Source organism: Vipera ursinii (assembly GCF_947247035.1).
Source record: "Vipera ursinii genome assembly, chromosome: 8".
NCBI classification, from domain to species: domain Eukaryota; kingdom Metazoa; phylum Chordata; class Lepidosauria; order Squamata; family Viperidae; genus Vipera; species Vipera ursinii.
In genome coordinates, this window is record NC_139519.1 from 21628304 (window position 1) to 21914823 (window position 286520).

General features: G+C 44.4%; 7 protein-coding genes across 11 annotated transcripts; 4 read left to right on the forward strand and 3 right to left on the reverse strand.

Moving 5' to 3' along the window:
* Window positions 1-18106: 18106 nt before the first annotated feature.
* JAM3 (junctional adhesion molecule 3) lies at window positions 18107-32276 on the forward strand (the record flags this gene model as incomplete). The annotated part of the gene is made up of 8 exons (XM_083368865.1): window positions 18107-18233; window positions 18407-18520; window positions 19084-19236; window positions 21431-21633; window positions 23052-23151; window positions 23829-23958; window positions 25867-25921; window positions 27294-32276. 8 exons carry the CDS (start codon window positions 18107-18109, stop codon window positions 27327-27329), a joined length of 918 nt encoding a protein of 305 aa, XP_083224991.1. The 3' UTR covers window positions 27330-32276.
* A 1951-nt stretch (window positions 32277-34227) lies between these two features.
* On the reverse strand, window positions 34228-77424 carry NCAPD3 (non-SMC condensin II complex subunit D3; the record flags this gene model as incomplete). The annotated part of the gene is made up of 35 exons (XM_083368609.1): window positions 34228-35080; window positions 35954-36014; window positions 36115-36183; window positions 37376-37453; window positions 38293-38420; window positions 38743-38894; window positions 40028-40204; window positions 41008-41118; window positions 41381-41580; window positions 43538-43671; window positions 44768-44905; window positions 47456-47535; window positions 47883-48121; window positions 49530-49637; window positions 49732-49846; window positions 50312-50419; window positions 51054-51169; window positions 51455-51552; window positions 51912-52103; window positions 55017-55237; window positions 56074-56208; window positions 58071-58144; window positions 58618-58701; window positions 59278-59340; window positions 60176-60428; window positions 60934-61059; window positions 61662-61734; window positions 62589-62719; window positions 64922-65009; window positions 65190-65251; window positions 66659-66826; window positions 68140-68312; window positions 69139-69301; window positions 70534-70688; window positions 77361-77424. The coding sequence occupies 35 exons, from the start codon at window positions 77422-77424 to the stop codon at window positions 34972-34974; spliced, it is 4446 nt and encodes a 1481-aa protein (XP_083224735.1). The 3' UTR covers window positions 34228-34971.
* Window positions 77425-77725: 301 nt separating this feature from the next.
* Window positions 77726-96463, forward strand: VPS26B (VPS26 retromer complex component B). Of its 4 annotated transcripts, none has more exons than XR_014493203.1 (7): window positions 77726-78771; window positions 82348-82504; window positions 82611-82775; window positions 83296-83471; window positions 84354-84496; window positions 85662-86226; window positions 96028-96463. XR_014493203.1 is itself a non-coding variant. In XM_083368725.1 (6 exons), exons 1-6 carry the CDS (start codon window positions 78549-78551, stop codon window positions 85806-85808), a joined length of 1011 nt encoding a protein of 336 aa, XP_083224851.1. In that variant the 5' UTR covers window positions 77726-78548; the 3' UTR covers window positions 85809-91182. The 4 variants fall into 4 exon arrangements, 1 of the variants encoding a protein (XP_083224851.1); XR_014493204.1 differs by lacking the exon at window positions 96028-96463 and adding an exon at window positions 86675-91182; XR_014493205.1 differs by lacking the exon at window positions 96028-96463 and having other exon boundaries at window positions 85662-85894; window positions 86121-86147.
* On the reverse strand, window positions 92587-98733 carry THYN1 (thymocyte nuclear protein 1). 2 transcript variants are annotated; one of them, XM_083368727.1, is made up of 8 exons: window positions 98666-98733; window positions 97280-97354; window positions 96523-96719; window positions 95439-95507; window positions 94630-94722; window positions 93837-93932; window positions 93150-93300; window positions 92587-92639 (listed from the first exon to the last, which is right to left on the reverse strand). In XM_083368727.1, the coding sequence occupies exons 2-8, from the start codon at window positions 97320-97322 to the stop codon at window positions 92608-92610; spliced, it is 681 nt and encodes a 226-aa protein (XP_083224853.1). In that variant the 5' UTR covers window positions 97323-97354; window positions 98666-98733; the 3' UTR covers window positions 92587-92607. The 2 variants fall into 2 exon arrangements, with proteins under 2 accessions (XP_083224853.1, XP_083224852.1); XM_083368726.1 differs by lacking the exon at window positions 98666-98733 and having other exon boundaries at window positions 97280-97832.
* A 209-nt stretch (window positions 98734-98942) lies between these two features.
* ACAD8 (acyl-CoA dehydrogenase family member 8) lies at window positions 98943-108532 on the forward strand. Its single transcript, XM_083368424.1, has 11 exons — window positions 98943-99096; window positions 100176-100276; window positions 101330-101499; window positions 102525-102634; window positions 102927-103003; window positions 103579-103716; window positions 103802-103937; window positions 104017-104114; window positions 104615-104767; window positions 105950-106052; window positions 107722-108532. Exons 1-11 carry the CDS (start codon window positions 98958-98960, stop codon window positions 107772-107774), a joined length of 1278 nt encoding a protein of 425 aa, XP_083224550.1. The 5' UTR covers window positions 98943-98957; the 3' UTR covers window positions 107775-108532.
* Window positions 108533-110677: 2145 nt separating this feature from the next.
* On the forward strand, window positions 110678-146655 carry LOC310643919 (beta-galactosidase-1-like protein 2). Its single transcript, XM_083368617.1, has 19 exons — window positions 110678-110811; window positions 119086-119283; window positions 120451-120519; window positions 121301-121396; window positions 125803-125911; window positions 126392-126484; window positions 128610-128691; window positions 131646-131710; window positions 133111-133195; window positions 134669-134806; window positions 136303-136383; window positions 137562-137665; window positions 138961-139107; window positions 139911-139982; window positions 140714-140792; window positions 142091-142178; window positions 143497-143611; window positions 144998-145114; window positions 145803-146655. The coding sequence occupies exons 1-19, from the start codon at window positions 110729-110731 to the stop codon at window positions 145887-145889; spliced, it is 1908 nt and encodes a 635-aa protein (XP_083224743.1). The 5' UTR covers window positions 110678-110728; the 3' UTR covers window positions 145890-146655.
* Window positions 146656-151280: 4625 nt separating this feature from the next.
* On the reverse strand, window positions 151281-167446 carry B3GAT1 (beta-1,3-glucuronyltransferase 1; the record flags this gene model as incomplete). Its single annotated transcript, XM_083368251.1, has 4 exons — window positions 151281-151367; window positions 155529-155825; window positions 161585-162093; window positions 167260-167446. 4 exons carry the CDS (start codon window positions 167444-167446, stop codon window positions 151281-151283), a joined length of 1080 nt encoding a protein of 359 aa, XP_083224377.1.
* Between the last annotated feature and the right edge of the window lie 119074 nt (window positions 167447-286520).

Below are 286520 nucleotides of genomic sequence, written 5' to 3' on the forward strand. Positions count from 1 at the left end.
GACACAGGAAAAAAACAATGACACGATCATTTTTCACACTTGCGACCTTTGTAGCATCCCCGTGCTCATGGGGGATCAAAATTCAGACGCTTGGCAACCGGTTCGCATTTATGACGTTTGGCAGCGTGATCCCCTTTTTTGCGGCCTTCTGACAAGCAAAGTCCATGGGGAAGCTAGTTTCACTTAACAACCGGGGTTGCTCACTTATCAATTGCAGTGATTCACTTAACAACGGTGGCAAGAAAGGTCACAAAATGGGGGCCAAAACTCACTTAGCAAATGTATCAGTTAATCACAGAAATTTGGGGGCCAATTGTGGCCGTAAATTGAGGACTACCTGTGCATTTTAAGTAGGTAAAAGTAAAAAAAAAATGAGGTCGTAATGTTGTTATGCTGTTTTACTGCTCTAAAAAGAATAGGAAGTCAATGCTTCTCTTTCTCCCCCCACCCCACTTTGTCCTACACCTCTTTCTTTCCTCTTTCCCCTCCCCCATTCTCACAGTTTTCATTTTCATTTGTATTTATTCTTCAACAAGTCTCATAAAAAAGTATCAGTTATTTTTATTTTTATTTTTAAATAAGAACAGCTGGCACACGGAATGCTTTACTCAAAACTATTTTGGGGAGTCAAATAAAGCAAAGCCAGAAAAAAAAAATAAACAACGGAGTGGAAACTTTACTTTGAACTTAGCCACCCCTTCCTCCATCTGTACACCATTTAGAATGTGCTCGTATTTAACACTTGGATGACACAAAGAAGTGTAATATTTGTGTGGACTGTATCCCCCCACCCTCCCGTGGTGGTTTGCGCTCTTTATCATTTTTGCAGGAGACAATCTTTGCTCCTGTCCGTTAAAAAACATTGATTTCCCAGTTCCCCCATCTTCTAAGCGTTTCTGTGCTTATCTTGAGGAGGAGAGATTTAGGAATGTGCAGCTTGGTCAGCTCAATGTAGCTGATATTGGATCCTTTTTCACTTGGCAACAGAGAGATTCATTGTTCTGAGGGCCCCATGCAAATGCTTGCCGCTTTAATTGCAAAAACATTTGCTAATTCCATTCGTGAATGAGTTAGGACTTGCTTGGCTTTTTGGCTATTAATAAAAGGCCAAAAAGGGCAGCCTGCGTGGGTTTTGCTCTATATGAGTGTTCATCTAACAGACACACTTCCTACTTCAGAGGATAGATGCCCCTGGGTAAATATAACAAGTAGATTAGAATAAGGCTGTGATTTGGAATTTGCCAGTTCTTATTGAGAAAATGAGCTCCTCAAGGAAATGGCACAAACTTCCCCTTTCTGGGACCACACACCTTTTTTTAAGTTTCCTTGCAAAATATACAGATAATTGTGTTACTCTCTGATCACAGTTTCATACAGCTTCCTGCTAACGTGATGATTTGGAGGAAATGGGAGATGACTTTTATTTATTTACTTACACGTTTATTCAGTTTTGTGGCCGTCCGATTTCAACAGGGACGCTGAACGGCTGTCTCTCTAAAAAAAAAAAAAAAAGGCACCAAGAAGCGATCCTCTAATACCCACTGATGAAATATTGAAATATTGATTCCAGTTCTTGATTCTTCCTGCTAATCCCGATTTGCCAGGCTATCCTAAGATGCACCCAAAGCATCGCCTGAGTCAGAGAGCAAGGGTGTGTGATTGCAAAAATCTCATGGACTAGGCTAGGGAAATGTTCTTTACCCCCTCCCCCACCCCCTTCTTCTTCTTTTTTAATTCCTCCAGCACACCAATTGTTAGAACAATTTCCGGTCCAGAGGATTTAAAAACCATCCAGTTTTGAGCTTGAATTGCACACTTTTCCCAACCGACCCATCAAATCTATTTTGTCAGTACGGATTCTTGCCCACTTTTAATTTCTTCCTTTGCAAAATTTGCAGTGGTGTTTTTAAGCACTATTTTATTTTATTTTAATTCCATTTATATCCCGCCCTTCTCCGAAGACTCAGGGCGGCTTACAAGCTTAGTACTACACCATCACCCCCCCCCCCCCACTTGGTGTCTGGGACTTAAAGCCCTCACTGGTAAGAAATCTCATTGACCCCTCCAGCTTCAGGGCAGTTCTTGAATACACAGTTTTGCGATATGTGTGGGATTCCTTCCCAGAGACCTTAGTCTGGCCCAACACAACAGGGCCTGGTTTAGGCATCAGGTTAAAATTTTTGCTAATCTCCCAGTTCTTTGATGACAAGTCATAAAGATCTTGCTTATTAATTTCACGGCTGCCGCTTGTCTGCTGTTATTATTGGCTTAGAGTTTTATGTGATATTTTAGGCTTGTTTTAACTGAGCTGTTAGCTGCTCGAACACCCAGTCTGGTGATAAGGCAAGGCATCTATAGTGTGTTTTTTTTAAAACAGAGCAAATCTGTTTGGATGTGATCGGGGGAGAGATGAAGAGGAAAGAGGAAAGCTTTGGTACAAGCAATTAAAAATTAATTGAGGCTTGTTTATCCCGGTTTTTCTCTCCTACCAGGCCCCCAAAAGCGTTTTATGGTAATAAAGTCAATGGGATGTAACGTCTGACAACTCTTGTATTCCGATAAAACAGCAGAAAAACAAGACCAATGCAAGAATCGGTTTCAGACACGACAAAACGGCTTTTGACTTGGCGAGTTCAGAGGAAATAATTCTTAAATCAACCGATTGTAAAATAAATAATAAATAAATAAATAAATAAATAAATAAATAAAGATGGGACTCACCCTGCAGTCTTGTTGCGATGAAAAAAATGAGATCAAAAGTTGATAAAAAAATGAAAGGAACTGAGTTAATTATCAGAAGCGACTTGCTGAAAATTATCTCTGATTTTCAGTTTCCCCTCTCTTAAAAGTTTTAGCCATTTGTGATTATTGCTAGAGCTGTAGTTTGCAATCCTAATTCGAGCAGGCTTTTTGGTTCAGGTGAATAAAACCCCTTCTGAATAAATACATGTTATGTTTTTGTGATTGTCCAATTTTCCCTGACTTTTTTGCACCTTTTTATGATTGCATTTTTTTTATTATGACTTTTTTTTTCCTGTGGTTTTTTTTTTCATTTTACGAATCACCCCGGGTCACTGGGTCACTTTATGCCAATTTAATAAAGGAATAAATAATTTATTTAGGGAAATTTATCTGGCCTTGGAAGCCAAGCGGGGTCAAATCTATTTAGTTAAGGGATATGGGAACCACTAGGAGGAATTCCTGAGATGTAGGCAAGCAAAGAATATCCCAGAAAAAGCTGAAGGAAACTGCTTTTGTTGTGTTGCCAAGATAGCTACATGAATAAATAAATCTACAGGGTCATCAGTTATCTTTTTACCTTAAATGTTTTTTTTTGTTTACCTTTCTCCTGCCTGGTCAAATCCAACGATGCACCCTTTTCAAGATGAGATTAAGTTCTTGAGAACTTCACCTGCTCCTCCAGATTCCGTGTGGGTTGCATCCTCCTCAAATAGCTGAGAGTTTTGGGATTCTCTGAAGACCCAAATAGATTTTGTGCCCACAAAAGCCTTTTTGTAACATTCTGATCAGAATATCTCTAGACAATCCCCTCTTTTTACAGTGATCCAGCTGTCTCTCAAGGAAGCAAGTGGTCCAAACCAGCTGTCCACGCTTGTGGTCCCTTTGCTTTTTCTGGCCTGGTGGATTTTGGCCTGCTAGGCTCCTAAATTGGAAAGGGGAACGTGAAGGGCAGGAATACGATGAAGTGCCAAAAGCTGCATCATTGTTGGATGGTAAAAAGGCCCATGTTTAGTCCAAATTGGTTACTTGGAAGTGTTGCTTTAAATCCTAGAGTCATAAACAGTCTAAGTTTGGCACATTGTAAGAGTTGATTTTTCCCTTGTTCCCCCCCCGTCCCCTCCCCCGCCTTCTAGTGCTGGCCAAGAATGTGTGATACTAGCAAGCTGTCCCTGGACATGTTCTACAAGCCGTTTTGTTTATGATGTCGATGGCTTTGAGTTCATGGAGAATGGCATGGACGCTTGTGCCAAGTCTTTGCTTGTGCACGAAGAAGCAAAGTCAAAAGAGCCGTCCTCGAACTCGGCTCTCTTTCTGCGATTGTGTCTTGTCTATCTATCCCTCCCCAGATTAATGGTGGGCTTTACGGATCCAATTGTACACCCTCCTGACAATCCCACATGGCTGCTGATGTCAACGATAGAATAAAGTGCAGAACCTTGGGTGGTACAGAACCTTGGCCTGTGAATTTCCGAAGTTCTGAAGAACTTTCTCCTAAGTTTTCCTCCAATTGTCCCAGATGATGAAAATGTGGGGCCTGTCTAAGTCTCTCTCCTCCCTATCCCACCGGCTCCTTGCAAACTCTGCCCCATCCTTCCTCCGCTGCCCTCCCAGTCCAATCCAGTCCAGTCCAGCCCAATTCTGTTTGGTTCTCCCCATCATGCGAGCAAATGGGTGGTTTGACTCAGCTGAGGGCTGCCAGATTTATTTCCAAATAAACCTACCATTCCTTTCCGAAATAGGGTCAAATGTCTGGAAAAAACTCTGCTCATCTATGGAGATTCTCCGTCATCCTGGTCCTGGTTGTCCCGAAGATGCTTTTTCAGAGGACTTTCTTGTTTTTCTTTGAAGACGTTTCACATCTCATCCAAGAAGCTTCCTCAGCTTCTTCATGAGCAGAGCTTGAAGAAGCTTCTTGGATGAGAAGCGTGAAACGTCTTCAGAGCAAAACCAGAATGTCCAGTTGCCTCGTGGAAAAGCATCTTTCGGACTCTGCTCTGCTCCTGGCTTGGTCTTGAGTCTGCAGCTTGGTATGGATTGGTTTAGGGTCACCCTTTGGTCAGTTTTGCCCTCTGCTTGACCAGATCCAAATCGAAGACTTTTCCGAGGTTGTGTTCCGAGCAACTTTCTACAAATGCATAAGGAGCTCCACTTGGGAATGGTTTCTCCATTTGGTAACTTGTGGAAAAGCTGGACTACACTGACCATCCTCCCCACCCAGCAATCGTAGCGGCTGGAAGGTCATGGAGATTTTGGTCCACTCTTTTTGGAAGGCACCAACTGAGGACGGTGTTGGCTTTTCTCTTTTGCAAAAGGATGACAAGAGAGCTGGGCTTTATCAGGGAAAAAGGGAATATTTTTTTCCCTAGCTATTCCTGATTTTGTCCTCTCTGGGTTTCAACGCCAGGTTCTTATCCTTAACTCTGTGGCTGCCTGCGGACCAAGTTAGTGAGTCACTGCGGTGTGTGTTTCAGAGGTTCCTGCAATATTTTCCGAGTGTGTGTATATTGTGTTAATGCGGGGCACTGTGCAGTTTCTCTGCAATCAATGCTGTGTCCTGTAAACTGATAAGGAACAACAGGAAACCCTTTACATTAGTTTCTGTTTGAAACAAAAGGAAAACAATCCAGGGCTTTCACCTTCCCCTTGAGCAATTGTCCCTAAGTTGCTAAATTCTCTGCAAGACAGTTTGGGAGAAAACAACAACAAAAATAATGGGAGCTTATGACAACTGGAGTTAGGAGAAAGTTGTGGTAAGTTTTGCTTCCTAGCAAAAGCTGTGTCTCCTCTTGGCATCCTTTGTCATCATTCCCACCCAGGCTCCCCGCCCTGCCAGCTTTCCTACAATTTAGTCCTGTGTGTGTGTGTGCTGAAGCAGAAGTGGATGTTGTACATTCAAAAGTCCCGTTTCACAGTTGATTGCACTCCTGTCCCTGCTAGGAATGCATGCAAACATTTTCTAAAGCCAGGGTTGAGCTGTAGTCCAGGATGGAGAGCGGGTTAAGCTAATAGTGCTGATTCAGAATGTCTTTCGTGGGCTTCGCTGTTCTGGAAAAAAAATTCTTCTGTGTTGTAGAAAGGTTGGGGTTAAAGAGATCTCTGAACTTCTCGTACTTTATACGCCGCCGAACACTCTCTGGAAAGGAGAGCCAGTTTGGTGTAGTAGTTAAGATGTGGCCTAGGAGCCAGGAGACAGTGAGTTCTAGTTCTGCTCTAGGCATAAAAGCCAGCTGGATGAATATGGGCCTATCACCAGGAGATGGTGAGTTCTAGTTCTGCCTTAGATATGAAAGCTGGCTGAATGGCTATGGGCCAATAACCAGGAGATTATGAATTCTAGTTTTGTTTTAGGCATGAAACCAGGAGACTGTGAATTCTAGTCCCATTTTAGGCATGAAAGCTGCTGGGGGACTTTGGGCCAATCACCAGGAGATGGTAAGTTCTAGTCCCACCTAGGCAAGAGAATTGGGTCTCTCCTGTGGTGGTCCAGCATCCTAACCACTATCCCCATTAGCCTTAGGAGGCCCTATAACCAGAAGGCACGAGTCATGGCAATGTTCTTTGCAGATATAGGATGTCCTATAAAAATAAATCTGGATGGACATCCATTAATTTTCAGGTCATAGTACTAAAGGCAAATAAAAATAATGACTTGTCTTCTTTCTGCAGCAGAAGGCCTCAAGGCCACCATGCGAGATAGATACTACCAGGTTAATGTTCCTTGCAGGATTGCATATTTATTTGGATTATACCCTCAGAAGGGTGTTAAATACATTTCTGTAGTGTATGCATTTTAGAGTCTTGATTTTTTCACATTTGCATTGCTGGACAGACCCGTCTCCTGTTTCAAGGCTTCCAAAATAGGGAAGAAGAAGAAAAAATCTAAAAGATAAGAGCCTTCTTTTACTCAGGGCCCAGAAACAACAATGCTTCCTTTGCTGTAGATTTCATGGGTGATTAGCTTTGCTCAGCTTCCTGATTCTTCTCTCCCAGAGAATTAGGCGATGGCGCAACTTTTAGGAATACCATTAAGTCCCATTCCTCAAACCCCAGCCCTTCCTTTTTCTTCCTGGATTTCTAATAAACGGTGGTGGTGCAAAAATCTTCTCCACTTTTATTTAAGTCACTAAGTTCAGTTTATTTAAACTGTGCTTGGCCTTCCTATTGTGGCAAATATTCAGTGTGCCTTGCCGAAACTCCTTGTCAGAAGAATAACTTGGGGGTCCCACTTGAGCCGGAGAGCTGTGAGGAAAGGAGAATTACATATTCCCCAAAGAAAGAAGGTTTGCCTATGAGGACAGCTGCAGAGAAAATGGGGCACAGAAAGGTTGCTTTATAGGGGAGGTTGTCCCGAGTGTGGAAGTGTGTACCTGCTGACTCTAGGATGACACTTGAGGGGTGTGTGTGTGTGTGTGTGTGTGTGTGTGCTGACCCCGGAGAAGGGGTTGATTAAATCCAGTGATGTGGATTGGGTCTCTTCGTGTCAACTGTGAGGAGTTATAATTATGTTTACCTTGTGTTAATTGAGTTTTGGGTGTTGTGTGTGTTTACAAGTTGAAATATTTCTAACACAAGTTATATACATTTATAAATTCTTCCCCTATCCCCAAAGTGAAAAAGGAATGAAAAATGAGGACTAGCAGTGATTATCAGCACAAAAGGTAAAAGAAAAATCTCTTTGCGAATTTCCCCAAGCGTGGAGCTGGGGGGGGGGCAGAACCAAGGAAATACATTCCATAACCTGGGAAATAGACAGGGAGTCCTCCAGTTACGACTCCAGTTGAGCCCAAAATTTATGTGGCTAAGTGAAACATTGAGTTTTACCCCATTTTATGACTTGACCTTGCCACAGTTGTTAAGTGAATCATTTTTAAGTTAGTAACATGATTGTTAAGTGAATCTGGATTCCCCATTACCTTTGCTCGTCAGAAGATCACAAAAGCGGATCATGCGATTGCAAGACCTTCAGAAATACGAACCCCTTGCCAAGGATCTGGTTTTTGATCATGTGACCGTGGGGGATGCTACGACAGTCGTTAAGTGTGAAAAACGGTCAAAAGTGACTTCCCCCCCCAGTGCTGTTGAAGCTTTGGACGGTCACTGTTGAAGCTTTGGACTGGTCAGTCGAGAGACTTACTTCTATGAGTGGAAGAGATTTTCACAGATTCAGAACGGAGAAAGTTAAAACACCACCAACTTTTTGATCGTCCTCAAATGATATGGGACCAACAGCTCCCTAAAATCCTAACTACATTTAGATTTAGATTTAGACAGGATTTAGATCAGAGGTCCCCAACCTTTTGGGCACCAGGGACCGGTTTTGTGGAGAGATGTTTTGCAGATCGGAGGGTGCGTGGTTTCGTGTGATGCATCCCATGGATGGGGCTTTGCTTGTTTGTGCGGCCCGGTTGCTGGCATGCAAAGGACCAATACTGGTCCACGGACTTGGGGACCCCTGATTTAGATGACCCCTCAAGGCATCTGCCATGGTTAAGGATTACATTTTAGCCCGTATTATCACAGGGGCAAGGGACGCGGTGGCTTAGTGGGTTAGGACACTGAGCTTGTCGATCAGAAGGGCGGCAGTTTGGCGGGTCGAATCTCGAGTGCCGCGTAACAGAGTGAGCGCCTGTTACTTGTCCCAGCTTCTGCCAACCTAGCAGTTCGAAAGCGCGTAAAAATGCAAGTAGAAAAATAGGGACCACTCCGGTGGGAAGGTAACAGCGTTCCGTGCGCCTTTGGCGTCTAGTCATGCCGGCCACATGACTACGGAGATGTCCTCGGACAAGCGCTGGCTCTTCGGCTTTGAAACGGAGATGAGCACCGGCCCCTAGAGTCAGAAACGACTAGCACGCGTGTGCGGGGGAACCTTTACCTTTACCTTATCACAGGGGCTCCCACTCTTTGCCTTACGAACTCTCCCCACAGCAGACAAAAAACCATGGGCAGCGTTTGAAGTGAAGGGGCTCTCCCTTTTGACTTTGCAAAGCGGATCCAACAGAAAGAAAAACAATTAGCTTTCCTCAATTTTTTTTGGTAACTCCCAGGGAGGATCATCGCATTCTTTGAGCAACCCCCCACCTCTGATTAAACTAAACAGGCTTGGCTTCCAAACAGAAGACAGAAGGTGCCTGGACTGAAGAAGACAATAAAATTGGTCAGCTCAACCGCAGTTAAAATTAGCATTTCATCATAAACTCTTCCCTCCAACCGGCGGTGCCTATTTTTATCTCCGTCAACCTTCTTTCTCTTTCAGAAGCAGATAATTACCTCCTCACTGATTTCCTCCAGATCCAAAGGATTTGGGAAATATTTCTCTAACATTACTTTTGACACGCCTTTTTTTTGGCAGCTTAGCTTTGTGTGTGTGTGTGTGTGGGGGGGGAAAATAGAACTTCCAAATGCAGGAGCAATCTAGCTACAAAGGGGCTGACGCTAGGGGAAATCACCCGTTGGGAATTGGGAAGTTGTTTCCACATGGGGATGCCTGTTGGTTCCAAGAGGGAAACAGAAAAAGGGGGGTGCCGCTCTTAGATGTTGCGGGTGGTCTGAACCAGCAAACGCAGTTCTTACATTCTTAATCTCTGCGTTTCAACCAGGAGTGCAATAATGGGTGATTGTGATGGCTTGTTGCAGCCCAAACCCTGTTTTGTTTTCTTCTTCAAAGCTTCTAGCCTCCAGGCTAAGCAGGAATTTTAAAACAAATGTTGCTGCGTCTGTAGATTTTCGGGCAGAGATTAGCCTGGGAAAAAGTTGGTAATTGGGTTCTTAACCTTAGGAAAGATGAGGAGTTGATCCTACAATTGTTTTAAGAACCGATGCCACTGGTTGGACTAAAAGATAATTACAAAGGGAGAAAAATGCTTGCTCAACCCAGGCAGATGAGTAAAAAGAACCTGAACAGTTGCTCATACGCCTTGGAAGCATCAGGTGAGAAGGAAAAAAAAAATTGGAAAAGCATTTTTGTTGCCCAGAAAAAATGCAATGGCTAATTAATCAAAAGCTCAAGAGGGCGTCAACCTTGAAGAAGGCGAATACAAATGGGAGAAGGGAAGATCAAAGAAACATATTATTAATATACTAATTATGGAATTATCAAATTTAATCATTATTGACTGTTAATTATTATTGTCTTCCCCCCCTCCCCTGACATATATAAACCAAAACAACACTGTACACCAGGCACCGGAGATTGTTATTGTTAAAAACCAATAAAATATATTTTTTTTAAAAAAAAAGCCAAGAGGGCCTACACAGGATTGAAGTTCACCTTGACCCATCCTAAGACAGGGATCTCCAACCTTGTCAACTTCGAGACTTGTGGATTTCAACTCCCAGAGTTACCCAGCATGGCTGGCTGGAGTTGGTGTCTGCAGGTCTTCAAGGTGGTCATCCATCCGCAGATGATCAAGTTTGGACACCCTCTGCTGTCAGACGAAAAGCAGAGTTGGTGTCCAGATGGTCATCTGCTCTCCAGCCAAACTATTTTAAGAGTATGGGTTAGTCCTCAACTTAACCCTTCGTTCAGCGACTGTGTTGAATGTCTTGAACGGTGTGCTCGCCAAGCAGCATGGGACACAGAGTCTCCCTAACACGCCCTTCCAGAGAACTCTTGTTTATCTCCAGAAAGGGATGCTCTGCCAGAATAAAGTCCTTAGCCTCCACCCAGAAAAGTATTATTGTTATTATTATTATTTCACGCAGCTGCTGAGTAAGCAGTTTGCAAAGGCCCTGCCTGGAGAGAGATTGGGGGAAGGGGGGGGCTTCCTTTGTTCCTTCTCCCCCAGGTTGATTCTGAGGTAAGCAGGTGGCTTTGAACCTCATGAATGCATTTGAAGCCGGCCGTGGATTTGTCCTCAATTCTACCCGTGGAGATTCTTTCATCTTCAAGGCTTGGGGGAATGTCTCTTGTTTAAATCTCCCCCGGAGATTTCATAGGCATTTTTTTTTATTTCTCTTCCTCTAGGAGGAGGGGGGTTCAGGGAGGGGAGAAGTCCTTTGAAGTCCTAAAAAAAAGAGGGGGGGGGAAATTCTCACTCCATCAACTGGTGCTTCGGTTGCCTCTTGCTGAACACAGGCCGTAGGACTCTTCTCCAGAGTTTGCTTGGTTTCAACTGAGCACCGATGTCGTGTCTTCTCTCCTTGTGGTTTTTCTCCTTGTGACTAGCTGGGATGGGAGGGGAGTGCATACATTACAGATAGTCCTCAGGTTACGACCGTAATGGAGCCTGCCTGTCCATTACGGTTGTAAGTCATAATGGTTATAGAATAAGTCAGGTCTCACAACCGACTCAATTTTACCAATTTTTTTTTTGCTGTAGTCTTTAAGAGAATGTGGTGGTTGTAAGTGAAGTGAAGTGAACGCTCCGGTCATTAAATGAAGCCACTGTTCGCTATGGTGAAGAAGAAGGAGGAGGAGGAGAAGGAGGAGGAGGAGGAAGAGGAGGAGGAGGAAGAGGAGGAGGAGGAAGTAAATGCCGGTTGTCAGCAAAACTGTCATAAAATGTGGTTTCCCTTACTGCGGGATGCTACCACCGGCTGCAAATGTGGTCCAGTTGCTGAGCAACCAAAGTACAGTCATGTGACTCCAGCAAGGGTTGTCGCCCATCAGAACATTGAATACAGGTTGGAAGTCCTCTTGATCAAGTAGGTTGTAATTTGGAACGGTCGCTAAGCGAGGACAACCTGCATTATCCATTCATGCAGAAATCTCCTTGATGTCTGCCCTAAAGATGCTTTTTCAGGAGGCAACTGGACTTCCTTGTTTTCCTTTGAAGACGTTTTCGCTTCTCATCCCAGAAGCTCATTTAGTTTTCCCCAGGTTTACTCTGGGTCGGTTTGAGCCGGGGAGTTGCAATTCTGAGCAAGCTCTGGATTATGTTGGGAGTTGTCACGATTTACCTTAAGGCCAGGTCAGCTTGCATTAGCTCCCTGTCTGTAATAGGATTGCGCTTTCCTTGCCGATGGCCTCTGGCGAGAGGCTTCCCAGTCCAGGAGTGCTCAGAAGATGACAGCATTACAAGAAGGAGGAGGGGGCTAGGAATGGGGAGGGGGTGTGTAGATGTCCAGCTGTCCAGGCCCTCACAGGTGGAGGAGACACTTGGCCTGGTTTGTCCGCTTGCGTGGGGCTGCGTTGAAAATAGGAGGTAGGATGGAGGATTAGGTATGCTTAACGCCTGGAGTTAGATAGATTTTAAAAAGGGGGACAGATAGATATATAATAATATATTATGTAATATAACAATGTAATGTGATAATTAAAAGAAAGAAAAATATAAGAGAGTTTTCTCAGGGTCAGCTGAGTTCAGGCATGCCATGTCTCTGGAAAAATAAAAGAAAAGTGAGGTTCAGCCTGACCTTATGGGTTTAATTTTTTTCTCTCTCTTCCTTTTTTTCTTCCCTTTTTCCTTCCTTCCTTCCTTCCTTCCTTCCCTTCCTTTCTCTTTCTCTCTCTTTCTTTTTCCTTCCTTCCCTTTCTTTCTCTTTTTCCTTCCTTCCTTCCTTCCTTCCTTCCTTCCTTCCTTCCTTCCTTCCTTCCTTCCTTCCTTCCTTCCTTCCTTCCTGTCTCTTTTGTTCTTTCTTTCTTTCTTTCTTTCTTTCTTTCTTTCTTTCTTTCTTTCTTTCTTTCTTTCTTTTTCTTTTTCTTTCTTTCTTTCTTTCTTTTTTCTTTCTGATTTTATGACCTTTTCTACAACCGTCCTTAAGTGAATCACTGCAGTCATTGATGGAACCCTGTGGTTCATAAGCAAGTATGGTTTTCCCCATTGACTTTGCCTTTCGGGGAGGCTGGCTGGGAAGGCAGGAAATGGTCATCTCCTGACCCCGGGACGGGGCAACCCTCGTAAATAAATACCTGCTGGTTGCCAAGCGCCCAAATTTGGATCATGTGATTGAGGGGAACGCCGCAGTGGTCGTAAGGGTGAGCAACGGTGCTAAGTCACTTCTTTCAATGCTGCTATAGCTTAGAACGGTCACTGAACGAATGGTTGTTAAGTCGAGGACTGCCTGCATTCTGCATTTTCTGTTCGTCTCCAGAATAGCTCAGCTGGGCCTCGTGTTCTCCACTGGGCCTCTCAGCACTTGTGAAGCACAAAATAAAGAGAATTCTTGGCCGAAGCGCCTCTTTCCACAACTAGACGTTGTATTTGAATCCCACCACTGGTCCTAAGTCACTTTTTTTCAATGCCGTTGTAACTTTGACCGGTCACTAAATGAATGAGGACTACCGGTATTCTCTTGCTCGAGTGGGAGATTTCCAGGGACTTCTGAAACGGTGGGCTACCCACCATATTCTGAAAAAAGGCAGTAGCAACCCGGTCTGTGTTACCGTCCAGAAAAGCAGGAGTTGAGCGGAAGACTTTGATCTGCTTTTTGATTCAAAACTGGGATGGTGAGATTCTTTTTTTGGGCACGATGGGTGAGCTTCCACGGCAGGTCCCAGGGTACAGACGGACCATGAGCTGGGATCCAAGTCCCTGAATGCTGATCTATCGGAGGGAATATTTTGGCACATTTGGGGGAAAAAAACAGTTGTCTAAAAATAGAGATGGAGGGAAGAAATGGCTCCAGGAATAGAGGAATCCGCCTTCTTAGCTACATGCTTCGGGTTTGACTCTGCTTTGGGGAGGCTGTTTTTAACCCTAACCCTGCCAGCATCCTTCAGCAGACTTTCATTTTCATTTTTATTTTTTGCTTTTTTCAGGAGAGGAGGACCGACAGTCTCTCAAATAAGACATGCTTACTTACATCTTCTGAAGTTATTCCGGTGTGCAGGAACTGGGATATATATATATTTCATTTTAAGATTGTCTAAACAACCCCACCACATTCTGCCTTTCTCCCAGCCCCATTGCTGACTCTTTAGGGGGAGATTATTTTTTTTGGCATCAATAGGCTGTTTTTCTTATCCCCCACCCACACAGGAGAAATATCTGGGAATGGCTTAGTGTTCCTTTGTTCCTTTTGTTCAGCCAAAGAATGTGTCCAGGGCGAGGATTTACAAAGAATTTCTGCCAAGGAGAGAGGGGAAGGAAAAAAAAACCCAGTTATTTTGAGCTTCTTCCCATCTTTTTGCTTACAGTTTCCTCTAGGCTCAGGCTTATCATAGTTGGATGCCTTTCAGACTAACATTTTTTTCCCGCAGTTCCACATACCGTTAGTCCTTGACTTACACCCATTCGTTTAGTGACTATTCGAAGTTACCAGGGCAGTGAAAAAGGTGACTTAAGACCGTTGTTTTTTTCACCCGTACGACCATTGCAGCGTCCCCAGGGTCACGTGATCAAAATCCAGATGTTTGGCGACTGGCATGTACTCAAAGACAGTTGCAGTGTCCCGGGGTCACATGATCTCCTTTTGTGACCTGCTGACAAGCAAAGTCAATGGGGACACCAGCCATGTTACTAATTTACTAATGGCAGTGATTCACTTAATAAATGTGGCAAGTGAGGCCATAAGATGGGGGAAAAGTTACTGAACAACTGTCTCGTTTAGTGGCAGAAATGTCGGTTTCAATTGTGGCCATAAAGTGACTTGTAGTGATGGAGAATTAAGGAAACGGCCAGGAGAGGTGATGCTTAACTGGCTAAAAAATGTATACTGCAGTAGTCCCTTTTCATTATTCCTTGGAATTCATTCGTTATTTTCACTATTCCTTGGAATTCATTCTTTATTTTCATTATTCCTTGGAATTCATTCGTTATTTTCACTATTCCTTGGGATTCATTCGTTATTTTCATTATTCCTTGGAATTCATTCGTTATTTTCATTATTCCTTGGGATTCATGCGTTATTTACACTATTCCTTGGAATTCATTCGTTATTTTCATTATTCCTTGGGATTCATGCGTTATTTTCACTATTCCTTGGAATTCATTCGTTATTTTCATTATTCCTTGGGATTCATTCGTTATTTTCACTATTCCTTGGAATTCATTCGTTATTTTCATTATTCCTTGGGATTCATTCGTTATTTTCATTATTCCTTGGGATTCAGTTAGAAGTTGTTCAGTGCTGGTAATTATTGTTCTTGGACCAGAGGCACTTCCCTTCTTGCATTTGGCGTGTTTGAAGAATTTATTTAGCCCTGGAAGGTGCCAGTTAAAACTTCCAATGCATTTGACCCTTTGGAGTCAAATAATACACAAATAGCATCTTTTGGACTCTTTCCCAGCCAGAGAAGCTAGAAATAGATTCAAGTTCACCCCTATACAGGTAGCTTTAGACTTAAAACCGTTTGGTTTAGCACGGGGGCGAAGAAAAGTAACGTCTGCAAAAAAAAAAAGATTGAAAAATCGGATCCTGCTTTACAATCATCCCAACTTACGACCAAAATTGGGGGCTCAGTTACGGCTGTAAGTGGAGGACTACAGGTAAGATAAATCTGAAGAGGTAGTCCTCAACAGCCACAACTGAGTCCAAAGTTTCTGTGGCTCGCTGTGAGACCGTTGTTAAATGAATTTTGCCCCATTTACGACCTTCCTTGCCCCAGTTGTGAAGAAAACCTCCGCAGTCGTTAAGTTAGGAACACAGTTGTGAGGCGAATCTGGGGGTCCCCAGTTGATTTTGCTTGTCCAGAAGGTCGCAAAAGGGGGATCACAGGACATGGGATAATGTGACCGTCATAAATACGAGTCGGTTGCCAAGCATCTTAAGTTTTGACCGTGGGGATGCTGCAATGGTCAGAAGAGTGAAAAACGGTTATAAGCCACTTTTTTCAGCACCGTTGTATCTTTTTTTTAATATATGAATATTTTATTAATTTTCTAGTTTTACAGTCAAATACTTAATAAACAACGTGTTGTCTGGGTCCATTAGTAATCCAGTGGTCTATATTAACTTCTTCAGTCTAGATCCAATATTACACCTCTCTTCTTCCGATAGTACCTGTTTTCCCACACTGGGCAAATACAATTCTTATTAGTAAATATGCAATTGGATGTCAACATCTTTGCTACATTCTTCTAATAATATCAATAATGTCAGTTTAAGATACCTTTTCTAACCAAAACATATCTTAATTGTGTTTGCACTTAACATCCGTATGTTCGATCAGTGTCCTGTTTTCACTTTTTTTAAAAAAAATAATAATAATTTCCCATCAGTGTTCAAAATGTTTCTGTTGTTTATAATTCCAAAGCGCCGTTGTAACTTTGAACGGTCACTAAATGAGCTGTTGTAAGTCAAGGAGCTAACTGTACGTGTATGAGGATGGATAGGCATGTAATGTTGTGATTCAGGGTCAGCCTGTGGGTTCGGCAGTTGGGTCGGACGACTCAGAGGAGGAGGAGGAGGGGGGTGTTGAAGAGCTTGCTGAGGGGGGTGGACAGCTTGATGAGAGCCCTCAGCCAGGCCCCTCCCACTTGGTCACCACGGAGACCCAGCTGTGTGAGCCTGACAGCGTGGATGAAGATGACCCACAGCTGGCCCTGTTCAAGGACGCCCAACGCAGGAGGCAGTCAATCAAGAGTAAACAGAGGAAGGCAATGGGGCTCCTCGGAAGGAGGCAGAGAGAAGCCACGCCCTGAACTGTATAAAAGGGGGAATGCGTGGGAGGGCTGGTTTGCTGAAGGCAACCGCTTGAAAAGCTCCTGTTTCTTGGTTTGTGTCTTGTTCTATTTGTTTTTGTAACAATAAATTTGGCAGGCGTAATTCCAGCCTCTTGCCTTCTTGTAAAAGGGGTTGTCCCTGCTTTTTCTGCAGGGCCGGTAGCAGGTTGGTACAGAACATGTAAGAAAATGGATTGTATGAGGATGGATAGGCATATAAGTCCTCTGGATTTCTCTTCTGGGGCCAGAAGGCTCCAGCATATCCCCAAGAAAGTGCAGAGAACTGATGTGTTCGCATACAATTAGACACACACACACACACACACACACACACACACACACACACACAGGAAAACACACGGGAAACCCTTTGTCTGCTTTGATGGTAGAATTTCCTGTGCCTAATCTGCCATCTGCTCCGTCTCTCCTGGCTTCTGCCAAGGGGAAGCCAGGAGAATATGGAGACTTGCGACGCGAAAGAGGCAAAGAAAATAAATTTTTCAGACGATGCAAAAATGGCTGGTGTTCTTCTTTCAGCTTAAAAAGAGCTGCGATCGAAAGGAGTGTAATGAAAGCTGTTTACTGGCTTTGTTACCTGCCTGCCTCCAGACAGCCCGCTGTTACACCCTGGTGATTATCCTGATTAAGAGTGGCACCTCCAGCAGCCGAGGGTGGCAGGTGGGGTGGGGGACTCTTGTGGGTTTTTCTAATTTTAGAGGCTCGTAGAAGAACTCCGCGACTGGGCCAGCCCATCCTGCAAAAAACAAAACAAAACACCATGGCTTGCTTTGCAAGCCATAGTCAGCGGGGTGTCAGCCAGGGTATGTGAGAATGACCCTGGGAGACAGGAGGAAGAGTTGCAGACCAGCAACCGATGTGCAAACGCTTGGCAGAAGGAGAGGGAAGTGGGAAGCCTTTTGGAAGAGACCCCCCCCTAGTTTTTCAGAGAGTAAAAGGAGAGGAGGGGAGACCAAAAAAAAAAAAAAATCCTTCGGTTTTGCAAGATTCTGATGATATAATTTTACAATAACGAGGGAAGCTAGGACTCCTTTTTTGGGCGTCCCATCTTCCCAGAGTCTGCATCATCCGTGGTTAATACAGCAGAGTGGGTTTGAAGGACCATGCATGCTGTGGCATGGGGCAGAGGGCAATCCCGTCCTTCAGAAATGTTGCTCGGGGGGGGCACTTGCCTTACCCTCGTGTGCCAGCTTGTGTTCCTCTGCCCATTTTGAGCCCCTTCCTTTGGGCGGGAGGAAGGTAGAGCTTGGCAAGTGTGTTCTGGATTGGGTCCCGCCACGAAACAATGAGTGACAACAAACATTGTGCCAATGTGGGTGTCCGGTTATGCAGTGTTTCTCAAGCCTCAGCCACTTTTAAGACGGGCAGACTTCAACTCCCAGAATCCCTCAGCCAGCATGCCTAGTCAGTATAGCCAGGGGTAGAGGGTGAAGATTGGGATTCAGCAGCCTCTGAATAGCCTCCCCGCTTCATCGCCTTTCTTGTAACTAGGACGGCAGGGTTTCTGAAAGACTTGTCTGTGACTGGCAGCAAATCAACAGGTGAAGCTTTCCCTGTTGACTTCCACTTGTGGGGCTTCTGCATAAAATATCTCCTGTCAAAAGCGATGCAGTTCTCGCCCATTTTCGTGAGAACATTTTAGGTAAGGACAAAAATGATCACCAGGTGGTACACTTTCCATTCATTTCCTATTGAATGGAGCTTTTGTTGCTTCACCGAGTGGTATATTTTCCACTTTTACTTCCTATTAAATGGAGCCTTGTGGCCAATCTAGCACTGACCTGACCAAATTTGGTGTAAACATGTTTAACCACCGAGAAACTTTTCATGTTCCTAAACCAAAACCTCTTCTTTGCCTCCTAGGCTACAGAGTCCTGGCAGTAGAGCTGATCTCTAAAAACATCAGTCCGGTGGTGGAAGAATTTCAACGTAAGTGTGGGGCGAACGGAAGAGCTCTACCAAATCCTAGTTTGTCTCTGGCTTGGCATCCTCATTCCACATTGGCTGGAAGCGGTGGAGGTTGAAATCCAGTGCATCAGGAAGACACAACCTTGTTCTGTATCTCCGCTTCGCCTTGTGACCTCTGTTGTGTGTCTTTGCAGAGGCCGAACTGTCCTGCATTATTTCTGCCACCAAAACGGCGAATCCTAGAATCGAATGGAAGAAAATTGCTGGCCGAGGTACAACGTATGTGTATTTCGACGGCAAGATGCAAGGTAGGAAGCTTCTGGGGACTTTCTCTATCGCAAGGGTCCCCAACCCCTGTTTCGTGGACCGGCATCGGTCCACGGCATGTCAGAAACTGGGCCACGCAAACAAGCAAAAGCCCCATCCGTGAGATGCAGGCAGCACACAAAAGCACACCCCCTCCTGTCCGTGGAAAAACCTCTTGTCTACGGAACCAGTCCCTGGTGCCCAAAAGGTTGGGGGCCGCTGCTCTAGGCAGGGGTAGGCAACCTTGGCTCTTTTATGACGTGTGGACTTCAACTCCCAGAATTCCACGCGTCATAAAAGAGCCAAGGTTGCCTATCCCTGCTCTAGAGCACCAACCTTGCAAACTCTCAGCTTTCTTCTTTCCGCTATGTATTCAAAATAGACAGTGCTTCATATTTATATGTGTGTACAACTGCAATGATTCATTTAACCGCTGTGGTGAGAAAGGCCGCAAAATGGGTTGAAACTCACTTAGTAACGGAGTTTGTGGTAGTCGTAAGTCAAGGACTAGCTGACTGCTAGGGTCTTCAGGCTGTAATCTCCTCTGCTTCTCCTCCACCCTTAGGAGAATGGGCAAACCGGGCCCAGCTCAGCAGTAGGACCTCGCTGACCATTTACAATGTCACCCGAGCCGACAAAGGCATCTACCGGTGTGAGGTCGTAGCTCCTGACGACGCCAATCTCGGCGCAGAGATCAACGTTAACCTGACCATTCACGGTGGGTTTCTCGATAAACTGGGATTAAGCATGTAGGCCATGCCGGTTTGCCTTGTACAGGAATCCATGGTGGAAAGCCAGTCTTTAAGTGTGTGTGTGTGTGTGTGTGTGAGAGAGAGAGAGAGAGAGAGAGAGAGAGAGAGAGAGAGAGAGAGAGAGAGAGAGAGAGAGAGAGAGAGAGAGAGAGAGAGAGAGAGTGTCTTAACTACAAACAAGGTTTGTAGTTTGTAGGCTACTGCTAAGCTTGTAAGCCGCCCTGAGTCTTCGGAGAAGGGCGGGATATAAATGGAATTAAAATAAATAAGAATTAAATAAATAGTTCCAACAGCCTTCTTTCGAGGTGAACTATAGTAATTGCTTCCTTAGCATCCCAAGACTTGGTCTTGTGCTCTTTCTCTCCCTTTTTTGTACTTGTGTGTGCATGTACACACAGGGTCCTGTTCCCTAGAAAGGGGGTACATGATTAAGTACATGTGGCTCCTTTATGGAAAGTCAGGTCTTCTGTTGTTTTCACTGCTGCCTGCTCTCGAGTAGCACACCCTCTCCAACAACTGAGGGGGGTGGGGGGAAGTGGATCCCATCCTTTACTTGGACTCTTTAGATCAGGGATCCCCAACCCCTGGGCCATATAGCCCACTACCAGGCCGTGGCCTATTTGCAACCGGGCCCCGGGCTGGAGCACACTCGCAGGAGCGGCAGGCCAGACCTATATAGTTGAGCTGTGTGTACATGCTTATGCGCACTGGTCTGCTGCTCGCACGAGTTGAGTTGTGCACGTGTGTGTGCCAGCCCGCTGCTCACACAGCCCAGTTCCTCTCTTCCCCCACTGCCCAGCTGGGCCGCCAAGCCCCAAATGTTGGAGACCGCTGCTTTAGATCATGGACTTTCCAAAGCTTTGTGTGTAGGTCCTTTGCGCTGTGTAGCTTTTCCTACTGAAGCAGACTAATAACGTGACCAACTGGTGCCTCGTGAGATTAATATAATACAGCCAGGCTTGTCCTGCAAATCCTTTATCCGTCCAGCTGGATGTCTTAACGTCCAGGCTATGAATGAGTGATGATGAATACTCCGCTCCTAGTAGGAAGAGCGTTCTAATTTTCCCTGGCTGAGAGTAATTTTACCTTCTGGTTTTTCTTTCCTGAGCTTGCAGACTGTTGAATAGGAAATTTTCACGAAGGTATGAGTGTGGTTCTGTGTACGGTAAATCGTAGTTGGGTTGATCTGCATGAGCAAAGAGAAGCTGCCAAGCTGCTTTCAACCCAGATACAATCCTACATGCCTGAAAGATTTTGGCAGGATGTGATTCTGCTTTCTCTGACTGTTGCTCCTTCGTGGCACCTGGAGCAACGATTCTGGGTTTATGATGAACTCTGTTTTCACCAGCTTGAGAACAAAGCTGCCATTTGGCAATGGCCTGTTTCGCAGCCCACCAGAGTTTGCTACAAATCACAAACTCGGGATCTGTCCAAAGGCGAGACCTGGAGACAGTGGGATTCAATGATCCTGGCAGTGTAGAGGAGATAGGAGAATGTAGCATGTGAAATGCAAGGCTGAGCACCCATTTCTTGCTGCTTGCATCTCTTGCATTAAACCATGGTTTCACGGGATGTTTGGATAAGCCTGGCAGGCTGAATGTGGCAAGAGCATGCTTCTTAGCAACCTATGTCCCAACGCCCGCTCCTCGCAGCTGACGGATCTAGCAGATCACGTGCTTTGAGGGCCATCTTGACACGATCCCTAGGACTGTTCATTGCTCAGTGTGAGACAGGCAGCTTTGATTGCGTTCCCTAGAAACGAAAGGCAAAAATCTGCTTCAAATACAAATGTACATATTCCATAGCATGTATGATACGGTTGAATTGCTGACTTTCCCAAATGCCCTTTCCCAAAGCTGGCTCAGAATTACTGTAGTGCTTGACTTATGACTGTAACGGAGGCCGGAATTTCTGTCGTGAAGTCGTGACAGTCGTAAGTCGAAGCCTCCACGCGACTGGACCCGTTTTTACGACCTTTCCTGCAGGAGTCAATTTTGGCCCGGTCGTAACTTGGAATGGTTACTAAGTGGCTGGATGTTAAGCGAGGATTAACTGTAGCCCTCTCTGTTCCACACCAAAGAAGGCTAAAACTGAGAGTGGATGATGCTGGAAATTATCCTCCGGTCTGATGCACACCCTCTTCTGCCATTTTCCCTGCAGTCAAACCAGTGGCCCCCAAGTGTCGGGTGCCCCCCTCTGTCCCCGTGGGAAAACCCGCCAACCTCTATTGCCAAGAAAAAGAAGGATTCCCAGAGCCAACCTACAGCTGGTACCGTAATGATGAAACGTTGCCACTGGATTCCAAAGCCAGCACTAAGTTCCAGAATTCTTCCTTTACGGTGAACCCCAAAACTGGCATGTTGGTAAGTCTGGGGGCGAGAACAAGGAGAAGCAGGGTGGATGTCCTAACTTGGAGAAGGATTTGGAAGAGATGACTTTAATTCAGCTGGGTTTTCCCCTATTCGGTGTTTTTTTTTAAATTAGTTATTATTAGTGTGGGGTCCTTGGTGCTCTCTGAGCTTGGTTGCAGATACTTTATTGCCCAATTAGGTAGCCTCATCAGCGCTAGAAAGGAGTGGGATGTGTGGAGAGGAGGAGGAGGACGACGACGACAACTACTGTGGGGTCCTTGGTGCTCTCTGAGCTTGGTTGTTTTCTTGCAGACGTTTCATTGCCTGACTAGGTAACGTCATCAGCACTAGAAAAGAGTGGGGTGTGTGGAGAAGAGGAGGAGGAGGAGGAGGAGGAGAGGACAATGACTGTGGGGTCCTTGGTGTTCTCCGAGTTCAGTTGTTTTCTTGCAAAAGTTTCTCTACCCAACTAGGTAGAATCATCCACGCTAGAAGCGAGTAAGGCTTGCTCTCTGTTTATATACAAGTCCAATCAAGGAACCCCCCCCCCCGAACACCCCCACCAACACTGACAGGGCAAACCACTTAGTATATAAAAAGACAGCAAACCCATCTCCTCCTAGCACTGATGGAAGTTAATACCTAGTTGGGTCATGAAACGTCTGCAAGAAAACAAGGGAACACCAAGGATCCCAGTCATTGTCCTCCTCGTCCTCCTTCTCCTCCACTGCACACCCACCCTCCCTTCTAGCATGGATGAGGTGACCTAGTTGGACGGTGAAACGTCTGCAAGAAAACAGCCAAGCCCAGAGAGCGCTAAGGACCCTTCCTTTCAACCCTGAACCACCAATGTCCTCCTCTGACGATCAGACTGTTGCCTTTGGTTGAAGCTTTTTATTTAAGTTTCTAACCAACCAACGGTGCAGATAGGGGAGAGGAGGAAGACCACCTCTGCGGTTCGAAAAAAAAACCCAACAACAACTTTGCAATTCCGATGGGGAAGAATATTATGGCCAGGACTGGTTTATATCTACGACCCTGTCCAGTGAATCAAAAGCCTACCCTTTATGAGCGTTCAATTCCAAACGGCAGAGAATCAGAAAAGGCCGGGCAAGGAGGAAGAGATGATGGCTGCCTTGGGAGGAAACATATGGAAACCTAGCATGGCAATAAAGCAATATATATATATAAATATCTAGATTTCAACTGTTTCTTTTTCCACAAGCAAAGCTGGTTTCTTTCCCATCCTTCCTTTTAAAAAAAATAATAATAATCACAGGAAGCTTGCAAACTTGCAGCACACGCACTTCCTTCCCAAGCCATGCTCCAGAATGGCATGGTTTCCTGCAGGTGGGGGCCTTTGGGTGGGAACTGAAACTCTCCAAGCGCAGGCGGGGGGGAAACTCACCTCGATTCTCCTTTGCGCACAGGCCTTTGCCGAAGTCCAGAAAGGAGACTCCGGTCGCTACAGCTGCAGAGCCAAGAACGTCGTGGGCGAAGCCTGGTGCGAAGGGATAGAGATGGAAGTCTGTGAGTAGCCGGGCGAGGGTCTCGCATCAGAGGGTGGGATGATGGGCAGGGTTCTGTTCAGCTCGCAATCTTTTTCTTTCTTTCTTTCTTTCTTTCTTTCTTTCTTTCTTTCTTTCTTCTTTCTTTCTTTCTTTCCTTTCCTTTCCTTCATTTTTCCTTGCCCCTTTTTTCCTTCCTCTTTCTCTTTCTTTCTTTCTTTCTTCTTTCTTTCTCTTTCTTTCTCTTTCTTTCTTTCTTTCTTTCTTTCTTTCTTTCTTTCTTTCTTTTTTCTCTTTCCTTTCCTTCCTTTCCTTCATTTTTCCTTGCCCCTTTTTTCCTTCCTTTCTTTTTCTTTCTCTTTCTTTCTTTCTTTCTTTTTCTTTCTTTCTTTCCTTCTTCTTTCGTTCTTTCTTTCTTTTTCTTTCTTTCCTTTCCTTCATTTTTCCTTGCCCCTTCCTTCCTTCCTTTTTTCCTTCCTTCCTTTCTTTCTTTCTTTCTTTCTTTCTTTCTTTCTTTCTTTCTTTCTTTCTTTCTTTCTTTCTTTCTTTCTTTCTCATCCATCTCGTATCCAATGACTAAGACTTTCTTCTGGAGATAGGTGCTTTGAGTGGTAGTCAGGAGCATGAAGTCAGAATACCCTAGTTGAGGGCACATAGCAATGGGGATAGGTCAACTGAGGACCCCTTGTCTTTCTGCAGATGACCTCAATATTGTTGGGATCGTGATCGGCGTATTGGTGGTGCTGGTCGTTCTGTCCCTGACTACAGTGGGGATCTGCTGTGCCTACAGGAACGGTTTCTTTGTCCACAACAAACAAAATGGAAACAGGTAACAACTTAATTGTCAAGCGCTGGGCTTATGAACAAAAAGGAAATACATGTGCACATAGCAGGATATAATATTTCTTTTGTGCTACTCATAATAAAAAGGAAAAAGGGACAAAAAAGAGAAGAGACATGGCCAGTGGCAAATCATGTTATAAACAGAATCATTCCAAAAATGTTGACTATGTTGCTCAGAAATCTTCCTGAGCAAGGGTTTCCCCCCCCCTTTCCCCCCCCCCCATCCTTCTTTGGTAGAAAAGCACTGGAGGCTATTCAGAAGTGGCTAGAAATGCAACTTAGAGAAAGAAATTCAGTCTAGCTGGAAGGCTTTTCAAGAGGCAGGATTGGATGTCATTAATGTTACATTTCTGTAGAAAGTTTAGGCAGGATGATAGAAAGCAGAGGAAAATTTTTCACCAGAATATTTATGTCACTTTAGCAGCGCTGGGCCAGGTTTAAATGTTGGTCCTTGCAAAATAAATTAGGGCAATAGCACTTAGCCTTATATACCGCTTCACCGTGCTTTACAGCCCTCTCTAAGCGGATTAGAGAGTCAGAATAAATTGCCCTCAATAATCCGGGTCCTCATTTTACCGACCTCGGAAGGATGGAAGGCTGAGTCAACCTTGAGTTGGTCAGGATCGAACTCCTGGCAGTGGGCAGAATTAGCCTACAATACTGAATGAATGAATGAAAATGAATAAACAAACAAAAACAGATAGATAGATGATAGATAGATAGATGATAGATAGATAGATAGATAGATAGATAGATAGATAGATAGATAGATAGATAGAAATTGTAAAATGGCTGAGTTTACTGGCATTGGCCAAGCAACCTGGATCCCCAAATTTCCTCTTTCCTTGTATCTCTTTGCTGGATGAAAGAAAATGAGACTTGTCCATTACACCAGCAGCCTTAAGCAGCAAATCCAATGCAACAGATGGCTTCAGAATTAGCCCTAACAGGAAATAACTCACCAGGAAGGGGAAAAGCATGCTAACACCAGCAAGGAGAGATAACTTTTTTTTTAAAGTTATTCAGCTGACTCAGGCTTTGAAGCTGGTGGTTCTCTGAGATCTTCCATCTTCTCTCGGAAAAACTGAAATTGCAAGGATTTCCCTTTTGCATTGTCTTCCTCTGTAACTTTAGCACACAAGAAACTCCAAAATCACATGCGGGAAACCTTGATTTTAATGTTCATTCAGTGGCTCTCAGCAAATTCGTCTGGATGTCCTTTGCATATTTTATGTACATCATGCACATTTTTACGTATTTGATGTACATCTTTGATGTGGTTTTTGCCTTGATTACACATATTTTATGCACATGTAGACTCGTGTTTGGCTTCCACTCACCCCTTTTCTCCCTTAGTCCATTAAATAAAAGGATTTTTGTAATTGATTTTAACACAATAGAACCAAAGTTGAAAGGAACTGTTTAGGGATGTCCAACCTTGGCAACTTTAAGACATGTGGACTTAGAATTAGTTGGCTGGGGAATTTTGGGAGTGGACGTCCACAGGTCTTAAATGTTGCCAAGGATACCTCTGCGTTTATATCATGGAATTCAACTGATTCTAATTGGAAGAGGGGAAACCATGCCTTCTTAAACTGCAAAGAGTTACTTTTTACCAAATGATCAAGCTGTTGTAGGTACAGGTCTGCAAATAGCTCATGCCTATCCACAAGAATCTATCAAGTAATGGCCAGCGTGACATTGGCGCTAGATACGAGTTAACAGAATTCAGAAGGGTGTGGATTTAGACCATTTGTGGGAACGTAAGGATTTTAGGCAGATTCCTCTCTTGACTCCACCCCCAGGCTCTGCCTGTCCTTCTCCTACAAAGGAAGAGATAGACTTGTAGTCTTCAAATGATGTGGTCCAACTAAACATTGCCTTCCCTTCCCAGCTACAAGACTCCAGCAAAGCCAGATGGCGTGAACTATATTCACACAGATGAGGAGGTAAGGGGGTCTTCTTAGACCAAAGGGCAATGAAGGCATTCACAAGAATGACTATCTTCTCCTCCCCGTCCCAAGAAAATAAAGACCTATGCCAGAGCCCAATGTTAACAGATGGTTACAACTTCATTTCTTTGGGGACAAATGTTGGATAAGATTTGGGGGCATGTTGCCCTTATGCTGAAGGACCTCTCTGTAATTCTCACAAAGAATAGGCAGTAGATGCAGCTGCTTTAACAAGTGGCAGACAGTTGCTGCATTCAGGTCTCCCCTTCTCCAAAATACCTTTTGGGAATCAGATCCAAAGCACTGCTCAGCTTAACTAAGGATGCAGCTTACCTGGGAAGATTCGTGAAGGACCTACTATTCCTATCCAAGATTGCTAATTAACCCCACCTCTGTTCTGAGTCCAAAGGAAGAAAGATCTAGGAGTGCCCAAGGAAGGAACCAGGGCCAAGACCTTGGTCGGGGTTCAAACATTGGTCTATGGCTTGGTTTGCTTAACCGTAGATACCCAACCAAAAAGAGGCTATTGATGGAAGATAATATTTGTAGCTCAGGGTTGATCTCCGGGGGTCCTTGGCGCTCTCTGAGCTTGGTTGTTTTCTTGCAGACATTTCATGACCCAACTAGCTAACATCCTCAGTGCTAAAAAGGGAGGAGTAATTTCTCTCTGTTTATATACAAGTTCTTTCTAGCACTGATGATGTTATCAAGCTGGGTGATGAAACATCTGCAAGAAAACAAAAGAGAACCCAAAGACTCCACAGGTGCAGCCCTCCTAAGGAGAGACTGGACAGTCCCCTTCTCTGAGATGGTATAGGTTCCCCTGCTTGAGCAGGGGGCTGGACTAGAAGACCTCCAAGGTCCCCTCCAGCTCTATTCTATTCCTCCTAATCCTCCTCCCTTTTTCTTTCTCCTCCACAAACCCCACTCCCTTGCGACACTAATAATGTTATCTAGTTGGATAATCCAACATCTGCAAGGAAACCACCAAGCTCTGAGAGGTGCCCCACCAGAAGAGGGTATATTGAATTCTTAAAGAGTTTACAAAATGTGACGTTTGGGTTTTACGCTAAAACCAAACCTGCTTCAGAAGGGTTGGGTGCAATGGGTCAACCCAAGCAGAATTTACAAAAGAGCATTTGTGGTTCCCTCCAGAGATGCTGGAAAAATTGAAACCCCCCCAGCCTTCTTGGCCGTTGACTAAGCAAGTTGCGTCTGTCGACAGTTGTTTGGCGACACCCCTTGAACTTCTTTTCATTCCAGAAGAGTTTGGTTTAATTTGGGCCAAAGCAGAGGAGAGAGGTACACACAAACACACTCTACCCCCCCCCCCCGCCTTAACAAGCTGTGCTGTGTGTCTTTGCTGCAGGGTGACTTTAGACACAAGTCCTCCTTTGTGATATGAAACGGCAGAGACACTTGGATTTGGCCCGGCAGCGAGAGCGGAGTGCAGAAAACCTTTCTCTCCAACTCCTCCTTGCGCAAGACGCGACCGCTGATGTGTGTGTGTGTGTGTGAACGTGACCCTTTTTTTACTCCTTTCTAAAACATTTACAGGCACCCGGGTGCAATGGCCCGTGGCTGGTTTTATTTTTATTTTTTAAACTCTTTTGTTGTTGCCAAAGTCAAACCCTGGTTTTTTAACTGCCAAACTGCCATCTTCCACTCCAGAAGCCACCGTCGCCAACCCCGTAAGTCTCTCCCCGGTGGAGAGACTTCAACCTTTGGCAGGAGAAAAATTGCTTCTGTGAAAATCTCTGGGGATCTACTACTACACCAACGTAGCATCGAAAACAAACTTCTGCTCCAGTCTAGTCTGCTCTGATGCCCTTTCCCAGGCCAGGCTCTGCATTCCAAGCATCTCTTTGGGTTGCTAAGCAACAGCGTACAACAACAACAACCACCAACCAACACAACGAAAAGCCAAACCTCCTGACTTTTTGAACTACGGTTCCCAGGACCGAAGACTGAATTTTTCTACTGTTCCTCTTCTTGCATTTGTAGAATTCTGCAGTCTAATTATTTTTCTCTCTCTTTTTGGGGGCTGGTTTTTTTTTTTGTTGTTGGTTTTTTTTTGGCAAAGATGTATTTTGATTACTTTTTTGGTTTTTTGTTTTATTTAAAATGTAAATAGGTTGGTAGGCCAAATGGTGTTAATTGTAATAATGTAGTGACTTTGCAGGGTTTCCGGTTCACGTTTTCCAGTACTGATTCCAGCCATATCAGTATTAAGCGAAAGTGCAACATATGCCGTGGGGCAAAACACTTTATTCCTTTCATGGGGTAGGTCATTTAATCTCCCCCCCTGCAGAAAAATAGGAGAACGATCAAAAGACTGGTCCAACTAGTAGCAAGGACATAAAGGGAAGGCCTTGAAGGTGTCTTGAATTATTTTGTAAGTGGTAGGCGTCTGACGATACGATAAGATGCCCAAATTCATTTGAAGGGTGCTCAAAAAAGTTACTGAGTTCTAAATTTTGGATGGGCCCTTTAGGTCCTGGGAAGGCTATAAAACCTTACAGGAGTTGTCAAATGAAACTCCGTGATTTAGCCAGCCCAAAATGGAGGAAACTCTGACCTTTTCGACAATTCCACTCGGGAAAACAGTTACCTTGTCCATTGAAGAAAAAAGGGGAAAAAGAGGATGGAGTGTAGTTAAATCTGCAGTTCCCTCTTTAATTTTTCTGTTCAGGTAAGCATGGGAGCTGCCAACTTATCTGGCTCCTAAGCAACTCCTAGCAATTCCCACAGCACCCGCCATGACCTCTGATCTACAGCAGAAGTAGCGAACTTCGGCAACTTTAAGCATTGTGGACTTCAGTTCCCAGAATTCCCTAGCCAGTCATGCATGGCTGGATGGGGAATTCTGGGAGTTGAAGTCCACAGGTCTTAAAAATTGCCAATGTTGGATACCTTTGTTTTACAGCAAGGATCTTACGATTTGCTGTGTTGGAAAAAGCATCTTTTTTCTCCCCAGAACGCAGTATTTTTTAAAGGATGTCTTTTTCAGCCTCCAAGTTCATAGTCTTAATTCTGAATGGAGACAGTATTTTTTTTTATTACCTACGAAGATGTAGGACTGGGTTTGTTGATCTTCTGTATTAACCTGCCTTAGAATAGCCAACATTATTGGATTGGCTTGCTTTCTCTCTCTCTTTTTTTAAGGAATTTGAGAAGACGTTGGTGCATTTCATTTCTGTCTAACAGTTTTAAATTCCAAGGGTAAAGTGGCACTAAATTTAAGGCAGGGGAGGGGATGTCACAATGCGCCCCAATCCAGCCAACTTGGTTTGATTTTTAACCGTGGCTACCTCGGCATTTGACCAAAGCAAGGTGTTTATCCACTGCCAATTTTTTCTTTCTTTCTGCCTGTCAACTTTTATTTATGATCAGATGAGGTTGCCTTCCGGATCAAAATGGCTTTCCCTTCTGCCTTAGTATGTTCACTAACCCTTTTCCAATGCTGCCTGTCTGACACCCGAAAGCAAGGAGAAAATCCTTGAATATTTAGTTGAGAACGAAAAATCGATACCGCTTGTCTTCAGGATATATCTACACCAAAGGTGTCCAGCCTTGGCCATTTTAAGGCTTGTGGACTTCAACTCCCAGAATTCCCCAGCCAGCATGGGGAATGGCTGGGGAATTCTAGGAGCTGAAGTCCACAAGTTCTTCAAGTCACCAAGGTTGGACACCTTGGCCTACACGGTTACACCCGTAACCTGGATTAATAGGTAGGGTTGACCACCAAGGACAGATTAGAAATCAAAGGAGACTGAATCTAATAGTTGGACCATCCACATTGCAAAACTTAAGTTTTGCACGCTAGAGAGCAGGTTCAAGGAATTTTGATTCTCGGTAGGCTTTGGCAGGTACAAAATTCAGTTGACCAGCAGGATTAGGGCCTCTAGGCGTGGTTTTTGGGGCCAGGCTGATGTTGAGAAGGTCAACTCAACTTGAGCTGCAGCATGATCTTCCCATTTTGCCGTTCAACTCTCCAGTTCCACCCAATGCCGAGTATGATAAGAGTGACAGAATATGTTAGAAGAGTTATCTATTCCTGAAGCACCTAAGATCCTAGGTGAAAGGTGAGTTAGGCTGGGAGTTGTCACACAACTTTGTTGAGAATGAAGTGGATGGGGACTGCTCGGCATATAGTTAATGTATCACCTATGGGGAAGATTCCTCAGGGTTTGAAACACCAATTCGCTACCTGCAGAGATTTTTCCGCAGCAACTTAAACAACGTTGGTGATTTAAGGTAGTATAATCTGTCATTCAAACCCTCAATCTGTGCCAGATTGGCATGGCTCATTAACGTATTTGTTACTTTAAGGAACGGGGTGATCCAGATCCTAGAAAGGACTATTAGTGGTATGGGATGCGTCAATTAAAATTTCTTCCACCAACGTCAGGTCAGTTAATCCTGGTTAAATTTGTAACGGGCACAAATGCTTCAGAGTGACTTCTTAAAAAGCGGTCGTCTTGGGCTAGTTAAAAACTCTTTCCAAAGAGTTAAGAATCTTTTGGGTCTCAAAAATACACCAGTGGAATCTCTCTTAAGAAACAGGTCTCCACAAAACGCATTGTAAATACTTGATCAGTTTGTACTAATGAATTGCATAAAACTTTGCGGAGAATGTTTTACATATATGTATGTATGTGTGTAGTGAGGTCCCCTGCGTGGGGGTTACAGCTGCAGGGTTGCTTTGGATGCACATGGCTGAAGTTTAGTTATTCCTGCAGCTGCCTAGTACGGTTAAATCCTCAACATATGACCACAGAGTTATGGTTGCTAAGCAAGGCGGTTAAGCAGGTCAACCCCTGATTTTATGACTTTTTTTGCCACAGTTGTTAAGCAAATCACTGCATTTGTTAAGTGAATCCAGTTCCTCTCTCGCCCCCCCCCCACCCAGACACACTTTGACTTTGCTTGTCAGAAGCTGGCTGGGAAAGTTGTGAATGGCGATCACATGAGCCCAGGAATTGCAACTGTTTAAGTACATGTCAGTTGCCAAGTAGCTGTTTTTTTATCACGTGACTCTGGGGAAGCTGCAACAGTTGCTCTTTGTAAGAACCGGTCATAAGCCACTTTTCCCAGTGCTGTTGTCACGTCAAATGGTCAGTAAGTGAGTGATTGTAAGATAAGGACTCCCTTGTGCTTACGTTCTTCTCCTTGTCTTCAGCACAGGCTCCTGGACAGTAGCTAAGAATGATCAAGGATTTATTCCCAATCCTTGTGGAGTGAGAATTAGGACTGGCTAGGAGTTTGAAGCCAGATTGGTACACACACCTAAGGAAAAAAGCACACGCAAGTGAAGTTCATTACTATATCCTGGCATATCAGTTTTAATTGTGTGCTACAGGGGGAGGCTAAAACCGAAGGGTAGCAAGCTCTGATAGGAGAGGAATACCTCCAGGGGAACATCACATCACAAACCTGGATCTGTTTTACCTGGAGCGGGGTGGTGGCCTAAGAGGTGGAGCTCTTCCCTCACAATAAGGAGACACTGAGTTCAATTCTAGGTAGCAGCAGATATTTCTGTCTCTGAGCAGGAAGTGAAAATATCTGCTGTGAACCTCCGCATAGGTGTCAGGAAGGGCATCCAGCCAGCAAACACTCAGCTCCATTCAGTTGCCCTGACTCCACTCCAATGCAAGGGATTACAAGGTTGTTAAAAAGAAGGGGGGGGGGAAATGCTTCCATCAGCAAATGGGATTTAGATGGACGTTGGTCTAGTGTATCTTGCCCTGCCTTCTAATGATACAATGAACAATCTGATGGACAGAATGCAGTATGGATGGATGTGGGTGGACGAATGGTGGACGGATGAAAGTTAGCAAGTTGCAGGTTACCAACTGATCCAGTGACAGTGCAAGGGAGACATTGTTGAGGCTTTGGGATGAAATGTGTACATTGCTTTTTGAAGAGCATTATGCGCCCTTACAAATAAGAACTATGGTTGACAACAGTCTATTTTTTGTGTGTCTTGCTGAATTGTTTTTAAAAGGGGGAGAAGCAAAGACTTAAAGACTGTCTCCAGACAGCTACAGTAAATCTTCACAAACTGAAAATTGAGACATTGGGTCAGTTGAGACATGTGTAGGTTGTGAGAGCCCTTTGCTCTTTTACTTTAAGCAATAAATTCCAGCCAATGGACTCCAGATAACATTTCTCCCACCTCGGTATGATCGTCTTTGGCCAGTGAAGGTTCAACAAAGACTAAATCTCTCAAGCCAAATCTTTGGTGGTTCTTACGACAAGCCGGTGTGAATAACAAATCTTCAATTTCTCTTAAACTGTTCTTTTGCAACCCGAAGTAGAAGGGAGACTCAAGGCAATCCCCTGAAAGGTTTTCAACCTGTAATGTTAATAAAAAATAAATAAGAATTAAGATTCTGGATAAAGGCGTTTTCCCTGGCATGCATTTCTCAACCAGGTCAGTGCATCTGTTCAGTGCGAGAAAACACTCTTTGTATAAAGCAATTTTCCCCCAAAAAATTCCTGTTTCACGTACCCAGATATTCCGCAAAGAATTAGAAAAGGTGTGGGTTGGCTTCCAAAAGACGGTTTTAGAATCTTCCTACTTTAAATGTACATTGTATATCCAGAGGAAAAATAAAAATCAAGGGGGAGGGGGAAGTCACGGCTTTTGAGACTAGTATCATTGCTGTCAGCCATGAAATGCTGGCCTCATTCCAATTTAACTACATGCAAAGCGGAATAGAACTGGTGACACGAGGGAGCTTGACAAAATGGCTCTTGAAAGGATTAATCCTAAAGAGCCTATAAAATATTTGGAACTTAAAAAGGTTTCTGAGAAGGAACTCTGAAGGACCAACAAAATAGCAGAGAACGAGAGGCTCGGAGCAGTCTTCCTAAGGCTGGACTAGGGAACTCTGTTCTAGTCTTCCGTACCATCCCTTTCTCTAAACTTCTTCTAATCGGAGATGAGTTTTTAATTCAGTGTTTATATAGAAAGCCAGTTTGGTTTAATGAGGAAGGCACCAGGTAACAACCAGGAGCTGGTGAGTTCTAGTCCTGCCTTAGGCATGAAAGCTGATTGGGTGACTGGGCCAGTTACCAGGAGACGGTGAGTTCTAGTCCTGCCTTAAACATGAAAGCTGACTGGATGACTTTGGGCCAGTTATCAGGAGGCCTTGAGTTCTAATCCAACCTTAGGCATGCAAGCTGGGTGATTTTGGACCAATCACCAGGAGATTGTGAGTTCCAGTCCCACCTTAGGCATGGAAAGTAAGCTGGGTGACTTTGGGCCAATCACCAGATTGTGAATTCTAGTCCCAGCTTACACATGGAAGCCAGCTGGGTGATGGGCCAGTCACTCTCAGCTCATGATGTCAAGCTCAGGACAAGCCGGCCAGTCAGTCTGTTCTGTTCCAACCTACAACCGCCCCTGTTTGAATGGCAGGGACAACCCGTTTTTATAGTCAACAGGCTGAAAAAACCAACCAAATTTATTTACAAAGAAATCAAAAGTTCAAACAAGAGTTAAACAGGAATAACAGACCAGGACTCTAGCAGATCTTCAAACAGTTGCCTTCAGCAACTAGCACCTCCCACACCTTCCCCTTTTATCAGCAGTCCCAAGGCGTGGCTTCTCATTGCCTTCTCCTCCTCTCACCGAGTTGCCTCATTGCCTTTCTCTGTTCTACTCTGCTGGATTGCCTCCTGCTCCTAGCGTCCCTGAATAGATCCAGCTGTGAATAATCTATGTCCAACACCTCATGCTCACACGGCTGAGTCTGATGAGGAACATGATGGGAGGGGCCAGACTGAGAGTCCTGCAGTGCATCAGAGCCTCCCTCTGACACCAAAGGCTCTTCAAACCCCTCCTCCTCCTCCTTCTCTTCAGAATCATCAGACTCAGCTGCCGGTATCACAGGCTGACGCTGAATCACAACACAATCCTGCCTCAACCATCAATCAACTCAGCTGATTAAAATAAAAATGGAGACCACTTGTGGGTCAGTGATAGGGGGAAAAAATCTAATATTTATAGAGTGCTTGGATCTCCATCCATCCAAAAACATGTCTCAGACCACCACACAATGTCTGGACCCTTACCTTCCAATCAAACCCCATGTAAATGAAAACATTTCTCAAACCCTGCTCATAAATTCATTGGGCCCCTTGGACAAGCGTTTCCTGTTGGACCTTAAGGCTTTTTCCCAATGAGATTGGCCAAAGAATGAAAGAAGACATGAGGTTTTGACTCAAAGCAAGTGGCGGCATTTGGAATTTGTAAAGTATTTATTGCACATAGAATAAAATTAGGAATATGGTATGAACCTAATAATCTTCACATCAGGGTTAGGTATACTCATACAGTCCCTCACATGTGATGACGGCTTAATCAGGGGTCTCCAAACTTGGCAACTTTTAAGAATTGTGGACTTCAACTCCCAGAATTGCTGGTTGGGGAATTCTGGGAGTTGAAATCCACATTACCAAGTTTGAAGACTCCTGGTTTAAGCTAAGTGGTCTTTACCACACAGTCCTCCCCACCCCCGCCCCGGAAATCTGTTTGATTCAACTCCTCAAAGGCGTTCTCAGTAGACAGTGATGGTCTAGGGCAGAGGTAGGCAACTTTGGCTCTTTTATGACTCGTGGACTTCAACTCCCAGAATTCCTCAGCCAGGCACGCTGAGGCAGTTGAAGTCCACAAGTCGTAGAAGGGCCAAGTCTGAAGACCCCTGATTTAGAACATCACCGTCAATAGCCAGAGCAAGTCCCAAACCTATAGCTTTACTGACCCCAATCAACACAATTACTTCAGATGATATCCATGGATCAAACAAACTCCACCCACACAGCAAGTAGTTACTTCCAGTTGCAGTGCTTAACAGATTATTCAGAGCACACCGATTATAAAAGCCAGCAAGCAAGCTCGACACAGGAAGAATAAAAAGAAGAGTTAGGAGGCATCATCGGTCAATGATCTTCCAGAAAGGTGCAGATGATGTGAAGGATGATCTAAAAACATGATTCTGCTTGTAGGCAAGACACAGCCTTTGTTGGGAAGAAAACAGTCATTTTGTTGGTTGTCGGGAAGTTTTACGACTGGATCTCCTCAGCCCTATACTTGATGGACTGCTTCTTCTTGGAGATGTCACCCTCCATTGTGGAGGCTGGGGTAATCTACAAGAGAAACCAGAAAAGAAGTAAAAAAAAACCAAACCCAAACAAAACGTCCAGGAGATCCAGAAGAACCAGCAGAGATTGATTATACTCTAAAACTAGGGAGCATAAGATGACCACATCGTTAAAAGAAATATAAAATTGGGGTAATAAGAATTAAGAGATGGGGAAAGGGATCTTATGTACCACCCATTTCCTTTGACCGTTTAGTCCAGGGGTAGGCAACCTTGGCTCTTTTATGACGCATGGACTTCAACTCCCAGAATTCCTCAGCCAGCACGGCTCAGCTTGGAAACCTCTCCCTTTCTCCTCAGCATGGCTGGCTCAGGAATTCTGGGAGTTGAAGTCCACCAGTCATAAATCGGCCTAGGCCTATGCCAGGGGTAGGCAACCTTGGCTCTTTTATGACACGTGGACTTCAACTCCCAGAATTCCTCAGCCAGCACGGCTCAGCTTGGAAACCTCTCCCTTTCTCCTCAGCATGGCTGGCTCAGGAATTCTGGTTTAGTACTTCCGATTCTTGTAGAGAGCTTTAGCATGCAAGAAACCTGTGTTCGTTTGAACAGCCTGGACTTCCCGATTTTTCCTACACTTAACAAGCAGTGTTCAAAGGGTGACAATAAATTTGGGTAGATATTGCTTATATCAGGGGTCCCTAAACCCTAACCCAGAAACCGGTCCGCGCAAACAAGCAAAGCCCCATCCGTGGGATGCAGGCAGCACACAAAACCACGCTACTTCTTCCAGTCTGTGGAAAAACCTCTCTCCACGGAACCGGTCTCTGGTGCCCCAAAGGTTAAATTACCCACCCACCCCGATCATGGGGGAAGAAGGGCAGGGCAAAAAGACACGTACAGTTCCATTTATACTCACATTTTATCTGGGGATGTCAAGCAAATTATCTGCCCCGGTGCAGCTTCCGATTCCTTTTTGACTGCAGAAGGAAGAGAAGAGGCGTTGTTAGCGAGGTTGCCTCTTCCAGGCTTAGTTTTTCAAAAAATACAGTAACCAAGCAGGACTCCACTTGCCTTTACAGGAAGATGGTGTCAGGTTCAAGGTAATTTGGCTGACTCCGGCTCCAAAGGTGACGTTGTTAATGGATTCTGGAAAAACCAAAACGCACAATCTTTTGTGCAAGCTGATGGGAAATTCGGTATTTATTTACATTACATTTATTACATTTATACCTGGCCTTTTCACCAACGAATGTCACTTAACCAGCTAACAATAGTAAAGGGGGTGGGGGTGGGGGTACCAGTCAGTCTCTCTCAGCCCAACCCACCTCACAGGGTCGCTGTTATGGGGCAAATGGGAGAAGGAAAATACGGTAGATACGTTTGGCACTTTGAGTTATTTGCTGCACGTGGCTGTGAGCACCACCATCAGCCTCTGAATGTTCAAAAATGCAAACTCCTCTTTGGTGCCATCAGAACTTGAAGATGCAGGGACCTCAGCACTGCAGTCTCCATCCGCAGGGGTTCTGCAGGTTCAGATCCACTTTCAGTTACTACAGCTACGGTAGGAACTGCTTTGGGATACCTGAAGGGAAGTCAACTTGGGTGCCAAGTAAGCATTTTAAAATGCATTCTTGAAAATGCCAAGAATTGTGCGTCTCCAAAGGGCGACTATATGCAATGCCAATTGAAAAAGCACCCAGTGGTGCCTTTTGGAAACTGATCAAAGAGAGAAGCAACCTGGAATTGAGGAGAAACTTCCTGACAGTGAGGACAATTAACCAGTGGAACCTCTTGCCTCCAGAAATCGTGGGTGCTCCATCACTGGAGATTTTTAAGAAGAGACTAGACATTCACCTGTCTGAGACGGTATAGGTTCTCCTGCTTGAGCAAGGGCTGGACTAGAAGACCTCCAAGGTCCCTTCCAATTCCATTCCATTCCATATTTTCTATTCTATTCTATTCTATTCTATTCTATTCTATTCTATTCTATTCTATTCTATTCTATTCTATTCTATTCTATTCTGTTCTATTCTGTTCTATTCTGTTCTATTCTGTTCTCTTCTGTTCTACTCTACTCTACTCTACTCTACTCTACTCTACTCTACTCTACTCTACCCTACCCTACCTTATCCTATCCTATTCCATTCCGGTGTCCTTGCATGGGATGGGCAATATCTACCTTGCTTGTCCTTTTCTCGAACTGGTGGCATCAAGACATTGGTATGTGGATTTGGAAGGCAACACTCAAACTAAGATTCTCTCTGGAGCAGTCCAGCTGCCCTTCCTGCAAGCAAGGAGACTTTCAAACAAAAATAGGTCTTTTTTTTTAGACACTTACGTTCAGGAGTACTGATGGCACGGCCTTCGAGGGGTCTGTTAGTTACGGAAGACGGTCGGTTTAGGCTGCAGAAGGAAGCTAAGAAGGAAGGGGGAAAAAAAGAGAAGGACAATGTTAGCCACAGATAATACCTGCAGTCAGGCACAACTGGACCAAAGGTGTTAGCCATGCCCCCTAGCTTTCTACAAGCAATTTATTTGATATTTATTGTATCCCGCCTTTATTATTTTCACAAATAACTCAAGGTGGGAAACATGCAATGCATCGTCCTCCCCCTATTTTCCCCACAAAAGCACCGCTGAGACGTAGGTTCAGCTGAGGGAAAGTGACTGGTCCAAAGTCACTCGGCTGGTTTTTGTGTCTAAGTGGGGGGGAGGGATAAAACTTGCTCTCTCCCAGCGATTGGTTCAAAGTCACCAAACTGGCTTTCCTGCCTAAGGTGGGACTACAATTCACTGCCTCCTGGTGATTAGTTCAAAGTCACCCAGCTGACTTTCAGGGCTAAGTCAGGACTAGAACTCCCCATCTCCCACTTTCTAGCCTGGTGCCTTAACCCCTAGAGGGTTAGGGTTCAGTCACCATGAATTCATAGAGCAAAATGGACATCGCCAACAAACTCGGAGTGCTTGGGTATGGTTAGGAGGACAATGACTTTTCTAGGCTGCCCTATCTCATGTTTCCTGGTAAAATACATGGGAAAATCCCATTGGAGGAAAATTCCACTGAGGGTTAGGGTTAGGTCACCATGAACTCATACAAGAAAATGGACATTGCCAACAAATTTGGAGTGCTTGGGTATGGTTAGGAGGGCACTGACCTTTCTAGGCTGCCCCATCTATGTTTCCTGGTAAAATACATGGGAAAATCCCTTTGGAGGAAAATTCCACTTAGACCAAACTGGATGGGGAGCAGCCTACCTTTATCGCTTTGTCTGCTCCCCAGAGACTCAAGCCCCATCCCCATGCTCCTGCTGCGCTTTGTGGTAATGGCCTCCACGGCTTTCTTAGCAGAGTTGAGGATGGCGAAAGTAGTCAGAGACAAATTCCTACAAGGAGAACAAACAGCTCAGGGCTGGTGTTTTCATCCCAGCTCTGGGAGCTTTAAACATCCCCCTGATAAGTGCTGAAAATATATAAAACCATGGTTAAAATAGCCATCCCCAACCTTTATGGCTTGGAGACCCAGTGGGACGGGGGGAGAGGGGAACCAGCCGGCATCTGCATGCACAGCTGTGCCAGCCAGCCACTTGTGCGGCCCAGTTCCAAACGCGCCACGGCCCGGGGCTTGGGGAGCCCTGGTTTAAAACAGTTAAGGACATATTCATGCAACACGTTCTGAAAAGGGAGGAAAGAGATCCAGAAGCATACCTGGGTCTGGACTTTGTGGCTTCTGGCCCAGGCACTGTATACACAGCAAGGGCCGAGAGAGGAGATCGCAGAGGTGGAGAATTGCTTTGGGTAAGTGGGGAGGCCTCGTCCATCTGATTCCGAGGATGAGCAGTCCTCTCCAAGGTAGAGGGCTGTTATTTAAAGGAGAAAACAGAAGGGGGCTAAAGAACCATTGCGGCAGCAAAGCACCCGAGGGCAGGGCAGGAAGCAACGGATGGAAACTCATCAAGGAAAGAAGCAACCTGGAACTAAGAAGAAATTTCCTGACAGTGAGAACAATTATTCAATGCAACGACTTGCCTCCAGAAGTTGTGAATGCTCCAATACTGGAGGTTTTTAAGAAGAGACTGGGCAGCCATTTGTCTGAAATGGTATAGGTTCTCCTGCTTGAGCAGGGGGCTGGACTAGAAGACCTCCAAGGTCCCTTCCAGCTTCTATTCTATTCTATTCTATTCTATTCTATTCTATTCTATTCTATTCTATTCTATTCTATTCTATTCTATTCTATTCTATTCTATTCTATTCTATTCTACTCTACTCTACTCTACTCTAAAAGGTAAAGGTAAAGGTTCCCCCGCACATGTGTGCTAGTCGTTTCCAACTCTAGGGGCCGGTGCTCATCTCCATTTCAAAGCCGAAGAGCCAGCGCTTGTCCGAGGACGTCTCCGTGGTCATGTGGCCGGCATGACTAGACGCCAAAGGCGCACAGAACGCTGTTACCTTCCCACCGTAGCGGTCCCTATTTTTCTACTTGCATTTTTACGTGCTTTCGAACTGCTAGGTTGGCAGAAGCTGGGACGAGTAACAGGCGCTCACTCTGCTACACGGCACTCGGGACTCGACCCGCCAAACTGCCGATCTTCTGCTCTTCTACTCTACTCTACTCTTATCTCAACCACATCTCTGCAGAATGAAGCCATCTTTGTTTGTTTATAACATTTCCTGGCCGCTCATCTTACTTCAGGTAACTCTGGGACACTTACAAGGTAGATTCACTTAACAGCTGTGTTACTAACTTAAGAACTGCAGTGATACACCCTTAAGAAACTGTGGCAAGGAATGTTGCAAAACGGGGCAAAACCCCCTTAACCACCGTCTCTCTTAGCGACAGAAAATGTGGGCTCAACTGTGGCGGTAAGTTGAAGGCTAACGACCTATTGCCCCTCTCCACTCCATGGAGAAATCTGCTTTTAAGCAGCCCAGCTTGAATGGCTTCAGAAGCAGCTTGATGGGACTTGACCACAGCCGAAGGGCAGATCAGTACCGGCCTGGCCATCAACGTGTCGCGGCCTTCGTCATCCACCCTCAGCTCCTGGCCTTGCTCCGCCTCCCTCTCCAGCTGCTCCTCATACTTCTTCATATCGTACTCCAGCTCAGCCGCCAGCTGCTTGTCCATGGCAAAGAATTCCTTGATCTCGTTGCGATAGTCTTGCATCACCCCCTGGAGCAAAAAGCAAAGCAAAATAAAAGCAAAAAGGTTGGGAGACGGTGGTGGGATTCAGCCGGTTCGCACCAGTTCGGCAGAACCGGTAGCTAATTTTTTGTTGCCCAGGCCCAGAATGGACTTCCGGAAATGGTATCCACGCAGAGAACCGGTTGTTCACATGTTTGAATCCCACCACTGGCTGGAGACGGCTGGAAGGAATTTTGATGGCTGGGTTTTCCAGGTGGATTTGAGTTAATTTATTTATTATCCTGTCTTCAACATTTTTATGAACGATTCAAGGTGGCGAATATATCTAAGACTCCTTCTTCCTTCTATTTTCCCCACAGCAACAACCCTGTGAGGTGAGTAGGGAATTCTGGGACTTGAAATCCACACATCTTCCCAGTTGCCAAAGTTGAAAGCCCTTCTTTAGCAATGGCCATAGCACTTAAGACTTATATGCCTCTTTAAGCGGGTTACAGAGTCAGCCTATTATTCCCAACAACCTGGGTCCTCATTTTACCGACCTCGGAAGGAAGGCTGAGTCAACCTTGAGCCGGTCAGGATCGAACTGCTGGCAGTTGACAGGATTAGCCTGCAATACTGCATTCTAACCACTGCACCACCAGTATTGTCTTAGCTAAATCAAGATTGACTACTTCCACGCTTGGCTTCCATGGTGGAGCATGAAAATGTCCCACTACCGCAAACCCTCCAGATGGGATAGCAATATTACCCACGAGCTTCAGGAATGTGCTGCCCCCACCACCACCCCCGACTCAAAATTTTAATGGAATATCCCAGCTGAGAAAGATTACCCGGAGGTAGTTCATGAGGTCCCTCAAGGCCGGGAGTTTATTTTGCTCCAACAAGGTCTTCAGCGAAGTGATGATGGGAATGACATTTTCGATGAAATTCTTCTTTTGAACCTAGAGTTCGGATTGAACGCAAAGAGATGACGTTTAGGCGAGGAGGGCTGCCCACGCCAAGCAATGGAGAGAGCACAGAACGAAGAAAGCCCTCGCAGAGAAGGGATCAACTTTGGGATTGTTTGAGATCGTTTCCAGGAGTGGTGACTTGTGGCACTGCGAGCAAGATGGGAAGGGAGGCGTCTCTTCCCAGTGAAAGCAACTGTCAATCATTTTGCTCTGGAGCAAGCAAAAGGAACAACCTACTCCAGGTGAGACTCACTTGTGAAATCAGCTTCTTCTGAGCCACCTGCATGACGGCATTGGCCATGGCCAATTCATCTTCTTCCGGTTGGATGTCGTCTTCTGGTCTGGATCTCATGGCCGAGAGTTTGATCTCCTTGCAGCTCAAGATCTCAAAGGTATCTGAGAGCAGCTGGCTGGCTTCCATATTGAGAGGGAGGACCCCGTCCACAAAGCAGGCTACAACCAAGTTTGGAGAAAGGAGAACACCAAATGTCTATGAAGATTATCCATTGTCCAGGACCTGGTTGCCCCAAAGGTGCTTTTTTTCAGGAGGCAACTGGACTTTCTAGTTTTCCTTTGAAGACGTTTTGTTTCTTCAGGTTCTGACTGGATGGTGGGGAAATGGAGGGATTTATACTCCTTGCAGACAGCTGGTGTTTTGCCTTCTTTTAGAGAGTCATTGAGGCCACTTGGAGGTTTGTCTGTGTCCTCAGGGTCACCTGAGTGGTGAAAATGGCTGTGTGGAGCCCCTCCCCTCCCCACCCCCCAGTCTTTGTTGAGAGAGGGCTGTCCAGTTTTGACCTAGATGGACTCTTTGACCTCTCTTTCAAGCCAGCAGTCCTCTCTGTCCAAGACATGGACTTCGCTGCCTTCAGGAGTGGTCCTTCCATTCCCCACCATCCAGTCAGAGCTGAAGAAACTTCTTGGATGAGAAGTGAAAAGTCTTCAAAGAAAAACAAGAAAGTCCAGTTGCCTCCTGAAAAGTCATCTTTGAGAGGACACCACATGTTACAGCAGGAAACTACTCTCCTTTTAGGATGTATTTTACAGAGAACGGGCCATTCAGACAGGAGAACGAGGCAACCACCATCAGGGACTGACCTCCGGTGTTTCAAACAAATGGCCCAGTGATTTCATTTAGCAAAGCTGGCCTTAAGACTCGCACGCAGGGTACCCAAATCAATCAGGCTGCGTGTGCAGCTACTCCTCAACTTATGACTGTAAGGTCACCTTACGTCCATGAGGTCACCCATGGGATCGACCAAATTTTAGAGTTTTGGGTTTTTTTGGCGGCGGTTCATTAAACGAACGCAGCGGTCGTGAACCATTGTTTACTATGGGGCATTTTTTGCCCAAAATTGGAAGTAAAAACAATGGGGTGGGTTTTTTTGTTTTTATTTTGGCAAAGATGTCCTCAATTGCAATCGTGTGACTGCCGAGTGCTATAAATGGCCATACAAATTCAGGCTGGTTACCAAGCACGCTAAAGGTGTGACCGTGATAGCAGTGATCAGAAACTTTGGAATTAGGTTGCAAGGACCTTTTCACGGTGGTGGTGGGAAGCGCATTGTAAGTTCAAAGGGTGGTGAATGGAATGGCCACAATTCGAGGACTACTTGTATTTTGACTCAGGGAGGAAACCTGTACAAATTTACAACTCCGTTTCAAGGAAGCAAATGCTTTGGGTGGCCTCGCTCTTACATACGAAGAGCCTTGGGGGTGCAAAGCTTAGAACGCAGCCTTGCAGGCTGACTCTGCCCACAGTCGAGTGTTTCGATCCCGACAGGTCTCAAATTTGACTCAGCCTTACATCCTCTTCCGAGGTCGGTAAAAATGAGGATCCAGGCTGTTGGGAACAAATATGCCGACTCTGTAAACTGCTGAGAGAGTGTTGTAAAGCAAGGGTCCTCAACCTTGGCCGCTTTAAGACTTGTGGACTTCAACTTCCCAGAATTCCTCAGCCAGCACAGCTAGCTGAGGAATTCTGGGAGTTGAAGTCCACAAGTCTTAAAGTGGCCAAGGTTGAGGAGCCCTGCTGTAAAGCGCTATCAAGTGGTGTATAACTCTAAGCCAGGGGTAGGCAACCTTGGCTCTTTTAGGACTCGTGGACTTCAACTCCCAGAATTCCTGAGCCAGCTGAGGTGGCTTAGGAATTCTGGGAGTTGAAGTCCACGAGTCCTAAAAGAGCCAAGGTTGCCTACCCCTGGTCTAAGCGCTACCAGCCACGAGATTAGCTTAGGAGCTTCTCAGCCGCTGAGGATGAATCTCCCAGCTCTTCCTTGGCGCCAAGTCCGAAAAGCCGCAGCTAGGCGCACTTCCCATCCGCAGAACAGGTCAGCGGTTGGAAAGCCCCTCTTTTATTTTTTTACACGGCTTCTCTTTGGGTTCCAACCCTCGGAAGCTTCAGCCGTACCCAAGACGTTCTGGCTAATTTTGGAGGTGATGTTGAATCGCTGCTCGTCGGTGAAGTGCTCCAGGAGGAATTTGTAGATCTGCCCCCGGGCCTCTTTGTTGGCTCGGCCCTTCAGGGAAAAAAGGCTCTTCTCCCTGTTGCGAGAGAAGAAAATCCAGGCAGGGAGTGGAGTTGACATACCCACCCGGGGAGCCCACTCCCCGCAGCTGCTCGTGGTCGGAAAGAGGCCCCCGAGGTTGGTTAAGGTGGAGTAGTGGGGGAAATGCCCCTGGCAGCTTGACACCTGCGCCCGAGGCTCTCCCCGGCCCAGTTACTCCCAAGCAGCCACCCCTAGTAATTGTTCGTAGGACGGCAGGGGTGGAGGATTAAATGTATAGGGAGGGAAGCTTATTCGATGTGGGCTTAAGTTTCAGTTCAGTTCAGCTGAAGGTTTCATCCTGGCCCCAGCAGTTCTTAAGAGAGTAGCCTGAGGCTCACCGTTCCAAGGCCCAAGCCTGGCGACTGTGAATCCCTGAGCTACCTCAAAAGTCCTCTTCTCTAGAAAGAGGACAGGTCTCCTTCCCAGCCTTCTCATCTGTCTCCAGGTCTTAACTTCTCTTGGAGGCTCCACACTGATTTCCCTCTTCTCTTCCTAGCAACTAAGTGGGCTTCCAGCCAGGTTGGTCTAGGAGGTGATTTAAGATGCCAGGTTAGAAAGTGGGAGACGGGGAGCTCTAGTCCTCCCTTAGGCACGAACGCTGGCTGGGTGACTTTGGGCCAATCACCAGGAGACGGTGAGTTCTAGTCCTGCCTTAGCTATGAAAGCTGGTTGGCTGACTTTGGGCCAATCACCAGGAGACGGTGAGTTCTAGTCCTGCCTTAGCTATGAAAGCTGGTTGGCCGATTTCAGGGCAATCAGCAGGAGACTATGAGTTCTAGTCCTGCCCTAGCTATGAAAGCTGGTTGGCTGACTTTGGGCCAATCACCAGGAGACGGTGAGTTCTAGTCCTGCCTTAGCTATGAAAGCTGGTTGGCTGAGTTTGGGCCATTCACCAGGAGACTGTGAGTTCTAATTTTGCCATAGCCATGAAAATTCACTGGGTGATTTTGGACCAGTCACTCTGCCTTTGCCCAACCCACTTGGCAGGGTTGTTGTTGTGGGGAAAGTAGGGAGAGGAAAGCTGTGTTCACCACCTCGAGTGACTCGTAAAAGAAATAAAGCCAGGATACAAATCAACCATATTGACGGACCTTTCACTCTGGGGGAACTTGTTGTACTTCTCGTGCCTCTCGTAGCCGTTGAAATGGAAGATGCATTCGATGAAGTGCTGAGAAAACATGGCCGGATTCCTCTTGAGCAAGAGGTGCACCAAGCAGAACCTGACAAAGCTGGGGAAGGAGGCCAAGAAAACAGCAGCACTGAAGGAAGCTTAAAATCGTCACGCTTGGAGAACCATCCAGCCTATTTGGGTGCCCTTCCCTCTCCCAGAACTCTTTAGCAAAGCTTTCAGGGCTCATCCTACAATTTTCCTTCTAATTATAATCCAAGATAATTAAAGGGAGAAATAACTATAGAACAGTAAACACCGTCAGTAATTACCATGTTTGAGATAATTAACTAGTCACTCGCAATAACTAAATCTTATTAAGAACAAGTCTGCTTGCCTTGAGTCTAAACTCAGAACCTCACTATTTAGGGTTTTTTTTAAAAAAAAAAGAAAGAAAGAAAGAAAGGAAGGAAGGAAGGAAGGAAGGAAGGAAGGAAGGAAGGAAGGAAGGAAGAAAGAAAGAAAGAAAGAAAGAAAGAAAGAAAGAAAGAAAGAAAGAAAGAAAGAAAGAAAGAAAGAAAGAAAGAAAGAAAATGAATATTTCCCCTTTTCCCAGCCCAATATGCAGACCTTTATTGAAAAATATTTCCATTTGCCGGTGGGTAGTTTTTACATAAAACACAGATACTTCCTCAGAGGAGAAGTTCATTTGCTACGTAACCGAATTACCTAAACAAGAGTGATGAGGGCGAATTTCCAAGAGGAAACGCGAAACCAAGCAGGAAAGTTGGAAAATGAAATCCCACTGGGTGAAATGTTAACACAGGCAGTCCTTGACTGACGACCACAGTTGAGCCCCAGATTTCTGCCGCTACGCCAGACGCTTGGGAAGTGACTCTCGCCCCATTTTACGACCTTTCTTGCAACGACCTAAAGGGATTCGTCGCAATTTGTTAAGTTAGCCAGCCGGTTGTTGAGTGAACCTGGTCTGCCCCTTGGCACTCACTGCTTGTCAGGTTGACAAAAGGGGATCACCTGACCCTGGGACGACACACGACGGTCATAGATACAGAGTCAGTTGCTACGTGTCTGAATTTTGATCACACGGCCGTGCGATCAAAGTGGAAAACCCGTCGTTAAGTTACTTTTCTCCAGGGGCGCTGTAACTTTGAACGGTCACTAGATGAAAAGTTTGTAAGTCAAGGACTGCTTGGATCCAATTAAAGCTAGGGCATATACCAACCCTAGATATCTCAGCCATGATTAACCTGGTGGGGAATTAGAGCATTAGGCCAAAGCTATGAGCCAGGGTCACCATACATTCAGAGCCAGGAGGAGGGAATATTTGTAGCTCAGGGCTGAGGCTTGCTCCTGAATGGAAGCGATATGCAAATCAAATCAAGTCAATCAATAGTGAGCAAGCCTAGAAATCAGTCTGAGAAACTAAGATACGCAAGTTCTAATCTGCCCAGGATGGGATAGGAAATGCCAGCCGGACATGTCCTTAAGGAATAAACAGCTCTCTGCATTTCCACTGGGGATTCTTTTAAAAACCGTGGCAAATTGCCACGGTGGAAAATGCATTCTTTTCCTCTCTCTCCAAATAATCCTGCACAGACTCCGGAACCATTGTGTTTAGCTGTACTTTTTATGCAAGTTTACACAAAAGCCCTACCGGTAGTTGCCTAGTGTTTGTATAAACAACAATCCCGAGCATAAATAAAGCAGCAGGTATCAACACCTCCTGCTTTTTAAGCAAACACACACACACACACACACACACACACACACCCTGTCTAAACTAGATTTCAGCCAAGCAAAGACTAACCAACAAATATAATGCTGTACTTCCCTCTGCTGGAAAGATATGGGGCAACGTTGCCCTAAATTCAGGCACTGGGGAGAAAGCAAGAGTTAGTTGCCTCGCTTTGTTGCCATCGTTTTTAAAAATTGTTTACTTCTTAAAAGCTGTTCCCAGTCTCGCTAATCACTCTAGAGGAGAAGCCTTAAGAATTCGTGTTGGAGAGGAGAGGAGAGGAGAGGAGAGGAGAGAAGGAAGGAAGGAAGGAAGGAAGGAAGGAAGGAAGGAAGGAAGGAAGGAAGGAAGGAAGGAAGGAAGGAAGGAAGGAAGGAATTATGCTTGTTTATGACTGTAATAAAGGGACGCGGTGGCTCAGTGGGTTAGGACGCTGAGCTTGTCGATCAGAAGGTCGGCAGTTTGGCGGGTCGAATCCCGAGTGCCGCGTAGCAGAGTGAGCGCTGTTACTCGTCCCAGCTTCTGCCAACCTAGCAGTTCGAAAGCACATAAAAATGCAAGTAGAAAAATAGGGACCGCTCCGGTGGGAAGGTAACAGCGTTCCGTGCGCCTTTGGCGTCTAGTCATGCCGGCCACATGACCATGGAGACGTCCTCGGACAAGCGCTGGCTCTTCGGCTTTGAAACGGAGATGAGCACCGGCTCCTAGAGTTGGAAACGACTAACACGCATGTGTGGGGGAACCTTTACCTTTACCTATGACTGTAATAGATATATGACTTGATTTAATAAGAGAATCTCTGCTTTCTCTAGCACCCTAATGCATGCAAGACTTGAGAGAATTCAAGAAAGAAAGAAAAAAGGAAAAAAAATGAAGACCTATACTGTCTTGCTACTGCTATTTATGAAACCTTACCTGGCAATTTCTGGATTGGGATCCACCAAAACGCTGACAAATCTGAAGAAGAGACAGCCTTTCCACTTCACAAATTCTTCCTAATCAAACCAAAACAGCACAACAATTAGCCCTTCGGATAGCAAACATGGATGCCGTCTCCCTAAAAAATATACATTTGCTCAAACCTGCAAACGTTTCCCCAAACCCCCGCATCTCCCCCCCCCTTTTTTTTTTGCAGTTCCTTTTAGGCTTTTCAAGGATGGGATCTTTCGATGAGCTGGACAACGATCGTCCCGAGTCCGTGCCAGGAAAGGTGAATCCCACGCTTTTGTCCCTAATGAAAAGGTTTGCACCCTGCGCTACCTTTTCCTGAAAGCTTGAGCACGCCCGGCCTAGACAACGAAGAAGCCCAATTCCTTCCCGACAGGCTTTCAGCTTTCCTCACCTGCAGGAGATTCGTGAGAAGGATGAGCGTCTGCTTCCGTATGAACGGCTCCGGATCCTTCAGGCATATGGCAATGTCGGGAATATACCTGTCCACCATGGTGGTGTAGCGGACGCACAGATCGCACATCACAATCACCACGTTGTTGCGGACGGCCACGTCCTTGGACACCTCGAGCTCCCGAGCCAAGGCCGCGATGCACTTCTTTGCCAGGTCCTCGTGCTGCAGGCAAAGCTTCCCTGTCGTAAAGGAAACAGCACAAGAAAGGTGGTTGAGGTTTTTTCTGATCTGGGAACGGCAGGGAGAGAAAAGCAGACAGGGGGAAAAACAAAACAGAAACGAAACAGAAACGGGTTACTGGAAACGGAGAACCACGGAACAGATCTGGACAATCAGGGTCCAGTTTGATTGTGAAGGCTACAGCTCTTGGGCCACTAATGTTCCCTTGGTCACTTCATATCGCTGGATTTTGAAACCTCGGGGACTATTTGCTTCGGAGTGCCTTTGGCAAGGCTTTGCTATTGTAGAAAAAAAACAACCTTTGAGGGCTTTCTTGTGAGAACTCTGTTTCGTCTCCCTCCAAAAAGAGGGAGGCAGTCATTAAATCCTTCCCATACATACCTAATATTCCTTCCTCCTCCTATTTTACTTACAACAACTCTGTGTGTGTGTGACAGAGAGAGAGAAAGAGGGGGTGATGGCCTCATAACACCCAGCTAGATTTCATATCTAAGGCAGAACTAGAATTCCCTATCTCTTGGTGTTTGCCCCAAAGTCACCCAGCCACCTTGCATGCCTAAGGATGGACTAGGTAAAAGGTAAAGGTAAAGGTTCCCCCGCACATGCGTGCTAGTCGTTTCCGACTCTAGGGACTGGTGCTCATCTCCGTTTCAAAGCCGAAGAGCCAGCGCTTGTCTGAGGACGACTCCGTGGTCATGTGGCCGGCATGACTAGACGCCAAAGGCGCACGGAACGCTGTTACCTTCCCACCGGAGCGGTCCCTATTTTTCTACTTGCATTTTTACGTGCTTTCAAACTGCTAGGTGGGCAGAAGCTGGGACGAGTAACAGGCGCTCACTCTGCTACGCGGCACTCGGGATTCGACCCGCCAAACTGCCGACCTTCCGATCGACAAGTTCAGCGTCCTAACCCACTGAGCCACCGCGTCCCTTCTAAGGAGGGACTAGAATTCCCAATCTCCCAGTCATTGGCTCAAAGTCACCTAGCAAGTTTTTGGGCCTAAGGTGGCATAGGAACTCACAGGAGACTATTACTTCACATTTTGGGAGGGATAAGAAATCATTAGTTCAGCTAAATTTGCGAGAAGGGAAGGGAAGGGAAGGGAAGGGAAGAAGAGAAGAGAAGAGAAGAGAAGAGAAGAGAAGAGAAGAGAAGAGAAGAGAAGAGAAGAGAAGAGAAGAGAAGAGAAGAGAAAAAAGACACACCAAATCCGGAATGTCTATTCCTATTTTCTTGCTGTCTGTCTTCATTTCATCATGGACTCAGACAAAATAGAAACACAGAGCATGCAATTTTGAAATATGCAAACATGCTATGTCAAGGGACATTAGGGAAAAGAAAGGCCACATGGCAAGACTTCTCCCCTCTTACCCCCCACACACACACCCCGCCGCCTAGGTGTCCTACCCAGAGTAATGAAAGCATGGGCTCTGACAGTGGAAGGCATCACGGACCCTCGGAACTGGGACAATGGTTGAGATGCTGGGAGATCCTGATTCTCCGCAGGGCTGGACACTAGAAAACAATACACACCAATAGAAAAGGACTTTCGCGTAGGGGACAACTCCCTCCGCAGCACGGTCAGCCGAAAGGAGGAGGCAGAGCTTACACTGTTCCACGTTGTCAGGACTGGCCAAGATGGACTGGATCAGCAAGAAGATGCGCTTGTCCACTTTGGCTGGGCACAGCTGTGCAATCTCACCCAAGGTGAAGAGGTGCCTCACCTGCCAAACGAAACAGTGCCATGAACTGGAAAGGGAATCTTCAGTTGGTATTAAAATACTATCTGGTGGAAGTCTAGCAAATGGAGAGAAGGGTATGCCTCGGCAAGTCTTTCTTTAAGGCCTCAACAGTAGTAACTGTGAGAGGGATCTCGGAGTCCTAGCGGACAATCGCTTAAACATGAGCCAGCCGTGCGCTGCAGCTGCCAAAAAAGCTAACACCATCCTTGGTTGTATAAACCAGAGGGATAGAATCAAGATCAGGTGAAGTGTTAATACCACTTTCCAAGGCCTTGGTAAGGCCACACTTGGAATACTACATCCAGTTTTGGTCACCACGATGTAAAAAAAGATGTTGAGACTCTGGAAAGAGTGCAGAGAAGAGCCTCCGGTGGGCTGGCTGAACCCCCCAAATTTGATATTCAGAGTTTAACCACTGAGGCTCACAACCCCTCTGGTTTTATGTACCAAGACATCCTCTTGCAGCTGCTCCGTGCCAAGCTCTTGGAGGACTGTTTTGGAGATATAATGCTCGCAGGTCACCAAAATGTCTCCGCACAGGTTGTTCAGCAGCTCCTGTTGAAACAGGACATGGGGGTGGGGGTGGGGGGAATTTGATTAAATAATTGCCAAGTTTAACACAGCCACCTTGCCTGGGATCACGTTCCTTTGTGGCTAGGAGGATGCTGTGCCTATGACAGATTAGGCTATCCAGCCTGAGTCTGATGTGATCTATTTCAGCATACAGGCAGTCCTTGATTTACAACCATTCATTTAGCGACCATTCAAAATTTTTGTTTTTAAAAAAAAGGCAGGACAAGAAGCAACGGATGGAAACTAATCATGGAGAGAAGCAACCTAGAAGTAAGGAGAAACTTCCTGACAGTCAGGACAATTAACCAGTGAAGCAGAAGCTGCGTCCAGAAGCTGTGAATGCTCCAACACTGGAAGTTTTTAAGAATGTCTCTCCTGGTCCTTCTCTTCATTAGACTAGCCATGCCCGCTTCCTGCAACCGTTCTTCATATGTTTTAGCCTCTAGTCCCTTAATCATCTTTGTTGCTCTTCTCTGCACTTCAGCCGCAGCCGAAGAGCCTCTAGGGAAGACTTACCCCTTTCTCAAGATCAACACAAGGTGGAAATGAATGAAACCCACAGGTTTGGGGGTTTGTTTGTTTTTTTTGAAGAAGAAGAAAACCCAGCGAGTCTCACCTGCATCTCCTTCGGGGCATCTGTGATGGCCTGGCTGAGCTTTTGCAGAGTTTCGATAGCTGAGCTGATTACCTCCAAAGGACACTGGAAATCCTTCAGCCAACATTTGAGATCATCTGCAAAAGAAGGCCCCAAAATCCCAGATTAAATTGGTGCTGCAGGGCATAAACCAGTGGTCTTCAAACTTGGCAACTTTAAGACTTGTGGACTTCAACTCCCAGAATTCCTCAGCCAGCTGGCTGAGGAATTCTGGGAGTTGAAGTCCACAAGTCTTAAAGTTGCCAAGTTTGAAGACCCCTGCCATAGACAGTGCTCCCTTCCCATCACAAAGAAGAACCTTTAAGATAGACCGTTGCTTCCGGAAAAATACCCTCCCGAATGACCGTTCAACGGGCCCTCACTCATTAGCCTGTTCTGGGTGCTGCTGGGCAGGTGTCTGGCAACGCTTCCAATCACGCTGAGGATGTGCAACATGGTCTCCAGGTTGGCTTCGGGCTGACTGGAACATGGAGAAGAATGAAGTGATGAAGGAGCCAGCGCTCACCCATGAATGGAAGCAACTGGATTCACAGGTTGCCTTGTGCTTCCCTTGACCTTGGGCCATAAACCAATGGTTGGGGGTCAACGTGCTAAGCCAGAGGTTCCCCCAGCGTGGCAACCTGAAGACTTGTGGGTTTCAACTCCCGGAATTCTTCAGCCCAGGCTGAGGAATTATGGGAGTTGAAGTCCACAAGTCATAAAAGTTGTCCAGTTTGGAAGGCCCTCCCCTGTGCTAGGCCAAAACCAAAGGAAGCACGGACGGTCATTTTTAACGCCAGCCATCGGCTCACTCCCACTTCCGTGCAAGATTTCACTCACCTGCTGATGCTGTCCCAGGCATCAATGATTTTGGAGAAGTCCAACTTGGGGGAGGAACCGGCCACTTTTGCCAGCAACATCCAAGCAGCCGCAGCACGCTCCGTTTCGGTATGGGAGATGACGCCGTTAATGAACGAAGAGGAGAGTTTGTTCTTCTGAGCCAAAATGTGGAAAGCTCTGCTTAAATAGCGGCTGAAAGAGAGAACAGCCAATCTTAAGGGCCCTTTTTGATTCGGGAGAGGGTTAGGGTCACTCAATTTCACCACTGCCAGAAAGCCGAACTCTATTAGCTTGCTGTTCGTTTTGTCCAGAGAAACTGCAGCCTTTGTTAACTGAGATGCATAAGAAGAGGTTGTTAAAGAAGCTAGCTTACTTTAATAAATCCTAATGTAGGATTTATGTAGGATTAATGTAAGTAGGAGCCCTGGTGGCAGCGTGGTTAGAATGTACTTTGTTTGAACTCTGTTTGAACCTGACGGTCTCAAGGTTGACTCAGCCTTCCATCCTTCCGATGCCGGTAAAATGAGGACCCAGATAGTTGGGGGCAATAGGCTAAATTCTATAAACCACTTAGAGCGGGATGCAAAGCACTGTGAAGCAGTCTATAAGTCTAAGTGCTAATACTAATGCATGTTATCCAAAGTGTAGGGTTCACAAACTACAGCAGCCTATCTTAACTTACAACAAAGGCAGAAGCTGTTTTTAATCCCTCTGGGCCAACGTGCAAGGAAGCACAGAAGGATCCTTTCCATACCCACAGATTATCAGAGCCACATAATATGCAACATTTATACAATCTTTTTATCAGACTAATCGAAAGAATCCTAAAAGCAGATCTTAAAACCTGAGGCTCTGAAATTAATTTTGGGCACGTCAGAAGTTTCCTACGCATTTTTAGTGACTAAAAAAATATCTGGATTTAGTTCCTTCGGTTTGCTCATGTGTTACCCATGACCCTTTAAACTTTAAACACGTTATTTACTGGGTGCCAAAACCTGTCTTCCTCCCATATACATTTCAACTTGTCTCAAAATATATGAGACAAAAAAAATATATATGAAATGATTCAGAAAGCTCCCAGGCAATGTAAAAATTCCGTGTGTCTCATCCGTGGGCCAAAATTAGGATTTGTGATGGTATCATCCATTCTAACACAACATGTTCTATTTCAGAAGCTGTTACAATGCTATTGACTAATAAACAGATGCTGTTTTTAATCAGCATATGTTCCTGTCATTCCAGAAGCTGCACCTCACTCCTTATGTTGCTTCCTGTAAAATCCGGGGGGAGGGGGGGGGGGAAGAGACCATGGAATAAATGTTCGTAGTTGCAGGCAAGAAAACAAGCTGAGTGCAGTAATGATGAATATTCTAGGAAAAGAGGAAGGGGAATTGCTAATTGGCATCCAGCCCTCTTCGTTGATTCAAAAACAAGGATCTGCTCCTGAGGACAGGCAAAAGGCAACCTCGAAGACTTTGCTCTGCCCCTCACCCAATCTTCAGCTTCTGATGCTGAAACTTTCTACTCCGTTTCTATCAAGGCATAGTGTTATTTGCCTTCACTTTTATTTATTGCACTCATTAAAAACAAAAAAACTACAGGAACGAGGCACAGCAGAAGATTCAACTTTCCTTCCTCTCTCTCTCTCTGAAATCACTTCAGAGAAAGTGACAAAAGACACCCACAAAATAGTAAGGTAGTTGCCAAGGTGCTTCAAAGACCCCAAAGGTGAAGCCCAATTTTAGCGACTTTTCTCTCACCCCTTTTCCCAATTGCAGAACTTACTTCGCGATGAGTTCGTGGTTAAAGTGAGGAAGCCGCGCAAGAGATACTACGAGTTGACAATCTGACTTGGCAGCACCTGGCATTTGACCTTGAAAGTCACGTTAATTGGATGAATTTGGACATTCCAGCTGTGCAGTCCTCGACTTCCGACCACAACGGAGCCCAACATTTCTGCCGTTAAGTGAGACCTTCGTCCAATGAGCTTTGCCCCATTTTATGACCTTCCTTGCCATCGTTGTTAAGTGAATCGCTGCAGCTGATTAGCTAGCAACCGGGTTGTAGTTAAGCCAAACCGGCTTCCCAAATTTGACGATGCTTGTCAGAAGGTCGCAAAAGGGGATCACGTGACACAGTCCCCCCACCCCCAGGACAGTGAAGCCGTCATAACTATGAGTCAGTTGCCAATCGTCTGAATTTTGATCACGTGGGGTGTTTGTGTGTATGCCACAAAGGTCGTAAGTGTGGAAAAACGGTCCTCAGTCACTTTCTCCAGTGCCGTTGTAACTTTGAATGATCACTAAGTGAATTGTTGTAAGTCGAGAACTATTTGTAAAGATGGGAAATAAATAGATAGATAGATAGATAGACAGATAGATAGATAGGTGAATAAATAAATAAATAAATTTCCATTTCTACCAGGAGGGATGATACAGATAGATAGATAATGATAGATAAATAGATATAGATGATAATTGTCAGAATCCATTTATATCATATTCATAAATGGAATGTTTCAAACATTATTCCATGGATTCTGCCATCTCCCGAAGAGAAGAGAATAGATGTGTATTGAACCGGTATTAGGCATTTCAAAGGAAAGGAGAAGCCTTTTGAACTGGAGAAACAAAAGGGGGAGCTAGCATCTGGCTTTTGTCACGGAAGACAGCAATAAACATGAAGGGTCCTAAGTTCCTTTTTCCTACGAGATGGATGATACGAGAGAAAGGATGGGGGACTGACCAAATGGGGTTAAGGGGGGTTAAACCGGGAACTCTTTATAAGGGTTTACTTCGTGGGATAATATTAAGTCCTGTCTCGTTTCCTACAACCAAGCATGTCATAGTAAAGATTCTTTTTGGAATAGATTTGACTCCAAGAATTTTGTATTCCTAAGACGTGGTTTGGGGTGGGTCCTGACAATAATAATAGATGATAGATATATGATAGATATAGATGATAGAAGAGAGATAGAGAGACAGACAGACAGATTTTCATTTCTGCCAGGAAGTCTAGTGGCCTCTTGAAAAAAGCACCCTGGTGGCATGGTGCCTGAGATCAGAGGAGGGGGCTCTCGGGGCAGCCAGACCTAAGAGACCCTACCTCAGGTCTTGATTCTCTTTTGTGAGCAACGTAAGCAGATCCCAGGCCAGCGCTTGGTTCTTGTCCTGATCAGTGAATTTGTGGCAGGGCTTAATTTGCTGCAGCAAGAGATGATCCACGTACTCCAAGACCTTCTCCTGCACGGAGGTCTCACAGTCCATCACGACGGGGATGACTCCCGTGAGCCAGGCCTTCTGCATCAGAGGATTCTTCGGCTGGGACTGGAATAAGAAGAGACGCTGTTAGAAAGCTCAGCCAGCCGATCAGAGGCCGAGATGTCAAAGAGCCAGCAGACCCAACCTCTGCAAAGGACTTCTCGACAGCCATGGTGGCTCGACAAACCAGAAGCCTATAGGAAAAACTACAGCAGGAAATGTAGCTTCTTAGACCAGGGTTGAGTTATACATCTCTGGAAACAAGGACCCGGATAACGGAGTTGGAAGGGCCTCGGAGGTCTTCTGGTCCAACCGCCTTCTCAAGCAGGAGACCCTATAACATTTTAGACAAATGGCTGCCCGATCTCTTCTTAAAAACCTCCAGCGTTGGAGCACCCACAACTTCTGGAGGCAAGTTGTGCTACTGGTTAATTATTCTCAATGTCAGGAAGTTTCTCCATAGCTCAAGATTAATTCGTTCCCGGATCAGTTTCCATCCGTTGCTTGTTGTCCTGTCTTCAGGTTATTAGAAGCAGAGGTCCTCAATAGCATTGATCAACGGATCGATTCATTCCTTAAAGTTATGTTTGACCGCCATGGTGTAAGGTCTCCTGCCTTGAGTAGAGGGTTGGACTAGAAGACCTCCGATGTCCCTTCCAACCCTGATTCTACATTGTATGTGGCTGCCCACCTCGCAACTATGACCTTGGGCGGTGCGCAACTTCAAAATAAAGTTTAAAAACAAAACACACACAAAAAAAATACGCACAGCAGCTGAAGGAACTTAAGAGGTCTGTGTAGCCAGGAAAGGGCCTCCATCCAACAAGCTCCATGGATTTGTATAATTTCCCAGGATTTGGGGGAAGGGAAAGCTGAGAAGGGGTCAAAAGGGACCACTTTACCAGTAAAAGCTCTGTAATAGACTGCAGCGCTAACTTCCTCACGGAGACAGCGGGATCACGACAACGATCCTGGACAGTGGACAGGTCTTCCGAGGTACATGGGACCACAGCGTGTTTCAAAATGCTGGTCAACACCTGGACATCAAACAAAAGAGGTGGAGACGGGAGAGATAAACGTGGTAGGTTCTTCCCATTTTTGATAAAAACCCGGAATTGAAAAAGCTGATCTTGGAATTCAGCTCAGAGCAGGAGACATTAAGAGACTGAACTAGAGGAAGCTCTTTCAAATTGGCTCTCGTATGAAATATACTACAGGAAAACCGAGCCACAGAAATTAAACCTCCATATTTTCACTGACATCTTGATCACCATCGCCATCATCTCGGGATTCCAAGCATGGCAGAACTCACGCTTTCAATTCTGCTTTATATGGATCTTTCCTTTTTAAAGCCCGCCCCCCCCCGCCCCAATGCTTTATGCAATGCATCAGTTTTAGAGACAAAATTGACAGATTCTTCCAAAAAAAAAGAATAGAGAAGCACTGCCAAAGGTTGGCAATATAGTCAGTTGTAAAACTTGACAAAAGGGGAACAAAACTCTTGCTACCATGTTTCCCTGCAAATAAAACCCAACTGGAAAATAAGCCCTAGCGTGATTTTTCGGGATGCTCGTAATATAAGCCCCGCCCTCAAAATAAGCCCTAGTTAAGATCGTCAGCCAGATGGATGCATTTTGTACCGTATTTCCCCCAAAATAAGACCTAACTGAAAAATAAGCCCTAATGCATCTTTTGGAGCAAAAAATTAATTTAAGACCCGATCTTATTTTCGGGGAAACACGGTAACATATATTTCCATTTCCATTATAAAGGCCACCTTTGTTTCTTGCCAATTGTCACATTTAAGAAGATGGGGAGGGCTGCCTTAAGTCAAGACCATAAATAAACTACAGAAAACTACAATATTCAGGACAACCAGGATTTTGTGCCCTTTTTGCATTCGAGTGGGTGCTGATTCATTACCTCGCCCTCCAAATTCATTATACCCCTATAAATATTCTAAACATGGGAGGGTTTAGATGTTTAAAAGTGATTTATTGAAGCTTACATATTTCATTACATAGTAGTAAATCTTTCGGCGGGAGAGAAAGTACATGTCCAAGTTAAGGTTCCCCCCCCCACCCCTCATTTTTCACTCACTGTCACTTTCAGGGACGGGAATTCTCAATATCAACAGAGAACAACTGGGCTGATTTAGACATATGGTCCACGAGGACTCTGGTTATGAATTATACACCTTCTGTTGCAAATTAAGGTGTAAAAGAAGAGGAGGCAGAGAGAAGAAGGATCACACTAATGAAAGAACATCTGCATTCTGCAGATATTCCAGATTTATTCTCTAGCAGGGGATGGAACAGCAGGCTTGAAACATTACCCATTAACTGTGCTCAACAGCAGGCAAAGTCAGAATACTGCAGGGGCAAAAAAAAAAAAAAAGTGGAGCCACAACCACTGAAGTGAGATGTTTGCCTCCAATTGGTGGACCGAAGGAGCACAAATAGGTATATGGCCAGTAAAATCAATTTTGACATAGATGGCTGGTTTGAAAGAGGGGTCAAAGAGGCCATCTATGTCAAAATTGAACAGCCCTGGAGGAGGGATCCAACACCATCTATCTCCAGTCTACAACACAATTCTTTTCAGCACTTCCAAGAAGGCTCCACACCCATTTGCGCCACTCAGGTGACCCTGGAGACACAGGTAAGCCTCTAGGTAGCACTAATGATTCTCCAAAAGAAGACAAATGACCAGCGGTCTGCAAGGAATATAAATCCTTTCATTCCCCACCATCCAGTCAGTCCATAAGTATGACCTGGAGGACTGAAAATCTCCACGGACATGTAGCCTCTTTGGCAGGTTTTCGTGTTCTGTTATACAACGTGACTTTCCAAGGAGCCCCGATTGGCCTGGACAGGAGCAAAAGAGGTGAGAAACCTACCTGGAGGGCTGATTTCCTCACGTTGGTTTTTTCATCTATCGCTCTCTGTCTCAGGATGGCCATGATTTCTTTTCCTGTTGAGGAGGGAAAAAAGTTCAGACTTCTCAAAACCGCCAGGTGCTCAAGTGAGCATCACAAACATTTAACATTTACAGAGGCAGGATGGGCGACTTCTACCTCTGGAGCCCAATGTTTGAAGCTGCCTACAAGTTAATAGTTCAAATTTTTGGGGGAGGAAAAAACTGCTCCTAGTAAAGCTTTTTTTTAAACCCTTATTATTATTCTTTTAAAAAATGGAATCTGGCTCTACTCTTCCAACATCCCCTCAACTTTTTGAGACCCTTGCTTCCTAAATTCCTCCTTCTCTATTTCCTCAACCTTCTGACATTTTTCTTTTAAACCCAAATTAAAACAGCACAGGCAATTATTTTCTCCCCACTCCCTTCTCTCTCTCTCTCTCTCTCTCTCTCTCTCTCTCTCTCTCTCTCTCTCTCTCTCTTTAAAGACAATAAAGGAAAAGGCAACCCATTTTTAAAACCCAGCGTACCGTCAAACTCGGTGGAGTCCCGTTCCTGGGTCACTTCAATGGTTTTGAAGGTTGGGAAAGTCTTCAGCTGGTGGCTGGTACGACCTTGAAAGCAGTTATTTCAGAAAACTGAGAATCAAGGCAAGCAGATTTGTTACCCACAAGTGTTATAAAGGGGTTAACCAACTAGGGAAGATTCTCAAAAGATGTAGGCACAAATATGATGCTGCAGCCTCTGAAACAAGACCGACGTTGCGTTATTCTGCTGCCGGAATGACAAACTATCACACATCTGCAAGGGCTAAGAATTAAAGGTGGGAAACAGTTGGAGAAGGCAACAAACATAAGAGGGACCACTGATTACACCACCTACTACATTCTTCCACAAGATGCTATATTTACTCAAGGAGGCTTGGGTGCCTGATTAAGAGTCTTAACAGATGCTCCCGGGACGATTATAGCCTCAACCAAGATCCTACTTTTTTCCCCCAAAAGATATTTTTAAGGATGCCCAATCCTAAAATGGCTCTCTCTTGAAAACCCAGGGGGAAATTTTCAGGGGAGAAAACAAATTGCTCAAAGCTGATTTTCGAGATCTCTTTCCACCAGGAAATATTTCTAGCAAGCTTCAGCACGGAGCAAAGAACCACAGCTGGTCTCCTAGCGGGCTACAATGCTTACCTTCCAGGTGGGTTAGGGATGTTTCGGCAGGAATGTTGGCATCCATGACTGAAGAACAAGCTGCTGCAGAGGGAGACCAACGAAAAGGACGAGTTACTTTGTTCCCCTATGGACTTCACACCAGAGCAGGGACAAACTTGAAAGCCCTTCCTGGCAGGGAGTTGTACAGGTAGTCCTGGACTTACAACCGTTCATTTAGCGACCGTTCAAAGTGACTCTTAGGACTCTTTTCCATACCACTGCACGTTGCATGTGATCAAAATTCAAATGCTGGGCAACTGGCAGGTATTTATTTATGAGGGTCACGTGATCCACCTTTTTGCAACCTTCTCACAATTGGCAAAGTCCTTGGGGAAGCCAGGTTCATTTAACAGTTGCAGTGATTCACTTAACGACTGAGGCAACAATACCTAGCACCCAGGGGTGGGGAACCTTGGCTCTTTTACGACTGGGGGACTTCAACTCCCAGAATTCCTGAGCCAGCGATGCTGGCTCAGGAATTCTGGGAGTTGAAGTCCCCAACTCATGAAGGGGCCATAGTTCCCTAAGCTGGCTCAGGAATTCTGGGAGTTGAAGTCCCCAAGTCATGAAGGGGCCATAGTTCCCTAAGCTGGCTCAGGAATTCTGGGAGTTGAAGTCCCCAAGTCATGAAGGGGCCATAGTTCCCTAAGCTGGCTCAGGAATTCTGGGAGTTGAAGTCCCCAAGTCATGAAGGGGCCATAGTTCCCTAAGCTGGCTCAGGAATTCTGGGAGTTGAAGTCCCCAAGTCATGAAAAGGCCATAGTTCCCTAAGCTGGCTCAGGAATTCTGGGAGTTGAAGTTCAGAAGTCATCAAAGAGCCAAGGTTCCTCACCCCTGACCTAGCCCAACATTTCACCCGGTCCTTCTTCCTACTTACTGCCATGCAACAGCTCTTGAATGTCCTGCACATTTGATACAACTTTGTTCTCCAGACACTGAGCGAAGCTTGACAGGGCTTTGCTGCGAACGGTGGGCACTTTGTCCGAACACCGGCCAAAGATCATGACCTGGACCAGGAACTTGTGCTTCAGAAAGACCTGCTGCTCTTCAGTCAAAGCCACGTCCTGAACTCGTTCTGGATGTTCCAACAAAGCCAAGGCCACGTCGAGGGCAAATATTCTGTAGGAAATCTGTCACGGGAGAAAGTAGGAGGTTTAGTTATTTATTTATTTTTCCACAGGTGTTTTTTTCTTCTTTTCTTTGAACCGTTCATCTCCCACGGAAGTTGCACAGCGCAGCGGTCCCCAACTTTTGCAGCCCGCCTGGGCTGGGGTGGGGTGGGGTGGAGAGGGGAACCAGGCTGTGCCAGCGGTGGGCTGGCACATGCAACACAACATGCGAAAGCGGCAGGCTAGCACACAGGCAGATGTGCGCATAGCTGGACTTGCACAAGTTGAGCTGCTGTGCGTGCATATGCCCGCCGTCGAGCTGCATGTGCGCCAGCCCACCACTCACGTGGGCCAGCTCCAAATAGGCCACAGCATGAGCGGGAGTGGGTTGTGTCCTGGTGGTCAGGGACCCCTGGCATGGTGGAGGGGGCCTATCAGTTGAAGGATAAATCCACTTTGGTAACATGTTGACTGTCATGGATGCGGCTGGCAATGTTCAAAAGACAAGACAGGTTGATTTCTTTACCTTGTTATTGCGCGAGTATCCGTATAGCCAAGCAGTGAAGTTGGCATGCTCAGCACATGGGAGTTTGTACAGCAACTGTGACAATGACAATGCTGCGTAGGTCCGGTATTCGGATTTATCAGGAACCTAGAATGAAAAGGAATAAAGGGATTGATCAAATTGAGCTGAAGTTAGATGTTCTATCACAGTGACTTCAACGCAGAGCTGGCTCCTGAATGTTGACGACTGGCTCTCCGCTACAACTGATCCATGGAAGAGGATCCCGATGAGACGGCCACCACAAATGAATCCCTGTTTTAATACTAATTAATACTATTAAATAGTGTTAATACTAATCCCTGATTAGTACAGTGGAGAAGAGAACCATGCAAATAGCAGAGTCAGAATGATGAAAGAGGTGACGGGATGGAGTTTGTGAGATCAAAAGACCTAGTAATGGAATGTCAAATACCAGAGACCCGTTTGAGTTATTTTTTCCCCCTTTTGGAGAGTTTTTTTCCGCCTCGCATATATTAAAGCGCAACTCTAAAATCAAGACCCAAATTCAGGATGCGGTCAGCCAGAAGCAAAACTTGGAAGATGTCCAAATAAAATTGTTGAACTTCTCAGACATATACTCCAGCTTATTAGTTCTCAGTTGCCTGCCGTTGTTAGGAAAATTCACCTTTCCCGCCCCACAAATGGACAGGTCTGATCCTGTTCACAGAAGGGCAAAGATCACACCTCACCTTGACACAAATATGCTGCAGCAAGATCCTCAGTACAGGGAAGGCAATTTCTTTCAGTTCTTCAGTGAGAGAGCTAGATAGGAGATACACAAACAATTGGTTGATGGGCGCAGAGAGTGTGGCTCACTTCTCAGGCCAAACTTGGGAATTTGCAAGTTTTTTGAGGCTGTGTATATGCTTCTGAAGCAGGGATCACCTTTCCCAGACTGAGTCATGCTTGGCCTTTGAGCGGCAAACAAGACAGGACCATGTGGTACAAAACCAACAGGGTCAGGATATTCTTCCCTGCAGGAATAAAAAACATATAATTGCAAAGCAACCGTAATTTTATGTTCAACCTCCTGGTTCTGGAAACTTAAAAAGCCAAAATAAAGATAACCTATGTGCAAAAGGGGACGCGGTGGCTCAGTGGGTTAGGGTGCTGAGCTTGTCGATCAGAAGGTTGGCAGTTTGGCGGGTCGAATCCCGAGTGCCGTGTAACAGAGTGAGCGCCTGTTACTCGTCCCAGCTTCTGCCAACCTAGCAGTTCGAAAGCACGTAAAAATGCAAGTAGAAAAATAGGGACCACTACAGTGGGAAGGTAACAGCGTTCTGTGCGCCTTTGGCGTCTAGTCATGCCAGCCACATGACCACAGAGACGCCCTCGGACAAGCGCTGGCTCTTCGGCTTTGAAACGGAGATGAGCACCGGCCCCTAGAGTTGGAAACAACTAGCACACATCTGCAGGGGAACCTTTACCTTTACCTATGTGCAAAAGTGGGAAGCACGTTCAGCCCACCATGCTGATGGTCTTGGCATTCAAAATTAATTGCCTGCACGGAAAAGATATTGAGATATCTAAGGATATCTAGGGGTGGGGTGGCAACAATTCACGAAAAGTGGTTCGGCACCGGTGCAGAAGAAGTAGACCAGCCAGGTGGACTTTACCTGATGAACTTGAGGGCCAGTTTCCTTGCATCAACGATCTGAGAAGGGATGGGGAGGCAGACCCCGCCCCCCTGCTTCCCAGGCAGCATCAGGATGACCCTGAGAAGTTGATAGAACACTTGGCGCAAACTCTAGGGAAGGAAGGGAAGGGGAGAAAAAATTGGAGTACAGGCCCAGTTGGATAATCCCACTTATCTTGGTTAAATTAGCAGCTTTGCTACAACAGAGGACAAAGGTATCCTTTGTCCTTTAGTCACCTTTTGCCTTTAGACAGTTTTGGCCTGGATTATTGAGCCTATATTGACAGGCAGACAGACAGAGGACAAAAACATGTTATCTGTTTTATTTAGCCCAAGCTTTGTATAACAGGTTTCAGCTGGCATGCTCTATCTCTTTCAAAAAAAAAAAAAACAGGGAGAAAAAAAAGAGAAAAACACTTTTATTTCTAGCCCTGTTCTTGTTCAATGTCCCCATCCTTAAACCAATGCACTCCCCGTTATAAAGCTATTTTTTATAAAGGGAACATTTTTCAAAAGGAAACTTCTATTTCAGCCTTTCTGTCCTGTGTGTGTGTGTGGGGGGGGGGAATTTGTGTGAAAACAAAAGGAAAATTTTTTGGGAAGATTCGTTTCAGTCCAAGATCACAAAAATGCTTCTGGAAAATTAGCACCGCTCTCCCCGTTAGTAAAACGCCCACAAGCCAAGCATGTGCAACAGTATTAAAGCTCCATCTAGCAGGGAAACTAAAGAACTGTCGGTAGGAGTTTGGGGCTTGGGAAAAGATTGAAGAAATTGGCAAAAATAAAAAAAATCCTTTCCACATATCTGTTTCCCTGATAACCCCAGACATCAGATTTGGGGAGAAAAATAGATTGGGGGGAGGGGGGAGGGTGGGGAACAGGATGTCCAACACAGAGCTAACTCTCTTCAGATTTAATAGGGCTATCTCCACTGGGTCACCTTTCCGACAACGATAACTTGCTTTTAAATCAGCACCCAAATTCTCTGGTTTGACCTAGGGTGGGAAGAATTAGCCGGCAAATAAGGTTGCCATCGACCAGGGTACACCTGATTGTGGTTTGAAATGTTTATCCACCATTTTCAGTGTACTTAAGGAATAACATTAAAGGAGAGGAGATGGCTGGAGGATCCGACCTCCCTTACATTACTTGAAGGACCCTGGATGGGTTAAGAGTTGGGAATGCCTAGATGTAACCTCAGTATTAGGGACGCGGTGGCTCAGTGGGTTAAGACGCTGAGCCTGTCGATCAGAAGGTTTATTTATTTATTTTTATTTTATTGCATTTATATACCGCCCTTTCCCTGAGGACTCAGGGCGGTTAACAGGGAGTTAAAAATCAAACATACAAAAGTTAAAAACCAAGTTAAAAAATATTAAATCTACCCTGTACTATTAAAAACCCCAATTTAAAAAATTTTCTCCTCAGCCTGGGCCCGAGAGCTCAAAGAGCCAGGTCTTCAGGCCCCGGCGGAATGATCGGAGGTCGGGGGCAGTTCTCAGCTCCACCGGCAGCTGGTTCCAGAGGGCAGGCGCTCCCACTGAGAAGGCCCTATCCCTGGGTGTCACCCGCCGGCAATCTCTTACTGGCGGAACCCTGAGCAGACCCTCCCTGTGGGAGCGCACTGGGCGAAGGGCGTTTGATGCCGGCAGCAGGTGTTCCCTCAAATACCCCGGACCCAGGCCATGTAGGGCTTTATAGGTTGGCAGTTTGGCGGGTCAAATCCCGAGTGCCGTGTAGCAGAGTGAGCGCCTGTTACTCGTCCCAGCTTCTGCCAACCTAGCAGTTCGAAAGCACGTAAAAATGCAAGTAGAAAAATAGGGACCACTCCGGTGGGAAGGTAACAGCGTTCCGTGCGCCTTTGGCGTCTAGTCATGCCGGCCACATGACCACGGAGACGTCCTCGGACAAGCGCTGGCTCTTTGGCTTTGAAACGGAGATGAGCACCGTCCCCTAGAGTCGGAAACGACTAGCACGCATGTGCGGGGGAACCTTTACCTTTTTAACCTCAGTATGCTCAAATGGAGGATAACAACACATTGTGTGAACAACGGGAAGAGACACAGAGCCCAGCACATCTGCTGGTATGTCGGCTACTACCGACAATGACTTATTTTGGCCAAATATAAAGCTAAGATAGTGGCTTCATTCTGGCAGTTTAAAGTCTACGCTGGACCCGGAAGAGGAAGAAGCAGCCAGATCTCCTGTAAGAGACAGATGCATTTTCTTGGCCTTTTCCGTAGAAAGAACAGTTTGATAGGCCCATGCATTTAGAATCGAAGCAAGAACAATATTAATGAACACAACCTTTACCTTGTCTCCTAGGCTGTGAAGGGGGGAACACAACAGTCGTAGGCCAAAGTAGGCAAGTTCTGAGATATACTTGGCTCTGGAAATAGTCCTGTAGCCAAAGGAAAAATTCTTGGTTGGACCTATTTCGTGATATAGAGTAAATGTTTGCAGCTTAAGTCTATTATCTTCAGGGGAAGAACATTCAGTTTTGCTCGACTCCATGCCATCAACCCCCACTTGGCTTCATAGAATCACAACATAATCTTGAGATTTCCGAGCAAAAACTCACGTCATGTCTAAAGGCTTGAAGTCTTGAGTGCAGGGCTCCAGACTTGTCAAATTAACAAAGATCTGTGAGAAAATAAGTCAAAATACATTTTATTTATAACAGAATAGAATTTTATTCATTCATTCATTCAATTTCTATTGTCAAACAGAAGAGGAAGTTGTCACACTGACACTCCCTTGGCAAATATTACGGGATGATAAAACTGGGGAATTCTGGGAGTTGAAGTCCATACACCTTCCAGCTGCCAAGGTTGAAAAACACAGATCTGATTACAGGTAAGGATTGACTTACAGGCATTCATTTAGTGACTGTCTGAAGCACGGGGAAAAAAGTATCTTACAATCAGTTCTTGTCCTCATGACCATGACTGCATGCCCACCATCGTGTGAACAAACTTCGCAAGCTTGGTAACTGGTATGTATTTACGACAGTTGCAGCATGCTGGGATCATGTGACTGCCATCTGCGTCCTTCCCAGTCCCAAGCAAAGTTAATGGGGAAGGCAGATCCGCCTAACAACGGCAGCGATTTCCTTAACAGTTTTGGTCCATGTGAACTCTCAAGCTTCCTCCTTCCGTTGTGTATTCAAGATGGACAGTGATTACCGGTAATAATTATATGTTACTTATATGTAAGGGTGTAGGTCTATACATATGCTGTATATAGTATGTTTAAATGTGTGTTATGTACGTGTACACTTTGAGAGCAAGCAACTAAATTTCATCTTTAGTGTGCCAGTGTGCCCACAGTAAAAAAATGACAATAAAAGTTCTCTCTCTCTCTCTCTCTCTCTCTCTCTCTCTCTCTCTCTCTCTCTCTCTCATCTATCTATCTATCTATCTATCTATCTATCTATCATAAGATAAGATAACCTTGTCATTTTTTTACTGTGGGCACAATGGCACACATCAAAAATGAAATTTAGTTGCCCGCTCTCAAAGGGAAACACATACATGACACACACCTAAGCATACTATATACAACATGCGTATAGACCCAGACCCCTACATATACATAACAAGTAAATATTAAATGCCGTCCATCTTGAACATATCACAGAAGGAGGAAGCTTCAGAGTTGGCAAGGTTAATGCTGAATGGAATGAAAATATGGCTGAATCTGGATGTTCTGCTTCAGATACCACGAAGCCTCTATCTATGTATCTATGTACCTACCTACCTACCTAATCTATCTACCTACCTACCTACCGTATGTACCGTATCTACCTACCTACCTACTGTATCTACCTACCTACCTACCATATCTATCTATCTACCTACCTATCTATCTACCTATCTACCTACCTATCTATCTATCTACCTATCTATCTATCACCACCATGGCAAAAGAGGTCACAAAATCGGGTCTCGCTTAACCTCCGCCTGGCTTAGCCCTAGAAAGTCTGACCCCCAGGTTGGTCGGGCTAGCACAGGAGGCCTCCTGCCACTTTAGCCGAGAGACTGCGGTCACCTGAATGCAGTTCTGCACGCACTGTGGCCTCTCTTTCAGGGAAATCTTGGAAAAAAGCCTCAGGAGGTTTTTCAGCAGAAGGAAGAGGGCCTCGCGGATTTCTAGCAGCTCACGGGCTGAGAAGTAAACCTCTTCCTGAACGTCTTCCTCTTCGAAGATGTCTTCCATCTAGAACGGCAGGAAAAGGACCATGGATTGGTTAAGCAAAAAATCGTAGCTTCCTGGTATTGTCAGGCAGTAATTCTCATCAACAGGGTGGATAGGAATTGATACTGAACCCCACTCTCGGGGTGTATGATGGAGGGGGAGGGTCCCTAAATTGATAAATAAAATAAAACTTCTGGGAGCAGCCTCCCCAGGTAGTCTTCGACTTACAACAGTTCACTTAGTGATTGTTCAATGTTACAACGGCGCTGAAAAAGAGCGGCTTGTGCCCATTTTTCAAACTTAGGACCCTTGCAGCATCCCCGCGGTCACGTGATTTTGAGATTCGGATGCCTGGCAACTGACTCACATTCGTGACGGTCGCAGTGTCCCCGGGGGTCGCGTGATCCCTCCTTTGGCGACCTCCTGACAAGCAAAGTCAACGGGGAAATCGGATTCCCTTCACAACCGGGTTAGCAATTTAACAATTGCAGTGATTTGCTTCACCCACGGGGGAAGAGAAGTCGTAAAATGGGGCAAAAACTCACTTAACGAATTAGCCCCATAAATGTTGGGCTCAGCTGTGGCCGTAAATTGAGGACTGCCTGTATCATCTATTATTTCGATACAGCAAAGATAGGCAACCGAAGGCTTGTTAAGTGTAGAACCGTGGTGGCGAAGCTATGGCACGTGTGCCACAGGTGGCATGCAGAGCCCTCTCTGTGGGCACGCACGCCGTCGCCCCAGTCCTAGGCCTTCAGCTAAGTTTCATAAAACCTTTTTGCTTCCGCTGCCGTGTGCAAAAAAAAAAAAAAAGTTCAATCGATCAATTTCACAAAGTTAGGATCGCTTGAACTTTTTAGTCCCACCCATTCTGCTGTTACCACCGCAGCCACACCCACCCAATTGGCCACGCCCACCCGGCACCTGACGATACATAAGTGGGTTTTTGGGTTGCAGTTTGGACACTCGGTCTCTAAAACGTTCGCCATCACTGGTCTAGAACAAGGGTCCCCAATCCCCAGTTTGCGGACTGGCACCAGCCCTCGACACATTAGGAACAGGGCTGGGCGAGCGAGCGAAGCGTCACGTGGGCATGTGCGGGATCTCAGTAGTGCGCGAAACCAGGTCTCCTAGGCATGCGAAAAAAATATCTGTTGCCCAAAATGTTGGGGACTGCTGCTCTAGAAGGCCTGGCCTTCAGCTGGTCTACTCAACACTGGAATATACCAAAAAGACCACTCAACCATGCAGCAGGAAAACAGACAAAATGCTTTTGGTAAAGAAGAATTCTTAATTATTACTATTACTATTATTATTATTATTTATTAATTTACCGGAGTGTTTTCATTTCTTGCTGGCTTCCCTTTCTTTCTATCGCCCATCAAGCTTTTGCACTGCTTCTTTTTCCTTTTTCTGGGCAGCTCCAAGTCCTCAGGCCAACATTTCGACAGGGTTTGAAGACATTTCTCAAACATGACTGGATGCAACACCCGGTTGGCTATGCTGCCTGCCAGAAAAGACGTTTTGCATGTTAAGGGAATGCTACTTTTATACACCACCTACAGCGAAGGGGGCACAAAATAATAATTGATAACGTATTATCAGGTGTTTTGCACCCCTAAAACCCTCTTGCAGATCCCTCCCTAAGAACCTAGACACCTCTATTTGTTTTCTTATCTTACTATCTTCCCCTCCCTGCCCAAATCTCTTTCTTCCACACCTTTTATTTTCACAAACATTGTTTGTTTGGTAAGTTAGGATGAAACAAGACGATTGGTCATAGATAAATGAGAATTTGAGTACAACTTTTCCTCGGTGTGATGGCGTTACAACACTACTGTATTTTTTGCTGCAGTCTCTCTCTGCCTTGCAGGACTGACATTGTTTTTCACTTCCGATCCCAACGAATGGATGAGGGCTTAAGGAAGCTTTGCAAAGTTCACACATTACTAGTCAAGATTTTGCTTTCCTAAAGACTGGCCCGCTTGCTCCAGACGTGTCTAAATCAGAGTTAAAGAAGCCTTAAGATGTATGTGCTTCAGTTGCTAGAATTCCCCAGCCAGCAGGGGTTGAAGCCGACACATCTTCAAGTTGCTAAGATTGAGAAACCCTGGTCTAAATCAGGTTGAGGGGTCCTAAGAACAGACCAGAAGAGAGTAAGGAGATATCCTATTACTCTACAAGCTACCTGGGCTGATTGATGGAAGTTCATTCCTAATACTCACAGACAGCAATTCTACTACCATGAATGGAACTGAGTTACAAGGCTACCACGTCGAGATATCCATGCAAAACACGGGTCAAACCACGACACAGGCAGTTCACAGACCTACCAGGGATTTCAACTAATAAAAAATACAATCCAGCTGCGTGGAGGGCAAACAGGCGTTGTTGAGTGTTGGCCTTTCTGTTCTGGGCCTCTTGGACAAAGTGATGCAACACAGCGACAAGAGTGTTAGGGGAGAGGTTGTTTTCCACCAGAAGGGGCCAGATGCTCTGAAATAAAAGAACAAGCTGAGAGCAGGCTCACGTGAGGTCATTTTGGGGTCAGGCTAGGGAGACCCACCCGGTGATGAGAGAGTCCTCTTGTGTTTTAAGAGGAAAAGCACTGCTGGTTGAACTTCCCATCAGTATGTCTGGTTTCACAAAAATCAGGTGCTGTTACGCTTCTGAACTGGTAGGTCTTCCGAGCCAACCATGCCACCTGGGAATCTGGTTTACACTATCTCCCATTCTTTTCTGAAACTTCACAGGGGTGAGAAACAGAGGTGATGGATGAGCTGCACCCCAAGGACGTCCACGTGTCCTAATCTACTAATGGAACAGCTCCATCAAGCGGTTTTTTTTTTTTAGATCAGTGATATTTAAGAATGTTGCCAAACCCCAGGCTTAAAGGAATCATTTATCTGTAGCCTCTTTCAGGCAAAAGCAAGTATGTTTTCTCCTAGATTGTCTTTGGATGGAGAATCTAAGACTCTATATATGGACTAAGGCATCAATTTTTTGTTTTTCATTTCATTTTTCATTTAAATTATTGCCAAGGTAAGTTTATTTCAGTGTAAGATTAGGGCATATTGGGATTAGAGCCAGTTTGTCTAGTGGTTAATACACCAGGCTGGAAACCAAGAGATTGTGAATTCTAGTCTTGCGTTAGGCGTGAAAACCATCTAAGTGACTTTGGGCCAGTCATCAGGAGACTGTGAGTTCTAGTCTTGCGTTAGGCAAGAAAGCCATCTAAGTGACTTTGGGCCAGTCATCAGGAGACTGTAAGTTCTAGTCCTGCCTTAGGCATGAAAGCCATCTAGGTGACTTCGGGCCAATCACTAGGAGACTGTGAGTTTTAGTCCTGACTCAGGTGTGAAAGCCTTCTAGATGACTTTGAACCAATCATCAAGAGACTAGGAGTTCTAGTCCCACCTTAGGCATGAAAGACAGCTGGGTAACTTTGGGCCAATCAGCAGGAGACTGGGCATTCTAGTCCCGCCTTGGGCATGAAAGGCAGCTGGGTGACTTTGGGTTAATCCCCTTCTCAGCCCAACCCACCTTACAGGGTTGTTGCTGTTGAGAAAGTAGGAGGATGGGGGAGAAAAAATCTTCAATCTAAAAGTACGTAAATGTGTTGGTTAAATATCTTCTCACTTTTCTACTGCCTGAGTAATTGGGATTTAATAATCACAGACACTATAAAGCTGGCCAGTTAATGCTAAGAGAAAGCAACGGTTCCTTACTTCCATGGTCTCATGGTCATCTGCACTAAATGGAGAGAGTGCCTCGTAAAGCTGGACAAAAGCCTCCACGCCATCATCGGTTACCAAGCCCTCGGTCCTGGGATCCAAAGGATCAGTCTCAGTGAAGTCCAGTTCCCATACAGTGTCAACCCAGGCTGAAAAGAGAAAATATGTAAATACTTAAAATAGATCAAGAACATAAGCTTCCATCAGTAATAAAATGAAGAAACTTTCAAGGTACAAAAGCTTGTGTTATTTTACGTATTTATGGGTTGAATTGTAAGCCTCCCAGAGTTGCTTTCTAGAGTGAGATGGACAGCCAATATAAATAAAATACAACAAAATGAAATACTCACTCTTCCCTTCCTTTTTCTGAATCCAAGGTACAACCCTACAACATATTTGGCCAGGTGATGTCTAGAGAGGATTTAATTGTTTATATTTTCTTTTTTCTTTTACTGTTTGCATTTTGCTTTAGTAGCTGTGACATAATCTGCTTTGTGGTCATTAGAAGAGTGATATATAAATTTTTAAAAAATAATATACAGTAACTCTTGTTTTTAAAAACAAAACAAAGCAAAAAACAAAACCCCTCTCCTCTAAGTGAGATTAAATTTGTGACACAACTAGCAATTCAGGGGGAAAAAATTACCACCCTTCTCTATGTCATTATCTTTTTAAACGTCTAAGGAATTGCAAGGAGAAAAAAGCCTGAAGCATAAATTAGAATGTCTTATTAAAACTAATGATGGTATATCCACTTTTGCAATTCCAGGGTAAATATTGAAACAGGTTTCCAGTTATAAATTGCCACCAGCAAGAAAAATAGTTCTCCCCTTTTAAGATACAATTCAATCAGCCAAGCAAAATATTGCAAGGCATGAAGCAACACAAGGCAATTGTAACAGCTTTCTCCATCCTTTTAAGGTGTGGATGAGTCATGAGGATTTAAGAGTGCCAAATTGAATTTAAATTTACCAAATATATCATTCTTTTGGTAAAAAAATACTTGGTAATTTCAGAGAACATCATAATTCACACTTGGTTCAATAAGACTAATTCTTGGAGATATATACAGTATATTACGTTATGACCCTCTCATTTTCTCCTTGGCTCTATTTGTTTTAGATGATCAAATGTGAGTTGATAGTTTGATCAATTTCAGACTCTGGAATTAGAAAAAAACAGAAACACAGTTCTTTTCATTGCTGTTTGACAATCAGACATTTAAAAACACAAGGCCCTTAAAAGCTTGTGTAACTGGTGGGGTGTGTGCTTATCCTCAAGCATCGCCATTATGAAGTAGATTTTATAGGAAGTTATAAAGTTGACCAAGACACTGAGAAATTTAAGGAAAGATAATCAGTAAATCAATTTCATTGTAATTAACCTTGACTTTCTTTTTGGATAATTTCCAAGAATTGTGTACATATAGGAAACTACTTTTTGTTTTTAACTATTTTTTAATGGAGTGTTGTGAGCTGCCTAGAATCATCTATGAGATAAGCAGCCATATAAGTCCAATCAATCAATCAATCAATCAATCAATCAATCAATCAACAGCTAAAAGTCTAGTGTAACATGAATCCTCTATTTTTTTGTATTTATTGAAAAACACCTTGAATCCTACAGACAGGCTATATATGTATAGTATATGTACACACACACACACTCATGTTTGAGGAAAACACAGTTGTGTAGACCATCTGTGTACATGGAGGAATGTGTGTATGTGTGAACGTACCGTATATACTTGAGTATAAGCCGAATTTTTCAGCCCACTTTTTGGGCTGAAAAATTCCACTTCGGCTTATACTCCAGTCAACAAAAAAAACTGCGCGGAGGAACGGAGACCTGCCGACGTTTGGGGAGGTTTGGGCGCCTCCCCAAACCTCGGCAGGTCTCCGTTCCTCCTGCCGACCTTTGGGGAGGTTTGGGCGCCTCCCCAAACCTCGGCAGGTCTCCGTTCCTCCGCGCAGACCTGCCGACGTTTGGGGAGGTTTGGGCGCCTCCCCAAACCTCGGCAGGTCTCCGTTCCTGTTTGGGGAGGTTTGGGCGCCTCCCCAAACCTCCCCAAACCTCGGCAGGTCTCCGTTCCTCCGCGCAGACCTGCCGACCTTTGGGGAGGTTTGGGCGCCTCCCCAAACCTCCCCAAACCTCGGCAGGTCTCCGTTCTTCCTGCCGACCTTTGGGGAGGTTTGGGCGCCTCCCCAAACCTCGGCAGGTCTCCGTTCCTCCGCGCAGACCTGCCGACGTTTGGGGAGGTTTGGGCGCCTCCCCAAACCTCCCCAAACCTCGGCAGGTCTCCGTTCCTGTTTGGGGAGGTTTGGGCGCCTCCCCAAACCTCCCCAAACCTCGGCAGGTCTCCGTTCCTCCGCGCAGACCTGCCGACCTTTGGGGAGGTTTGGGCGCCTCCCCAAACCTCCCCAAACCTCGGCAGGTCTCCGTTCTTCCTGCCGACCTTTGGGGAGGTTTGGGCGCCTCCCCAAACCTCGGCAGGTCTCCGTTCCTCCGCGCAGACCTGCCGACGTTTGGGGAGGTTTGGGCGCCTCCCCAAACCTCCCCAAACCTCGGCAGGTCTCCGTTCCTGTTTGGGGAGGTTTGGGCGCCTCCCCAAACCTCCCCAAACCTCGGCAGGTCTCCGTTCCTCCGCGCAGACCTGCCGACGTTTGGGGAGGTTTGGGCGCCTCCCCAAACCTCCCCAAACCTCGGCAGGTCTCCGTTCCTGTTTGGGGAGGTTTGGGCGCCTCCCCAAACCTCGGCAGGTCTCCGTTCCTCCGCGCAGACCTGCCGACGTTTGGGGAGGTTTGGGCGCCTCCCCAAACCTCCCCAAACCTCGGCAGGTCTCCGTTCCTGTTTGGGGAGGTTTGGGCGCCTCCCCAAACCTCCCCAAACCTCGGCAGGTCTCCGTTCCTCCGCGCAGACCTGCCGACGTTTGGGGAGGTTTGGGCGCCTCCCCAAACCTCCCCAAACCTCGGCAGGTCTCCGTTCCTGTTTGGGGAGGTTTGGGCGCCTCCCCAAACCTCGGCAGGTCTCCGTTCCTCCGCGCAGACCTGCCGACGTTTGGGGAGGTTTGGGCGCCTCCCCAAACCTCCCCAAACCTCGGCAGGTCTCCGTTCCTGTTTGGGGAGGTTTGGGCGCCTCCCCAAACCTCCCCAAACCTCGGCAGGTCTCCGTTCCTCCGCGCAGACCTGCCGACGTTTGGGGAGGTTTGGGCGCCTCCCCAAACCTCCCCAAACCTCGGCAGGTCTCCGTTCCTGTTTGGGGAGGTTTGGGCGCCTCCCCAAACCTCCCCAAACCTCGGCAGGTCTCCGTTCCTCCGCGCAGACCTGCTGACGTTTGGGGAGGTTTGGGCGCCTCCCCAAACCTCCCCAAACCTTGGCAGGTCTCCGTTCCTGTTTGGGGAGGTTTGGGCGCCTCCCCAAACCTCCCCAAACCTCGGCAGGTCTCCGTTCCTCCGCGCAGACCTGCCGAGGTTTGGGGAGGTTTGGGGAGGCGCCCAAACCTCCCCAAAGGTCGGCAGGAAGAACGGAGACCTGCCGAGGTTTGGGGAGGTTTGGGGAGGCGCCCAAACCTCCCCAAACGTCGGCAGGTCTGCGCGGAGAAACGGAGACCTGCCGAGGTTTGGGGAGGTTTGGGGAGGCGCCCAAACCTCCCCAAACAGGAACGGAGACCTGCCGAGGTTTGGGGAGGTTTGGGGAGGCGCCCAAACCTCCCCAAACGTCGGCAGGTCTGCGCGGAGGAACGGAGACCTGCCGAGGTTTGGGGAGGTTTGGGGAGGCGCCCAAACCTCCCCAAACAGGAACGGAGACCTGACGAGGTTTGGGGAGGTTTGGTGAGGCGCCCAAACCTCCCCAAAGGTCGGCAGGAGGAACGGAGACCTGCCGAGGTTTGGGGAGGTTTGGGGAGGCGCCCAAACCTCCCCAAAGGTCGGCAGGAGGAACGGAGACCTGCCGACGTTTGGGGAGGTTTGGGGAGGTGCGCGCGATCCTGGAAGCACCGAAGCCTCGGCCGCGCGCAAGTCCTCGGTAAGCTCCGGGCGGTCACTTGCTTCGCGTCTCCTGAGGGAAGGGGGGGCGACTGGAGCGGGCGTGTTTCCTCGCCTGCTGGGTGCCGCGATTTGCCCGGGGAACGCGCGGGCCCGAATGGCAGCGTGGAGCGAGGAAGCGGACAGCCAGGGCTTCCCCGAGAGCCGCGGCCACACAGGGTATTCCTGTGTATTCAGGCTTGCAAAATGGCGGATCGAGCCTCTGCTGGCGGCAGAGGCTTGCAGAACGGCGGATCGGCTTATACTCGAGTCAATAACTTTTTCCAGTTTTTGGGGGTGAAATTGGGGGTCTCGGCTTATACTTGAGTCGGCTTATACTCAAGTATATACGGTACATACACAAACATATCTATAGATGCATATACTGTACATATACATATATATTATAAAGAAAGAAGTATCTTTCCATTTTACTTGGATACTCTTTATTTATTTGCCACAATCTATGTGGACTCCTAGCAGCTTACAACTGTAAAAACAGGAAGAAAACCCTCACAAAATACAACCTAACAAAGATCTTCCATTAGCATGAAATTGTCTAACTCCTTCATCTCTTGACAATGAGCACACATCTTCAAGTTGCCAAGGCTTATTTATTTTATTTATCAAATTTATTTGCCGCCCATCTTGAGGTAGAAGGCGACTTTGAGCAGCTTACAAACAAGATAAAACACACAAACATTTGACAATTCTAAATTAAAAAATGATTAAAATTACATTTTTAAAAAAAAACTAAAAGAAAACAAGGATTCAGAGAGGAGACGTGGGGTGCCTTCTTATTAGTGCATCAACCACCTCTCCAGCCAACAGCTTCTCCTTCAGAGCCCCATGCCAGATGCCATAGTCAGGTTCTAAGACCTTTCGTGGAGGATCTCACACCCAGATTGCTGGGGGCAACAGGCTTACTCTATAAACTGCTTAGAGAGGGCTGTAAAGCATGTGAAGTGGTATATAAGTCTAAGTGCTATTCCTATCTCACCTTCTGCGCCACCATGTATCAAAGGGCAGGAATCTTGGCAGAAAAAGACTCTTCTCCTGGATCCCACCAGCCAAAATCCCTTGGCTGGTGGGATCTGCCGTAGGCCCCTTCCCTAGCACGAGTAGGGTGGACAATCCCATTGGAGAAAGACTGGCTGAGAAACCCTGCTCTAGAGAAAGGCCATAACAACTCAGGTAAGATGTCACCAAGCATAAGGCCATTCCTGTGACCACAAAGATCAGCACTGTCATCACAGGGTAAAGGTGGCACTGTGAAAGTTGGACGTTATGAAAGAGAGAAATGCCTTCAAAGGAGAGATTTGCAAATAAGGATAAAGAGCACCAGACCTCCGGAAGTACTAATCAGCCAGTTCTGGATGACATCAAGACTGAAAGGCTTCCTTGCCTTCAAAAAGCAGAAACTCACATATTTGGAGCAAATGATGCCAGTGGATTAGAAAACAAGAACTATGCTTAGCAAAGTGTATGTGTGTGTTAATAAAAGGAAGGTGACAGATGAATGAGGTCTACTGGATTCATTCAGAAGAGGCATACTTTCAGTAAACTGCAAAGAACCCTAACCTTATTGCATCACCAAGTTGATTTGCAAGTTCAAGGGAGGAAAAAAAGAGTGATAAATGAAAAAAAAGCTATCAATTCTAATAGCCTACAAGTTACTACTTGGATCAGCTTGAAAGGGCAAGCATTTGAACCCTTGACAATAAACCCAACTCAAAGCCAATTAGATAGAAGATGACAGATAGAATAACAAGAGTTGGTAGGTACCTTGCAGGTCATCTAGTCCAGCGTTTCCCAACCTTAGGAACTTGAAGATGCGTGGACTTCAACTCCCAGAATTCTATGCTGGCTGGGGAATTCTGGGAGTTGAAGTCCACGCATCTTCAAGTTCCTAAGGTTGGGAAACGCTGATCTAGTCCAACCCCTAGTCTACTCCAATTCATGTACTATATTATAACCTTTCAAGTCCTTTTTTTTTTTGGGGGGGGGGGGAGGTTTGTCCTGTTTATGCCGCGGCCTCAAAACACTCCTTTTCCACCTGGCTGACCTGGACTGACAGGGATTTTAATTATGTTTTTAATTTTTTAACTCTAATTTTTAATTTATTTTAATTTTAATTTATTGTACAGAGGCCTTTAATTTTAATTTTATGTTAACTTCTGTATTTATTGTATGTTATTGTTGTTAGCAGCCCTGAGTCCTTCGGGAGATAGGGCGGCATATAAGTCCCAAAAATAAAGAAAGAAAGAAAGAAAGAAAGAAAGAAAGAAAGAAAGAAAGAAAGAAAGAAAGAAAGAAAGAAAGAAAGAAAGAAAGAAAGAAAGAAAGAAAGGAGTGGTGACCCTTTGAGAGATATATGGAACAAAATCCCATTTTAATGTATGTTGATCAGTGTACATTTAAAGTGACAATAAAGTTACTACTCTATTCGATTATACTATTCTAAGTCGTTCTTGAAGACCGGCAACTTCACTGCCAGGCACGATTGTTCTTTTGTTGTTTTGACAGCCGCGTTAAGGAAGAGCTTGGCCGCCCCTTTCCCCCTTTTCAAATCTAAGCCCCGCTCTCAGAAGTGACCCCCTTGTGGTTTCCCATCCGAGGGCTAAGAATCTGATTCTAAAGTCTGACCCTGTGATCTCCTGGTGGTCCCCCATCCAAGGAGAAAAAAGAAAATTCCGAGCCGGGTCAGCCTCCCAGCCCCGCCCGATCATTAGAATTGGCTTCTCCCACGCCCCCCAACACCAGAAGCTCGGATTCGGACCCACACACCCACACGCCTCACCTCGCTCGACGTCCCGAAGCCCCCATCGATCCACGGCGCCCTCCAAGCGCTGCCTCGCCGCCATCACGCTCGGCTCCATCCCCGCCGCGGCCTTCGAACCGGCCAATCGCCGCGCTCGCTGCCCCTCAGCCAATCCCCGCCGGCCGGGGAAACGTCGGGACGTCGCGCCTGCGCGCGACGGGAAGAGGGCAGAAGGGGCGTTCCCTGGCAGGCGAGGCCCGAGGGGGAAGCCCGCATGCGCCGTGCGAGGGGGCGCTCCGCAAGGAGCCGCCTCTCGCTTTCCCTCTTCCCAGCCGGGCTGGAGCAGGGCGGCGCATGCGCGGTGCCCCATTCCTCGGTCCGGGACTCGGCGCGAGCTCGGCCAGCCTTGCAGCCGGCGCAGCCCAGGCGGAGGAGGAGGAGGCGGGCGGGCGGCTGGGCTGCTGTCATCGCTCGGAAGGAAGCCGGCCCGGGTGCTGGGAAGAGGCGCCGCGTTGCATTTGACCCCCGCTGCTTGGGCCTTCCTGCAACCGCCGCCGCCAGGAGCAACGCCCCCGTGCAATCCCCCCCTTCCCCGCCGTGCAAAGCATCCTCTTCCAGCAGCATCTTTGCAAGGCGACTCCAGAGCCAGGGGGCCGGGATCCTGCTTCCTCCCAGGCTGCTTCCCTTTTTTTTTTTTTTTGCATGCCTCCGTGCAGGCTAATCCCGGACGCCCCGGCTTGCAGCGCTGCACCTCCTTCTCCGGCTGCAAGCGGCGCCCTTTCCCCCCCCTCGCCTCGCCAGCCCGCCCGCCCGCCCGGCCTCGGCCCCCGGCGCCTGCCGCTCCGTTGCAGCTGCTGGCATCGCGGCTCGGGCTCCCCTTCTCCTCCGGGAAGGCTGCCTTACGTCCGGCTCTGCCTTGGCTGAAGGCGCCGGCGGGCCCCCCGCTCTCGCCTTGAGCCTTTCCCGGCCGTAATAAGCTCTCCGTCCCCGGCAGCCTCAGCCTGCATCCCCCCTTGGCTCCGGCGTCCCCGCCTCTCGGCTCCTGGCTTGAGCTGCGCTGCGGTCCAGCAAAGCCAGGTTGGCCTCCGGGCGGGGCGGCTGAGCCTCTTCGCAGCCTCGGGCAGGGGGGCGGGCGGGTGCAAGGCTTTCTTTCCCTAGCTTGGGGAGTGGAGGGAGCCTGTTGGGGCTCTTGGAGGTGGTGCCCTCGCCCTCCACCCCGGTCCGGAGATGAGCTTCTTTGGGTTCGGACAGAGCGCCGAATTGGAACTGGTCCTGAGCGATGCCGAGAGCCGGCGCCGGGCGGAACACAAGACGGAGGAGGGCAAGAAGGAGAAATACTTCCTTTTTTATGACGGCGAAACCGTGTCCGGGAGGGTCATCTTAACCCTCAAGCAGCCCAACAAACGCCTGGAACACCAGGGCATCAAGGTGGAATTCATCGGCCAGATCGGTAAGTATGGGTTAGTGCTGGCTGGTTGACAGTGACCCAAGAAGGGACATGAATAGATAGATAACCATTATTATTATTATTATTATTATTATTATTATTATTATTATTATTATTATTATTATTATTATTATTATTATTATTAAGCTGACTTTGTAATAATGCCGCTTGGGGGTGTGTGAAAGCCCTAATAAGCAGGCATATACATAGAATGAAGGCTACTGCTAAGCTTGTAAGCCGCCCTGAGTCTTCGGAGAAGGGTGGGATATAAATGGAATTCAAATAAAAAATAAAATAAAAAATTATTTTTACTGTGGGCACAATGGCACACATTAAAAATGAAAGTTAGTTGCTTGCTTTCAAAGTGTACACATACACAACACAAGTTTAAACATAATTATAAGCAACATATGGATAGACCTACACCCTTACTTATCAGAGATGGCAGTAATCAGCAGAAAAAAGCGAGTACAGGTAGCAACTGACCGGTTTAGTGACTGTTCATCCGTAACAACTGTGATGAAAAAAGGTAACTTCACTGCCAAGGTAAAGCAAGGTCTGTGGAGCAAAAGAAAGCTGAATTCAGGTCGTGAACCCAGATGCAGTTTTGCTTGATGGCTTTGCTTGATGACCAAGTTGTGGGTCCTAATTGTGGCCACTAAATGAGCATTTACCTGTAAAACAACCAGGATGACACTTCTGAGGCCAGTTTTTGGTGTCTTGCCATACTATCAAAGGACATCACTTAAAACTTGGTAAAGGTTTTGACAGACACAGAAAGGTAGATAACTTTAGGATGGAAAATCTACTTTGTCTTTGGGATTTAAAGAGAATTTGAGGTTTGGAACATATTTTTATGATGACAGGCAGTTTTTTATTCTCACTAGAGAAAGGGTAGCTTGCTTAGGTACTTTGCCAGAAAAATCTTTTGTCTTAGAGCAGGAGTATCGATGTTAATAACTTTAAGACTTGTGAACTTCAACTCCCAGAATTCCCCAGCTAGCCATGCTGGCTGGAGAATTCTGGGCATTGAAGTCCAAAAGTTGCCCAGGTTGGATATTCCTACCTTAGAGTCAAGTCAGGTTTAGAGTTTGCCTTCCTTGTAGACTGGTTCAATTTAGCAATGGGGATTGAATTAACCTTATGGTGAGTTTTTATGGTCACTGGTGGCAATCTTAACTCTATTAGAGTGATGATCGCTTTCTGAGTAATTTATTTTAGGTAAAATAAATTCTTTTCTATTGGATTATATTAGACTTGCTTCAGGTCTAAATTGAACTTTTAAGAAGTGGATGAGTTTTCATATTTCAGTGCTTTTATGATTGCACTGATGGTCCTAAGTTTTGTATAAGTTTTAGCTGCGTGGTTTTATGATTCGTGGTTATCTTAATGACATCTCACAATGGAAACTGCTTTTTGAGATAATGCTTAGACTAAACCACCAGATTTTTTTTCTCCCTCTATGATAATTTGAGACATTGTTGAGTTGTACCGTTAAATTGAGGAAGAATGTAAACCTTCTAAACTCATCTCTAAAGGAGAGGGATGGTTCGAAAATGTCAAATATCAAGAAAACTTTGGGCAAGTTTTTATTTTATATTCATGGAATGATAGAAACTGCTCATTGCTCATTAGAGAGAGAGAGATTTAAGATAAAGAAAAAGCTTTCGGGCTGAATTTAAGGGTAGGATTCAAGGATTTCTGTGGTTTAATTTTATACAAGGATTACCTGCGCAGTGGGTTTTGATGCTTAAGGTTAGTCACTTAATAGGGGGAATTGTTTTCTGGATTAGCGTTCAGGGGAAAAAATGCTATTGAAGTACATGGAGTTCTCTCTTGATCAATCACTTAGCAACCGTTGTTAGTTATGACCCATCCCCAAATTATGACTGTTGCATCACCCTAAATGCAGCCATGTGGTTGCATTTTGAGCTCTTGGCAATTGGCTTGCATTTGTGATGAGTTGCAGTGTCCTGTGCCAATTTCCAAGGGGGGAAACCCTTTCAGGAGAATGGATTTTTAAAAGCCACCTGGGACTTGCAACTTCCTGCCGTTTTCCCCACTGACTTTGTGGGAAGCCTGCAGGAAGTTGCAAGTCATGGTCATATGAAGTCCCCACTTAACAACCTGTGATCCTTGCTTAACGATTGCAAAGGGGACTGCATTGGGTATGACAGCCAGGATTGTAATCACTAAACGATGCAGCGACATTGCAGTTTATAAATGTTATCACCTAGTGACAGAAATTCTGGTGATCCCAATTACCGTCACTACGTGAGGATTACCTGTATTCATTTCGTAGCTCATCAGCGTGTTCCACACTTTTTTTTTATCTTGGATCTGCTTACCCAAGTTGCTATTAATTATCTTGAAAAGGTCAGCTGGCAATTTTGGAATGTCACACATACCCTGAGTGCAAACTTGCTGAACTTTTTCCAGTAAATTTTCTTCGTTTGTTTAATGTGAGAACTTGAATGCGCCAGGATCCCTGTTTGATTCTATTTCACTCTTCCCTGATAGAATATCAAAGTATCTTAACTCGGCAACAGGAAATAACTGTCAATGGCCTAGATCAGGGATCTCTAAACTAGGCAAATTTAAGACCTGTGGACTTCAACTCCCAGAATTCCCCAGCCAGCTGGTTGAGGGATTCTGGAAGTTGAAGTCCACAGATCTTAAAGTTGCCAAGTTTGGAGACCCGTGGCTTAGATGATGGATATTTTGGGGGGTAGGTGAGGGGGGGAAGTCCTAGCTGAGCAATAGAGCATGTGTTTTCAAGGTCCAGGATTCAAATCCTCTCAGACCTAATTAAAAAAGAAAGGTGATAGGAAAGAATTCTGATATGATTCAGGTCGATCAAGATAGATGGGAAGAATAGTGATTCTTTTTTTTTTATTTTAACAGTAACCAGCAACTCTGAGCTGCTCAGATCAATGAACTGCACCAGGCTTGATTTAAATCGGCAAGCAACCTTTTACGTAAAGCTTGCTTCATTAAAATGCTGTGTAATTTAAGATACGACAGTTCAGTTGGCGACAAATCAAAACGCCTTTTTGTGTGTGTGTGTGTGTGGCTCAGTAGGCCATTTCAGAATTGCATCCATTTGTGTGACCTAATTTGTAGTTTGTTCCTTGCACTAGTAACTGATTTTTGGTGATGTTGCCCAGAACTAAACCTTGGAAAAACATCAGCGCAACAGAATAGCTTAATGGAAAGTTTTCTTCAAAATATTCTGGGTTTTCTTTTTCCCACCCCAGACTGTTTCTCAAAAGGGGCGAGATGTCATGGTGATATCAGTGTGGCATCAGTGCAGTGATGGTGCAGTAGTTAGAATGCAGTATTGCCGGCTTGCTCACTGTCAGGAGTTCGTTCTGACCAGCTCAAAGTTGATTCAGCCTTCCATCAGTAAAATGAGGACCAAGTTTGTTTGGGGATAATATGCTGACTGTAAATCACTTAGAGTGGGTTGTAAAGCGCACTACGAAGCAGTATATAATAAGTCTTAAGTGTTATTGCTATTGCTGTTTTAATTTTATTTAACATGGAAGTATCTTTTTTAACTGAGTATATCCCTCCTAGAATTATACTACGACCGAGGGAACCATCATGAATTTGTGTCTCTGGTGAAAGATTTGGCCCGCCCTGGTGAATTTACCCAGTCCCAAACTTTTGACTTCGAATTCACTCACGTGGAGAAACCGTACGAATCCTACACTGGGCAGAATGTGAAGCTCAGGTGAGTTCCATTCCCCCAAGTGGGCTTCTCTAGTCAAGTCTTCCTCCCCCCCGCCAGAGATAAACCTACTTAGAAGCATCTTAATCCACCTTTCTCCCTTCCATAGGTACTTCCTCCGGGCCACTGTGAGCCGCAGATTGAATGACGTGGTGAAAGAGATGGACATTGTGGTGCACACACTTAGCACGTATCCGGAGCTCAACTCCTCCATTAAGATGGAGGTGGGGATTGAAGATTGCCTGCACATTGAGTTTGAGTACAATAAATCCAAGTAAGTTGGCTTGTCCTGCACCTCTTAGATGTGTGAGTCTTGTGGCTGGTGATGTAGCCAAGGAGCATGTGAAGAACGGTTGCAGAAATTGGGTATGCTTAGGTTAACAAAAAGAACGACTAGGGATGACATGATAGCTAGCCTCTTCCAATATCTAAGGGGCTGCCACAAAGAAGAGAGTGTCTGCAAGCAATATAAATCTTTCCACTCCCCACCCTCCAGTCAGAGCTGAAGAAGCTTCTTGGATGAGAAGCGAAACGTCTTCAAAAGAAACACAAGAAAGTCCAGTTGCCTCCTGAAAAAAAAGCACAACAAGATGGGGTCTCTTTCTGATCCAGTCCTTCTTGTTCAGTGTCCGTTTTGTGGCGGGGAGAAGTTGGAAGAGGACCTCCAGCTTTCAGCTCCTGCAGGGAAGGATGAAGCAGATCCACAACTACAAATTCAAATAAGATCTGTCGAAGAGAACAGGTTATTCTGATCCACCGGCCTCATTCTCTTGTTGATCTACCATCTCTTCCAGGTACCACTTAAAAGATGTGATCGTAGGGAAAATCTACTTCCTCCTTGTCCGGATCAAGATCAAACACATGGAGATCGACATCATTAAGAGAGAAACCACTGGAACAGGGCCCAACGTCTACCATGAAAATGACACCATTGCAAAATATGAGATTATGGACGGGGCTCCTGTGAGAGGTGAGGTGGAAGACCCTTTTCCATGGTGGACATTTCCAGGGCGTTGTGGCTGGTGGGTGGGTGGGGACAGAGAAAGCCACTCCCCTTTCCTTCACTTCCGTCCATCCTAATGATTTCTTTGTGGCATACTCCAAACTTATAGGAGGCGGGGATATTAGGTATCTGCGCCGCCTGGACTTATATATATATATATATTAAAAATATTGTATATAATATAATATCTAAACAGGTAAAATCTAAAATAACTGTAAGTATAAAAGTACAGCGATGCACAAATAAACTAAAAATATATTTGAAAACGTTACACTTCGATGTCTCGCTATTACCACCGAAACCCCTCAACGAAGTTGCCTGCTTAAAAAATAATAACAAAAATCAAAATGAAGCCAATAAAAATAAAATAGCAGCATTGAATAATAAAATGATAACGAAACCAATAAATAAAACAGTAATGAATACTAAAGTTAAATAATAAATGAATAATAAAAATAATTGGGCTTTTTTGTGTATGTGTGTATTTTTATTCGGACATTGACCAGATTATCTTGTGTGTGTGTGTGTGTGTGTAAATATATGAAGGAGAATATTTGTAACTCAGGCTTGAAAAGTCCTTGGCGCTCTCCGAGTTTGGTTGTTTTGTTGCAGACGTTTCATTACCAAACTAGGTAACATAATCAGTGCTAGGGGTGAGTGGGCTTTATAAGCAGAGTGCAAATTCCCATCGTCTCCTAGCACTGATGTTGTTACCTGGTTTAGTAATGAAACGCCTGCAAGAAAACAACAAAACCCAGAGAGCACAAGGACCCCTGAAATTTATAAAAGAAGGATAAAAACATCATAATAATAACTCGGTCGGCTAACTGCCTCTCACTTCCTTTGCAGGAGAGTCCATCCCGATTCGGCTCTTCCTGGCTGGATATGAACTGACGCCCACCATGAGGGACATCAATAAGAAGTTCTCGGTGCGCTATTACCTCAATCTGGTGCTAATTGATGAGGAGGAACGGCGTTATTTTAAACAGCAGGTGAGAAAGCCGAATTATTTGGGGAGGGGGATTTGGGCAGGAGTGAAATCCTGGGGCAGCGAGCCCCCCAACATGGGCGACAGCCCTAGAGCAATGTTTCTCAACTTGCGCAACTTGAAGCTGAGTGGACTTCACCTCCCAGAATTCCCCAGCCAGCCAACCAACCATAATGGAATCTAGAATTCCCATTATAAGTCAAGATGATTGTAAGTCAAGTCGTGATCTTTTTTGTGCCAGTCGAGCAAATGCCACAGTTGTTAAGGGAGTCAGTGCTTTCTTACGGGTGTTTATTGCCCTAAACTGGCCAAAAATCCTGATTTCCGGCAAAAACCATAAATCGCTTGACCACAGTTATCAAGCTCCTGAAATGAAGTCACATGCCTGGGGGGGATGTGTGCCCTCTTCGTAATTCTGGATCTAGGTCATAAGCACCTTTGGTGGAGGGGTCTGTCATATCTTTGAACAGCTCCAAAGTGGCTGGTTGTTAAACAGGGACTACCTTAAGAGTAAGGGACGCGGTGGCTTAGTGGGTTAGGACACTGAGCTTGTCGATCAGAAGGTCGGCAGTTTGGTGGGTCAAATCCCGAGTGCCGCGTAGCAGATTGAGCGCCTGTTACTCGTCCCAGCTTCTGCCAACCTAGCAGTTCGAAAGCACGTAAAAATGCAAGTAGAAAAATAGGGACCACTCCGGTGTGAAGCGTTCCGTGCGGCTTTGGCGTCCAGTCATGCCGGCCACATGACCACGGAGACGTCCTCGGACAAGCGCTGGCTCTTCGGCTTTGAAACGGAGATGAGCACCGGCCCCTAGAGTTGGAAATGACTAGCACGCATGTGTGGGGGAACCTTTACCTTAATAGTGAGAAGTCCAGCACAATCAGGCTGGCCAGATTCTTTACCAAAAATGGTGTTAGCCTTCTTACAGAGATGATTTCCTGCTGGCGTTTAAGGGTATCCATGCATTTACTATCCAGCGTATCCCTGTTTAATGCAGAGCAAGGTCTGTGGTGCACCTGGCTGCCCCTGCCCAGACTTTTCAGAACAGCCGAGATCGAGAACGATGGGAGATGTAGTCCTTGAGCATCGGTTAGACCCTAAGCTTCCTCTTCTTGATTAGCTGGTGCAGCACGTTTGAAGCTCTCCTCTCTTCTTCTCTTCTGGGGCTCAGGAGGTGGTGTTGTGGCGCAAGGGGGACATTGTGAGGAAAAGCATGTCCCACCAGGCCGCCATCGCTGCGCAGCGCTTCGAAGGCACGTCGTCCCAGACGGAGAGCAGGACCCCCAGCCAGGCTTCGGAGAACAACGGACGGCAGTGAGGGCCCTCAAAGGAACAGTGGACGGGGAAGGAGCATCGAGAGCGCCTCTTCCACCAGAAACTTGCAAATGCAAAATTATCTGTCAGGTTGTCTTTCTGTCTGTGTGTGTTTCATCTTTCACCTTGAGGACTAGCAGCTTAACAGGACGGGGAAGGGGGTTGGTGCACATAAAGGGAATATGGCTGTTTCTCTCTACGTTCAGTATTTGTGGATGAGCTTAAAGGGGCAGGACAGATGGGATGTTGTATGGGAAGAGGACTGAGGAAAAATATTTTTTTTTTTAAGAGTGCCCCGTTTTCTCTCTATTGGAAGCTGTGTGCTTCAGCGTGACTGCCGTCAGAGGAGTTCAACCAAGTATTTAGCAATCATCTGTGCTCCCCAGACTTCCGATGACTTAAGACGCACGACCAGCCACAGGGTGTGTGTGTGTGTGTACAAAGCAGCTCCCGTTCTTATGTTGTTACCCAAATGAAGCAGGTTACTTAATTCCTGGCCTTTGCACACTGGGGTCATGTTGTGCATGACGTCATCACAGCTTGTACCAGATGCCGAGAAATTTCTTTGTATTTTATTTTTTGGAAGAGACCGAGCATACTTTGCTCCTAAAGATTTTATCTCTAAAAGTTTTATCCCTTGAAAAGAAGGCCCTAACTTTAGGAAGGATAGCCCTGTGGTTTCTGCATGAGTCTGTGTTCTGAAAGCACCTTCTAAATGAGAAAAATAATTTGAGGATTGAGCATTGTGATGGACAAACCGCTACATCTGAAAAGAAAGCGATGGAAACGCCTGAATCATTCTGGGAGACAGTGGGGAAACTCCTGGTTGATCCTGACACAAATTTGGCAAACGTCTTAATTTTTTTTCAGGTTTGTGAGCAGTATTGGGTGAAAACAAGTTCTTCCCAGCAGCTTCCCCCTAGGCTGATCTTTGCAGAGAGAGGGAGCAAAGCAGGAAATCCAAACATTTTTGCTTAAAATTGTGAAGTTGATTAAAACACACGCTCCTTGCTTCTGTCAAAGTTGTCCTTTTAAGCCAGAGATGAGGAACCATAGCCCCTTCATGACTTGTGGACTTCAACTCCCAGAATTCCTGGGCCAGCACGGCTAGCTCAGGAATTCTGGGAGTTGAAGTCCACAAGTCATAAAAGGGCCATTGTTCCCCACCCGTTTTAAGCTCTGTCAAATTTACTTTCTTTCTCCCGATTCCCAAGAATTTGGTTGCTTCTCACTCTTTGGACTCGTCTGTGCTCGAGTGTGAGGAGAAAATGGAAGGATCTCCTACCCTCAGAGGAGTTCCTCTGTTGCTTCTCTGCCTGATATACTCTGCTGAATTTGTTTCCTGCTTGGATGGTGTGTCTCTGCTGGGACCATCCAGCTGGTCTTGTCAGAAAACCTGATTTTGGAGGAAAATAGCCAAAAGAGTGGATCATGGACTCAATTGTCTTCTGTGAGCAACGGGCCACCAGCCACCTAACATAGCAATGTGGCCAGACTGGTGATCATTCTCCTTCTTCCTGCCTGGCTCCAAGACTTTACGTTGCTTTCTAAGTTCCTTCAAGCTGGAAAGATGGAAATTCAATGCCTGCAAGAGAGATCTTCCACTGTTCTGTGCAGAGAAAGCAAATTTTCAACTTTACCCGAAGATGTCAGCGTATGGAATGAGTTGAGTGCCTCTTAGTATATAGTGCAAGCTGAATTTTCTTGGATTTTTTTTTCCTTTTCAAAAGGAATTAATCACAACAGAAGAGAATAACAGAGTTGGGGAAGGGAACCTCAGAGGTCTTCTAGACCGACCCCCTGCTAAAGCAGGAAATCCTATGCCATTCATTTCAGACAAATTAAGGACAGTTGTGGCCAGTCTTGTCTGATTCTTATTCCCTGGCTCCATTTTGTGATTAGCAAGCACTTTCTGACCTGAAGGTGGATTGAAAATCATGGATTACAGTTTGCAAATATTCTCACAAGTGTGTGAGGACAATCCCATGTTCCCTCCCTGTTTCTGTCTCATTTAGCAGCATGGTCAGTACTGTCTTGGTCCATTTGTGGACTTCAGCACTTTTAGGATTGTCCTCATATATTTTTTTTATTATTATTTTACATTATGCGTGCTCTTAAATCGGGGTGGATTGTGTGGGGACTTTCTGAGGCTTCAATTCTTGGTGTTTGCACCAGCAGAGTTCAGCAGCAAAGGTGCAGTTTTCCCGCCAATTTGGGGGAAGGAAACAAATAGAACTGTGTTAAGGCTGCTGATAAACTGACTTCAGCCTTTTGTTTTTAAAATGTTTGTGTCTAAGATGGTTGCCTGATTCTGCCCTACTGGATGAGAATTGGACTTGTGAAATTCTTCCTCTAGAAAAGAAATTACACTTCTACTTGCTATACTATTTATAAACTACTTGTAGTATACGATCTACATATAAGTTGAATAAGTAACCGAAAGGTAAGTAGCTAATTGTTTTAAGAATTCTGGACCAATCTTACTCCTGATCACTTTTCACAGAAGTGTCTACGAAAACATGGAACAATACAACAGTCTCACTTTTTGCTTTGCAATAAAGTCAGGTTTCTAGCCGTCATGGATGTCAGCATCTAAAGTTTGTCGGTCATACCCTGTTCGGATTTCAGAAGTAGCAATTTGACCATGGAAAATTTCCAGGGGCATGTAAGTGGGGTTTTTTCCCTCTTGGCCAGAAAAGTGACTCCATTGGGCAGAAAAATGAGAAATTTGGGTGCTCTGGGGTGAGCCGACATCAAGCCAATCACAATATGACTTAGAGCACTGCGTGAATCTGGCCCTGGTGCCTTGTAAATCTTATGGATTAGCATTAGGTGTGAATTGAAACATTATAGCCTAATTAAATTGATCGTGGCTGGTAGATTACACTAAGCATGGTTAAAGCAGGTAGACCTTAATTAAAATAAACTTTGGTTACGAAACCATGGTTTAGTGCAGTAGTGCCCATTGGAGGCCATATGGACATATGGAATTCTTGAAACTTTGGGCGTCCAGGATGCTTTCAAAAGTCACTCAACTGAGATGGGAAGAAGAGGGAATATTATACATTATTTGGGGAATGAACTTAGTAACTGTATATAACTGAATTGTATTCTATTTAAAAATGTGTATATATTTTTATTCTGGTCCCACCAGCCTTTGTTCTGGCACCCACTTACTTTTTGTAGAATGGACACACACACACACGTCCATCCTTTACAAAAGATGGTGCATCCTTGGTGTGATGTTTGACTCCATCCGAGAAGTCACTCAGTTAGGGAAAACGAAGAACTTTTGTCTGCTATGTCTCTCTGTATTTGTACAAATAGTCCTTGGCTTACGACCACAACCGAAGCCCAAACTTTCTGGGGCTAAGAAAGACAGTTAAGTGAGTTTTTTGCCCCATTTTACCACCTTCCTGGCCACAGCTGTTAAATGAATCACTGTCATTGTTAAGACAGTAGCACGGTTGTTAAGGGAATCTGGCTTCCCCATTGACCTAGCTTGTCAGAAGGTCACAAAAGGGGAACGCTGCAACCGTCATATGTATGAGTCAGTTGCCAAATGTCTGGATTTTGATCATGGGACCATGAGGGTGCTAACAATGGTTGGGTGAAAAAATGCTCACAAGTCACTTTTTTCATTGTAACTTTAAATGTTCACTAAATGTACTGTTGTAAGTCAGGAGTACCTCTGTACACGCCTCCTTTGAGGATACTTCACGCCCTTCTAAGATTTCCTCAAGAAGAAGGATGAAGATGGAAGGTTTTTTGACTGGTACCGCCCCTTTTCTGGAGAACTTCATGGAAAACATGAAACTTTTCCTGTTCTTTCTGAGTCCCTTCTTCGGTTGCAGCACCATTTCCAAGCCAGGATGACGACAAAACTATCCCATAATTTTCTCAGAGAACTTTGCCACTTGGAGACTTTCAATGTGCTCTTTGACGTTCAAAAGAAAATCACCTGTTGTCAAAACGAGGCGTCACCTTAAGTCTGCTTTCAGCTCGTTTATCAGGATTACAGAGGCATTCACTTGTAAATGTAGTTTTAAAAGTTTTCCAAAACAGCTCAATGACAACCTTGAAGGCGATAAGGCCGTTATAAAACTACGCTGGACTTTGAAAGGACCATTTATACTTCGTACTTTAGTTCTCTGAGACAGTTTGGCTCCCAGATAAATATTATTTTGAAGCTGCCGAGGGAGTAAACCTACTCTTACAGCCATGGGAGAGAGAACTGGAAAGCTTTTGAAAGTGAAAGTCAGCTGCTAAATTTGTCATCTGGGACTGGGAAATGGAGATGTAGGCACATTCCGCACAGAACATCAAAAGTGGAAGAAACCGGGACGGGGAGAGAAATCCAGGTTCTTGAATAGCATCTTCCTTCCTCGATGAAGTAATCAAGTTACTTCAAGGTGTGCTATTTCCACGGATAAGATCCAGGAATCAGTAGTGACATACAGTATGAAAGGTCTTTTCAATTCATCCCTCCAGACAGGCCCAGGAAACTAAACTAGAGTTGGAGAATTTCTAATTATGAAAAATATCCTGTTGCCCAATCTGGTTGTGATGGACAGTGGTGGGATTCAGCCGGTTCACACCACTTTGGCAGAACCGGTAGCTAATTTTTTGTTGCCCGGGCCCAGAACAGACATCCGGAAGCGGCATCCGCGCAGAGAACCGGTTGTTCCCATATTTGAATCCCACCACTGGTGATGGAGAACAGTTCTCCAATGTTGTGTGCTGCAGATGTACTGGACCACAACTCCCAGTAGCCTTAGTGGCAGACCAGGTAGAAATCTGAAAATCCAGCACATTTAGCAGGCAGAAAACTGCTCTATCCCTCCACTTCCGGTGATTATCAAATTCTTGTTTCTACTAAGTGATGTTGGCAGACCTCAACTTATGACCATAATTGAGTGCAAAATTTCCATTGCTAAGCAAGGCAGTTAAGTCAGATTTGCCCCATTTTATGACCTTTTTGCCACAGTTCTCGAGTGAATAGCTGCAGTTATTCTGTAAATCATGCAGTTAAGCAAATCTAGCTTCTCCCACTGGCTTGCCAGAAGCCGACTGGGAAGATAACAAAGGATGAGCACGTGACCCTGAGGATGCTACAGCAGTTGTAAATACAAACCAGTTGCCAAGTGCCCGAATTTTGATCGCGTGGCCAGGGGGACGCTGCAACCGTTGTTAAGTGTGAAAACCAGAGATAAGCCACCTTTTCACTGCCATTGTAACTTTGAACAGTGACTAAACAAATGGTTGTAAGTTAAGGACTACCTGTATTTATTTCACATCAATTCCAGCATGGGGAAAAAGTCCTCTAGTTTGTCTCTGGCTTGGGGCGGTACAGAAATAAAAAGTTGTAGAAGAAATGATGGGAGTCCATAATGATCAAGGGGGGGGGAATCTGCGGGCGGGGGCAAAAAGGGAGTCTACAGGTAAGCTGTGCAACATGTAAATTTTAAGCTTGTACATTGTTTACCTGTTTCTTAATCCATTGTCTTTTAAATGTTTGTAATTTTAAAAGGATGGGAAGTTTTTCTTTTGGCTCCAATTAAAAGGGGGGGATGTTCTCGCCTTTGAAAAGTCGGGATGGTGTAACTTTTTCCCCCAACTCTGCTGAGGTTGTCTTTCAAACTTGCCTGTAGAGAGAAACTATGGCATCTGCCTTGCAGCAATGTATTTCTTTGTTATCCCGCCTGTATTATTTTTACAAATAACTCTAGACCGAGAACAGATCCAACAGACCTTCCTCTTCACAACAACAACAACATTGTGAGATGGCTTGGGCTGAGAGGGACGGGACCAAACTCATTCTGGCAACTTTCATGCCTGAGGTGGAACTAGAACTTACTATCTCCTAGTGATTGGGTGAAAGTCACCCAGCTGGCTTTCATGCCTACGGTGGGACTAGAATTCACAGTTCCCTGGTGATTAGCCCAAAGTCACCAAGGCTGGCTTTCATCCCTATGGAGAAACTTGAGCTCACCATCTCCTGGTGATTGGCTCAAAGTCATCCAGCCACTTTCATGCTTAAGGCAGGACTAGAACTCACCGTCTCCCATTTTCTAATTAGTGGCTTAACCACTAGACCAAACTGGCCTCGAGTGCAGAATTTTATTGGAAGGAGGAGAGGCATTCTGTTTATGCTCAGACGATTCTCTGAGATTTCCTCCATGCTTACATGCTTACCAGGAGAATTCATACTTGTCTTACTTTGTTAAAGGGACAGACAGCTTTTGCATTTTAAAGACTCAAAGTCCACAAGTCATCACTATGTGCAAATAGAATTGCTCACAATCCACAAATCTATTCTTGTTGCTTTGTTTTCCAGACCTGTATTCCCGTTTCTACATCACTTTATAATGACTTTATTCGGCCTTAGAATTGGTTCGCATTTCTGTATACGGGTGTTGTGCAATATTAGCACTTCCTATTTTATGTGAATTTGGGATTATTTTCGGCACATAGCCTAATGGAGCTTCATTGGAAAACTTGCAGTTAGTGGGAAGACAAATAATTACGGCCTTTTGATTTTTAGCAAATACAAATGAGCTAATTATTAAATTGGTCTTTTAAGAGCAAGCTAATTCGAGGCCTGAAGAAATGTCATTTTCCCTCCCTTGAAAATTTTAAAAAGAATCACTAAAAACATTTATTTAGAAAAGGTTGCACTGCAATCAAAAAGGAATGAGTAGGAATTGAACAGTAAATGCTCGCGCTCTTCGCTCTCCATGTGGTTTTGCAAGGAAGTCGTTTTAAAATCAGTTCTCGTGATGTTTTTGTGTTTTTTTGGTCTCTTATTCCAGGCTCAAAATGAATTCAAATTCCTCTTGAAAAGAAAAGAGAAAAGTCAGTCAGTCGGGGTGCTCTGCTCTGTTTTCCTATGGAGCTTTTCATAACCCCTAATTTATGGCTTAGCTTTACAAACAGTCCTCAAGATCAAGATTGCCATTGCTGAGCAATCCGGTTATAAAGCCCAAAGTCACGGGATCGCATTGCTTAGCGACAGCAATCTGGGCTGATCTGATTGCCGACGTGAACCCAAGTCATGTAGGTTGTTAAGTGGGAAGTGGAGGGAGTCCCGGGTAAGAACCGGAGTCACTTGGTCAAATTGGACGGCCATAGAAATCAAATAAACATAAAAACCAGTTGTAAGTGCGAGCTGCTTGCCAACCCCTTGAACTTTGTTCGTGCAATTACTAGAATCCTGCAACCGTCAGAACTTCAAGGACCGGTGCCATAATTTCCAATAGTTCCTGAGCAAATGGTCATAACTCAAGGACTAAATATATGCAAACCAGAGTTAATCAGGAAGACTCTGGTTCTCTCACGTCCTTACCATCACTGACGGGTTGAATGGACAACCTCGGTCTTGTGAACAGAGCCATCTCTTCCAGAGGGCCTCCGGACTTCCGGTGGGCTTGGTGATGGGCCTTGAGCTCAGCCAGAGGGAGGAACCGCTGGGTCATTCGCACAAACTGGACATCGACCTACAAGCGAAAGGGAAGGACATCGGTGGGATTGAGGAACTGGCGCCATTGCTCACCAGAAGTGATGCGTTCCAAGAGTCGGTTCGTCAACTGAAAAAAAATTTGGGGGTGGGGGGAACAATTTTGTAAAGAAGTGTTTTTTATCAATGTCGGTGGCTTTTAAGATGTGTGGACTTCAACTCCCAGAATTCCCCAGCCAGCATGGGGAGTTGAAGTCCACATACCTTAAAATGGCCACTGTTGAGAAAGACTGCTGCAAATAATGAACTGTAAATGTCCCTGGTTTGGGCCAGTTTGTAGCCCAGAATGGAATTCCGGAAGCAGCATCCACGCAGAGAACCAGTTGTTCCCATATTTGAATCCCACCCTGACTAAAGAGTTCTGAAAAAAACTGCTTGAAACTGGGATACAAATTAATAAAGGGATCGAAATATTTTTCATGTCGCTGGGAACAGGAAACTGATTACCAGGCACCGGTGAGATTGAATTAGGGGAGAACTGTGGCAAACCACAGTCCCTGATGAAATCCACCTTACCATGGACCATCTGGGGTCTTCCTTTGTGCTGGAAGCGTCGTAATGCGGGTTACTTTTTTCAAACTGGGTGTGATCAGGGTAAGCCTCTTTAACAATCTGAGAAGGAAAGGAGGAGACGACCTCATAAGAGTCCTAGAGCAGAAAACGGCCTTCATCCCAAACAGGCATCGCCTCAAAATCCAACATTCTGATCTTAACATTAATTTGATTGATTATACAGGTAAGTCCTCGACGGAATTTCTGTTGCTAAGCGAGGCAGTCGTTAAGTGAGTTTTGCCCCGTTTTGTGACCTTTCTTACCACAGTGATGAAGTGAATCACTCCACCTGTTAAATTAGTAACGTGGTGGTTAGGAGAGTCTGGTTTCTCCACTGACTTTGCTTGCCAGAAGGTTGCAAACGGGGATCACTGCCACCCTCATAAATGTGAGTCAGCTGACAGGTGTCTGAACTTTGATCACATGACTATGGGGATGCTGCAATGGTCGTAAGTGGGGAAAAAACGGTCATAAGTCAGTTTTTCCCCAGTACCATTGTAACTTTGATTGGTCACCAAATGGACGGTGGTAACTCAAGGACTACCTGTATTGTACAGTGCCCAGAGTCCCTTCTGAGGAAGATGGGCGGTGAAGAAAGAGGAAATATAAATAAATGAATAAAACCTACAAGGCCCATCCCCAATTCACACGTTACAGAGCAACATTCAGTTTTCCTTTTTGCACGTCAAGCCAATCTTCAGCCTGTTGGTGGTGATGCTTTTCCAGAATGGTGGCTTGTTTCAAACTCGGCGCTCACCTTGATGATACCTGCAATCCCAGGGTCCTTGCAATTACTGTGGTAGAAAAAAGCTTCTTGTCCAGCTTTCATATCCCGCAGGAAATTCCTTGCCTGCCGAAGGAGAAGAGTGAATTTCCGACTTTTGTGTGTGCAGGAAACAATCCGCAGCTTGTACGCTTTTATATAAGCCCCACTGCAGCCTCCAGTATATTGCTCCAGTTTTAGAAGTGAGGATACAGCATTAGCAAAAGATGCAATTATAAAGAGTAACCATAATGAATTTGGACTTAGCAAACCAGGTTGCTTTCCCACATCCCACTAAGCCATGTTTTAAGGTAATCACAGTTTGTTCAGTAAACAACAAATGGCTGGATTGGCATAACATTGTAAACTGGTCTGGCTTTACCTTGGCCCACACTTAACTAATTATGGCTTACTCAGAAGTAAACCGCAAGAAGTGGAAATTCATGGAGTACTAAAAGCAGATCTTGTCTGCTCTCTTAACAGACTTCAATCCATAAGCAAATTATCCAGAAACTGGTTGATTTCAAATTATCCCATTCAAGATATTTTTCTTATAGGAAGTCCTCGACTTGAACATCTATTGCTGAGCATACCCAATTTTATGACCTTTTCTGCTTTGGTCACTAAGCGACTCATGGTGTTGTTAAGCGAATCTGGCTTTTCCCAATGAATTTGCTTGTCAGAAGCCGGCTGGGACAGTCTCGAATGAATGGGAGATAATCAAAGCTATTAAACCTGAACTCGGGTTTCCCATTTTATAAGTTTTAACAAAAACTGTCCAATATATTCTACAACAGTTTTACCTGATAATTCCTGACTCCATCCCAACAAGTTGTTTGATTAGGCTGAGCTTTTAAATCTTCAATGCCAAACTGGTGAATGAAACAGTAAACATCACATTACTCAACATGCTATAACTGCTCTTTTCTTCCGTAAAATATTAAATATTTTAAATTGAACATTATGTATCAAATGAAGACAAGGTGGAATACAAAAATGAATAAAACTTAAGATATTTATAAATGCCTTGGACAACAATCTTTCAATGTAACCTAAGTTAGTTGTAAATAATAATGTATTTTTTTTAAAAAAATCCATTTATATCCCGCCCTTCTCCGAAGACTCAGAGCGGCTTACAAGCTTAGCAGTAGCCTTCATTCTATGGATATGCCTGCTTATTAGGGCTTTCACACACACACACCAAGCGGCATTATTACAAAGTCAGCTTAATTGCCCCCAACAATCTGGGTCCTCATTTTACCTACCTCGGAAGGATGGAAGGCTGAGTCAACCTTGAGCCTGGTGGGACTCGAACCTGCACTAATTGCAGGCAGCTGGTGTTACTTAAGGAGGCATTAGCCCACTGCTCCACCAATGCTCTTTATGTTTAAGGCAGGACAAGAAGCAATGGATAAAAACTAATCGAGAGAAGCAACCTAGAACTAAGGAGAAATTTTCTGACAGTGAGAACAATTAGTCAGTGGAACAGCTTGCCTCCAGAAGTTGTGGGTGCTCCAACAGAAGAGAATGGAGAGCCATTTGTCTAGAATGAAATAGGGTCTTCTGCTTGGAAAAGACGGTGGGACTAGAAGACCTCGAAGGACCCTTTTCTGTTTTATTTATAGTTGCTAATAAGTGTTAAGAATGAAGGTTTAATATATGTTGATTTAAGGGACTATTTTGTTTCTGTTAACGTGGGATTCAGATTAAAGCAACTAATGGGACTTAATTTCTGCTCTCTTAAGAACCGCTGATCTCCAGGAAATGATTGTCACCTTTTGCATTTCTAGAGCCTATCTAGAATTCAGATAGTTAGGTTTCCCTTTTGCTGTTTCAAGATCTCAATCTCTACCAACTCATGCAATTAATAGAAAACAGCCTGCCCACCTTTACATCGACTCCTTTTTCCAACCTGCTCTCCGGTTCAGATTTCATAAGCCAGCGAGTATAAACTGTCTTACTTTTCTCCTCAATTCCAGCATCTTTTTTTAAGCTTGTCCCAGTCTTCCTCGATCCAGAACTGATTAGTTTAGATCCCTTCTTCTTCTGGATCTCCGTTTTAGCCAATTTGGGCTGTTTGGTAGCTTAAGATGACAAAACCAGAACACGGAATGCTGATTAGATTTTATTAAGTCGGGGAAAGTGGATCTTTAAATGAAGCAAGCACAAAGAAGCGAAGTCTGGAAAGCTACCACATATTTTTTGGAAGTATATCTCTCATCTTTTGTCAAGATTTCTGGTGGGGCATGTTGAAATGCGTGTTTTTCACTTGATATCGGTTAAGATGTACTTATAATTGGTTAGGCTGCTTTGTCGTGAAATGCGTCTGAATTTTGCAGCTACTCTAAATCAGCATTTCTTAATTTTAGTAACTTTTAAGATCTGTGGACTTCGACTCCCAGAATTCCCAAGCCAATTCTGGGAATTGAAGTCCACAGATATTAAAAGTTGTCACAGTTCAGAGTCTGCTGTAAATAAAGGCGGTAGCTATGAAGGACCAGCCACATCTCTTCTGCATGGGAAACAAACAGCAAACATGACTGGAAATATTAGAAAAACAGTGCTGAGCTGTTAGATCTTACTGCAAAATTGTAAAATTGGCACACACTTAAAAAACTGGTTGAACAGCAAACATCCCACTCACCTGTCAAGGCTGCCCGGCCTCTTTTCTTGCCCTGGGCAGGCATTCTTTTGCTGCCAAGGAGTGGATGGGGCACCTCTAAAAAAGATTTCATTTGTGAATCAGCAGAACCATTCCCTGATTGGCAGCTGCCCAGTTTGGTGTAAGATGGGTGGCTATATAAATGTTTTAAATAAATAAATAAACACCCAATGTGGGTCCCTGAGCACCCAGTTTAATTAATTTTGTAGTGAAAATTCAGGTTTCATTTCCTTTTCATGTTGCTACTCCTCGTGGCTATGAAAACAGACCTGCTTGGTTGCAGGAGGCCCACAGATTCGATATGCAGAGTCCAGAAATATACTGTGTGTTACAGTAAGTAACAATACAATGGAGAAACTTAATATTAAACAATTAGGCCAAGCCTAATCGTATAACTAGCACTTCAAATGAATTGCTGTTTCATGTTATAGTTTGGATAAAGAGTCAAACGTTCTTACATTTGTAATATTGACATCCTAAACGGCAATGAATACCGACAGGATTCTCACTTTCCCCATTTTCTCTTCAATACTTAAAACTTTCCAATTGTTGTCCATAATTTTTAATAAAATTACATAAAGATGACAGCACTGAAATCATGGCTTAAGAAGGAAAGGAGGGAGGGAGGGAGGGAGGGAGGAAAACAGTTGGAAGGGACCTTCAAGGTCTTCTAGTCCAGCCCCCTGTCCAAGTAGGAGACTCTAGGCCATCTCAGACAAATGGTTGTCCAATCTCTTCTTTAAAAACCTCCAGAGATGGAGCACTCTCAACTTCTAGAGGCAGGTTGTTCCACTGGTTAATAAGGGAAGGAAGGAAGGAAGGAAGGAAGGAAGGAAGGAAGGAAGGAAGGAAGGAAGGAAGGAAGGAAGGAAGGAAGGAAGGAAGGAAGGAAGGAAAGGAGGGGAAGGAAGGAAGAGAAGGAAGGGAAGGAGGGGGAGGAAGGAAGGAAGGAAGGAAGGAAGGAAGGAAGGAAGGGAAGGAGGGGGAGGAAGGAAGGAAGGAAGGAAGGAAGGAAGGAAGGAAGGAAGGAAGGAAGGAAAGGAGGGGAAGGAAGGAAGAGAAGGAAGAGAAGGAGGGGGAGGAAGGAAGGAAGGAAGGGAAGGAGGGGGAGGAAGGAAGGAAGGAAGGAAGGAAGGAAGGGAAGGAGGGGGAGGAAGGAAGGAAGGAAGGAAGGAAGGAAGGAAGGAAGGAAGGAAGGAAGGAAGAGAAGGAAGAGAAGGAGGGGGAGGAAGGAAGGAAGGAAGGAAGGAAGGAAGGAAGGAAGGAAGGAAGGAAGGGGCAAAGCTGCATGCCTACAGTGGGGAAGGGGCTTCCCGTGTAAGCAAATGCTGCAAACAAACGACCGCCCGGAGGAAAACGCGTCCCGACCTGCTCCGCTCTCCCTCCCAGCGGCCCCGCCTTCCGATCCCGGCTGCGGAGTCGCGAACGGGCGAGGCTTCCCCGCAAAAACGGCGGCTGCGCCTTTAAGACCAGCCCCTTCCTTTCAACCAATCAGCAAGCCCCGGGCCGGAGACCCTCCCCCCCGATATCGGAAAGCAAAGCCGCTCGCCGCGGGTGCTTTCGGGACTGGTAGTCTTCGGGGAAGGACTTACCCGATAGAAGACGGAGTGCGTGCGGGCGGGTCGCGGACTTCGACGCCCAGAAGGCCACGCGGCCGCCCATGCCTCAGCTGGAGGCTGGCGGAGTGGGGGAGCCGCTTGCCATGGCTTGGAGGGGCTGTTTGAGGTTGGGGCTCCGGCTGCCGGGCGCTGCGCCGAGGGCAGCCTGGGGGCGCAGGGGGGTCGCCTCCTGCATCGACCGTAAGGCTCCAGGGGGGGGGAAAGATGGGGTGAACGGGGCAGAAAGGAGCCCCTCTCGACCTTCCTTGCCTTTGAAAAAAAAAACTGTGCCAGCCTTGGCTTGCCTGGTGCTGCGGGCGGAAATCCAACAGGTCGTGCTTGCAAGTGGCTGGCAGTGCCCCGCTGCAGCCTTTTCCCGAACCCGGAGCCCCTGCCCCTTACTCCCCGGTTGAGTTGGACTACAGTTCCCATCATCCGTAGACTGCCCTGGTGGCGTTGGTAGCCCCAACGTTGGAGGGCGTCGGGCTGGGGAAGGGCGGTTGGGCTGTGGGAGGAAGGCTCCGAGGCTTGGCAGCTGTTCGCCCAGGGATGGGGGGCAACCTTGGTGGGAAAGAGCCTCTTGGCTCTTTCAGGCGCTTCTGCCTGCTTGAAACCCATGGGGAGCCGGGTGGTCAAGCCATTCTTGGGACGGATGAGGCTTCACCTGTGGAATTTCGGCTCAAAGCGGGAATGTTAACTCTCATGTCCTCCTTCTTCCAGGAGGGACCTCCAGATCTGGTCCCCATAGCAAGGTTTTATTGCATAGGATAGAGAGCTGGATTTGGAGAAAGTTGGGGTGAAACGTTAAGGGGCACAAAAGGTTACTTTTTTAAAAAAGGGAGAAGTGTGAGAAAAAAACTCAAAATAACTCCCCTTTGGGAAGGGGAAGGAAGGAGGAAAGGAAGGAAGGAAGGAAGGAAGGAAGGAAGGAAGGAAGGAAGGAAGGAAGGAAGGAAGGAAGGAAGGAAGGAAGGAAATGACAGCGAGAAGGAGGAAAGGAGGGAGGAAGGGAAAAAAGGGAGGGAGGGATGGGAGTGAAGGAACAAAAAGGAGTTTGGGGTTGTCTACGGAGATTCCCAATCATCCAAGTCATGATTGTCCCAAAACTGCTTTTTTCCCCAAAAGGCAACTGGATTTTCTTGGTGTTTTCTTTGAAAATGTTTTGCTTCTCAGCCAAGAGGGTTCCTCAATTCTCAGAGTTGGGGTTTCTCTTCTCCCCCAACCCCTATTTTCTTTCCTGCTTTCCACTTTGGTGAGCTGATTCTCTCCCCCCCCCCCAGCTGCTATGGGTCTGACGGAAGAACAGCAGGAGTTTCAGAAAGTGGCTTTCGACTTTGCTGCCAAGGAGATGGCCCCACACATGGCTGAGTGGGACGAACAGGTGAGAGGCCTGATTTCAGACTCCTTAGAAAATCAAGCTGAGGATTGCACAGTTTGAGTCCCTGGCAAGGTTGACAGTTAACCAACCAGAAATTATTTTCTTGAGCTAGTTTGTTAAAAAAAAGGAACACTTTGCCTTGGGTGAACATAGTCCTCAGCTAAATCACTGGGGTTAGCAGCAGGGAGAACTGAAAAATAGATCATGTATAAATCTTGGAGAATTACTGCTTGTCTTGAAAAAGCCCTTAGCCTACCTGGCCTCTTCTGGGTCTGCTGACACTACCGATGGCTTGCCTGGAACAAATGGGATTCATAACTCAAGGAAAAAGGTCCTACAGGTCGTAAGGACACAAACAACTGTGTTACTTTCTTGGCAAAAAGATGCATGCTGATTTTTGGTGCTTTGTGGGACGTTTTTGATAGGCTACCGTATTCTGTTGTTTTGGGATTTCTTAGTGGTCTCCTTTCCGAGCACAAAGCAAGCCTATCCATGCTAAAAAAAAAATTCAAGATCAGTCGAGGTCAACCCAATTACAATAGGTGTTGCAAATCTAGTTAAACAAGGCTGACGTAAGTACTAGTGAGCTCAGTCAATAAATTTTCTTACTCAGTGGAAGGCAACTTTCTTTAGGCTAATGCAATGTTTCTCCACCTTTGCCACTTTAAGATGGGTGGACTTCAGCTCCCAGAATTCCCCCGCTGGCTGGGGAATTCTTGCAGTTGAAGTGTATCCAGCTTAAAGTGGCCCCAAAAACTGGGCTAATGCAGCATTAAGGATCTGGAAAAAGTGGCAAGGGAGAAAATGTTTTATGCTCCAAATGTCGCCCTTATTTACATCTCTGCAACCCCAGAAATCCTTCTGTTTTTGCAGAGGCTTTCCTTCCACGGGAGGAAAGCGGCTGGGAAATTGTTCCGATTCACAATTTCAATTCAAATACTTATTCCGTGATGCTTTGGGGAAGCACACGTCAGGTTGCCAAAGCACCGGAAACGAGCTGAGAAAGTTCTTTCCGTGGACACGACCCCATTTCCCTCTGGTCTTCGGCATTGACAGGAAATATTCCCAGTGGAAACACTCCGGAAGGCGGCTCAGCTGGGGTTTGGGGGCATCTACGTGAAGCCAGACGTGGGGGGCTCCGGACTCTCCCGACTTGACACCTCCATCATCTTTGAGGCTCTGTCGACCGGCTGCGTCAGCACCACGGCTTACATCAGCATCCACAAGTGAGTTTGTGCTGTGGCTTCAGTCTTCACACTGGGGCCTTCTGGGTGGGTCCAGCAGCCTGGAGGTTTGTCCAGTTGAAGGGTGGTTGGGGTGTGTGTGTGTGTTTGTCTACATTTATAATCTGTGTTTTTTAAATGTTATTTATGTATTAGTTTTTTTTAGACTGCCTTTATGACTTTATGAATTATTCAAGGCAGTGAGTTTATCTAATACTCTTTTCTTTTCCTATTTCCCTCACTACAACTACCCTGGACTGGGAGAAAGGGACTGGCCCAAAGTCACCCAGTCTCCTTTGATGCCTAAGGCAGGACTAGAACTCTCAGGCTCCTGGTGATTGGCCCAATGTCGCCCAGTCGGCTTTCATGCCTAAGGCAGCACTAGAACTTACAGGCTCCTGGTGATTGGCCTAATGTCACCCAGTCGGCTTTCATGCCTAAGGCAGGACTAGAACTCACAGGTTGCTGGTGATTGGCCCAATGTCGCCCAGTCGGCTTTCATGCCTAAGGCAGGACTAGAACTCACAGGCTGCTGGTGATTGGCCCAATGTCGCCTAGTCGGCCTTCATGCCTAAGGCAGGACTAGAACTCTCAGGCTCCTGGTGATTGGCCCAATGTCGCCCAGTCGGCTTTCATGCCTAAGGCAGCACTAGAACTTACAGGCTCCTGGTGATTGGCCTAATGTCACCCAGTCGGCTTTCATGCCTAAGGCAGGACTAGAACTCACAGGTTGCTGGTGATTGGCCCAATGTCGCCCAGTCGGCTTTCATGCCTAAGGCAGGACTAGAACTCACAGGCTGCTGGTGATTGGCCCAGTGTCGCCTAGTCGGCCTTCATGCCTAAGGCAGGACTAGAACTCTCAGGCTCCTGGTGATTGGCCCAATGTCGCCCAGTTGGCTTTCATGCCTAAGGCAGCACTAGAACTTACAGGCTCCTGGTGATTGGCCCAATGTCACCCAGTCGGTTTTCACGCCTAAGGCAGCACTAGAACTCACAGGCACCTGGCTTGGTTTCTTTCTCTGCTGCAGCATGTGTGCTTGGATGATCGACACCTTTGGGAACGAGGAACAGCGGCTGAAATTCTGCCCTTCCCTTTGCAGCATGGAAAAATTTGCCTCCTATTGCTTGACAGAGCCAGGTGAGGTAACGGTGTCCTTTCCTGGCTCTTGGAAAATCTGTCTGGCCAGTGATGGCAGTGCTCTGGAGGTACACCAGGATTTTTAGGGCTCATTCCTAAAGAACTGGGTTCGAATCTAAGGATTATCCCTTTGCTTTTAGACGGAGGGTGAGGGTGGAGGAACTGAGCATAAGAGAGAATCTCTTTTGGGGAGTGAGAGCTTTGAATTGACGGGCGATGAGAGAGAAAAGGGGAATCAGAGCAGGAATTGCCTGATGCAATTCCATATTCTGAATTGTCACTTCCTCACTAGGAAGCGGAAGCGATGCGGCTTCTTTGCTAACTTCGGCCAAGAAACGCGGCGACGTGTACATTCTCAACGGCTCCAAGGTACCCCTTTCCCCCTCTGACATGACAGCTGCCAAAGAGCAAATCTGACGAATTCTGGAAGTCTCTTTTCCAGCTAACCCAGGGGTAGGCCACCTTGGCTCTTTGATGACTCGTGGATGGGATGGGACGGGACAGGGAATAGGGGAATGGAATGGAATGGAATGGAATGGAATGGAATGGAATAGAATAGAATAGAATAGAATAGAATAGAATAGAATAGAATAGAATAGAATAGAATAGAATAGAATAGAATAGAATAGAAAATATGGAATGGAATGGAATGGAATGGAATAGAATAGGAATAGAATAGGAATAGAGCTGGAAGGGACCTTGGAGGTCTTCTAGTCTAGCCCGTGCTCAAGCTATACCATCTCAGACAGGTGAATGTCTAGTCTCTTCTTAAAAACCTCCAGTGATGGAGCTCCCACGATTTCTGGAGGCAGGCTGTTCCACTGGTTGATTGTCTTCACTGTCATGAATGTTTGGGTTAGCTACTGGATCCTTTCTGAGGCTTCTCCACCAGAGAAACCCACACAGCAACGCACCTCTTACAACTTCTGCTTGTCTTCTCCCAGGCTTTCATCAGCGGCGGTGGCGCTGCTGACCTCTACGTGGTGATGTGCCGCACGGGAGGGGCAGGTCCCAAGGGCATCTCCTGCCTGGTGCTGGAGAAAGGAGCTCCCGGCTTGACTTTTGGCAAAAAGGAGAAGAAAGTAAGAAAGCCGGTGGGCTCTCGCATCTCCTGGCTTGGGTGGGGCCACCTGGAGCATCAGTCCAGAGGTGTCTGTTCTCCTGCAGGTGGGCTGGAATTCACAACCAACGCGGGCGGTCATCTTTGAAGACTGCGCTGTCCCGGTTGCCAACCGACTAGGAGAGGAAGGCCTGGGGTTCAAAATTGCCATGCAGGGCCTCAACGGAGGGAGAATTAATATCGGTAAGAAAGATACGATGGGGTACCAACCGGAGTCGGAGGGAATCTGTGGCTTAGAGGCTCCATTTGGTTTCTTCGCCAGCGTCCTGTTCCTTGGGGGCTGCCCACGCTTCAGTTCTCCTGGCTCGAGAGCATCTTAATGTCCGCAAGCAGTTTGGGGAGCTCTTAGCCACCAATCAGGTGCGTTGCAGTGGCATCCTAGGGCGCCTTAGACTTCTGCCTGGGGGATTCGGGGAGTTGAAGTCCAGACGTCGTCAAGTGGGACACGTCTGATTTATAGCATCCAGCATCAGCTGCCTTTTCAGCAAAGCCTCGGGAAATCCTAAGCTATCTGGAGCACTCCAGCTGGAAATGCGCCCGTCTCTCCAGCAAAGAGGATCAAAGCAATCCCCAAGTTTTACTTCTGCAAAATGGGTGCTTTTGACTGAGTTACCTCCACCATCACAGCCACGTTGTGATAGCAGACTTTAGCCGTTTCCCAACATTTCCCCCCCCCCCCGTCAAGCCTAAAAGATCAGGGAGACTGGGCCTAGGATGTGGTTTGTGCTGACCATCATCGGGAATACACCGCTCCTGGCTTAGGGGAATGGATGAGCCCAGCCAGCTCAACCAACTCTCATTTAATCATGGTTTAATGGGACGGGTGAGGATTTACCTGCTTCCTGTGTCTCCTTGTCAAGTATCTCCAGTTCCAGCTGGCCCAGATGGCAACCCGGTTAGTGGCTGCCCGTCTGATGGTGCGCAACGCCGCTCGAGCTCTGCAGGAACAGCGGCATGATGCGGTAGCTTTGTGCTCCATGGCCAAGCTCTTTGCCACCGATGAGTGCTTTGCGGTAAGTAAAGTCCCTTTGTGTGTCCTTGAAAGAAAACCTACATGTTGGGCTGCTAGGTTCTCCATCAAGGATGACTACCTGAGGTTCTTTCTGCCTGAAAGAGCCCGGGGTGTCCATTGAAAAAGAAGTGCAATATGTCCCCTAAAAGTCACTGGCATTTGTTATTAATTTTATTAATATTTAATTATGATTTGCCGTGAGCAGTTAATTAATGGAATAACTTGCCCCTTGGAATTGTGGATACTCCCATCACTAGAGGTTTTCAAAAAGAGACGGGACAACCGTTTGACCAACCGTATGATTCTGTGTCCGGTCTGCAACCTTGACCACTCTTTAAGACTTATGGACTTCAGCTCCCAGAATTCCTCAGCCAGCACAGCTGGCTGAGGAATTCTGGGAGCTGAAGTCCACAAGTCTTAAAGTGGTCAAGGTTGCAGACCCCTGTTCCATATTATCTCCAAATTCCTTCATTCAGCCACTAGAGGGCAGCCTTGCACTTTCATTGAGAAATGCACACACTCCAGGGTCTGAATGCTGCCTAGACATTGTAAACTACAACTCCCAGCGTTCCTGAAAATTGTCCATCCGGAATAGGATTCAGGAACATCTGGACAGCCATCCAATCCCCATTTCTGGAAAAAAGATTCCCTTGTTATACATATATACTACATCTAACTGTTGGGCTGTGTGCATTGCAGTTTTAGAGGTTACCGCTGGGTTTTGACTTGTGACGATTTGTTTAGCGACCATTGGAAATTGCAACAGCAATGAAAAAGGTGGTTCGTGACCGGTCTTTGCACTTATGACAATTGCAGTCTCTTCACAGTTACAGGAAACCAAATTTTGGTGCCTCGCCCCTCATGCTTGCAGCATTTGCCACCTGGATTCGCTTAAGGATTTCATGATTCCCTTAACAACCACAGTGGTTGACTTAACTGGCCAAAAAAAAGGTTGTAAAAATTGGATGCTCCACACCCCAGCCGCTTAGCAATGGGAATTCTAGTCCCGGGTGTGGTTATTAAGCTGAGGACCACCTGTAAATTCTCACAGCTTCATTTTCACTTCTGACCGTCTCCGCATGCTTTCCCCTCTTAAGTTTCTAGACCTTAGTGTGCCTCTTCTTGGGAAAGCCAGGATTTTCTGGCTCCTGAGTTTTCACTGGGTTTCTCCTCTTCCTTGTAGATCTGCAATCAAGCTCTACAGATGCACGGTGGATACGGCTACTTGAAGGATTACGCTGTGCAACAGTTTGTGCGAGACATCAGGGTCCACCAGATTTTGGAAGGTAGGTTGTGGGGCATTTCCTGGGAGTTTGGCCCCGGCTGCTGACAACATGCAGTTGCTGTGAGTTGGATTGACACAAGCACAGCCACTCTTGCGCGCTGTCTGGATCTCCCTGATGTACGCCGAGCCCATTTAAATGCAACTTGAGTTGTATATTGGACTCTGTGGGTGTTCTCTGTTTCCGATCAAGTCCTTCGCACATCAATTGTTTTGTGTGACTTGAGAAAACATGCTTTAAAACTGCTGCTGCTAGTTACACACACAGACACACACACACACACACACACACACTGAGTGTACAGCAGGGGTCTTCAAACTCGGCCCTTTTATGACTTGTGGACTGGCTGAGGAATTCTGGGAATTGAAGTCCACAAGTCATAAAAGGGCCGAGTTTGAAGACCCCTGCTGTGCAGAGTAGCAAAAGCCAGGCCGACGGACCAGTCACACAGAACAAAAGAGTAAAAATAGTAAATTCCTAAGTATAGTAAATTTTGAAATGCAGTAACATTTTTTCTCATGCTTGCCAATTCTCACTTAACTATCTCACCTTATCTGAGAGTTTGTGAGCATCAGAGAAAATGTTATTGCATTCAGGAATTTACTGTACTTTAAAAATTTGCTATTTTTGTTTTGTTCACCTGTACTTAGGAATTTCCTTGCGGTCAATCAAGCAAGGAACGGCTTAGAAGAAAAGGTGAACATTTAACGTAATTTATATACTAAATTGGATTACCGGGTAGTCCTTTTAGCAACTGGTCAAAGTTACAATGGAGCCCCCGCACCCCGGGAAAGGGATTTATGAATATATTTGGAAGTTTCAGCATTGCTCCCTCCGCCTCCGTGGACCACAATTTGGGTGCTTGGCAACTGTCACTCATTGACAGCCATTTGCAGCATCTCACAGTCCCATGCATCTGATTTATGACATTTTTTTTAAAAAAAGTTTTATTGGTTTTCTAGCTTTACATTGAAACATTTAAAAAGCAACGTGGCAGCTGAGTTGATCGATAATTCAATTACATACAAAATATCTTTAGTACAAGTCTCAAACTACTCCATTAAGTATGTCCTCTCTTTTCCCCTTAGTATTTACTGTCTCATGTTTAAACTAATACAATTCTTATTATATCAATTAAATAGAAATAACTTTCTTACATTCATCAATAATTTGATAATAATAATTTTTAGTTTATACATATCCTGGTTATTTTAACATTCAATCTTTATAGACAGTCAATGGCCTAATTAGTTTTTAGAATTTGTTTTAGAATAAGATGTGTATTCTGAGTGTTACATTTTGTGATGAATTGCGATAAAGGGAATTGTGGTCATTTAAAACTTGGAAATTATAAATTATTAAATGTTAAACTTAAATATTAACGGGAAACTAAAAATTTGTGACATTTTTGCTACAACAGTAGGTTGGTTTCACCACCACTACAAAAAGGGATTGTAAAAGCAGGTCCGGTCACATGGTGACCCGCTTTACAACCTACAACCTTATTTTTCAGTCTCAAATACGGTCGTAAGGCAAGGACTGCCTGTCAAGAGCTGGCAGTTTCACAGGATGCTAAATTTGGATTTCCTGCCTTTGGGTATCTCTTCTGCACCCACGCCATTCTGCCATTTGCTAACCAACACATCTCCGTTTTCATCTTTGTGGTCTGTAGGAACCAATGAAATCATGAAGATGATCGTAGCGAGGTCTCTGTTACAGGCGTGAGCGTCCAGAACGGGTCATCGGCCTCGGCATGATAGCAGCTGCTTTGGGGACACCCGGCTAGGAAGAGGAGAAGGCGATGCGTTTTTCTCAGCTGTCTCCCTGACCTAAACCCCCAGATTTTGTGACGGGCACAGCCTGGCAGAGCTGGAAAAGCATGAACAGGGGCGGGGTGGGTCTCAATAGAGCCTTTTGTCCACAAAGTGCCAGCGCTGACCATCTGCCTCTCAGCGCCCAGTTGAAATTTCTCCACGTGGGGAGTTCTGCATCAGCCTTCATCTCCTGGGAAGAACCGGATCCCTTCCGGATTTAGCCTAGGCTGCGGAATCTGCTTATTTTCTTCTTAAAAACATCTCTGCAGAAAAGTGAGTTGTTTCCCAAAGGAGATTTTTAAAAAAATCACTTTTTTTTCAGTCTTTAACATGGAGAGATGATCTTGCCATGCTCTTGGTGAGTCAATGGTAGGAACCTGATTTTTCTACTTTTGGCCTACTAGCTGGCCACGGAAAAGCCAACGATGACGTGCTTCCCTAAAAGCCCCCAGCCCAAACGAACTTGTTTATTCGCGTCAGAAGCATCACAGTGAAAATAAGGCGTACTACACCACCTGCAATTTAAAATGTAAAATTACAAGTTTTTTTTTTTAAAAAAAACACCGTACAGGTTAAACGAATCTTGCTCAGAATGAACTTAAAAAAAACCACCCCGCTGATTATTTCCTTCCGAATGTTGGAATCAATAAACGTCTCGTGATTTCTGTCTTTCGCATCTGCTCCGTTTTTGTCTCGTTTGGGGAGAAGATTTATCCCACCCCACCTTCTCGATGCTCCTGAAAGAGAGCTGGCTTCTGAATCCCATCACGGAATCCCTTTTGACTTTTTTGACCTCACCACCGGCGGACACTCCAAGAAGGAGGGGGAATGGTTGACAGCAAAAATAGCAATGCAGACCGGATACATTTCATTTCAGAAGAAACAGCCTACTGACACGTACATAGAATATTTAAAACAAAGTAATATTTGATAAACAAGGTCTCCATTCTATTTCTCCATTCTATTTCCAAACAGAGACACACACACACAAAATAATTCCCTGGGGGAAATAAATCAATGGAGGTAGCCCTCAACTTATGACAACAGTTGAGCCCAAAAATTCTGTTGCTGCTGAGTGAGACCTTTGTTAAGTGAGTTTTGCCCCATTTCACATCCTTTCTCACCACCGCTGTTAAACGAATCACTGCAGTTGTTAGTAACACGGTTGTGAAGTGAATCTGGCTTCTCCCCCCCTTGACTTTGCTTGTCAGAAGGTCACAAAAGGGGGAATCACATGACCTGGGGCACTGCAACCGTCATAAATATGAGTCAGTTGCCAAACCTCCGGATTTTGAACATGTGACCCTGGGGAGGCTGCAAAGGTGGCAACTGTGAGAAAGGGTCTTAAGTCACTTTTTCCAGTGGCGTCGCAACTTTGAGCATTGTAAGTTGACTGCCTGTACTGTGCAAAAATCTTTTTTTTGTGTGTATACCGTGTATGACCTAGAAAGTTAATACAACCCAGGTGGCCAGAAAGGCCCAACAGAGGCTTCACTTTCTCAGGGTCTTGCGGAAGAACAAGGTAGAACAACGGCTAATGACCCTCCAGTCTACTATAGAGAGCGTCCTCTCATATGGTATTGTGGTTTGGTATGCTGGTCTGACAGCCGTGGATAGGAAGGCATTACAGAGGGTGGTGAGCTCAGCACAAGACATTGTGGGCTGTCCTCTGACACCACTGGATGACCTCGCCAGGGCCCGCTGCTTTGGAAGAGTGAGGAAAATTCTCAGGGACGACTCACATCCTGGTCAGTATCTCTTTACTCTCCTACCATCGGGTAGGAGATACAGGAGTATAGCCAGCTGCACCAACAGGCTGAAGAAAAGCTTTTATCCATGGGCTGTTAGGCTTTTGAACGGGAAATAATTTTATAAACTTTATGCATGATTGACTTGTGAGGCAGGTGCATTGTGCAATAAGCTCACAAGGTGTAATAAGATGGAGGGTTTGTGTTACTGTGAGTTGGGGGGGTGGAAGCACGAAGGGAGGCTCAGCCAATCTCAGTGTATACATGGTTGTACTTTGACAATAAAGGTTCATTCAATTCAATGACGGTTGTTGTTTTTTTTGGTATGAATTGCTTTTTTAAGGAATATAAACACCGTCACAACTTAAAATCAATACAAAGTAAAAAAAGAGGAGGGAACGAAACCAAAGAAAAGGGCAAGAAGGAAGTGAACGACAAGGGGAAAAAATGATTTATGCGCCTGATGATTGGATCGGAAGGATTATTTTATTTTTTATTTTTTTATTTTAATTCCATTTATATCCCGCCCTTCTCCGAAGACTCAGGGCGGCTTACAAGCTTAGCAGTAGATTAGAGCAGCGTTTCCCAACCTTAGGAACTTGAAGATGCGTGGACTTCAACTCCCAGAATTCCCCAGCCAGCATAGCTGGCTGGGGAATTCTGGGAGTTGAAGTCCACGCATCTTCAAGTTCCTAAGGTTGGGAAACGCTGGATTAGAGATTGGATGATACGATTAGGGAGAGGCGATGCAGTCGGCGTTATGCTTATAACCGCCATCCTGAAAACGGGGAGCCAATTCTTGGTTACTTCCCTTCGGGGACTTTCAGCGCCGCGCGAGACGGCTCCTGAGCATGCGAGGAGCGCTGCGCCGGGCCACAGGTGAGCCGTCGGGGCGGGGCGGCGGAGCGGCGGCGGCGGCGGCCAATGAGCGCGAAGGGCCGGGTGCCGCCCCGCGCGGCGGAGCGCCCGCCTCCCCCGCCCTGGGCCAATGGCGGCGCCGCGCCGCGCCGGCCCTCCTCCAATGGGAGGCGCCTCCGCCCGTAACGGGGCGCCCGTGCGTGGGAGCCGGAGCGGCGGCCGGGCTGGACGGGCCAGAGCTGTCCGGGCGCCCTCGGCCATGTGGAGCTGCGCGGGCCGCCGCCGTCGCCGGCTGCTGGCGGGCCTCCTGGTGCTGCTGCTGGCCGCCGTCGCCGTCCGCAGGTGAGGCAAGGGGGCGTGACCGGATCGCCCCGCCCCCCCAGGCCGCGTTCTGGCCCCGCCCCCTCGGGGGACCCCCCCCTCCCCTCCGCTCCCCCGGCCGCTGCCAAGCCCATCTTCCCGAGGACTCCCCTACCCATCATCCGCGCCCCGAAGCTCCTTCCCCGCGGCTCCTCCCTCTTCTCCTAGGCCCCCCTCCCCCGCCACGGAGGCAGCCCCCATCATCCCCCGCCGCTCCTCGGCCGACCTGCCAACCACAAGGCCCATCATCCACAGCCGGCGGGGCAGAGCAAGAAGATAGGCGGCGGGGGGGGGGGGAAAGGACGAACTATCCCCTTCCCTCCCCATTCCACCCCCACCTCGGATCTCCGCTCCTTCCGGCGCGGGTTAAAGACCCATTTATTCGAACAAGCTGGCCTGGCCTGATGGGGAGTCAATTTAGGGTTTTAATTATTTGTATATTCTTATTGTTTTATTTTGGGCAATAATTTAATTCTTTTTTAACTTTTGTACTTTTGTATTTTTATTATATGCCCTGTTCACCGCCCTGAGTCCTTCGGGAGAAGGGCGGTATAAAAATTTAATAAAACTTAAACTTAAACTTAAACCTCGTTCCCTTAGGAGAGGCACCCCCCCAGCCCCCCCCCCCAGTTGCAAAGGGGACCCTCCATCCCCAACAGCATCTGCCCTGCTCGGACTTTGCAGGAACATACACTTTCACCCACAAACAGACACCCACCGAGACACACAGACAGGCGCACAGCTACGCTTTTGTTAAGGCGGCAGACTTCGCCCCCCCCTCAAAAAAAAAAGTTTTATTTTTTTTCTTCTTCTCCTTAAGCAGCTTTCCAGCTTCCCTTTGGAACCCCTCATCCCACCCACAGCCAGGTGGGCACGTCTGAAGGTGCCCGTCGCAAATTTGGCATGGACTTTGGGACGATGCCAGCCGGGTCCACGCTTGAGATATTTATTTTTTTATTTATTTTAATTCCATTTATATCCCGCCCTTCTCCGAAGACTCAGGGCGGCTTACAAGCTTAGCAGTAGCCTTCATTCTATGGATATGCCTGCTTATTAGGGCTTTCGCACACAGCCCCAAGCGGCATTATTACAAAGTCAGCTTATTGCCCCCAACAATCTGGGTCCTCATTTTACCTACCTGGGAAGGATGGAAGGCTGAGTCAACCTTGAGCCTGGTGGGATGCGAACCTGCAATAATTGCAGGCAGCTGGTGTTACTTAAGGAGGCATTAGTCCACTGCTCCACCAAAGAGCATTAGTCCACACCAAGATACCAGGAGAGGATGTCAGAAAGAGAGGGCACGCTCCGATCCATCCTGGGTCATATGGCGATTTGGGGTAGACACCCCCACCCCTCTTTCCTCCCACCTGCCATTTTACCAGAAAGAGCCACAAATCTGCTGGGTAAGCCTTGCAGGCTGCCTTGGCCGGATGACGGCTTAGTAGTGCCTTAACTGCAGGCCACGAGCTGTTTGTTTTCTGTTGACCTTCGGTTGCAAAGGAGATGCGTTCACTAGCACAAATAAGGGATGGTTGCATCACAGGAGAAATTGGACAAGTTAGTGCACCGCCTGCCTCTTTAAGAGTTCCTACTCTTAATAATAATAATTATTAACAATCATAGCAATAATAGATTTTCATCCTGTCTTTATTTCTTTATTAGATCTTTATCCTTCCTGTATTACTTTATAGGTAACTCAAGGCTGCCAAAGTTCTTCGTACTCCTCCTTCCTCCTATTTTCCCCACAAAACAACCCTGTGAGGAAAGTTAGGCTGAGAGACAGAGTGATTGGCCCAAAGTCACCTAGCCAGCTTTCATACTAAGGCAGGACTAGAACTCAGAGTCTCCTAGCGATTTGTCCAAAGTCACCCAGCTGGCATTCATATCTATGGCGGAACTAGCATTCACCACCTCCTGGTGATTGGCCCAAAGTCACCCAGCCTACTTTCATGCCTAAGACAGCACTTGAACTCATAACCTCCTGGTTTCTAACCTATAGCATCTTCACCAAACTGGCTTTCCTGCAGCAAACCTAACACTAATACACTTGCCTCCTGTTTCCCCCACAACAACAGCCATGTGAGGTAGGCTGAGCTGAGAAAGGATGACTGGCTAAAGTTGCTATGTGCATTTTCCCCAGTTCCTTCATGTCTATTGGATGGCCAGCACTGCATGCTTCATCACCTGCTTACTTAGATAAATCTGGTGTTGTTTTATAAATCAGTTCATGCAATTTGCTGAGAATGAAAAAAAAAATCTCATATTGTTTGCAAACGAAAGAAAGCCACAGTCTTCTGGGAATTAATGCCATGGTAGTTTTTTGCTGGTAAAAGAAAGACACTGTTGAATCTGAACACGTCTGGTGTTTGTACTGTAGCAACATTCATGCCAATCTCATCTTACCACTACTACACAAATACACAAGGCGCGCCAGGTAATTTTACACCATCCTGTTGATTTCAGATGTCAGTCCTGCTACAACATATAATATGGCCAGATTCTCTGCAGCAGCACTCTTAAATTTATCAGTGGATGGCTTCTGGTTTAGGCTTGAGGACTCAACGGTATACACTAGATTTCAGTGTGCATCTGCTGGTTGGCTGTATTAGGGCACTCTGAAACTTAATACTAATAGTTTTCCGCTTGCTAACTTTTTATGCTCTTTTCTCAGTTGTTAAAGCAGGTATTCAATTTGTGCATCTTTTATGCCTTATAGCTTTTTATAACTCATTTAAATTCACAATTTTTATATCCTTTATGTGGGCTTCCTTTTAAGGGCTTTATCGTATTCCCTTATGACAGTCTTATGGCTATAGTAAAAATTGATTTGGAAAAGTGATCCAGCCTGTTCATTTGCTTGCAAGTTGTTAAATAAACGACTAATTTTGAAGGCTGCCACTCTGAGGATTTTTTCCCCAAGCTTTATAAGGTCTAATACAATTTTTCGTAGAGCTGAATAGCAGATGTGTATATTTTAAATTGTGTTTTAATTACTTCCTTCTCCGTGGCCAAATAGTGGGAGACAGAAGCAGGGCATCCATCATGAAGTGCCAGTCAAGGGCCATCTTCCTGGTAGAGTAATTCTTAATTGAGTGTCATAATTAGTTTCACACCTAGTTAACTTTTCTTTCACCTTGAGCCTTCCATGTTGGGCTATTGGTGTTTCCTGTGGGTTTTCTAAAAAAAAATGTACTAGAAACACAAAACATAGTCTGATGTATTGTGACCATAAACAAAAAAAAATATTAGTATGAAAATAATTTCACGTCTGCCTTCCAGCCTCAGTTCATGAGCCTTGGTGGAGCAGTGGGCTAATGCCTCCTTAAGTAACACCAGCTGCCTGCAATTAGTGCAGGTTCGCATCCCACCAGGCTCAAGGTTGACTCAGCCTTCCATCCTTCCCAGGTAGGTAAAATGAGGACCCAGATTGTTGGGGGCAATTAAGCTGACTTTGTAATAATGCCGCTTGGGGGTGTGTGTGAAAGCCCTAATAAGCAGGCATATACATAGAATGAAGGCTACTGCTAACTAAGCTTGTAAGCCGCCCGCCCTGAGTCTTCGGAGAAGGGCGGGATATAAATGGAATTTAAAAAAAAAAGTTCATGACAGACACATTCAAAATTCCCATCAAATGTCCAGTAGCCGATCAGATCATTAGTGGGGGTAAATGCACCCGTTTAGGTGAATATAAAAGCTATATATTCTTCATAACTTTATTATTATAAAGAATAGATAACTACGAAGAAGGGATAGATTTTTAAACTGCGGAAAACCAACCTTCATTCTCTTGATAATTAAGGATCACAACTACACTCATTCCCTTGCTGTTAGCCTGCAGGCTAGGATTGATGGGAGGTGTAGTAGTCCTAACAGATCAGAGGAAAGCAGTGGGCCATCTGTTGTCCCGTTATGACCCAAATTGGTGCATCCTGATGGATCGGCTTTTCCTCCTAGCTCCTTTCTCTTCTAGTGATACGTGCGCTAGAAGATTTAACTCCAGCATCTGTAAGAAAGCACTTTTTAAATGCTCTCCTCTTCTGCGCTTGCCTTCCAACCTGTTTGTGTTTCTGCTTGCTGGTGCATCCTCTTCCTAGGATGAATGCCCTTCTAAAGTCATGGCACTGATTAGCTGCCTCCCTCTTAAAGCTGGATAAAAAGTAAAGCTTGAGGTCAGTGGGGCAAAGGGTTTGAGGAGCCCTCTCATTGGAAGGTATATCGAGTTAATCTGTCCTAGGATTGAATTAAACATTAAGGTCATGTTAGGCCCTTGGCAGTAGTGCCTTCTGCAAAACACTAGATTGCATGTAGTCCTCAACTTACGGGCCACAAAAATTCTCCCGCTAACTGAGACGTTTGTTAAGTGATTTTTTTGCCCCATTTTTTTGCCTCAGCTCATCTGTTCGGGGGGAATCACCACAGCTGTTCGGTTAGTAACATGGTTGTTAAGTGAGTCTGGTCTTCCCCCATTAATGTGGCTTGACCAAAGGTTGCAAAAGGGGACCCCAGGACACTGCGACCGTCATAAATATGAGTCAGTTGCCGAGGGACTCCATTTTGATCACATGACCCCAGGGATGCTGCAACGGTCGTAAGTCTGAAAAACGGTCATAAGTCATTTTTTCCCCCAGTGCCGTTGTAACTTTGAACGGTTATTAAGTGAGCTGTCGTAAGCCGAGGACTATCTGTACAGGGCTTAGGATTTGATTTGGAAGAGGCACTTTCAGAAGTGCTTTTTTGGCAGATTTAGCAGTAATCTTCAACTGGTTAAAGCAGAAAAATATTTTTTTTCCCCAGAACGGACGTTCAGAGAAATTTACACGCATATGTTGTTCTGTTTGATTTGGCTACTGTTTTATGTACACAACCGGGCAATTAATGCGTAAAAAAGAAAAAGCCATCCCAAACTAAACCCTGATGAACGTTGTCAATTTATAGTATATTTTAAAGATGTGATGTATGGGTTTTTTTTCTTTCATAGCTTGGTTAGAGACCTGGGTGACTTCTAAGAAAGATGTTCTCATTAGATTAGGCAGAGCAAATGATGCAAATTAAATCTGGAGGAAGATCAAAGATGACTTGGGGGGTGGGGGAGGAAAAAGCGATGTCTACAAATTGACATTTTGGGGCAGCTGGTGGGAGTGTGTGCGTGGGTGTGTTGCCTCTCATTTGGAAAAGCTGAAATTGGGAACACTGAAACGCCTAGGGGAGGCACTTGTGTCTATGTGTATGTGTCTGCCACGCTGAATCAGTTAGTCCCTAGGGAAGAATTTCCCCGGCAGTTCTTCAAATAAAGAAAGGATGGCACAGAGCAAGGCCATGTCAAGCTGGCTATGATTTAAAAGACTTTAAGTAAGCAGGCAAATAAGAAATCCATTCCTCGCCTATCATAACAAAGTAATGGGCGAAGGAAGACACGCTGCTGATGCTGTAAATCAGTTTTGTGTTGGACTTAATAGAAACACGGGTGACCTTGGTGCTTACAGGTGAAAGAGATGAATCTGTATCTATTAAGTTCTCTGAGAGATGATAGGTCTCTGTCAGTCATCCCATATCTTGCCTCTAAGCTGTCTAGGATATCTCAAAATTTCAAAGCTGGATCTTGTTACCACACTGTTTCTGCTTCGGGGCAGCACAACGGTGAATAGAATGTGAAGGATGTGTGTATATAATGTATGTTCTTATTTGTGGTTTTTACTTGTGTGTCGTGTGCTCTGTGGACAGCACTTAATTTCGTTGTGAGTTACCCAGTGACAATAAAAACATTCTATTCTATTCTATTCTATTCTATTCTATTCTATTCTATTCTATTCTATTCTATTCTATTCTATTCTATTCTATTCTATTTTTTCTATTCTATTCTATTCTTTCATTATTCTATTCTATTCTGTTCTATTCTATATTTTCTATTCTATTCTGTTCTTTCATTATTCTATTCTGTTCTATTCTGTTCTATTCTATTCTATTCTATTCTATTCTATTCTATTCTATTCTATTCTATTCTATTCTATTCTATTTTCTATTCTATTCAGCATTTTTTAATGATTTTGCAATGCTTGGGAATCCTACAGACCTTGAAAGATAGGAAGCCATGTACAAATACTGTGAATTATTAGGTTGGCCTGCTGGCTCAAAATCTGCTTGGAGCAGGTAAGCCTCAATGCCAAGAACATTGGCCTTCACAGTGGACTAAATGTTGGCTACAAAGAGGAGGTGTCTTGAATAAAAATAGTTCCCTTCTTGTTCATCCATGCAGGATTTATTCTGGATTCTTTTTCCAGGAAGTATTATCACCGCCTGCGTGTTCTTTCAGAAACCTATAGTTATGATGTGATATGAAGTTTCTGTCTTAAGTGTAGAGTCAACCACTGCAACTTTTATATCTAGTTACCTTGTTGTTCTGTTGTAATTCAGAACATTTACATCCTTAAACTGGGCTGTCAGCTCTACCATGTTAACCGGCCGCTTTTTTCCTACAGCTTCTATTGGCAAGAGTTTTGCTTCTTCATCTTAAACTATGATTTGTCTACCGGCCCCTAGGAATCTCCCCTCCCCCCCTGAAATTGTTGTCATTCATCATTCATGGTTCTTTGCAGTATAGCAGAGATTCCCAGCCTGGACAGCTTGCAGAGGTGTGGACTTCAATTCCCAGAATTCCTCAGCCAGCAAGGCCATTTGCTGAGCAGCTCTGGAGCTGGAAGTCTACAACATCTGGATGTTGCCTACTTTCTGTAGAACTGTTTAGCTTCAGGTCCCAGAATCTGGGAAGCTCAAGGAAGTTCAAGAAAGCCACGTGTGAGATTCCTAACCTTGTCACCTCCTTGTTTTTCCTCTCTTTCTCATGAGCAATGGCACGTTGTTTCCCTAATGGAGGAATAAGATATCAATGACAAAAACACCTTTCTAGGAACAGGGAAAAAGTTCAGCTTCTCCTTTAGCAGTCCTGGTGGGTATTGTTTTCACCAGCTTGGTGACAAGATGCCCCCAGATCCCTGCTAAAACGTGTCCCCATCACACTGATAGATAGATAAACTAGCATTCCCAGTTCCTAGAGTCTCTGTAGGGCTGCCACAGCAACTTCAGATAATAATAAGTTGAACACAAGTGTGCTTAAAAGTACAAAAGCCCACAGAGGGAAACAGACAGCCTGGATGAAATTCTTTGGATTATGGCCATTTTTATCCAGTTATTGTAAATAGGCAGGTATCAGAAATCATATTCTTTTTTCCTCTGGTTCGTTGGTTTTGTGTTACGAAAACGGGGGTGGGGAAAAAGCCAAGTGTTTTGTTGGTTAAGGAAACAGAGCATGGCAGAATTCCGGATTCTCTGTGCCTCTTTATATTTGCTTCTTGCTTGACGACACAGCTTGGCGCTGCCAGAATGGCGTCGCAGACTACTTGGAACATTTTAAACATTTATCTCTGAAAGCAGGCTGTGCATCGGCACACCTGCAGAGACCCATCATTTTGCAACGTCCCATTTTCCGCTGTCTGCTAAGTTACCTTTTTCAGGGTTTTCAAATCTGGGTTGAAGATTTCCTCCTGAAAGCGGTGGTTCCTCCTCCCCCCCCCCAAGATCCAGAATAAAGCAGGCAGCATTCAAACTGATGAAGTAAAGGAGAATTTCCAAAGTTCAATCATGGGTGCTGAAGGAGAAATAGAAAAGATTCTTTCTTTGGAAAGATGAACTTGGAGAAGGGTAAAGAAAGACAGAAGAAGAGAGGTTACAGCCCTGCCCCATGAAATGGGTTAAATATAGGAGAGAAGAGGCAAAACAGGTATGAAAGCTAGGTGGACGGGTGACTTTGGGCCAATCACCAGAAGACTTGGAGTTCTAGTTCCACTTTATACACGAAAGCTGTCGAGTAACTTTGGGCCGATCACCAGTAGATTGGGAGTTCTAGTTCCACCTTATGCACGAAAGCTGTCTGAGTAACTTTGGGCCAATCACCAGAAGACCGGGAGTTCTAGTTCCACTTTATACACAAAAGCTGTCTGAGTAACTTTGGGCCCATCACCAGGAGACCGGGAGTTCTAGTCCTGCCTTAGGCGTGAAACTGGCTTTCATGCCTAAGGCCAGGACTACAACTTACGGTCTCCTGTCAGTTGGCCCCAAAGTCACCCAGTTGGCTTTCAATCACTAAGGCGGAACTAGAACTCACGGTCTCCCACTTTCTAGCCTGTTTGCCTTAACCACTGGGTTCAACTGACGCTCCAGCCGGCTCTGCTACCGTTATCCTTTTCCTTCCTTCTTCTTCAGGTTCAGCTTGACGAACATAATTCCTATGCGGTTCTGGGGCCGAGTGCTGGGCTTGCAAGCCAAACACTCCCAGTTCCTGCTGGAGGAGAAGCCCTTTCGCATCCTCGGCGGCTCATTGCACTATTTCCGCATCCCCCGAGAATATTGGAAGGACCGCTTGGTCAAGATGAAGGCCTGTGGCCTGAACACCCTCACAACGTAAGGCTTGTCTCTTTCGTAGCCCCCTCAGCTTGGCCTCATTGCCAACTCTGTTGGAGTATAGGTAGCCCTTGACGTACGACATGTTGCTTAGTGGCCACTCAAAGTTCTGACATTTGTGTGTGTGTGTGTGTGTGTGTGTGTGTGTGTGTGTGTGTGTGTGTGACGGTTCCGACAGATGAAACTCTTCAAAGAACTTTGAGGCATCGTTTACCTCAAAGAATCTTTATTTGAGTAGCATAGCATCGGCACGAACATAATCGAAGCCAAAAATTAAATTCCCCTCCCCTGGGCACATAGCATCGAAGCACAATTCCCTCCTCCAGTTGACGGTCCTAAATCACATTCCCCAATTCGTTTGAAGCGCACGGGCTTCCCCTTCAGCTCTCCAGCCTGGCCAATTCTTTATCATCTCTTATTTCAACAACCTTGGTTCTCACGCTAGGTTCAGTGTTATTATGTCTAGCTAGGCTCTCATGCACATTCCTCTCCCCCCCCCCCCAGCATCATCTAACGCTAAAAGCAAAAAGAAGAAAATGGCTGCATCTCCATCTGTGGTCAGTACAAAAACTTCCGATGTTAGCAGCATTGACAGGGGTTACTTTACAACCCAGGTTCGGTAGCGTCCATGGTTGGGGGGAATCCCACAGTCACGTGACCACACATCGGGCGCTAAGCAACCAGGTTGCATTTATAGCTGTTTGCAGCTGTCCTGCCATCCCACAAACGCCTTTTAGCACATTTGGGCCAAAACCTAGCATTTATTTCTGGTTTCCGCCAGAAACCGTACCCGTAGCAAGCCATTGGTTCTCTTAAGACCTCCGATCCTTCCGTCGCGGGTTGAAGACCCATCTATTTGAACTAGCGGGTCTGGCCTGATGGGGGTATATGGGTTTTTATTGGTTTGTTTTATTATTCTTGTTTTAACTTGGGCATTGATTTAATTGTCTTTTAATTTTTGTATTGTCATTTTATATTTACGCCCTGTGAACCGCCCTGAGTCCCTTTGGGAGAAGGGCGGTATAGAAATCTCAATAAATTAAATTAAATTAAATTAAGAAACCTGGCATTTGCTTAAGGATCGTGGGGATTTCCCGAACAAAGTCTTAAAATTGGGTTTGTCGTGTGCCTTCGTTTGGGAGATCTTTATTCACTGCCCTGTTCCAGGTATGTCCCTTGGAACCTTCATGAGGCCGTCAGAGGGAGATTCGACTTCAGCGGAGACTTGGATCTACAGTATGTATCAGGGGATCTGCCTTTTCTTTACGAAAGAAATCCAGCCCCCTAAAAATCGGTTTTCTTTCTTCCGATATCAGATTTGCCTAGGCTGAATTTCTCATCCTTGTACAGCGCTGCGAAAAGGAGGGGATGCTTTGTGTAAGCAAAATCGTGAGGAGATGGGTTTGAGCCGGAAATCAGATACACAGGAGGTTCTTTGTGCTGTCGATCGTAATAAAAAATGATCAGGGGAAGAGCATTATGTACACTGTTTTGAGATGTATAAATGCAAGTAATATTTCAATAAAATATCTACACGGCCATCAGCATAAGATCCTGATGGAGAGAGAGAGAGAGAGAACGACATTTGAGCCTTGATAGCTATAACTTTGGCAAACTCTGCCAAACCTTTGACGGAACTTAGTTGGTGGGGAAATTTTGTGGCTCCTTTTTAATAATCCCTACATTCTGCAACTAGGTCTTTAGATAAAGTTGGTTTTTGAGCCCTGGTGGCGCAGTGGTTAGAATGCAGCAATGCTGGCTAACTCTGCCGACTGCCAGCAGTTTGATCCTGACCTGCTCAGGGTTGACTCAGCCTTCCATCCTTCCGAGGTCAGTAAAGTGAGGACCCGGCTTGTTGGGAAGAGATAGGCTGACTCTGTGAACTGCTTAGAGAGGGGCTGTCAAGCACAATGAAGCAGTATATAAGTCTAAGTGCAATTGTGATTGCTATTTTGAGCTAAATTCGAGATTGCTCTGCCTTTGCAGTGGTTTTGCCATTTCCCATTTGCTTCTCTAGGGCTTTTCTTAGGATGGCGGAAGAAGTAGGACTTTGGGTGATTCTGCGCCCCGGGCCTTATATCTGCTCCGAGTGGGACCTTGGTGGTCTACCCAGGTAAGTCTGAATGATTTTGACTTTTGGGTTAAAATGTTACTCCTTACTGTGTCCGCGGCTTTCAGAAGTCTACTTCTGAGGACAGAAATCTGATAATTAGAGCAGAAATAGAATGGAGACCTTGTTTATCAAATATTACTTTGTTTTAAATATTCTATGTACGTGTCAGTAGGCTGTTTCTTCTGAAATGAAATGTATCCGGTCTGCATTGCTATTTTTGCTGTGTGTACCTTCTGATCCTTGATTGTAATAAAGAACTGATTTGGATTTTATGTTAGCAGCAAACTTTCTGCTTGGCACGTTCCAAGGAGCTGTCCTTCCAACGGATACAGTATTTCTTTCGATTCAGAGCTTTGTTCTTTAATCCTGAGCGTTAATTTAATTCTATTTTAACTTTTGTAGTTTTGTACTTTTATCATTTGCCCTGTTCACCGCCCTGAGTCCCTAGGGAGAAGGGCGGTATAAAAATTTAATAAAAACTAAACTAAACTAAAAACTAAACTTTCGCCTTCCTGACGTTTTTAGACGTTGCAGCTTCGAAGTATAAGTTGCAACTCCTACACTGGAGAAGCCCGGTTTAAACAGTTTTCCTGTAGCTTAAAAGTTCTGCGTTGCAGTGTCAGCCTCGTCCTTTGGGTTTTATTTATTCCCCATTACAAGGCTTAGCAAAATGTTGTGCTCCCTCTTTCTTTGGGGCAGCCACCTAGAGACTTAAAAAGTAGCCAGTGGTCATCTGTCTGCGGAGATTCTCAATCATCCAGGCGATGGTTGTCCCAAAGGCTTGGATTTTTTTTTTTCCTTTGAGTACCTTTTGCTTCTCATCCAAGAACCGAAGAAGCCTCCTGAACGAGAAGCGAAACGTTTTCAGAGGGGGGAAAAAACATCAAGAAAATCCAGTTGCCTTTTGGAAAAAAGCAATTTTGGGATAGCCAATGGTCACAACCCATATGTCCTGCGGAACCCAGCTGGGTTAAAAGACACTCCGTCTGTCTGGGGATTAGGGACTGCAAGGCTTTGAGACTGCGTCTGCTTGTCTGCCCCTCCCTCCCCAGGAATCCGTGCAAATGATGATAAGAAATAACTCTTTGCTTCACCCCAGCCAGAAAACAGCTCTGCGTGCGGCACCCACTGCCTGCTCTTTTGAGTCAGAAGTTCAGGGCAAAACTCTCCACAGAAATAGGGGGGGGAAAAAACCAGCCATCTTTTTATTTGTTTATTGTTTATTTATTTAATTGATTTTACATATACCGCCCTATTCCCGAAGGACTCAGGGCGGTTTACAGGGCGAATTAAAACAATACAAACAATGCAAGTTGAATGCAAGTTCCCCGTTTCTGGGTTGAAATGGGTCAGAGAAGGCGTTTCAAGCGAAGCCTTCTGTTAAAAGTTCTCCCCGTCACACTTTGAAGGCGTGCAGAAGCGACATTTCTACCCTGCAGTCCTGAGAATTTAAAAGCAGGGTGGGAAGAGGGCCCTGACGAATGGAGAAGGACAAGCTATCTCGGGAATTAGCAGCCCTGCCACCAAAGCCGTGCAGATGGATCAGGAAGAGGCCGAGAAGGGAACAATAGGCCAGCTTTATGCAGGGTGACCGGGGTGAGGACTTGCCCGATGCCGGCGTGTTTTTCTTGCCACCCGGAATAAAAGCACCATTTGTTCCTTTGGCATTCAATTATTCAGCCTAAAAGCTTTTTCTGCCCTCCTTCCATGCCCCTCCCTCCCTCCACGCATGTTTCACATAAAAGCAGCGGATAACGTTTTCGAGAGAATGATCCAGGCGCCCATAACTCTGGAGATCATAAGTAGGACATGTTGGTTTATTCTGGGCACGAAAAGTACTGACTGCATCTAAGTATCTTGATTTCTGGCCTCCCGTTCAGAGCAGACGGGGCAAATGGAATATTTGTGGCTCAAGGTGGAACTGTGGGTGCTCTCCGAGCTGGCCTGTTTTCTTGCAAACGTTTCATGACCCAACTAGGCGACATTATCAGTGCTAGAAGGGAGTGGGGTTTGCTCTTTGTTAATGTAGTAGTGGCTTGGAGGGTTGGAGGGAGGGTTGTTTTCCTGTTAGTTCCTTGATTGGTCTGTCAAAACACACACCCCACCACCACCAGCAATTAACACCCAGGTAAGCAGAGATTAACACCAGTGTTGATAACAGACCAACAATCAAGCAGGAAACAAAAGCCCAATCAAGGCACCAACAACCCAGACTTAACAATCAAACAAAAAACAACAACCTAATCCAACAGCCACCAAGATCACTCCCAACAACAGTGACAGGGCAAGCCCCCCCCCTCCTTTCTAGCATTGATGACATTACCTTAGTTGGGTGATGTAAGATCTGCAGAAAACCACCAAGGAACTCCACACCAGTTCCCCGAAGAGCTCCAGGAACTCCACAAATGGGGCAAACTCTGGATTGGACTTGGCTGAGGAAGTCAGCTGTAGAAAGTAAGGAAGGTGACCCTGAGCTTTCGGTCTGGATCCGGCTGTAGGCAGCCTGGACGTGCCAGGACTCTTCCAGGTCAGCACCTGCAGCTTACAATCTCCACGTTTGTTCTGAAATGAAGACAAAGGTCGCCAGCTCCAAGTTTGGACTCTCCACAAACCTTTCTATGTGTAATTTGCTAAATGACCCCAAGGGAAGCCTTCTCAGTTTATTGGCCCTCCACTTCCTTGATGTGAGTTACATTCTAGAACAGGAGTGTCCAACCTGGGCAACTTGGAAGACGTGGCGTTCAAGCCAGAGAATTCCCCAACCAGCTGTACTGCCAAGATTGGACACCCTCGCTCTAGATTAGAACATCCAAGGGTATCCATTAGCTTCTCCGCTTATTCTGAATACGATGGACGAACGGCTCAACGCCGCAAAAGCCAAGCTTGATGGAAGGAGGCTTTGTTCTTTGACTGTGACCATCTTCCTACAGATGACATGCCTGTGGAGATTCCCAGTCCTCCAGGTCATGGTTGTCCCCAAGGTGCTTTTTCAGGAGGCAACTGGACCTCCTTGTTTTTTCTTGGAAGGCGTTTCGCTTCTCCTCCGTGAAGAGTCTTCAGCTCACACGTCCATTCCCCACCATCCAGCCAGAGCTGAAGGAGCTTCTTGGACGAGAAGCAAAAAGTCTTCGAAAGAAAAACAAGGAAGTTTAGTTGCCTCCAGAAAAAGCACCTTTGGGACTACAGGTGATGTGTTGCACCGTACAAAACTTCACAGAAGCTGCCCTTGGTTAGACTGGGAATTTAACCTGCGTGGGCTGATTCGGCTTGCGTTTTTGGCTGACTCTCCATCTTCTTTTCGAGTTACTGGAACGAATGGCTGACTTCCTCAGCTGTGTTACTTTTTTTATTTCCCTTCACTGGTTTTATTTCTTCCCTCTGGGGATAACCTGTTGATGCCAGACCCTAAAGCAATACCCTTGATGAATCCAACGTCATCTCTGAAAATCCTTCCTAGTTACCGGATCCCAAGGGGATGCTCGACACTCACCCGTCCTTTTTTTCCATTTGTCTTTGCCACCAGAGATTGGGTGTCTAGAGAATCTTAGCTGAAAGAGAGTTTTTCCCTCTTAACCTTCCCCATCTTCTCTCTCCGCTTTTCAGTGAGCTGGCCTGAGTTGGCTTTCTCTAATGCCATGCAGTTGCATATTTTAAATGTTTTCAGATATTTAAACCTGCAATTTAAGGCAGGTTTAGGAAGGATGGAAAAAAAAACGTGCCTTGCATTCTAAGGCAAACTTACCCAATTCGAACTTGTAATTCAAGGCCAATGCAGTCTTATGCAAAAATATCTCCCCCTTTTAAGTTCAAAAACCATGAAATGTGTTTATAGATATTAAGAAAAAGTGCACATGGTCATTTCCGTGGGAAAAACGTCACGTGAAATTATACTGCATTAAAAAGAGTTTAGAAAATGCATAGGTAAAGTGAGTAGAAAAAGTATTATATTGCGCCTATTAGAACTATCCAAGATTTTTCCCTCCCTGTTTCTTCTTTCTTTCTTTCTTTCTTTCTTTCTTTCTTTCTTTCTTTCTTTCTTTCTTTCTTTCTTTCTTTCTTCCTTCCTTCCTTCCTTCCTTCCTTCCTTCCTTCCTTTCTTTGTTTCTTTCTCCATTCTAACAGGTGCAATATAATCATTTTTAGCCACTTTTCCTAAGATATGTGTGTGTGTGTGTGTGTGTGTGTGTGTGCACGCTCACGCGCTCGCATGTGTGTGAATATTTTAAAGAACTTTAAGCATTTAAAAATGATTTAAAACCAAGCTGAATATCCAGTCTGCCCCAGCCCATTTCTTTCATGCCTGCTTAAGAATTGTGGGGTGGGGAGCAAAAACTCCCAGGGATCATAGTTTTTTTTATTTCATCTTCTCCTATTTTAATCAATGATCTGATCATCGTCCCGCCTAGCTGGTTGCTTCAGGATCCTGAAATGCAGCTGAGGACAACCTACAAGGGCTTCACTGAGGCTGTAGATTCTTACTTTGACCACCTGATGCCCCAGGTGGTCCATCTTCAGGTAAATAACATCACTTCCTTTGTTTACTTATTCCTAGGCTTTCTTTTTCTTTTCTTTTTTTAATCACACAATCTTTTATCGGACCAGAATTGAAAACCAGGTAGAGGCTACCCTGTCCACATGCCCCAGATTAATTTTCTAGACCTTCCTGGGATGCTATTGAATGTTCAAAGGTATCCCGAGCATCTTACAAGTGGAAAGGTCAGCAGTAAGGAGAGGAGAGAACAGGTACTTTGTGATTTACTACATCTCTGCCTCCTGAAGCTGTCCTTGAGAGAGGGGACCCTTGGTTTCCCATTTCCGTGTTCCGGTGAGGTTCAACGATTTTTCTAAGTCACTTCTAAAATGGAACTTCAGACCAAGCCGTGGAGAGGCAAGGCAAAACTGTACAGAGTCCTCCTCCATTAATCTTCCCAAATAAAGTAATTAGATCGGCCAGCTGCTTCCTATCTGCTTATGTTCTCCTGCTTCTCTTCCTAGTACAAGAATGGAGGGCCAATTATAGCCATGCAGGTGGAGAACGAATACGGCTCCTACGCCCAAGACCAGAATTACATGGCCTACATAAAGCAGGTAAAGATATCCCTCCATCTCCTTTGAACTTAAAAAGAAATGCTGCTGGTACACATTACATAAAAGCAAAACAAGTACACACACACAAACACACAAACACACAACAGTTGAAACGTTGATCTGATAGATCCCGTGAAACTGGAGTGATATTTATTAAATTCTTTCAACTTACATGCTGTCCATCTCATTATCGAGTGACTCTTGCTAACAGACAAAAGAGTAATATAGTAATATGGAAGTTACAGGGAAGGAGATACTGATTAAATAGTAGGATGGTTTTATTTTGTACCTTTTAATTTATTATTTTTTAAATGTGTTGGCTGCCCATCTCCAAAGTTCCCAAGAGTAATAGAGCCAGTTCTAAGAAGACATGTGAAGGTTAGACATCCATCCAACCAGTGGGGCCACTTTAATTCGGATTCTTGCATGGAACAGGGGTGGAACTCCATGGTTCCTTCCCACTCTAGAACACAGGGATCTCTCGTTAAACGAGGTTCCTGAGCTTTCTTGCCAACGCAAAGAGATCTCCGGGCCTTGAGCCATTCGGAACCGGGCCGCAGACGTGTCAGGCATGCTCGCCGCTCACGTGAATGAGGCGGCATGCTCACACATGCTTGCCTGCCACTTGTGGGGAACGATCCCCTCTTCCCCCCCACCCCCGCTCCACCTGCCGGTCCACAAAGCCGAAAAGGTTCTGAAGCAAATAGCCTGAGAATCATAAAGTGAGCCTTTGGCCCTGTAGCAAAAGACATGGCGCTTCCTCCTTTGCCGTCGATTATTTTGCAAACCAGACTGAAGCTGCCTTGTAAAACCCGGTAATCCGGAGAGGCTGGCTAATTTGATTAAGGTTCTCCTTCTGTCATCTCATCCAACAGAGGACTTTGCAGGTCCCCACCTGTGTCCTTGGCAGGCAGGCAGGCAGGCACTGGGAGAGGATCAGTTTAAAGCTTGGCAAATCCTGCTCACGCTGCGCCTTCGTCCCTTACCTGGAGGAAACGCTTGCTGGCGCAGAGGAATTAATGCTAGGGTTACCTGGCTGGACTTACAACAGCGATTGTTCAGAGTTACAACGGCACTGAAAAAGGTGGCTTACTGCCAGTCCTCTCTCTCTTGCGACAGTCGTTAAGTGGGTCACTATGTGACCGCACTGGATTTTACCGCCTTTCTGGCGCCGGTTGTTAAGTGAATACTGAGGTCGTTAAGCAAACTCATTGTTCTCGATGAGGCGGGGGGAGGGTTGCCTGAAATTGAAAATGAACACAGTTTCCCGCAAAACGTTCTAAATCCTGGTCATGTGACCACGAGACACTGCAAAATGCCATCAATGTGGCCAAATGCCAAGAGGCCCAAAATTTGTCGTCATATGATCACAGAGAGGAGAGTGGTATTGTAAGTTTGAATCCAGGTTGCAAGTAGCTTTTTTCGGGGGGGGGAGCTGTCATAACTGAATGGTCACTAAAGGGCCATTCGTAAGTCTTGACCATTGCAAATACCAGGGATAGACAACCTTGGTTCTTTTATGACTTGTGGACTTCAACTCCCAGAATTCCTGAGCCAGTATGGGGGGAACTATGGCCCCCTTCATGACTCGTGGACTTCAACTCCCAGAATTCCTGAGCCAGCATGGCTCAGCTTGGAAACCTCTCCCTTTCCCCTCAGCATGGCTGGCTCAGGAATTCTGGGAGTTGAAGTCCATGAGTCATAAAAGAGCCAAGGTTGCCTACCCCTGCAATATCAAGGCTAGTGTCAGAAATGCCTTGATGAACAGCAGGTGTTTTTCAGCTTCTCTTGGTCCTCCTAACATCTGGGTCGGAATGTCTGTGAGGATTCTCAAACATCCAGGTCATGGTTGTCCCATAGGCGCTTTTCCAAAAGGCATCTAGCTGGACTTTTCCTTGGTTTAACTTCGGTTAGAACTGAAGAAGCTTTTTGGATGAGAAACAAAGCAAAACAAAACCACGAAAGTCCGGTTGCCTTTTAGAGAAGCACTTTTGGAAGATCTGGGTCAGAATCACATTGGTCCCGGAAAGACTAACTTCCTTTAAAACAGTGGTTTGTTCCTGATCCTGGCTTCTTCTGGGATATCAGCTCTGAACTTTAGCATGCTGATCTTCCTTTCCCGCAGGCCCTGTTAAGCAGGAAAGTGGTGGAATTGTTGGTGACCTCGGATAATAAAGATGGTCTGAATGCCGGCACCGTAGAAGGAGGTAACTTGGGTTATTCTGGAGCAAAGTTGCGACTGAGATTTAAAAAAAAAGTGCCACGGTACCACCTATCTGCTACAATTTTACAAAAATTGTAAAAAAATTTTTTTTGTGAAATTGGGTTTTTTTGTGTTTAAATACATGTGAGTAACCAGCAGTGCTATAAAGTATTTGCATGCCACAGAAATCTTTTGAAATTATTCTTCTGTTTAAGGCTCAGAATGTGTGTACAGGTAATCCTGGACTTGCAACTATTCGTCTAAGCAAATATTCAAAGTTTCAACAGCGTTGGGAAAAAAAGAGACCTACCGCCAATTGATTAAAATTACGATTTAGAATTTTAATAACTTTGTTTCTTCCCCCCCCCCTCATTTTACTTTGCCAATAAAGCCTCTAATCCTACTGGAAGTAGGATAAATTTGTGAGGCTAATGAGAAAGAATTTGGATATATAATGCTTAAAATTGCTAGGCTTGCCTGCCTGGTTTCTGGCCATGGTTTCTGACACCCGATGGTTATATCCAATTTTCCTTACTCTTTGCCGGCTGCAAGCGAAGGTTGAGTGCATAATGTATACGGTCGGCTTCCAGGATGTGTCTGTGCGTGCGTCTTTGCCTACTAATTTATTAAAACTTATTTTCATTCCATTAGTATGCTCCAGGCAAGTAACCCAATCAGATATGCACAAAGAGCTTTACTTCATCTAATCAAAATGATAAGATGAACTTTATGATGACAGATCACGATGCTCTGGTACAAAATTAAGAGTTTGGCCCTCTCTGCAATTAACAGAGAGATGGCCAAACCGGAGGCCAGAATGAATAAATGAATGAATGAATAAATGAATAATGAAAAAATAAATGGGAACCAGGTATGTCTAATCTAACGAAGAGAAGGACCGGGGATGACTTGATAACTGTCTTCCAATATATGAGGGTCTGTCACAGGGAAGGGGGGGGGTCAACTTATTCTCCAGAGCCTCTGAGGGCAGGGCAAGAAGTAGCGGATGGAGACTTATCAAAGAGACATCCAATCTAAAACTAAAAGGAGACGTTTCCTGACAACGAGAACAATTAGTCCATGGAGCGGCTTGTCTCCAGAAGTTGTGGGTTCTCCATCTTTGGAGGTTTTCAAGAAGAGACTGGACAGCCATTTGTCCAGAGTGGTGTGGAATCTCCTGCTTGAGCAAGGGGTTGGACTAGAAGACCTCCAAGGTCCCTTCCAGCTCTGTAATTCTGTAAATAAATCATGCCATTTTCTTGCATCGTTCTTCTGCCCAATCTAACGTGGAGATTCTCTTTGCTTGCTTCAAAGCAGAGCCGCTTGCGATGCCCACGTAAATAATGCCCACGTGAGCGTTCAGGGCCGCTTCCCATTGCCTCTGTCCTTTTGAAACGCAAGCCCAGAGGACTGTCCTCTGAGTAGGCTGCCCGTTTGATCTATGGCATCCCACTGAAATTGATTCCTCCTCCTCTAAGTTGCAGCCATTCTCTTCCGTGTCCACGTGGGGTCGCTCTCTCCCTTCTAGTAGTAGGGACAATAGGGAGGGGGGGTGGGGGAAGGGGAAGAGCTTTGAGCCTTGTTCTGTGTTTTGGCACAAATGTGTTGACTTGCCTGCGAGCGCTTGCTGGCTCCTCGCTCATTCATCCCCTGGCTGGGAGTTGTGTGTTTCCCTGGCGGGCTTGTGTGCCTCGGTCCCAGCCCCTGCTTCAGATGTCACAACAATCTGCTCATTAGAGTCATCATGTCAAGTAATCAGGAATGCGGAATAACTAGGGCCGTGAGTGATGCACCGATGACAGCCTCAGAAGAGGTGGCCGTGAGAATGCACAAAAGTGTGAATAAAAGGCAGGCTGGGGGGGGAGGAGAAGAAAGAAAGGGTGGGTGGTCTGTTGTTGTTGACTGTTGCGGGCAAGATAAAATGCCATCCTGGCTGGTTTAGGTGCAGTTCTCTCTCTCTCTCTCTCTCTCTCTCTCTCTCTCTCTCTCTCTCTCTCCCTCCCTCCCTCCCTCCCTCCCTCTCTCTCTCTCTCTCTCTCCCTCTCTCTCTCCCCCTCTCTCTCCCCCCTCTCTCTCCCTCTCTCTCTCTCTCTCTTTCTGCCTGTCCTGTGGAATTCTGCACCCTGGATTTTATATCTGTGCCACAGGAGGTCTTCGTTTTGGAAAGAACTAAGCTGCTAGTCCTTCTGGCCTAATGTATGTTGTCTGTTGCAATTGTTGTTCTCCCGAAAAGACATTACAGGTAGTCCTCGACTTACAATATTTCATTTAGGGACCGTTCAAAGCAGGGGTCTTCAAACTTGGCAACTTTGAGAGTTGTGGACTTCAACTCCCAGAATTCCTCAGCCAGCAAAATCAGTGTGTGGGGGGGGGGAGAGCCAGATTTGCCTAGCAACTTGTGATTCCCTTAACACCTGCAGCGATTCAGGAAGAGTAACAGAATAACAGAGCTGGAAGGCACCTTGGAGGTCATCTAGTCCAACCCCCTGCTCAAGCAGCAGATCCCATACCATTTCCGACCAGTGGCTGTCCAGTATCTCCTTAAAAACTTCCAGTGTTGGAGAATTCACAGCTTCTGGAGGCAGGTTGTTCCACTGATTAATTGTTCTAACTGTCAGGAAGTTTCTCCTTAGTTCTAGGTTGCTTCTCTCCTTGATAAGTTTCCATCCGTTGCATCTTGTCCTGCCTTCAGGTGCTTTGGAGAAGAGCTTGACTCCGTCTTCTTTGGGGCAGCCCCTGAAATATTGGAACAATGCTATCATGTCACCCCTGGTCCTTCTCTTCGCTTAAGAACCATGGCCAATAAGATCGTACGATTGGGCGTGATACCCTTAACAACTGCCTTACTCAGCTGGTCCCAGTTATAGTCCATAAATCGAAGATTACCTGTGGATTAACCGCGGTTGTAGCCTAGCTGAATTTTTTTTCTTTTTCTGCCCATTTTCCCTTTCTCAATAGCTTTGGCCACTATCAACTTTCAGAAGATGGAGCCGGGACTCCTGTCCTCCCTCAACAAACTGCAGGTAAGGAGGAGGCTTCGCAAGGTCAGACTTTTCAACTTCTAAAGCTCTTGTTGTGTGCTTTATGGCCTGAAAACAAGGAGGGCGCCAATTGCAGAAAAAGCCAAGTTTCCCGATGCCTTGAACTCTTTATTTATCGCTGCCTTCCAAATGTAAATCCTTCCCTGCTTTCCTTGGGTACGTTTCCCGCAGCCCAAAATAAAAACGGTCATCAGAGAGCCGTAATTGGTCACTGCTCAATTGTGCCCCAAAGAATTTATATCCAGACAGAGTTGGCTTTCGGGAAATAGATTTACTTTATGTGCTGGGGGAGGACTGTCTTCATCCTTCTTGTCAACCATCAGGAAATAACCCACTGAAAAGCTCATTGATTCCTCTGCTGGTCCAGGATCTGGATGTGAAGAAAGTCATTTCCATTTTCATTGAATCCTATCCTCGCATTCTGTGTTCATTTGATTTTTAAAAAACGCCCTCGTTCTCTGATCTTCACCCAGGAGGTCTTTCAGAGTGGCTTACATCTCAATAAAACGAGGTAGTTCTTGGCCTGTAGGGTTGAATTCTAAAAGGTACAGCATTCAAGGAAAAAGAGACGGGGGAAAAAGAGAGAGAGAAAAAATATTCAAGGATGAGTTAATATATCAGAATGGTATTACGGTCCAGGAGACTAAATTCTAGTCCCGCCTTAGGCATGGAAGCTGGATGGGTGACTTTGAGCCAATCACCAGGAGACGGGGAGTTCTAGTCCTGCCTTAGGCATGAAAGCCGGCTGGGTGACTTTGGACCTATCACCAGGAGACTGTGAGTTCTAGTCCCGCCTTAAGCGTGAAAGCCGGCTGGGTGACTTTGGGCCAATCACCAGGAGACTGTGAGTTCTAGCTCTGCCTTAAGCATGAAAGCCGGCTGGGTGACTTTGAGTCTATCACCAGGAGACTGTGAGTTCTAATCCCGCCTTAGGCATGAAACCCGACTAGGTGGGCCAGTTACCAGGAGTCTTTGAATTCTAGTCCTGCCTTAGGCATGAAAGCCAACTGGGTGACTTTGGGCCAATCACCAGGAGACTCTGAGTTCTAGTCCCGCCTTAGGCATGAAAGCCGACTAGGTGGGCCAAATTACCAGGAGACCGTGAATTCTAGTCACGCCTTAGGCATGAAAGCCAACTGGGTGACTTTGGGCCAATCACCAGGAGACTCTGAGTTCTAGTCCCGCCTTAGGCATGAAAGCCGACTAGGTGGGCCAAATTACCAGGAGACCGTGAATTCTAGTCACGCCTTAGGCATGGGAAGCTGACTGGGTCACTTTGGGCCAGTCACCAGGAGACCATGGGTTGACAGCTGCCTAGGCTACCTAAGAGAGGACTTCAAAAGCAGAGCCTGTTTTCACCTGGTGGGTTTGCCCTTTTTCAGCGTGACATGCCAACGATGGTGATGGAGTACTGGACGGGTTGGTTTGACAGCTGGGGAGGACCCCACAATGTGTTTGACGCGGATGGTAAGTTCTTTGCTGGTGCAATTCCTTTCCCACCTGCTTCAAAGCAGAGGCAAAGTTCGAACAGGCTGTTCTTTGCCTCTGCTTTGAACTGCGAGACCGGCGGCAAATAAATTTGAGAAATAAATAAAATGCGTTTAGGTAGCCGCGCCTCGGGTGCGGACCTCTGCTCTTACACTGAGTCTGATTTGCTTTCCATGCGCCCAGGGGAAGGAAAAAAACCAAAACCCCTACATTTATTTTTTAATGTTTTGAAGCTTTTAATTCCTCCTCAGGTTTTATGACTCCTTTAAATATAGCCAGTTGCCCCTTTATGGTGCAGCCATTTCAGCTGGTTTAATTCAAGCTGTCAAAAGGGACCTTGAGCTTCCTGCCCTGAAAAATGGATGGCAGAACAAAAACTCAACAACATCATTTTAATTTTCGGTGCGAAGATATAAACCATTCTTCTCCGCTCCCCAAGAAGAATCACCTGGGTTCTTATTTTATTTTTTTCTCCTTCGGCTGTGGGAGTTGTAATCACTGAACGAGAATAAAAGTACAAAGTAAAGTAGAAAATATTCAGTGAGAGCTATTTTCAAGCATTTATTTTTTAACTCCGTGCTGGGGCTAACTGACTTTGGCTTATGATTAAAAGGAAGCAATGTAGGGTTTTTTTTTAAAAAAAAAATATGGGTACAGCTGACCGGACGATCTGTGCTTATGACAAAAAAAGCCAAAAGTTATAGGAAATCAGTAACTATCCTGGGAAAAGATCCATATTTTTAGTGGTGGTAGTTAGAGGCCTACAGAGAGAGGCTGTTCCAGAGGGCAGGTGTAAACTTGGCAAAGCCAAGCCCCATTTTTAACATTCTTTCCAAGGCCAACTCCTGGAAGGATTGCTTGCTGATTCTGCTTCAAAAGGGTGTAAACACTTAACACCTATTCTATTCTAGTCTAGTCTAGTCTAGTCTAGTCTAGTATTAATCTATTTTATTCCATTCCATTCCATTCTATTCTATTCTAAGTCTGTTCTATTCTAGTCTAGTCTAGTATTAATGTATTCCATTCCATTCTATTTAAATCTGTTCTAGTCTAGTCTAGTATTATTCTATTCTATTCTTCTATTCTATTCTATTCTATTCTATTCTATTCTATTCTATTCTATTCTATTCTATTCTATTCTATTCTATTCTATTCTATTCTATTCTATTCCATTCCATTCCATTCCATTCCATTCCATTCCATTCCATATTCTATTCTATTCTATTCTATTCTATTCTATTCTATTCTATTCTATTCTATTCTATTCTATTCTATTCCTCAGAACTTTAGAACTGGGCCGTAAGTATCTTTAGGGGAGATCTTCATAGCTATGAACAGTTGCTGAGTGACCATCGTAAGTCGAGGACTACTTGCATAAAGTCAGATAGCCATAGTAGCAAGATTTAACATCCGTTGCCATGCGACACTCGGAAGCTTTGCTTGTCTCCGCAGAGATGCTGGAAAGGGTTGAAGACGTTCTCCGATCAGGAGCATCCATCAATCTCTACATGTTCCACGGAGGGACCAATTTTGGATTCATGAATGGTGCTCTGCATTTCGACAACTACAAGGCAACCATCACCAGCTACGGTAAGGTTCCATTGACTGATTGGGCCTGGCTTGCAAGGGATGCTGGGAGGTTCGAGGCAGAAGAGTTCCGTTGAGTACCCAACTAGGAGAGTGCCTGGAATGGGACAATCTCCCTTTGGAAGAAGGAGGAGCTTCCCTAAAGTGGCGGTCATTTAGCCAAGTGACAGGGCGTCATGCAATAATCAGTGGGGCGTCACTGGTATCTTGTTCAAATGAAAGTCGAAAATGCGACGGGCAACAGTTTCAAATCTCCACCAAGCCCTGTTGCTTGTAGGGCTGGAAGAAAGCAAATGAGATGATTCAAGGCCTGGAGACTAAAACATATGAAGAACGGTTGCAGGATTTGGGTTTGGCTAGTCTAGAGAAAAGTAGAACTAGCGGGGAGGACATGATCACAGTCTTCCAGTATTTGAGAGGTTGCCACAAAGAGGAGGGGGTGTCTACTTATTTTCCAAAGCACCAGAAGGCAGGACAAGAAACCGTGGATAGAAACTAACCAAGGAGAGAAGCAACCTGGAATTAAGGAGAAATTTCCTAACAGTGAGGACAATTAACCAGTGGAACAGCTTGCCTCCAGAAGTTGTGGGTGCTTCCTCACTGGAGGTTTTTAGGAAGAGACTGGACAGCCACCTGTATCAAATTGTACAGCAGGGGTTGGACTAGAAGACCTCCAAAGTCCCTTCCAGGTCTATTCTGATTGATTAAAGTTGCTACGATGTCCTACCTGCGTTTGTACAGTGAATTTAAGAGCGGGCTAAAAATCAGATTATGGGTATGATTGTCTTATAATGTGGCATGAATCAAGCTATCACAATATGCCACAATATAGGGTTCTCCAAACTTGGCCATTTTAGGACTGGCTGGCTGACGAATTCTGGGAGTTGAAGTCCACAAGTCTTAAAGTGGCCACGTTTTGGCCACCCTTGCCATAACAGGCTTCGTTTTTGCAAGCAAAAGCTGTTCGGAGAAAGCAAAGGTTGTGTTTTGTTAATCAAGTTTAAGATTTAACGTGTTATCTGAGCTGTGCCGGGCTCTTATATCATCGTTTCTTTGGTTACTAAATGAAGGTCTCATAATTCACACTGAACTGATCAACTGGCCCAATGGGAACCCCCAAAGATTAAACCTGGATTAAAACCACCCAAGATTACCAATAAAGGGGAACATTTGTAGCTCAGGGTTGAATTGAGGAATGCTTGGGGCTCTCTGAGTTGTTTCCTTACAGACGTTTCGTTACCCAAACTAGGTAACATCATCAGGGCTAGTGATCAGTAAGGTTAACCTGTTGTGAGAATGTCAGCATTGGGATTGTTCCTATCCTGGTTAAAAGGGTTTGGTGAATCCAGCCTCTGTGTGTGTGTGTGTGTGTGTGTGTGTGTGTGTGTGTGTGTGTGTGTGAAGTTCTTGTAGCGATTTCTGTGGCATGCACCTATAAATAAGGCGAGAGGTGAGAGCTACCTGCCCTACTTTTGTTTTTTTTGTGTGTTTTTTTTCAGATTATGACGCTGTATTGACTGAGGCTGGGGATTACACCGCCAAGTACTTCAAACTGCGCAATCTTCTTTCCAGCATGATGGGTAACTGCATGAAAGAAGGGGCGGCTTCTCGGCCTTCTCTAAACCAGCGTTTCCCAACCTTAGGAACTTGAAGATGCGTGGACTTCAACTCCCAGAATTCCCCAGCCAGCTATGCTGGCTGGGGAATTCTGGGAGTTGAAGTCCACGCATCTTCAAGTTCCTAAGGTTGGGAAACGCTGCTCTAAACGCTGGGGGAGGGGGGGGGCTTGAAAAAACGGGCTCGCCCCCAGTGGGCGGGTGGGTGGGGGCCCTGCTCTGCTTCCAGTGTGGCTTCATTCTGTTGATCAGGCGGGGCTGTTTTTCTGCAGAATGGGGAGAGGGGGGGAAGGGGCTGGGAGGGGGGGACTGGCCCTTCGGGGGACTTCCAAGGCGGTGGGGAAGGTTGAGTCCTTATAACAACATCATTGGTGGGGGGAGGGAGGGAAGGAAGGAGGGAGGGAGGGAAAGCTTTGTACATCCTCTCTTTTTTCTTCCTCCCTTCCTTTCTTTGACCCTGGGAAGAGGCTGTTTCAGTGCCGTCACCTTTGAGTTGGGCTCCATTCCGGATGAATAAATTCCGGAATTTTCTTGGTAGTCCAGGAGCACAGCGTTTTACCATTGCCTTCCTCCAGGGTGTGAAGTTGTTGGGGTTTTTTCCTTTTTCATTTTAACCAATTTAGCCAGGAGCCCTGACGTTTCCTTCATTTAGTGTCAACTGGGTCTGACCAGGCTTAGCTTGTATAAGTGAGAAAATGACCTTCCTTCCTTCCTTCCTTCCTTCCTTCCTTCCTTCCTTCCTTCCTTCCTTCCTTCCTTCCTTCCTTCCTTCCTTCCTTCTTCCCTCCCTCCCTTCCCCCTCCCTCCCTTCTTCCCTCCCTTCCTCCCTCCCTTTTTTCCCCCTTCTTCCTTCCTTCCTCCCCCCTCCCTCCCTTCCTTCTTCCCCCCTCCCTCCCTCCCTCCCTCCCTTCCTTCCTTCCGCAGTTCTTAAGTGAGCCCTGCTTAGCAATTTCATGTTGTAAGTCAAGCAATTTCATGTTGTAAGTCAAGCAATTTCATGTTGTAAGTCAAGTAATTTCATGTTGTAAGTCAAGAACTCACTGTAAGCTCTTCTCAAGCCAAGGAAGTTGGGAAATTGAGATTTTTTTTCCACCAATCCAGTGCTCGAATTCAACGGCATTCTCTCTTTTCCTTTTCCAAAGAGGCTCCTCTCCCTCCACCTCCGATAATTTTAAATAAAGCATCTTACGGGGCCATCCTGATGCAGCAGTATATCTCGCTGTGGGAATTGTTGTCAGGGATGGAGGTAAGTCATCCTCCAGGGAAGCACTTGCTCAGATTGGCTAGATGATGGGACTGGGAACAACAAACCAGAAATCATGGCTGGGGTCCTCATTAAAGAACTCAGAATAAATCTAAGCTTTTGGATCTCACTGGGCTTTGAAACTCCGTGAGATGGGTTGATAAAGAGGCGCACTTAAAATGGAATTGCTGAATTTATATGCAAAGGTAATGAGGGGCCCTTGGAAGTTAAGTAGCTTGAAAAATCATTTCCAGGGTTAAATATGCATGTTTGAACGAGTCCTCAATCCTGTCATTCAAGGTCTGTTATTTAATGCCTTTTTAAAATAAGCAGGATAATTCTGCATCCCTGTTAGATGATTTTGTGTGGCATTTGGGGGGGGGGGAAACCTTAGCCTAGTTGTCTAAATTTTGCAACATTCAATGTGCCACAAACCCTTTGCTTCTCAGCTGAAGGTTTCGTAAGAAAAAAAAATGTTTTCTTGATTTAGTTCCTACAAACAAGCATTTGATGCTTTGCTTGGTGCCTGCAGTGTTTGGGTATCCGAATCGATCACAGATCTCCAAGTGACGAGGGATTTAAGTCACGTTCTGTGTGTGAGCAGGAAGCTAGACATTAGCCAGGCCTTGGATACAATTGGATCTTTGTTGGCTTGAATGAAGTGATCCTTGTATGATCCATGAATTGTTCCACCAGAAGAGGAGGCGTTATGAACACATTCACATGAAAGCAAACTCTATAAAGGAGAATATTTGTAGCACAGAGTTGAAATGAGAGGTTTTTGGTGCTCTCTGAGCTTGGCTGTTTTCTTGCAGATGTTTCTTTACCCAGCTGGGTAACTTCATCAGCGCTAGTAGGGAGTGGGGTTCGCAGGGAGGAGGAGAGGAGGAGGAGGAGGATGACAATGACTGTGAGTTCCTTGGTGCTCTCTCTGACCTTGGTTGTTTTCTTGCAGATGTTCCATTACCCAGTGTAACTTCATCAGTGCTAGGAAAGACTTGTAGGTAAACAGAGAGCAAATCCCACCTCCTTCTAGCACTGATGATGTTACCTAGTTTGGGCAATGAAATGTCTACTAGGAAACAGCCAAGCTCAAAAAGTACCAAGGACCCTCAAAGCAAACTCTACCCCTATTTATATTTGTATTCTTTTTTCTCCTTATCATCATCACCGTGTTAGCTTATTATGGAGCTGTGTCTGTTTCATGAACCCATGAAGGGGAGGAAAAAAAACCCACCACCCCCACCTTATTTCTTAGCAGTTGCTGTTAGGATCCTGTTCTGCTTTCTGTTCGGCAGATTGTGAAGTCAGAATACCCCATTAACATGGAGAACCTACCAATAAACAATGGCAATGGACAGGCCTTTGGCTACACCCTTTATGAGACGGTCATCCTTGGCGGAGGAACGCTGTATTCGCGTGACTACATCCGAGATCGAGCAGAGGTGAGGATGGATGTGCGAGATTTACTACCTTCTTCTGGGAGGGAAAAGCTGGCTAGATCTTAGTTAACGCATAATTTACTCTTGGGTCAAGGTGACTTTCTTGGAATGAACATATTGAAACTCTGGTGACCTCATACTTACCAGTTGCTCTTGTCATTTGGCCCTAATTACAGACATAATTTTCCGTTCAGTTCAGAAGCTTGGTCTTTAGTATGGACTGCTCTGTCTAGACCATGTTCTAAAAGGCTTCCCTTTAACTCTGGGGTCTTCAAACATGGCCCTTTTATGACTTGTGGACTTCAACTCCCAGAATTCCTCAGCCAGGCACGCTGGCTGAGGAATTCTGGGAGTTGAAGTCCACAAGTCATAAAAGCGCCAAGTTTGAAGACCCCTACTTTAACTATTGATCCACGGAGCCAGGTTTGAATGCCAATTACCCACTAAAGCTTTAAAAATACAGAGAAAGGTTTGCTATTACAATTTACAGAATACCTTTAAAAGTAGAAAATATTTTTAAGTTTTGTGGAACACCTGGGTGGCCATAACCTGCTAATTGTAACTACTGAGGCTGAATAATCTAGCAATCTTTTTAATTAATATTCCCTCATTCTATTTGCTTCTATAATCTGTTTAAATGATTCTAATAACACGGCTACATCCAGTGCTTGAATCCACAGTTGGAATTCTCCCCAGGTACTTCTGCTCTCCTTATGTTACAATCTCTAAATCCTCCTCTAGTTTCCTGACTTTTGTGAAAGTTAAAACAATCTATTTTTTTTTGGTCTGTTTTTTCCCTCCTGCAGGTGTTTGTTAATACTCGTTATATTGGTCACCTTGATTACAACGTACAAGAACTCTCCATTCCTAACAGGCAGGTGAGCAGTTAGAAAAAAGCAGTTGGGATGGCAGGCAAGATTTTTATTTGTTTTAACCTTATTTTACCTTTTTAAGAAAAGGGACGTGGTGGCTTAGTGGGTTAGGACGCTGAGCCTGTCGATCAGAAGGTCGGCAGTTTGGCAGGTCAAATCCCGAGTGCCGCGTAACAGAGTGAGCGGCTGTTACTCGTCCCAGCTTCTGCCAACCTAGCAGTTTGAAAGCACATAAAAAAATGCAAGTAGAAAAATAGGGACCACTCCGGTGGGAAGGTAAAAGCGTCCCGTGTGCCTTTGGCGTCTAGTCATGCCGGCCACATGACCACGGAGACGTCCTCGGACAAGCGCTGGCTCTTCAGCTTTGAAATGGAGATGAGCACTGGCCCCTAGAGTCGGAAACGACTAGCACGCATGTGCGGGGGTTATCAGAACCAGGGGCCAGCTTTGCTGCCAGGCTCGTTCAGATTAATAAGGAATCACCTGTGCTAGAATAAAACGTCTGTAGAATCGGTTCTTGAAGGATGCAAGTATAAGCTACAACTCACTAACGCAGATGTCCCTATCCCTGTTGTAGTCCTCAACTTAACAACAATTTGTTTAGTGACCGTTCAAAGCTACAGCGGCACTGAGAAATGTAACTTGTGACCGTTTTTCACCGTTGCGACCTTGATTGTGTGATTTTTCTGATTTTTCTCTCCCACCGATTGGGGTATTTCCTTCCTTATGCCCTGCAGGGATATCGACAGCTGCAAATCTTAGTAGAGAACTGTGGGCGAGTCAACTACGGGCTTAATCTGAACAACCAGCGAAAAGGTAGGCCGGTAAAGCCAGTTGTTTGTTCTCATGACTTCAAATCCTCAGCTCCACGTTTCCGAAGAATGGAATTTTGCCTGGATTGTACGCTCCGGGCTTTAAAACAAGGGCGTTGAAGTTCCCTGTACCCAGAAAGTGGCACCAATCCTTTCCAGGAGACCTCAGAAAAAAAGTTTTAATAAGGGGGTGTGTGTGGAACCCCAAACAAACAGGTTACAGAATGGATTTTAAGTTCCAAGAAGACAGATTCTAGTTGAAGGTGATGAAGGAGAAAAAATATATATCTAATAATAGGAGCCACTTGGCAGCCAACTCATTGTCTCAGGGACTCTCCCCTTCTTGAATTGTTGAAACAGAGGCTGGGAATCTTAAACATTTGGACTCCTGCAATTTAGCAGGAGAAATTGGACACGGCGGCCCATTCCATGCGTTTCAAGACCAGCCGCATTAGACTCAACGGCAAGGTTGCTCATGGCTGGCTGAAGGAGCCAGGACTTTGTTTGTCCTTTGAAGGGTCATAAAGAACCGAACGGAAAAGTCTGCCAGGATTCCTTCGCAGAAAATCCTCTAGGAAATAATGCCTTAATTTAAGCCCCTATTCTGTGTTGTACAGAGGTGGCAGTTGCCCGCTTCCAAACCCTTGTAAAGTGCTTCTCTTTTATTGAGCTGTCATTTTATTTGTCTTCCTTTATTTGTGGATTGGATTGATTTAGGCACTCCCCAACTCCAACCGACGCTGGGCTGATACAATAATTGTGACATTAAAAAAAACACAATATAAAACCCAAACCAGGATGAGATCCCGGCACAGCACGCACGTACACACACACACGCACGCACACACACACACACACACACACACAAATCTAGCAAAGCCAGGGAGAAGAAGCAGGTCTTCCGGACTTAACCAGACGCTTAACAGGGGTGGGAGCCAGACAGATTTCGGGGAGGGGGAGTTGGGGGGGGAGAAACGCAAGAGCTCCCATTCCAGAAAGCGGGTGCCGCCGCGACTTAACGTGTGCATCTGATGCTTCTAAAACGGTACAAGCGGTCCCTGACCACAACTGAGCCCCAAATTGTTGTCGCTAAGTGAGACCTTTGCTAAGTGAGCTTTGCCCCCGTATTACGACTGTTTCTCAGCCTTTCTGAACCGGGATTGGGTGGACCCCCAGTGTCCGTCCGGGGAGGGTGACGGGCGGCTGTCAGTCTTGGAAGTCGGCCCTGCTTCCCCTTTGCAAGGCGATTCCTCAGCCTTGTCCCTGCTCCGCTTCGGCCGTTCACCCTTGTTTCTCTCGCAGGCTTAATTGGCGACATCGTTTTCAACACAACCTCCTTGAGGAACTTCAAGATTTACGGCCTTGAAATGAAACCCAGCTTCATGGAAAGGTTTGCCCGGCGAATCTCGCCAACAACACTCCCCAATCCCACCCACCCCCTCGCCCCCCCCCCTGCTTTTTTGCTCTGGTTATTTGTTTTCCTCTTTCCGTTGTTTACTGGAATTGCACTTGGCTGAGGTCCAAATTCTAGCTAGCAGCTCCACCTGCCAGCAGTCTGGCACCTGGCAAAGAATTGGGCTGGTAGCTCCCAAACATGCGGAGCCGCGCAGTGGCCCTTCTTAGCAGTGGGCATTTTTCAGTATAATTTCCCCCTTTCATGCCGGCTGGCACCGCCAATGCTGATAATGGTTTGATAGATAAAACTAGAACAGTCAGGCTAGAAAAACGGGACACTCTGAGCTCTGGTTTCCCCCCCTCCCCCCAGGCATGAAAAGGCTGACTTTGGGCCAGTCATCAGGAGACAGTGAGTTCTAGTTCCTCCTTAACCACGAAAACCAAGGAAGGGAGGCTGGTGGAGGAAGGAAAGAAAGAAAGCACCAGTCCTAGAGTACTAGTAGTCTAGAGGCCTCTGGCTTGATAATAGCAATCACAGAGGTAGGCACTTCAGAGCTGTAATAGCTGGGAGGCACCCTTGAGGCCATCAATTCCAACTCCTGCCGCCTGCAGGAATCCGTATAAATGCCAGCTTGACAAATGGCTCTTCTGTTCTTTCCTTCCTCTCAAAATATCCTTCTACGGTTCAGAGGGGGACTATTTTAATCTAATTACAATCCTCAGGAAGGTACAGACCAATTTGGCATTCAGCCCCCTTTCTCTTCTTCCCTCCCCCCCCCTCGACCCCATCCAAACAGTTGACATTTGTTGTCAGCAGGGATGACGGTTTGAGCACCAGTTCACAGAACACAACAGCTGCAGACGGAAGTTCCCAGAATTGTAAAACACCACAATGGCAAAAGTTAGAAGGAGCCACGCGGCAATTAAACACAGCCTCCTGCTTAGCGCAGGGATCCAGAACACACCTGCCGGATGGCTGTCTGAGCTCACCTTTGAAGGTGTTCATCAAGAGGAGCCCTTCACCTCTGTACATCGCTGGTTCTCTTCATGAATGTTTCTTAGAGGTTCTGCGGTGTCTATGGTGCCCTCTGAGCTTGGCTTTCTTACAGACGTTTCATGACCCAACTAGGTAACGTTATCAGCGCTGATGACGATACCTAGTTTGGGCAATGAAACATCTGCAAGAAACCCACCAAGCTGAGAGAGCGCCATGGTCCCCTCAAGCAAGACTTAGCTACGTCAGAACCGATAGGAGTTACTGATGGATTTTTCTCCTGGAGATCCCTTTGAGGAATCTTTTCTTTCTCCCACAGTGTGCGTGGAGCATCTCCTTGGAGTGCCATCCCTGACAGCGCGGTGGGCCCCGCGTTCTTCCGAGGAACGCTCCAAATACAGTATATGCCCCAAGATACTTTCCTGAAGCTCGAGGTAAGTTCTTTATTACCAGAGCTGTAAAATGAGATGCACAGACGTAGGATAAACCTCGCTCTCAAAATTTCTCCCAGAGGTCCTTTAGGATTGAGGCCTACCACCGTTCCGTTGAGCCGTGCACCACCTCTGATAGGACTGGAGGCCACAGAGGTTAACTTGCAGGCCCACTTTATAGAGTTACGCACATTAGAATACGCCTATGATTGGATAGGTTTGATAGCCCTTCATATCTTTGGTGAGGTCAGTCAGAGAATTAGGGCAGAACTATGTGGTTGCGGGGGAACAAGGGATTCCCTGAACAAAGTTTGCTTCTAGGGCAGCCTTTCCCAACCTTGGCAACTTTTAAGATATCTGGACTTCAACTCCCAGAATTCCTCAATGGGCGATGCAGCGGAAGTCCACACATCTTAAAAGTTTGCCAAGGTTGAGAAACAGTGTTCTAGGCCAGAGGTCCCCAACCCCCGGTCCGTGGACCATTACCGGGCCGCGGCATGCCAGCAACCGGTCCGCACAAACAAGCAAAGCCCCATCCTCGGGATGCGGGCAGCGCACAAAACCACGCACCCTCCGGTCCGCGGAAAGACCTCTCTCCACGCAACCGGTGGTCCCTGGTGCCCAAAAGGTTGGGGGACCTCTGTTCTAGGGAGTTCCCGTTATACTCGTCTCTGGCCTGCTTCTCCCAGATGGATCAACTTTCGTAGCCTTCTAACGTTTCGTGGATTGTTTCTCAACCACTGTGAAGGTCATTAGGGTGGAGACGTTTTACTTGCCCAAATCGGCAATTTCTTTTCTCCTCCACGGAGGCAAGGGACAGAAAAACCCTTTGTTTGTAAGGATCCTGGGATTCTTTCAGGTTAGCAGGAACGTTTGCTCATCCTCATCCGACTTCACGAGTTGCAAAATTGACAGCAATATCCCTAGTCGGCTTGCAGAAGGCACAGTCAGCCCTCTTCGGTCTGGATTTATTTAAGCCTGCTTCTCCTAGACGAAATTGCCTTAATTGCGCCTCGGTCTGTGTGCCCTATCAGCATTTTGTGGGGGTAAGGCACCGGAAGAGAAAGAAAAGAACTGGACAAGCAATTGCATGTTTCCATTTAGTATTCTTTCCGTGCAGTTGAGATTGACCTGCTGTTTTGTTAGATAAAATGCGTTGACAAGAGTCTAAAAGGTGAGCTTTGCTCAGAATACTTGTTTGTAATGAATATGCATTTGTCTTCTTCTTTCCTTAGTTTTTGCAGCAGGAGCTAGAAAAATACGTTGGCACTTCTAGCACCGCTGCAGTAGTTTCACGTTTCATCACTGGTTACCTGTAAGGGCACGAGATCCATTGCACAATGCCGACATCTCGATCCACTGTAGTGAGATCCCCTTTTGTGTTTCCAGGGCTGGGAAAAGGGAGTTGTCTTTGTCAATGGCCAGAACCTGGGTCGCTACTGGAAAATTGGTCCTCAGGAAACCCTCTACCTCCCGGGAACCTGGCTCCAACAGGGGTACAACGAAGTGAGTCGCTTGATTTGAACCCGGTTCCCTTTCTTTTCACGTGTCTCAATACACTGACAACCAGTTTGGTCTAATGGTGAAGATACCACGTTAGAAACCAGGAGATTTGGAGTTCTAGTCCCACTAGGCGTGAAAGCTGGCTGGAGGATTTTGAGCCAATCACCAGGAGATTGGGAGATTTAGTCCCGCCTTAGGCATGAAAAGTGGCTGGGTGACCTTGAGCCAATCACCAGGCGACTGGGAGTTCTAGTCCTGCCTTCGGCATGAAAAGTGGCTGGGTGACTTTGGGCCAATCACCAGGTGACTGGGAGTTCTAGTCCTGCCTTCGGCATGAAAAGTGGCTGGGTGACTTTGGGCCAATCACCAGGAGACTGGGAGTTCTAGTCCTGCCTTTGGCATGAAAAGTGGCTGGGTGACTTTGAGCCCATTACCAGGAGACTGTGAATTTTAGTTCTGCTTTAGATATGAAAGCCAATTGGGTGATTTTGAGCCAGTCTCTGGGAGACTTGACTTCTAGTCTTGCCTTAGGCATGACAGCCGGTTGGGTGGGCCAATCACTCTCTCTCAGCCCAACCCACCTCACAGGGTTGATGTCATGGGCAAGATGGAGCACGTGCAGAATTGCCCCAAAGGAGCTCATTCTTTCATCTGAGCCAGGTTGTTCCTTCTCTTCTTGTTTCTTCTCCAGATCATTATCTTTGAGGAGCGTCTTGGAGGCCGCATCATCCATTCCACAGATCTGCCCTTCCTGGGGAGGGTTCAGTATGTGACCTGAGCTGTTCCCGGTTGTCCCACCTTCTGCTGATAGTAATGGTTAAGGTTGTGCTTCTTAACTGATATTGGGAGGCAAAAGAGTCTCGAGGCACACCTCCCTCCCTCCCTCCCGTTGCGAAAACTGTGCCCCGTCTCCTTATATTTTCTAGTTAAGGGTGGAGTTTGGCCAAGGAAGGCCCACCTGGTGAGTTAATTTAGGAGGTTGGCTAAGAGTACTTGAAGACAGACGCCCAGGTAGCTAGGAAAGTTCTCCTAAAGGAACTCCACTTTACTACAAGTTCTTGGGTCCTGTAACACTAAGGATGCTAAGGACCTGTCGAAGGAATGTTCGCAAGCCATGGGAGATCCGATGGATTGAAACCGCCGATCTGCAGTGGTTTGACCTGGATCCTCCTTTAGGTTGTTGCCTGGGAAAGGAACATTTTTGCACCTCTAGTAGTCCACGTTGGGTTTTTTCCAGAACAATTGAAGCTGCCAGTCTCAGGTCCCCGGTTTGGTGGTTAGGCAGGCTGTGGAGGAATGTCGTTTTGACCGCTTTGCATCCCTTGGGTCGTTCCAAGCCAGATCTTAAAAAGGAAGGGACGTTTGGGCGTATAAAATGCCAGCCACCAATGGGGACATCATGCAGAGACAGTGGAAACTACATTTCAGGGACATGTCACGGATTTTCGGGGGGGATGGGGTTGGAATTGGCCTTCTTCCAAGCTACGTAGAACGCCTGTAACATCTGAAGCCCCTTGCAATCTTCCCCAGCTGAACCACAAGTTGTTGAGGTCACAAATCCCAAAGGGTGAGTGCTGGGCCAGGGGTGGGTGGGATCGGGATGTATCTTTGCACCAAGACGTGGCATGAACTAATCTACTGCTAAATTTTAGGAGCACCTGCCTTGAGCCAGGAAGGAGCTTCAACAGAAGCCCCCATGGGTAGGAAACACACACACACACACACACAAACACCGCCCAAGACCAGCCAAAAACGGTGCGGTTTCAGAAAATAAACACGTCCCAGCAAAACCAAAAACGTCTAGACAACGCTCCCCAACCAGGTTGAGATTCTGCGCCGTGTGCTTCGGTCCTTCGCAAACAGCTGCCCCACCCTCAGCAATTTGGGACTGCAGCTCCTGATACCCACAGCCACTTTAGCTTTCTGGACTGGGTTTCGCAAGGGGCACCGGTCCCAGTCTGAACAGAGGCCTCTGCTTCGGAGATAATCCTCAGATTATGACCGCTTGCTTTGAGACTCAAGTCGGCCACGTCTCTTGCTTCTGAGGGAGGGTCTGGGGGACTGGGGATTCAGCCTGAAGGGCTACTTGAGTGCGTTTCTGAATAATTAGTCAAAGGGGAAAAATTGGATCTGTTTTAAAAATGGCCTTTTTCACGTGCTTTTTTTTAAAAAAATAAGAGAGAGAGAGAAAAGGCAACATGGATGCATTCCCCAGTACGATGCCCTCCAGGGCTTTGAGGCACAACCTATCACCCCAGAAGGCCAGTGGATGATGGATCTTGTATCCCTATCCTTGTGGGAAGCACCGGTTGGAAGAAGCCGCTGTAAGCCATAAACACCAGGGTCTCTGTACCTTGCTCCTGCCACCATTAATCAGAACCTCAGTGTCCCTGATGGAGCTAAGCGTTGTGTAGCCGTGGGCACAATTGGTGTCCAGTGTCCTCCTCCAGCCAGCCTGCCATTGGTTGTGTCTTGCAGGCACCCGCCCAGACCCACACCCACACCCAAAACAGGTTTGGTACTCGCTTTTCCAGTGATTGTTCAGGTTTATTGTCAGGAGGCAGTTGAATTGTGATCCTGGCCCTCTCCTTTACAGGTTAACCCTCCAGCACAGGTGTGTCCAACCTTGGCCACATCAAGACACGTGGCTGGTTGGCCGGGGAGTTGAAGTCCACAGGTCTTAATGTGGCCAAGGCTGGAGACTCCTGTGCTGGAAGGTTAACCTGTCAAGGGGAGGGCCAGGATCACAATTCAACTGCCTCCTGACAATCAGCCTGAACAATCGCTGGGAAAGCGAGCGCCAAAGTAATGGTTGAGGTCTTTCTGGCTGTTCAAAACCATTTTTCATTCTATTTATGAAATTAACTGTATGGAATTGAAAATAGAAGAAGGGTGCAGGTGTAAAAACAGAAGCCAAAGGGTGGGGGTCGGGGGGAATCCACCCTTTCCACCTGTTCTGTGCTCTGCAACTCTGGGAGGAAATTGGGATAAATCATTGCAATTTTCTTTTCGGTCTATGATTTACTGCAGCCTGGCAGAGTTGTAGTCATAAAATGGAGAGAGAGGAAGGGTGAAGTAAAACACACACACACACCCCAGCAGAAAGAACGGCGATTGAAAAAAACACGCTGTGTTGAGAACACCGAATTTCCTTTTGTTTTTAAAAAAAAAAAAATGCTTCTCATTTCCCCTTCAATCAAAGGTTTAGGGCTGGTGTTTTGTTTTGAAAGCCTGTGACTATAAATTCTGTATCGTTGGATGTGAATTTTACTCAAATGCTGTTTTCTCTTCCCCCACCGACAATGACCGAGGTTTTGAATTTTTTTCATAAAGTCGTCTTAAGGCCTAGTTGGTTTGTTGGTTCGGGTTTTTTCCCCCCCCGTCTGGTTTGCTAGATATTTGTAATAAATGAAAAGAAAAAAAGGAAAAAAAAGAAAATCTGTCTCTATTATTATTATTTATTGGTACCATGTTTGTTTTCCCTATCGCGAGAGGTCTGCCGTTAGTCCCAAGCGTGATTTGAGTCCACACTGGCTTACGCATCTTAATCACTCAGGTTAAAGGTTAAAAAAAAATAAGCCTATTTTTTTTTTTGCTGTACAATTTTACATTCCTTTCCTTTCAGCCTGAAGATACAGTTGTGCTTTGCATTTTTAAATGTGTACATATTTAAAGGAAAGTCAACAAATAGCGTGTCGGTGATTCAGATGGAAACAAAAAAAAATAATAACCAGGATCCAGTACAGGGAGCCCTCGACTTAACAACAATTCATTTAGTGACCACTCAAAGTTACAACGGCACAGAAAAAAGTGACTTAAGATTGTTTTTCACACTTACAACCGTTGCAGCATTCCCCCACGGCCACGTGATCAAATTTCAGACACTTGGCATGTGACTCATATTTATGACGGTTGCAGTGTCCCGGGATCACGCAATCTCCTTTGGCAACCTTCGGATAAGCAAAAATCAGTGGGGGAAGCCAGATTCGCTTTAACAACTGCAGTGATCCACTTAACCATCGTGGCAAGAAAGGTCATCCAAAGGGGCAGAATTCGCTTCAGAAATGTCTCACTTAGCAACAGATGTTTTGGCTCTGTCGTTGTAAGTCAAGAACTGCCTTTCTTAGGCCGTTTTTAAGAAAATGGATGTTTTTGTCTTTGATCTGTTGCGCAAGAGATGGAAGTCTGCAAGAGGCAAGAGCGGCTGATTTTTCTAAAAACCTCCCAGCTTCACACGTGGCTTTTTAAAAAACACACAGGAGGGCACAATTTGATTTAATTCATTTTTGCATCGCTGAAGTTTTGACCAGAGCAGGACAAAATGCAAAGATGGTTATTATCGTCACTCTTACCAGCAAGCTCATGCATATCCCTCATTATGCAACCCTCAAATCTTTATATCCACATAATTTCAGCGTGTACCAGGAAGAATAAGTCTTTTTAATTGCTCAGGGTGTGTAGCAAGGCATTGTGTTCTGCTATTTATTTCCCCCTCTTCTGTGTCATCTTTTCTATACATTGCTTTTTGCTCAGGATAAGCTGGGGGAAAAAACCCTCTTAAATTGTGCCATTAAATTTTAAGTCCGCTTTACAATATAAGCAGATAAAAGTTTTAAATGCACCTTTCTGGGTGCAGAACATTAAGCACAGAAAGAGACGCTGTGTGAGCTATTGTACTACCTGCAGGAGTTATATCCGTGTGTGTGTGTACGCGCGTGCACGCCTCTGTATGAAGGAACAATCAAAACAATACATCCATCAATATGAAAGAATGAATTTTGACACCTCATTCAGTCTAGGCAGGGCACTGTTTCTCAATCTTGGCAACTTCCGGCTGTGGAATTCTGGGAGTTGAAGTCCTCACAGCTCAAAGTTGGCCAAGGTTGAGAAATAATATGCAAGATAGGTTTAAAAAAAAGTGGACTTCAATTCCCAGAACTCCCCAGCCAGCATGTTTCAGACAGACTGCCCGAGGTGGTTTATAGCACGTATCCATTTTCGTTTTAATTCTCCTGTTCTGATATCTAGGGCAGATGGTTGAGGAAGCTGACTAATCCATAAACTGGCTTTTGCCCTCTTGCTGATTTTTGCATTGCTCTCGTTTCACCGATGGCCCTCTGGGAGTCCCACAACTCTTATCGCCCTGCTTTTTATCTGTTGTTCTTTCATTCCATTTTATTGGATCGTTTTCCAGAAGGTCAGGCATAAGTGAGCTGTTGTTGTTTTTTAAATACTGGTTTATTAATTTATTGATCTCCTTTTTTCCCCCGCTCTGCGCAAGAACCCAAGCTGGTCTCTGGTATATGGAGCAATTCGGCTGGGTGGTTTCCCTCTGGTTGATCAAGGACCCAGTTTGAGTCTGGAATCGGGATGGGAACAGACTGCAAATAGGGAAAAAAAAGGGCTTCAATGTCCCACTTGAGCTGCAGTTCAGGAGCAGAAAATTTACTTTTTTTCCAAAGCAAACCCTCATTCATATCTTAGTTGGTGGCCTGCCACAAAATAGAGGAGGGGATAAACCTATTCTCCAAAGCACCAGAAGTCAGAAGAAGAAGCAACGGATGGAAACTAACCAAGGAGAGAAGCAACCTAGAACTAAGGAGAAACTTCCTGACAGAACAATTAACCAGTGGAACAGCTTGCCTGCAGAAGCTGTGAATGCTCCAACACGGGAAGTGATTGGGCAGCCATTTGTCTGAAATGGTGTAAGGCTTCCTGCCTGAGCAGGGGGTTGGACTAGAAGACCCCCAAGGTTCCTTCCAACCTTATTCTGTTATCTTAGAGTGTCTCCAGCCAATGCTACTTGTTAAACGAAGCACATGGCAGCCCCTGGAAGTGGTTCCGCCCTGCCTTGTTCAGTCCTGTCCTGCTGCTGTGTTCAGTACAATGTAGCTTAACCTGATAGTGCTAAGCATGGCGGTCTCCCTCCCTCCCAGTTGGGATCTTTCTCATTTTAGCATCGTGCTCAACATGAGCTATGCTCAAGCCTTCAGAAGAAAGAGGGATGGGTGTTTACTGTTTTAAGCAGCTGCCACGAATGTGGCTCAGATTCAAATTCTTCCCTTTCAGTCCCACTTGAAGTGGGACCCCCACGGTACCAAATGCTGCGATTGACTAATGCACCTGTGTTGTACCTGGCTCGCATCGTTCCTGGCTTTGCAGCATGATGTCAGATTTCCACATTGGGATCTGTGAAGCCTTTCTTTCCCTCGTTCACCAGCACGGGTTTCTCGGTCCTTGTGTGCCAGACGAGAATCTGGATCGAAGAAGAAGCATAGGAGGTCAGTTCCTCGGTCTTCTTACATGCAACATGCGTTACATTATTCAACTAAGGGTGTGGCTAGCTACATTCTCCAAAGACAGATGGGGGAATCTCCAGTGGTTAAAACAGATCAGAGAAGAATAAGGTGGGGTTGCAGAGACAAAAATAGTGAAGGATCTCAAGATGTTCCTCAAGCGTGCTTTTTGATCTAACTTCTGCCAACTCCCATCATTTCAAGGGGTGGCCGTGCTGCTGAAGAGCTAGAAAAGTGATCGGGATAGACAGGTGTGGGAGGATTAATGCATTTCCCTTGAAAAGCACTCAAGATACCCTTAAGTTTCCTTTCAACAGATCACCTGGGTTCGTGTTTATTAATTGTGACTATGCATTTCTGCAAACATAGCAATGTAGGCACTTCCTTGCTCATTCCTGGTTTGCTTTCATGCTGATAGAAGAGAATATTTGTAGCTCAAAGTTGAATATAAAATGAGACCAAAGCTCAGTCACTTCTAGCAAGGATCATGATACCTAGTTTGGTAATAAAATGTCTGCAAGAAAACAACCAAACTCCGGGAACACCCAGGACTCCACAGTTGCTTTTCATCCAGCCCAGCTTTTTTACTATTCTCTTGCAATATAAAACAAGCAATTTATTTTTTTATTTTTAAAGGAGGGAATCTTAAACCAAGCTTAAGCAATCCACAATTATTTCCCTTATCTGGAGGGTTCATTGTTGCACTCATCATACTAAGCCATCAGTATGGTGATAATTTGGCACAGGATGTGACAGAAATCCAGAATATGGCTGTTTGCAAGCCACGGCTTAACAATAGCCTTGTTAAAAAGGACACAATTAAATGATGCATTGCCTAAAGTAAGATACGAGTCTCAATATTTTTTATTCTTCAGGAAAAATTGAATCAAAGCTCTCTTCATCTCCACTCCAGACACCTGGTCACAAGAAAGAAGATCAGCAGGCTAAGAAAAAAAACAACATACAAATAACTACTCTTGTCATCAAGAGACTAGCAAATCTTTCCAGTGAATTCATCAGCCCTGCTTCAAACATGTTTTCCAAACTGTGTGATTTGTAACTTGTGAATCAACACAGCAGTTGCGTCTCCTAAGCGTGATTCCCCACCAACTGGGAGGGAGACCGCCATGCTTAGCTTACAGTGGGGGATGTCCAACCTTGGCCACTTTTAAGACTTGTGGACTTCAACTCCCAGAATCCCCCAGCCAGCCATGCAGCCCCAGCTATGAAAAGGCCAGGAAAAAAAGGCCCACGCGGAGCAGTGCCAACGTCTCTTACACGCCTGAAGCACTGGTGGTTTGGCAGATCGCACACCAGTCTGATTAATCCCTACTGCTATTTTAATGACACTCACACCTACTGGTCTCTGGCATGGCACGCTGCCTCTCCAATTACGGGAACCGTCAGAAGCATTATCTTAGTTATTAAAACAGAAGGAAGGTAATTGTCAGCTCTCCAACGGGCTGTCACGTCTAAATCTGTTTCGGGCTGCCGAAATCAGACACCCTGGCAACCAAGATGATCTCGATTTTAAAAAAGAAAAAAGGGAGGGCTGAATCGAAATCATTAAGCTGGCCACTCAGATCTCTCTCCTTCCTCCCCCCCCGCCCCGCCCCTGTGGGGTTTGATAAATGACTTCAGTGGACATTGACGGATGCACCTGTGAGGCAGGGACTTCACACAAAAGCCATATAGGTCGGCTGTATAGGTTGAAAACCAATACAGGAGGCTGGCAGCTGGAGTGGACATGCAGCAAGAGCAGCTGCCAACTAGCAAATTAGCAGCCAGAAAATTTTTTTCCCCAAGCCTCTGAAAAACCCAGAACTTCACCACACGTAGTCCTGGCCTCACAGCCACAGTTGTGCCCGACATTCCCGCGGCCTTAAATGCACATCCCTCCCCTTTTCCCCATCTTTTTATGCCACCATGGTTAAGGGCGGGATCGCTGCAGTTGGTAAGCGAATCGTGAGGTCGTTAAGCCAATCAGGGTTCCCCCCTGTTGACTTTGCTTGTCGGAAGCCGGCTGCGTAGGTTGCAAAGGGTCATCCCATGGTCCTGGGACTTTGCAACCTGCCATAAATGCCTGCTGGTTGCCAAGTGGCTGAATTTTGACCACGGGACCATGAGGAACGCTGCAAAGTATGTCGGAAGTATGACAACTGGCCATAAGTTGTTTTTTTTTTCCTTCTTTCACTTCTGCTGTAACTTCGGTCCCTCAATGAAACGTCGTAAGTCGAGGACTTCCTGTGCTCCTAGATTAAAGGGCCTTTCCCCCTTGGGGGGGGGCTCTTTCTTGGTCGCTGTTGCCGAGCAGGTGGATGGCGGGAGTCCCTCAGCCCAACATCTCTGGCACCTTTGTTTTTGTTTTTTTTAGCTCTTCCTCGCCAGCATCCTTACCTTGCCATGGGTCTCGTTGCCACGGCAACGAAACAGCACGCTATCGACCCTGTTTCATGTTTAGAGAGACGGGTTGGCTTTTGCCTGGTTTGAAGAATCCGTTCTGCTGCCAAAGCGTTAAAAAAACACAAAAAAACCAAAATCTGGGCTTCTCCTTAGCCTCTCAAGCAGAGTCCCACAGTTTCTCAATTTTCGGGATTTGAGCTTTGCTTCCCTCCCACCACCACCACTCTCCAGTTCCAAATGGCAACCCAAGGAGTTAATCTTTAAGAGGATTATATGCGTGCACTGCTGTAGAAGGGCAGCCGGGCGTCTCGCTTTATGGAGGAGCAACACACAAGCCATGAAAAAGCTTTGGAGGTTGTCCTGCCCAGGCGCTGAAGCCTAGAGAATCTTTGGCCCTTGAAAAGAAGAATGCAACCAATTGTTGAGTATTCCTTACAGCAGTCTTTCTCCACCTTGGCGTCTTTAAGATGGGTGGAGCTTTACTGGCTGGGGGATTCTGGGGGTTGAAGTCCACCCATCTTAAAGTCACTAAGGTTGAGAAACGCTGCCTTAAGAGTCCAAAACGACAGGGTAAGGAGGCTTTGAAAGATGGAGCCTGATAGTCAGGACATAAATGCAGATGATATTTAAGTCAAGAGAACTTAAAAAATGTAGTTTCTACTAGCTCTAGTTTCCAGGGATATTTAATTTAGTGTTTCGTCGTGAAAGGAGATAAAACAAATCATTGCAAATTGCTCTTGAATAGAAAGAGCGTTATTTTAAAATCACAATAACAGACAAGACGCACAATTGGACCCACGTTGGAAAGGCACTCAGGACATTTAGGCAAAATGGAGATGCTCCACCAATCCCTTTGCTTTGTGCCTTGGAAATGCCACCCTTCACTTGGGTGGTCCAGGAGGACATGGACAAGCTGAAGAAGCAGCCAAACCAAGGTGGTGTGGCTACTCGGAATCTACTCAGAGCTACAAAGATTCTCACGAATGAAGGTAAATAGGTGTGTCCCGGGATAAGGTTGCAGGATCCAGCCTGAGTCAGTCACCCACACCAAGGCTTTATTGTTCAAAGCTCTTGGGTTCAGGCCGGAGCTCATCAGAGAGAAATTCCCTGATGAGATGCCTCAGCATGAGCCTGAAAGCTTGGAAGAATAAACCTTGGGTCCCGGTGACGAATCCTGCTACAAAGATTCTCTTCTATGGGCACTCAGAATCTGCTCTACACAAAAGCCCTTCAGGTCAAACTTCTTCAGACTGGCTCTGGAGGTTTGTGGCTCTCCGGCGGGTGGTCTCCAGAGAAACCCGCATCTGGGTAAGTCACCCCTCTGCTTGGAATGTCAAAGGCAACCATAAAAAGGTAAAGGTTCCCCCGCACATGCGTGCTAGTCATTTCCGACTCTAGGGGCCGGTGCTCATCTCCGTTTCAAAGCCGAAGAGCCAGCGCTTGTCCGAGGACGTCTCAGTGGTCATGTGGCCGGCATGACTAGACGCCAAAGGCGCACGGAACGCTGTTACCTTCCCACCTGAGTGGTCCCTGTTTTCCTACTTGCATTTTTTACATGCTTTCGAACTGCTAGGTTGGCATAAGCTGGGACGAGTAACAGGCGCTTGCTCACTCTGTTATGCGGGACTCGGGATTCGACCCGCCAAACTGCCGACCTTCTGATTGACAAGCTCAGCGTCCTAACCCACTGAACCACCATGTCCCTAAGGCAACCATACCTTAGTGCAATTGGCAGCTTTGGGCTCGAGGTCATGCAAGGTAACCAGCTCCCGGAGCAGGCTGCTCTCTTGATAGCCCCCCTTCACCCCTCGCAGTTTGAAGTAAGCCTGAGGTCGCTGAAGGATTAGCCTGAGGTTGACAGCAAAGCCTGCCATATCGATCGCAAACGGACGGTGGGGGTCAAAGACAGTTTTCCATCCATACACCTTCCCAGCAGCGTTGACCTTGGGGGACTCGTACCGCAAGCCTCCCACGAAGGCCACTGGCCAGACAGACACTCTGCGGGTGGTCCGCATCTGGAAAATAAGAGGAGGAGAAAGAGGAGAACCGTGCAGTGATTGAGCATCCCTTGCTTCCATCAAAGGAAGAGAATGCCATTATGAGCATGGTTGGGCAACCAAGGAGCATCTCTTTCACTCTGATCTCTCCGACAGCTGAGCACAAGCTCTTCTCCAACGTGGTTTTCTCAAAAGCCCTAGATAGCATAGTAGTTGGGATTGCTGGGCACCGGGGTGGGGAAAGCTACAGTAGCTGAAGCCACCTTAGATGCGCACACAGGTCTTGGATAAGAACAGTCCACACTCTTGAGTTAACACTCACAGAGTTGGAAGTGGCTTTAGAAGCATCATGACTGAAAAACAGGGTACCAGCCCAACAAATGCATAAGTCCCATATATATCCTTCTACTTTCAGCCAGAAGCACTGCAGGAATGGCTTGTGGGATTATTCTAACTCCACCAGTTAGAATTCTCGCCACCAGTACTCCTTGAGTTAGTCCCCGTAGTGAAATGGGGAAAGAAGAAGCTACTCGGAATTGAGTCCTACAAATCTACAAAGGAAGAAAGGATCCAGGGGTCTATAAGAGGGATAATACCCAGCTACTCTAAACCCCTTCAATAAAATATCTCATTCAGGATCGCTAGAGTCAGCCACCTTTTCAGGAGCCCTCGTTCCACAAATGCTGTGCTAGTACTGCATCTTCCCTGCTCATCTTCTTTCTCTTCTGCTGCCTTTCATCATTATTAATTACTGCATCATTATTAATAACCAAAAGAGCTTATAGTACTTGCCCTCCTGCATAAATACATTCACTCTCTCCCGGTCTTACAGGCGCAGAAGGACAGAGATTAATGAAGTCACACTACAGCAGGCTGGCTTTCATGCTCAAGGCAGGACTAGAACTCCCGGTCTCCTGGTGATTGGCCCAAAGTCACCCAGCCAACTTTTATCTCTCAAGACAGAGGAAAGTTCACTGTCTTTTGCTCATTGGCCCAGTCACCCAGCAGGTTTTCATGCCTAAGACAGGACTAGAATTCACAGTCTCCTGGTTTCTGGGCCAGCACCTCTTGATGCAGCCCATCAGTGGAAGGAAGGCGAGATGGAGACAAGCGTACGTTCCTTCTTTTGTCTCCCTAGCAGGCAAGAACTGAAGCCAAGCCCAAACTCTTCAAGATTCAAAATTATCATTTCATCTTATAGCCTGCATCAACAACATTCCTGATATTGGATGACAATCATGATGATGATGATGACCACCAGAGCATTCTGAGCATATGGCAAAAAAAATATATTAAAGTAATACTGCATACCTTTTGATTAACAATCATTTGGAAAACCAAATCCAAACTGTAAGCCCAACTCTTGCCCTTCATTAGCAGATATACAAGTATCCTCTTCCTTGTTGGGAAGTTGATATTTTGGAGTTAGCATGCCTCCTTGAGCAAATTTGCATGGAGACAGAAATGTAGAATTAATTATTGTAAATACCCCAGAAGGATAATGGACCCCATAATGGCAAGACTATGAGCAGCTGGAGTGGTCCAGATGGGCAATTTCAAGGACACCAATGCCAGCCCTTAGGCTGGAAAATGAACTTCAAATACAGGATGTCCAGAACCTCAATTATCCCTTCTTTGAACGGAAGACACACCTCTATAAAACTGAGGGCAGGATGATGCCGGGTTAAGATAGCTAGAGAGAATCCACAGTGTTCTTAACATGTTCAGCCAATGCTGGTGGTGGGTCAGGACGTGGCGGCACATGGTTGATGAGTTGAGACTCAACTCTCATCTCTGTCAAGGCCAACTGTTGACCCCATCAACAACTAAACAAGGCATGCAGGATCCAGGAGCTTGCTGAAGACCATCAAAAAGTGGAGATGATGTCTACTTGTTCTATTGTTGGACCTGAAAACAATGAGCTTCTGATCCTGGTGTTGCCACCTGTATAAACTAGCTGCATGTAGAGTAACTCTGGTATCTATGTTGACACCTGCATAGAATTCCTGCTCCATCTATCATTCTTAAATCTGACTTTGGGGATCCAAGTGGTAAGAGTGAACGGCCTCTGCCAATAACACTTAAGCTCCGTCAAAGGCAGTTGATAGTGCTAGTAATAGATTGCTGGATCCCCTCGGTCCCTAGTGGTGCCTTAAAGAAGACTGGGTGGCTTGTTCCTGCTTGCAAACCTTCAGAAAATCTTCCAGACCCTTCCCAAAATTTCTCCCAAATTGCACTTGTTCATGCAGCAAAAGGGGAAATATTAAATATATAGGCAGTCCTCAAGTTACGACCACAGTCATGGCTGGAAATTTGGCTGCTAAGCACCCAAAGCACCATGTGACCAGACTCCATCATTTTTACTGTAAATCACACAGTTGTTCGGTGAATTATATGCTTGTTCAATGAATCCGAATTTCCCCCGTTGTCTTGTTGGAGGCTGGCTGGGAAATTCCCATACCACGATCATGTGACCGCAGGACACTGCAACCATTGGTCAGTTGCCAAGAAGCCAACTTGTGATCATGTGACTGAGGGGTGTGGGGTGACAGTCGTAACTTTGAGGAGGGGCCATAATTAACTTTTTTCAGTGCTGTTGTAACTTTGTTAAATGAATGGTCATAAGTCTGGGACTCTCTGCAGAAGGTTAATTGTTTACCCTCCCTTCTACTGTCTTTAATTCAAGTCTGGAAGGCAGACAATCAGCTCCACTTCAGATCATAGAGTCAGCCATGACAACCACCCTGATTTTTGCCTATGTCTTAAAGGATTATTGTTGCAAGAAAAGAATGGAAGGAGAGCAGTGGGCCTTGACCACAGGAAAAAGTATGCAAGCCTAAACTTCTAACAAAACATGTAATTTCAACCTAAACGTGTTTTATTTGCCCTGTCCTCATTTGCTGTGGAACATGGCACACCACTCATGTGATGAGAAAGGGACTCTTGGAGTTAGTTAGGACTGGTCCATGACTGCTTCTCTAAACTAGCCTTTTCTCCACAATCTGAATTTGACCAGCCCTGTGAGATACAGACATCACTGAACTGAATTGACAATGGCCATGACAGATGTGCAGATGCCCTCTATAAAAGGTGAAGTTTTCCCTGTCCAGTTGTGTCTAGGGGCCGGTGCACATCTCTGTTTCTTGGCTTAGTCAGCCAGCGTTGTCTGAAGACACTTCTGTGGTCATGTGTCCAGCATGGCTATAAACCAAAGATGCACGGAACATTATGACCTTCCCACCGAAGTGGTACCTATTTATCTACTCGCATTTGCATGCTTTTGAACTGCTAGGCGGGCAAGAGCTGGAGCAAGGAACAGGAACTCAACCCATCACATGGCGCTCAGGTCCCTAACCTTGGCTGTCACCTTCCCTAGCTGACAAGCTCAGCATCTTTAACCACTGAGCCATCCCCCCTGCCCACTGATGCCCTCTATAAGTGAGGCAAAATACCATCATCGAATTGTGACTGTGTGGTCGAAAAACAAACTATCCAACACATAGTGTCAGGGTGCCAAAACAGAGCCTATAATGGAGACTTTGCTGATTTCTTGACCGGGGCAAATGAACCCCAAAATTATATCTGTAATCTAGGCCAGAGGTCCCCAACTCCCGGTCCGTGGACCAGTACCGGGCTGTGGCATGCCAGCAACTGGTCCACACAAACTAGCAAAGCCGCATCCGTGGGATGCAGGCAGCACACAAAACCATGCTCCCTCCGATCCACGGAAAAACCTCTCTCCACGGAACCGGTCCCTGGTGCACAAAAGGTTGGGGACTTCTCATCTAGGCATATGTTTATAATATTTTAGATTTTATATTTCACATCTTGTAGTTTATATCTCTTGCGTTTTTATCAACATGGGGTGTGAATGTGCCGTACGATAAATAAATAGTCTTATTTTGAGTCATTAAACCTGGCCTTGTTTCCTTGCCAATTTCAAATTGTTCTTCCTTCTCAGCTCTTTTTCTAGTTTTCAGACTGCTTGTTTGGGGCAATTTTTTTTTTTTTGAAAAAAGAAGAAAAAAGTTCAGCTTGGACGCCATGCTTTGACAACAGGCAACATTTCATTTGCCTGCATTTAAATTAATTAACTTTACAGCGTGGTTGAAAATGACTTAATTTATAAAAATCCTGAGGGAAAGGAATGCGTCATGCGCTGCGGTCTATAAAAACCGCTGCACGCTGCTGGCGGTGAATCAGAGTTAGTGCTCTTTAATGGCAGTGATATGCAAATAAGCCATTATTGGAGGGGGTGGGTGGGTGCCGTTTTATGTGCCTCCCGGAAGACTTTTTTTTTTTAAAGGGCCAAACAGAAACACAATCTCACATTTAGACAACTTTTAAGGCCGTGTTTGAATTCTGGAATCAACTTCCATTTATAAAGGAACTCTGCAAGTTTTTCACATTTATTGGATGAAATCTCACTGGAAGGAAATCTGGGTTTTTAACTCCCATGGATGTTTATAGGTGGGAAACACAAACGTCCAACAAAATCTAATGACATTTGATCAAAAGCTTGTCCCCCCCCCCGCCCTCAAAAAAAAAATCTGAAAAAAAGATAAAGGTAATTCTTGATTTATCACCTGGAATTACAGTCTCCAAGCAGCTACAATACAATTTGTCTGCAGGTGTCTTTGTGTGTAAGCCACTGTTAGAACTTGGAAATCGGATGGCAAAGTAGTCCTGGTGAGGTCCATCATAACTAGGGATGGTTGCTGAGAGACTGGTCATTAAGCGAGGACTACCTGTACATCCTAGAAATTGTGCCTCGGTTGTGAGAGTTGCATTTTGAAAAACAGTTTAGATCAGGGGAATTCACAATTTGAACGTCTGCATGAAGGAAATGCAGATACCAATGAGGGAAAGCATGGTGATTTACCTTTTTTTTTTAAAAAAATTTTTTTTAAATCTGTGGACAGTTTATAGGAACAGTTTGTCAATTAGGAGAAGATAATAGGGAAAGCGTGATATGTCAAAAAATGACTTCCTTTCTCTCTTCCTTTTCTCTCTTTTGTTACCTATATTATCAACGTCTGTTTCCAAATCTTCTTGGTTTAAGGGATCAATTTAGGGAAGAGACTTAAGCTTACTTGCCGAGCACATTTTTTCTGTGTCCAAAAGGCAGAGGTGCTTGGTACCAAGGGAGGTTTGAGAAGGATCTATTGATGAGAAAACAGCCATTGCTGGCTGCCATGGTCATTAAGATGGGAGCAGTAGTTGGCCTTCATATCTGCTGGACTTCAGTTTCCAAAATCCCAAGACAAACGTGACAAGGGCCAACGGTATGGTTTGTGAAAAGACAACTTCATCCCATCTCATCTCTTCCATCCTTCACCCACTCACCCCTTTTGGTACAGGAACTGTAAACAACAATTGTCTCATGATGAGGGGTCAAAAAAGAGAGAGAAGCTATCCTTGTCTCGATCAATCTGCAAGCCTCTTTGGAGCATCCGTCTAGGTTGGGAAACTGGATTCAATAAACACTACTCTCACCCACTATAAATGGACTTTTAAGAATCTCAGAACTTCAGAAGGGAATAGAGGAAGAGGCAATTTCAGTAGATTAAAGTCAAGCCTTCATCTGTACAAGTAACCCACACGAAACTAAAGACCCAGCATGGAGTGTGGTGTGTTCACTTACCTTCAATCTCTTCTGCACCATCTCTTATTGGTGGAGAAGGTCCACCAAGGCTTCCTAACAGAGATACATGATCCATTGCAAGCCAACATTAGCGACTTAGCCTAGTTGGCTGAGTGGCCCACAAGCATCTTACCTCCTCAAAAAGTTCCAGACTATAGGTGTTATCATCATCTGCAAAGTAAACAATCCCTGGTTGACTGTTGTTTCTATTAAAAGTCTCCCTCAGCCACCTGAGGGCCAGGTTCCTTTGCATGGTTCCCCGAGGAATCCGGGGGTCCCGCATGTCCCCTCTCAGCTTGTAGTTGCGTGGGGTTTCCACGTTGAGGTGGGTGTAGTTCAGCCCAGTGTCTCTCAAAAGCCGAGTGACCAAAGCAGTCCGACGTTGTGAGTCCTCCACTAAGATCCAGTGCAAGTTTGGGACGTGCAAAAAAGTATTGGACAACCGTGTCAGCTCCGCCTTTTGGACCGGCCGGCTGTAAGTAGGAGTGACCACATGGATAGTGGGTAAGGCGTCCGACCAAGGAGGTGGGCGGGTGTAGACGTATTCTGTCCTAACCACCTCCACAATGTCACGGTCAGATAAGCAATATTCCTTAGAGTCCGAGCCTTGGGAGAAGTCACGACGGGTGTCCCCACCATCCTCTATAGAAGAGAAGGAACAAGAGAAGAACAATTGAAGCAGCAAATAGGCAAGCATCGCCTCTTGGTTAGGAAGGAGGAATAGAAAGCAAGCTGAAGAGCAGAAGCCATCAGGCGTACAGGATGGAAAGTGGGCAAATCGTATTTGATTGCACACCGTCTTCCACTATGCCCTAAGTAAGTCACTGTCAATTTTGCATTTGGTAACAAGACTCAAAACAACTTCTAATCCTGAATCTCCTTGGTTCCCCTTGTATCACCTATCAGTTCTTTGGGATAAGAAAATCTGCCTTCTGATTTTGTGGCAAAAGCTGTAGATGATGACGCCTCTCTATAAATGTCATCACCATCATCATCCATAATTTGTATTTGGAGCAAAAAAAAAATTAACATTGTGGGAGAATAGTACATTAAGTCAAGTCAAGTGGCTGGGAAAACAGTGATGAAGCTGAATGGAATCAAATGAATAGGGGGTGAAATGGTTACCTGCAAGGATGAAGAACATTTGGTGCAGTCCATGTGTGTGGACTGCCAGTGTGAGTAATTCAACCCCAGTTCTGTAAAACTGACAAAGTAATTTCGGGAGAAAGCAGTTTGTGAAATCGCTCTACCCTTATTGTGTTTCATTGATTCATTTCATTGATTCTCCAGCTTGTTTACTTGAAATCCCGAACGTGACTGGGATTACATCACATTATATAACCGTATATTTTGTACTTCAGCTCTATGTTCTCCTCCAGCTCACATCTTCAACCCACCCCTGAAAAAAAAACACCGTAAGTTACCTTTTGAGTCTATTTTAAAATAATCATGCTTGGTGTGGATGGGTGCAAAATATAATTATTTTCCCAGAAACTTCATCAGATTGGAGTGCTGCATTTTGGAAGGAGAAAAACAACTTCATCAACACAATTCTTTTCAGCTAACACCCCTTTTGCCCTAGTTATCTTTTTTTAAAAAAATAAAGAAATAGAAGTAGGCAAGCACTGTTAGTCTTGAACTAAGGACAGCAAATTTGCAGTAACACCTAGGTGAAGGAAGAACTGGGAAAACACAAATGCATCAGGATAGCATTCAGATATGTAAAGGGGCTTAATGGACAGTGATAACTTAGAGGCGAAGACTCTCGCTTCCCACTTGGAAGGTTGAGAGTTCAATCTTAAGCAGTGGCAGATCTTTCTCTATCTGCTGCAAACTCTGTGTAGGTGTCAGGAGTGGCATCCAGCCGGTAAATGCTCAGCTTCATTCACTCGCCCCAACTCTACCCTGAATCAAGAGATCACAAGGTCATTAGAACAAAAAACAAACAGTGCTATTTAATTTCCATTTGCTTATGTTGGTCTGCTAGATGAGAAGTGCAACATCTAAGGTTAAAAGCAGCCCTGAGAGTTTATTCCCCAAATAGTTAACAATATTTAATACAGGTAGTGTTCAATTTACAAAAGTTCATTTACTGGCCATTCAAGGTTACAACATTCAAGGTCACACTTACAACCGTTGCAGCATCCCCATGGTCACATGATCAAAATTTAGACGGCTTGGCAACTGACTCATATTTATGATGGTCGCAGTCTCCTGTGATCATGGGATCTCCTTTTTGTGACCTTCTGACAAGCAAAGTCAACGGGCAAGCTGGATTCTTTTTTTTTTTTTAAATTCCATTTATATCCCGCCCTTCTCCGAAGACTCAGGGCGGCTTACAAGCTTAGCAGTAGCCTTCATTCTATGTATATGCCTGCTTATTAGGGCTTTCGCCCCCCCCCCAAGCGGCATTATTACAAAGTCAGCTTATTGCCCCCAACAATCTGGGTCCTCATTTTACCTACCTCGGAAGGATGGAAGGCTGAGTCAACCTTGAGCCTGGTGGGATGCGAACCTGCACTAATTGCAGGCAGCTGGTGTTACTTAAGGAGGCATTAGCCCACTGCTCCACCAAGGCTCTTTTAACTGCAGTCATTCACAATAACTGACAAGAAAGGTTGTAAAATGGGGCAAAACTCACTTCACAAATGTCTCACTTAGCAAGAGAAATGTTGGGTTCAATCGTGCTCGTAAGACAAGGACTATCTGTATGATACACTGAGGATGTGACAGGATCTGTGAGAATTGCATTCACATAGCAAACGTCCCCAGATTAGACAAACATTTAGTGTCTTCATTCATCTAATGTATTAAAGCTAGTTAGGTTTAATATTTTGGTGGTTCAGCCTATTGTGTGTGTATATATAGTCTGATTAGTTTATGAGCCAGAATATTGTAGAAAACCTGTTAATTCCATCAGCAAGTCATGCACAGCCAGGCAATAATCACATTAAGTGTATTTTAGCAATCAAATGTAATTCTAATTAAAGCTAATGAATTGAATGGAAATCTCACTCAGCTCCTTCTTCTTTCTTGTGGTCTATTCTTAAAAAATATTACCTCTGGGTGGACCAAAAAACAGAAAGAAAGAAAGAAATTGGGCATCTTTTTTTCAGACTATAAAATTCAAAAAACAGAGTTGTCTTTCCTGTCAGGAAATCTTGGTGACTGCCATTTGACAAGGATCTGATGGAGGGTCAGCTGCAGTGTCTCGAGAAGAGCCCCTCCATTGTTATTATTATACTTTTCACAATTCTTTAGGGAGATGGAAATAATCCAGAGCTATCAGAAACACAGCTCAGTGGCACTCACTGAGTATTATTTGGACTCAGAAACATGACCTGTAATGCAAAAGGAATGCCCTGGGGAGCATTGCCTTTTCCCCCCCTACTGTGATCAGAAGCAAGGCATTCATCTCCTCTCTCCCAGCCAACTGATTCCCCTAATCCTCCAATGGCATAAGGAGCTCCTGATCTGCTGCAATAGGAAACCAGCAATTTGTAAACATGCTGCCTGGTGAATGTAAAATAAAGAGGGCTAAGGAAATAGGTTGGAGTGGAGAGGTGGTCTGCTGGCATCGACATCCAGCTGATATGGATTGAAAAAATGGAATGTGCTTCTCTCTACACAAAAAGGCCTAGGACAAATAAAAAAGAAAAGTTCTAGTGCCAAGCTTAGAGAGTTTGACTTCAGGACCATGGACAGTGAGATTACAGATTTTGACTTCAGGACCATGGAGAGCTAGATCACAGATTTTGACATCAGGACCATGGAGAGCTAGATTGCAGATTTTGACGTCAGGACCATGGACAGCAAGGCTAGAGGTGTTGACATCAGGACCATGGACAGAGAGATCACAGACTTTGACTTCAGGATCATGTAGAGCGAGATTAGATTTTGACTTCAGGACCATGGACAGCAAGGTCAGAGATTTTGACTTCAGGACCATGGACAACAATGTCCTACAGGTAGTCCACAATCTACAATTGGGACCAGAATTTCCATGGCTAATCAAGGCAGTTGTTAAGTGAATCATGTCTGATTTTGCAACCTTTTTGCTAGGGTTGTTAAGCAAATCACTGCATTGAAATGAATGATGCTGCCCTTAAGCAAATCCTAGCTTTCCCGATTGACTTTGCTTGCAAATGGCGATCGCATGGCCCAGAGACACTGCAACCTTTGTCAATACACGCCGTTTGCCAAGCATTTGTATTTTGATCACATGACTATAATTTTTCAAGGAAGAAATGAAAGAATGATAAAAGTGGAGCATCCTTGCCGTTGCAAAGAATTGGCTAACCTGCGACATGCCCTCAACGAAAGGTTGTTTGTGAAAGACCTGTGTATAAATAAAACTATTCATTTTCAAAGGTCAAAAGAGTTTTAAAAAGCACACAGAGACAATCCGTTTTTCATCCCAGTGTACATAACAGAAATGATGCAAAGTTTCATGGGACTCTTTTAATCCGAACGTCAGTCACCTTACTAATTTTGATTCAATGTAATCAAGAAAGACCAAGATATAGCTCCTCAGGGTTCCAGGAAAACAATTTTGCATTTAAATATTATTGCTTCCTTGGGGTTTATCAGCCGAGCTTCACCTACTCCTGTACAATGTTTTCCATACTGTAAGGAATGGATTTAAGGTAGGGTTTTTTTTGGGGGGGGCTCAGGAATTGGAAGATACAAGGACAATCCTGTTCTCCTTCGTGGAAGGTTACTGAGTAGGTCCTGAGTATCTAAAACAGGGCATAAGGCACCAGAGGGATGAAGGCATTATTTTTGTATTTTGTTGGTTCATATTTATCTAGTCTTTGGAAAAAGAACACTAGGCATGATCTAAACCTGATCCATAAGATAGTAGAGGGAAGAGGCTGTGAAGGAGAAGATGTGTATGACCAACATCATACATGACATTGTAAACCTGTGCTATGCTGTGGTTTTGTAGAATAAGCTACAATTGGCTGTATTCACACGCCTTGCTAAACAAACCATATTCTGCTTAGTAAACCCAGCCTATCCATAGGCTTGTAAGCAAGAGGACCATATAGGGATACAAGATAGTAAGGTGTGTGTGTGTGTGTGTGTGTGTGTGAAGGCATGTTTATCTGCACCAAGCCTTAAAGAACGCCAAGCTTGACTGCAGCCTGTTTCAAAGCTTGCAAGGTTGGCCATGATAGGAAACAGAACACCGGATCCCCATTAAGCTGACTCAGAGAAAATAATAACCTTGGGATCTTTATGGAAAGGGGTGCCGTATCTTTGAAAACATATTGGGCATTATAAAATGAACATCCTATCTCTTCTTCTGGGCAAGGAATCATCTCGGAACTCATGAAGAAAATATGAAACCTTCCATGTTGAAGTAGCAAATTGAAACTTATCGTTATTAAACAACTTTAATATTGAAATGCCATTCCAGAAAGAAAGTTCTTTCTTTGCTAACCTCCATCCTCTAGGAGATGTGGCCTGGGAAGGTGGCCTTCCATTTAGCTTAATTCTTGAAGAACCATAGCCGAACTCCTACTGAGTTTGTAGAAACTTCAAGATGAATTTTTGTTCTTGGCCAATAAGGAAGCTTCAGTATTCAGTGTGGACTTTCCTATGTGTAAACTAAATAAGAAACAAGGTTTCTGTATCTCTAGATGTTTGGGCTTCAGAATCTTGGAAGGAACATAATTTATGGGAAACTGGCTGATGAAATGAGTATAACAGTGGGAAGGCTGATGATGAGTTGTGGTGGTGGAGGCGGTGGTGGTGGATGATGGGGCCAATGATGGTCAGAGCTGGCCTGGCCTTTCTCCTCACCCTTATGCACGGCAAGCAGGGGAGCAATGGCGCTCTGATGCCAGACGGTGATAAGCAGCGTCCAGGGAAGCACAATCAGCACAATCGCCAAGATGTCTCGTCGCTTCGGCATCTCCAAGGCTGATGGGACCCACAGCTCCTCATTACCTGACAGCAGAAACCCCAGAGACAGAACAGGAGACCACATGGAGATCAAGGCAAGAAGAGATCAGAAGGCCGTTAAAAAGCCACGAGGCTCACAAGTCTTACCAGTGCTCAAAACCCACCCATTGCACAAGCAGGTTTGCAGAGGCAGCACTTGCCACCAAGGGGAGGCCAGGTTGCCCCCAGCAGGGAAGACGCTTCTCTGGGTGACGTCACTGTCCAGGACTTCAGGATCCCTTCCAGAAGGATGCCTGTAAAGCAAAGTGAAAAAGGGGTAGGCACCAAAGAGTTAGAGATAGATACAGTAGATAGATAGATAGATAGATAGATAGATAGATAGATAGATAGATAGATAGATAGATAGATAGATAGATGATAGATAGATAGATAGATAGATAGATAGATAGATAGATAGATAGATAGATAGATAGATAGAGTAGGTAGATAGATATGGTAGGTAGGTAGGTAGATACGGTAGATAGATAGATAGATAGATAGATAGATAGATAGATAGATAGATAGATGATAGATAGATAGATGATAGATAGATAGATAGATAGATAGATAGATAGATAGATAGATAGATAGAGTAGGTAGATAGATATGGTAGGTAGGTAGGTAGATACGGTAGATAGATAGATAGATAGATAGATAGATAGATAGATAGATGATAGATAGATAGATATAGAGAACCTTTACTGTCATTTTTTACTGTGGACACACTGACACACATTAAAAATGAAATTCTGTTGCCTGCTCTCAAAAGTGTACACATACATAACACACATATAGACATGCTATACACACACATATATGTGTGTATCTACAACCTTACATATAAGTAACATATCAGTATTAATCACTGTCCGTCTTGAATACAAAGCAGAAGGAGGAAGCTTGAGAGTTCACAAGGTTGACCCTGTATGGAACAAAGCTCTGGCTGAGTCTGGGTCTTCCGTTTAAGGCTGGGCGGGTCCAGCGTCCATCCCATATTTGCACCGCAGGGAAGAGGAACAGAATCACAGAGTCGGAAGGGGCCCTGGGAGGTCTTCCAGCCGGACCCCTTGCTCGAGCAGGGGACCGTGTACCATTTCAGACGAACGGTGAAGCCTCCAGTGATGGAGTACCCATCTGTTCTGTTAGATTTCCAGCAGAAGAAAATCTTAAGATGGGTCTCCAGATTGCCTGAGATCTCTTTTCCACCGCTTGTCCTGCCAAATGAAGTCTGAGGCTGGGAGGAGATTAAGCTGACATACAAGTTTAGCTCAGATTCTAATGGGAACCCAGACAAGATTTAAGCAGGCCGTATTTTATCAAGGGGTTATCTTGGCAAGCGGTGTAGATCACATCAGTGGCAAGGTGGAGTGGATAATTTGCAGACCAGGGACTGAAGTTGGGCTGAATCACGGGGAGACAAAGAAAGAGACTGCGACAGGCTGATTTAAGCACTGCAGTGCAGGCAACCAGGGGCAATGTTTGTGTGTGTATATGTTTGTGTGTGTCTGTCTGTGTGTGTGTGTGTGTGTTCATGTGTGTGCACATGTACACGGGCATGCAGGGGGACGGTGTCATCCTTCAGAGGCCAGGAGACCACAGAAATGTTCCTTTTCTGGTTAATTCGTGGAGGCATCCATGTAGTTTTCCTGGCAATAATATCTAAGTGGTTTGCCGTAGCTCTTCTGGGATTCTTTTCCCTTTACATGGACTTCCAGTCTTAGTGGTGAAGGCGCCAGCCTAGAAACTAGGAAACTGTAAGTTCTACTCCCAGCTTGGGCATGAAAGCCGACGAAGTTACTTTGGGCCAGTCACCAGGAAACTGGGAATTCTACTCCCGCCTTAGGCATGAAAGCTGGTTGAGTGACTGCGCCAATCACCGGGAGATTGCAAGTTCTAGTCCAGGGGTAGGCAAACTTGATGCTTTTATGACTCATGGACTTCAACCTCTGCTTGTAATGGTCACCGGCATGATCTAAATACAGGGGTAGGCAACCTTGGCTCTTTTATGACTCGTGGACTTCAACTCCAAGGATTCCTGAGCCAGCACAGCTGGCTCAGGAATCCTGGGAGTTGAAGTCCACGAGTCATAAAAGAGCCAAGGTTGCCTACCCCTGTTCTAGTCCCATTTGGGGCATGAAAGCTGGCTGGGTGACTTTGGGCTAATCACCAGGAGATTGTACCTTCTAGTCCCATTTTGGGCATAAATGTCAACTGAGTGACTTTAGAGCAATTACTCTCTCTCAGCCACACAGAGGAGTTGTCATTGTGGGGAAAGGAGGAGGAGGAAGGAGTAGGGTGTACGTTTGCCACCTTGAGTTATTTATAAAACTAATAAAGGTGGGATGTTAATTAATTAATTAAACCCAGTATTCCCAGGTCTGTGCCGGCTTAGCTTCAGAGATCAACCCAGGTCACCCGGGTGCTGTGATAAGGGCAGAAAAAACAATGGAAAAACTTGCCCGGCTGTGCGCCAGCGATCTGTAAAATCCGCCATTGCCCGTTAGCATCCCTTGAAAACCGTCCTTTTCTTAAATCAAGGATAGTCTGATTTTTTTTTTTTATTTTTTTTGTCCTTCAGAAGAATGAGATGCTTATTTTAGAGCTGGCCTGAAGGTGTCTTGCAAAGTTCTTTATTGAACTGATAAGCCAAGAAATTTGGTGAATGGCTTTGCTAAATTTCTCCAGGAGAAAGGAAGGCTTTCTCTAAGCAAGAACACGGTTCTTTTTTATTGAAGGAGGAGCCCCAACCCATCTGAATAGGGCCGAGGTCCTTTTGAAGCTATCTCACCTCGTCTCCTGCACCAAATTTCCTGGCAGGAAGTTTCACGTACGAAATTTCGTACAAATAAATATTTCCTTCTGGCAGGTTTCCATCTCCTACTAACCCATTTCATGGAAGGTGTCTAGTACTAGTATGATCTTCATCTTATTTATTTATCCAATTTCTACACTGTCCCTCCCTCCCCCCCTAAGCGATTATGGGCAGGAAACGAAAACTTCTTCCTGTCTATCTTTTCATAAAGTGGTAGATTAACATTACAGGAAAGGAGCTAAGGATTTTCAGTTAGAGGAAAAACAGTTTGGAAAAGTGGTGTGTGTGTGTGTGTGTGTGTGTGAGAGAGAGAGAGAGAGAGAGAGAGAGAGAGAAACAGGGAGAAAGAGAGAGAAAGAAAAACAGAGGGAGAAAGAGAGAGAGCAACACAGAGAGAAACAGGGAGAAATGGAGAGAAAAACAGAGAGAAAGAAACACAGAGAGAGAGAAAGGGAGAAAGAGAGAGAAAGAAAAACAGAGGGAGAAGGAGATAGAGCAACACAGAGAGAGAAACAGGGAGAAATGGAGAGAAAAACAGAAAGAAAGAGAGAGACAGACAGAGACAAAGAAACAGAGACAGTAACAGGGAGAAAAGGTGAGAGAGAAAAACAGAGAGAGAGAAAGGGAGAGAGAGAGAGAAAGAAAGAAAGAAAAAGAAGAGAAAAGAGAAGAACAGATAAACCCCCACCCAATAAAAATAGCAATAAAGCTCATCCTCGTTAATTACTCTGTAAGCCATTACTGCCTTAAAAAAACCCATAACTTTAATGGAGGCTATTATAAAGTATAGCAGCAAAACTGTGAAACTAATTACAGTGCCGTCATTATAGAGAAGCAAATGTCGGGGGGGGGGAGATACCCAATCAACTCCCTCCCTCCCTCCCGCAGGAATCGTGTTTCTGTCTGGCTAAAAATTCTGCCCTCGCCCAGGAAGGAGGTTTGCAGTCCACCCTTCAGGTCTTCTGGGACTCCTCCATCGCTGCTCTTCTGTCCAATGAATGCCCCTCCCTCCTCCCAAATCCAACTTTACAGGGTATTTTCTCCTCCTCTCTTCCCCCCCCTTCATAGCCTTTCTGAAAAATCAAGTGGTAGATGACCAAAGTGACTGTTAGTTTAGTTTAGTTTCTATCCCACCCTTATTTTTTAATTTTTTTTTTAAAAAAAAAAACAACTCAAGGTGGCAAACATACCTAATATCCCTTCCGGTTTTCCCCACAACAACAGCCCTGTAAGGTGGGCTGGGACGAGAGAGAGAGAGAGAGAGAGAGAGAGAGAGAAGGACTGGCCCAAAGTCACCCATGCCTAAAGGGGGACTAGAACTCACCGCCTCCTGCTGATTGGCCCAAAGGTACCCAACCAGTTTTTGTGGCTAAGACGGAATTGGAACTCACAGTCTTGTACGCACAATTCCCTGCAAGCAGAAAACTAGCAGGACAGGCAAAGAACTAAGCTAGAGCATTTTGACCCCAGATCCTGGATTTCTATTTTATTCCTGGGCTGGAGCACCCTTCAAAAAAAGGCTACAATCCGCCGTCCTCCATTTCTACTTTGTTCTGTTCAAAAGTATGGATTTCGCTTGGAGCCTCTGCTTAAACGGCTCCCATAAGCGTGAGTCATTGAATAAACTATAAATGGCTGGATTCATAAAAATGCACTAACCGGAAACCGTGATTTAAAACCCACGACGACTTGCTAAGCCCCCCAAAAATCACGTGGTGGGTTAGGATAGTCTGTCCATACTTTTGGCTTCCAGCCTGCCTAGAAATGCTAAGAATAGCTAAAAGAGCTGGAAACCGTACCGTTTGACTCCAGCCCTCCTCATTTCCACTTTTAATTCAGCATACAAGGGCTGTCGGAGGCGGGAAGAACTTCAGGAGAGGAAGAATAAAAAAAAACACGACACCCCAAATCCTTCACTCCTTTTTTTAAGTATTCATTCTGCAATACTGACCACCATCTTAATATTTTTTTTAAAAAAAATATTCTCCCAATGACCCTAAATAGGAGGGACTAGTAAGAGCTAGGTAGGGTCTGGCAAGCGGCCATTTTAAACTTCCCCACAATTCCCCAAAGTAATGCATTGTAGGACGCTGTGCTGCATTGTAGGGTATCATAAAAGTTTAGTTTTTATTCTGGGCTACAGCTCCAGGGCTTTGTCCGCTTCATCCGTTATCTGTAAAGTCTCACTGTTTTTATTATTTTATTTATCCTACCTTTTTATCATTATTTTTTATAATACAAAAAGCCCCTTAAAGTAGTAAACATATCTATCACTCCTTCTTCCTCCTATTTTCCATATGAGGTGAGTTGGGCTGAGAGAGATTGGCCCAAAGTCACCCAGCTGGCTTTCGTGCCTAAGGCCAGGGGTCTTCAAACTTGGCCCTTCTATGACTTGTGGACTTCAACTCCCAGAATTCCTCAGCCAGGCACGCTGGCTGAGGAATTCTGGGAGTTGAAGTCCACAAGTCATACAAGGGCCAAGTTTGAAGACCCCTGCCTAAGGCAGAACTAGAACTCACCATCTCCTGGTGATTGACTCAAAACCTCCCACCTGACTTTCATGCCTAAGGCGGGACTAGAACTCCCAGTGTCCTGGTGATTGGCCCAAAGTCATCCAGCTGGCTTTCATGCCTAAGGCAGGATTAGAACTCGCAGCCCCTGAAGGTTTCCCCCCCCCTATGAAGAATCCTCTCTACTCTATGCCCTCCATAGAAGAGGTTCTTCACCTCATCTGAGTGCCTTTACATTCTCCTACATGCAGAGTGCTATTCCCAGCTGTTGAGATTTATTTTTAATTATGGAAACTTCACAAATGCGCTGGGAGGGGGGACCTGCACAATCTATCTTGGTGTCTTTTAAAGGTTTATTAATAACTCCAGGTAATAACAAATGTAAGTTTACTTAATGCAAAAACAAGGGGCGAGAGTCAAGCTGAGACTGCGTTGTCTTGCCTACATTTTGCTACCTGTAACTGGGAGAAGCAGCTAAGAAGGGTTCAAGCAGCTATTTGGCTGCCTGCATCTGTGGCTTGTTCTGCACGTAACCTCAAATCATTGTTACATGTAGCTATGCTTTATTGAATAACTATCATTGGGTGGATTTGTGCATTGCTCAAGGCCAAAATGCCAATCCGAATGTATATCCTGTTTAGTTCAGTGGAACTGATTCGTAACAAGACATCTAGATTGATTCAGATTTTATTGGTTTTATTTATATTCTGTCTTTTTTATTCTTATAAATAATTCAAGGAGGCAAACATATACCTAACACTTCCCCCCCCCAACAACAGCCCTTTCAGGTGAGCTGGGCTGAGAAGAGAGTGACTGGCCCAAAGTCACCCAGCCATCTTTCATGCCTAAGGCAGGACTAGAACTCAGCGTCTCCTGGTGATTGGCCCAAAGTCACCCAGCCATCTTTCATGCCTAAGGCAAGACTAGAATTCACCATCTCCTGGTTTCTAGTCTGGTGCCTTAAGCACTAAACCAAACTGGCATATTTTGTGCTAAGTCATGGATTGTTTTCAGCCATGATTTGTTGAGCTAATTACAGTGTCCCAATTCATACCTAATGCTAAGCCTCAAACCATATTTTATATACCGGAATAATTAGCTTCAGACAACAAATTAACACAAGAGCAAGCGACTTGCATTTTGGCTTGGTAAAACTTAGTTGATTACCATATGTTTCTGGTAATTTTCAGGATATGCTTCTCTTGGGTTATTTCGGGGGGTGGGGGGGGGAAAGAGTTTTTGTTTTATTTTAAGAAAAACATTGCGACTGAACATATTCTTAAAAACCCTTCAGCCATTCCAGTAACTGGCAAAACTCCATTTCCTGATAAGTGCCAATCAGTATTTCTAATAGGGTGGCTACTGATTTAATGCAATCTGGATTCCGCAGGGCAGACCAGGAGAGCTGGAGAAATTGGAAAAGGAAATGAAGCCGCGGTGACTTAAGCCTTAGAAGAGCCTGCAAATTCTGGTTCCGAAATTGAAATAAATAAATAAGTAAGTAAATAAAAATAACATAATGTAGGGCGATGTTCCCAGAATATTGCCGAGGGAGCTGACGGCGCGCTGAAAGTCTAAAAAGAGAACTGCCAGGAATAATAACTAGAAGTTCTTTTTAATTCTGTGATTTGACGTTTCCCTTAATAACTGAGAGGGCCGGGGGGGGGGGGGGAGAAAAAGGCAGGGATATTTTGGACGTGCCTCATCCTGTCCACTCAAAGTGCTCAGCCGAGCACTCGCTTAGGAAGCGCACAAGTCTTGTGACTAACCTTTCTTTAGCCACTAGGCTTCGTTTCACACAAAACCAGGGCAGCACCACCCTGGGAGGAAGGAAGCTAAATGACATCTAGTTTGGGTTTTGTTCTTGGGGACAGGACTGAGAGTGGTGAGGAGAGCATTGTTGTGATTCAGAGTCAGCCTGTGGGTTCGGCAGTTGGGTCGGATGATTCAGAGGAGGAGGAGGGGGGTGTTGGAGAGCTTGCTGATGAGAGCCCTCAGCCAGGCCCCTCCCATCTGGTTACGACGCAGACCCAGCTGTGTGAGCCTGACAGCGTGGATGAAGATGACCCACAGCTGGCCCTGTTCAAGGACGCCCGATGCAGGAGGCAGTCAATCAGGAGTAAACAGAGGAAGGCAATGGGGCACCTCGGAAGGAGGCAGAGAGAAGCCACGCCCTGAACTGTATAAAAGGGGAATGCGTGGGAGGGCTGGTTTGCTGAAGGCAACCGCTTGAATAGCTCCTGTTTCATGGTTCGTGTCTTGTTCTGTTTGCTTTTGTATCCATAAATTTGGCAGGCTTAGTTCCAGCCTCTTGCCTTCTTGTAAAAGGGGTTGTCCCTGCCTTTTCTGCAGGGCCGGTAGCAGGCTGGTACAGAACAAGCATATCAACCCCTCTTTGTTTTCCAATTGCTTCACATGGCAGAAGTTTTCCGTAATTGCCTTGAGGAGTTCAGTGACTCACAAGGTTAGGACACTGAGTTGATGATTGGCAGGCTTGTGTTCAAGACCCGGTTGCTGCTGCAGGACAGGATGAGCTCCCGTCACTTGCTCCTGCCAACCCAGCAGTTAGAAAGTGGGCAACTGCAAGTAGATAAATGAGTACCCCAAGGAGCACTTGGGGACATGAAAGGAGCCCCCATCTTGGCATCCCCCAGGCAACGGTGTTGCCTTTCAGCCCAGAAATGCTTTGGTCTTCCCAACATGAGAGTAGCTCATAATTGCCTGTATATATCTCTTTAGGAGCATTTAGAAAGTTTATCAGCATTTTGATCCTAATAGTAGATCACCCATCATGCCTTCTCCAGAAGCCATTTTGTCAGCAGACACCTCTTTGGGGCAACCATGGTATCATGGTGTCCACCCCAGTCTTCAGATGTGTCCACCAGACCAAAATAACTGGGATTCTTCGTGCTCTCTGAGCTTGGTTGTTTTCTGGCAAACGTTTCATCACCCAACTAGCTAACATCATCAGTGTTAGAAGGGAGTGGGGTCTCTTGCTCTCCTCACCATTCAACAGAGATAATTTTTAAAAAAAAACTAGAAAACAAACAAAAAGATTGAAACATCCCCTCACCAGCAATCAATACCTAATTAAGCAGAGGTTAACACCAGGATTAATACCAGACCAACATTCAAGCAGTAAACAATGACCCAACAAGGAACTGTCCAGATGAAAACAACATTCCCACCAACACTGACAGGGCAAGCCATTTATATAATAAACAGAGAACAAACCTTACTCTCTTCAAGCACTGAAGATGTTAGCTACTTGGGTAATGAAATATTTGCAAGAAACAACCAAGTTCATAGAGCCTCAGTGATCCCACAGTTCAACCCTGAGCTGCAAATACTTCTTCTATTAGGAGCAAAATAAGCTGGGATTAAACCCTTTTGACTGCAGTGGGACTGACATCTAGGTAAGGCATCTGTAAGTTACAAATTCAGCGCTGAGCACAGTTTTAACTGAATTGTGTCTCTTAAGACTTCTGGGGAATCTTGGTCCAGTCTAAATCAACTTATGCTTTTCTTCTAAACCCTGGTCAGGGATCCCAATCAGTCCTTCATGTTGGCAGATCTCTACAACAGCTGTGTCTTTTCCAGGTTGTATATTTTCTCTCCATAAATGCAGCACATATACAGAGAGAAAAAAATGTGCTTGTTCTTGTGGTCTTTGAAAGCAGAGAGCTTCCCAGCCCTATTATTTGCACTGAATTTCACTAAAGTTAATTAAAAAGCTCAGATATGATTCACGTCCCCATGAAGTCACTGGAGATTTGCCATCTCTATTTTAAATTAATTTTTACATACACTTATTTTGAGTGTAATGACTGCAGAACGCCTTCAGCTTCCTTCTAACATCCATCGGGTTCAGCTGTTCCCTTTTAAGCATTCGGCCCTTTCAGAGAATTGGAACAAAGGAATCTGTTGGTTTTGTGAAACCGCTAAGAAGATCCAAATTGGTTTGTATTATCACTGTAAATGTAAATTTCCTCTGTTTGATAAGCTGTCTGCTGGTGCTGAACAACTGGCCTGTAATTGGAATTTGCAGATTTCACTGAGTAAGTTTGGAAACCACCAAAATTAATATCGGTTGTCAAGTATTTGAGAACGTGGCAGGCTCTCGTCGTTAATTGTACGCTGACATAATGAACGATGAAGGTAAATTGCTTATTCATAAAGCAAATACTTTCCAACTGGGAGCACTGCGAGTGTGGCACTCTGCGGGCGGTCGATATCTTCATTTCTACATTTGATTTGTTAAGCTGAAGGAAGGTTCAATTTCTTTAAGAGGGCCCGGGCCAGGTTTTCTCTCAGATATTTTGGAAAGAGGAGAGGGGGAAATGTGATGTCATCCATACTTAAAGCAGGCAGGGGGATCTTGTAAGCTTGTAAGCCGCCCTGAGTCTTTGGAGAAGGGCGGGATATAAATGGAATTAAAATAAAAATAAATAAAATAAATCCCAGAAGAAAATGGCTCAGTGACTGATTTGAGTTTCGTACTCATCCATCCAGATCAAATACAGGCAGTCCTCGACTTAACAACCATTCATTTAGTGACCCTTTGAAATTACAACAGCACTGAAAAAAGTAATTCACAGCCATTTTTCATACTTGCGACCATTGCGACATCCCCAGGGTCATGTGATCCAAATTCAGAACCTTGGCAACTGACTCATATTTACGACCGTTGCACTGTGATCCCTTTCTGCCACTTTCCGACAAGCAAAGTCAACGAAGAAGCCAGATTCACTTAAGAAATTACTAATTTAATAACTGGTGATTCACTGAACAACTGGGGCAAGCAAGGTCGTAGCCTGGGAGAAAACTCACTTAACCAATCTCTCCTTTTGCAACGGAAAATTGAGGCTCAGCTGTGGCCGTACGTCAAGGACTCTTTCACCTGCCTGTAAAATCAAAGGACTTTAAGGGAGGCAAAGAACCGCTCGCTGACGAAGCACAGAGAAAGGATCTGCTTTGTATGTGTGCTGAAGCCACGAGTCACATTCTGTGGCACCCAGAAGCAATTCAGAATGTGTCTGAACAACACAATCACAGCGGAGAGCCAGCCAGTGGCGATGCACACCGGCTCCTGAAGGTGGCACAGAGTGCGCACGAGATGAACCCTCGCAGCGAGCTGCCAATGACCGTGGAGGATTTTGTAGTTGTTGTTCCTGTTTGGTTTGGGCTGCAGTAAGAATACAGTAATCATGCAGTAATTACAGCACATCTCAAATCAGCCCAGCAAATTTTATTGCTATTATTACAGCTGTCACTACTGTTCTGGCACCGAAAGGAAACGGGGCCATTACATAACTGTCGAGACAGAGAGAGACAAGCTGCAGAAGGATTGCCAGTTTGCCCTCCACTCCTGATCTGTTGGGCTACATCTTCCATGTTAGATGCGTTTATTGGGGTTTCAAAACATTGGAAGGGCACCAGGTTTAGAACAGAGCAGCCCCTCTCATTTTTGGTTACCCAAATACCACTTACTTTGAAGTGATAAACAACAGAGACATTTTCAACACTGATGGGAAATTAAAATTAAAAAAAGCCAAAACAGGATACTGATTGAACATATGGATATTAGGCGCAAATGCGATTAAGATATGTTTCGGTTAGAAAAGTAATCCCAAACTGACATCATTGATATCATGAGAAAAATGTAACAAAGATGTTGGTATTCAATTGTATAGTTAGTAATAACAACAAGAATTGTATTTGCCTAGTGTGGGAAAACAGGTACTACCAGAAGAAAGAGAAGAAAGATGTGATGGTGCAATAATGGATCTAGACTGAAGAAGTTAATATAGACCACTGAACTACTAACGGACCCGGACAACACATTGTCTATGAAGTACTTGATTGCAAAACTAGAAAAACAATAAAAAGTAAATTTCCCCCAATTTGGTTTGGTTGGATCCATCTCTATTGGAAAACAACTGTCCCAGTTGAAAGAAAGGATCGTGTAGAGTCACTACGTAAACACAAGTGGGCAAAGTCTGACAATTCCTGAATGCCCCTGAGCCTTCTCTAATGTTTCCCAGGGAAAAGCTGCCAATCTGGGGAGATTCCTGTATTAGACTCCTCCTTAGTAGTTGATGACCTTTTTTCTCACACATGACTGTTGTACCATCCCCTTGATCACAGGATCAAACTTCGAATGCTTGGCAATTGGTTTGTAGTTAGGATGCTTGCAGTGCCTTGGGATCATGGGATCCCCTTTTGCTGCCTTCTGACAAGCAAAGTCACTTAACAATTGTCTTACTAACTTAACGACTGCAGTGATTCTCTTAAAAACAATGGCAAGGAAGGTTGTTAATAGCAATAGTACTTAGACTTACAGGACTTTATAGCCCTCTTTAAGCGCTTTAGGGAGTCAGCGTATATTGCCCCCAACAATCGGGGTCCTCATTTTACCAACCTTGGAACGATGAAAGGCTGAATCAATCTTGAGCAGGTCAGAATTGAACTGCTGGCAGTGAGCAAAAATTAGCTTGCAATACTGCGTTTTAACCACTGCACCAATGGGACAAAAACTCATGCTTAGGAAAAAACAATTGAGGACTACTTATATATCATAGATGCAGACAGTAGAGCCCTCAGCCTAGCAGGATTTTGTCTGTAGGGCTGAAGCAATAAAGAACTCAGCTTAGAAGAAGCACTACATGTCTTTTGGGTTAGAGACTGAGAAGCACATCCTAAAATCAGCTACAGGAGCTGTGATGACACAGTGGTTAGAATGCAGCATTGCAGGCTAACTCTGCTGATTGCCAGCAGTTTGATCCTGACCCTTTTAAAATTAACTCAACTTTCCATCCTTCTGAGGTCAGTCAAATGAGGACCAAGATGGTTGAGGGCAATATGCCGACTCTAAACTGCTTAGAGAGGGCTGCAAAGCACTGTGAAGCGGTATATAAGTCTAAGTTCTATTGCTATCCTTAGTGGCGCAGTGGTTAGAAGGCAGTATTGCAGGCTGACTCTGCACACTGCCAGAAGTTCGATCCTGACCGGCTCAAGGTTGACTCAGCTTTCCATCCTTCTGAGGTCGTTAAAATGAGGACCCAGATGATTGGGGGAAATAGGCCGACTCTAAACTGCTTAGAGAGGGCGGTAAAGCACCGTGAAGCGGTATATAAGTCTAAGTGCTATTGCTATTGCTTCACATCAGTAATAATGACCCAGAGTGACGGTGAGCAACTTGTCCTTCAGAGTTTTCAAACCCATGCAGGAGAGTCATCTGTCCCAGATGTCTGTGTCGAGTTTCCTGCCCTGGGAAGCTACTTGGATTCCTTAACCTTCATCAGCCCTGCCCAACCCTCTTTCCATTATCTCATCTCTGGAGAGAAAGTGAAATATTGTTTTCTGCTTGGTAAAGGCACTTAACCAATAACAAGACATCATTATTTCAGACAGGTACATAAGCACCATACTTGCCACCCCCTTCATCTTTCCAGTAATTGCACAGCAAGCATTAAGTGCTTTAATTTTTTTAATATATTTTTCCCCCAAAAGTGGATTGCCTCAGAAGCATCGCAACCTGAAGGTATTTATACTTAGTTGAGAATGCACCCATTTTACGGCTGTGAAATGACAATCAGAAACGTTTCCTTCTCCTGGGCCTCCTAATCCTGACAGGCGGGTTTGTGGAAATACGAGTGATGTCATAACCCCAAAGATTAATTCTAGAAACATGCTTTGGAGGGAACAGACTGTGGTTTTCTATCAGGGCAAAAGGAGGGTTCGGCTATATGCACCATCGGGGCATTTTTGCTTAGAGCAGAATTTTGAATCCAGGGCAGAAGCATAAAAGAAACATCTGAAGGGTTTCACTGAACAACAATGGTTTTCAGTCTACGCGAAATGAGATGAGAGTTGTGGGCATCCCGACCATTGAATCGATTCATTGAAAACACACTAGAGATATAAATATCAATGTAAGTCAAGCAGTGTCTAAGGATGTAAGACAGACATGTCAAACACAAGGCCCGGGGGCTGGATCCGGCCCGCGAAGTGGTTTCATGTGGCCATCCTGGAAACAGCGAGGGAACGGCCCCCACTGCCTTGGCCCTGGCCCAGAGACCCTCAGATCTGTCCCACTCCTGCCCAGGCCCCCATAGGCATCCTTGAGGCGAACGCTGTAGAGCTGGCCACGCCCACCCAGTAGGCCATACACAGTCTAGCCACACCCACCCAGTAGGCCACGCCCACCCAGGCCACACCCACCTGGCCCCCTGAGGGCAACCGCAATGCTGATGCGGCCCTCAATGAAATTGAGTTTGACACCCCTGATGTAAGAGTTATCCCCAGCACTGCAGGACTGGATTTAGGCTGTCAAGTCCTGATGTGCCTTTTCAAATATCTACAGATCCATCATATCCTGGACACAAACTGTTTCAACTTCTTCCCTCAAGACGACGCTGTAGGGCATTGCAGGCCAGAACAACTAGATGCAAGGAGAGGTTTTTTCCCCCCGTGTCATCACCCTGCTAAACAACTAATTTCCACGACTCTGTCAAACTACCTAGTAAAGTTGTGTTACTGTTCTTCTTCTCATCTTTCCTTTTACCTATCTCCTGATCTTATGACTATAACTTTCTTGCTTATATCTTACGATTTATATCATTTGTTTTATTTAGTATCCCAGTATGATTTATGTTGTTTGCTTATTTAGTATCCGGTGACTGTCACCAAGTGTTGTATCTTATGTTTTTATGATGAATGTATTTTTTATGATGATGATGATCATGATTTATCACTTGTGGCTTGTATGTATACTGAGAGCTCATGCCCCAGAGACAAATTCCTTGTGTGTCCAATCACACGTGGCCAATAAAGAATTCTATTCTATTCTATTCTGTCATGTCTTTCTTATTGTCCCACCGGTGCTCCAGACCTTCAATTACCCAGCCAAACATTATCTTTAAACTGTAGTACTATCCTAAGAATTGTCATCTGAGCCCATACCCTGAAGAAAGTTAACTAATTTCACAGCCCAATGAACACATATCAGGTCTTATAAAAGCCGGACATGACAAATACTTTAAGTAGAAATGCAATCTTTCTTCCATCCTTGTCTATCTGCTCTTCAGCCTACTTGAGACATCTTGCCCATGTTTCCAGCCCATGCATCCTCTCAGGTGTGTCTTAAGCATTGTGTGTGTTTGTGTGTGTGAGTGTGTGGAGACCCTGACTGCAGCCTATGAGAAACCTGACCCTGGGCAAAGTTGGCAAGCAAATTGGTCTACAGAAGCTTTCAAGTCTTCCCCTTAAGAAAAGTAACTTCAAGATATTGGCAGAACAAAAGAAGGTCCTGAAGACACCCCCTCCCCTCCCTTCAGTGGGGAAATTGAGCACCTCCTTAATTCAGGCTCTTAGGACAAAGCTGACTCTTGTCAAACATTTTGTCCATTTGCATGAATCAAGGATCCTTTCAACCTCCACCATCAGTTAATAATTGCCGCACAGGGTATCTCGTTCTATTACGGTGTTGTCATGAGAATAAGGTGGTGAGACAAGAAAGGGATTGATGAGCGAAGTGTGAGCTGAGAACACCACAGGAAGCAGAGATGAGAAATAATGTTGGCAGGGTTATTAAAAGATAAATTGTTGAGGTTAAATGGGTTGAAGGCTTGGGAATGTTGCAACAAATCCATGCTCAGCCAAGGCTCTGTGGTTGTCAGCTCAGACCAAAGGAAGGATGTAACAACAGGGCAAGAAACAAAACCTATGACTTTTGTGAGAAATCAAGGACCTTTCCATCACAGATGAATAATATCCAGATCTTCCTTAAGCTAATGTATGTTGGCTGAGTTTATATGCACACTTAAAACTTGGTTACTGAATTAATCCATGTCCTGAATTTGCAAAGTACATTGCATCAGAAACTAACAAGTTGGGTTGACACACACACAGACACACAATTAAACAAGCCTAACATTGACCAAGCACGTTGAGTGATTGAAGCTTCCAGTTTTGCAACTGACCTAGTGAAGCATGGGATATGAATTTAGGTTTTGTACAAAAAGTAGTGACAGAACCTGGGGTTGGGGTTAACAGGGGGATCAGCCTAGAAGCCCTACGTAGCCACAAGCCAACTGAGTACAACTTCCTTTGAATTCCGTTGACCCTTATCTAACTCCAGGCATGTGCTAAACATTAGCTGAGTAGATTCCTATGCATAAATCTTTAGCAATAAACCAGTTTAATTGGATCTTCACATGGGAGCCTGATCTTTCATGACTGACAGGTTTGTTTGCTTTAGTTGAAAATGGTTTTCCAGGCCTTCCACGACAGATTTTCTCAGCTTCACTCCTTACAATGAAAGAATCATAAAAAAACCTAGACTTCAGGGATTTTGAGGCAAGTTTGAATAAAAAATTATCATTTGCCTCCAGAAAGGGGTGGGTTCATCAGATGCTCAGTTCAAGCCATCGTGAATGCTCAAATGTTTTGAAATTTCAAGACAAAGCAGCACTTCCTGAATTAAAATGGATCCATTTTGCATTTTAATGAATGCTAATCTATTTTGCAATCCCCAAGTTCAAAGTATTAAAAAAAAGGGTAATACAATTTACAAATAAGCTAAACATTCTGAGTTCACAGTTCTCCTAGTTTTGTAGTGCAGTTCTTCCATTAATTTGGGCATAGAAAAATATATCCATTAGGGAAATGTTACATAAAAAAAACATAACTTGGGGAAAATTGCATTAAAAGGAGCTTTGCATTGTAGAAATTTGCTTGTACAAATGTGTAAATGCCTGTGTGTTTTCATTTGAATTTTCAAAAGAAACTTTGGCTACAGATGCAGAAATGGAACAATGTAAAGCTATAATGGAAACAACTGAACATCAGAGGAACGGGAAAAATATGGATTTATCCATCTCTACGACAGAGAGGCATATGAAATTGATTGTGGTATTGGAAAGTGAGAAGGCTTTCCAAATAACTTTTGTTTCTGCACAAACAAAATAGAATAGAGCTGGAAGGGACCTTGGAGGTCTTCTAGTCCAACCCCCTGCTCAAGCAGGAGACCCTACACCATTCCAGCCACAAGGCTGTCCAGTCTCCTCTTAAAAACTTCCAGTGTTGGAGCATTCACCACTTCTGGAGGCAGGTGGTTCCACTGGTTAGTTGTTCTAACTGTCAGGAAGTTTCTCCTTAGTTCTAGATTGCTTCTCTTCTTGATTAGATTCCATCCGCTGCTTCTTGTCCTGCCTTCAGGTGCTTTGGAGGAGAGCTTGACCCCCTCTTCTTTGTGGCAGCCCCTCAAATACTGGAACATTGCTATCATGTCACCTGTACTCCTTCTTTTCTCTAGACCAGCCAAACCCAAATCCTGCAACCGCTTTTCATATATTATGGCGGTTTTCCCACAACTTATTTGATGGATCTGTTTTCTGAGCCTGCATAATACACTGAAGTATGGACTAACTGGTAGCTTGGACCAAGCTATTCTTAGCCAAGTTTAGCATGTAGTATCTCTACGGTAAATCTTTAACTTGGCAAGAGCTGTTATTGTAAAAAAAAACACAACCCTCAGTTGCTGTTTTCCTTTGGGTGGATCCCAAAATCCTGCTATTCTTTTTGCTGATCAGTTGGTGGCATTCCCTTTACTTAGGTTCCAATATTAATGGCTCATTTTACAGCTCCGTTGTGATGATAGATGTGAATTAATAACCCTGCAAATCTCAACCTTATCATCTACTTAATGTGCCTGAATAATAGTTTGCCTGAATAATAGTTTGCCTGAAGCCTTGGCTGGTTGCTCACAAGCTCCCCAAAATCCTGATTGGTTTTGGCTTAGCTGCAGTTCTTCACGTAGTCTTACTTTGGCAAAGGAAGAGGAAAGATGAGAGGTCGCAGAAGAACAAAATTCATACAGCTGCGTGTAGGCACTGCAGGAAAGCTGCAGCATGCCTGGGAAAAGGCCAGCCATGCTGATGTTTGATGTGCAGTCATGTGAGGATCTCTCTGTGGTGCTGGAACTCAGGAAAAGCTCTCCGAGTGCAAATCCAGAATCGGAATTTGTTTGGATTTGTCTTTGTGCCCTAGCCAAATTTGACGGCAGTGACAAACATGTCATGTCAGCTCTGCTCCATACTAAATGGAAAGGAAGAAGGAACTAGACCCAGGATTCCCCTTTGTGCCAAAGAGAGAAAATCCTGGTCAATTTCATCCCAGTTTTTTCCCCCTCTGGCTACTGAGCTGCAAGGCTGTAAAACTAGCATTCCCCTTCTAGGACCTCTGGCATAAAGGATGTGACAAGGACTTCCCTGGAGCTAGGAGTCAAAAAAGAAGAGGAGGAGGAGGAGGAGGAGGAGGAGGAGGAGGAGGAGGAGGAGGAGGAGGAGGAGGAGGAGAAGGAGGAGAAGGAGAAGGAGAAGAAGGAGAAGAAGGAGGAGGAGGAGGAGGAGGAGGAGGAGGAGAAGAAGAAGAAGAAGAAAGAAGAAGAAGAAGAAGAAGAAGAAGAAGAAGAAGAAGAAGAAGAAGAAGAAGAAGAAGAAGAAGAAGAAGAGGAGGAGGAGGAGGAGGAGGAGGAGGAAGAAGAAGAGTGAAGATGTGCTTATCAGGAAACTAGCACGTTGCTATGTCTTAGCCCTCTGAAGAATGACAGCAAGGAGAAGTTTAACTTTGCACACTCAAAATACAAGTTGTGTGTTTCTTCTACTCGCCTTCGTAAGCCATAATTTTAGCTTTCATGGGTTTGTGGGGATTTTTTTTTGGTCAAACCAGAGAAAAATCGCCCTCTTCTTCATTGTGTAAAGATTGCTGGTTTGAGCCAAAGATGGTACAAAAAAGCCACAGATGCCCCTAAAACTCCATTTCTCCCCCCAAGAGTAAGTTCTTTCTTCCCATAATATGAAGGAGAGCTGCCAACCTCACTTTCTCTCCTGGTGTCACTTACAGATTCTATAGACTTCTCTTCCCCTTCAGGGTGTGCTGGAGGCACCAAGGAAATCAGGAATTTCAGCCCGGGTGCTTGAGCATCAGCCTGATATTTTTAGCCCAGCCCTGGGCAAAAGCACCAGGGGCCTGAGCAGCTACCACATCTGGTATTCCAGCGAAAAGCTGGAGAGCGTTAAGCGTGTATATTTTAACAGAGAGCTTAGCCTTTGCAAATGCACCTTTCTTTGCAAAGATGCTTGACCTATAATGGAAAAAGTTCCCCAATTAAAAATCTGAAGCTGTGAATTCTATTTTAGCACTGCCAGAGGCCAAGACTATTAAACATTTACGGAGACCATCCGTTACAGCCAAGGCTTAACATCCTGCTTCCGCCTGGCACAATTTGGTAGCAGGGAAAATGAACAAAATCCCAAAACCGGCCCGGTTAAAAAAAGAAATTTAAATGCTCGGGGTCTGATCCTCACATCAGAGGACATGATTCTGACCAGCCTCATGTCCGTCTATAACAGTGTTCTCCCAAACTTGTCAACTTTAAGCTGTATGGACTTCAACTCCCAGAATTCCCCATGCTGGCCTGGTAATTCTGGGAGTTGAAGTCCACACAGCTTAAAGTTGACAAGTTTGGGAGATACTGCTCTATAGTGTGAGTCAGACTGTTTCCAAACACAAAATCTCATTCCCTTCTTCACCTTTTAGCTCTGCAGGGTAATCCAGAGAGAAGGTTCAACAGGAATACTAACTGTATTTGTATTATAAGGTTACATTAACAGAATCCTGCAAGAATTCCTCACTTCTTTTCCTCTTATTCGCTTGATAACTAAACTCTGGGATGTTTCTCACACCTCTTTTCCTTCTCTGGGCTGAGATATGTTTCCACACTGGTTGTCCATCCAGGAGCTCTTCCTTTGGTCTCCCAAGCTCCTTCCCAGAGACCATTACAGTAGTGGCCAAAATTGTGGAAACCATTTGGGAAAAGTGTATTTTTGAGGTTTGATGGCTAATAACGCCACTTTTTTTGGGGGGGGGAGTAGTACCATAAAATTATATATCAATGGAAAGATAATTTAATCAAGAATGTAATGCAACAAAGCTTGTTCAATTATCGGTACTGTATTCTATGAAAAGTTATAGCCAAATAACCAGAAAAAGGAATCACAGCTTGCTTAGGTTGATATCAGGTAGCTTTCCTTCATCTGATTGTAGCCAATGAGCATGAGTGTTTAGAGAGCCAATCAGGCTTCCTCTTGTCTTGGCAATGAGCCAATCAGATCACAGTAGGATTCCGTTATTGATGTCAGGTATTGAAGCTGAGAGGAGGACATTTGTCAGTGTGTCATGTGATCGCTATCAAGTTGGTTGGGGTTTTTTTGTGTGTTCTTTCATTTAGTGAGCTTGTAAAACGTAATAAAATTAAAGTAATGGTGCAAAGAGTTGACTGCTAGCCCAGAAAGCGATGTAAAATAGTATTATTAAGCGAACAAGGCTACAGTTATAAAGAAATTAGAAGAAAAATTGGTGGAAACTTAACCAAAGGTAGCATTTCTACTGTACACTTTTCCCAAAAGGTTCCCACAATTTTGGCCACTACTGTACATTACAACATCACATAAGATACCATGCAGGACCTTTAAGCGCCTTAAAGGTGTGGCAAGCATGAACTGGGTTGTGTCAGGAGCAGAGAAACTGGACCATACGTGAGGTTGCAGTTAGGAAAATTAACTGCTGAAGCCTATGCACGAGAATCTAGCCAATTAAAGTTCAGTACTAAATTGGTGCCAGATAAGGGTCAACAAAATTCAAGAGTGATTAGACTTGGCTGCTGACTTGCTTAACTCTAGGCTGCTGACTTGCTTAACTCTTCCCCCCCTCCTAGCTTTGCCTGCTCTTCTTCTGCATCTATTGTCCTTTCAGTGCTTCTCCAAATAAGCAACAACTCATGTCCATCTGGACAAAAAAAACCCCCAAAAAACTTGGAGTTAATATTGTGTTTGGGTACATTTTATTGCTTTGGTTGGAGAAGCAATATTTGAACTTTCCAGCTCAGAGCCATCACCTTTTCTTTTGCAATCAAAAGAAAACGTCGCCCCTGCCGTTGTGCCAATTGCACAAACGGGTCCTGAATTACAAATGTGCGGCACTGCACGGGTTTACAAGATGTTTCATTGCCCTGCATTCAATTACAAAGGGGACTCTCATGTTTTTCTGTATGTTTTCATGGATCATTAAATGGACAACTGCAGGCAGGTACGTCAGCTAAATTCCCGTTGCTTCACCTGACAAGTGGAGGAGAAGAAAGACTTCACTCTCTGAGATTATCAACCTGGACGGTGAACAACAGCCAGTCAGAATTGCTAATCCTCTCACAGATATATCAAATGAATTATTAAATTAATCATGCACGCGTAAGAGACTTTTATTAATGACGTCTGGAAATACATGCCTGTACTGCAAATGGATTGTGAGGATGGGAGAGAAATTTCCAGAATGAGGAAAGGCCTCACCAGCTTGTCAAAACTGGCTATCACTCTAAGGAATGGAATATAGACAAGGAAAAGGTCATCCTTATGCTAACTTTGCCTTAATTCCTACACCTCTGGATGGGAGGGGAGCAACCAGGTTGGTGCAGGGGTTAAGGCATTGGGCTGGAAACCAAGAGATGCTGAGTTTTAGTCCTGCCTTAGGCATGAAAGATGGCTGGGTGACTTTGGGCCAATCACCAGGAGACAGTGAGTTCTAGTCCTGCCTTAGGCACGAAAGATGGCTGAGTGACTTTGGGCCAATCACCAGGAGATGGTGAGTCCTAGTCCTGCCTTAGGCATGAAAGATGGCTGGGTGACCTCAGGCCAATCACCAGGAGACGGTGAGTTCTAGTCCTGCCTTAGGCATGAAAGTCAGTTGGGACAAGTGGAACTAGAAAATTATGCAGATTTTTTTTTGTTGGGGGGGTGGGCTTTCATATTTACAACTTCAGGTGGAAAAAATGCTCTATATTAATTTAACCATCTCCTTTCTTGCATGAAGCTAGCAAATCACAGCCCAGTTTCTACATATTACATTCTTATGACTGGAAAAAAAGCCTAGAACTAAACCTACAGTAAATTGCCTCCCAAAATGAGAGCTGAACAATGCCACCTGGGTGCCTCATTTGACTTTCTTGACTGCGCATGCAATGCTTGGAGGAAGCAATCAGAGATGCACAAACAAAAGCCAGGCCATTTCGATTTCAGAGTTCACGCAACCCTCTTTCTCAATGAACAAATTTGGCTGATGAACGGGCCCTGAAATATTACACAATGCACTTATAACTATTCGCTTGGCCTATACACTCTTGCTGAAGCCCCTTCAAGGATAGGGATCTGCCTTTGACCAGGAAGATATCTAAAAAGATGGAAGCCAGATACAAAATCCTAGTAGCCCAGCCTTTTCAATCTTGGACCTTCCAGAAATGTTTGGATTGCATCTGCTTGATTTCCCAGACAGCATTCTCTGGCTGGTCCATACTTTCTTTCCTTTAGAACCTCAATTTTAATTGGCTGGAGATAGAAGGTACATTCTCTCTATATTTGGACTCTTTTCTAGGGGGGGGACCACACTTGACTTTTGAGGGGTGTGCAGCAGGTCCCCCTCCTCAAAACTAAGTGGGACGAGGATGAAACTGAACTGGATTTAATTCCCTTTTTTATTTAAGCACATGGATTAAATTAATCACTCCCCGTGTCCTTCATAATGTCGCCTTTCTCTCTTTTGAAATATAGCATTCAGCAGGGGCTTTGGGGAGAGATCTGAGGAACAAGTCCAATTTTTTTTCATCCTTGCTTTGCAGGAGTTCAGTTGTTGGAGTACGTGAGGTTTGCATGCATCTCCCAGAATATTGATGATGCAACTCCAGCTGGCATTAAAGTCCAAAGTTGTGAGATTCTATTTTCAGTTGCCTGCTGCTTCTGATTTTTTTCCAAGATCCTTTCCCTCCGTAACCTGAAATGACCCAATGCCTTCCGCCTGGCTCCAAGGCATCCAGGGAAATCCATGCCAGCTTTTTCCAGGGGCCCAGTCATTAGATATCAACAGCCCATGCAAATTGCATTATCAAACTCTATCACTCAGGAAGACTTGGGAGAGTTGCCAGTTTTCAAGGGAACATCTGCTACAGCTTGCGTTGTTTTGGAATCCTTTTCATTCAGTGACAAACTTTGGGTTTGCTTTAAAGAAAGGCAGCCCCTTGGCTAACCACGCTGGCATCACCTGTGTTTGCCTCTGACAATCAGAGAGGAGATTTGATAGACAGCTGACTCCCTCCTTCCTGTGTGGAAGACTGGGAAATTTAGACAGCTTATTGACCACTGAGGGAGAAAGGCATACAGGCTGTTGCCAGCAAAACCTATGCATTTGTGGGCTTCTTCCCAACGCAGGTATATGTAGAATATTAACCAGGTTGTACTAGAAGAAAAGCAAAAAAGGGGAGGGAGATCTCCCCTATGGAGTTTGATATAAGAACTAATAGGAGATGCAAAATATCAAAATCCCCTGCAAGAATCAGGAATCTCCAGCCCTGATTTGCAGAATTGTGATGGGCGGTGTTGACTGGCTTTTGAGGATTGTTCTACTCATGTCAGGATGTTAAACATCGAATCCTCACTGGTTGTTTGAAGTGGACCAGTCCCCCAAAAAAGAGAGCCATCTCATCCTGTTCCAGGGATTGTGAAGCTAGGTTTCCTATCAGCAAGTACCTTTCCCTGTGACCATGAACACTTTAGTTGACCAGCCAGCCAATGTGCCCCTGGTTTACAGTGTAAAAAAGTGAATATTTAGCCGATTCTCTGAGTAGATTCTTCACCCCTTTCCTATTGGCTTAAGGAGACAGATGTGATTCTTATCCATTTAGAATTAATCGCTCTTCTGCTCTATGCCTGGTTACGGTTCATTTCCTTGAAACTCAATTGAAGGCAGAGATGAAGCAATTCCGGGCTTCTGGATGGAAAGTCACAAATCACTGAGGACAGAACAGAAAGGCAAACAGGACCCTGGAACAGAAGTCTTGACTCTTCCCTCTGCTCCACAATCCTGTTCCTCTTTTTTCTTCTTCTTCTTTCTGCAGGAAAATGTCAGCAACCAAAACATATGGCGGCATCCCTAAGGGTTGGGCTCTCCTAAGAGTTGATTTTCTTTAACTCTGTGAGATGCTGCTGGACCTGAACAATATTAAATTGGGTGGGACTACTGATTGTTCTAAAAGATTTTAAAGGAGATGGAATAAATTAGGGAAGATCGATTGGTTAACTGGGCTAATTGCAGAGGCAGTCTCCCATAGAATAACAGTAAGGAGGACGGTCTCTACCTTAATCTGGCTGAGAATCTTTGGATCAGCTTTGGCAAACTGTTGGAATCCTGTCGTGGTCTATAAATCCTAGCATAGATGATTCTAGTGGATGTGACCTTGGGAGAAACTTTGGTGAATGTTTGTTTGTGTGTATATGTCTGTCTATGTTTGTCTGTCTATCTGTCTGTCATGATGAGACAGCTAGATAGTGTCAGCAATGCAATAAACATGAATTTGGGTAAATATCAGGAGACAGTGGAAGATGGGGTGGGGGTGGGGGCTAGTGTGCTATGGTCCATAGAGTTGCAAAGAATCGGACATGACTTAGCAATTCAACAACAACAAAAGTGAAATTTAGGTCAGTTCCTTTTCCAAAAAACCTTGCATTTTGCTTGGATGGCTTCACTATGATTACCATCCTCTAGTGAAAATACTAGGTTTTTTTTTTCTTTCTCTCTGCATGAATTGAAATGGTAAATTAATTCTATGCTAGGTTTAACTGCTTGTGGATCTTCAGATGACAAGATTCCTGTTCCTCAAAAGGAAGCTAATTTGGTTGAGCTCTTGACCAACCACTCAACTCTTCCAGAAGGCTGAGCTTGTTCTCAGCTAAACGGAGATGGTTACCTGAGATGTTAGGTTTCCAGGTACCATTAAATAATGACAAATCAACATTTTTCTTTACAGGGTTGTGGGAAATTTTCAGTGTTTCAAGATCTGGGAACCAACAGATCACCTGCTGAGTTTGGCTTTCTAGAAATTTCTTTTGGGCTGCCACCCAAAGAAAGAGCTGTTGTTGTTTTTTATATGTTAGCTGCTGAAGATTAATATGAAAATCATCAAAGTCCGCCCATTGTTTAAAATCTATTTTCATTTTACAAAACAGGTTTTCTTCCATTTTTTTCAAATTCCCTATGGTGTGCAAAAAGGGTTTAAATCCCATGTGCAAAGCTATTATATTTCCCTCAGAATTCTACAGAATATTCCGAGTAAGATTCTACAACCTTGTGTGGTGATTTTTTTGCGACTTATGCAGTATCCGAAACCATCTCTAAGATAAGTTGTTAATTCCATCTTTTCTTTTTAAGAAAGGATTACTTCCCTCAAAATCTCTGTATAGTTCATCCTAAATGAGAACTGGCCTGTTCAGCTTGATTTTCTATCAAAGCTCATGACAATCTCGGTCCTTTTTAGGTTTTGCTGACAGAAGCAGAATTTTATGACACGTATCCCCTCCCAAACAAACCACAATGAACCTTCAGAGTTGTTACACAAAAGATGGAGGAGGAGGAGGTGTGAGTCAAGTGGCAGAAATTACATAAAGCAGGATAAATTTCAGATCAAAGATGTCCAGCTGGGGGAATGAACCATGGCAAAGAACAAACTAGGGCTATCTTGCTCTATTACACAATCTCATATATTAACCTTGACTTCTAGCAGGCTCCCTGTCCCAAAGTCCTCAGTTTCTCATCCAAGATAGCCAAAGGCCATGAGGGTTGAACATCAAGATAGCTAAAATCCAACCCATCTGAAGGAACTCAGCTTGCAGAGGAAAGCTGTTGTGTCTCAAGTTCCATCAGCAAAACCCAGTCATGCTAAGCCACGTCCAACAGACCGTTGAAGCACCAAGGCTGGTGTTTCATAGCAGCTTCCCAAATGGTTTCATCTACAAAAGGTAGTAGAAACAATCCCAGCCCAAAAGTTAGTGGCTGAGACTATGTACCGAGAGATCACAGACTGATTGATCTGCCCCAATTGCCATCCAGAAATGCTCTGGATCAGAAACCTCTGGAAAACTTCTTGGTTATGCTGGACCGGCTGGGAGCGTTTAATTAGAAGTATTCCTATTTTTAGGAGATGCTGTAATTTGGCCGTGGTCCAAAGCTTGCAGCCATTGTGAGAGTTTCACTAGCATATCCACCCTCAACTAGTCTGCCTTCCGCCTCTCCTTTTCAAGCATTTACCACCCCCACCCCAACTTTGCAATTCAGAAATCCTGTCCCCCAAAAGCACTTAATGCTATCCACCAGAAGGTTTGCATAGCTGTTGCCTTTGCTTGCATTGTGAAATCTTGACAATCAGAGTCACACTCCATTGGTTTGTTCCAGGGATTTTGAACTTGGCCAGTGATGCTGTAGCCCAAAATACATATGATTGAGTCCACATTTAAGAACATAGATTTATGTTTGAAAATACCCCAAACATAAAGTCAGGGATGCTGGTGATCCTCTCTAGATGTCGGGCCTGGGAAGACCAATTGATTTTTTTTTGCAAGATTTGTTGCTTAGGTTTCCAGATACTTATATGCCATCTGTACCATTTAGGACCTCCACCTTCAGTTCATTCATCTACATCATTGCTGGTCTCCAGGAATCGACGTTTTTCATTGTCTTGACTGTGAGCAACCAAGATTTCATCTAATGAATACCTTGGACAATGAACAAGCCTCTCTGCTACTCTTCTTGTCTGTGAGCCAGTCCAATAAAAGACAGTAACACTTATTGATTTTATATCTACCCGTCTTTATAAAGCAATATGATTAAGATGTTGCTTATTGGATGGATTCAATTCTGAGAAAAAATGAAGCTTCTCCTTCTTTCAAAGAAAAGGAAATGTTAAGGATTAAATCAGAACTTCGGCTATCTCACTCAAGGTGGTCTTCCTTACTTGAGTTCCAATCAATTTCTTTTGTGTGTGTGTGTGTGTGTGTGTGTGTGTTAGGGCTCCCTCTGAAAATGCCAAAGATTGAACTGGCATCCTTTGGCATGAACAGCCCCAAACATGTGCTAAACTCCTAATCCTACCAAATTCCATTACAGCCCAGATGTCCATGTATAATTTCACTGCATTTCCCCTGACCAGATTATCCAAAGGATTCGGAAGTTCTTCCAAAAGCACATTTAGTGCCTTGGATTTGGCTGCTTTGATATCTTCCCATGACTGACAGCTTAGGAAAGTGCAAGTAAATAGGGATCCAGAGGCAAATGCCTCTCCATTCATTCCCAAGGTGGATACTGTCAGTTGGGGATCGGTTCCCCCAAGGTGATAGTCTCAGCTGTGGCATCTCCTGGGCTGAAAAATTCAATCTTTTATTCCTCCAGAAGTCAAGGGGTTGAGTTTTCCTGCCCAAGACATGAATGCACGTATAGAGGAACTTGGCTATTCCATTGGTTTGAGAGACCTCAGACACATCGGCTGACTACTGGATGGCTAAAGCTTCATGAATAAATGAGAGTTGACCATTCATTCATTTGGCTCGGAATCAAATCCTCCCCATTAATTTTTCTGGTCAAGTTATCCTCTCTTTCCAAGACCCAGATTCCAGGAACAAACCAATCCCTAACAGAGATTCGACCATAAAAGTATTATTTGCGGCAGGAGAAAGATGTCCCTTCCCATACCTTCCCAACCACCACCACCCTTCAAAAGAGAGAGAGAGAGAGAGAGAGAGAGAGAGAGAGAGAGAGAGAGAGAGAGAGAGAGAGAGAGAGAGAGAGAGAGAGAGAGAGAGAGAGAGAGAGAGAGAGAGAGAGAGAGAGAGAGAGAGAGAGAGAGAGAGACTTTCTGCCTCCCAGTCTCCTCTTTCTGGAGATACTGGCTTCCCCTTTAAATTGGTCCAGAAGTTGGTGAGAGAGCAGGAAAAGGTGGCAAGACCAAGAAGAGAAATGCGCGAAGGAAACGTTCCTTCACCTCCCACCCCCAAAGAACAAACACAAGTGTGTGTGTGGGGGGGGGAGACCCAAACCCTCTCTTCCTTTCTCCCTTGCCATGGAGAATTCCATGCCTGTCTTGAAGCGGGCTTGTGTGTGCCGCGCGGGTACGTGGCGGGCTGGGGGGGTGGGGTGTCAGAAGGCTGCAGTGCTTTTGTCCACGGCACGTCTGTAACGGTTGTCCACCACGAGATCATTCGGGGTGGGAGGGGGGTGGCAGAGGAGGAGGACTAGCAACGTGGCTTGGTCCAAGGGAAAGAACACCCAAGTCTAAGGGAGAGGGAAAAGGATGGAGAAGTGGCACCGGGGGTGGGGGTGGGGGGGTGGGATTGTTCGGTCTGGTTACAAAGGGGGCCAGCCAGGGAGAGGGTTTCAACTCAAGCACGAAGACAACCCCCCCCCCCCCCGTGGACTTCATCCTCACCTTCCCTAGCAACTCCTCAATAGCTCCGAGAGCTCAACAGCAGCGCCCCAAAGCCTCTTGCCCTCTTCCCCCCCCCAAAAAATCCACTGCATCTTTTCAACCTATTCTCTGCTCCTGCCCCCCCCTCTCTCTCTCTCCCCCCACACAGACCGATTCCCGGAGCATAAAGGATCTGTGTCTACTTCTGCAAAAGAAATAAGAGGGGGTGGGTGGGTAAAGAGAGGGTTGGTGTGGAGGGGGGGGGGAGAGAGAGAGAGGAGGGAAAGAGAGAGATACCTTATTCGGGGAGCTTGGATCGCCTTCTCTCTTCATCGCAGCCGTGCCTATTCATCCTTTAATCCTTGCAAACAGAGGCGCGATTCAAAACATCGCCTTGCACGAGGTGCTTCCCCACCGCTCCTTCCCATCGCTTGCTCGCCTTACGATTTTTATTTTTATTTTATTTTTATTTTATTTTTTTCGGAAGGAGGGGAGGAAATATAAATAGATATATTATATATATATATATATCCGAGCAATCTCCCCTCCGTTTCTTTTTCGTCCTCCGAGCAATGATCAAGAGGTGGGGGCGGTGGATTTATTAAAATAAAGACATCGCAGCACGGCCGTTTCTGCCTCTCCTCTTTCTGCGCGCTTTGCTTGTCTTCTCGCCAAGACCCCCGGCTTGGCGCTGACTTGCCTCGGAAGGGGAGAGGGGAGGAAAAAAAAATAAAATAAAAAAATAAGAGCGGCTTGGAAGAGAAGGGAAAGAAGGAAGGAACGAGGAAGAGAACCCGGCGGAGAGGGAGAGAGATTGAACGAGGAAGGGAGGAGGGGGGAAAGGGCAGTGGGAAGGGAGCAGGAAAAAAAAAAAAGAGGCAGAGTCTAGCTTCCCATTTGTGTCTGGTGGGCTTCGCTCTCCTTTAAGCTCCGCCGCCCCCCACCCCCACCCCCTTGGAGGCTAAGAGGAGGGCTCCTCCCGATGCTGAAAATGGCCTGTACCAATTTATTGCACTTAAGCAGGGGGGGCACTTCTGCTCGAGAAGGGAAGACCAACCACGCCAGCCTTCCTGAGGTCCCCTCGCCAAATTGGTTTCTGCTGGCCGATTTGTCATAGCATCTCCCGCTGACCTTAACGCCGCTGGAGCCGGCAGGAGATGCTAACACCCAAATCCCTGCGAACAAGTGCAGCAGTGGCAACTAGGCACGAGAGAGGAAGGGGTGTGTGTGTGGGGGGGGGCTGGGGTGGTGGTCGGGGGAAACCCTGGGCTTGGGAGCAGGGGGAAGCAAGAGGCCAGCTTGGAAAATTCCCTCTGGCTAGCGAAGTTCACGGCTGGTAAATCCTCTAGGCTAGCTGGCGTGGTTGAAGCTTTTCAGAGTCTTTAGAAGCTCTTTAGAAGCATTTGAACTTTCCATTCTTCATGTTGAGCCAGAGGTCATCATTCTCCTGGCAGGAATCCTGCCTCCTGTTTGTTCCTGTTCTTGCACTGGGCCTGATCATTCCATAGCAAGGATGGGTTAGTACAATTATTAAGGGCTAAGGCTAAGGCTCAGTGGGTTAGGACGCTGAGCTTGTCGATCAGAAGGTCGGCAGTTTGGCGGGTCGAATCCCAAGTGCCGCGTAGTAGAGTGAACGCCTGTTACTCGTCCCAGCTTCTGCCAACCTAGCAGTTCGAAAGCACGTAAAAATGCAAGTAGAAAAATAGGGACCACTACGGTGGGAGGGTAACAGCGTTCCGTGCGCCTTTGGCATCTAGTCATGCCGGCCACATGACCACGGAGACGTCCTCGGACAAGCGCTGACTCTTCGGCTTTGAAACTAGCATCCATGTGCGGGGGAACCTTTACCTTTACCTTAAGGCTACCATAGCTGGGCTTGTAAGGGTCCAGATGGCCACTAGATGGCAGCAAAGAGATGGGAAAACCCAACCCTCTTCTTCCACTGGGTAATCACGATTAAGGATTGCTGGAAGTTCAAAGGTAATAACCCTCTGAGGATTTTTTTTTCAAACCTTAAACTCCGCTTTTCACATAAAAGGATGGCCTTTTTTCTTAAGGCTGATTCCCCACTGTCAATGGTGACATTGACAGCTATTCCAGAACGACGTCTTCCTGTTTGTGGTAGATAGGACAATAATGTGTTGGTTTTGAGTCCACCTGTCTTGCCTTCCATACTTGAATCTGGGAACCAGAAGATGGAGCTGAAGAGTAGCTTTATAAGTGGTGAAAGTGGAACACAAGTTAGGGAAGGAGTTTATGGAGATTCTCCAAGTTGTAGGACTGTGGGAAGAAGAGGGTCCACAGAGCTGTCCCAAGCAGTGGAGGGTTTTAAGAGCAGAGAGTTGGCTTGTACTACTGGCCATCTGCTTTGGGTTTGAGCCTTGACTCTTAACATGTGGGCGCATCCACAGTATTTCTGTGTTTTCCAGCTGCAGAAATAACTGGTCATAGAGGTGCAGTTTTTTCAGGGCTGCAGATGCCATGCAAGATTCTCTCCAAAACTAAGTCTGGGTCAACACGAGCAAATTCCAATGAGAAAATGGAGTCAAGATAGACATGCTCTGTAGGGGTGTGTGTGTGAAACCAGAGCTCTAGGTAGCTTCTTGACTTCAGAAATGTTCCAGAAGGTCTTCTACTCTAAAAAGCGAAGAGAAGCATCCACAACACCTCTTTTTCTCTCCTGCACACATCCCTTTATCACTCCATCACCATTAGTCCCTTTGCCCAGAAAACACAACCTCTAAGATTAAAATATGTTGGGTTTTTTTTCTTTATAAACCCCTGTTGACCTCATCTGGCCCAGGTGGATGGAGAAGGTGTGATGTGATTGAGGCTATCCCACAAATGTATCTCCCTGCACCTGACAAATGGACCCACCAGAAATATAGCAAGTGGTCTTCAAACCTTTGGACCTTTAGTCTAGGATGATCCTTTCCGGGAGGTCCTGGATATAGCTCCACGGGAGCTACTTCTATGTGCAAAACAGGTGTTCTGACTTGATAGTTTTGTTTTTTCCTTCTGACATTCCAATTTTTGGCGTGAACAACCTCGTTATTCTCCCTTTGCTTGGCACTTGATGAGTATAACATGCCTGAAGCCTCCCAGTTCAGAAAATGGCATACCCGTAGGTTACACATTTTTTTTTTTGGCTATAGCACAGCACAGACTAAGATAGACTATTGTTTTCTTTTTTCTTCTTTTTTTCTTTTGCTTGTGGGTTTATTTGGTGAGTCTTTCTTGGCGCTGAAATAAAATCCTACTGAGGACACTTTATAAAGGCGGGTGATTTACTGTTCGCCAGGAGACTTTAGTCCCCAAACAATCTCCTTCCTGGCCTTTAGCCAAGGTAGTGATCAGAGAAAAGTGGTGGCTGCGGACGGCGTGTCCAGCGGTTACTGAATCACACTGGCTGGCTTTCCGTGACTTAGTCAACCCCTTGTTTCCAGACGTTTACCAGAATTTGCACAGGTGGCCATAGATCATTAGCCCCAGATGGATAAAGGTAACTGTGAGCTGGTAGCCTTCCCTGCATAATAAATGCATGAAGTAGTTTAGCCGGAATCGATGTTTTTCCTGAGGCCACGCTCAAAGATTTTTGAGCTACAATCCTGTTGATGGACCAAGGCAACCGATCTTATTTTAGGTGGTGGGGGAAAGGGGGAAGATTGATTATCCAGCTTGTAATAGATAGATAACAAGGCTGTGTTTGAATTTGCTGTGTGGTTTCTCTGGAGTTGTGTTTTTCTGTGAAACAGACTGCAGATGTTGGCAGAGAGACATAATAGCCTGCCTAGATTAGTTGATCCTTTGACCTACCTCCACTGGCCTCTTCTTACAGACTTATGAGATATGGGGGTTTGTGTGTGTGTGTGTGTGTGTGTGTGTGTGTGTACAGATCTCCACCTGTGATTCAATCAGTGTATACAGAAATGAATAGATCGGGCAGTGACGAAAAGTCATGGGCTTGATGTGGAAAAGGAGGACACTCTGCCCAAGGTCTTCACCCTATCAGCAGGTGTGACAAGAGGGGGGCCAAAGTAGAAAGAGCTTACTCTCCAAGCAAGGACAACAACAATAATCCGAATGTCATCTGCACACTGGGTGCCCTCCCCAAAAATCTTGGATGGCACTTGGAAAATCTGCACATTGACAACATTTCTATTTGTCCACTATAAAAGACCACATTGCTTGGATCCACACATAGACTACAGTGATCCATTGTGTCATGCTAGGCTCTTGGGAAGAAGAACTTGATTGGAACGAAGGCCAACACCAGCTAAAGAATTGGCAGCTGTGATTTCACATTGCTGTGTGGATAACAACAACAACAATAACTGATCTATCCCAGGTCCTTGAGAAGAACTCGACTGGTGGATAAAAATGCCAAAATCCATAGCGGCGAATATCTGTAGCCTGGGTGTTGGATGAGAAAGGAAGTTCACTCTCCAAACTTTATACGCTGCCCAACATCCAAGACACTTCTCAATCTCCTGAGCTTCCAGAGTTTCATAAAAACATGCCTGCTCTAGAAGGTCAGGCAGGACCAGCAACACACCTTTTCTGCCAGACAGGTAGATCGATGTCCTTAGGAAGAGGTGGTCCCTCAGATGACCTGGCTGTATGTGGTGGCAGGCTGTTACAACCATTGGACCTGGGAGCACATGGGTAACCAACGCAGCTCATGGAGCATAGGTGTTATTTGTGCACACACAAGTGCCACGCCACATTTTGCCACGTTTTGCACCAATTGCAGCTTCAAGAGCAGCCCTTGTAGAGCACATTAGAACAGTCCATAGGGGAGGTGTTAAGGGCATGAAAAACTGTGAGCAGAGCCTCCCATTGATTGTAGCAAATGATTGATTGTGGCATCGATTGTAGCTATGGCTTTTGAACACTGCTTAAAGTGGCCTTGAGTGGAGCAGATCACAAATACCTAAATATATGTTTTTAACAAAATTCGATTGAGAACTATGGAGGATTAAAAAAGAACAATTCACCCAAGCTCTTCAGTTGTTTTTTTTTGCCAGTTCTACCCTGGACTGTTTATTTACTGTTGCTTCTCATCAGAGACTAAATCCTGAGAACGTGCTGACATTCCTTGACATTCAGAAGTCCAGGAAGAGTCAATTAGCTGCAGAGAGCAGACTATGGTTTAATGTTAGGGAGGGCTGGGGTAGGAGAACCTTCTAAATTCTGATCTTTAGCTCTCGCCCTCCCAAATTGAAAAGGAACAAGCCGCTTCCCAGTTCTTCCTTCAATATCTCCACATCCTCAGAAGATTTCCTGCATCTCTCTGAAAGTGATCTTAGTGCCTTCACACATAAAATATTTCCCTTAAGCTGCACCTCTGCAGCTGATGTTAATGCAGGCAACTTTCCCCATAACCCCAACAATTCCCAGTCGTTAACAGTAAGACACTTTATATGCAGTAATGAGAGATTAAATCCTCTTACACTTGGTTTACAATTTTTTTCCCCACACCATTATTCAAGGAATAGTTTTATAACCTGAATTCTGGAACAGGCTTGTGGAGAGCTGCAATCTGCCGTGGGAAAAAGGTAAAAATGAAAGAAAACAAAGCAAAAACAAAACAAAAATCACCAAACATATGGGAGGGTCTGTAGATTTTCCAAATCACCTGTGCTCTAATTTAATATGAATAACAATTAGTTTACTCTTATCAGTTAATTGTGCCCCATGTGGATTCAGCAGCTCAGCAGTTCCTTAGCAAACACCTTTGTCTGTTCAGTCTTTAATTGCGCTAAGCTCTCTATTTTTTGCTTTGACAAGGAAGTTGCCATGAAAACAACATCCTCCCATCTTTTCCAGGTGGGAGGATGGCAGAATTGGGCTGATATTGGGTGATGCTGGGCCTGTTGCACCAGGAATGGTCAACCTGTGGCCCCTTACTATGGGACCCCCCCCCCACACACCAAAGTGCCCATCAAATAAGAGCACTTTGATTATCTGTGCGCTTTTGTGGAAGAAGGAAGGAAGGAAGGAAGGAAGGAAGGAAGGAAGGAAGGAAGGAAGGAAGGAAGGAAGGAAGGAAGATGTGAAAGAGGAAGGGAAGCAAGGAAGCAAGCAAGGAAGGAAACAAGTAAGGAAGATGTGAAAGAGGAAGGGAAGGAAGGAAGGAAGGAAGGAAGGAAGGAAGGAAGGAAGGAAGATGAGAAAGAGGAAGGGAAGGGAGGGAAGGAGGAAGGAAGGGAAGAAGGAAGACCTGCCCTTTATTTGATATCACACACCATACTTTTTCTGGCCTTCAGATGTTAAAAAAATAGAAATGATGCAGTACCCATCATATTTGTCCTCTTCCTACTCCCTTAATCTGCTCACAGGTCCACATTTTGTATTTTCTCTGGGAGAAACCCCCCCTGCTATAATGATATAATGCAAATCCTGGATTCAGTCCAGATTTGACTTTTAGCCAGCAAAGGTAGCTCCTGTGAGACCGAAACCTAGAACAAGGATAGGAAACTTAGGACCCTCCAGATGTTTTCAGCATCCTTCCTATTGGCTTTGCTTCCTAGGGATGCTAAAAATGCCACGGCATGCATTTGCTGATTATGAACTTTATCTCTGAGAAAGTGCCTAGCGAGCTTTATCCATGCATTTATTTTTCTGAAATGCCAAATAATCTTAGCAATCATCAATGTTATCTTAATATGCAGGCCGCATCGACAGCTTGGCTATTTTGCTGCTATTTTTACTACCCTCTTCAAATCTTTCCTCTCTCCCAGGTTGTGGACTGTGCAGACAAGCACATCTGTCATACTTTGGACCTCCCTAAGCTAGAAATATTTCCACGGTTTGTTTCAGCCCTGGTGCAGACACTGCACCAACATGAGAAGTAAAGACGAAAGCTGAACAGTCCCCTCTGTTTTGATAAGATTGCAAAGTCTTGGCTAAAGAGAGTCCCCCGGCCACACACACTGGGTTTCCAAGCTAACTCAAAGGAGAGTCTGCTGAGCAACAGATAAAAAGTGTTTGGTGTTAGAAAAGTTTCAGACTTGCAGGATTCGATCCAAAAGCAGGAGAATTACAGAAGAAGGATCAGTAGCAAGTTTTCCCGGGCTAAGGGGCCCAGAAATCTCGAAGAGCAGATTGTATGATAGCAAATGTGCTCCAGATATGGTCCGTTGGCAAGTCACCTCTCTGCAGATCTGCACATTCCTGCTCATGGGGTTCTTGGTGCCGAGTTTGATGGTTTCCTTGCAGATGTTCCTTTACGCAACTAGGTAATATCATCAGTGCTAGCATCTATCTATCCTAGCACTGATGATGTTACCTAGTTGGGTAATGAAACATCTGCAAGTCAACAGCCAAGATCAGAGAGCACCAAAGACCCCACTCACTTATAGGACTAATGATATGATCTCGTTGGGTAAAGAAATGTCTGGAAGAAAATAACCAAGAGTTCCTCCTCCTCCTCCTCCTCCTCCTCCTCCTCCTCCTCCTCCTCCTCCTCCTTCTTCTTCTTCCTTTTTTGCTTCCAGGTTTATGCTACCAATTGTTTATTCTCCTAACAACTATGTAAATCTGCAGCTGCTTTTGTGCACATTTTCTATGCATTTATTCCCCAATTTACATACTTTTCTTTACAATTTATGTGACAGTCCCAATACAGCACATATTTTGGTTATGCAGCTACCTTCGGCATAGGCTTTCCTCTAATGACTTTCCTAATTCTTGCTGTGTTTAAACGCAATTCCGCCTTAATATGCTTTTCTTTTCTTTTTTCTTTTTTTCTTTTTGAAGCAGCTTTCCAAAATATATGCTGAATTTTACATAACCTTCCTAAAGGCATGCTGGCTTTTTTATGAATGCTTCCATCTCGAAGACAAAAGACTGCAGCAAATTTATCCGTGTCTTCTTGGAACCCTTTTTGGGGAAAGTATGCACATTTTGATATAAAATAAATCTGTCACAAGCTTCTTATCACCATTTTTAAAGTCAATCTCTTGATTGTAATAAACAGTCTGTGTTTTTTTTTAAAAAAGAAAAATCTGGAGACTACATGGAAAGAAAAGTTTGTTCCCACAATTTACATCATCTGCAATCTCATGGGTAGATTATAAAGAAGGCATCTCTGGGACAAGAGTTTGCCAATTATAAAACTCATCAAACTGATGAACCGAATCTGGATTTTAAGATGCCAGAGAACAAAGAGGACAATAGTTGGAAGCAAAGAGAGAGAGAGAGAAACGCCTTAAGCCCATTTTTACATTTTGTTTTCCAGCCTCAGAATTGTAGGAAACTGGATTTTTGTAGGTATCAGAAGATGACCATGGACATTATTAACCAGCCCAGTTTAAAAAAAATCCCAGTGAATTATAGCATATGTCTTCCACTTTGCCTTTATGACTATCTGCCTCTTCTTGACCTAACTCAAGATTTCTTCCACATTGTTTGGATGTTTTAGCTTTTTGTAAAGTTCTGGATTAACAAGCCAGTCTTTGATGCCAAGGCCACCACTGTGGTTTTGGCCCACTGCAGACCACGTTCCTTTTCAATTATGTGCTATCAAGTCATTTTGGACTCCTAGTAACCTAGTAACCTAGTAACTCCTAGTCTCTTTGAGGACTCGTCTCTAAGTTGGTCTTTCAGGTCTTCCAATGGTACGTTCATCACTGCTGTAATTGAGGTTGCATTTGACCACATCAAAATCTGACTTCAGCTCTGCAGTACAACTTGAAGCCTTTGGTCTGCAAGCCAATATTGAAAGGGCAAAACTAAACTCCATTTCTCCCTAATGTTTCATGATGGATTCCATTCAGGGAGTCCTGGGAACTGTATGTTGTCAAACTGATTATTTAGCTTTCGCCCTCCATTTTCGAAATTGACTGTCTCTGGGAAGAAAGCAATTTTTGGACCATTGTATATATCTCAACAGCCCCTCCCCGAAAGAGCATTCGTAAATTGTCAGATCCCCAGCTACATTCTAAGCAGGCTTGGGTTGCTGTTTTATTTTTGCTATTTCCAACCAGTGGTTTCTCTTTGCAAACCCTGAAGTGCTGATTGATGGCAACACTACTGCTTGCCAGAATTAATCTTTGACAACCCTGTACTTCAGCTCACAAATCCTCACTCTTGGATTTTAACCGCCAATCTTTAGCCTTCTCGAGGACCAGTTTTGCTCTGCAGATCTTAAGGATGTTCGTATTCTAAATGCCTTTCCTATTTTGCAATAATGGCAGCTGGAAATGGGGGTGGTGGGAGGGATAAAATCAGTAGACTTGAGTAGAGGAAAAAGAGACCTAAGGGAACAAAAAGTTGCAACAAAAAATTAGGATAGTATATACTGGTAGTCCTTGAGTTACAACCATAATGGAGTTTGCCCATTATGGTCGTTAAGTTATAATGGTTGTAAAACGGTCAGTCGTGTAACTGTCCCAATTTTATGACTTTTTTTTTTGCCATGCACGTTAATCAAACATGGTGATTGTAAATGTGAATAACTACTCCAATAGTCTTTCAATGTTCTTCAACAGGTTTGTGGGCAGAGAAACTGGATCGATGAGTTCTCTGCTTTTCTTCAGAAGGAGGAGAAAATCTCAATTAATTGTTCAACCCACACGGTAGTCTTCAAATGATTCCTTTGGGATTGAGTGGACGTGTGGCAAGCCATGGAGGCTGCAGAATGGCCAAAGGGAAGATTGGGCCTTGAAAGGCAGTCTAGACCGCTGTTTCCCAACCTCAATGCCTTGAAGATGTGTGGACTTCAATTCCCAGAATTCTGGGAATTGAAGTCCACACATCTTAAAGTTGTCAAGATTGGGAATCATTTAGTCTAGATAGCAAATCACTTCAGTCTAAGCTGAACTTAAAAACTTCCATTCTATATTTGACAAGAAACATGATATATAAATAACACAGGTGTTGATTGCAGTTCTGTGAATTTTTTTTTAAAAAAATCCCACTGAAATTTCCACCTAAAATTCCTTGCCAATTAATTCTGTCTCGAATTTTTGGCATAGCTAACTTGAGAAGAACTTCTGAACTTTCCTGGATTATTAAGGTACTTTCCCCCCCCCCAGAATGTGCTTCTTTCTTTCTTTTTCTTCTTGCTTAGCTGGTTTGGTCTACTCTCATCACTTTGGGACTCCTCTTCCATTACCTAAATACATTTTAAAATGAAAACAGTTCAGGTAGAGACCTATTTTGAGGTATGGAAGAGTTATTCTCAGCAAAGAGTGATTGTAATGGTGGAAAATCTTAAATGATTAGGATCAAAGAAAGAGACTAGGTCTACCAAGCTCTGTTTATCATTCCTTTCTTCTCTGGCACATCCACCTATAGGGCACATATAATTGTAGACAATATTTGGATTTGAGAGAAGCATAGCTTGCTATCCAAATGCTTTGTTACATGAGATTGCTGATACATTCGTACATTACCGTATGTTTGAATACCATTATGGCAGTGGGAATATTCTTACTACTTATAAAGAAAAAGAAAAGTCAAAATTGGTTCCGAGAAACAGTGAGTGATCTTTCATGGACTAAAAAGTAGGGATATATTATACACAGACGCACAGAGACTGTAATGCATCTCCCATAAGCATGAAATATAATAGCTTACTTAAAAACTGCAAAATCTCTCTCTCCTCTCTCTCTCTCTCTCTCTCTCTCTCTCTCTCTCTCTCCCTCCCTCCCTCCCTCCCTATCTATCTATCTATCTATCTATCTATCTATCTATCTATCTATCTATCTATCTTCATCAGGGTCCAGTCCAAGTTGGGAATAATAAAATGGAGACAGCTTTAGAAAGAAGGTTGCACTTTATTGAAGAGGAGAGCCAGACAGAATCGTGGCTCCGGGAAAGCTGACCACATGACCTTAGTCTGAGTGTGCCCTTTTGGTATTGGTGGGTTAATCTTATTATGTCCCCAAAGATCATCTCTTTTAGAGTTGGGGTGGGGTATATAGATTATAGGTGTCTTTGTCTTCCTAATCTCAGATTCTAGCTTCCTGAATGGATTATTACATCTGCATTTCTAAAAGCTGGTTTCTGCTGAATTTTCTGACTGGGGGAAGGGAGAAGTTTCTGCCTTTTAAAGATCTTCTCCATTATTCCTTTAGGAGAAATATATTCTGCCTTCCTTTTTAATATTTCCCAAAATATTTCTTTCTCTGGATTCTTCCCACATCTCTATCATATTTATCTAATCTCTATCTTCTATCATTTCAATCTTCTCTTTCTCTCTCTTTCTCTCTCTCTCTCCCAATACATATAGAATAAATAAATTTCAAAGTGACATCTCTAATTCAAGGAGTAGAAACAATGCAAATTAGCATTGCAAAGGGACAGAAATGCCTGCTTAAACTTTTTCTTTTAATGGTTCTTCTTAACATTTAAAGTAGACTAAACTGGATGAAAAATGCCTTCAAACAGAGGACTGTCAATCAAGAAACAGGCCAGGGAAAACTGGATTGTAACATTGCAGATTGCAGATGAGTGAATGTGCTTAAACCTCCTTGCACATTGATGTTTAGGGAGGAATAACACTTCCCTCTATGTGACCATTTCTTGATTTTTTTTTTCTTGAGGTGTCCTGAAATTGTTGTTTTCCTTGGTTTTGGACAGGGCTTTGCTATCACCCGTTAATTTTTCGCTCCTTCTCTGTTTATTACTTTGTCATATTTTGCTGATTTTATTAATTTTTATGGAATTTTAATGCGCTTTTAATGCAGTTTTTATGGCGCTAAATTAGCTGTTTTTCTAGTGGGCTGTCAGACTTGTTGGGTGGAATTTTCTCTCTTTCTGGAGTGCAGTGGAGAAATCTTTATAATATAATCAGAATGTTTTAAAAACTTTGTCAGGACATCATTATTCTACTCACCACTGTTCTTTGACTCGCCTTCCATTAATCAGTTGGGATAGTCTGAAAACAATTTTATCTTCATTATTGCAGCGAGGATAAATTAGGGTTAAACTTCGATCTTAACCCAGTGCAATATCTCCAGCTTGGCACCCGGCAGGCTTTGGTTTTTCCAAAACAAGCTGAGTGGTACAATAGCACTTTGGATCAAGGTTCTGCACTGCCAATGTATTTCACACTAATACAAATGAAAATGTCTTTGAGAGAAAAATTTGCTTGTCCGAAGATCTTTGAAAACAACAGCAACCAAGTCAATTCATAAGTAATGGAATAATAACTTACTTCCTTCACTCCTTCTTCCTTTCCTCCTTTCCTCCCTCCCTCAGATTGACCATTGACAGTTTACACAAAACATACATGTAAAATAGACCAGGAAAAGACAGGCTCCCACTGAATTATCCACCCACCGATATCTAAATGTCTGCTCAGGTACATCAGTCTTCATCGGCCTCCAGAAGGCTAATGAAGAGGATTTCAGACACACCTCTGGAAGCAAAGCATCCCATAATATAAAGGGCACAACAGAAAAGGATGAACTGCAGGAAGAAAAACTTTCAAGGTGTGGATGTCTCCAAGGAAAGTGCTGACCAAGATTACAATGATGGAGGGAGCATACCAATTTGGAAATGGCATTAAATTCTCAGGTGTGTTGTTTTTTCAACCTTGGTTTGCCTCTGCATAGCAGAAGTGCAAACAAAGAGGATATTTACCCCCCCCCCCCAGCTTAAATCCTATTCATCTTCTGCCAAGAATTGTATTTACTACTGTAAGAAGTTGTCGTAGATCCGGCTTAACTTTTTGAAAACATTTGCCCTGCACTTTTAACACTTAGCTGGATGGCACTGAGTGGATCAGGATAAAGCAGTACTGAAGATAGCCAGTGGGACTCATACAGTCTGAGAATTAGAAAAGATTTCAGAACTCCTGCACATGTAATTTCAGGAATTTGACCCTAAGAGCAGTTCTGGTTAACAGCCAACCATCATTGCTGAAAAACTGCTGGTGAAGTGAATTCTCCAATCTCTGTGTCCATCTGTTCAATGATCAAAGAATAAAATCATCAGCCAGCACCTCCCACTGTTTTGTGAAGAAGAAGAAGAAGAAGAGGAAGAGGAAGAGGGAGAAGGAGAAGGAGAAGGAGAAGGAGAAGAAGAAGAAGAAGAAGAAGAAGAAGAAGAAGAAGAAGAAGAAGAAGAAGAAGAAGAAGAAGAAGAAGAAGAAGAAGAAGAAGTGGAGGAGGAAGAGGAAGAGGAAGAGGAAGAAGAAGAAGAAGAAGAAGAAGAAGAAGAGGAGGAGGAGGAGGAAGAGGAGGAGGAGGAGGAGGAGGAGGAGGAGGAGAGTTGGAAGGGACCTTGGAAGTCTACTAGTTCAACCCCCTGCTCAAGCAGGAAACATTATACCATTTTAAACAAATCGTTGTCCAAGCTTTTCTTAAAAACCTCCAGTGATGGACCACCCATGGAGGCATGCTGTCCCACTGATTAATACTTCTCACAGTCAGGAAATTTCTCCTTAGTTCTAGATTGGTTCTCTCCTTGATTAGCTTCCATCCATTGCTTCTTGTCCTGCTACCTACTCTTTCTTGTCTGGTGTGCCCTTTTGGAAATTTTAGGACTGAGAATACCTGTTTTCCACTGCTTACACAAAATCTTTCAAACTCTTGTCTGCAATGCATCAGATACACAGATTAACCTCAAGGTGAACACACAAGGAAATGATAAAGAAAACAGAATGAAAAAAAAAGTCACTAACACAAAAGAGGAGAAAGCTTTTTTTTCAGACCGCTGACATATCATAACTGATTTACACCAATACATTTGGGGCAGAAGAGTAGGCTCATGTGTATTATTAGCTTTGGTAGGTCTATATGAGTTTAAAATTAAGTGGCGAAAGCAAGGAAATTTCCATTTTCTCCATTTTCAAATAGTGGGAGAATAATCTTCTAGAGCTGCAGCGCTGAAATCTATTGCTGGATGGAGAATTCCTATTTTAGAAGAAGTTTTTCCAAAGCTCCAACACATTTTATACAGCATGGCCCATTTCATGCTGATCACAAAATAAAATATATTGATAAAAATAAAACATTCTAGGGTTGACCGTAAATTTAACTTTTATTTCAGGAAAAAGAATGAAAGAAGAGGAACATAAAATGACCGTGTCAATTATAATTCATAGACTCTCATTCTGCAGACCGGTGGTCATTTCAAGCTTTCTATATTTTAATCTTTTGCTCTGAAAAGCAGAAAACTCATATCCTGGATAATGGAGGCTTTACCCCAAGGATAATAAGATCCCAAGGATGTGGTACATATGTTTGCTTGGACGATGGAGGCTTAAACGTTTTTAAGCCCAGGATGAGTCAGTAACTTCCTGGCATATAAAAGGACAATATCTCAAATACAGAAAGATATTATCTCTCTCTCTCTCTCTCTCTCTCTCTCTCTTCTCTCTCTCTCTCTCTCTCTCTCTCTCTCTCTCTCTCTCTCTCTCTCTCTCTCTCTCTCTCTTCTTAATAATTATTCTGACCCTTGCCAATAATGGAAATATATTTCTTAGGCTGGAATGTAAAAAAAAAATATCATAGGCATTGAAAAATTGCAATATTCTAAAAGTAGGATGCTTAATATGTTTAAATCAAATGCATAGTTAAACAGTGAATGAATGAAAGAAAATGCCATTGTCTTTGTACATCTTGGTAGTTAGTTTTTTTTAAAAAAGGTAAAGGAGTCCCTGCAAATTTTACTCAGTTAGTCATTGCCATCTACTGTAATGGGGTGTGTCCAGTGTCCATATTCAGCCAGTTTGCACCGGTTTGGTAGAACCAGTAGGTAATTTTTTGTTGCCCAGGCCCAGAATGGACTTCCGGAAGTGGCATCCACACAGAGAACCAGTTGTTCACATATTTGAATCCCACCGCTGGGTGTGTCTCATCTGTGTTTCAAGGCCAGCATTGTCCGAAGACTTTTCCGCAGTCATGTGGCCAGCATGACATCATGGAGTGTGGTACCCTCCCACCGCCCTGAGTCCTTCGGGAGAAGGGCGGTATAGAAATTAAATTATTATTATTATTATTATTAAAGTGGTACCTACAGTATTTAGCTACTCCCATTTGCATGCTTTCGAGCTGCTAGATGGCAGGAATTGGGGCAAGGACAGGAGCTCAGCCCGTCACGTGATGCTCGGGTTTTGAAACTGGGCCACTGGCCTTCCAGCCGATAAGCCCAGTGTCTTAACCACTGAACTACGCTGCCCGTCCTGTAGTTAGGAGCTGGTTTTTTTTAAAGACAAAAATGAGCAGGTTGCATTTGGAAATGGGTGTGAAATTCATTCAGTTTGCATCTTAATGAAAGCGCGCTTAATTCCGTACTTTGGAACCAACGCACAGACATGACACACTTGTCCTTTGAAAATGTGCCTGTCTTTGAATTTAGCAAACAAGGAATGTATATCCCAATGGGTACACTGGGGAAACGAACAAAAAAAAATATATATGTAATGTTGAAAACAAAATGTCAACTATATCATGTAGGATGAATTCTGGGCCAAATACATACATTAGAGAAACCGCTATGCAGAAATGAGAAGGGTGGGACGAATGCCCATAAAGAGAACACAGACGTGGGGATGTTTTACAAATCGCTCTGAATATAACACGGGAAGGAGATCAACAAGAGCTGGGAAAGGAGAATCTAAGCAAAATCAGAATTGACATATTAGTTTATCTCTACTTTGCAAACTGACAGCCTTACTCTTTACCTCTGTTCAAGTAAGTTGATGTATTCATGGCTTGATCTGTTTTAGCAGATTGCATCATGTCGCTACCATGGAGATCTACAGCACATGCATTTAAAGCCCTGTTATCTATGAAAACTCACACCGTCAAAAATTCCTGAGAGTCTGTGGGCTCAACTGTGATAGGAATTTGCAACTGTTGCTGCCTTTTTTAAATGGGCCCTCCAGACTTCAACTTACCAACCAGCTTTTAATTGAAGCAGTTAACGGAGCGTTGCTGATAGGTTGCAGGATACCTATATTTTCACATTTTATGGTTTAAAACAGGGGCATGCAACTTGAGCCCCCAAATCCTTGGGCAATTGTATTCAAACCTTGTCACATTCTAAAAAAAAAATATTGCTTAAGGAGACAGACTTTTGAAACACTTATGGAGTAGTCCTATTCATTGCCTTGAAGAGAATAAGATTTAATTAAATTTACCTGGGCACTAAACTTAGACCAAATTTAGCTTTATCCCGACCCTGTTACAGCATAGCTCCCAAGATGACAATCTAACACCAGAAAAATCTGCAATTTTCTTACTTTAAGCTGCCCCTTTAGGCTTTTAAGTGCAAACTAGGGGTTGCTGTGAAAACACGCAACTGTTGAAGCCAACGAAACCTCACTTGGGGAAGAGGTAATGCATATGGGTGAATGAGAAACGTGTCAGGGACCTAGGCCTTTGGTTTTTTAGAGATTTATTTCCTCTTAGGGTCATCCCTGAAAGCAATGGAACTTTTTATAATACTGTAGCCCTGAACACCTCTGAGCTCCAGGTGCTGAAGCCAAGGAAAGTTGGAATTATATATTTTTTTTAAAAACCAAAAATAAGAGAGCACTTTTATAGTCACCTCCCTGTTCGTCAGCTCAAATTACTTAATGAGGAGCAGTTAGCATCTCAGAGACTAGGAAAGAAAGCTCACAATTAACTAGACAGGGAAATTATTTCATGAAATATGCATATGGTGTTTCTCCTGAAAAGGCATTTCTCTCCCCATTCCCCCTCTTTAAAACCCAACTGTTCAAAAGAACAAGAGCACTTCGGTATTAATCATTCATTTCTCTCCAGCCCTAAACCAACATTTGGGAAGCATCCCACCAGGAGGAACGAAATAGGACAGGATCTCGGAGGGACCCTGGCTTGTAAATTTATGTTTTGTATGTGAATTTTTCCTCTGGGATAAATTATATTTTCTTTGGTTGGGAAGGAGCTGAGTAATCAACTCAAAGGCAGCGTTCTGGGTTCGGCTTGGAACTTGGTGCCCTGAAAACCTCAATTGCTTTGTCCTCAATTTGGAGGACAAAGAAAACTTAGGAAAAATATATGATGGGAGCATGATGCAATTTTAAAAATTGAAGGGGCCAGTAATCATTTGTGCTAGGGTTGCTAATATTTGAACTCGCTCCTGCAGCTCCTGCCTTGTTCACAGAATGACCTTGTCTAATGTTCAGATTCTGAACGGGATTTTTCCATTTTCCTTTCAAATGGAATCGGATCTTGTTTGTAGGCTCAAAGGATTAAAAATGTATTTCCTTTGCCATATGGAAATATTGGTAGCCTTCAAAGGCTATTGGACAGTTCTCCTCCTTAATTAAACACTTTAAAGAATGATGTAGAAGAAGGTTAAAAAAAAAGATGCCTGAAACGAATAAAAGAGCAGGACAGAGATAGCAGAATGCAGATAAGCAAATGGAAGGTCTAACTTGTGATAAGTTTTCAATGTTCATTGGTTACAAAACTGCAAAATAAATCCTTTTCATTTTTTTGAAGACACTGAGAACCCCTGTTCACGCGAGAGATGTCACTGAGTAGGACCATAAGCTGCAATAAATTAGGTCAGTACTAGAAATCTAATTTTCCATAAAATTGAGTTATAGAATCTAAATGTAGAAAAGCCCCACATTTTGGGTCTGGAACAAATCTGTCTATAGTCCAGAAATGATTTCCAATTAGAATGGAGCTCTGCAATAGATTTACTTTTAGATATGAAGTTGTTCTGAACAATAAAGCAAATACCTATAAATAGGTTAGCCATTCTTCTAAGGAAGAAATCAGAGACTTTGCAGTAAAAAGCATACAAATGATCTGTTTCTCTCTCTCTTTCCTTCCCTCCCTTCCCCTACCTTTTGAGGGGAAAATAAATAAATATCTAAGCTTTTTTTACTGTCTGTCCAAGATCAGTCCATCCATCCATCCATCCATCCATCCATCCATCCAGTCACTATATCAAAAAATCAGTTAGTCTGTCTGTCTGTCTGTCTGTCTATCGCTACACAACCCAGCGTAAATTCTGGGTGGCATAAAATTAAAACTATGTTTATCATTTTTTATATCTTTGTTGTTTGCCACCCAGTGTAACTTTTTGTGAGGTGGGCAGCTATATATAAATTACTTAAACATCAAGCAGGGCAACATGAAATAGAGCCAGACATCAGGAGGAACAACCTAACAAGGTAGAAACTATACATCAAATGGGTGCAGCCCTGATTTATCTCACAGCTTGAGGGAAAATCCAAGTTTTTAAAGATGATCTAAAGGTTTGCAAGGTCTGGCTAGTCAGAAGCTCTAGGGGGATGTTATTCCAGAGAGAAGGTGCCATGTTAGAGATAAATAATCCTGTTTGGAAAGAATGTCATAGAAAAGAACCAATTGTATCTTGCTATATTCCAGTAAAGATCACCCATCAGTTGCTCAGCAAAACATGGACGCCCTCTGAGCAGCTGCTGCTTCATGTAGGCTGGGAGAGTTCTTTCCTTTTGCACACTCTATGTGTAATTAATTTGGTGCTTGATGGTGGGGACCATGTTCGTGCCGTAGTTTTATTGCCTATTAAGAGTTTGGCTCCCTCTCAGCACTGCATTCTTGGGATTATGTGGATCTAATCTATCACTTTGTTCCAGAAAGTTGTTAAAACAGGTGGAGGGAGGCATGCCAACAACCTCAGAGGCACACATCAATGGTCCTTCTTATGAGGAACCAAAATTGGCCATTACAGAGCTTGTGCACACAAGTTTTCATTTTGGAAGAGAAAAAAGGAAGGAAGGAAGGAAGGAAGGAAGGAAGGAAGGAAGGAAGGAAGGAAGGAAGGAAGGAAGGAAGGAAGGAAGGAAGATGAGAAAGAGGGAGGGAGGGAGGAAGTAAGTAAGGAAGGAAGATGAGAAAGAGGAAGGGAAAGGAGGGAAGGGAAGAAGGGAGGAAGGAAGGAAAAGAAGGAAGATGAGAAAGAGGAAGGGAAGGGAAGGAGGGAGGAAGGAGGAAGGAAGGAAGGAAGGAAGGAAGGAAGGAAGGAAGGAAGGAAGGAAGGAAGGAAGGAAGGAAGGAAGGAAGGAAGGAAACCCTGCCAAATGATGATGAGTTTTCCTCTTCCTCTAAATATTCCATAAACTTGGTCAGTCTAAGATTGTGGTGGGTCCAAAGAACTGAGGGCTTGGGCTGTCGAGAAAGATATTAAGGACACCTACACATTTCTGCTTTCATGCAGTGTGCACAAAATGTTCCTTGCATAAGAGTGTAGAAATTAGAAGGAACTTGCCCTGGGGACAGTCGGAATTGACAACAACCTTTGTTGCTTTTTCTGAAAACTTCATATTATTAGGTCTCATAACTTTTGTCTTCCTGGTGTGGAACCTAGAGGCTGGTAGGAAGAAGCTCTTGTAACTGGCAGGGAGCAGTTTTCATGCAGGGATGCTGCGCTTCCCAGAAGCACTGTTTACAAGATCTGGTTAAAGATTTCAAGGGCGAGAGAGAAAACAGTGATTATAAGCCACTGACACTCTGCATAAAAAGTCCAGCTTCTCGCTGTGAATCGGATGGTTTCTTGCATTAGGAGAACCTGACACCTTTAATGATCACCTAGCAGGATTATTGCCTAGCGTGAGAGTGCATGCATACAATCTTTACCTCTATGATTTCAGCTTTTAAGAGTATATAGTAAGGGTATATAATGGGGGGGAACAGGATTATCATTTTTCTCCTACAACAATTGCAGAGAGAAGCAGTCAGGTGGGAGGACAAGAGGATTAAAAGCTTCCGTGCAATGTCTCAGGAAAAGAAAGCAGAAGCAAAGACAGAATGCCTCCAGACAGAGTTATCTCCACCAAGGAGTTCAATAATTGCCATATGGTCTAATCCACTCCTGGCATCTCCTGAAGCAACAGATGTTCTCAAAATCTGAATGAGAAGCATGAGTCTCCAAACCCACTAATATCCAGACTGGCCCTGGATTTATTAAAGGCTCCTAGGGGTTGGGTTTGTTTTTTTTGAAAGCAGTAACATGGATAAGACATAGCCACAAATAAACCAGAATGGGCAAGTGATAAAGATGTTCTCCAGGACCTGAAAAAAACCACAGAGATCCCAGTGGATATTGAATCGATCCTGCAAAAGGTTGTAGGGTTGAGAGTTTCAGCATCCCCAATTTTGTTTCATTCTAAGGATTTCAATCTTTTGCAAATAGGAAGCAGCTGTTGCATGAAATCAGGACATGCTGGGATGGGGGAGAAAACATACGATTCTCCTGTGAGTCCTCATCCTATGAACATGATTTCCAAACCTGTTTTGGGGAAATGCCCTGTCTCTACTACACTGTTGGGTGCCGTCTTTTTCTTTGGTTCCTAAACTTTTGCTAAGTTTTCTCCTAAACACTATAGAGAACTAAAGAAACCAGTATATCCATATCAGTATATATGTACCAATAAAAGAGAATATTTGTAGTTGAAGGTTGGGGAGTGAGGTCCTTGGTACTCTCTGAGCTTGGTTGTTTCCTTGCAGGGGTTTCATTACTCAAACTAGGTAACATCATCAGTGCTAGAAGAGAATGGGGTCTTCTCTCTGTATATATACAGAGATGAGGTTACCTAGTTGGATAATGAAACCTCTGCAAGAAGACAACCAGGCTCAGAGAATACTAAGGACCCCAGTCTTCAATCTTGAGCTACGAATATTCTCTTCTGTCGGTACATATACTGATAACCCCTCTTTCTTGGATTCTTTATAACCCCTTTCTTGATTTCTCTAATTCTCTATCGTGTTTAGGAGAAAACAAAGCAAAAGTTTAGGAACCAAAGACTCCGTGGTTATCAACTTGCGTTCTGAAGGCAGACGTTAGCAAACAAATGTTAAAAGCTGGTTTTTAAAAAAATAAATAAATAAATAAATAAATAAATAAATAAGTAAATAAATAAATAAATAAATAAAAATAAAATAGGGAGATCTATTCCAGAGACTAAAAAAAAACTGGCATTAAACAAATGCCTATGCAAATTGCATGCTTTTTGTTGTCTGTCTTCAGAAGGTTGGTGGTGAAGCGGATTCAAAAAAGTAGTTTTCCCATCGGTGTGTGTCTGTGTGTGTGTGTGTGTGTGTGTGTGTGTGTGTGTGTGTGTGTGTAAGGCTGCCACACTAGGGATAGCAATGGAGCGGGGTGGGGAGGTCTCCGTTCAGGAGCTGCACAAGATGACCCCAATCTAAATTGTTGACTTTGGTTCTATCATCTCCTCTCAGCCGCTCCCCTCCCCCATCGATGAACATGGTGACACCCAAGGCAGAGAGACAAGGATGGGAAGGTGCCAAATGAATTGGACGAGATAATAAGCAATTAGTCGGCTGAAGAAGGTTAATAACTGTAATCTTGTAAAAACTCCTCTAGGGGCTTCTAGTACTATTTATGGAGTGACTAATATGGATCCCTTTCTTAAATTAGTTTGCACACTAATAATTTAGACATTTCTCTAGCCTTCCTTTCCCCCCCCTCCTCCCCAGTCCACCTGAATTTATTTTCTACAAATGAGAGCAGAGATGGTGTCTTGGGCAATAGGCCATCTGCCTGTTCGTTAATATTTGAATAAAAGCGACGTTCTTCAACCTGTTGTGCTGGTAGCATCATTACAACTCTAGCGATTCTCTGGGAATGCGTGTGTCGGGATTCACATCGCAGCCAGGAATGAATTATGTCGAAAGGCTCAGAAGATATCCCAGGACTTCAGATAAATATTTATCGAAGAAAAATAGAAGTTATAAACAAAGCATTCTAGCAATTGCTATACATCTGTCGGGCTCAAAAAACCAAGGAAGACACACAGAATTCTGAGCAGTTTCCTTTATTGTTCCTCACCTACAGGCAGAAATCCTTGCCAGACTAAAGCAACTATTTGCATCGATAAAAATATACAATACGAATTGCTAAGGAGGTGCCTTCTTAACTCTCTTTCTCCCAACCAAGCTATTTCAGCTTTTCTGTCTCTTAGTCCTCTAGAATGCAGCTCATCCCTTCTGGGAATCCAGACTACATTCCACCACATTATCAAAATAATAACAGACTGACAGAGATGGAAGGGACCTTGGAGGTCATTAGTCCAACCCCCTGCTGAAGCAGGAAACCCTGTACCATTTCAGATAAATGGCTGTCCAATCTCTTTTTAAAAACTTCCATTTTTGGAGCACCCACAACCTCTGAAGGCAAGTCTTTCCACTAATTAAGTGTTCTCACTGTCAGGAAATTTCTCCTTAATTCTTAATTCTGGCTGGTCATGTTTTCTTGCATTTTGTTCCTTTCCTTCCTTCCTTAGTCCCTCTTTTTGAGCGTGCCGAATTGTTTCCAACTCTTTTTGGCTTTTGCAACAGTACGACATGCCATCATACAAGTCATCCTTGACTTAAACGGCCATAATTGAGCAACGTGTTGCTAAGTGAGACATTTGTTAAGTGACTTTTGCCCCACATTATGACTTTTCTTGCCACAGTTGTTAAGTGAATCATTGCAGTTAAGTTAGCAAACCAGTTGTTAAGTGAATCTGGTTTCCCCCAGAAGTGGGGGGGGGAAGGTCGCAAAAGGGGATCGTGTGATCTGGGCAAACACGGCAAACCGTCGTAAATATGAACCAGTTGCCAAGCATCCAAATCTTGGATCACATAACCATAAGGATGCTGCAGTGGTCATAAGTGTGAACCTTGGCCATAGCTCACTTTTTTCAGGGATGTTGTAACTTCAAACGGTCACTAAATGATCTGTTGTAAGTCGAGGACTCACCTGTCTTGTTTTTCACTGACTGTATGAATTTCTCTCTTTTTGGAAACGGAGGCCCTACTCACTGGAAATCACCATGCTGGCTGGGGAAATGTGGGAGCTGAAGTCCACCCATCTTGAAGTTGCCGTGGTTGAGAAACATTGAATTAGAAGACCATTTCTCCTTCCATTGGCCAATCTAAATTCCCCATCTGGCTTATCAGCTTGAGAGATGCAAGTCAGGTTTCCTTGAAACACTTCTGGTTGAGCATTACCATAGTGTGTCATCCATTACAGATGCATTTTGCTGGGGCTGACTGAAAATGACATTTATGGCTCTATCATGAGAATGGATTTTTCTGCCTGTTAAAATGATCTACAGGTAAACACTCCATTCATTTTTAATCTCCAGCACTTTTGGCTCCGGAAGATGCTCCTGTCAACTGCTTGCCTATTAGTGGGACTGTCCAGCAAGAAGTCTGAGCTGATGAATAATATGGGAAAGCAGCAATTAAGGAGATTGTGTTACAAATAAGGAAAGAATTACACTCAAGTGCTTGCTGACCTTGGGTCAACTCCAAAGATTGGCCATTTTTGAGAAGGCCATCCCTGGCCTTTCAAGATAGATTTCTTCCTAGATAGATTATTGAAAAGAAAATGATATGCAGTTGCTAGTCTGATGAATGATGAATCACTGCTTCTTAGAAAGAGGCACGTAAAAACTGGTCCTTCCCTGTTGTTCAGGCATTATGTTTTGTCAATGGAGCTCATGATGACTTTGTCTATAGTGTTCAGAAAAACACTGCAACCTAAGAATATAAGGAAAGTTATTTTGACTTATTTAGTGTCGCAAATCAATAAAGCACAACATAGAGAACCAACCTCCAAACCTTGAAACAATTAATAAAGAGCAGAAGGTATCATCTGGTTTCTGCAGACACACAGGTATTGCTAGAAATATGGCAAAGTCCGTGTTAGGCCTTGCTTTAGCAAGTAAGAGAGATGGGCTTGATGGAGATAATGTGAGCTCTGTTGCCTATAATCATCATAATAATGCAGTACGTGAAGACAGCAGAATAGAAGAGAAAGAACTGGAGAAGAGAACAAAATACAACGACCTGCAAATAGAAGTAGAATGACTGTGGCAAAAGAAAGCAAAGAGAGTACCAATAGCGATAGGCACGTTGGGTGCAATTCCAAGACATCTGGATCAGTGGTGGAATTCAAAAAACTGAACAACCAGTTTTCTTATTCGATGCAGGCCTGGTCCTCCAAGGCCTAGAACAGACTTCCGGAAGTGGTACTCATCCACTTCTGGCAGGCCGTTCTAGGCCTGGGAGGCCTCCGAGGCCTAAAACGGACTTCTGGAAGTGGCATCAGGCAAAATTTAGCTACCAGTTCTACTGAACCAGTGCGAGCCAGCTGAATCCCACCACTGATCTGGATGCTCCATCGGCATTGACAAAATTACCATCAATCAATTGCAAATGGCACTTTACTGAGAAGAGCTTACATCCTGCGACAATACCTTTAATAACATCGGCTATCCCAGGTCCTTGGGAAGGAATCCATAGGTGGATAACAATGCCAACTGCAGTCTAAACATCTCGCTGGCCGTATGATCAACCGTAATAATTTATAACCTTTACATGCTGGCCAACTCCCAGTGACTCCAAGTGATATAATAAATTGTTAAAAACATTTAAAAGTAACAATACAAAAACACAAAAAAACAACACGAAGAATAGTTAAGACAAATTCTGCCTCATATTTCTGTGTCCGTTCTGCTCTAGAACTTAAATCCCTTAGCCAATGGTGGTTGTCATGACATCAGAGTATTCCATCCAATCAGGGTAAGCAGATTTATTTTGTTATAGGTAACTATCTTGTTTGTCCTTTCTACATTTATGATTACGTCCAATTCAGAAAAAGGAAAGAAAATCCCTCAAAGATAATGAACACAGCAAAGCAAAATGAGGCCAGGAATGAATAAATAAATGATTGTGCGTTCATAAGTCTCTTTCTCTTTCTCTCTCTCTCTCTCTCTCTCTCTCTCTCTCTCTCTCTCTGAATGTGTGTGTGAATAGGCTAATTTTAACAAAATAGAGGAAGATGTTTTGAAGACGTTAATAAATGTGAACGGTTTCTTTGTCTACAATCATCACCTGCATAATGAATGCTGATGAGAAACTTGAGAGAAACTAAATTGAATCCTTACTTAAGAAATTTTGTTGTGCAAATATGTGATTGAAATTTATCTGCACAGGGAGAAAATTATGAGTTTTCTTATGCTAGGTATGCTTTTCTTTTAATGGAGCGTCAGCCTATTGGTTGGGTCTCAAGCTGAGGCTCCTTGAGAGCAGGATCCGTCGAAGACCTGAAGTAAGGCTGAGAAGATTGAAGTCTGGGCTCCATTTTCCCAAAGTAGCCAAGCTCCATCCCGCCTCCCATTCCATTCCAGGAGATGAATTGAGAGTAGGAATTTCTGGACCATTAATTGCAAATGGCAGTACTTATGCAGCACAGAAATGACTTTGCCAAACTATTTTAATTAGGGGAAGATGTTGGGTCCTGATCTCTACGGGGACTGCTGTGCATGACTTGGGAGAACTTCAATCTCTCCCTTGGCAGCTTTGTTCCTGAATGTTCCTCATTGCAAGACAACAACAACAACAACAACAACAACAACAATGTCTGGGCATCATTCTCGTTCTGCTTAGGAGAAAGTAATCAAAGGGGCACCGAACACAGCTCATTAATGACAGAATATGTACATTGGGTTCCAGAGCCGATTGGGGGGGGAAATAGTGCATCCATTTAAGGATGTTTAGCAGAAGTGAGGTTAGGGGGTGCAGGATGATTCATCATGGCCACATCACCATGCCCACCACCCCAGCTCTTCCAGCCCAGCTGAACCACCACAGGCCTTCATCCACTGCTGGCTCTCCACCAGTGATATACCACTGCCACTACTACTCCGCTGCTTCCCAATTGCGGGCGATGCACCCAGAAACAAATCTTCATGGCCGAATTCCCCCCCCCCCCGCTGGATAATTAAGTGCACCTCTGACACACTTCTGGCAGAACCCAGCAGCATTCAGATGGCGGGGAGGGGAATGAAAGGATGCTGTATACTTGTAACTGGAGCTGGTTCTCTTTTCTCACCCCACTCCTCGGATGCTAGTAGTCAAGGAACTGAGACGGACGCCCCGTTTTGGAGATGGGGCTGCCTTCCTACCGACCTCACCCCACCTCGCTTTTAACCTGCACTTGGTTTAGCACCCCTCCTTTTTCCTCCTCCCCTTCCCTGCCCACTTCTCTCAAAAGCATTTTCTTTTTTCTTCTTCTTCCACCAGGGCAGTGTCAAAGGATGATGGAGACACTCCGCACCGGTCTTCCCAAGGTCTGTGGATCTCCCTTCTGATGTACAAGAGGAAATGTTACCTAGAACTAAGGAGAAACTTCCTGACAGTTAGAACAATTAACCTGTGGAACAACCTGCCTCCAGAGGTGGTGAATGCTCCAACACTGGAGGTTTTTAAGAAGAGACTGGACAGCCATTTGCCTGAAATGGTATAAGGTTTCCTGCCTGAGCAGGGGGTTGGACTAGATGACCTCAAAGGTCCTTTCCAACTTTATTATTGTTATTATTACATATATTTTTTTCCCCATGTTAACTTCATACTTCCTCTGGTGCTGCATAAAAAGGATCTCACAATCTGATAAACCCAGTAAAATCTTCCTTCCTTCAGGCTGTGGACATCATTTTGTGGCTTGCTTGTCTTTGCAGAAAAGACAGAACATACATACTGACGTGTTTAGTTTTGCATGCTTGTTTGTCTTGGGAAGTGTTGCTGGGCTGGGGGCAACCCTTTGGTGGGGAGGGCAAGGAGGAAAATAATTGGAGGTTATCAGGAGTGGGAAAAGGTGTGTCTTCCCTTTGCTGAGATGGAGAGCCACCAACTCATCCTCCAATTTTCAAGGCAGCTTTCAAGATTGTCCCCTCCCTCCTTCCCTCCCCCCACAATAGTTGAAGAGTTCACAGTGTCAAGAAAAACAGGTGCAAGAGATGTTTGGAGTGTGCAAAATAAAAGAAGGGACCAGACTATTTTGTCTAGCAAATCAAACTGTTTTGTATGCCTTCTACCCCCTTGGTCACCTGTTCCAAGATATTTTCTAGGTGTTCTTATCTTTTCTGCAAAGACAAGCAAGCCATGAAATGGTGTCCAGGAAGGAAGATTTTACTGGGTTTATCAAATTGTGAGATGCTTTTTATGCAGCACCAGAGGAAGTATGAAGTTAACATGAAAAAAAATATATATGTAACATTTCATCATGTACAGGAACATGCTTAGCTTCCATACATTGCTGGATTACAACCTCTAGCAGAGCCCTGCAACATATCCATTGGCAAGCAGTACTGAAGTCTATAGTGGTGCAATATCCAAAAGACTACAGATTCTCCATCGCAACTTTATTTTAACACACAACATAGAAAGCAGCTAATTTTTATCAGTCAAGAACTGGGTTAGCCCAACACAAGGAATCAATCACCTACCTTCAGCTTGGGGTGCTCTGTGAAAGTAGGCCATATTGATAATTTATAATTCATTGCCATTCAAGAACAGAAAATATGGCTAGTTCCATAAACCACATTTAAATCACGAATAAACACATCTAAGACAGCCTTTTTTTAATTTTGCACTATTGGACAAGCACATCCTTTGAAAACATTTAACTGTGGGGTGAGGTGGAGAGAAGAATTGTTATAATAAAGAAAGAAGGAAAGAATTTCAAGTTTGGGTCATTTTTTTCCCTTTGGGGTGGGGGCTAAGATAGCATGTATCCAAAAAAATCCTCCTTTTCTAACATTTAAGCACAATTCTTAGAAAGCAAAGCAAAGCAAACCAGTACTGGATTTTTTTAAAAAAAATAAACTGGGGAAAAAACAACAAATTCAATTTTTGCACAAGAAAATTAAATCAAGGGCCGCTTGGCAAGATTGTAACATGGGGGGGGGGAGATGCAAGCAAAACACAAAAACACAGAAAAAAGGAGCTTGAATTTTAGGTGGGGAGGACCCAACAACTAGAGGGCAACCTATTGCAAGAGAGGTCATCCCCACCCTGCAAAGCTGGCTAATGGGACTTGTAGTCCAAAGTATACTGTATGTTTGCATGTGTATGTATATGTGTGTGTGTGCATGTATATACATATGTGTGATCATAATTTATTAAACTTTCAGATTTTCTTTAAACAAAGAGTATTTTCAGGGGGTGCAACCTGTTCAACTTCTAATGCAAGAAGGGATGCTCCCTATCAACACTCTCACCCCCGGAGGCGGCTGATGGGAGTTGTTGTCCAAAGCATCCCTAGTATAAGCCCAAGTCTCCCTCTGATCTCTCGTTTCTCAAAGCACCTCTGCAAAGATAGTGGAGATAATTTAAAAACTGGATCTTTGCAAGGGGGCGGGGGGGGGCTAAAGCTATCCCGGCCCCTCATGCAAAAGGGGCAATCTCTGGCTGGCTGGCGGATGGGATTTGTAATCCAAAGGGTTCGCGGGTGGGGCGAAGGGGTCACAGGTGCGGCGAATCTTGGAGAAGGCATTGCACGTTCACACCCGCGTGCACAGACCGCGCCCTTGCCTCCAATTGCCCACACCTGTTCGGCCGCGGCGCACCTGGCCGTGATCAGCCGCCTGGCGCTGCTTCCCGCCGTCTCCATGGCAACCCTGGCCGGGCCGAGATGGCACAGCTGCAACGTGCGATTTTCCCGCCTCGCGCTTTCGGACCGCCGCCCTGTTCTTCCCCACACCCAACTCGGCTGTGATTGGCCGCTTTGGAAAACCGTCCTTCGGATTGACTGAGCGGCCTCCTCCCTCCCGTCTCCGAGGGGTGGAGACTATTTAAAAAGCCGGCGGGCTCCGCAGCTGCATAAGTAGCGTACGCCGCTGCCGCATCTCTTGCTCCGCGAAAGACGCTGCTGCGGGGCGCGGGAGGTTGAAAAAAAATTCTCTCCCAAGTGCGCCTAGCAGCCGAAGACTTCTTCGGTTCTAAGGTAATTCTAGCTGCTAGTTTGAGAAGTTGTGGGATGCGGAAGGGGAGAGGGTTAATAGTCTCGGGAGTAAGGATAACATCTGTGCTAATTTTAACCACGTCGTATATTTTTACGATTAAAACGCCAGCGGTCGCTGAGGTAAAGTCTCAACGGCGTCTTAGTTAAAGGACTCCCAATACCACAGCTCACCTTTGGTGAGTTACTTCAGTCCCACGAAGTGGTTTTTTTTCCTCAGGCAATAAGGCAAACCTCTAGGTCCTGAATAGTTTTAGCCAAGACTCGGAAGTTTTTAGGAGTAAAATTTTGGTGGAATCTGAGGTAAGCCATGTCCTGTTAAAAGGACCAAACCACCAGAGGTGAGCAAGAGTTAAAATTAGCTTAGGAGGAATAAAGCTGAGGCAATTTTAGCCAGGTGCAGTTAAAAAGGGCTAAACTTCCACAGGTGAATAAGTGTTAAAAGTCAAAATGGGTTCAGTTGCTGGAGTTGACCTTCCTTTCTTGTTGAATAAAGTCAACTCTTGGGACCTGAGGAAATTTTAGCCAAGGTTCAAGTTCTTAGAAGCAAAAAGAGGACTAGTTACTTCAAGTAATTAAAAGCCAAAAGTTAACTAAAATGAGTTCAGGTTCAGGAGTTGAGCTTACTTTCTTGAAATAAAGTCAGCATGGGGGGGGGGGTGTCTGATGTAATTTTAGCCAAATCTTAAGTTCTTAGAGTAAAATACTGGTGGAACCTGAGGTAATCTCAGCTGTGTCCTGTTGGAAGGAACCAAACCACCACAGTTGAATCAAAATTAAAAATAGCTTTAAAGGTAAAAATTGCCTCAGGAGCTGACTTACTTTTAGGAATAAAGTGAATTTGGGGGACCTGACGTAATTTTAGCCAAGACTCAAGTCCTTAAAAGAAGCAAAAGAGGTAAAGGACTAGCTACTTCCAGGGACTAAAGACAAAAATTAACTAAAATAGCTTCAGGCCCAGGAGGTGACCTGACTTTGTTGGAAGAAGGTAAATTCTCAGGGCACAACGCAATTTTAGGCTGCCTTCCTGATCCTGGAGAGTAAGAGAAACTTCTGGGGCTGGAGGCTATAAAAACCTGTGGTCTGAGGGTATTCTCAGGGGCATAACATTTTCATTCGTTGTACCTTCTTTCCTAGAATAAAGCACATAAATGCCTTTCATAAAATTGCTGAATTGGTTTTCTAGTCTTTAAACAACAGGTGGACATTTGGTGATGTTGATTATTTTTTTTTAATTTCAGAGGCACGCACTGTGTGGCATCAGTCAGAAATGAAGACATCAAAGGTAAGTCAGTTTCATTATACACACATTTAGCCAAGAAGCCTGACAGGTACTGCTGGCAATATGTGGATTATTACTACAAAAACCTTTGGGCCTTACTAACACAGCGTGGAGATGGGGGTGATGCCTCTACATTGGAGGTTGTTCAATCCCTGAGCTTCCAGTCTCTCACACACAGACTCAATGAGCCTGGGAGTCAGCCGATCCTTGTCTCATTCAGTCCATGCACACACGCACACCCTGGGAGACTCACACTGGATGACCTCTCTGGGGCTCCACTGGGTGACCCTTTCAGTCCCTGAGCGAGCACTGAGGGCGAATCAGACTGGAGGAGTCGAGAGCACTTGGCTACAAGCCTCCTCCACTACCTGAGTACCCTCAGTACTCCGACTGGAAGGGAGTCCTTTTGGATGACCTCCCTCCCACCATCAGTGCCAGTACAGTACCAGTCAGACTTCTTAGCACCAAAACTTCACCTGACACCATATACAGCAAAGGAGAAGATTTGTGGCACTCACTGCGTGGCATCAATCAAAATTGAAGACATCAGGGGTAAGTCAGTTTCATTATACACACCCTACATTGGAGGTTGTTCAATCCCTGAGCTTCCAGTCTCACACACACAGACTCAATGAGCCTGGGAGTCAGCCGATCCCTGTCTCATTCAGTCCATGCACGCACAAACACCCTGGGAGACTCACACTGGACAACCTCTCTGGGGCTCCACTGGGTGACCCTTTCAGTCCCTGAGTGAGCAGTGAGGGCAAATCAGCCTGGAGGAGTAGAGAGCACTCAGCTACAAGCCTCCTCCAGTACATGAATACCCCCTCATTACTCCGACTGGAAGGGAATCCTTTTGGATGACCTCCCTCAAGGCACCAAAAAGAGGGATGACCTGCCTCTTAGCACCAAAAGAAAACCTGACACCATATACAGCAAAGGAGAAGATTTGTGGCACTCACTGCGTGGCATCAATCAAAATTGAAGACATCAAAGGTAAGTCAGTTTCATTATACACACATACAGCCAAGAAGCCTGACAGGTACTGCTGGCAACATTTCTTTTTTACGACAAAAACCTTTTGGGCCTTGCTAAGCTTACACTAAGGCTTTACAAAAACAAAAACAACTAATTGGAAGACCCCACAAGCATTCTCCATACCAACACAGCGTGGAGATGGGGGTGATGTCCCTACATTGGAGGTTGTTCAATCCCTGAGCTTCCAGTCTCACACACAGACTCAATGAGCCTGGGAGTCAGCTGATCCCTGTCTCATTCAGTCCATGCACACATGCACACCCTGGGAGACTCACACTGGACGACCTCTCTGGGGCTCCACTGGGTGACCCTTTCAGTCCCTGAGTGAGCACTGAGGGCGAAGCAGACTGGAGGAGTAAAGAGCACTGAGCTACAAGCCTCCTCCACTACCTGAGTACCCTCAGTACTCCGACTGGAAGGGAGTCCTTTTGGATGACCTCCCTCCCAACATCAGTGCCAGTACAGTACCAGTCAGGCTTCTTAGCACCAAAAGTAAATGTGATGCATTTTAATATGATGCCATGACGATGGTTCTTACTAGCAGAAACCTAGAGCTCAATGGCAAATTTTAATGTTAGGTGTGGCTGTTGAGTGTTATTAGATTTTATTGTTTGCTTGCCTGGCGTAACCTTTGCCATGGCAATGGTTTTTAGAACCAGAAAGTAGAGCTCAGTGGCCCATTGTAATACTAGGTGTGGCTGCTGAGTGGTATTAGATTTTATCGTTTGCTTGCCTGGCGTAATTTGGCCATGGCGATGGTTCTTAGAACATGAAAGTAGACTCAACGGCCCATTTTAATACTAGGTGTGGCTGCTGAGCGATATTAGATTTTATCGTTTGCTTGCCTAGTGTAATTTGGCCATGGTGATGGTTCTTAGAACCAGAAAGTAGACTCAACGGCCCATTTTAATACTAGGTGTGGCTGCTGAGCGATATTAGATTTTATCATTTGCTTGCCTGGCGTAATTTGGCCATGGCAATGGTTCTTAGAACCAGAAAGTACAGCTCAGTGGCCCATTTTAATACTAGGTTTGGCTGCTGAATGATATTAGATTTTATTGTTTACTTGCCTGGTGTAATTTGGCCATGGCGATGTTTTTTAGAACCAGAAAATAGAGCTCAGTGGCCCATTTTAATTAATACTAGGTGTGGCTGCTGATCAATATTAGTTTTATTGTTTGCTTGCCTGGCGTAATTTGACCATGGTGATGGTTCTTAGAACCAGAAAGTAGAGCTCAGTGGCCCATTTTAATACTAGGTGTAGCTGCTGAATTATATTAGATTTTATCCTTTGCTTGCCTGGCGTAACCTTTGCCATGGTGATGGTTCTTAGAACCAGAAAGTAGAGCTCAGTGACCCATTTTAATACTAGGCGTGGCTGCTTAGCAATGGCAATGTTAGAGTGTATCGTTGCTTGCCTGGCGTAATTTGGCCATGACGATGGTTGTTCAAACCAGAAAGTAGAACTCAGTGGCCCATTTTAATACTACGTTTGGCTGGTGAATGATATTAGATTTTATCGTTTACTTGCCTGGCCTAACTTTGGCCATGGCGATGGTTCTTAGAACCAGAAAGTAGAGCTCAGTGGCCCATTGTAACACTAGGGGTGGCTGCTGAGCGGTATTAGATTTTATCATTTGCTTGCCTGGCGTAATTTGGCCATGGCGATGGTTCTTATAATCAGAGCTCAGCAGCTCAATTTAATACTAGGTGTGGCTTCTGAGCAATATTAGATTTTATCATTTGCTTGCCTGGTGTAACTTTGGCCATGGCGATGGTTCTTAGAACCAGAAAGTAGAGCTCAGTGGCCCATTTTAATGCTAGGTGTGGCTGCTGAGCATATTACATTTTATCATTTGCTTGCCTGGTGTAATTTTGGCTATGGCGATGGTTCTTAGAACCAGAAAGTAGAGCTCAGTGGCTCATTGTAATACTAGGTGTGGCTGCTGAGCGGTATTAGATTTCATCGTTTGCTTGCCTGGCCTAACTTTGGCCATGGTGATGGTTCTTAGAACCAGAAAGTAGAGCTCAACAGCCCATTGTAATACTAGGTGTGGCTGCTGAGCGATATTAGATTTTATTTTGCTTGCCTGGTGTAATTTGGCCATGGCGATGGTTCTTAGAACCAGAAAGTAGAGCTCAGTGGCCCATTTTAATACTACGTGTGGCTGATGAGCACTATTAGATTTTATAGTTTGCTTTCCTGGCGTAATTTGGCCATGGTGATGGTTCTTATAATCAGAGCTCAGCAGCTCAATTTAATACTAGGTGTGGCTTCTGAGCAATATTAGATTTTATCATTTGCTTGCCTGGTGTAACTTTGGCCATGGCAATGGTTCTTAGAACCAGAAAGTAGACTCAACGGTCCATTTTAATGCTAGGTGTGGCTGCTGAGCATATTATATTTTATCATTTGCTTGCCCGGCGTAACTTTGGCTATGGCGATGGTTCTTAGAACCAGAAAGTAGAGCTCAGTGGCTCATTGTAATACTAGGTGTGGCTGCTGAGCGGTATTAGATTTTATCGTTTGCTTGCCTGGCCTAACTTTGGCCATGGTGATGGTTCTTAGAACCAGAAAGTAGAGCTAAACAGCCCATTGTAATACTAGGTGTGGCTGCTGAGCGATATTAGATTTTGTTTTGCTTGCCTGGTATAATTTGGCCATGGTGATGGTTCTTAGAACCAGAAAGTAGAGCTAAACAGCCCATTGTAATACTAGGTGTGGCTGCTGAGCGATATTAGATTTTATTTTGCTTGCCTGGTATAATTTGGCCATGGTGATGGTTCTTAGAACCAGAAAGTAGAGCTCAGTGACCCATTTTAATACTAGGTGTGGCTGCTTAGCAATGGCAATATTAGATTGTATCGTTGCTTGCCCGGCGTAATTTGGCCATGACGATGGTTGTTAAAACCAGAAAGTAGAACTCAGTGGCCCATTTTAATACTAGGTTTGGCTGCTGAATGATATTAGATTTTATCGTTTACTTGCCTGGCCTAACTTTGGCCATGGCAAAGGTTCTTAGAACCAGAAAATAGAGCTCAGTGGCCCATTGTAACACTAGGGGTGGCTCCTGAGCGATATTAGATTTTATCGTTTGCTTGCCTGGTGTAATTTGGCCATGGCGGTGGTTCTTAGAACCAAAAATTAGAGCTCAATGGCCCATTGTAATACTAGGGGTGGCTGCTGAGCTGTATTAGATTTTATTGTTTACTTGCCTGGTGTAATTTTGCCATGGTGATGGTTCTTAGAACCAGAAAGTAGAGCTCAGTGGCCCATTTTAATACTAGGTGTAGCTGCTGAATGCTATTAGATTTTATCCTTTGCTTGCCTGGCGTAACCTTTGCCATGGCGATGGTTCTTACAACCAGAAATTAGAGCTCAAGGGCTCATTGTAATACAAGGTGTGGCTGCTGAATGATATTAGATTTTATCGTTTGCTTGCCTGGCCTAACTTTGGCCATGGCGATGGTTCTTAGAACCAGAAAGTGGAGCTCAGTGGCCCATTGTAATACTAGGGGTGGCTGCTGAGCACTATTAGATTGTATAGTTTGCTTTCCTGGTGTAATTTGGCCATGGCGATGGTTCTTATAATCAGAGCTCAGCAGCTCAATTTAATACTAGGTGTGGCTTCTGAGCAATATTAGATTTTATCATTTGCTTTCCTGGCGTAACTTTGGCCATGGCGATGGTTCTTAGAACCAGAAAGTAGACTCAACGGCCCATTTTAATGCTAGGTGTGGCTGCTGAGCATATTACATTTTATCATTTGCTTGCCTGGCCTACCTTTGGCCATGGTGATGGTTCTTAGAACCAGAAAGTAGAGCTCAACAGCCCATTGTAATACTAGGTGTGGCTGCTGAGCGATATTAGATTTTATTTTGCTTGCCTGGTGTAATTTGGCCATGGTGATGGTTCTTAGAACCAGAAAGTAGAACTCAGTGGCCCATTTTAATACTAGGTTTGGCTGGTGAATGATATTAGATTTTATCGTTTACTTGCCTGGTCTAACTTTGGCCATGGCGATGGTTCTTAGAACCAGAAAGTAGAGCTCAGTGGCCCATTGTAACACTAGGGGCGGCTGCTGAGCGATATTAGATTTTACCGTTTGCTTGCCTGGTGTAATTTGGCCATGGCGGTGGTTCTTAGAACCAGAAATTAGAGCTCAATGGCCCATTGTAATACTAGGGGTGGCTGCTGAGCGGTATTAGATCTTATTGTTTGCTTGCCTGGTGTAATTTGGCCATGGCGATGGTTCTTAGAACCAGAAAGTACAGCTCAGTGGCCCATTTTAATACTAGGTGTGGCTGCTGAGCATATTACAATTTATCATTTGCTTGCCTGGCGTAACCTTTTCTATGGCGATGGTTCTTAGAACCAGAAAGTACAGCTCAGTGGCCCATTTTAATACTAGGTGTGGCTGCTGAGCATATTACAATTTATCATTTGCTTGCCTGGCGTAACCTTTTCTATGGCGATGGTTCTTAGAACCAGAAATTAGAGCTCAACGGCCCATTGTAATACTAGGGGTGGCTGCTGAGCGATATTAGTTTTATTGTTTGCTTGCCTGGCATAACTTTGTCCATGGCGATGGTTCTTAGAACCAGAAAGTAGAGCTCAACAGCTCATTTTAATACTAGGTGTGGCTGCTGAGCGATATTAGATTTTATCGTTTGCTTGCCTGGCGTAACCTTGGCCATGGCGATGGTTCTTAGAACCAGAAAGTAGAGCTCAGTGGCCCATTGTAATACTAGGGGTGGCTGCTGAGCACTATTAGATTGTATAGTTTGCTTTCCTGGCGTAATTTGGCCATGGCGATGGTTCTTATAATCAGAGCTCAGCAGCTCAATTTAATACTAGGTGTGGCTTCTCAGCAATATTAGATTTTATCATTTGCTTTCCTGGTGTAACTTTGGCCATGGCGATGGTTCTTAGAACCAGAAAGTAGACTCAACGGTCCATTTTAATGCTAGGTGTGGCTGCTGAGCATATTACATTTTATCATTTGCTTGCCTGGCCTACCTTTGGCCATGGTGATGGTTCTTAGAACCAGAAAGTAGAGCTCAACAGCCCATTGTAATACTAGGTGTGGCTGCTGAGCGATATTAGATTTTATTTTGCTTGCCTGGTGTAATTTGGCCATGGTGATGGTTCTTAGAACCAGAAAGTAGAGCTCAGTGACCCATTTTAATACTAGGTGTGGCTGCTTAGCAATGGCAATATTAGATTGTATCGTTGCTTGCCTGGCGTAATTTGGCCATGACGCTGGTTGTTAAAACCAGAAAGTAGAACTCAGTGGCACATTTTAATACTAGGTTTGGCTGGTGAATGATATTAGATTTTATCGTTTACTTGCCTGGCCTAACTTTGGCCATGGCGATGGTTCTTAGAACCAGAAAGTAGAGCTCAGTGGCCCATTGTAACACTAGGGGTGGCTGCTGAGCGATATTAGATTTTACCGTTTGCTTGCCTGGTGTAATTTGGCCATGGCGGTGGTTCTTAGAACCAGAAATTAGAGCTCAATGGCCCATTGTAATACTAGGGGTGGCTGCTGAGCGGTATTAGATTTTATTGTTTGCTTGCCTGGTGTAATTTGGCCATGGCGATGGTTCTTAGAACCAGAAAGTACAGCTCAGTGGCCCATTTTAATGCTAGGTGTGGCTGCTGAGCATATTACAATTTATCATTTGCTTGCCTGGCGTAACCTTTTCTATGGCGATGGTTCTTAGAACCAGAAATTAGAGCTCAACGGCCCATTGTAATACTAGGGGTGGCTACTGAGCGATATTAGTTTTATTGTTTGCTTGCCTGGCATAACTTTGTCCATGGCGATGGTTCTTAGAACCAGAAAGTAGAGCTCAACAGCTCATTTTAATACTAGGTGTGGCTGCTGAGCGATATTAGATTTTATCGTTTGCTTGCCTGGCGTAACCTTGGCCATGGCGATGGTTCTTAGAACCAGAAAGTAGAGCTCAGTGACCCATTTTAATTAATACTAGGTTTGGCTGCTGATCGATATTAGATTTATCGTTTGCTTGCCTGGCGTAACCTTTGCCATGGCGATGGTTCTTAGAACCAGAAAGTAGAGCTCAGTGGCCCATTTTAATACTAGGTATGGCTGCTGAGTGATATTAGATTTTATCTTTTGCTTGCCTGGCCTAACTTTGGCCATGGCGATGGTTCTTAGAACCAGAAAGTAGAGCTCAGTGGCCCATTTTAATACTAGGTGTGGCTGCTGAGCGATATTAGATTTTATCGTTTGCTTTCCTGGTGTAACTTTGGTTATGGCGATGGTTCTTAGAAGCAGAAAGTAGAGCTCAGTGACCCATTTTAATACTAGGTGTGGCTGCTGAGCAATATTAGATTTTATCGTTTACTTGCCTGGCGTAATTTGGCCATGGCAATGGTTCTGAGAACCAGAAAGTACAGCTCAGTGACCCATTTTAATACTAGGTGTGGCTGCTTAGCAATAGCAATATTAGATTTTATCATTTCCTTGCCTGGCATATCCTTGGTCATGGCGATGGTTGTTAGAACCAGAAAGTCGAGCTCAGTGACCCATTTTAATTAATACTAGGTGTGGCTGCTGAGTGATATTAGATTTTATCTTTTGCTTGCCTGGCATAACTTTGGCCATGGGGATGGTTCTTAGAACCAGAAAGTAGAACTCAGCGGCTCATTTTAATTCTAGGTTTGGCTGTTGACTTAAAAGTCCAGTGGCTACTGAGGTAATGTTGTCTTTTTTTTTACGTCAGAGGCATGTACTACACTGTCCTAGAAGATAGAAGAACCGGTTGTAATCCTGCAGTTTTGATGGAGAAAATGGAAGAAGCACAGGAAAAGAGCAAGAAAATGTCCACAGGCCAAGCCCGATTAACACTTGTCCGTGATGTCACCTTCTATGCTTTGATGTAAGTTTACTTGAGTCATGTAGTCTTTAAAATTTATAGAAATTGAGGGGGGTTGGATGGTCATCCAATAATTGATGGTTCATTTATCTAAGATAACTAGGGTAATACCTTCATCTGTTTTGTAAGCACATTTTATTGTGTATTGTTAGAAGTAAAAGTCTAGTGGCAACTGAGGTAATGTTGTGTTTTTTTTTTAATCTCAAAGATATCTGCCACACTTTCCTAGAAGACGGAAGACGCAATTGTAATCCTACACTGTTGACGTAGAAATGGAAGAAGCAAAGGAAAAGAAGAATGCGAATATTACATCTTGAAGAATAATACCTCCCAATGTAAATCAAGCTTGACCTGTAGATGATTGGTTTTATAGGGTTTTTTTGTCTGGTGTAATTGTGGCCATGGTGAGATTCTTAGAACCAGAACAAAGAGCTCAACTGCCCTTTTTAATGCTAGATGTGGCCATTGATCATTAAAGGTGTTGTAGTTTTGAATATTTCAGATTGAAGGGAAGAACAAGTGCATTCCTCATGCCAAATGTTCCTCAAAAGAGACAGCACTTGCTAGGAACAGGTGAGGAAAGAAGTGAAAGATAAAGAAACGAGAGCAAGAAAATGTCCACAGGCCAAGCTTGATTAACTTTTGGCTGTGATGTCGCCTTCTATCCCAATGTAAATCAAACCTGACCTGTAGATAATAGACTTTATAGTTGATTTGCCTGGCGTAACTTTGGCCATGGCGATGGTTCTTAGAACCAGAAGTAGAGCTCAACGGCCCCTTTTAATTGTAGGTGTGGCTGGTGATTTAGAATATATTTTATTATTCTCTTGCTTTGGGAATATTTTCTTTATTAGGAATCTGATAAATTTGATGACTGGACATATGTTGAGATGGCAGATCTGAAATTCAGGCCTTTAACGCTGTGGAAAGTTCCATAAGAAACCATAATCCTGTTGTTTAAGCCATTGATCTTATCTGCTCTGTCCCTGTGTTAGCTTTTTGTTATGTAACTAATCAGAAATAATTTTGTATGTATATATCTGACTTACTCTGTCTTTGTGGTTCTTCCAACTTCGGGAGAGACCGAACTTTGTTCAGCTCAATAAATGCATTTAACTTAAAAGACAACATGTCTCTGTCTCGCTATTTCTACTAAGGATCACCTAAATCATGCTTAATATTGTGGTCATGGCGATCTTTCTTAGAACCAGAAAGAAGAGCTCAATGCCCCTTTTTAATGCTAACTGTAACTGTTGCCTGAGATTAAATTTTATAGTTTTTTTTCCTTAAGTGTAATTTGGGCAATCAGGATCATTATCAGAAACAGAAAACTTAAGTGACTGGTTTTAATGGTAGGTGTGGCCCATGTTATACAAAAGATTTCTTAGTTTTCTTGCCTGCTTAGCATTAGACCTGACAATAGTTCTTAAAACCAAGAAGAAAATCCCTACTTCCCATTTTAATGCTCAGCGTGGCCCTGGATTACTAAAATACTAATTAGTTTTTTTCTTCATAGCTGTGAAAGCTGGAGAGGGACCCACAAGTAGTATGGTCTTAGGGTTAGGGTTACGTCATCATGAACTTGGAAAGCAAAATGGACATTGCCAACAAATTTGGAGTGCTTGGGTATGGTTAGGAGGACACTTACCTTTCTAGGTTTCCCTATCTGTTTCCTGGTAAAATACATGGGAAAGTCCCATTGGAGGAAAATTCCACTTAGGGTTAGCTCACCATGAACTCGGAGAGGAAAATAGACATTGCCAACAAACTTGGAGTGTTTGGGTATGGTTTAGGAGGGCACGGACTTGGCTAGGCTGCCCTATCTATGTTTCCTGGCAAAATACGTGATCTAGGCCACGTGATCATGGTCAATTTGCCCAGGGACACTTGCTCTTGACTGAGTCGCAGCACCGGACAATTAAATGCCAGCCAATCCCTGCGCCGAGGAACGGGCTTCTGCTTTTTCTCAGTGGATGGCAGTGGCCTCGAGCACCTGGGAGGCCGGAGGCAGATTGGCTGCATGTGGAAAGGCACGCCGGGGCCGGTCCAGCACTGCGCTTCTGCCGCCTCTGCCCTGTACTTTGCAGGAGCCCCGAACTCCACTTCCTGTGGTGCCAGCTGCCCGGTCCCCTCAAGGTCTCCTGCATCGCTTTGGCGGCCTTTCGGGACTCGTGCAAGATGTGATGGCAATGAAGATGTGCCCGAGCGCCACCACTCCCCAGGCTGCCTGTGGGAACCCAAAACTTCTTGTTGGCTGGCTCCCAGACATCCCTTGAGCAACACGCACTCCCTTTGCAACCACAGTGCCCCCCCCCCGTTACTCCAGGGATGGGGCATTGCGGGGGGGCCCAGAGGAGCCATAAATATGAATGAACCTTTATTGTCAAAGTACAACCATGTATAATTTGTTATTGGCTGAGCCTCCCTTCGTGCCCCACCCCCAACTCACAGTGACACAAACCCTCCATTTTTATTACACCATGTGAACTAATTGCACAACACACTGGCCTCACAAGTCAATCATGCATAAAGTTTATAAAATTATTTCCCGTTCAAAAGCCTAACAGCCCATGGATAAAACCTGTTTTTCAGCCTGTTGGTGCGGCTGGCTATACTCCTATATCTCCTACCCGATAGTAGGAGAGTAAAGAGATACTGACCAGGGTGTGAGTCGTCCCTGAGAATTTTCCTCACTCTTTCAAGGCAGCGGGCCCTGGCGAGGTCATCCAGTGGTGTCAGGGGACAGCCCACCATGTCTTATGCTGAGCTCACCACCCTCTGTAATACTTTCCTATCCGCGGCTGTCAGACCAGCATACCAAACCACAATACAGTACGAGAGGACGCGCTCTATAATAGACCGATAAAAAAGGATCATTAGCCGTTGTCCTACCTTGTTCTTCCGCAAGACCCTGAGAGTGAAGTCGCTGTTGGGCCTTTCTGGCCACCTGGGTTGTATTAACTTTCCAGGTCAGATCTTCGCAGAGGTAGACTCCCAGAAATTTAAAGGAGGAAACTCTCCACACAGTCCTCCCCGATGTAAAGTGGGGCAGGTTCTTCCTTTTTCCTCCGGAAAACAGTGTGTAAAAACACTGCACTTTTGTGCATAGAGAGCTCCTGCCTGGCTGGGTGCTTTTTAACAGGCCGAGCGAGCACGCCTGGATGGATGGCTAGGCAGGAAGGAATGTTCGCAGCCCTCGAGGCTGGAGGACGTTCGCTGGTGTTGCTCCCTGCCTTCTCGCAGTGCCAGCCCGGCCAACAACTGGGCAGGGAGCAACATTAGCGAACATCTGCCAGTCTCAAGCACTGCCAAGTCCCCCCCCAGGTGCAAATGCCCCTCTTAGCCCAGCCAGCCAGCCACACTCGCTCACCCATCGCAGCCCACCTAGGTACTCATTCCCAGCTGGCCCTCCGCTAGCATTCCACCCTCACCACTGCTCCCCACTACCACGTGATCACAGCCAATTTGCCCAGGGAGACTTACTCCTGGCCTATTCAAGGTGCGGGAAAACTAAACGCTAGTCAATCCCCGCGCTGCCTTCTCAATGTACGGCAGCATCCTCAAACGCCGAGGAGGAGGTCTAGAAAGGTCTGTAGCGGGGTAATCCGGCACCGCGCTTCTGCCGCTGCTGCTTTGCACGAGCCCTGAACTCCGCTTCCCATGATGCCGGCCGTCCTGCGCCCTCAAGCTTTCCTGCGCCCGGTTGGTACAAAGTGCAACGCTGGTGGCAGAAATGCCAGATATCTCCCTCCCTCCCTCCCTCTCTCTCTCTCTCTCTCTCTCTCTCTCTCTCTCTCTCTCTCTCTCCCCTTCCCACCCCCCCAGCTTGTGGGAACCCAAAACATCTTGGCGGAGGTTCCCAGACATCCCTCTTTGCCAGGGAAGATGCACCCCCTTCGCAACCAGAGACAACCCTCGCCTCCAGCTGTAACTCCGGGGATGGGGTGCTTCCCCAGCAGGGTGCCTGGCAGAGCCGCACATGTGGTAAAAAGGCTGCGCTTTTATGCACGCTTTGGAGAGCTCCTGCTCCTGGGACTAAGTTCTGAGCGATGATGATGATGACGATGTTTCCATGACGTGTCTGACTCTTGGTGATTCTGTGGACCAAGTTTCTTCATGTCTTATGATCTTGCGCTACTTCTACTATTCATTTTAAATATCCTGATAATTGGCAACAAGAAACTTGTGGTTAGAAAATCCTTCAACTGTTTTAAAACCATTGCAACCTTAGAGCTGTAATCCTGAATCCAAGTCTTTCTTCCCAATCAGTTTAAAATGCTGAGGCTGGATACAGACTCATTAAGTTGGTTCATTGTATTAATGGACACATTTTTATCTCCTGAAGCTTTTTTTTCCCCCTAGCAGCCCAATCAGACATTGGGGGAAGGGGGTTTGTGAAGATTACTCACAAGTGAGACTAATAAAGAAAAGTGACGAAGGAAAGGAAAACAGCTCTAAGGGATTTAGTAAGGAGAAACAAACAAACAAACCCATATGTTTCTTCTCATTTTAGTCCTGACTCTGTGAACAAACATTTTACATCACACTTCCCTCTCCTCTTTTGAGGAGTGCCACAACATTTCCTAAAAAGGAGTCTGTTGCAACCGGGGGAGGGGAGAGGAGAAAGACAGGCATGCAAACCCATCGGGAAGGAACTTTCACTAAATAATTAACTCAGCCAGATGTGAGAGGAAGCCGTGTTTGGGTCTTGGCAAAGTAAAATAAAGTAGGCCACCGTGAATGGCATTCCTTAAAGAGGGAGGAACAGGATTTCTCACTTTTTTAAAAAAGAATTTTTCATTTCAGAGGTGGAGAATGGGTTGATAAATGTGAGGTCCTTGGTGATCTCTGTCTGCTTGCAGACGTTTCATTCCCCAACTAGGTAACATAATCAGTGCTAGTAGGAAGTAGGGTTTGCTCTCTGTTTATATACAAGGGCAGGGGTAGGCAACCTCGGCTCTTTTATGACTCATGGACTTCAACTCTCAGAATTCCTGAGTCAGCTTCTTGGTAGCTCCTTGATTGGCCTATTTTTTTTACTACTTGATTATTGGTCAGTTATAGATCCTGGTGTTAATCTCCGTTTATCTGGGTGTTGATTGCTGGTGAGGTGGTTTTGACAGCCCTTCAGCAAAGGTAGAATCAAAGCAAAGAGGTTCCCTAACCATGATGAGCTAGTAGGAGTGAGAGAACAGAGAGAGCCCAGCTCCCTATTTTAAATGGGACCTCCTTTGCCCCTTGCCCAATATTAAAGACATAACTTTTAAATAGTGACTGTTAGATTAGATAACCTTGATTGTCATTTTTCCCCCCCTGCGGGCACAACGGCACACATTAAAATAAAATTTAGTTGCTTGCTCTCGAAGTGTACACATACACCACACACATTTAAAACATACTGTATAAACCATGGGTAGGCAACCTCGGCTCTTTTATGACTCACGGACTTCAACTCCCAGAATTTCTGAGCCAGCCAAGCTGGCTCAGGAATTCTGGGAGTTGAAGTCCTTGAGTCATAAAAGAGCTGAGGTTGCCTACCCATGGTATAAACATAGGTTTAGACCTACGCCCTTACATGTAAAATATAAATATTAATCACTGTCCATCTTGAGTTACATAATGGAAGGAGGAAGCTTGAGAGTTCACAAGGTTAATATTGTATGGAACAAAGCTGTGACAGAATCTGGATGTTCTGCTTTGGATACTACGGAGCCCACTCCTCCCAGAAGGTACCAGCTGCCACTTACTCCGGTGAAAAGATACACTCCTTTTCATTCTCCTCCATCAAAGTTGATATGGTACTATCCTACTCCTTTATAGGCCCCTGAAAAAAATGAGGTGGTTTCTTTGCTGGTTCCTTGTCCAACTTCAGCTCTCATGTTATAAATGTGTGCCTGGCTGAGGAATTCTGGGAGTTGAAGTTCCCAAGTCATAAAAGGGCCAAGTTTCAAGACTCCTGTATTAAGCTTTGCTTTGACCCTGGCCTGGACTCAGACTTCCCTTAGCTGACTTTGTCTTGGTTATACCTACAGCTGAGATCTGTAACCTGTCTTCATCCTTAATATCTGGGGTATACTGCTTCTGCTCCTTCCCATTATAGTTCCTTGACTGAAGTTCACCCAGAAGAATAGGAAGCTGAGTGCTATAACCTGATCTTCATTCTTAATGTCTGGTGGATCTGAGCTTTACTGCTTCTGAACATAGAAACTTATTTATCAACCTTGGCTAATATTCAGTGACAGAACTATCCTCCGCAAAGGTGTTCAATCTCTCTTTTAAAAGCTCGCTTAGCCAGTAGTTTTGGCTACATTTTTTGGAAGCACGTCGAAAAAGTTAATGGCACCTGGAAGCCTTCCAGTGCACCAAATCTAGCCCTTGGATGCTAATGAAGCCATTTGCAAACATGCGACAGAAATATTTACCCAACATGATTAAACAGACTTCTGGGATAAAAAAAAACCATTTAAAATGTCCAAGGTCTCACGCTGGCAAGATGGCTCACAATGTGGTCTATTGTTGAATAAAGGATTACTATTCTAAACACGGTGTGAATTATTCCACTGTGTGGCACCTAATTAACTGTCAGAAATGCATTGTTGAGAAGATGATGGATTAGCCAATTGAAGACATTAATAAAACTCATTCCAGTTTTGCCTTGTGCAGGTTGGTATCCAGTGGAGCTGCACAAGCCATTCATTTGCTATTGGTTTGCAAAGACACATGAGTTAGATCGCCAGAGGCAGGCTACCTCTGTGCCACAGCCACCCCTAAAATATATCTCCTCTGTGTTTGACAAAGTTGCACGCTCACATTACGGCAGACACCTTAAGGCTCGACCTTGAAGTGTCTACAAAGGCACTGTTACATATTGCAATGTTACACATTACATTTGAGCGAGCCCGGATTTTTCTCCTCTGTGTAACTATCTACAGTGCATAGCACCTTGACCTGTGTTTGATATTGTGCTGAAAGGCGATGAAATTGGTGAAATACAGTGGACCAAAGAGAAAGCTGAAACTTCAGCCATTAAACATCTTCCTGGATTGAAACTATCTTTGGGGGAAGAAGGCTGATATATCAGTTGGAAAAGTAGCTATGGAGATTATCTCCTCTTCCTCCTCCTTCCACTTTTTTTCCTCCTCCTCCTCCTTCTCTTTCATCTTGTCCTTCTAATCCTCCTCCTGAAACTGAACCATATCTGTGTTCTAATGGCGGTGGGGGTATGAAAATCCCAAAGCCTCCAGCTCTGAGCTAGCATTGCACCTCTCTGAGATACAAAATGCATTTATCACAGGGATGCAGCAGCCATCATGCACATGTCTCAGCTTTGATAAGGTCTTGTGTGCATCTTAATTAGCAGGCATTGCTTATAAATTGGCCTTCTCTCCCAGAGTGGGTTTACAGCTCTCCTTATTCATGAAAGCACAAACATTCTTTAGATCTGCTGGTGGCTTAAACACAGCCAGATTTTAGGGAAGTATAATAACTGTGACTACCTGTTGAAAATCTGGAGGAGAGTTTGATCCTGGCAGGCAATTAGAGATAAAACTTTATCGAGAGCTTGTAAGTCATTGATCTTTCGATCAGAAGCGAGGTCACACTGAAAGAAGTCACCAAGAAAAATCTGCCACAGCAAAGAGGGGAAAGAAATTAACAGTGAATGTTAATTTAGCGTTATTACTGCGTTGGATCACTTTGCCAAGATTGGAGAACTTTTGAACTACAGTAATGGGAATCTAAGCAGTCTTCCTTTTCAGACTATTGATCTCTGCACCTGGCGCACTAACGGAGGCTTGGCTGAGGTTGCAGACTGAACGTCAACAGAAGAAGCTGGAGTAAGTGGTTGGAAAGGTTTATCTAGAGTTGTCTAGGCAGCCATAATGTGTGTGTGTGTGTGTGTGCGTGCACGCTTTTAAATTCTGTAAGGAATTATATGCGTTTGGAAAATTCAAAGACTGGTCCAAGCCTTTGTCCTTAATGGGGGATGAACTGATCTGCAAGATTTCACATTTTGTAACTTCTTGCAAAGCTCATATCTTCTGTTATCCTCCCCATCAAGGAGAACATTGGAAGTGAAGCATTCTTGAAAGAGATTCAGATTCAGGCTGGAGTTATCATGCCTTGGAGAGCTCCAAGCAGCCTCTAAACTCAATGGGAAGTCTTCATTCATGGTGGAGACTGAGGATTCCAAGCTCCGCCCTATTCCTGAAAAACAGAGAAATATTGGACGGGTAGTACTCTGCTAGACATCTCATAACCTCTGAGATGTCAGAATCACTCCAGCCTTGTGCTTTGCCTGACAATGGTTTAAGATACTTGCTTCTCAGAAGTACCTAGATCAGGGCTAGGCAACCTTGGCTCTTTTATGAATCGTGGACTTCAACTCCCAGAATTCCTGAGCCAGCATGGCTGGCTCATGAATTCTGGGAGTTGAAGTCCACGAGTCATAAAAGAGCCAAGATTGCCTATCCTTGATCCTAGACCAGGAAGATATACATTTGAGGATCCCAGCTCAGAAAGGCTCTTGTCTTGGAGGACCTGATTGATACTCTGGTCCTGGATTTAGAATTCATAGCTGCCAAACCTCAGCTGGTATTATTATTATTTTTTTTGAACTGGTTCCCCATTCTGGGTGTCCACATCCTGGTTTTCTGCTCAGAGTTGGGACCCTGACAGATTGGTGCTTTCTCAGGAAAAAGGTGGACCTTCCTACCTGGAAAGCACAAGCTGTTGGAATGCTTTTCCCCCAGGGCCAATTTACACAGGTGAGCAAGCTGCTTGATTCTCACTCCCAGTCTCCGTTGGATTATTCCTCCAGCCGGTGTAACTTCATATGGAGGACAAGAAATTATCTAGACTAATTAGCTTGACTCAAAAGGGAGAATTACTGTGCAGGAATCCAATGTCACCCCAATAATAATTGCTTTTTTGTGCAATGGTTAAGTGAGAAGCACTGGGGGAGGAAGTCAGATTCCTTTCTAGCATTGCCTTCTTTTCCTTCCCTGTTAGGACGCTGAGCTTGTCGATCAGAAGGTCGGCAGTTTGGCGGGTCGAATCCCGAGTGCCGCGTAACAGAGTGAGCGCCTGTTACTCGTCCCAGCTTCTGCCAACCTAGCAGTTCAAAAGCACGTAAAAAATGCAAGTAGAAAAATAGGGACCACTACATTGGGAAGGTAACAGCGTTCCGTGCGCCTTTGGCGTCTAGTCATGCCGGCCACATGACCACGGAGACGTCCTCGGACAAGCGCTGGCTCTTCGGCTTTGAAACGGAGATGAGCACCGGCCCCTAGAGTCGGAAACAACTAGCACGCATGTGCGGGGGAACCTTTACCTGTACCTTTTTATTTTTCTTTTGTTCCAAGAAAATGTATTCTTTGTGGATGTTGTTGCTGCTTTGTGTTTATTGTGAGTTACTGAATTCTATCATTATAAGATTTTGCTTCCGTTACATTTTTTGCAATTCTCCTTCTCAGTATGAACATATCACAGCAGAGGCAACCACATAGATTCAGCAGGAGGTGCTTCCACATGTCCTGGAGATAACTAGCGGTAGCAGCCATCCTTGTCTTCCCGACTTTTAAACAGATGGTGGCAAATGACTTTTAATCCTTCCAACTTTCGATTATTTGGCAACTTCCCCTTTCCACAGGGGTCTTTCTGAAAATTCAAAGGCAGCCTTTGTGACCTGATTGCAAATAGATCCTGACTGCAAATAGTTACCCTCAATAACTCAATTTTCAGACCCTTTTTCAACAGCGGTTTGTCTATTACAGCATCCCAGTGGGAACTGGCTCTCTGGAGACATTTGTTGAGTATAGGTGGAGAAGAAGACCTTTTGCTCAGTTTTTAATGGGGAATTCGCTCAACTGCCTGGATTTAGAAATCTGCAATCAAAAGGAGCATGGGTGAACCCATGCATTTGTGATGGAATGTAGTCTGGATTCCCCAGAGGGAAGGGCTTTATTCCAGAGGAGCAAGATACAGAGAAGTTCCGATAGGTTGTGTGGGAGAAAGAGGGTGAAGATAGCCCCTCCTTGATAGGCCTCAGACTCTCTGGTAGATGCAGATAGTCTTTAGACTTTAATCCAGCAAGATTTTGTCTACAGAATACAGAAGAATCACCACATTTCATTCTTGGTTTGGGGCCTGACACACAGTGACTGAGGAATTCTGGGAGTTGAAGTCCGCCAATGGTGGCTGAGGGATTCTGGGAGTTGAAGTCCACACCTGATGCAATCGAATGTAATGGGAAGATGCATTCCTAGGGGGGAGGGGGTGCATTCCAGAGGGGCAAAAGACAACTCAGTCCAGAGAGTTTGTGTGAGAGAAAGAGGATGAAGACAGCCCCTCCCTAATAGTTTGGGATCTATAGATGGGAGGAACCATCTTCATCCTCTTTCCTTCACACAAAATATTGTAGCGTGAGAGGCTTGCGTTTAGCCTGACAAGATTTCTGTCTATAGGTAAGGAACAATAAAGAAAGCTGTTTCAAAGAATCACAACAGGTCTTTCTTGATTTTTTTGGAGCCGGACAGCACATAACGGCCTCAAGCATGCTTGATGACATTCATTCAGTTGACTCAGATTGTGGCCATTGCACTGAGGTCTTGGGCTAGGGTGGGTTTGTATTAAATAAAATAATTCATTCCTTTTCATTTCAATTCAACTTTACATTTAAACTTAACTGAGGTTGCCTGAAGCTTTGATCTGAAGCTGTGGTTTTTATCAATTCACTTCTTTAAACCAAACATCCAGATTGAATCACAGAAACACGCTGATCCATCACAGCAAATCAGGGGTTTTTCCAGTTGATTGAAAGAGCTGATGGATTTTTACTGTGTGCGCATTTTGATCAGATCAAATGCAAAATCAGTGCAAAAGGACTGTTCTCAATGCATTTCAAACCTGAGCTGAATTTACTCTGAATGGAATTACAAATTTGCACTCGCCTGCTCATGATAATTCATCTAATTGCTCTCTTGTGATTAATAATTTGCCCCTTTTGTCATACTAAGTATTGCAACTGTGGTGGCAGCTTCTAGAAAGCTTCTGAAAACCAACCCCTTCAAAGAAAGAAAGAAAGAAAGAAAGAAAGAAATCTTGGGTTTCAGCTGCCAAATCCCTTTTCTTGAGAAAACTGATGCCTCCTGCTTTTTATGCAGGGTTTAAGACTGCTGTTTCTAATGCTCTTTGCTGTTTAACAGTATCTTCTGCTAAAGGAAATCAAGTCACCACAAAACTGATGAGACAGGATAGTAGAAGAAAATTATGAAAGAATAACGGAATAATGGAGTTGGAAGGGACCTTGGAGGTCTTCTAGTCCAACTCCCTGCTCAAACAGGAAACCCTATACCATTCCAGACAAATGATTGTCCAATCTCTTCTTGAAAGCCTCCAGTGATGGAGCACCCACAACGTCTGGAGGCAAGCTGTTCCACTGATTAATTGTTCTAACTGTCAGGAAATTCCTCCTTCGTTCTAAGTTGATTCTCTCCTTGATGAGTTTCCATTCGTTGCTTCCTGTTCTGCCTTCAGGTGCTTTGGAGAACAGCTTGATTCCCTCTTCTTTGCGGCAGCTTCTGAGATATTGGAAGACTGCTATCATGTCAGCCCTGGTCCTTGTCCATGAAAAGTGTTTTCTTGTCTTCAGATTCTTTCCTAGCCCTCTGCAGTGGCAGGTGGCATCAGGATGTGTGGCAGACTGTCCCCTAGAAATATTGGACTTGGCAATTCCGAGCTGTCCACTCCTCATTCTACGATCCATAGCTAAATGCGTAGAGCAGCGAAGCTTCTTGGGTTTCAGACCAATATATTATCAATTGTTTACCTGATACCATCAAAGAGGACAGCTGCAATTTATCTTTAGCATCTTCCTTCCTGGGACGTGGCTTCTCATCAGACCTATTTATCCAGCTAGTTCAATATTATTTGTCTTGGCTTGAGTCATGCCATTCATCTCTCTGATTCATTATGTTCTACTGCGATTAGCAGCAGAAAGCCAGAGGATTTGGCACAGCAACCTTCCTCCACTTTTCTGCCTGAGATCTCTCCCATGGGGGAGAACATTTGGAAGACTTAAAGGACCAGGTTAGGGGCAGATCGTCATGGAGAAACTCCATTTATGTGGTAGCTAAGAGTTCACAACAAATTGATGGCATATCCCTCCATCAAGGTTCAAGGTGCTGGTTCTTACCTATAAAGCCCTACATGGCTTAGGCCTGGGATATTTGCAGGACCGTCTCCTGCCAGGAACGACTTCCCATCGCCCTGTGTGCTCGCTCACACAGGGAGGGTCTCTTCAGGGTGCCGTCGGCCAGACAATGTCGGCTGGTGACCCCCAGGGGGAGGGCCTTTTCTGTCGGGGTGCCTGCCCTTTGGAATCAGCTCCCCCAAGAACTTCGGATGGCCCCAGATCTCCGGTCCTTTCGTCACGACCTAAAGACATGTCTTTTCCAACTGGCCGACCTGGACTGACGACGGGGCTTTTAATTTTGTTTTTAATTTTTATTGGTTTTTAGTGGGGCTTTGTAAAATTTAATCTTTTTTAATATTTGTATTTATTGTTTTTATTGTTGTTTTATTGTTGTTAGCCGCCCTGAGTCCTTCGGGAGATAGGGCGGCATATAAGTCCCATAATTAAATTAAATTAAATTAAATCAATGAAGCTTGCTCTCTAAAATTTTGTAGTCTCAACCACAAGGGTTAAACCAGTGCACTTTCTACACATTCTATGTGAAAATGATGGCAGAAGCATTTCATTCTTTCAAGAAATATACCTTGAAACCTCTACGTCTCTTCCTTATTAAGATGTGGACAACCTCACTCCATTCTCCAGAGGTGTATTGGGGTTTTTATTCCTGTAAGCTGCCCAGGGTCACCATGAGTGAGCTGGGCAGCCACGTACATTTCCTTAATCAATAAATTCTAGCAAAACATTGCAGTGATCTTATTTTCCCATCGTAGAGATGGGCAAATAATGCTCAGCTTTTCAAAATCTCTCTCCAGATCTGGGCATTAAACTGGATAGGATTATGCCCCATCCATCTAGATTGCATTTTTCCCTCCTAAAGTCCTGAACTGGCTTCCAAGTCCATTAATTATCCCCACATTTTCATGGCAGCCCAGATCACTCTATAACTTTTACTCACCTGGTCCCGCACATTAGTATTTCCAGCCTACAATAACGGAGCAAAAAGGTTAATGGCAAAGCTTTAATACAGCACAGTAACCACTCTTTGCAGTTCCCTAATGGCCAAATGTTAAAGGCTTTTAATGGTTGTATGCCCCCAGCATACGGGATCAATATCTTGGTGGGATCTGAATTTAAAGAATGGGAAAGTCTTACGACTAAAAAAAAATGGAGCTACTTCAGTGAGAAATTTTTAACGCCCTAAACTGCTATCCAACATGGAAGTATGCATAAATAATGGGGATTCAATTTGAAGAAAAAAGCTGACATTAAATAGAAGTCTGTAGGAAAACCCGGATTTCTTCATCCTAGGATCCTCCTCCACAATTAAACTGGTCTTCATATCTGGTGCTCTCTAGGTCCGCCTAAACTCTTCACTAAAGAGAAAAGAATTCATAATTGCTGGGTTTCACATGACATCACCAGTGCCATCTTGAGATCCCATTTTCTACAAATCCAGGGTCCTGAAGACCTAGAAAACCCATAATGTCAAGCAAGGCTGGAATTAATCTGCCAAGGCCTAAATGAATGAATTTTGGAATGGAATAAATAGTCTCAGCCCCGCTTCCTTTTTTAAAATTTGTTCCAACTCAATGGGAACTTGGGAAGATACTATGGAAAGGGTCTTAGGAGACCTTCTTTCTGTCCATAGCACAAACATGTTGAGTCATTTCAGCCAAACTTTAAAGAAGGAAAGAAGCCACTGAAATTTTTTTTTAAAAAGAATCATAGCCTAACAGGATGGATGTTCTAACTCAGGGGTCTTCAAATTTGGCCCTTTTATGACTTGTGGACTTCAACTCCCAGAATTCCTCAGCCAGCATGCACGCTGGCTGAGGAATTCTGGGAGTTGAAGTCCACAAGTCATAAAAGGGCCAAGTTTGAAGGCTCCTGTTCTAACTGCTTCCTTCCTCCTGCCAACTTTCAAGTTTTGTTTTTCGTTAATGCAAGCGAAGAGCGCAAAGCCTGTGGTTTACGTTGATAATCCATTCAATCATCTTGAGATTCTCCTTCCTTGATGCTGTGAGGTTTACTTCCATCCACGTGCTGCACATCGTGACTTATACTCTCCAGTGCGTCAGAAGCCAATCGCTGTGCCAGAAATGGCCTCTTCTCCTTCCCTTTGCTCAGATGAGACCCCAACTTCCTGCTCTTTTGGTCGCTATTTATTACCACAGCCATTAACATCCCCCTCCCAACTTTCTCCTCTACGTATTATGGCAGCAGTTCCCAGTTTGGTCCATTGACACGGATGCAGTTAACCTTCTACTATCTCTGCATTACTCCTGGAATGATTGCCAGCCATTTATCCAGGCAGTGAACTCTGCTGAACCCCATTTTGAATTAATGATTTGTGTGATACATTTTTGACGAGGGAGGCTGGGGTAGAAGGCCTTTCTTTCCCTGGCTGAGGTAAATAGCTCATCATAATGTAATCAGCCAGCAGTGCAGGAGACTGAGAAGTGAAAAGCACATTCTTCATGAAGTATTGTGCAGGACCATTGGGGTTTTTCCAAGGACTGGATGGTAAGGTGAGCGAGATAATGCTATTGCATATAAAGGTGGAATGGAAAGCTTACTCAAGTTTGGAGGAAAGAAAGTTAAGCCAAGCCACCAATTCGGTCCAGTGGATCCCCTTGGGTTAACTCAAAATGTTCCAGTTGACCGCCAGATGTTAGCAGAGATGTACTAAGTTCTAACTCTTTGCTTCCCTCTAGTATTTGTCTGAATTTTTGCAATAAAATTCTGCACTTGACGCATAGTGGTTGCCTGGCATCTTCAACGTAAATGTGCCTTTTAAATTACCAAATCTTTGAGCCTTTTTTTAAGATTTAGAAGATTGAATCTGAGGCTCTCTGCATGTAAAACAGGTTCTTGAACTACAAACTGTTTAGCAAAAGCGCCTTAAAGTTGCAAAGGGCTTCCCAGAATTCTCTTGCCTATTTGTGGGACATGGACAATGGATAGATTTAGGGAACTATGATGTGCGAGGTAGAACATTTTCCTGAAATGTTTTAATTGAGTTAATAGTGGCTGTGCATACCCAATCAGGTCAGGTCACGTGTCCATGTGTGTTTCAGTATTCACTGAATCCAATCATTGACTAGTTTCTGATTCAATGTATAGTGAAAACTCAGATGAATTATAGCAGCCAGATTAAATATATTGTACGAATGGAGCCAGTGTGTATATTTGGCTCTCTGCACATATAGGGCATAAAATGCTAGGAAATGCCAAAAAAGCAGGGGGAAAGGTAGCTTGAAAGTAGGAACTGAAACACACCCCAGAAAGTTTATATTTTCTATTATTATCAGCTTTAATTCCAAGATTAAAAAAGAAAGAAATGATCAAATTCTGATCAGTCTTGTTTCTGATTTCCAACTCTCAGAATCAACTTAATAATAATAATAATAATAAGTTGGAAGGTACCTTGGAGGTCATCTAGTCCAACCCCCTGCTTAGGAAGGAAACCCTATACCATTTCAGACAAATGGCTGTCCAGTCTCTTCTTAAAAACTTCCAGTGTTGGAGCATTCACCACCTCTGGAGGCAGGTTGTTCCACTAGTTAATTGTTCTAACTGTCAGGAAATTTCTCCTTAGTTCTAGGTTGCTTCTCTCCTTGACTAGTTTCCATCCATTGCTTCTTGTCCTGCTTTCAGGTGCTTTGGAGAATAGCTTGACTCCCTCATCTTTGTGGCAGCCCCTGAGATATTCGAACACTGCTATCATGTCACCCCTCACTCTTCTCTTCGTTAAACTACACATACCCAATTCCAGCAACCGTTCCCTGTATGTTTTAGCCTCCAGTCCCCCAATCATCTTTGTTGCTCTTCTCTGTACTCTTTCTAGAGTCTCGACATCTTTTTTACATCGTGGTGACCAAAACTGGATGCAGTATTCCAGGTGTGGCCTTACCAAAGCATTGTAAAGTGGTATTAATACTTCAGTTGATCTTGATTCTATCCCTCTGTTAATGCAGCCCAGCACTGTGTTGGCTTTTTTTGGCAGGTGCAACACACTGCTGGCTCATATTGAAATGATTGTCTACTAGGACTCCGAGATCCCTCTCACAGTTACTACTATTGAGCAAGGTACCACCTATACTATACCTGTGCATTTGATTTTTCCTGCCTAAATGTAGAACCTTACTTTTTTCACCATTGAATTTCATTTTGTTAGATAGTGCCCAGTGTTCAAGTCTGTCCAGATCCTCCTGTATTTTAAGCCTATCTTCTGGAGTATTGGCTATTCCTGCCAGCTTGGTGTCGTCTGCAAATTTGATGAGTTCCCCATCTATCCCCTTCAATGGATAGCTTTTGATTCTATAAGATTGGCTGTCATAGAGTTTCTGGAGGCATCTCTCAAGGGCATAACCACTAGAGTTTTTCTCATCTCATCACTGCCATTTAGTTATCATCTAAATGTTTGCAATGCAGATCTGCAAGCCCTGCCTAGAGCATGGCCTTTTAGAGACCCTCACCTTCCTTGCATTTTAGCCCCTATCTTTCTTACATCACATGCCCTTGATTACAGGTTGAGAGGCTGACCGTCAATTTGAACCATTGACCATCGATTTGAAACGGAGACCTTGATTGTGCCTTCAGTGCCAGCAGTGGAATTTGTAGACCCAAGCCTTAAATCCTATCAGAGGTCAAGTAAATCTCCCCATTCGCTGGGATCAATTGTGTAAATTGAATCTGATGGCATCACACCTGGGAAGCAGTCACAGTTAACCAACGCTTGATGAAAAGGCTTTGAAGTTCCCACAGATGAAAGCTTAAGGAAAGTCGAGCAGCTTAACCCCGGCTAATTCAGAGTTACCTGGGAACTGATTCAAAGGATGCCATATGAGCAAGTGGGGGAGGAATAGATGATGTTGTAAGACAGTGATGGCAAACCTTTTGGAGACTGAGTGCCCAAACTGCAACCTAAAACCCACTTATGTATCGTTGGGTGCCAGGTGGGTATGGCCCATTGGGTGGGCGTGGCTGTGGTGGTAACGGCAGACTGGGTGGGACTAAAAAGTTCAATCAATCAATTTCAACTTTGCGAGATCTTTATTTTTTTCTGAGAGAAGTTGAAATTGATTGAACCTTTTTTTTTTTTTGCACACAGCGGTGGAAGCCTAAAGCGAAAAGGTTTTATAAAACCCAACTGAAGGTCTAGGAGAGGGGCAATGGTGCACGTGCCCACAGAGAGGGCTCTGCGTGCCACCTGTGGCACGGGTGCCATAGCTTCGCCACCATGGTTGTAGGAGGAATGAAATAACCTTCAAGATATTTCTTCCCAGCATTAAAAGTAATCTGAAGATGGAGTTTCAAAGCCTTGGTGGAGCAGTGGGCTAATGCCTCCTTAAGTAATACCAGCTGCCTGCAATTAGTGCAGGTTCGAGTCCCACCAGGCTCAAGGTTGACTCAGCCTTCCATCCTTCCCAGGTAGGTAAAATGAGGACCCAGATTGTTGGGGGCAATTAAGCTGACTTTGTAATAATGCCGCTTGGGGTGTGTGTGTGAAAGCCCTAATAAGCAGGCATATACATAGAATGAAGGCTACTGCTAAGCTTGTAAGCCGCCCTGAGTCTTCGGAGAAGGGCGGGATATAAATGGAATTAAAATAAAAAAATAAATAAATAAAGCCAATAGAGTAAACGGTTGAGTCACTGAGATTTTTAAACCTGTTAAAGGAATATGTATACTTCGTTAACCCTTGTGATTATGATTGATAAGGAGGATCGTATCCAGGTCATAAGGCCCCTTTCTCAGGTTGGTTGTAACTTCGAACAGTTGCTAAACACCCAGTTGTAAGTTCTAGGACTTTGCTCAGTCAGTCCTCCCTTTACAAAATTTCAACTTCCTAGAAAAATTCAGACAAGATGACTTGCTGCATAGGACACGCATAAAAACCAAGTGGAGCTTCAGCCATCTTATTATTTTTTTATAATATGCTGCAGACACACACACACACACACAGAGCATTCAGGACAAACTCATTTTGGGGAATTTAGCAGCATTTCACTATAAGCAGGAAAAGGAGAGAAGAACACCTACAACCAAACGAAGGAGTATTATATTCAACCTTCGCAAATTGATACAAAAGGAGGCTTAATTAATGGCAGTTCTTAATATTGCCCTGACAACTGTCCCCTCAGGTTAATTTGTTTTGGAGTAAAGATTAATATAAGTGTACAGCAATGCTTTACAAAAGGGAGAGAAAGGAAGCAGAGCTAATAAAATCGGGAAGCTTACGTGCTATATTATGGAGTCTTTCTTTCTGCTTGTCTAGTGAATATTTGGGTCCAGTGGGAGCAGTTTTCATATTTATTGGATCACTCCGTGAAGCCAAAGCTGACTTTATGCTACCTTGAGAGAGGTTTAACATGGGGGGCAAAGAGGTGTGCTGGAGAATGCATTTGCAACAGCGTCTCGGTGGTAGCATTCCGGCGAGTCAAGAAAGTTCTTGGCAACAATAATGTTCCTAAAAGCTATTAAGTGCGGTGCACAATAACGGGCCGCCGGAATCCTAGAACCAGGGGTGAATGAAAACAAATTTGAGACCTGAATTTTGGCACAGCTCAGCATCTGAACCTAGGAAACTGCTTAAAGAAGCTCAGAATTTTAAAGTTCATTTCGGGGACAGTGAGTTGTGGGTCATCAACAAGGAGAAAAAGAATAGAGGACAAATAGCTTAGAAAAAAGAAGACAAAACACCTTTTGTGTTCCATCTTGTTGCAGGCGGAAGAGTAAATATATACCCTGAGCTTTCTTACCTCCCTCCATCCCTCCTCCATTTCTCTCTCCATCTCCTCTATCCCCCCCCTCTATCCCCCATCTGTCTATCCCCCCATCTCTCTATCCCTCCATTATTCTATTTCTTTGTCCAATTTCCAGAGATTTCAGATGTTTTCAAGCAAAGTAGGCTGATAGCTCAAAGAAGTTAAACCAAGATTTGCAGGTTGTCTATCATGGTCTAATTCCTTTACAGCAATGCCACAAGATGAGGTTGATAGAAACCAGCTTCTTGTTATGAATATGCATTCCTTTTTAATACAATGAACCACACTCGCTAAGTGGAGTCTCCAGTTTTGATTCTGAGATCCCTGAAATACAAAATGGAAGGGAAGATGTTGCTTTGCCCCAGTTTCTGCAATAGAGAAGGAAGAGCTGAACAGATGTCTCCACGGTTGGAGCATCTTTCTAATATTTTGAACAGCAAGGTCATATATGAGCAATGCATGACTCAACACACTTTATGATTTGCTTTTTTCCCAGCATGGAAGGAGAAAGTTTTGAACTGCTGCAGCCTCTGTTGAACTGCAACACTGCAGAAATGGGTATTCTATCTTGCTTCGTCTGCCTGGCAAGTGAAAGGGGGAGAAGGAAGAAAAACCCAGAGGCCACTGTTTGTGGACCATCTCATCTCAATTCTCCTCTGCAGATTGCTCAGGTCTCAATGGCTAAAAGAACAACTGCGCTTTAGTGCTCAAAGCTTTAGGAGTTGGAAGAACATCTGAGAAGTAAAAAGAGAGGAAGAGGGTGGTACTATGGAGAGACAACGGGGCAAAAGAACTTGCTTTAAATCCACCTGGAGATATCAGACATGAGAAAATTTGAGAGGCTGCAACAAAGAAGAAAGGATCAACCTATTTTTCAAAGCTGCAGAAGGCAGGACAAGAAGCAATGGGTAGAAACTACTCAAGGAGAGAGCCAACCTAGAAATAAGGAGAAATTTCCCAACAGTGAGAACAATTAATCTGTGGAAGGACTTGCCTCCAGAAGTTGTGGGTGCTCCATCACTGGAGTTTTTAAGAAGAGACTGGACAGTCATTTGGAAAGCTATAGGGTCTTCTTCTTGCGCAGGCGGTTGGACTAGAAGACCACTAAGGTCCCTTCCAACTCTGTTACACTGACTTATCTCCTAGTTAACAACTACAGAAATAAAACAATTCCATTCCACCTAACTGTCCTTGAATTTAGCCATTCTTTTTTAAAAAAATGAATATCTGCTTACGGACAATTTGGAAAGTTGCTAACGATAAGGAAGCCCTTAAATAATAATAAAGGGGGGGGGAAGAAAAGAAAGCTGAAAGTTGAAGTGGAAAACATAAGATCCCAAGCTAATTCTGTTGACTTCTGCTGTGTTGAAGGGAATTTGCTCACTTCGGCAAAGGATGAAGCTGGTGAAGCCAGAACTAACTAGCCAGAGCTATTATTTATTTATTTTAATTCCATTTATATCCTTCCCTTCTCCGAAGACTCAGGGCGGCTTACAAGCTTAGCAGTAGCCTTCATTCTATGGATATGCCTGCTTATTAGGGCTTTCACACAACCCCCCCCCCCAAGCGGCATTATTACAAAGTCAGCTTAATTGCCCCCAACAATCTAGGTCCTCATTTTACCTACCTTGGAAGGATGGAAGGCTGAGTCAACCTTGGGCCTGGTGGGACGCGAACCTGCACTAATTGCAGGCAGCTGGTGTTACTTAAGGAGGCATTAGCCCACTGCGCCACCAAGGCAAGGAATGGATATCTTTGACTCCCAAGACTACAGAAAGAACAGCCGGGAGCCCACCAACTCAAAAGGGCAGGAGTAAAAATACCTAGAGGTGGCTGCCTCTTTCTCTGCTGTTTTCTCTGTCTTTCAGTTCTTGTGTTCTCCCAAAGGCAGATCTTTTCTCTCACTACGACTCCTTTATTTACAGATATAGGAATCCTTTATCGCAATAAAAGATTCTAGCAAGCTGTGTTAATTTTCAGAAGTTTCTGCCGGGACCGAAATATGGATTTGAGTGTCTGGAGGGCTAAATACTTATTGCTGTGCTCACTTGCAAGCTTTTTTTTTTTTACCGTATTTTCTATCCCAAATGTCAGGAGTAAGTAAATCCTATCAGCCCTATCTCCTCTGCCGCTCCATGCTACCACTTCAAAGGTTGGCATGAGAATATGTATCCCTCTACTTTTTTTTTATTTTTTAAATCAGGTCGTTCATGATACAATAAAGGTTAGATAATAGCATTTCTTTTCTGAAACCAAGCTGGAGAAGAGTACTAAGCCATTCAATTATCCTCCCAGGATGCATTTTCCAGAGTGCACAGAATAATTGGAGCATTTTACTCGTGATCAGAGGAAGGTGAGATACTGGCTTGCGTACCACTGGACAACGTGGTGCAGTGGTTAGAGTAGAAGGCGAAGACTAGGAAGGTTCAAGTTCTAATCCACCCTAGCTGCGATAGGTCAGGGTGTGTTTGGGGGGGCCAGTCGCACAATCCCATCCTAACCTAACTTGTTGTATTGCTAAAGGAAAAGGATGATTTTTTTAACTTCAGTTTGAGCTCCTGGAAAAGGCAGGATATTGAATTGGCAAATCACATGAAATAGTAATTGTACAACCCTTGTGGGGGGGGGATAACAGAATAACAGAATTGGAAGGGACCTTGAAGATCTTGTAGTCCACCCTCCTGCTCAGCCAGGAGACTCTATTCCATTTTGGACAAATGACTGTCCAATCTATTCTTTAAAATCACCATTGACAGAGCACCCACAACTTTTGTAGGCAAGGTATCCCACTAATCAATTGTTCTAATTTCAGGAAATTTCTCCTTGGTTCATGGTTAGATCCCTGCTTAATGATCTTCCATCAGTTGCTCCTTGTTGCTCCTCAGGCCAACGGTGGGATTTAAATAGGTGAACAACCAGTTCTCTCTGTGGATGCCGCTTCCGGAAGTTCGTTCTGAGCCTGGGCAACAGAGAATTAGCTACCGGTTCTGTCGAACTGATGCGAACTGGATGAATCCCACCACTGCCTCAGGTGCTTTTGGGAATAGATTGACCCCGTCTCCTCTCTGGCAGCCCCTCAAATATTGGAAGGACCCTAAGGAAACACAAGTATAAATAAGAAATAAGCAAGGACATTCAGAATCCTTCTAAACTCAAACCCACCACTCAAATAAGTTCCAAACTGGGTTGATCTAAATTGGGTTTGGCCTAAATAAGCTTTGAATCTGCTAGCGTTGGCAGCTGTTTCTGGAATGCCCTGTGGTCTGAGTCCAACCTGAACTTGATTTGCTTGCAACAATTTGAGCTATTCTCCCCATCTTTTCCTGTCCCTGAGCTGGAATATCCAAATCAAATAAGACTTCTCCTTCTCTGTATCCAAAACCGTCCTATTTGCTCGGGGAGCTTCTGGCAAGATTGGAGGGGGGCACCGTGTATTTTGCACTTCTCCTTTTTAAAGTTGCAAATCAAGAACTATGTCCTAGCCATTGCTTTGCTTTCATCTCACTTCAAAGGGAAAAGCGAACGAGGAAGGCTAATCCTGCAAATTTCCTTCTAACATTTCCCGCTTCCGTGGAAGCTAAATAGTAATAATGCGTGTCTAAATCAACCTCCCACATTCTATAACTGTATTTACTCATTCTAAAATGGATGTGCTTATCCCATTAGGGTTAATCTGAAATTTATTGCAAGGAGATTTGGTGCTGGAAGAACAAAAGCTATGCATATTTCAAATTAAATGCCCACAATGTCTGAGTTTAATTTTTGTCCGATTAATTCCATGTATGTTATGACTTTACATTGGTTTGTGATAGTTTATTAATGGATATTAATGAAATGGGGAGCATAAGCCAGCCAGAGCTAAGCCCATTGGAGCCATGTCAATTTCAGTGGTAAAAAAAATGCACATGGTTCAAGACTTTAATTTGGGCAAGATATTTTTAAACACAGTCTGGATAGATTCCCAGTGATTTTACTGCCAGTCACATTTTATCAGGTTTTATGATAAAAATGATTTCATCAGAGCCAAGTTAGGATAGTGGGTAAGGTGCTGGCCTTGAAACCAGGAAACTATACACTTTAGTCCTGTCTTAGGCATGAAAGCCAGCTGGCTGACTTTGGACCAATCACCAGGAGACTGTGAGTTCTAATCCCACCTTAGGCATGGAAGCCAGCTGGGTGACTTTGTGAGTTCTAGTCCTGCCTTAAACAGGAAAAACTGTCTGGTTGACTTCAGGCCAATCATTAGGAGATGGTAAGTTCTAGTCCCGCCTTAGGCATGAAAGTCAGTTGGTTGACTTTGAGCCAATCACCAGGAGTTGGTGAGTTCTAGTTCCACCTTAACTATTAAAGTCAACTGGGTGACTTTGAGCCAATCCCTGTCTTCTCAGCTCAACCCAACTCACAGGGTTGTTGTGGGGGGGAAAAAACTAGGAAGAAGAAGGTGTATTGGATATGTTCACCTCTTGGAATTATTTGTAAAAATAATAAAGGCAGGATATAAATAAATCAAATTTATTTATTTGCCCATATTTGCTTGCAGCTTGAATTGGCCCTCAGTGTCGTCAACTTGCAATAAAATCTGAGAAGCCGTGTTAGAAATATGTGGTCAAAAACTGGTGTCTGTTTCACGTGAAGATTTGTCCTTTTCATAGCATGATTTTGACATCGTTGTATTGCTAATAATTTGCTATCAACTAAGGAGGGAAGGAGAGTGAAAAACTCTGCTCTTTCTCTGAATGATTCTTGATGGGTGATCTTTGGCTAATTTGGGAAGGAAAAAGAAAAAAAAAGAATCAAGTGAAGAAATGACGGCAATCTGGAGAAATAACAGCCTTCCCCATGAAAGAATAATGACAGCTGGTCAGAACTGTTTTCCTTATCACAAAATCCATTTGAAAACTCAAATAGCTGCTAACTTACAAAACAAGAAACTTGAAATATTCGGCACGAATGTCGAGAGCACTTTTAAGCCTGATTGGGTTCTTCAGTTGCAATTTGGTTCACAAACGACTTGAAACGTACTAGACAACGTGAAATAGGAAGCTGTTTTGAGGGAAGTAGAAACAGGTGGGTGGGAATACAATTCCATATTTCCTTGGAGATAAGATGAAAATTTGATTTCTCCAGGCCAACAAAGTTTTAATTGGTGCCAGCCAATGGGGCCTGCCCTGATGCAGCCTAGAATTCTAGAAGCAAGTTGGCTAAATCATGAATTGCTGATTTAGCAAGACACGTGGTTGTTTTATTTATCCTACCTTGATTATTTTAATAAATAACTCAAGGCAGCGAATGTACCTAATACTCTCCCCTCCTGCTATTTTCCCTGCAACAACAACCCTGTGTGGTGGATAGGGCTAAGAGAGAGAGATCACCCAAGGTCACCCAGACCAGCTTTCATGCCTAAAGGCAGGACTAGAACTCACCATCCCCTAGTGATTAGTTCAAAGTCAACCAGCTGGCTTTCATATCTAAGATGGGGTTAGAACTCACCATCACCCACCTCTAGACCGGTGCCTTAACCACCCATCTCAAGCAAATGACTTTGGGTGACAAACATCCACAAAGCAAAATTACAGTATAATACAAATACAATCATTACCTTCCCTTCTTTTAATCCATAGTGTGTATCTGGTGTCAACCAAGCACTGGATCAAAATGTTGACCCGTGTTTTATTTGCAGGATAGCTATGAGATTTCCTAGCATTTTTCAAACCATTGCTATAGGAACTTTTTTTAATGCATTAATTTCCTGCTGCTTTTCCTGCTTTATTGCTCTGCTGTAGGCTTGTTGCTGCATACTATCACATTGCGCGTTCTGTTTTGTGTTTTCAGAATTGGAAGGCATCTTGTGATTTGTCTTCCTATAAAAAGAAAAGCAGAGCTAAGATGCTACATGCTAGGATCCTAAATAAAAGGGGCTTTGCCTGTGTGTGCCCCGTGCTTTGCCACCCTCAGTCTGAAGTGGTACAGCTCAAGGCAAGTTTCATTCTAACAATTTTGGATTTCTTTTCTTTTAGTCTAAAAAAATATTCAGCGGGGTGTTGTAGAATCAGAACTATTCTATTGCATGGTATCTTTTAAAAAAAGTTTATTCTTTTATCACCAAAGACAAACTAAAGAAAAGAAAAGGAAAAAAGGAAAAAAACCCAGACCTAGCAAACATCCATCGCTAACAATAACAAAACCATGTGTACAAAAAAATAAAAATAAAAAACCCAAATATCAAATACATCTAACATTACACCTAAACAAACCCACCCTGTTTGAATGCTGAAAGATACGTAAAAAAAAAATCTAATATTTTCCCCTCCCCTTCACAGCGGGTTTACAAATAATGAATTATAAGCTTTCTCATCTGTATTTAACAAAAATGCTATACTATATAAACAAATATCCCTGATGTGGAAATTATCTAATAATCAAATCTGCTGTGTGGGTCCCTTTGTGAGAATGGATCATTTGAAACGTTTTATTTCCTTGCTGTTTATGCTGACTGTTGGAATGCAATTTTCTCCCCGTGTCTTTGGTAAAGCAGCTGCTTCTTGCCATACTTTCCAACTGATCTAATATTTCTCTTTCTGAGCTCAGAGTCGTTTCTTCCCCGCCCTTTTCTTTTCTTTTCTTTTCTTTCTTTCTTTCTTTTTTTTTTTTGCTATTTCACAAGCAGTTATTCCTCAGGTGCAAGGGTAAGAGAAATAATTTCGGAGAAGAGCATATGGAGGAGGGAGGGAGTCATGAATTCATACAAAACGCCTGAGCTTTCCTAAATGACCAAGCTGCAGCGGAGACCTCATTAAAACACAACGAGATTAGCAGCCCTCATACCTCTCAATTATTAAGCATGTACTTGTTCTCCAGAAAAGTAGCCATGAAAATTTAAAACAGATGAAAATGGTTGTTCACTTAAAACTGCTCGGTTAATCTGTGAGTAATGTTTTATTCAGAAGTGTTAAATGAACACTGCAAAGTTTGATGTGCGATAATCCATCATTCATATGGCATAGCATTCAAAGATCAATAGAGTGCCAGGCTCAGAAAAGCAGAGCAATTGGCAGCTTGATGTGGCCAGGAGACCTGGGCACACGATGCTCAGTTCAACGTGCTGGGTTGCCAGAATCAATAGGAAGCTTCAGAGTTGACAAGCCAAGAGATGCCAGGATTTTATGGACTCCAGTCAGATCTTGGAAGGGTCTCACAGACCATGAGCTAAAGGGGGCAGGGAGATCTTCCCATTCAGGACCATGGAAGGGATTGGAAATTGCCACTGCAAAGAACTGATTTAGGTAGATCTGAAGCCTCAAGATCTATCTCCACAGTGGGAGCCCAGAAAAACAGAACTACATTCAATATTTACAGGAGACTGCCTAGAGGTGGTTTTTTTTTTTTCTCTAGTTCTTCTATTAAGAGTTTTGCTAATTCCAACTCCCAAAAAATTGGTACGTAGGAGTGAATGAAAAAAAAATGGGGGAGAGGACTTTGGTACCTTCCCCATCTCTTCTCCTGTATTAGTAAAGGAGATTGTTTTTAAAAAAAATACTCTGTTTTTCTAATCAGATGATTAATATATTGGACCTTGGAGATCCACCTGATCAAGGAACATCTGGCAGAGCAGATTGATCTCGGGGAGACGTGGAGATTTATTATTTATGTAAATTCTCAGAGGGGGAAAATATTCAGCAGCAATAGCAGAGGAGGAGGAGGAGGAGGAAGAGCCACCATGAGCATGAGATAACTCATAGAATCACTGCTATGAAATGGACAGCCCTAACAATGGTTTAAGTAAATAAATAAATCTTACAGTTTGAAAGATGGAAGACAGAAGGAGGAGAAGGGGAAATAAGCCAACTCAGAAGCCAACCCATAAACAGTCAGTTCCTCATCACAGACAATTAGGATGAAAATGGTTCAGATGACAGGACAAAATGGCTGATGTCTTGGGGACATTTGAAAGGCATGAGGGGGGATGCGTTTCTCAGTAGAGGGGACCCCATCTCTCTTCTTCCCGTCGGTTGCAATTTTTATGCAGGTCTTCCTTGAGACCTGAAAATTATCTCAAGGGTTTCTCCAGGCTAAAAAGGCTCAGAGAGGTTAGTTTTGATATCTGCACCATGACTGATGGAACTCATTTAACTTTTTCTGTGACTAGTTGAAATATTGTTCAAACAGGGGTGATAAACAGTTGGAACTACAATAGTTTTCTTCTCCACTTCGACCAGATGCTACCAGAAATATAGCTGACTTTTGTGTTTTTCTGGGTGTGCAAAGGATACCATCTCCACTCTGTGCAGAGTTCCCATATGCTACCTTAGCTGTAGCAGAATTCCGCAATAAAAACCGATTTTCTTCTCCAATTTATCTCTGCAACTCCTGCAACTTTCCAGAACTTTATGCTGCAAGGAACCAAATGTGTAGATCAGTTTTATCTCTTAAAAATAAACTTTAATTGCCTCTTATCCAATTCCATTAACAAACCAGGACATCATGGAGAATTGCCAGTCACTAATAAGCAGCCAAAGTGCATTGCAAACAAGACTGGGGATAATTGTTTTGTCCCTTGTTACAAATATCCAAGAACTGCTAGCTTTTTGGAAGGAAATATCGCACCAGATTATTTGGCTAAGGTCTGGAGGCACTGCCAGTGATATCAAATGAGCATTTGGATGCTAGCATGCAGACAGAAAACAAACGGAGTGGCCTTGTTCACTCAGATAGACAGAAGGGGTCAGGGTGGAAGTTTGTTCTCCTGAGCATGTGGGTTGGTTTCCGAACATTTCGTTACCAGGCTAAACATCTTCAAGGGAATTTAGGGATTGTCAGTGTTGATCTTTTGCTTATAAAGGCTTCATGAGGTCAGAAGGTCTGGTGATGGGAGGGTCATGTCAGGTGAGGGTCTAGGGGTGGGTCTTGTGAGAGGACAGGGGTGGGTCACGTCAGGTGAAGATCTGGTGATGGGTCTAGTGATGGGTCCTCTCACATAGTGTTCTGTTCTGTTCTGTTCTGTTCCGTTCCATTCCGTTCCATTCCATTCCATTCCATTCTATTATCCTGTGGTTGTCATACCACTGAGGTCAAGATCAAGAATGTCAGAGGGAAGAAAGTAAAAAGATCAATGGGACTTTTCAAAGCTTCTTGTAAGCACACAATTACCGAGCTGACATGATTCCTAATGAGCACATAAATGGCTTTAAATGGTTGAACTATGCCTCTGGCTGCTTAGTTCACGTTGATGGACAGTAAATGGTTATCACTTGTCTCTTTCCATAGCCTTCCCTCCCAACTCAGGAGTCTGGTAGCATTTTTCCGACTAACACATTTTATTCAAAGATATTGCATCTTTGCAATGACAAGCATATGCCTGCGCATAAAATTTTATGAGTCAGAAAAGGTGCTAATCTGACTTTTTTCTGATATTGTTTTGCCATCCTGGACTTAACACAACTGCTGTTCTCACATACTGTTCTCGTTGATTTGCTGGAAAGCCAAAGCATTTGTTGACTTGCTTTAAGGCTGTGCAGGAGCTCATACCAGGTGTAAAATATTTCCAGTGATCATCATCACATATAAAGAACAGTTGCTGGAATTGGGTATGTCAAGTTTAATGGGGGAAAAAACAATTAGGGGTGACATGACAGCAGTGTTCTTTTTTTAAATAAATGTTTTATTAATTTTCTATTTTCACAAACAAGTGCTCAATAGACAATGTGATCACCGAGTCCGTTAGTAATTTGGTGATACATATATGTTTTTTCCAACTTAGTCCAATGTTACACCCACCAGTACCTCCTCTCTTCTCCTGATAATAACAATTTTTCTGCATTAAGCAAGTACAATTCTTATTATTGTTAGTAAACATACAATTGCATATCAACATTTGTTACATTTTTTCTAATAATGTCAATAATATCAGTTGGAAATATCTTTCCTAGCCAGAACATATGTTAATTGCATTTGCATTCAATTTCCACTTATTTAATCCATAGCCTAGTTTTCCTTTTTTTCAATTTTAATTTCCCATCCATGTTCAAACGATAGCAGTGTTCTAAGGGGCTGCCCCAAAGAAGAGGGAGTCAAGCTCTTCTCCAAAGCCCCTGAAGGCAGAACAAGAAGCAATGGATGGAAGCTAATCAAGGAGAGAAGCAACCGAGAACTAAGGAGGAATTTCCTGATAGTGAGAACAATTAATCAACAGAATCACTTTCCTTCAGAGGTTGTGGGTGCTCCAACACTGGATGCTTTAAAAAAAAATTGGACAACCATTGTCTGAAAAGGTTTAGGGTTTCCTATCTGGGCAGGGGGTTGGACTAAAAGTCTTCCAAGGTAACTTGCAACTCTATTATTCCGTTACTCATATTTCTTTCTAGCTATTGTTCACTGATGGCATCAGGAGATACATTGTCACCTTTAGTCAACCAGGCCTACTCTGTACAATACGAAACATGATGGTGAATTCCTTCTGCTGACTCTGTAAAGAAGTAGTTGGGTTGGATGCTAAGGAGTTGGACAACAATTTCACCTTGGTCAATCAAATGCTTCTCAGGGGAAGGGAGGTGATTATCCTTGCTTTGCAGGTAGTTAAATCAGAGGCTTGAAAATGGTCCTAAAACAGCAGGCTAAGTCTTGGTATCAGCTGACCTACTCGTTTCCACACACTCAGCCAAGAACTGCCCAAAAGTTACAAGGCAGAAAAATTTAGCTCTGAGCTTTCTTGAGAGATCCAAAAATCCAATATGCAGAGGCAGTGGATGAGCGCCAAGTCGAGCCTTTTGCTTTGGTGTCTCTTGATTGATTTTTACCTACTTTTGTTGATGAAGCTGCATTTACAATGAGCGATAAATCCATTAGACAAACATGACACTTCATTATTCACCACGTTTCCATCACCCAGAAGATGCAAGCTTGCAAAAGGGCAGGGGAAGAATCAGCAATGGCTCTTCCAGAGAGAGCCGGTCTCTTAATAAATTCCTTCTCAGTGTTGATATGCATACAAGTACAGTTACAACCGATAGTTAAATCTCCGATACTGAAAGCAGCTTGCTAGGGAAACAGAGTTAAAAGATGCTATCAATGGGTAGAACTTTTGTCCTTCCTGCTTCGATGATCACCTCCTGAATATGAAATAGATTATTTTGTCTTCCTCCCCTAAAGGTAAAGGTAAAGGTTCCCCCGCACATGCGTGCTAGTTGTTTCCGACTCTAGGGGCTGGTGCTCATCTCTGTTTCAAAGCCGAAGAACCAGCGCTTGTCCGAGGATGTCTCCGTGGTCATGTGGCCGGCATGACTAGACGCCAAAGGCGCACGGAACGCTGTTACCTTCCCGCCGTAGTGGTCCATATTTTTCTACTTGCATTTTTACGTGCTTTCGAACTGCTAGGTTGGCAGAAGCTGGGACGAGTAACAGGCGCTCACTCTGTTACGCGGCACTCGGGATTCGACCCGCCAAACTGCCGACCTTCTGATCGACAAGCTCAGCGTCCTAACCCACTGAGCCACCACTTCCTCCCCTAGCCCATTGCAAATCCACCTTCATCTGTGTTTTCCAGCTTTCGTTCAAAACCACTGTGTTTTGATCTGAGCCATGTCGAGCTCTACAGCCCAGTTAGTCTTCAGAAAGTCATTCTGCTCCAGTAGCAGCCTAGCTTTCATTGACTGCAAGGCCTGTCTTGGCCCCGTCTCTCCAGCAGCTGATGTCTACTCTGTACAGTCATTTCATCCTGGGATACCAGACAGATACGTTTTCTGCTGGTCACAGTGGCTGTTCTTTGCTCTCCACTTTGCCATTGGCTTAGAGGTTCCAGCAACCATTCCTTATATGTTTTGACCTCCAATCATCTTTGTTGCTCTTCTCTGTACTCTTTCTAGAGTCTCAGCATCTTTCTTACATCATGGTGACCAAAACTGGATGCAGTATTGGACTAGAAGAACTCCAAGATCCCTCCCAACTCTGTTATTCTATTATTCTGTTAGGGATGTTGTGCAAACATCTGGGGAGGCCAAGAAAAGCCTTTGATACCAGTGAGGAAGGAACAATCTCTAATTTAAAAAAAACCACCAGATTCTGCTACATTAATCTACGCAGGTGCCAAGCAGTAAGGGTCACTTTCCCTGCAGAGATGGGAAGAGCAAAAAGCAGAGGAATGACCGGTCAGGTCATGCAGTGGCTGTAGTCCAGAATGAGCACAAGTCTGGCTCTCTGCTAACCCCCTGCAATCTGGACTGCAATGTCTGAAGCTGGCTTAATGCACAGCCAAGAGCAGCCTGGCAGACGAGCAGCTTAGGCAGCAAAGCAAAATTGCCACTCTGGGATTAGCGTGTTTAATCTGAATCAGCACAGCTCTTTGCATATTTAGATATCCTTCGTGCCAACCCCACTGAGCATGTCTGGAAACTTTCCTTGCTTTCCAAAGGCAAGTCATTTCTGCATCTCCTTGAATAGTTGGGGATGACTTCTGAAAAAGACTTTATTTTGGGGTAGCCAAGAAATACCTTCACTCTTCCTTGATCAAACAGTCAAACCAATCCAGAGCTATTCTTGGGTCTCGGACTTCCTGGTGCCCATCATTCCTGGAGTAGCTTTTTCAGGCCATAAAGCTTGGAGAATTCACAACAAGCTTGGAGGTATCCATCAGAAGTTCTCCAAAGCCTTTTATCCCCTTTCTCAAAAACTTCTAAAATAGCCTTCATGACATATTCCAGATGGCCAGTTGGACAATGCATTCTAAGAAGAACGGGTACCTGGAGAAATGCCTTTTTTTTAGAGCCACTGAAGAATCTTCTCATCCAAAGAATATCTCCTGGTTTCAATAACAAAGCATCTTTGAAGTATCTTGGATACCTAGTCCTGGGAAGAGTCAGCTTCATTTTAAAATCTCTCCCCTGAACAGAGATGAGTCATCTAAAGCCCGTTCTTCACTTCTCATCTGCTGCATTAGACATTCTGCTGTTTCCCCCAAATACGGTACACAGCTAGTTAAATCAGATCAATACATAACCGGGTGCATGCATCCAACTTCGCAAGTTTTCACGCACATTTCTGCCGCCAAGCCAGTGTAATAAAGAAATCATCTCTATTTACCACTTCTCTGCCTGCTCCCCTCTCTCTGCCAGTCGAATTAATCTGCTCTAATTCAATTTAATCTAACCAGCCATATGTAGCAATCCATACAGGCACCCCCCTGAGAATCATAAAGACAAATGCAATCATTTTTTGACCTGGAAAGATGTTGATGAGAACTAGGTTAGCTAATGGGAATCTCCTCTGCCAAGTATGCAAAGGTTTTTCAAGGTTGAAAGCATGGCTGCCTTCAACGTTGGATCCTTTTTATCCTGGCATTCTTTCATTATCTTGCCATATCCCTGGCTGAAATGTTTTGGGTTGCTCTGTTGAGCAATTCTCGAATTGCAGTTTTTCACATGGAATGGCACCTCTTGCTTGTTGGGTATCATTCTTTTCTCAAACTGTCCCAACATTGGGATGATTTTTTTTAACCCCTCTTTTTGGAAGGATGCATAAAACCTGACCCTTTCTTTTGGTAGAGTTTTCCAATATTACTTTAGTTACTTGTAAAAACTCAGTAGGGTCGAACAAAAAGACTATTTGCAGCTCAGCGTTGAACTGGTTGTTTTGTTGCAGACATTTAACTACCTGACTAGATAACATTCTCAGTGTCAGGGAGTGTGGGGTTTGCTTCCTGTTTATATGCAGCTCGTTTGCCCTGTCCATTTTGGTGGGGGTGTGGTTGTCTACTTGCTCCTGGTTGAAGAAGGATCTCCCTCCAAGGAGAAAATCATCATCCCACCAAATTGGGCAAGGCAACCTACTGCATATGAACAGGGAGCAAAGCCCACAATCGCTTGCACTAAGAAGGTTACTTTGTCGGGTAATGAAATGTCTGCAAGAAAACAACCAAGCTCAGAGAACACCAAGGACCCCACAACTCAATAAAATGTTTCATCTACCTTTCTAGAGGGACAACAACATTAGCTTCAGACAAAAGAACAAAGAGACACAGGACATCTTGAGACGTACTCAGTTTATTAAGGTAAAGGTGTGCTAGTTGTTTCCAACTCTAGGGTCCGGTGCTCATCTCCGTTTCAAAGCCAAAGAGCCAGAGCTTGTCTGAGGACATCTCCGTGGTCATGTGGCCGGCATGACTAGACGCCAAAGGCACACGAAACGCTGTTACCTTCCCACCGTAGTGGTCCCTATTTTTCTACTTGCATTTTTTACGTGCTTTCGAACTGCTAGGTTGGCAGAAGCTCAGTTTATTACCAGCTTTTAATTTATAGGATGGTAGATTCCAACTGAATGTTAGAAATAATTTCCTAAGAGCAGTTTGACGGTGGGCCCAGTGACCCAGAGAAGGAATCAGCTTCCCTGGGTCCCTAAGATGCTTTAATTTGAATTATTGCATTAAGCAGGTGGGTTAGACTTGATGGCTTAAACGGACCCTTTGCAACCGGATGACCCTATGATTTATGGGCTGCAGCCATTTCATCAAATGGATAACGTATCATCCTGAGCAAAGACATTATTTGCACCCACATTGGAGGTGTAGGTAGAGGGAAGATAATCAGCAAGGAAATGGAGGCAGGAGATGCGGACGGTGGTTATTCATTTTTGACAGTGCCATTTGCAAAGTCGCTGTTCGGGGTGGCCCAATCGTTCTCGCTTTGCTGAGGGGATTAAAAGATGCCATGCCACAAGAAGGCTTTGCTTTTGAAAAGAAGGACATCATGAAATTTTTGGGAGAGTTTTAGCGCTGCAATTTTATGATGAAATTGGTTCAAAAAGAGGTCGACTTGGATTAAGTTCCAAAGGTCAGACACTTGTGTTGGAACATTTGTTTGATGGCCATGTTGTTTCATCAGATTATTGGTTTAAACTGCTTTTGTGCTTTATTCAATCTCATTTGTGTGTATGTGTTTGAAATTATGGAAAACAGCTCCAAAATTATATGAAATTTCTATTTGTTGACCCTTTGTCAAAAAACAAACCCCAAATAAATTGTAATCTAAATGTTGAGAGACAATATATGTCAACAATCCCTAAGGTGGCAAATCAGGTGTGTCATTTCAATGTTTCTGGATAATGTTTCTAGGCAATACATCTTTTCTCTCCTGCACAAAGAATCTATCATTCTTGGTGTCTTGATAGATTTCAAATTCTGCTGAAATAGTGAAGCCTCGTAAAACACCAATCATTATAATGTTGCATTGATCTTCCTATGGATTTTAGTCCAAAATATGGCAATACGAAGTCAAGTCCAAACCCTAAGAGTGTCTGTAAGTGGCTCTAAAAGCACAGTTGCAATTGATCCTGCTACCTCAGCCTATTTAGGCAACAACAAAAAAAAAACCCAAGTCACAGATCTGCACTTAATCAAGAGGAATATAGGAAGTTCTCATATAGATGACTAATCATTGTCAACTTTTTGTTCTTGTGAGAGGGGAGGAGGAGGAGGAGGAGGAGGAGAAGCAAGAGGAGGAGGAGGAAGGAAGGAAGAAGAAAAAGGAAGAAGAGGAAGAAGAGGAGGAGGAGGAAGAAGAGGAAGAAGTAGTAGTAGTAATAGTAGCAGTAATAGTAGAAGTTGTCTTTGGTCTTTCTCCATCACCAAAGTTTCAAGCGTGAGTCAGAAATCTTTGCCACCCACTGTTTCTTTCTGCTTTTAACCAGAGCTACTAGAAATTAAGTCACAGACTTTCAGCATTCAGAATTCACCTGCTAAGGTCTTCATGTTGTCCCATCTTCTCTTCTAGGACTGCAGTATCAACCCTGTATTTCTCCCATTGGTACCAAGAACTTCAGTTGCTTCTTCAAACTTCTTACAGATAGTTTTATAATATTGGGTCCTCCGATGCTTCAGTAGGATGCCTTGCGTTCTCTTTCCAGCCCTTGTTTTTTCCAGGACTTCATCCTGCCTCTCCTTTCTTCTTCTCCTACTTCCATTGTTTTTCAAAAGCATCTTAAAGAACAAGGTCTCCAGAGCTCATCCAGAAAGCAAGGACACATGTTGCTCAGTCAGTTAATCATTTTCACTGTAATAGTATGATATTATACATAATGCAGCCTGAAACAGGAATTTTTCACCAGAAAAATGGTGAAACTACGGATGACCTAGATGGCCACCGAGAAGAAGGCCACACTTGGAACACTGCATCCAGTTTTGGTCACCACGATGTAAAAAAGATGTTGAGACTCTAGAAAGAGTACAGAGAAGAGCAACAAAGATGATTAGGGGGCTGGAGGCTAAAACATATAAGAAATGTTTGCTGGAATTGGGTATGTCTAGTTTAATGAAGAGAAGGGGTAACATGATAGCTGTCTTCCAATATCTCAGGGGCTGCCCCAAAGAAGAGGGAGTCAAGCTATTCTCCAAAGCACCTGAAGGCAGGACAAGAAGCGACGGATGGAAACTAAACAAGGAGAGAAGCAATCAAGAACTAAGAAGAAATTTCCTGACAGCAGTGGAACAACCTGCCTCCAGAAGTTGTGGGTTCTCCAACACTGGAAATTTTAAAGAAGAAACTGGACAACCATTTGTCTGAAATAGTCTAGGCTTTCCTGCCTGAGGGGGGGGGTTGGACTAGAAGATCTCCAAGGTTCCTTCCAAGTTTTGTTGTTGTTGTTGTTGTTGTTGTTGTTGTTGTTATTATTATTATTATTATTATTATTATTATTATTATTATTATTATTATTATCATCATCATCATCATCATCATCATCATCATCATCATCATCATCATCTGCCATCTAGCATCTGGGCTAGAAGCCCTCTGGAAATACAAGCCAGTAACTTCCTAGAAAAAGAGGAAAGAGGTGATCTTAATATTATTTCGCAGTCTTTGCCTGCCATGGCAAAGCTCCCTCAAGAAATATGGTTGCTCTAAATGTTATATAAGTAATCACATCAGACAGGTAGAAAACAATTTTTCAAAAAGGCTGCTCTTTTAGTAAAATCTAGCAAGGGAATACTGTAGCTTACTTTAACATTATGGCGAGTATTCTACTCAATCAAAACAATGCTGTTTAAGAGAAGTGAAAGAAACCCGGGAAGGTTACTTCAAGAGTCCTTGAATATGAGAACTTTCTGAGTGAATTCCTGTGTAGGCATTATTTTTTTTTAAAAAAAAAAACTACTTCCACCATGAAGTTCAAATGAGGAGAGACACACAATTGTCTCCATGACCACACCTATGGGCTTTTTGATCCAGGAGAAACCAGGAGATGATGAAGCCTAGTTCTGTCTTAGCCATGAGAGCTGGCTGGGTGACTTTGGACCAATGACCAGGAGATGGTGAGTTCTAGTCCTGCTTTAGCCATGAAAGCTGGCTGGGTGTCTCTCTCAGCCCAACCCACCTCACAGCATCGCTGTTGTTGAAGAAATAGGAGGGCAGAATACTAGGCATGTTCCCAGCATTGAGTTATTTATAAAAAATAAAGGTGGGATATAAGTAAGTAATTAATTAAAACAAAAGGAATGCTATATAAACAAAGGGAAGTTGATGGCAAATTTCACTGAAGATTGGACTCCTAATTATGCGCTTAATCCCCATATTCTCAGTTAACCCTTGAATGTGTATTGCGGTCATAGACCAACATCATCATGTTCACAGTCTGCTTTGTAGCCAACGACTGTGTCAACGCTGCTAACCTTGGATGTTCTTGCTTTGACAACAGATGAAAATGGAGCCATCTTCTCTGTGCTTTCAGAATTAGTTGGTGCTGGGAGAGGGGGAATAGGGAAGAGAGTCCAGCTGGTCATAACAATAATAACTGAGCCGTGGGAACCCAAGGACATTGGGCCCAGAGCTGATAGTGTTTTGGCGGACTGGAGAGCTGGGGAGAAAGCCCGCGCTTCAGGTTAATTGGGGAATGTGCTTTATGACTGTTTATTGGGGGTGGGAATTGTGCTTTGTTACTTTGTGCCCAGGGGAGGGGAATTTAGTTTTTGGGTTCAACTATGTAGTGCCGATACTTTGTTTCCCAAATAAAAGATTCTTTAAGGTAAACAACGACTCGAAGTTCTTTTGAAGGGTTTCATCTGTCGGAATCATGACAGACTGGGCCTCAGTTCCTCCTCCTCCTCCTCCTCCTCCTCCATCTTCTTCAGCTGCTCATTTCCATTCTTCTGCAAAGCTCGATGGACTCCAGACTGCCTTATCACCCTTAATACAAAAATGCTCTCTTGTTCTCTCCTCTTCCACTCCTACAAAACCTAATAGACATGTTTACTCCAGAAAACTGCTGCCCTGCAGAATGAAAGCCACACTTCTTCTACCACAGCCCCAGAAGGTCCTATTAGCCGAAGCTTCAGGCCATCAACCTGTATGGATAAAACAGCTCCCTGCAAAGAAAAACGGTTTTGTTTATTGCCGCCTGATGTTCCGTACTCCTTGTAGGGGAGGCTTTCTTTGGTAGTAAGCAGAAATTGAAATGGTTGAAGGAGCAAAAGAACTGCTGAGTCATTTCAGTTCTCCAACATCCATCCTATCACCAGGAGAGCTTCTCTTGCTTTTTCTAGAAATGACCTCGTGGGGCTGTTTCCCCTCTTTTATTAAGAAGAAGTGCAGAATCACCAGGTTTGAAAGGAATAGAACAAATATGAATAGTATCTAGTTTAAGAAGAGAGAGGCAGTACCTCCCTTTCTGAGAGTCAGGCTGGCCTAAGAGTTAAAATACCAGGCTCGAAACCAGGTGACAGTGAGTTCTAGTCCCACTTTAAGCATGAAAGGCCTCTGGGTGACTTTGGGCCAATCCCTAGGAGATTGTGAATTCTAGTCCTGCCTTATGCATGAAAACCCGCTGGGTGACTTTGGGCCAATCACCAGGAGACATTGAGTTCTAGTCCCGCCTTAAGCATGAAAAATGGCTGGTTGACTTTGGACCAATTGTGAATTCTAGTCCTGTCTTATGCATAAAAATCTGTTGGGTGACTTTGGGCCAATCACTAGGAGATTATGAATTCTAGTCCTGTTTTAGGCATGAAAACCTGCTGGGTGACTTTGGGCCAATCACCAGGAGATTGTGGGTTCAAGTCCCGCCTTAGCTATGAAAGCCCTGTGCGTGACTTTGGGGCAATCGCTCTCTCTTAGCCAAACCCATCTTGTTTTTGTGGGGAAAATAGGGGGAGGAAAGAATATTAGGTATGCTCATTGCCTTGAGTTATTTATAAAAAGTAATAAAGGTAGGATAGTAAATCAATAAATAAAATTTCCCCTTTTCACCCACCCTGTTTTCGCACTGTCAGCATTATTCTTGATGGAGTGGAATTAAAACCATCCCTTTTTGCTCTGAAACCAGAACAGTGAGATTGTGTTTGCAAACCCAACCTGAATCTTAACTACGTTGCACCAACTGCACCTGCAGCCTGAATTCAATAAGACTGAGATTCTTAATGTAAAACGTTATTCAATAACCGTGTGTTTCTCTGATAAGCTGCATAATATTGAAACAAAACAATGAGGAAAACAAATTACAAGCATTCCCGTCTAGACTCTACAAAACAAGACTCTCCCCATGCTCCTGTTAAATATTATATTGCCACCCGCCATTGGGTTTTCGATTTCATCTTCTAAATATAATTTCGAGTGCGTTCCCACAGAGAGGGCCTCCTCAGGGTGCCTCCGGTCAGGGTGCCTCCTCAGGGTGCCTCCGGTCAGGGAATGCCGACTGGCGGCCCCCAGGGGGAGAGCCTTCTCTGTGGGTGCCCCGGCTTTGTGGAACCAACTGCCGGTGGAGCTCCGGACGGCATCAGACCTCCGAACTTTCCGTCGTGGTCTGAAGACCCATTTGTTTGAATTGGCCGGTCTGGCCTGATGGGGGAGCTGGGTTTTAAATTGTCATTTTAGATTGCATTATTGTTTTTTAATTGGGCACTGATTTAATCTTTGTTTTAACTTTTGTATAGTATTGTATTTTTATTTATATGCCCTGTGAACCGCCCTGAGTCCCCAGGGAGAAGGGCGGTATATAAATTGAATAAAACGTAAACGAGTTAGAAGACATGCCTTCTTTCGGTATCATATATTTCTTTCCTTTAGAACTTGCTTTCAAGTCATCTGGGCTTCTGGCTTAGCTCCATGGGGGCCACAGTGGCTAAAATGGCAATTTGCTTTCTCTTGCTACAAATGCACAAGCCGTTAATACGGTGGGTTCACAAATGGACCCCACAAACAGATTCCTAACTTTACTAAGACAGAGCAAAGCAGTTTTTCAGCTGTTTCTTTTTTATTTTCTTTTTCTTAATATCAAATACAAATGAAAATAAAGACAATGGGGAAAAAGATAAAGGGAAAAGGAAAAAAAGTGGAAAGAAAGACAAGGGGAAAAATAAATCAGATGTCCACTGTATATTAATTTTGAGGATCTTCTGAATTGAAATCTTGCTCCCAGGATTTCTTTGCTTTATCACAAATCCACCACATATAATAAAAAGTGCCTTCTTTACAATTCTTCAGCTGCTTCATGAGAAGGGCTGAACTTTACCTGCACAGAATAATAATAATAATAATAATAATAATAATAATAATAATAATAATAATAATAATAATAATAATAATAATAATGAAATTGGGAGGTACCTTGGAGGTCATCTAGTCCAACCCCCTGCTCAGTCAGGAAACCCTATACCATTTCAGATAAATGGCTGTCCAGTCTCTTCTTAAAAACTTCCAGTGTTGGAGTTTGTGAATTAAAAATTTCAAACCATTTGCAAGATTGAATAATAAAATCCCGTGAAGCTTCAGTTTGAAGCTTGAAGATGATTCAACCAGATCATCCTCTAGAATCAAATTATTGCACCAAGTAACCAAATTCAGTGGGAGCTGAATAGGAGAACAGATTAACAGAATAACAGAAGGGACTTTTGGAGGTTCTCTAGTCCAACCCCCTTCCTGCTTAGGCAGGGATAACCCCTTGCCATTTCAGAGTGACAATTGTCCAACCTCTTCTTATAAACCTCCAGTGATGGAGCACCCATGACTTCTGGAGGCAAGTTGTTCCACTGGTTAATTGTTCTAACTGTCAGTAAACTTTTCCTTATTTCCAGGTTGCTTCTCTCCTTCATTCGTTTCCATCCGTTGTTTTCTTGTCCTGATTTGGAGAATAGCAGCCCCTTGAATATCAGAACCCTGCTATCATGTCACCCCCAGTCCTTCTTTTCACTAGTCTAAACTTTCCCCGTTCCCCAAAACTGAGCACACAAACCCCCCGTTTCCTGATTCCTTTGCATTGTCTTGCTCCATTCTTAGCAAGCGTCTCCATCGTTGGCCTCAAAGGCGCTTTTTCAAAAGGCAACTGGACTTCGTTTTTTTTCCCCTTGAGGAAGATATTTCGCTTCCCCTTCAAGACGTTTCTGCATTTCTGTCTAAAGCGCAGCGTCTTCCGCCAGGAAAAAAAACCCAAAGAATATGCAGTTGCCTTTTGAAAAAGCGCCTTTGAGACAAGAACGACCCCGGATGACTGAGAATTTCCTAGATGTTTTTTTAATCTTTTCGTTCTCCCTTTTTGCTACTTTTCATAAGAAGGTGACCGTGCCCAAGATTTTCACTCCGACGAAGTGTTCAAAGCCTCGTTGTTGTGGTGTGTGGGTCTTAAAGTTGTGTGTGGGACAGAATTTCAGGTCCTGTTGGACTGGAGGACCTTTGCTTCATGGCATTATGGCAGGGGTCTTCAAACTCGGCCCTTTTATGACTCATGGACTTCAACTCTCAGAATTCCTCAGCCAGGCATGCCTGGCTGAGGAATTCTGGGAGTTGAAGTCCATGAGTCATAAAAGGGCCGAGTTTGAAGACCCCTGCATTATGGTCTATCCCAGAGATTCTAAGTAAGACTCACCAGGAGACAACCTGATTGTCTGAAAACACGCTGCAACATGTAAGCTATACAAAAGCGTTTTGCTTTGCTATCCGCCCGCTTTCTCAGCCTTTTTGAAATAAAATGGATATTTCAGGTGGCAATCCCCTTTGTACTCTGGTTTAATCACCTCTTCTTCTTAGTACATCCCAAAGCAATTGGTCTGTCTTCTTTCTTTCTTTCTTTCTTTCTTTCTTTCTTTCTTTCTTTCTTTCTTTCTTTCTTTCTTTCTTTCTTTCTTTCTTTCTTTCTTTCTTTCTTCTGTTTCTCATTGGTATCTCTGCTTCATGTTCTAATCCAGTTTAGTCTTCTGTGAAATTGTTTTCTCTGCAAAGGCAGAGTTTCTACGTCACTGGTAATTTCACTAAAATAATCCTTGGCTTTGTGAAAAAGTGGACAGAATGCTCCGTGCACTCAGAAGGCGGGGGACCAGTGATGCTTACGACTTTGTGGCAGCGTAAATCTTGTGGATTTAAAAAAGGGGGACCTTTTTCACCGGGAAAATCCAAGCAGTAACAATAGCTAGGTGACCAGTTTCCACATGTCCATTGCTACTGCAGTTTCCATGCAGAAATTCCAAACAAACAACAACCATCCAAAAGTTTTTATTAAAACCGGCACCATGACTTCATGGCCCTGCTGGGGTCATGAGACCAGTTGAGAACTGGAGGGAGTTATAATCCTTGAAAGAGGATAATTGTAATTTCTAGTCTTCACCTTAATAAAACTAATCAGGATAACCTCTTTTTCAACTAATCTTCCTGCCTATATACTGAGACCATAAATCCTTGTTCATCTAGACCACACCTACTATAGCTATGGTAGAAGTAGGACACTTCTACTGGGTTACCAACACCTCAAATAGCAGAGGGCTGTTGACCCGTGTTGAAGCTTCAGACAAGCGGTTAACTTTTCTTTAGCATGCTAGGCTTTGGTGAGCAAGGAGCAGATCCTTTATTTAACATTCTGGTCTTTAATTAACTGGTTTTGTGGATATGCTTCTGAATATTGCTATTGATTTTTAAATCTGAAGCCACCTTGAAGATTATTGAGTCAAAATTGCAGGATATAAATGCAATAAATTTAATATGCTGTCCACAGATTTTTTTTTATGCAGAGGGGGAGGGAAAGGGGAGAGGGAGAGGGAGAGGGAGGAGGAGGAGGAGGAGGAGGAGGAGGAGGAGGAGATTGAGTACCAAAGGAGATTTTTACAGGCTGGTGCCTTCCTGCTTCAGTCTTAAAGCTAGCTTTTTAATTCCCACTTTTATCAATTTAGAAACATAATAGCAAAAATGAAATATCTTTAATACCTACTACAGACTTCCAGAGTAAGTGATCAATATCAGAATCTTACAACCCCCTCAAGCTTGTCTGCACTCTCATCCTGCATGACAAATTTCTCATTCTCCTTCAGTTGCTTGACTTGTGAGTGTAGCAATGGTTGCATTAAGGCTTCTGACTCTCTCACCCATCAATGTGATAGATGGAGATATGGCTGCAGGCTACGAGGAGATTGGCTTTAGGTCCAGACTGATGAAGTCTCCTTCGTGAAAAGTTGGAAAGCAGAAAGAATGTCCAGCAATGGCCTGTAATTTCTTCCTAAATAGGGACACATCTATGGTCACCCTCTGGTTTCATTGGCTATGGAGATTCTCAATCATCCAAGTCATTGTTGTCCCAATGCTTTTCCAAAAGATAATGGAATAACAGAATAACAGAGCTGGAAGGGACCTTGGAGGTCTTCTAGTCCAACCCCCTGTTCAGGCAGGAAACCCTATACCATTTCAGACAAATGGGTGTCCAGTCTCTTCTTAAAAACTTCCAGTGTTGGAGCATTCACAACTTCTGGAGGCAGGTTGTCCCACTGATTAATTGTCCTCACTGTTTCTCCTTAGTTCCAGGTTGCTTCTCTCCTTGATTAGTTCCCATCGTTGCTTCTTATCCTGCCTTCAGGTGCTTTGGAGAATGGATTGAACCCCCCCTTCTTCTTGGTGGCTGTCCCTCAAATATTGGAAGACTGCTATCATGTCATCGTTAGTCCTTCTATTCACTAGACATACTTAAGTTCAGTTTTTCAGTCCAGTTTCAGTTATTCAGAATGGAAGAAGCATCTTGGATGAGAAGCGAAATGTTGTTGTTGTTTTTTTTTAAAAAGTTCAGTTGCCTTTTGAAGAAGCATCCTCGAAACTTACATGGGTGCACAATACTGTCCAAGGACAGTGTCTCATTGGTCTTACTGAGGCTTTGTTCCCCATGAGGCACGTTTGAGGTCAAAACCACTTTCTCCTTTTCCATATTCTACAGAAGTGAAATGGGTGCAATCACCAGGCTTGGTGATCTTACAGAGGAGAAACGCGAGTTTGCGATATTACCCACATTGCTGTCCCTCTATAGAGCTAAAACTTTAGGCTTCCTCTGCTCTTCCTATAAATGAACCTTTGCATTTTTACTTCAAATGGCTGCCTTGGTAACAGATGTTCTCCCTGCCAACCTTTGAAGAAATTACTGGGTTATTTGGCAGACAAAAGAGAAAAGGAAGAGAAGGGTGAGAAAAGTTAAATTTTAATAGTTTTTGAAAGTCTAGTTGGCAGCTTGGCTTTTAGTTTGGATAAAAGAGGAGACATTGCTGAGAAAGAGAAGGTGTCTGGGGCTGGAAGAACATGGCTTGAGATTTGTGTGGCATGGATGTTTATGATGTGATAAAGCTAAGGTTAATGTAGTTTTTTTTTAAATCATTTTTCAGATACGCCATGTGGAGAATATGGAATAGATATAAATGCAGGTTGTGCCTGAAAACACTTTTCACATTTCAGATGAGAAATGCATAAGCACAAAATGGCCACCTTATTTTGTAGTAGTCTTGTAAATGTTAATTTACACTCTGCCTTTCTCCTTTTTAAAAATTCAGATTTAGTTTTCTTCTATGCATTATGAATTTCTTCATTCCTTTCTAAGTTCAATAAAGTTCAGGTAACTGTGATCTGTAATTGAGATCCTTCCTTCCTTCCTTCCTTCCTTCCTTCCTTCCTTCCTTCCTTCCTTCCTTCCTTCCTTCCTTCCTTCCTTCCTTCCTTCCTTCCTTTTCCTAAATAGATTGCTCTACCTTGTGTTCCTCCACATTGCAGGATTAATGGACACACAGTTTTGTGGTTGACTTATGTAAATTATTGGCAGCAAAGTAACAGTCATAATACTCTTTGATGGAATGAAATGCAGTTTGTAGTGAAACCTATTATAGTTCAAATATAAATTAATTATAATCCCTTCTGCTGTGGCAAACCTTCATGTATAATTAACATTTGCTGTAGGGAAAATAAAATGGTGTGACTGTGTGTGTATGTAGGAGAGAGAGAAATGGAAAGGGGATCAGATTTTGGGCACCAAGATCCTCCAAATTCGGTCATATTATTTATCCCTTCTTGATATGCACCTGCCACCCTCCTCCCTTATATACTATGCACGCTGCAGTCATTTTACAACTTTTAACCAAATCCTTCAGAGTAATAAAAAAAACACAAAAAACCCTGGAGGATTTTAGGATGTTAATCCAAGGAAGGTGTGTACTGAACCAAAATTGTGGCAGATTCTCAGAATTTCCTAGTAGTGCCTCCTGTAGCCCACATGTGTGGACACTGGTTCTCTTATCTCCTTTAGGGTCTGGGTTAAGTTGCTGTCCTCACCTTGGTGCAATTTGGACACCTATTACTCCTAGCTTGTGGCTATACCCTGGGAGATTCTTGGGACTGGCTATTCTTCCTTTCTACCTCTGTCCCCTATCCAGCTGGGGACTGTGCTGCCTCTTGACTGCCTTCCCCTTCTGGTATGTGGCCCCTCCTTCCTGGAGAATTGCGGCTTCGCTGTAGTCCATCACACCAGCTTCCCCCTCTGTGGGCATCATCTCTCCCCATTATTTACTCCCCCTCCACCCACCTTTTAGTGATGTAAAATCTGCAGCGGGCACCCTTCTTCCTCGTTCAACTCTTTTAGAAAAAGAGAGAACGTTTCAGAGTCTAAGTCTTCTTAATTTTGAAGGACATTTAGAGGAGTAGCAAAAAGGCTTAGCTACCAATCTAGAGTCCGGTCCATTGTGATGCTAATTCATTTTTATTTTTTTTTTTGCACATTCTGTGGGTTGGTTTTAACTGAAGCCTAGTCAGCCTCAATTTCTTTTTGTCAAAGGCTTTGTAACCTCCTCAGTTGTCAGGGAGGCTCTTGAGAACAATTCTTATCTTTCTTACAGAGATCCCTCCTTTCTTTCTGATTTCTTTGGATGTTGTCTGAAAACAAACTTATTGAACCGATGGACCTATATATACACTCTCAGCCCTTATTGGTAGATATTGATGGGTTAACAAATGAGAAAGCAAAGCCGACACCGTTTTCCTTCATCAGCATGTCAAGGAAGATATCTAAGGTATCGTTCGGAATCCTGGAGGAAGAATATGCTAAATTACCTCCTCTTGCCTTGAAAGATACAAGTAGTAGTACTATAGGCTCTCATCTGTGTCTCTAGTCATCCCAGATTGGAGAAGAAGGAGAAAGAAACAGTCTCTTCCACTTTCTAATGAGAGCAAATTGCAGCTGGTACATAATAGCATTTTTTTGTCTGTGCTTGTTCTGCAAATTATGCAGGAGAAGGGGTGAAAATTGCCTATTACATGAAAACTAGGACATTTTTCATAACACGTTGGAACCTATTAAGCTGGTTAGATCAGACAAAGTGGGGAATCCAAAGACTTGGCACGATGTTTCCTCAGGAGCAGCAATTTGCACTCCCATCTTGCTGGAGAGAATGTGGCCAGATAATCACCCTAAGAACTTCCTCCAAGCTACATTGGGTGAGATTGCTTAGATAATAACTTTGATATTATAGCATTATCAGCTATTACTCATCCAGACAAATGTCATCTTCCTGAGAGCGACGCATCTCCCAAATCTTTATAGGGATTTATTCCCAGCTTTCCTTTTTTTGAAGGACACAATACAGCAATGGTCAAGGGATTGAACAGCATGTCTGAATGCAATTATCTGAAAGCGAGTCAAAAAGAACCAGAATCATTGCAAAATCCCATAGGCCAAATCCCTGAAGATTGTCCAGGCAGGTGATTGATGGAATCCAGAACTGCTAAGAAATCCTGGAGGATTTAGAAGTTCATGTTTTCCCTCAAAGAATAATTTCCTGGTTTAGGTCATCTACTAAGGCAACCAAAACAGTCTCAATACTTTATCAAATAACTGAAAGCCCTGCATAAAACGGGTCCAGACAATCATCTAAATGAGGCTTCTAGCTCTCTTTTGAGATAATATTTAGAAGTAACATCTGCTGCTTTCAGCTATACCACTTTATGTCTGATAGACCCTCTAGTATCTCAGCTCAGGTCTATCTTTAAAGTTGAATAGTAATTGGAATTAAATAGAAAGTTTGCAATGGAAGCAAACACGGTAATGGAGTTAATTTTAGCAAGCCACTAATGAGCAATACACTATTGTACTTTTTTTTTAAAAAAAACACCCTTATGGCCAATCTCTTAATAATGTGCTTTCTCTGGCTTTTATCGAAGGCATTAACAATGTACCTGCTGTCTGTCTTTTAAGAAACTCATGTCTTCTGAACAGCCCTTCCTGGAGGTCTGAATGGGCTTTGCCAATCAAGAATTGACAGAGTGATCTCTTTAGGAACAGGACAACCTTGAACAACGCTGAAGATGACAGAGATCGCGCTGACACGAGCCTTCTATTTCCCTAATAAAGTTCTTCCTTTCAGTTTGCAACAGCTTTGCGTCATGAGCTTTGAAGACCCTTGAAAAGAAATAGAAAGGAAAGGGAGGGTTCCGTTCTGTAGCATCCAAACAAAAATTATCCCAAAGGGCCTTTTTTTTCAGGTGGCAACTAGACTTCCTTGTTTTTCTTGTAAGACGTTTCGCTTCTCATCCAAGAAGCTTCTTCAGCTCTGACTGGAGGGTGGGGAATGGAAGGATTTCTATTCCTTGCAGACCGCTGGTCATTTGCCTTCTTTGAGAGAGTCGTAGAGCCCACCTGGAGGTTTGTCTGTGTCCTCAGGGTCACCTGAGTGGTGCAAATGAATGTGGAGCCTTCTTGCGCTGAGAATCTGCATAGACATCCACCCAGAAGGATTCCTTTTAAATGTATATTTTATTGTCGGTCTGGTTAGTGCTCACTCATCTCCACTGACTTACATCCAGCTGGATCCTCCAGTGATGTGACCGAATTCTCTTATTTATGGCTCTGCTTTTCACACGTACGTGATTTTCTCCTGTGTTGTTTGCACTTTTGCACTTACTCTGTGTGAAACAAGAATACATAACTTTTGTGAGGCCAAGACCCTCAGAAAAGGGGTTCCTGTACTCAAAGCATTCTGACAAAAAGAGACAGACAGAGAGAGAGAGAGAGAGAGAGAGAGAGAGAGAGAGAGAGAGAGAGAGAGAACATTTGATTAATTACAGCTTATATGACTATTTCCCATGAATTGTTTTCCCTTAGCTCACTTTATGGATTACAACGTGACAGAAATTTTGGGGAAACAGGAACCAGTGATCACAGCCAAAGTTTTCTAAGCTGTAAGTGTCTCAAAGGAGGAAGCGGTGTCTCAACCTGTTTTGCTGACTCCATGCATTTAAACAATTGATACCTGTTATATATAAAAGATGGACAGTGTTTAATATTTATTCGTTATGTATATGTAGGAGTGTGGGTCTATACATATGTTGTATATAGTATGTTTAGGTGTGTGTCATGTATGTGTTTCAGTTTGAGAGTGGGCAACTAAATTTCATTTTTGATGTTTGCCATTGTGCCCACAGTAAAATAATAATAATAATAACAATAAAGGTTATCTTCTCTTATTGTGAAATCCAAATGCATTGTGAAATTCACAACTTAACTTCCATGCAGGTAGAAAGGAAAATTCAAATGGCAGATCAAATTGCTGTTTGAGGAATACAGCTGCAGCACTTCAGATGAAAAGACCGCTTTGCAGCAGTTTCTGTTACATGGCAGCTAAGCCAGCCATATATTGATTCATTTCCTGGGTGCAGCTGATCTTATGCAATAAGGCACCAGGCTAAAAACTGGGAGACTGGGAGTTCTAGACTCGCCTTAAGGAACTAAAGCTGGCTAAGTGACTTTGAATATATCACCAGGAAATGGTGAGTTCTAGTTCCATTTAAAAGCATGAAAGCTATACGGGTGCCTTGGGCGAATCACCAGGAAACTGTGAGTTCTAGTCCCACGTGAGGCTGTTTTTTGTGGGTTTTTTTGCTACTTGGACCCTGAACTGGCTGTGTTAGTGCTGATTCTCAGCTGGAGTCCCTGAGTTTAGCCAAGGCTTTAATGATGCACCAAAAAGCTCACTGAAAGAAGTGATGGTACACAGATCTGTTGGCAAGGGATAATTTCTGTAAATATGAACTTTGCAAATGCCAAAATGAAATAAATCAGATATTACTTCCTGGACTGATGTGTGAACTGGGAAATAATTGGCTTTGGCATTTCTCAGATGTTTTATTTGACACTTTCTAAGGGCACACACACACACACACACACACACACACACACACACTTATAAATATGCATGTGGATTTTTTAAAATGCAGAATTAGTACACTATAGAGGAAACATTGAATGATCTGCTGGGTGAATACTGATAAAAGTGACTTGAACCCAATTGAATATTTGACATCCTTACTCCAAGCCCCCAATTTCAAGGTTATTCTTCCCTTCTGCTTTTCGCGATGCCTAACCTGGTTCTTCACAAATTTTCTGAAGTGTCTTGTCTTTTGCTTCTTCTATTCCTTCCAAATGGAGATATAAGACAAATTTAAACACAAGGAATTTAGAAACTTACATTTGACTGATGGCATAACCCCTTTTCGTTTGGAAAATTAAGAGTCATAGATGGTTCTCTGGTTGCTCCTCACTTTTTTGTCCGATGTGTAAAACTTCCCTTTCTACCAATTGCCCTCTCAAAAAATTATAGTGGGGTAAACTTGAAATATAGATAGGGGCTGGGAGGCGGAACAGGATGCTTAGCTGGGTTGAAATTAAATTTTCATTGATGAGATTCTAGTAAATCCATCACAGCTAAAGCCTTTGTCCTCTTTTCTGGAAGTGATGTCCTCTCCAGTCAATGAGGCAATATTCAAGAGGATTTTTTCCCTCCACTTTAAAAAAAAAGACATCAGTAACATCCAGTTCTCACTACAAAGAAGGACATCCTCTAAATGCAGAAATAGAAAAAGAGAAAGAGTGAGATTGGGGAGATCACCAAAGGATGGACCCCAGCTATCAATCAAAGGGTCTTTTCTGATCCATTACATCTTGGCTAGTTAACAAAGAATGCTTCATTTGCAAAGCTCTTCTGCTGTTCCTCTCATTAACATAAATATTGTTTTCCATTATTAGCAGGGCTGCAGATTCAACAGATGCAAATTAATCTGTCATCTCAATGGATCTGAGAAAAGGGCAACTCTGAATTCAATTAACTAGGATGTATCACATTCTTCCTTCCAGAGGATGAAAAGGTAGTTGTTGGTGGCAGAGAATGACGATTGCACGATAATTTCCAGGTTTGACACTGTGAGCCAGTTGTTTCTGGAGCTGTGTGACTCCTATAGGCAATGTAGGATGCGAGGGCAAAATGTGTGGCTCTGGCGACTATATGAGTTTTGGCCATGGCTCCCTTTGGGCAACTTCAGAATGGTTGCAAATAAGACGTGTCCTTTAATTTGTTTCCATTTCTGAAAGCAGAAGGAGGCTTTAAGAGGGAAGTAAAATGGAACAGAACAGAACAGAACAACAGAGTTGGAAGGGACCTTGGAGGCCTTAAGCTTGGCTGATGCTTTAACAGAGGTTGTCTCTGAAAGATGCAGACTTTTAATACCTTGAACCCTTTTATCAAAAGAGTTCCTTGCCATACCCAATTTTGAAGTGTGGCTTGGACATACCAGGCAAAACCTGGTCTAGAACCATAGACTGATAGGGCTAGAGGGGACCCTGGCGGTCTTCCAGTTCAACCCCCTGCTCTAAGTAAGAGGATTTATACCAAAAATGGTTATCCAATTTTCTTCTTGAAAACCTCCACCTACAGTATGAAGCACCCACAACTCTGGGAGACAAGCTGTTCCATTAATTAATTGTTCTCACTGTCAGGAAATTCCTCTATTTCCAGCTATTCCAAATGTGGCCTCACCAACCTGGCCTGGAGTGATGCTATCTCTTCCCACGAGCTTCTGCTATCTCTCAAGATGGAATGGAAGTTGCAGAGCTCAGCAAAAATTCATTGTCCATATTGGCTTGGTTTTCCACTATGGATTTAACCAAGAACATTCCTGTCAACCACCCCACTGCATTAAACAGCAAAAGAAACTCCTGGGACATTGTTTTTTTCTCCAAGAGTATAACTTTATTGAAAAGCCATATGGATACAGAAGTAGAAAAGTCTTTTTTTTTGTGCACAAACAGCATAGGAAATGTTTTCCTTCCCCACCCCCCACCCCTGGACCTCCCACTGTTCATTGTTCACCAATCCACTTGCTTTATTTTGGAAATGGCCTGTTGGAGGTGATGACTTGGGGCAGGGGTGTCAAACTCAATTTCATTGAGGGCCACATCAGTATTGTGGTTGCCCTCAGGGGGCTGGGTGGGTATGGCCAGGGTGGGCGTGGCCTACTGGGTGGGCATGTCTAGAGTGCATATGGCCTACTGGGTGGGCATGGCCAGCTCTACATCATTCGCATCAAGGGTGCCTGTGGGGGCCTGGGCAGGAGTGGGACAGATCTGAGGGTCTCTGGCAGGAGGAGGGTCTCTGGGCCAGGGCCAAGGCAGTGGGGGCTGTTCCCTCACTGTTTCCAGGATGGCTTCGTGGGCCGCATGAAACCACTTTGCGGGCCGGATCCAGCCCCCGGGCCTTGTGTTTGACATGTCTGATTGGTGTTTGGATCTGTTTCACACTTCCAGGTGACACACTTGCATTTGAGACTTCCTTCCCAAACCCCCTTTATGCCTTCCCTCTCTCCCCACTTCTGTTATGGTTGTCTGGTTGCGAACAGGGCTGCATAGCAAGTCAACCATGACAATTTCTGAAATGAATCCTGGAATTGGGAGTAGGTTCCCCCCCCCACGTTATTCATGTTTTTCCCCCTCTACGTCACTGACGCACTGACATGTTTGTATACATTGATGCAAACATTATAACACTACCACTGCCTGCCAACTCAGCTCACATTTTCAGGCAAGGACATTCTACTTTAAAAATTGAATCTGAATGATGTTAAGAAAGTCCATTGTGGGAAATCCTGCTTGAGAGTTTCTCCATCTGAACCAAAATGTATTTCAGTTTCACACTAAGCGATAAGCTAAGATGCCAAATTGCCGTATAAACAAAGATTTTGTTCCCTTCATCAAGTTCCTGTCTTATGGATCCCTACATTTCGCCTTTAGAAGCAGCCTGTTAAGAGTATTAAGAGTATTCAAGACCATGCCACTTCAGAACTGAAATGAACAGTGACATGTGGAGCAGCAGAAGGTAAACGGATTTTAACTGGATAGCGTGTCAATGAAAGGCTAAATTATTTCCTTTCTTGTCACTTCCCTTTACTTTGTAGGGTTGTTTGATTGGTTGTTACTGACAACCTCTGAGAAAAGTTTTGCCCTCAGCCCTTAGATGTGGCAATTAACTTTACAGGTGCCTGTACAATACGGCAACCGAAGGAGAGCACAGGTGCCAAAGAAATTAAGTCATTCTTGATCTTCTTCATTCCCCAATGTTCTCAGTCAAGGACTCTCAGTGCCCAGATATTACTTAGGGGGAAGAGGTTGAAAGAAGCTTGATGGATGCTAAAAAAAAAAGGAAAAGACCATTCAGAAGAAGTCAGGGGTCTTCTAATGCATTGATTGAACATTGCAAGGTCCCCCTTTTTGCCCACAAGTAAACTAGCAAATGAATGCATAAACTTTTAAGGAAACCCCATGATAGCAGTTGTCCCATACTTGAAGGGCAGTCACAGGAAAGAAGGGGCCCATTTATTCTCCATACACCTGAGGGTAAGACAAGAAGAAATGGGTGGAAGCTGGTCAGAGGGCGATCCAACCAAGAATTAAGGAGAAGCTTCCTAACAGTGAGAACAATTAATCAATGGAACAGCTTTCCTGCTCCATCGCTGGTGTTTCAAGAAAAGGTTGGACAACCATTTGTTCTGGATGGAATAAGGACTCCTGCCTTGGGCAGGGGGTTGGTCTAGACGACCTTCCTGATATCTTCCAGCTCTATGATACACTCTATGGATAAGAGACTGTGGGATTCTGAGTTTTATGCCGTTTCCATCAGCGAATCAGATGGAAACCCTTGCTAGCATGTAGAGAAGATAATCAGATCAATCTTTTCAGGTCAACCCTTGTGATAGATCACCATCATCATCAGCCTGTCTTCTACTGCGTTCAGTGAACTACAGAATAGAATTAGACAGCCTTTAGATTCCTAATCCTGGAGGTTTACCTACCTGGCTTAGTTTAAGCTGACCGGAGAAAAAGTCTCCCTTTTTTTGGGGGGGGGGGAAATGGAATGGGATGAGGTGAAGGGAGAAAGTGGTATCCCTCCTAAATTATTTCTTATAGTGAGACAAGTTTCTACAAAGCGTTAGAAATATCAAACTGTTTCTAACAATGTTAATTAAGAAGAAATTGAGTTTGGGTGTACCAAAAGAAAAATCTCACTTCGCCCCCCCTCCCCCCTCCCCCTTCCAGTTTCAGATACGATAATTGTGTCTAGTTACTTAATTTTCCTGCCAGCATTGTGCATGCTGCCCTGTTAATAAGATGCAAATGCATGTTACCCACTTGTGGATGCATTTAATTGCAAGGTAGTTCATCTGTGAGTGGTTGGCATATTAGCCTTTAATTGACTGCTGTAGCTGGTTTGATCTGCTAATCTGTTTCTTGGACACAGAGATGTCCTGTGTTTTGGAACTAGGGGTGGCTAATTGGGGAGAGATGTCCTGTTTCTGATTCTTCTTGCTTGGACCACGAATCCTGCCCATCTAGGAAGACATCCAGTTCTTGGAACCCAACTGGAAAGGTCTTGTCAAGATCTAGCAGGCTCTGAAATGTGGACTAGTTGAGAGATCGTCATTGGAACTACCGAGATGTATAATCTGAAAATTATTCTGAAGAAGTGTTTCAACCCATTCGCTCATTCAAGTTAGTGGGACTCTTAATGGACAACTAACAGATTTAATAAATGCCAGTAATGATTTTTGTTTCAGATTCACATCAAAGACTGCACAAAATCCTCACACTTTAATAAAAAACAGAGAAGTGCTATGATGACAAGAGGTCTCAACTACTTTGGAATTGTTCTTAAAGCAAATGTAGAACAAGATCCTTCCTTCCTTCCTTCCTTCCTTCCTTCCTTCCTTCCTTCCTTCCTTCCTTCCTTCCTTCCTTCTTCATGCTCTATTCCTTAAAGCAAGTGTAGAACAAGATCCATCCTTCCTTCATTTATGCTCTATTCCTCCCTCCCTTCTTCATGCTCTATTCCTTCCTCATTCCCTCCGTCTCCTTCCTTCCTTCCTTCCTTTCTTCCTCATTTCCTCCCTCTCTCCCCTCCTTCTCTCCTTTTCTTCCTTCCTTCTTCATGCTCTCTTCCTTAAAGCAAGTGTGGAACAACATCCT

Coding starts and splice junctions, on each gene's coding strand:
- VPS26B (XM_083368725.1), top strand. CDS start 78,549: ATGAGCTTCTTTGGGTTCGGACAGAGCGCCGAATTGGAACTGGTCCTG. Junction 82,505..82,610: donor GGGCAGAATGTGAAGCTCAG/GTGAGTTCCATT, acceptor TCCCTTCCATAG/GTACTTCCTCCGGGCCACTG. Junction 82,776..83,295: donor TTTGAGTACAATAAATCCAA/GTAAGTTGGCTT, acceptor CATCTCTTCCAG/GTACCACTTAAAAGATGTGA.
- THYN1 (XM_083368726.1), bottom strand. CDS start 97,370: ATGAAATCTTTTTTAGAGGTGCCCCATCCACTCCTTGGCAGCAAAAGA. Junction 95,508..96,522: donor AAAAAGGAGTCGATGTAAAG/GTGGGCAGGCTG, acceptor TTCATTCACCAG/TTTGGCATTGAAGATTTAAA. Junction 93,933..94,629: donor GGATTGCAGGTATCATCAAG/GTGAGCGCCGAG, acceptor TTTCCTTCTCAG/ATTGTTAAAGAGGCTTACCC.
- LOC310643919 (XM_083368617.1), top strand. CDS start 110,729: ATGTGGAGCTGCGCGGGCCGCCGCCGTCGCCGGCTGCTGGCGGGCCTC. Junction 139,108..139,910: donor ACATCCGAGATCGAGCAGAG/GTGAGGATGGAT, acceptor TCCCTCCTGCAG/GTGTTTGTTAATACTCGTTA. Junction 139,983..140,713: donor TCTCCATTCCTAACAGGCAG/GTGAGCAGTTAG, acceptor TATGCCCTGCAG/GGATATCGACAGCTGCAAAT.
- ACAD8 (XM_083368424.1), top strand. CDS start 98,958: ATGCCTCAGCTGGAGGCTGGCGGAGTGGGGGAGCCGCTTGCCATGGCT. Junction 102,635..102,926: donor CTATTGCTTGACAGAGCCAG/GTGAGGTAACGG, acceptor CTTCCTCACTAG/GAAGCGGAAGCGATGCGGCT. Junction 103,717..103,801: donor TTGGCAAAAAGGAGAAGAAA/GTAAGAAAGCCG, acceptor GTTCTCCTGCAG/GTGGGCTGGAATTCACAACC.